Source organism: Mauremys reevesii, linkage group 6 (genome assembly GCF_016161935.1).
Source record: "Mauremys reevesii isolate NIE-2019 linkage group 6, ASM1616193v1, whole genome shotgun sequence".
Lineage (NCBI taxonomy): Eukaryota > Metazoa > Chordata > Testudines > Geoemydidae > Mauremys > Mauremys reevesii.
The window spans coordinates 21,642,968-21,931,325 of NC_052628.1; the positions used below are offsets into that span (position 1 = coordinate 21,642,968).

Below are 288,358 nucleotides of genomic sequence, written 5' to 3' on the forward strand. Positions count from 1 at the left end.
CCTGTAAGGATCTAGGATGTGTATATGTGTATGAAGAGAGTATTCCATGGAACTTAAAGAGATGACTTATGGCTTATGCACCAGAAATAGTGCAGATGACTATTCAAAGAATGCATTAAAACAGATTAACAGAAGCACAGTAGCTTCTGGTGATTAAGAAAGTACTTCATGGAGGCAGTACTCTAAGAATAAGAAATATGAATAAGAAAAATGCATACATTAAAGCATGTATTACATAGCAAAACAAGATTATTGATAGGTGTGTGAGTTTGGGGGAGATTCCTTCACAGCAGCAAAAGGAATATTCAAACAGAATAAGCTACTGGTGTGTTTTAATTTTATTAAGAAGTAATGAAGCTACTCTCAAAACAAATAGAAAGTTAAAGTAAAATGGAATCAGTGGTTTTCTGGAGAAAAAACATGAATTATTTTTCAAAGACAGTAACTGCTTAGATTAAGAGATATGTCAGTAAAACTGGATGTTACAATTGTTACAGGAAAGTAATGTATTGCTTCTAAATGAAAGCTGAGCTGTTGACTGGAAATAAAGGATAAGAAAAGAAAACAGCTTTTCTTTGGTGTCAACCTCTTTTTTGTTTGTAATGATGAAGATGCAGTTATTTTGTCTAATGGATGTAATATGATAGTGAGATGCTTGTCTTGTTCTTACTGAAAAGCTACATTGGGCCTGGCTTGGAGGAGAGACTTTTTCTGCACTTCAGCCCATTAGAAAGCAACTTTTCTGTTTGTATATTATAAAAGCCCCTTGAATCAAACACAAGAGACAGTGCAACTACCATGTCTAAGCCAAATTAATCAGTGTCTTAAAATGGGCTAAATTATACAATGGGATGTCAACTAGTAGGAAAATAGATGTAAGTGACAAAATAATGTAACTTGCCTGGGTTTGGTATTCAGAGGGTGTGCAAAGTAAGTGTCAGTTTCAGGCTGAAGGAAGATGTAGCAAGAAAAGTAACTTGAATTCACACTCTCTTGCTTCTACTACACTTTCCTCTTGCATGTAAATTACATCTGTCTTACATACGGTACCTTCTGAATGCCAAATCAGTGCAAATTATACCATTTCACTGCTTGCATCCATTTTGGGCTCCCTTGCCCTTCGTGTACAATTAATTCCACACTAAGTCAACAATGACTTTGAGCCAGGGGTTCCCAAACTTCATTCGCGTCTTGTTCAGTGTAAGCCCCTTGTGGGCCGTGAGACACGTTATTTACCTGAGCGTCTGCAGGTACGGCTGCTCGCAGCTCCCAATGGCCACGGTTCGCTGTTCCCGGCCAATGGGAGCCGCGGGCCACCGCTTACCCTGAACAAGCCGCAAACGAAGTTTGGGAACCCCTGATCTGAGCCTATGATCTTGTACAAATCTGATTTCTTTCATGAGGTTTTATTGTAAAGCTCTTTTCAGTACCTCAGGACCAAGTATCCAGTTATCTGATTTGCTGACACTGATTTCATTTGGTATAGTCTCAGATGCTGTTGGTTTTTGTTTGTTTGTTTTTTAATGTATAAAGGGCCCAGTCCAGGTCCCAGCAAAGGAACTTTTGCATTGGCTTGAATGAGAGCAGGAGAAGGCCCAACCATAGCAAGGTTTCCTCTTCCTGTGACCTATCCGATATTGTGTTCTCAGTGAGAACGTAGCATTTCAGGATGGTGTTGTTTTATCCACAGTGCCACAAGTGAATGTAATAAACGTGAACTTGTTCCCCTAAGGATCATGTCTCATTCAGAAGCACCTTTTCAGGTATTAAAGGGTGACTGTCGTTTTCATTTCTGTTATGTCAAATTTTAGCTTCCTGAATAACTCCATGAGACTAAGCAAAGTTTGATCTAACAGCCACTGTATTCAATAGAAAGACTCCCAGTGGTTTCCATGGAGTTCGATCACAGTCTTAGGTGAAACTCCAGAGAGATCAATAATAGTTATGTCAGACTAAGAATCTCAAGAAAATTTAGTATTAAGGAACTGTTTTGTTGCTAAAATACACCCAAATTAAGGTGTTCAGCTCAATGCATGCAGCCTACAGTTAATTAGGATGCTAGCCAGGGTTTCAACTGGCCGGTCAGTAATTCCAGGCTGTAAGCAGCAAAAATAATAGCATAAAGCTGTGGGAATGAACTATGTAAACGTCAGAGGGACATTTCAGCTAGGAAGTGCAGCACTTTATTGTATAGATTTCTAAGGGCAATGTTTATTTTTCATGGAATGTTTTTATGTTGCTAAATTCCATAGTGTGTTTATTTGGTGATTGTTTAATGTTACGTCAATCGAACTGTTTACAGTGAATTCAAAAGAAGAATTAGTTCAAAGTGACTAATATCTGTATCAGTTTGATTATGTGTTCTGTGGGTACAGATTCCTTGCATTACTTTTCAAAATGATGTGCCAGATGACTGTATCAACATGAGATTGTTTTTCTCAAGGCATTTTTTTGGGTTAGGGACAGATGTTTTGTTATATGTCCCAATAAAGTGTGTCTGTTGTTATTTCATTAAGATAATAAACATAATGTGTTTGCAAGCAAATTATTCTTTGTTGTAAAATCTGTTTTCTGAGGATTCTGAATGAAAGGTCATATGCCAATTCCTTCTGAATTATTAGGAGTTTAAGGTCACACACTCAGTCATTAGATACTTACCAGGAGACTTGCAGTGATATAGTGGATTTTATTTATGATCCCTTTGATATGAGTTATAACTATGGTCACCAGAATTCAAAATGAGAAAGCAGGACACCTATTTTCATATTGGTTAGTGAATATTTGCACTACTACCCTTTGCTGGGTGGAAGCAGAATTGCTCAGCTGTGTGTCAGAAGCCCTATACTTAGCTTCTCCTTCAGCTTAAGCGAGAGGGGTTTGTTCATTATGAGCAAGAGGCTCTATTTATCTAGCATCTAGTAATCTGCGTATCAAAGTACTAGTGAATGATACAAAGCATAATCATCCCACAAATAACCCCATGAAGTTCCTGGAGGTCATGACAGGCAACCTTGTGACAACAGTGAAGTCTAAGAAGGACATAGTTCTGTCATCATGTGTCTTGGGTGCATAGGGAATGAACATGGGAGGGGTTTGACAAGTGGGAAGAGGTTCAGGTTTGGGCTTTTCCACAAGTCATGAAAGGGTTTAGATGCTGAGTAAGGATGTCAGATTAATGGTTCTTGTCATGGGGGGGAGGGGTGGTGCAGCTATAGCCTAGCAAAAGGATACTACAAAGCTACTCCCGCTATTCTCCCATATAGGGTGACCAGAGACCAAGTGTGAAAAATCAGGACAGAGGGTGCGGGGTAATAGGAGCCAATATAAGTAAAGTCCCAAATATCAGGACTGTCCCTACAAAATCGGGACATCTGGTCACCCTACTCCCATAAGCCCTGAATCCAGGAGTGTCTCTCTACGGGGGTCGGGGTGGGGGTGGGGGTTGGGTAATCAGTTTATTCTTTATTTAAATGTAAAGGCTTCTCATTGCCAAGGCCTTGGCAAACTCCTTCGCTCCAGGTTTGGAAGCTGCTGTGGCAATTGGACCATTGTGCGCACACGGGCATGTGTTCAATGCAAGGCAGGACTAAAAGAGATTCCCCCCCCTCCAACTGCTGCCAGTTTTGGGAGGCTGGAGTCTTGAGGTGGGAGTGGGTCACCATCCCACCCCAATGAGAAACCACCCGGGGCTTTGGTTAACTCAGCCTGAGAAAGCAGCAACGTGCCCATTCAGGAGAGGGAGGTAGGATGCTCCCTAACTCCAGCCTAGCCCCAAGAGCTAGGGTCAGGTAGCACTGTGACTATTTACACATTCTTACAGGAGGCAATTTACAATACTAGGCCAAATCCCCTCTTTTGAGGTCATCCACAGAACACCCACACACACGGCTGCCCAGAGGATTCAAGGGGCCTGGGGCAAAGCAATTTCGAGGGCCCCTTCCATAAAAAAAAGTTGCAATACTATAGAATACTATATTCTCATGGGGGTCCCTGCAAGGCCCAGGGCAAATTGTCCCACTTGCCTCCCTCCCTCCCCTGGGCTGCCCTGGGAAAAATAAACATTTAAAAACCTTCCGCATCTTGGCACAAACCCAGTTTTGAGAAAACTTCTTTTCAAGTCACCTTTACAAGGTATCACTGGTTCTCATTATCAGCTAGTGCTAAAAACACTAAAGCTCATTAAAAGGGTTGGACAAATATTTTCCGTCAAAACTTTTTTTGGATTGAAAACTAGGGGTTTTTAAAAAGCAGAAAAAAAATCACAGTGTCTGCTTTCCTTCAAAATTCGTTGTGTTTTTTTTCATTGAGAAGCTGAAATTAGTCTGCCAAAACCTGAACATGATTTGGGGTTTCAGAAGTGTGTGGCCAAATATTTGCTGCTTGCTGTGTTTGTTTAAAGAAACAATAACAAAATTCTGCGTAAAAAAATCCAAAACTTTTGAACCACGTCAGGGCCCTGAGCCCATCCAGTCAGAGATTTTTCCAGGTTTCTGATACTCCGCTGGCTTCCTTGACTCATATCTGTCTCCATAACTTTGGGTTGATTTAGGTTAGAACATAAGAATGGCCATACTGGGTCAGATCAAAGGTCCATCCAGCTCAGTATCCTGTCTACTGACAATGGCCAATGCCAAGTGCCCCAGAGGGAGTGAACATAACAGGTAATGACCAAGTGGTCTCTCTCCTGCCATCCATCTCCACCCTCTGACAAACAGAGGCTAGGGGCACCATTCCTTACCCATCCTAGCTAATAGCCATTAATGGACTTAACCTCCATGAATTTATGTTTCCTAGAGACGGGCTCCATAGGGTCCCTCACAAACTGGAGATGGTTACTGTGGGTTTGTCTTTAGTATAACATATACATTCTCCACGAACTGAGGATTTGAGCTTGTTCCAGAATTTGGGATGAGTCTCTGTTGTGAAAACTGAAATGCTCAAAATAGCACATGCATGTGAATGGACACAGGGTGCTAAAATTAAATTAACCCAGGGGTTCTCAAACTGGGGGCCGGGACCCCTCATAGGGTCACAAGGTTATTACTGGGGGTTGTGAGATGTCAGCCTCCACCTCAAACCCTGCTTTGCCTCCAGCATTTATAATAGTGTTAAATATATTTTTTAAAGTGTTTTTAATTTATAAGTGTGGGGGGGTCACACTCAGATGTTTGCTATGTGAAACGGGTCACCAGTACAAAAGTTTGAGAACCACTGAACTAACCCCTCTGGAGCCTCGGGGAATGCAGGGGAGGGGGTCTCCCTTGGTAGGGTTGGGAAGGAGGTAGGTGGTGTAGGATATTGCGTTTCTCATGTGATCCCTCCCCCATGGCTCTCTTGGTTCTATCACTGTTAATCTAAAGTGGCTAATTTTAATGAAGCTACCTTCCCCTGACATGAATCTCCCTATGGCACTGAAATTAAATGTAGACTATAATTTGGCATTTGAGAAGTGAAAGGGGATGGTAGCCCTAAGGGAAAAGATAACAGCTTGGCTCTTTGTGTTAAATAGCTGTCTGCAAGCCTCAAACTGCTGAATGAGCTTTAGGGTAGGGAAGGCTGTGCCTCCCCAAACAGCCTGGGCCCTGCCCCCTATCTGACCCCCACCCACTTCCTGCCCGCTGACTGCCACCCTCAGAATCCCCGACCCATCCTGCTCCTTGTCCCCTCACCACCACCCCCGAGACACCCCCCAACCACCACCCCAGGACCCCAACCCCCACCAACCTCCCTGCTCCCTGACTGCCCTGACCCCTATCTACTCCCTGTCCCCAGGACTCCCTGCCCCTTATCCAACCCCCCCGGTCCCAGCCCTGGCCCCCTTACCATGACGCTTACCCCCTGTCCCGGAGCCTCAACACGCCATGTCCAGGAGTGGCCCTAGACAGCACTGCAGTGGCGTGGCTCCAGCAGGTCCTGAGCTCCCGCCGCAGCTCTCAGCCCTGTCCTCTTACCACGTGGCTCCGAGCAGGAGGAGCTCAGGCCCTGCAGGAGCCACGCTGCTTTAGTTCTGTCAAGGGCCGCTCCTGGATGCAGTGCGCTGAGGCGCCAGGGGATGGAGGAAGGTGGGGGCGGGGGCATGCCTCAGACATTCTCGTGGGGGCCTCTGTGGGGCCTGAGGCAAATTGTCCCACTTGCCCCCCACACACACACACACGACCTAGTACAGTTCTGTTCTGACTATTAGAAGAGGGGCAACTAATTTTTGCCAGTGCCTTAAGTATCTTGAGTAATACAATCAGAGTTTTATAGCAGCATGTCAAGGCAGGGCCGCCCAGAGGGGGGGGCAAGAGGGGCAATTTGCCCCAGGCCCCGAGCCCCACAGGGGCCCCCACGAGAGTTTTTCGGGGGCCCTGGAGCGGGGTCCCTCACTCGCTCCGGGGGGGCCGGAAAACTCTTGCGGGGCCGGGCACAGGAGCTTCTTTGCTCCCGGTCTTCGCCGGCGGGGGGGTCCTTCCGCTCCAGGGGGAAGGACCCCCCGCTGGCGAATTACCGCCGAAGACGGAGCGGGACCCGCCGCCGAAGTTCAGCTCGGTCTTCGGCGGTAATTTGGCAGCGGGGGGCCCTTCCGTTCCGGGACCCGCCGCCGAAGTGCCCCGAAGACCCACGGCGGGGGCCCCCTGCCGCCGAATTACCGCCGAAGACCAGGCTGCACTTCGGCGGCGGGTCCCGCTTCAGCGGTAATTCGGAGGCGGGGGAGGGCCCCCGCCGCGGGTCTTCGGGGCACTTCGGCGGCGGGTCCCAGAATGGAAGGGCCCCCAGCCACCAAAGACCCCAGGCCCCCGGAATCCTCTGGGCGGCCCTGTGTCAAGGGTTATACAACAGTCACCAATTCCCGCCTCTAAGGGATAGAAAAACCTCACCACATACTACAGATATTTGCATCAAAGGAGCACGGGACTCTGACTCATCCACAACAATCTAACCTGAAAAGGTGAAACACACACAAACAGAGACAAACACGAGCAGCACTACCTGCACAGCCCCAGGTCTCTTTTAATTAGACACAGAACAATAGACAGCTGCCAGACCAACATGTGCAGGGCTTTCACATTCAACTTTAGGCTGCTCACGTGAAAACCAGACTGGCCTGCTCCGGCACCTGGAGTCACATGTACTATCTCCTAAATGCTCTGCTAGACACCAGCTCTCCAAATGATTTTAACCAACTGGAAAGACCCGTCTCATGTTGTGGTAACTATTCTTAGTATGTGTTAATTTACGGTAATCCTTTGCCTCTCATTAGCACCATGAGTCCTGGAAGTGTGGCAAGAGCAAGGAGGAGAAGATAGTGGTAGAAGCAGGGCCGGCGCTTGCATTAGGCGATCCTAGGCGGTCGCCTAGGGCGCCAGGATTCGGGGGGCGGCATTTTGTGCACTCCCCACGGGGCACACGGGAGCTTCCGGTTCCGCTCCCGTCGTGCCACCGAAGAAGGACCTTCTGCCGACGTGCCGCGGAAAACAGCGGCAGGCAATTGAGCAGCTCAGTGACTACCGCTGTCGCCTGCGGCATTTCTGCGGCGGGTCCTTCTTCGGCGGTGCGATGGGAGTGGAACCGGAAGCTCCCGTGCACCCCATGGGGAGCGCACAAAATGCCACCCCCCGAATGCTGCCTGGGGTGCCAGAAACCCTGGCGCCGCTCCTGGGTACAAGCAACGTGAAGCAGGACTGGCTGGCGCACATGGTGAGGTATATTATCATGTGCAATGTTGTTTGTAAATGGGATGTGCTATTCAATGGTCTGACTATTTTTTCATGGGTGATTGGGATAAGCTTAGAGCCTTAAACCACTGTCAGAAACAAGGAAGTGTCTTTGTTCTAAAACAGTGGTTTTCAACCTGTGGTCTGCAGACCTGGGGGCCCGCAGACCAGGACCGTCTCTAGCGTTTTGCCGCCCCAAGCACAACAACAACAAAAAGCAGCGATCGTGACCGGCGGCAGGTCCTTCGCTCTGAGAAGGAGTGACGGCCCCGCCGCCAAATTGCCACCGAACGGCCGGATATGCTGCCCCCTTCTTCATCAGCCACCCCAGGCACCTGCTTGCTACTCTGGTGCCTGGAGCCAGCCCTGTCGAAGACTATGTCTAAGGTGTGGTCACTCTAAGGCCTTTTTGCAGTAAGGAGCAGCAGTGGCGGCCATTAGCTAAAAGTGGGGAGTCACGTCCCATCAAAACTGTACAAAACAACAGAATATCTGGTTGTTAAGAAAGCACCCACAGTGACCAGATCAACACACAGACCTTAAGATGTTTAAATAAAAACTTTGCAAGAAAACACTCTGTCTGGCAGAACCACTTATCAGCAGTTTCAGCTGGGAAATCTATACTTCCCTTTTGTTTTACCTTCAGCTGTTTCAGTCTGGTCTTTAACTGTTTCTGTCTGTTGGGTAACTGGTTTACCAACATTTGAATTGACTCCTGTATGTGTAATGTGGTAGGATTGGTTAAAATATTGTTTTGTAATACTTGGTAAAAATGATTGGTTAAGGTACAGATAACCAGGACCTAACTTGAACTATAAAACCGGGGTCCAAACGGAAGTTCTTTGGAACCTAACTCTGGGACACAAGATTAAAGCCGCCAGAACTCAATGACTTCCACGACCATACCACGCAGAAGCCAGAGCCCTGGATGATCCAATCCTGACTGGCCATCAGGAGAAGCTCGCCTGCCTTATTGGGAGTTGTGAGCATTGTATGCTTAGTGAGCGTATTCTGTTGATTAATTGTTAATAAATATAAGTTAAGGATATTACTGTGTAAAGGCTTTTCACTGGGACAAGCACCCACCAACCCGCAAAGGAACACTGAACCCTGGGTACAGGGAGGGTAGGGGGTGGAGCCCTAAATTGTGCAGGTAACAAAAGGGTTTTGTTACCTGGGGATCTGCAGACTAAGATTTCCAAAAGGGTCTGCATCTCCATTCAACATTTTTAAGGGTCCACAAACGAGAAAAGGTTGAAAACCACTGTTCTAAAATATACTGTTATGCCCCTTGGATGATACAACAGGAAGCCAGCTCTAAGAAGAAGAGAGTAGAGGTCAATTCTGCCACCTTCTCCTGTTCTCACAATGTATCAGTCTGAAAATAGTTCATCTGCCAGCCAATTAGAAATAGAGCCATGAACTCTTTCAAGAGGTTATGCAAAAACCTTACTAACTCCATGAACCCAGCAGTAGAAGTTGTACTAGAAAACAAGTTGCGTTTGCAATAACCTTTTTGCCATATTTATGCCTCATGAAATTATTGCAACATTATTATTAGTTATATTACCATAGTGCCTAAGAACCCCGCTCACAGACCGGGACCCCACGGTGCTAGGTGCTGTACAAACACAGACCAGACAGACAGCCTTGCCCAAAGGACTTGAACAATCTAAGCATAATACAACAGGCAACAGAGGGATACAGACGGATTGATAGGGAAAAACAAAAAGAATGAGAAAATATTGGTTATCTTGATCAGCAATGGTCTCACCACACCAGCAGCCGAGGCATTGTCACGTTTTTTGTAGGCATAATGGCAAAGGAGAGTTTTGAGGGGGCTTTGAAGGTGGGTCATGAGGTAGCTCTGTGGATGTTTATGGGGCACTCCTCTCAAGTGTGAGGGGCAGCATGGAAGAAAGCACAAAGGTGCTTATTGGAACATGTAACAATTGGGTGGCTGGGGCTGGCATCATGGGCTGATCAGAAGTGAGCATCACCAGCTCACTAGCAAAAGAAAGATGATAGGTAGGATGAGGATTGACAGTGCATGGCCCTTAAAGTGAAGACAAGCAGCTTACATTTGATGTAATAGGGAAGGCAGAGCCAGCGTAAGGATGCTAAGAGGGGGTGAAGAACAGACCTGGAAAATGCTTTTTGCAGTAGCATTCTGGAGGGCTATGAGCAGGGCAATGGTGCATTTGGCAAGGCCAGAGAGATGCATGTTACAGTAATCAAGATGACTAGAGCCTGGATGAGAGTTTTGGCTGTTTAGATGGATGGAAAAGTTGGCAAGAAAGAATTGGCAAGATTTAGACATAGCCTAGATGAGACAACTTAGAGGCAGGTCCAAGTCAAAGATGCTACTCAAGTTGTAGGCCTGGTGACGAGCAAGGTGGTGGGGGGGAGTGTCCATAATGATTGAGAAAGAAGGTTGTGGAAGACCTTGTGATGAGAGGGGAGGGTTAGGAACAGAAGAACAGCTCTACTAGGTCACACCAAAGGTCCATCTAGTCCAGTATCCTGTCTTCTGACAGTGGCCAATGCCAGGTGCCCCAGAGGGAATGAACAGAACAGGTAATCTTCAAGTGATTCATCCCCAATCGCCCATTCCCAGCTTCTGGCAAACAGAGGCTAGGGACACCATCCCTGTCCATCCTGGCTAATAGCCATTGATGGACCCTATCCTCCATGAATTTATCTAATTCCTTTTTTACCTTGTTTTAGTCTTGGCCTTCACAAAGAGATCCATTTTGGTCATGTTTCACTTCAGCTTAAAGCTAGACATCCACGAGGCAAAGTCAAAGAGACAGGCAGTTATAATGATATAGTGATCAGCTGCCTTCAGTGACTCCTAACTCAAGTGCTCATGCCTCAGGTGGGCAAGCATGGAATCGAATGGCCATTGATGTGTCCATTCAATATAGACTGCATGCAGGAATTAGCCCTTTTACAACATAAGACACCAAAATGCTAACACAAGTACTCTTGGAATCACTGTCCCCCCATTCCTTTTCATTATCTCTGATTCCTGATGCGTTTCCAGTTTCGTTGCATTCTTAAATAGTCATATACCTACTGTATTGTTTAAGACTATATCCACAGTCAATCTGCCATACCAGTTCCTTGATAAATGTACATGAGAGAGATGTAACATTTAGCAGAGCTGCTTTGGCCTTTGTAACTTAGCCTGTTGTACAGTATTAGTCCTCAGTGAAAACAGTGCAGCTTACACCAGTGTGACTGGGGCAATCTGTAGCATTTAAAAATAAGTTTATTAATATAGTGCCACTTGTATGCGTGGTGATTGGCAGAGAAATAAAAGTGCCTGAACCTTTCCCTGTTAACTTCCTGTCATGGGCGCTGATGTACCAAAGAATTTAAGCACGTGCCTAATGCCATTGGACTCAAAGGGCCTACACATAAGCGTGCATTAACTTTCAGCCCAAGTGCTTTGGTGGATTAGAACCTAAAGGTCTGTGGTGTAGTTCTGAATGTCATAGCCCAGTGCCAGGGAACGCCTGGAGGCTTCCAGCAGCCTGAACACTCCCAAGAGCTCTGAGAGAATGTGTGTCAAAACATCCTTCGTCAGGATTCAGTCTCCCTGCTTTCGCTCTGGACTAGAAGTCAGTGCACAAGAATCTAGCCAAGAAATTTATATGGCCCGTCACCATAGAATCTGAGCACTCACAATCCTTCAGTGTATCTGCACAGCTCTCCTGCGTGGCAGGGCAATGCTATTATCCCCCTCTTACAGATGGGGAATTGAGGCAGAGAGAGATTAAGTGACTTGCCCAAGGTCACCCAGGAAGTCTGTGGTGGAGCTAGGGCATGAACCTGGGTCTCCTACATCCCACTTTGTACCATAGCCATTGGATCTGCCTTCCTCTCCATTGTCATTGTCACACATGCCACCTACTTTGGGGAGTTTAGTGACACTGACATTCCCCCCCCACCACCCCTTTTGTCCTGCATGTCTCTGAGTTTGTAGCTGGCTTTTGCTCTGGTGTGTAAGAGAAGGCAAGGGGAGGAAGGGCTTCTGTCCCTTTCACACTGACACAAGACCTCCCATCCAGGCTAACACTTAAAAGTATATGGAGATATACCTATCTCATAGAACTGGAAGGGACCCTGAAAGGTCATTGAGTCCAGCCCCCTGCCTTCACTAGGCAGGACCAAATACTGATTTTACCCCAGATCCCTAAGTGACCCCCTCAAGGACTGAACTCACAACCCTGGGTTTAGCAGGCCCATGCTCAAACCACTAAGCTATCCCTCCCCACCTCTGCCTTCAGTGACACCAGTGTGAAGCCAGAGTAACCCCATGCCCCTCTAGCCCTAAATGGGATCTATTCTCTTAAGAGACAGAGAAACTCCTCAGTAACAACTCTATGAGCAAAACTCAGAGGTCTGAATCAGAGTCCTCCCCTCCCCACACCCATATCAGCAACTAAGGAAAACAGCATTTCACTAAATAATTATGTTTTCCCTTGATCAGCTGCTTAGACAGTGAATCAAGATGTTGTCACTTGCCACCAGATGGAAAATACCCTGAGGGAACAATGGTTTCAGATACCTTTGTACCGAGCAAACCTAATGTCAGAATGATTCACCCTCACACTTCAGGGTAAGTCCAGGCCACGCAGAGGAAAACAGTAAACAGGGAAGTGTAAGGGTTTTGCTTTTATTATTACGCCACTTACGAAATACTCAGAGAAGCATCCATCTGTTAGAGCGTTAGCTAGCACAGGGATGAGTGATTAGATAAATAGATAGATATGCAGTGTAGTTGTAGCCATGTCAGTCTCAGAATATTAAAGAGACCAGGTGGGTGAGAAGCTCTTTTATTGTCCGTTGGTGAGAGACACAAGTTTCTGAGCCACAGAAGAAAAGCTCTGTGCCACTTGAAACTGGTCTCTCTCATTATCAGAAGTTAGTCCAATAAAAGATATGACCTCACCCGCCTCATCTCCCAGATAGATGGCTAGACAGACAGACAGACAGACAGCTTTATTTCAGAATGGAACATGTAGTTGAACTGAAGAGCTCTTTTTTAACATCGAAGAAAAGAGCCATTTTATGAACGTTTTTTAAAATCCCTTAAAATAATTGTAGTAACCATTTAGGAACTTATTTGACCAGTGTAAGTGTTTGGAGAAGCACAAGGCTAACGAGAGGCTACCAAGCTTCTTGCCTGGCTTGCTCAGGCTTGGGAGGTTAAACACTAAGGGTAGTTTGAGAAGTTGGCCGAAATGGGTTCCTCAGTAATGTCACAGCTATTCCATGCTTTGGCTTGCCTGGTAGACATCCCTCCCCAGAAGAGGTATCGACAGTCTCAGTAAATAGGGATCTCAGAGGACCACGACTTTCCCCACACAGGAATGGCAGGGTCTGGGAGTCCCAGACAGCGACAGGAATTGCGAGCAGTAGTTCTAGGACTATCCATTATATGAATGAGTCAGACTCAGGGAGAGCATGGTGGTGTTGGGCTTGTGTTTTGCAGATGGCTTTTGGCAGCAGCTGGTAGGAGCCACCTTTGGGTGGATGAGAAGAAAAGGCACCAATCTTGTGGGCCAGGGATTTCAAGGTGCAGGGAGAAGTTATTGTTCTTCTGGGCTGGGACTTTTTAAAGGGCAACGAAGTGCCACTAGTGGCTGTTGGTTCCAGGCAGCCTGGTTTCCTGTGTGTCATGCACCCTTTGAGCCAGAGCTCACCAGCAGAGCTCACTTTCCAATTTACATTCCATATTGACATTCTTTCGTCACTGGAATACACCAGGCGCGGCAGAGAACCTGCTCTCTCTCACATCTCTTTCCCCTCATACCTCTTCCCCTTTTCCCTTTCTTCCTTCTCAGACACTCAGGTGTCTAGGCCAAAGGTTGGGCTAGAGGGTCCTGCACTTGGAGGAGGGCGGGTCTCCCTGCGGAGAGAGGTAGGAGAAGAAATAAGAGGAGAAAAGGAGGGTGAGGTCATCTCACCCCAATGTCTCGCTAATACCCCGGGATCAACACAACTACCCTAACACTGCGAACAAACTGTGAGAAGACAGGTTGATGGATGAACATATGGGGCGAAGTCATGGGAGAGAACGGAAGGGCTCAGGGGTCTGGGTGGGCGTGTACTCGGCAGCCAGCTCACGCTACCGCTGCCTGTGCTACCACGGCAACACGACTCCTTTTAGCACACTCGTTCATTGAGAGCTAGCACAAGTACACCTACAAGAGCGGGGACTCACCGTGCAGCGCCAAGTGAGCAGATAAAGCCTTAGTAGCCAGAAAGTGGCTCTTCCTTCCTTCCAAACCAAGGGTGTGGGAGGTAAAGTTCATGGCAGTTGCTGGCAATGGCAGGGGAGATTCAGAGGCCAAAGCGGGAGGAGAGTGTGGTGCTGAGTAGGAGAGAAGACCATGACATGAGGCTCCTCACTCCTCTCTTCCCCAGGAGGAGGGAAGGGTGATGGGAGTGCTGGAGAACAGGGAACCACAGAATGACTGTAGCCCTCACAATGGCCCTTGTGTCTTGTGATCTGGCTCTGAACTGCAGAAGGATTCAGCAAAACGATAGGGACTTTCCTGCTCACTGCTCACGTGCTGTTTGGGAACTAGCAACCAGCTGAAATGCAATGGCTGTTGCTGTACCGTCACTTCCTCATACACGTGCCGCAGCCTGCCACCGTTTCACTCTTTTACACAGAGCAAAATCGGGTGTGGTCTGCAGATTTACAAAGAAAAACAAATCTCAGGCCAAAACATCATCTTCCAGCGGAGCCCTCTCCAGACAGGGCGGGAGATTCACAGTCTGAAAAGGACTGGCTTGTCTTTGCTCACAATCTTTGCTGCTTCTCATTCCTTGTATGGTTCCTGCTGCTTCCTCTTTCACAACTTTGTGAGTGTTGGCAAAGGGAATAGTAGTCAGAATAGATTTGCTTCCACCATGTAAGGAAATAGTCCAACTGTCTGCAAATTAGGATAAGTGGCAGCTGACTCCTAGAACAGTTGCCCCTTCCTTTTCAGCTGACAGGACTTGCATGTCTCTATTGATAATAGAATGGCATCACTTCTTAATGCCTGCAAAATATTAATATTAAAAATAGGAACCGAGATAAGAGAGGGGAGGAAATCGATCGATGTGTTGCTTCAGAATCAGCCTTCTCCTCCTACCCCTCACAGTCATAGCTCACAAGATCTCTCTCAGATCTGACTCGAAATGGCACGTTCTGCATGTACCACCTGGACTGCAGTTTCTTCCCTTCATGAAATTTTAAAATGTGGACCTATGGGAATTTTGAGCCTATGCAGTAAATTGGGGACAGAACTTTTAATAATCACTGCTAAGCTGCAGGAAGCAATGAGCCCTGATGCAATGCTGAAGCAATGTCACTATCCTACAACATGCCAAGCACTGAGGTACAACCGCATCTGCTCTAACCCCGCAGACAGAGACCAACACCTACAAAATCTCCACCAAGCATTCTCAAAACTACAGTACCCGCACGAGGAAATAAGGAAACAGATCAACAGAGCCAGACATGTACCCAGAAGCCTCCTACTGCAAGACAAACCCAAGAAAGAAACCAACAGGACTCCACTGGCCATCACATACAGTCCCCAGCTCAAACCCCTCCAACGCATCATCAGGGATCTACAACCCATCCTGGACAATGATCCCACACTTTCACAGGCCTTGGGTGGCAGGCCAGTCCTCGCCCACAGACAACCTGCCAACCTGAAGCATATTCTCACCAGTAACTGCACACCGCACCATAGTAACTCTAGCTCAGGAACCAATCCATGCAACAAACCTCGATGCCAACTCTGCCCACATATCTACACCAGCGACACCATCACAGGACCTAACCAGATCAGCCACACCATCACCGGTTCATTCACCTGCACGTCCACCAATGTAATATATGCCATCATATGCCAGCAATGCCCCTCTGCTGTGTACATCGGCCAAACTGGACAGTCTCTACGGAAAAGGATAAATGGACACAAATCAGATATTAGGAATGGCAATATACAAAAACCTGTAGGAGAACACTTCAGCCTCCCTGGCCACACAATAGTAGATCTTAAGGTGGCCATCCTGCAGCAAAAAAACTTTAGAACCAGACTTCAAAGAGAAACTGCTGAGCTCCAGTTCATCTGCAAATTTGACACCATCAGCTCAGGATTAAACAAAGACTGTGAATGGCTTGCCAACTACAGAACCAGTTTCTCCTCCCTTGGTTTTCACACCTCTTCTGCTAGAACAGGGCCTCATCCTCCCTGATTGAACTAACCTCCTTATCTCTAGCTTGCTTCTTGCTTGCATATATATATCTGCCCCTGGAAATTTCCACTACTTGCATCCGACAAAGTGGGTATTCACCCACGAAAGCTCATGCTCCAAAACATCTGTTAGTCTATAAGGTGCCACAGGATTCTTTGCTGCTTTTATCCTACAACAGAGTTTTTTAAAAAAAACCAACAAAACAAACAAAAAAAAAACGTAAATTCGCTTTAGGGAAAAAAAAAACCCAAACCCAAACCAACTGCCCCCATGTACTCTGTAAAGATGAGTCCTCTGCCCTCACCTGCCAAAAGCCTGGCTCATCCCACTGAGTGGCACTCGTAACGAGCTCCCCAGGTTCCATGGCCCCACACAATACCCTGGCATAACTGGTCTGAGTTCAGTGCCCACTCCAGGTGAGCAACTACTGAGAGTTGCAGAAGGTGTGGGGCAGAGATGGGGCCATGGCTCCTCTCTCTGACACCTCTGCCCATGGAGCTGGCCAGGTAACCAGGCACACCCTTGACCAATTAGGCCTTCTTGGGAAGGGGAGAGGAAGAAACAGAATGAATATATGTAATGACTCTAATAATCATCCAACCCCAATGGATTAGCTCATTACCTCTACCTGTTGACCCTGCACTTTTATTTTCTTTCTCCTCCCCGTTAGTATCTGGGGAGACTTCTCCATCCTCCCTTTCTCTCTGGCTTGTAATCTCGTGTCTAGTTTTCTCCAGCTCCTCTCTGCTTATTTCCTCCTCATCTTGTCCTGCAGGTTCTTTCCACCCAACAGTCCATCCATTTGCTTCCTTAATGGGAAGGACTCTCAATCTGTACAAGGGGGTGGAGCAATCCATCCGGCAACCCTACATCTTTCCACCTATGCTTCCTTTTGCTCCCAGGGGCACCTCTACCACAGGGCAGAATTTCTCATCCCCACATCAACATTCTGTTTTGACCCTAGCTCTGAGTAGTATCCGGAGGGGTTTTGGTAACTCCCACCTGATTTATGAACAGGCTGAAGCCATGTGCACAAGAAGCCTCTGGTACCTCTTCCCTACCATTACCCAGACTGTCGGAGCTTCCTCTTTTTTTGGCCTGGAAGTCCCGTCCCAGAAAAATTCTGCAAAGCAACATTCCATGTGTAGGAAGAAGTCTCTTTTTGTGTGCTCTTCACATCCACGCTGGAAACACACTATGGTCCAAGCCTCTGATGGAGTTCCTCAGGCTCCTCCCTCTTCCCTTCAGTGCCCTTCCCCACCTCTTTTCCAGGTGTAGCCCCTTAAGCCAGTGACCCTTTCTGGGAATGTCTACCTCAGCAAGCTCCTCAGTCAGTTTAACTGTGGCCTCCGGCTGATGTCTGTAGGAATTTTACGCTTCCTAAGCACTATGGGGGTAGGAAAACCGCCCCCTATCATAAAGCGGCTGAAGTGGTTCCCCCCCCCCCCCATCCGGTCAGGAGACACACTGATTAAGCGCCGACCAGGTGTTTACCACTGGAACACGCTGTGCATAAACCACCAATCAGGAGAAGGGGCGAGAAGTTGGACTGAGTTAGTACATGCGCATGATAGGATGATTTATGTAACCAATTATAATAAAAGGACGTGGAAAACCCCCGTGCGGGCGCTCCACTGGAACAGATTGACTGACTTGGCTTCGTTATTTGCAACAATGTCACCTGAGCCATAGTCAGGGAGACTCTGTAGAAGCTGTTCCAGAATCACAGGCTCCATAATCTCTCCCCCAGTTTCTGTACCTGGCTGTAACCAACGCATAGCCCAGTTTGTTAATTTCTGGGCAAATGCAGGAAGCCATAATCCCCGCAGTCAACCTTGTGGCACTAAATTTCTGGCAGTACTTTTCCATGGACTGGCCCACCTGGTCCAGGATGGCTGCCTGAACTGTGTCAGAGTGTCTCACCTGCTCATCACCGAGAGCCAAATATGCCGCAAGTGCTTCCCTGGTAAAACAGGGCGCCAGCTGAAGTGCCCTCATGGGTCTGTTTCAACTGGCTCCTGCTGCCACGCTCTCAAAGGTGACCAGAAATGCATCAGGGTTATATGCAGATCCCGGTTTCTGTCTCTTGCCACGGGACTCACCAAACTTTGCAGGAGTTGCACTGAACCTGGGCTTGCTCTCTTCTAAATTCCTGCGGGATCTTTGGCTGCTCGGCCTGCCAGGCAAACGCAAGGACTGTTCCTCTGCATGGGGGGGACTGTTGGAAAGTCTGCAAAGTCTTCTGCATCTGTCCTTGCTGCTCCCTCAGCAATTGCTATATTTCCTCCATCGCCCAGACTGCCAAACCACTACACAGGCTCCTCCCTCAGATTCTCCTCACGCTGGGAGACAGGCATGATCCCAGACAAGCCCATTCATATGACAGGGTGGGACTGCAGTACCTCTGTCTCTTCCACAAACACAGACTACTTGGAGAGCCTCTCACATAATAGACAACAGTGCTTTATTTACAGTGTCTCAATCCCGCTACAGATACATATCAATGCATCCTCACCTTTCCACTGTTATCCCACTTTCTAGCCCTCTCTCGCAAGGGAAGGTGAGGTGGGGAAACTGACGTGGCTCTGTTTGGAGAACTCCCCTTGTAGTCACCCCAGAGCAATTAGTCCTGGGAGAAAGGGGGAGAATGGAGGGGCCTAATTAGTGTTAATCATGGCTCAGGGTCTCTCTCTCTCAGAACGCTGCCACAATTCCCAACTATAACTATATTAAAATGGAGTTAAGGTTGAGAGTACAGTACGTACCAGTAAAACTCCTTCCAATGCAGCAAGTGCAGCAGCGCGTGTTGACTGTGAGGGAAGTCTAAAAGAGGCGGTATTGTGAAGACTGTTATTCCTTTAAGATCATTCAGGACAAACAACAAAAACCAAAACCATGGTCTGACACAGGGTGTGAAATTTCTCAAAGGAACCATTCTTAAATGAATTTTGACCCCCTAAACTCATTAAAGTAGGAGTGTCATTTGCTATGGAGCAGCAGGGGCAGTCGCCTACTCTCCCCCTCAACCATGGTTTGCCTCCTTCTCCAGACTTTTCATAGCTCCTGCCAGTTGTTGCTGTGGGTGTCCCCCAGTCCTTCAGGGGCTGCTGGGGGGCAGACCAGGCCAGGCCTCCTAATTGCTGCATTGTCAGCACTGCCCTTCTCTCTCTACCTGCTGGACAGGGAGCAGCAGCGCCTTGATCCCCACCCCAGGCCAGCCAACGGTGAGATATGCCTTTCTTCTGCCCCTGCTCCCCAGGGTAGGACCAGCATGCCACCTCTTTGCCCCTCTCTGGGATGGGTCTGGCTGCTACTGCTGTGAGTCTGCTCCCGGGAACATCATCTCATATGTCTCCATCTCACTGACTCACCTGTTACCAAATCTGGTCAGAGGGAGGGATAGCTCAGCGGTTTGAGCATTGGCCTGCTAAACCCAGGGTTGTGAGTTTCCTCCTTGAGGGGGCCATTTAGGGATTAGTCCTGCTTTGAGCAGGGGGTTGGACTAGATGACCTCCTGAGGTCCCTTCCAACCCTGAGATTCTATGCTGCTTCCCCCCCACCTCCCAGAAGCAGGGATGCTGACACACTTTGCCTCCTCCAGAATTTTTCTGCAATGACATCCCTCATCATTAACTGATTTACTTGCAAGTTCTCAGAAAAGTCATCCTGTGCCCCACAAAGAAGTGCTGTAATTTGGGGGGAGGAGAAGCAGCACATCACCTTTAACAAAGAGGCAGAATCCCTGTTTTCAGTGAAAAACCTCAACGCAGCCTTGCCTAGTTACTGAACGGAAAGCAGCACTGGTCCAGGGAGCAGTGCTGCAAAGACAACGATCGATCGTGTGGCATATGCATAAAAGCAGCCAGTCACGAGGCCAAAAAGAGAAAGAGAACTGAATAAGCATGGCTGAGGGACAATCACATGTTTCAAGAGATTTACTAACAGGTGAGTCAGTGACGTATGAGATGATGTTCCCAGGAGCAGGCTGTCACAGCAGTAGCAGCCAGACCATCTCAAAGGAAAGAGAAAAGACAAGGACAGATGAGCCAAGTTTTGTATCATTAAAATATAAATATTAGAGCTTGTCATAAGTTCTGATCTCAAGTGTATTGAAGTCAATGGAAAGACTCCTATTGACTTCAGTTCACCGATGTGGAACAAGCCTTTTTATTTGTGGAATGATCTGTAACATGGCATTGTAACTGATTATTTTAAAGTTTTTCTGCATAGGAAGTACGGTGCATTATACATACCATCCACCATGGAGTCCACTGATTCTATTTTTTTAAAGTAGGAATTGTGGATGGGAAATGTGTTTATTGTTTAATGTTTTATTGGTGTTAGACTACAGAGACCTCAGTTATTCCTAGAAAAATGTGGGTTTCACCTATTTGAATCTTCCCTGTAAACATGCCTCAAAAAATGCTGTTTCTATTCCTGATCAAGTCTACAGAATGCAACATTTAAACAGCAGCTAAAGCCAATCCAATTCCCACTGAATGACAGTGCCAAGGATTTTTTTTAGCTCAATCAGATGCATAGTTTAATATTTCTTAGGCCTCAGAATGTATGGCTGTGCCATCCAGAAGAATATTACCTCTATGAATGGCAGGTCAGAGGTTCAAATAGTGAACTGAAAAGACCACTAACTCACTTATTTTGCTGTGGAAATGAATAGCTAGCAAAGTACTAAGCGTAATATTTATTTTTCAAAATCACTAAAAAAACCCATATTTATGGTGATGCAGATTTACATAACGGAGAAAGCAACTTTTGAAAATGTACAGTCTATTTCATATTATTGCACTCACTTTTTTATAATATACAAGGCATTTTAAAGGGGTTTCAATAAAACAAGTAATATTTATATAAATAAAAGTGTCAATATACAATATCATACAAGAAGTGTATCATCTTAACAGAACACACAAAACCTAACTAGATTGGAATTCCAATGTCTCACGTGACCTACTCTAATCCTCATCAATATTTTCATGTATACAGTTACATACCCTAAATGCACAAGCAGCTAACATTCCAACACCTGGCTGTGGATGATTGATCCAGCTTTTGGGGGGGAAAAATTGTAGAATGTTATTAGGACTAATTCTGAATGAGGGCTGATTGGAAATGTCAGTCACACAAAAATTCTTAATACTTTATTACCCTCAAAAGGGTTTTATTAGGATTGGGATGAAAGTAACCAGCCAAAATGCCTCCTCCCAACTTTAGGCTTAATCCTTTAGTCCTTAACACAGATACAATTCCCAGAGAAGCCAATGAGAGGTTTTCATGCATAAGGACTGCAAGATATTGTATGCCCAGTATCATACTAGAGCCCAATCCCCCCAGTATCCAGTGTGCACATACTTCTGAGCTGCTCCAGCCCTGGAAGACAGTGAATGCTAGATCTGTGACAGGCCAGCTTATCCAGAAGGAAGTCTGCCCTGCTCTGAAAGCCATTCCCTCCACTCCAGGTCCATGGTGAAGAACTGCAGACCTGTCTGGGGCCAGGGACAAATTAAATGTCCATATATGTCCTGACTGGTAACATACTTATCTTTCTACCTGCAACTGTGTGGCCCTAAAGAGATAAAATAGCCCTGGAATGCTTAGGGAACTGAGTGATGATCCCCAATATGAAAAAGGACCATCTTGGGCACTGGCCTCCAATCAGTGAAGCTAATAATGAAAACCAAAAGTTATCTGCTGGGGTCTGGGGAACTTTCTGCATAATTCCTCACAAATCAGTGGTCAGCTGAAAGATGCTGAGTTGGTTCCTTGATCATTGTTCAGGACAGAAAAGGATTATATCTCTGAGTCCTATGACCCCATTCTTTTATCTTACAGTTAAAGAGAGAAAGAGACTCGTCACAACTGATTGTATAAAACTCTTGACTTACAACAAATTACTCTGAATTAACACTGGTAGAAGTGAGACCAGAATCTATCATAGAAAATGTAAGGTTGTTGGCACCTTAAGAGTCTTTCCTAGCTCACTGATGTATAGGATAGGAAGGAGGCTTTGTGGCTGTGCTAGCTAAGGTGCTCAAGGAACCTCCATGCCTCATTTTGGCTTTTTCAGGACCCTATAAAAGTAATAGTTTACAGTGTAATAAAGAATCATTCCTAGTAAATTTCAAAAGAGTACTGTAGAGTCATCTGTTCCTAGAGAACAGTAATAGGTACATGTTGTAAGATCTGCTTAGCCTGATCTATTAGATAGATTTCTTTTCATACCTACTAATTTCACATTTCCAATCCATATACTCTCACTCTACATTAAGTGCATAGCAGGATTTCATTTGCACCATGTATTGTACAACTCTTACTTTACCTCTACAAGGTGAAGATTGAATACAAATGACCATATTCTCCACTCTTTCCTTTTCGAAAGCAGATTCCTAGAACATGGACTTTTATATTGATGAGTATTGTTACCTCAACACAATTGCTGAAAAATTCTATTGTAATAATTTGAACCCTAGCAGAATCAATACAGATCTTCTGTTTCCTATCACAAAACATAGCTTTGGCAAGAAGAATGATCACATGGCTTAATATGTCAGGGTTAAAAAGTAATTATACATCAAACATAAAAATATCATTAGTAGAACTGTATCATAATATTCAGAACATGTTAATAAATCATACCACTTAAATGTTAAATCCATCATTCCTTTAAATTACATTTCATATTTTATCACACACAAAAACCCACCTAGTTTTCATGTTGACATTTGCCCAACATATATTTCCAAGTATGTGTAAAATAAAAGAGAGTATTTGATAATGGAAAAATGAAAGCTTTATAAATCACTCTCAGACAGTGAATAGTACCTGCAAATAAGTGTCTGAAAATTATATTATTCACTATATATCATTTTCAAGACATCCCTCAAATTCAGTAAGCTTAATGTACAAGACGAAAATCTTCTTCTTTGAGTTCACACTTAAATAAGGGATCTGTATGCTTCTTGGTTCAGAATTTAGTAAAGTTCTAATGCTGCACTGGAAAAAATGTCATTTTTCAAAACACAATTGTGGTTTACCATTTTAAAATAGCAAAGTGTCAATCCTGTACTGTGTATGTGTGTATATATATATATGTGTGTGTGTGTGTATTCACTATACTGCATTAAACTCTACATGCATATTTATGTATCTAGTATACGTACTGTTTGTCTAACTTTTTCAGATTTTGATCATTCCTGAAAAAGGCATCACAGTTTGTCATATTTTCTCCCTGTTTTCAGCATAAATTTAAGCTAAGCTTTTCCTCTCAACATGGGGCCTGATACCACAGTGAGGTCCATGTGGCTGGAATCTTGCATCCACATTAAGCCTCATTAAAGCTAACAAAGTTGCATTCAAAGCTCATTGTAGGATCAGTGACAAAGCTAATCCAATTCTGCAGCCACTCCATATCCAGAACTTCCACTAACTTCATTGGAAATTCTGTGGGTGGAGCACCTGAAGGCTGCAGCCCCGCATTCATCTTTTCAGTACCCAAATGTTGTTGGCATCTCTCCCTAGATAGACACTCTAATGTTCATGTAACTTGAAAAAAAAAACCCATATATATATTTTTATATCTAGACAGAAGTTGTGCAACTTTTCTGTACACCTGATCTCTGGATGCCACAAGGAACTCTATGCATTTCCACACATCACAAGTTGTATTCTAGCCGGAAACACAACCAAAAGAAAAATGTTTCATTCAGTAAAGACTATTGACTATAAAAATAATATGAATAAATACATCTGAATATGGTATAAACTAGAGATTGGTTCCAGCTACAACATTTGCGTCCCATCCAGACCTTTTCAACACCACATAACCAGCGTACGCTCGTTATAAATATTGGGGCTATTTGCAGGCTGCTGAGCTGGCTCCAGGTTTGGATTTGGAATGCCTCTATTGGTCAGGGCTGTTTCTATGGTTTTGGGCCCATGACAATTTGAGGACACTGGACCAAACAATTTGTTCTCACTGTTAGGGATGATGGTTTCTTTTTGCTTTGTCACTTGTGTGTTATTCAGTCATCTCAAACTTAAGCAAATAAATTGTTCTAACCTCTCATACCATATTCTTTCTTCCCCTCAAACAGTGTACGATAAATAATACACAGGAAAACAACTGTTATAGATACATGCTTTGAATATTGGTGAAAAATCCAGGATAAGTACAGGTGACATTCAATTGTTTCTACAATATGGTTTTTCAGCTAATGAGTTATGATCTATGCAGATAAAGCCAATTCCATAATTCAAAATCCTCAACCAGTCCATTACTCACTCAATCCAAGACATATTTACAATACGCACGCTGCCTGTGAAAATAAATATTTGAGAAGAAAAGTAACAAGTGTGGCCAGTTCAAATTTAACTGGGCAAAATCTAGATATTTGGACCCAAATTGTCAAACTTGAGTTTTTAAACTTAGGCAACCGTAATCCTCTTTTAGGCACCCAAATGAAAGTGGGTGGATTTTCAGAGGTGCCGTGCCCCCACTGAAGATAATGGGAACTGTGAGTGCTCAGCATCTTTGAAAGTCAGCCCACTTTTATTCAAGTGTCTAACTTTAGGAACCCAAGTTTGAAAGTTCAGACTGCAATTTTTACACTCCAGTCTTAATTATACCCATAAATTATACCAAAACTGCTACCGTCCTTCCAATCCTCTGCAGATAGTCATCCAACATTTGCGACAGATTTTCTTTTCCTAAACGAAGGTCTGCACACAGATTTCTAATGTATGAATATGGTGTGATATTCAGATTTAATGATATGTCACTGAGAGCTGATTTAACAGTGTTGTGTGTTCAGTTCATAGGTTTCTAGATGATTCTGAGCTTCATGATAAAATGTTCGTGGTTTAGATTTACAAAGCTGTGCAAAATTATACTTCTTTTTGTCATGCCTCTTTAGCAAAACGGCGCTTAGAAGAATAAAGTGAGATTGTTCCAGACATTCTCCTTTTATAACAAATACAGACTGGACCCCAAGTCAGTGTGTTGAAGTCAAGTTATAGCTAAGTAATACAGTCAAAACACCCATCCTCATTAACAGGATAGCAACGAACGAGTTATGCTCCCCATTTCCAAACACTAAACCTATTGGGAACAGGCAAAACATTTCAAACAGAATCTGCTAAAAGGTTTTGAAGTTCCATTAAAATACCACCTGACACAAAAGTCCTCTTACTGTTTGGCTTCTCACATCCTGGGAAAGTAAAGTGTATAAAAACACTGCATGAAACAAATGTGTTCCTTGTTTGCATATCCCAGTGCTCCTCTGATGCTTTTAGCAAGCCGCTAGAGAGCATTAAGTCACTTCTACACAGCTTCAAAAATGTAAGGACAGCTGGTAGTCTGTTTTGAAAGGACTACTTCTAAGGAACATGTTGCCTTAAACAAGTGTAGCTAGAAATAGTGCTTCTGTCATACTGAAGTTCTAGGCTTTCTGATCAGCAACTGAACTGGTCCCTCTGGGACAGATTTAATGATGTTCCAGGCATCGTAGTGCATGAGACCAATCAATGATTTTCCACTAATGGCAACAATTTCATCTCCAGCTTCTATTTTTCCAGCTTGCTCTGCAGCGCCACCTATGAGCAAATAAGTTACAGTCAATATAAAAACAAAGGGATCGCTTTCCACTGTGGCAAATGGGAAATAAATGATTCTTCAAACTATGCCAATTGTATTATTAATCCCCGAGATTTAGCACTAACAGTTTATTCCAGCATAGTGCACACAGTAACAGTAAAGTGTTAACGTAGCTGAGAGAACGTTAAATTCTGGGTGTTTGAGATGCCGTGTAAAACAAAGCTTCTGCTGAGATTAACTAAGCAATACGGGGCCATGAAAACTGCTGTATATTGGCGCTAATATTTTGTAAGAAAACCTGTTGAATTAAATAAATGTGCATGTTCACATGGACAAAAATAGTTATTTCCACAGAAAATGTAACAGGCCATTTTTTGCCCAGTATGAACCTCAATGGAATTTTAGCATTTTATTCTCCAGAGGATAAAACAACAGACTCTAAAATCGTTAGTGACAGTGACGGGGCAAACCAAGGACAAGCTTTAGGGTATAGACAGAGGCAAACTTCCTGTCCAGTTAGAAATCATATGTTAGTGATCAAAGTGTGTTTTCGCTATGATGATAACGTAGCTGTATCATTATGTCAGGGCCGCCCAGAGTGGGGGGCAAGTGGGGAAATTTGCCCCAGGCCCTGCAGGGGCCCCCATGAGAATATACTATTCTATAGTATTACAACTTTTTTTGATGGAAGGGGCCCCCAAAATTGCTTTGCCCCAGGCCCCCTGAATCCTCTGGGCAGCCCTGCATCATGTATCAAGAAACACCAGTAGGAGTTGTAATTAATGACATAAATAGGAATGTTCCAAATAATGGCATCATACAAAATGAAAAAAGTGACCCTCCCCCACAAAATAAATGTTTAAATATTAAATATTAAAAAGCGAAACTGATTTGTGGCTAGGCCATATAGATTTCATTTTGACTCTTTCCCTTATAAGAGAATAGGAACATGGGGTCTGATCCTGCAAGATGCTGAGCACCCTTGGATCCCACTAAGTCAATGGGAGCTAAAGAGGCTTAGGTCCTTGCAGGAGGCACTCGGCTTTTCACATGATCATATCCATAAGAGCCAGGACTAAACTATATGAAAAGTACAGGGAAGTACTGGGCATTGGTTTCTATTCTGCATGCAACACATGTAAGTTTAACCATCTGGCTGGCAGACAGAGCATCCAAGAATGGCAGTTTTCCAATGCACATGCATTGTGTATTGTACTCTTGGGAGAAGGCTGATCACTGTGCTAAGAGCACTTGAAGCAGAAAATTAACACCATATTGTAGATAAAGAACTTCAGAGGAAAGCTCAACAAAAACAAAAAAAGAGAAAGAGGTAAAAAGTCAGAGCAGGTGAAGTAGTATTTGGGAAGAACATAGAACCAGGTTTTCTGCCACCCCAAGCGGCAAAAAAAAAAAAAAAAAAAAAAAAAAAAAAGCCGCGGCAGCGCAATTGTGTCGCTCCACTCTTCAGCGGCAATTCAGCGGTGGGTCCTTCGCTCCGAGAGGGACTGAGGAACCCGCTGCCAAATTGCTACCAAAGACCCGGACGTGCTGCCCCTATAGCGGCCAGACTGCCGCCCCTTGGTATTGGCCACCCCAAGCACCTGCTTCTTTAGCTGGTGCCTGGAGTTGGTCCTGCATAGAACCATGGTTTCATTGCGCTGTCCTTCACCGTAGGTGTCAGCTTTGCTTTCCACGGGAATGGGAGACAACAGATGAAATGCTAGCTTTTTATAGAATACTGCTGTAATACTAGATGAACTGCTATTGCTGGCTGCAGTTCAATATTTACAGTAACGGGTAAGCCTAGCACATAATCACAGCACACTTACACAGCACACTTGTCACATTAATCCTACAAACACTTGTTAGCAGGTGTGGTACTTACTACCATGATCCGTGTTTTTAAGATTAGGCCTTTAGTTATTAAGAGGTATAGAATGCATTAGAAAATAACCCAGCTCCATAATTATCCAATTCAACCAAGTCGGAACAATGTATAGTAGAAGAAAATGGGATTACAGCCATGTAAATATATTTTCCAAATACCTTTAAATATTCTTTTTACAAGCAAAGGTCTGTCTCCAGAAACTGAAGCTTTTCCACCATCAAGGCTGAACCCTAAGCCAGCAGAGGTTTTCCATAGTTCAACAGAAATGACATCACTCATATCCACTTTTGGACCTGCAACAGAACACACGCAACATTTTGTTATTGACCTACAATTCTCACTTCTTTGCTGTGGTGAGAAAATGATCCACAATTTAATTTCTACTAAAACTGCTACATGTTTTCAGTCAGTTTTTTTTAAGGGCACATGCATATTACGCCGTTGCACAACCCACAGTGGCCTGTGCAGGTCAGTTTTTGCAATATGCAATTACCCATTAGCGGTGGAGTCATTCAGATTTCTCATGTTCAACAAGGATGTGCCTAGACATTTTTGTGGGTGACATTAAGGAGGCCTGATGAACATTTGCCCAACGGGATTTAGTAAAAATTAATTTAAAAAAATTGAAGTGTTTAAAAAGAAATCACAAGAACAATGAGCTGCAAAACTTTATAGTCTTCAATTTGATACTACTTATTTAGATCTTGGATGATGGGTTTCTAAAGAGCAAGTCTGCCCAAACATTAATTTGATCAAAACCCATTCACTTTCTTTCTTTCTTTTTTTAAGGGAGGGTTTTTTAATATACTGACTTGTGTGAATTTATGCTCCTGCTCTCTAATCAATGGATATACCTAATAGAAATTATGCCATAGCCCATGTAGAAATGCCCCCATGAATTTGGAACAAAGGAGTAGATGTGATGTATCTTGATTTTAGTAAGGCTTCTGTCATAGTCACACATGACATTCTCAAAAGCAAACTAGGGAAGTGTGTTCATTCTAGATGAAATTACTATAAGATGGGTGCATAACTGGTCAAAAAGCCATACTCAAATAGTAGTTATCAGTGGTCCAGTGTCAAACTGGTAGGGTGTATCTAGTGGGGACCCACCATATTTTCATTAATAACTTAGATAATAGAATGAAGAGCGTGCTTTTAAAATTTGCAGATGACAGCAAACTGGGAGGGGTTGCTAGCACTTTAGAGGACAGGATTTAGAACTCAAAATGACCTTGACAAATTGGAGAATTGGTCTGATTTCAACAAGATGAAATTCAATAAAGACAAGTGCAAAGTACTACACTTAGAAAGCTAAAAATCAATGTACAACTACAAAATGGGGGAACAACAGGCGAGGCAGTGGTACTGCTGAAAAGGATCAGGGGTTTATAGCAGATCACAAACTAAATACAGATAAAAAATGTGATGTAGTTATGAAAAAGGCTAATATTGTTCTGGGGAATATTAACACAGGAGTCTCGTATGTGATACACTGGAGGTAATTGTCCTGCTCTGCGTGGCACTGGGAGGCCTCAGCTGGAGTATTCTGTCCAATTCTGGGTACCACACTTTAGGTAAGATGTGATTACAATGGCAAGAGTTCAGAGAGCAACAAAAATAATAAAAGGTTTAGAAAATCTGACCTATGAGGAAATGTTAAAAAACCGGTCATGTTTAGTCTTGAGAAAAGAGTAATGGACTTAATCTGCAGGAATGGAGATTTAGGTCAGATATTGGGAAACACCTTTGAACTACAAGGTTAGTTCATCTCCGGAATATGCTTCCAAGGGTGGTTGTGGAATCGCCATCACTGGAGGTTTTTAAGAACAGGTTGCACAAACACCTGTCGGGGTGGTCTGGGTTTACTTGGTCTTGCTTCAGCTCAGGGGGCTGGACTTGATGATTTCTCAAGCACACCCTTCCAGCCCTACAGTTCTATGATTTATGTTCTATTCCCTGCCCCAGTGACTGTCAAATTTATACAGCCGTGGAATTATCATAATTTAGTGCAAACTGTTGAATTTCAAAACTGTACCTTAGGCATCTGAAACTGAGCTCTGCCTAATGAGAAGGTGCTGATGTAAATGTATGGGCTAGCGTGTGTTTGTCCTGGGGGAATTCTGCACTACTGTGCAATGCAGAACTTGTGCAGAATTTTGGATTTCCCCCACAGAATTGGGGCTGCAGAGTTGCTGGCCACCAGTAGGGGCCATTGGACTCTGCAGAGCCCAGCTCGCAGTATTTAAGGGCCCAGCCCAGTAGGGACAGAGGCTGCACAGTCTGGCTGCCAGCCTGATCCTCGTCCTCCCAGGGACAGGAGAGGGCCTGGGAGAATTTTTTCTGTGCGCAGAATTTTTTGGCACAGAATTCTCCCAGGAGTAACAGCTGCACTCTACAGGATGGACAATAAGTGAGATCATGTTGCTCTCTAGTAGCTGCAGCCCACAGAGGCTACGCACCCTTCAGCTCAAGTGGCAGGAACGTTTTTGGAGCAGAAAGTCAGGGGGGTCCATCTACAATGATGTCCATTAAGTCTACGTGGCCATTAAATAGTTACAGAAAGGCCATTCTAATCAAGATGACATACTGCATCCTGATATATGTGGTCTCCAGAGACACCTCTGCATCAAAATGAAGATACCAATAGGCTGCATATTAAAATTTCATGGGCTGCATTTAATCTGCAACATACACTTTGACCACCCCAATTTGGTAATAAATATTTTGGTAATAAATTATATCTGGTGTAAATCTGCACGGTTCCATTGAAAACAATGGAGTTACACCAATTCACAGAACGGAGGATCATATCCATTTATTTATAAAGTGATTCCTCTCTCTTTTACAGCTATTTGGATGCTCTACTGTGATTCAGGATTAAAACACGAGAAAGGCAAGAAAAATACCAATATGGAAAAACACAGCCTCAGCTAAAGCCTAGTGCTGACAATTTCAAAAGTGAGTCACTAACTTTTCTATGCCTCCATTTCTTTGTGCCCAGCTTGAACTGAGCACCTGGAGCACTAGTGGCAGATCACTCTGCAGGGATGCTGCATTATCAGATCTCTTGGTGATGACAGTTATTCATCATCACTGATTGATTCCTCTTCTCCAGGCTGGGTATCAATGGAATCACTGAAGTGCAGCCCCAGAAACATTCCTGAAGCCACAGAACATGGTCAGAAAATATTAGCTGACCAGAATGGTAAAGTGTCCTAGTTCTAAAACCAGGAGACCCATTCAGAACATCTCAAGATAATCTCAGCTCCAAAGCAAGGTCCAGTGGTCATTCGGAACCTATTCATGAGGCCACTGATATCCACTGGGACTAGAAGCTGTTAAACTGTCACTTTTCCCCAGTCTCATCTTTGGAATGGATTGGGATTTGGTTAGATCTCTCTATTTTCTGTAATATCAAAATACCTTTCTTGTATATTTTCATAAAACATCATAAAAATTAAATTCTGCCATTTTATAGATCAGTTCCACTCCCTGTGACTAATAAACTGTAGTTCTAGGTTGAGTTTCTTTGTTTTTGCACTCGCTATTGTTATTTTAAACGCCTTCAAACACACAATTCCCAACTTCATCCTGGATTGGACGAGTATGTGTAAATCAAGAATAGTTTGTCTTTTGCCAGAAGGTTATGAAATAATCATTTTAATTATAAACAGGAGTCCTGTTAAACCTGATGCAAGCCATACTGAAATCAATGGAAAAACGGTGATAAACATCAACGGGAGTTGAATCAGGCCCTAAATGTTCATCTAAGTGTCTACCTATTTATGATGGCTTCTAAAAATTGCATTTGGGTTCCAAAGAGTACAAATAAAACTTAAAATTAATTTCGTTTGCTTTCTCTGATCACATAAGAAATGGACACTTATAATCTGAAGCATATGGACATTTTCCCCTTGGTCTGCTCTGCAGTGACTCCCTTCCAACTATTCTTGGACTAAGATCATACCTGTTCCTATTTCCATGGTAACATCCTTTCCAGGCACAAAGTGTTTTCTGCCAGTAGCTGATATTTCAAGTCTGGATGAAATCTTTTCTCTGTCTTTCTTTTTCTCGATGACAATGACTGCATATTTGTGCAGTCTTGCCTGATGCAGAGCATTCAGAACGTCTCCATGGACAGAACCCGCCAGAGACATGCCATTAATTGACAGAATGAGATCTCCACAATGGATAGTCCCTTCTTGAGATGCCACACCCTTTGAAAACACCCTGTGGACCTAAAAGAAAGATTATTACTTAATACTCTGATAGTATCATGAATATGCATAGTGCAGTACAACTCAGACACAAGTGAAGGCTCTGCCCCCAAAAAGCTTACAATCTAAGGGTTTGATATTCTAAACACCGTTAGGCATAATGTTTACTCTTAGGTCTTGTCTTCACTGTGGGATAAATTGGTGCTCCTGCAATCAATTCAGTGGTGTCAATTTAGTGGGTCTGGTGAAGACATGATAAGTTGATGGGAGAACACTCTCCCATCAACTTCAGTACTCCACCTAAATGAGAGGCTGAAGCTAAGTCAACAGGAAAGCGTCTCCTGATGACATAGTGTGGTGTAGGCACTGTGGTAAGTTGATGTAGACTACGCTGATGTAAGTTACATTACTTGAGTTGTGTAACTTACATCTACTTACCCTGCAGTGTAGGCAAGGCCTCAGTCAAGATATATCAGTAAAGATAGAGAAATATTAATGCCATTGTTAAAGGGACTGGTGAGACCTCATCTGGAATACTATGTACAATTCTGGCCACCCATGTTTAGGGTCCTACCAAACTCATGATCCATTTTGGTCAGTTTCACAGTCATGGGAGTTTAAAAAATAGTAAATTTCAGTTGTGGGATGGTCACAAGATTATTGTGGGGGGTGGGGTTGGGGTATTGCTACCCTTACGCAGCAACACACTTCAGAGCTGGGCATCTGGAGAGCGGTGGCTGCTGGCTGGGAGCCCAGCTCTGAAGGCAGAGCTGCCAGCAGCAGCGCAGAAGTAAGGATGGCATAGTATGGTATATTGCCACCCTTACTTCTGTGCTGCTGCCTGCAGAGCTGGGCCCTCAGTCAGCAGCCGCCACTCTCTGGCCACCCAGCTCTGAAGGCAGCAGTGCAGAAGAAAAGCTGGCATGGTATGGTATTGCCACCCTTACTTCTGTGCTGGCGGGATGCTGCCTTCAGTGCTGGGTGCCAGCCAACAGCTGCAGCTGCCCAGTTCTTAAGGCAGTGCAGAAGTAAGGGTGGCAATACGGTGAGCCCCCTAAAATAACCTTGTGACCCCCTGAAACTCCCTTTTGGGTCAGGACCCCCAATTTGAGAAATGCTGGTCTCCCCCGTGAAATCTGTTTGGTATAGGGTAAAAGCACACAAAAGACCCGATTTCACAGAAGGAGACCAGATTTCACAGTCTGTGATGCATTTTTTCATGGCCGTGAATTTGGTAGGGCCCTACCCATGTTCAAGAAAGAGGAATTGAAACTGGAATAGGTTCAGAGCAGAGCTACTAGGATGATTTAGGGAACAGTAGGCCTATTTTATAAGAGGATACTAGCAAAACGAAGGCTGACAGAGAATCTGACTACTCTCTCTAAGTACATCAGGGGATAAACGCTGAGATGAAAAGAGCTATTAAAGCTCAAGGACAATGATGGTACAAGAATAAATGGATATAAACTGGCCATGAATAAATTTAGGCTGGAAACTAGGAGAAGGTTTCTAACCATCAAAGGAGCCTTCCAATCGGAGTGGTGGGGCCAAGTAACCCAACTAATTTTAAGATAGAGTTTGATAAATTTATGAGTGGGACTGTAAGACAGGGCTCCTTGCTATAGGAGAGGACTGAACTCGATGACCCAGGAAGTCTCGTTCAGTCCTATGAGGTGTCCCACCCACTATGCCAGGTTAAAGTGTCTGCAGGACTGGGCACAAAGAACTAGTTAAGCACTTAGTCGATGGGCACTAAGAAGTAGCCGTAACTGTGTATTTGACATTGGCTGTTACATGGTCACCCGCGCAGCTTCAAGTGCCTATTTTTGATGATTTGGCTGTTCCAATTATGTATTCACCATCACCGATGTAACAGTCTTTTTGGTTGTGTAAACTATTTTTTTCTTGCAAATACAGAAAATTCTAGAGGGCAGTTAAAGTGGGGAAAATCCGGAGTAACTCCTTGGGCTCCAGTAGACTGGCTCAGGATTTGTGCCGGTGTAACTGATAGAAGAAAATGGCCCGAAAGTAGCAACTCTGGATTTTTAAAGACTTGTTTACAAGATACTGTGCCGCTGTTAGAGCACTGTTATATGCTTCCTTTCACAAAGGTTCATGCTGTGAATTTGTGAGTACAATTCTATATGCTTATCTCAAGGTACTTTGCAGACTCTCTGGCACTTACTGGGGGAGTGCAAGTCTTCTGGGCACCCCCCAGAGAGGAACCAATGCCCTGCTGCACCTCACCCCAACACAGTCCCCCATGGGGAAGCCTTGCTAAAGAGCCCTAGGTTTCAGGGGCTAACATTTCCAGGCAGGTTTCAGAGGCAGTGTAAGGAGGCACTCCCAGTGAGGCGCTAACTAATTGCAGCTCAGTGTAGGCTCAATATCTTGAAAGAAGGGTGTAACTCTCCGAGGGGAGAGACATAAGGCGGCACTGCTGACCAGAAGCCAAGGCAGGAAGCTCTGGGAAAATGCCGGAGCTACCTTGCATATGTAAGGCTGTAAGGCAAGGGTGGAGCTGGAGACATTGCTGTATTAGTGTCAATTTGGATTAAAACTGACCCCCCTAATAATGCCCTACCTGGCAGAGGTGTTTGTGTGCTTAAAAGTGGATTCTTGGGTGAATTTTTCTCTTGTTATTTCCCCCCTGATCCTAATATGTGCCCCCCAAACAGTCTCATCACCCTGGCAGAGCCTACCCCTGCTCCCACTCAAATCACTGGGAGTTTTACTACTGACTTCAATAAGAATGGAACAGGCCTCAAAAGAAGTACCATTCCAGTGGGTGTCACTGTGGTCCAAAGATTGAGGCATGCCCTCCTCCTCCTCTCAGCATCTAACAGGTTCATCCTCATAAGTGTGGAATCTAAAACTTTCCCACGTCAAAGGGCTTGCTGCACGGCATATGGGTTCTCCTGTTTTTCTCCATATTACTGGTTCTACTTTTTGATAGTGTTTCAGTTGTTTGGTATCACTTTTTTATTCCTTGGTTTCACTTAATGGCACTTACAATGTCCTGGGTTTAAAAGTATTTTATAAATAATCATTATAATTAGTGTTCACTTGTTACCAAAAGAACTTTGTGAAGCGAAATCCAGAATGTTTGCCTCAGTCTGAAATAGCTGTCCTTAGGTTTACAAAAACATTCCATAACTGGACATTTTATGACAAAAGTTCAAAGGCTGGAAATTGAAATCTCCTTACAAAAGGTTACATTTACCTTGAGTATGTGAGATTTTTATTTATATCCCTTGGGACTTTGATTCAGTTGATCCCACAGATTAATAATCCAGTTACATATTAATCTAAGAAGCACTTTTAAATCTAATTTGAAAATGTAATCGTCATCCATCTTCAGTAATAAAAATATTGCATCAACTTATTTTTCACCCAGGCACTTCCCTCTCTGATTTCATGATAGCATGCAGCAGCCTCTCTAAGTCCCTGATCTATGACTCAAGACTGCCTTGCAGTGACACTTGCTAGATGAACACTTGATCTAATTTCAAGCTTGCTTTGCAGTCAACTTTGCTGAAAAAGACTTGCAGTCATCACTTACTATGATAGATTTCTGCTCCAGATCTATCCCTCCAGCGACACTAAATCCCAGGCCAGCACCTTCTTCTTTATTCAAGACCACAAAGTAAGCATCTTCTTTGCTCTAACAATAGAACAGAAGGGGAACCAAAGATCAAGACAAGACACCCACAACAAGGTAAAGAGTCCCAGCATGCTGACACTACTGCAACTTGAGTTTACAGTTTTAAAAAGCTAATGTCATTCTTGTGAAAGGAGTCCGATTGAAGTCCTGTGTTTATTCACACAGCGGGTACTGCATGAGCAGCAGTGCAGGCTCTCTCTCAGTAACGGGGGCTCTTCCATCAACCAGACAAAGAGCTGATCGCTCGAAGTTGAAGCCAGATACATTCAGACTAGAAATAAGGCACACATCTTTAACAGTAAGGGCAATTAACCACCGGAACAACTTAAGCAGGGTTGTGGTGGGTTGTTCATCACTGGGAATGTTTAAATCAAGATTGGATGTTTTTCTAAAAGACATACTCTAGTTCAAACAGGAATTAAATCAGGGAAGTTCTGTGATTTGTGTTACATGGGGAGTCACAGTCATAGAGTTTAAGGCCCAAGGGGACCACCGGGTCATTCAGTCTGACCCCTTGTATAGCCCAGGCCACCAACACCACCCCACACCCACACACTAAACCCAACAACCAAAATTAGACCAGAGTTTTACAGCCCATAGGAGACTAGACTGTTTTATATCACAGGCAAAGAATAGAAGGGGCTATAGTATGCCAGTGCCCAAGGCCCACGCAATGGCACGGAATGATTAAGCAGCCTTGTTGCCGCCTCAGAGCCTTGACCCATCCCTTCCAATGTCCCCTTGCCAGCTGTGGCCATCCCTTCAAAGGAAGCAGACTTGAAAGCCCCCCAGAAAACATGGGGCGATGGGATCCCTTCCTGACCCCTGCAGCTGGCTGACTGAAATCCTGAAGGTCAGACTAGATGATCACAGGGGGCCCCTTCTGGCCTTATAATCTAAGACAACACCATGGCTCCCTAGTTCTACCCTGAATGGCTCCTCTATAGCAACAGTTCAGTTTCTGTACCTGTTCATCTCTTGGACTTCTACCGAAGGGTCTGTCTACACTGTAACTCCTGGGTGTGACTGCAGCTCGAGCCAGGGCTGCCCAAAGAGGGGGGGCAAGTGGGGCAATTTGCCCTAGGCCCCGCAGCGGTCCCCACGAGAATATAGTGTTCTATAGAATTGCAATTTTTTTTATGGAAGGGCCCCCCGAAATTGCTTTGCCCCAGGCCCCCTGAATCCTCTGGGCAGCCCTGGCTTGAGCTGACATACCTGAGCTAGCTTTAATCTTGCTAGCTCAGGTCCTGGAATAGCGAAGCCACGGCAGCATGAGTTTAAGCCTAGCTTATCCCCAGGAGTCATTACCCAGGGTGCTAAGCGGGTTTGTCCAGCCCACACTGACGTTCACACTGCTGTGTCTTCACTGCTCTGGGATCCAGGTAAGCTAGATTAAAGCTAGCTCAGGTATGTTGCCTTGACATGCAATCATATCCTGTGATTAAAGTCTAGGCATACACTAGCACTGCCAACAGGAATTGTTCATGAGACCAACTGGTTTCACATAAAGCTAGTCACCAGTCATCAGCAGGTGACAACTGTCAGCCATTCCTGACCAGGGCTGAATTCAAGCCAGTGACCAATAGATAAAAGGTATCCTATTGCCAAACTCATGAGCGGTCCAGTCTATCACAGAGTCATGCAATATGCTAAGGAGGACTACGATGTACTATATTTACCTTTCAGTACCAACCACCAAGGGAGCTAGTGAACAGGGGAGCTTGAGAGGGAGATCTCCTTGCTGAACAAGGTGTGAATGAGCTTGCTTGGCTTTTTGGCTGTTTGTTTTTCTCTTTCAGGTTACTGAAAGTTGAAGTGTCAATTGGGATTGTGTGTTTAGGGACTGTTTGAGCCTTTGTTCCCTTGATCAGATTCAATCAGCCCTTGATCATCTTTGATCACACTTGCAAGTGAAACATTCTATTTTCTACATTATGACATGGGATGTGCAAAAGCAAGACTGGAATTCCACCTACCACAAGGACCATTCCGCTACACATGCCAGCGAAGAGAACTCTTCAGCGAGCTGAACACTTTGGGCTAAATTCAGCCTCACTATAAACAAGCAGATCTCCAGTGAAGACCATGGAGTGGCACCTGCTTACATCAGGGCTCAACGCGGCTTGTAAAACTGATTGATATGAAACGGTGGGCCATTGCCAGAGCACAGAGTTTGCTACGCTGGATGAGACCATTTGTCTATCAAGTTGGGTGTCTTGCATTCATCAGTTATTAGGGTGAACGGAACACGGTTATGAACAGTCTGTTTAGACATTTTCCAGTATAAATAAGACAATAAACAATTGTCTGGTGGCAGTAACAAGATATTAACTGGGCCTGCTGCTGATCATAAGGCGCTGACTCTGTAAAGCAGCCTCTGGCCTTGGATCGCTTCCAGCTCTTAGCATTTCCAGGAACTGCCAATGCTTCAATTAACGGCATCTCATTAGAATCGAGGCCCTGACACAGTTTAATCTATTTACCATTGAATGACATATTTAGTTCACTGGACTGGAAACGTGTTTAACTCAGAGGGTTGTCTCTTAAATTAAAGCCCCAATCTTAAAGGCACAGGGGAAGCAAACACTATTAAGGGTTGCACTGTAAATATAATGGGCCTGATTCTTGGCCACGCTATGGGTGTTCTGTGGCAATTCAGTGGGATTTGGAGGATTACCCTTGTGTGAAGGGCATCCCTGCGGAGTGCTGGGCCAGTCTGAGAGCTGGCCAAGGTGGGCTGTGGGGGAGCCGAGGTAGATTGCTACGGTGTTGCAGGGCTGGGGAAGGGGAAGCAGCGAATTCCTGGGGGAGGCAGGGTTGCAACAAGTTAGAGATTGCATCTGCAGTGATGCATCAGGTCATTGAGGGAGGAATTTGCTGAGGGTGAGAGAGGAAGGAAAACATCTCCTGTGATGGTCTAGATCAGGGGTCCCCAACGCGGTGCCCCCCCGCGGGTGCCGCGTCCTGGCGGCATTTTGGCGGTGATGCCTCTCGACGCAAGCGGCGTCATCGAGAGGCATCACCTCTGAAATTCGGCGGCATTTCGGCGGATGCTCAACCGCCGCCAAGGTCCTTCGTCTGGCACCTGCCAGACGAAAAGGTTGGGGACCACTGGTCTAGATAATACTTAGTCCTGCCTTGAGTGCAGGGGACTGGACTCGATGACCTCTCAAGGTTCCTTCCAGTTCTATGATGCATTGGAGCTGGAAAGATCCATGCACAAAGCTGTTATCCCCACCCCTCACTGACCACCCAGTGTAGGGGTGTTCCCCAGAAGAAAATGGATGTGACCAAACATCCCACGGCCCGGTAACCCCTGGCTGCCAGAAAAGCCCTATGGGGCTGTGACCAGCTGGTTTAAGTCAGAGCAGCCTTCTGTTACACTGGATGAGAAAACAGAAAACTACAAAAATTATAAATGAGTTCAACACTAAAATCCGGGAGGGCCCTCAGCACAGTGTGCTAAATGGAGGGGACTGCACGGTAATATCCAGCTATCCTGTGTGCACAGTAAGTACGTGGCTGCATGTTAACCCCTACTTCTACTTCATATTCTGTCGCGCAGCCCCGCCTGGAATGCACCTACCGTTTCCCCCACCTGCTATTCTGATGTCACCTGCACACTCAAATCTCAGCTCTTCCTGGTTTCCTAGGACTAAACATCCCAGTCCAGGCACATACACAATCTGAACATTATCTCATGTTCTAAATGACAGACATTTTCTTTCTACCCATCTGCCAGACTCTCCCCTCACCAAAAGCATGCTCTGTGGTGGGGGGGGAGACTTTTTGGGTCGAGGGCCACATCTGGGTGGGGAAATTGTATGCAGGGCCGGGGCAGGGGTGCGGAGGGAGTGTGGGTTGTGGGAGGGGATGTGGTGTGCAGGAAGGGGCTCAGGGCAAGGGATTAGGGCAGATGAGGGGTGCAGAGTGCAGGAGGGGGCTCAGGGCAGGGGTGCAGGAGGGGTGCGGGATGTACGAGGTGGCTCAGGGGAGGGAGTTGGAGTGCAGGCTGGGTGCGGGGTGCAGCAGAGGGCTCAAGGCAGGGGGGTGGGGTGCACAGGGGTTCAGGATGCAGCAGGGGGCTCAGGGCAGGGAGTTGGGGTACACAGGAGGGGTGCGAGGTGCAGGCAGGGGGCTCAGGGCAGGGAGTTGGGGTGCAGGAGGGGTGTGGGGTATATGAGGGGGCTCAGGGCAGGGAGTTGGGGTGCAGGAGGGGTGTGAGGTACAGGCAGGGAGTTGGGGGCGGGGTGCAGGAGGGGTTTGGGCTCCAGGGTGGCAGCAGAGCGCACTGGGGCCAGGGCAGGCTCCCTGCCTGCCTGCCCTGTCCCCGGCCCCGCGCCGCTTCAGGAAGCGCTGCAGCCCTTGGGGTAGGGGGGCGGGGTGGAGAGCTCCACGTGCGCTGCCCTTGCCACACCTCCAGGTACCTCCCCCAAGGCTCCCATTGGCTGCGGTTCCCTGTTCCCAGCCAATGGGAGCTGCGGAGGGCGGTGCCTGGAGGCAAGGGCAACGCATGGAGCCCTCTGCTCCCCCCGCCCGGGGACCGCAGGGATGTGGTGCTGGCTGCTTCTGAGAGCGGCCTGGGGCCCATGGCGCCACAGGGGGCAATCCCGCAGGCCAGATCAAAGCACTGATGGGCCAGATCCAGCCCGTGGGCCGTAGTTTGCCCACCCCTGCTATGGGGTGGGCTATGGGAGGCTGCCTGCTGACATCCTTGCTTTGCACAGCTACCCCCCATAGGGACATGGCATACTGTAATACCTTCCCTCTGATCATCCAATTGTGCTTTACAGGCATCCATTAATCTAAGCTCACCACCTCCCAATGGGGCCAGTAACCATTACTAGCCCTATATTACAAATGAGGAAACTGAGGCACAAAGTGTGCAGATTCCTGATCCTGTGAGGTGCTGCACATCCTCATCTTCCCAAAGTCTCTATCTCAACAGACTGGGCACTAATTGACTTGCCCAAAGTCACAGAGGAAATCAGTGGCACGGCAGGAAGGAGCTCAGGCCTCTGATCTCAGTTCGATCCCTTAACCACAAAGCTATCCTTTTAAAACCTAGCACTGGTTTAATAAATACTAATAATAAACCCAGACCTGCACAACAATAATGTTTCAATGTTTCCTTTTTTCTTGATTTTCCTAATATTTGTTCAAAGATTCAAAGCCCCCAAGGGAGCCCTGTGATCATTCAAGTCTGATCTCCTGCATACCACGGGCCAGTGAACTTCCCTGCAATAATTCCTTTTGAACTACAGTATTTCTCTTTAAAAAAAATCCAAACTTAATTTCAAAATTGCCAGTGATGGAGAATCCACCATAACTCTTGGTAAATTGTTTGAATAGTTAATTGCCCTCATTGTTTTTGAACGCTAACAGAAAATTCAGCACTGCACAGACATAAAGGACGAGACAATCTCTGCCCAGAGGAGCTTACAGTCTGAATCAGACAAAGACACCCACATCATATTTCAGCGCTTGTATAATTCTGAAGAACTACCCCATTGTAGACTTCAATCCAGTATGTGACTAGAGTAAAGTTTTCCAGCCTACGTGCCATAGTGGCTTTAAGTGCGGCTATGAGAAACTATGCAGACATCGAGTGCCTTCCAAAAAGCATTCAGTTTTATAAATATTTGAGTTCTCTGATTTTAAAAACTGGCATGAATAAATAATCTCTCTAAGATTCCATGTAAAATACTTGAAAGTGCATTTAAATTATTTTTGGCCACGAATAAAATCCAGTTCTAGTATTTCTGGAAAAGCTGCCAAACCCACCTGGGCTCACACAGCTTTGGGGTCTCACAAGTTTTAACTAGGCTGCCCTGGGAAAGAGATAAAATCAAGTCACTCTGGGAGGTCCTGGTCCTCCCCATCCCATCTAATATTTGAAACTGTGACCTTCGCAAATAAAATTCAGAAACTTTCCAAATTTACCTCACCAGCCAGTGATATGCCCCAGATGTCACTTATGCTCACAGTTCCTCCAGTAAAAACAACAAGGAGTCCTTGTGGCACCTTAGAGACTAACAAGTTTATCGGGGCATAAGCTTTTGCAGGCTAAAACCCACTTCATCAGATGCATGGAATGGAAAATACAGAGACAGGTATAAATACACAGCATATGAAAAGATGAGAGTTGCCTTACCAAGTGGGAGGGAGGGTCAGTGCTAACGAGCCAATTCAAGTAAAGTGGAAGTGGCCTATTTTCAACAGTTGACAAGAAGGGGTGAATACCAAGGGAGGAAAAATCACTCTTGTAGTGCTAATGAGGACAATGTAATCAAGGTGTCCCATTTCAAACAGTTGGTGAAAACACACACACACACACACACACACAGAGGCTAAATTGGCAACAATTTCACTTGGGAGGCCTTTTGGTACCTGGCCACAGAAGGTTGCCTTAGTACAGTGCCTGGCCTCCGTGGACCAGAGGGGTAAGAGAGAGGAGCCAGGAGCCACTTGCAATATTGGGTGTCCCAAGCAGCCATGCTTCATGTTGCTGCCAAGCTGCCAGTGCACATTTAAACCAAGATTATTCTGCTTTCATTGCCTTTAACAGTAATAATAAATTGGAAGCTTATAGGAACAGTGAGGATTGGCATTTCATATTTGGCTGAGAACTTGGTTTGAGCCAGACGGTTGGTTAACGGTGTTAAAGTTGGCCTGCAGCTACTTGTTAGCTCAAAGACTTTCTAAGCTCTGGTAGTGCCTGACATGGAGACATGCTCCACCAACAGATTTGCAGAATAGACCATTTCACTGTGGATCACAATTGCTTTCACATTAGAGGAGTATGCCAGTAATACCCTTCATCAAAATAACTTTTTAAAAGCCCTTCAAATCAACCACATGAGTTTATGGCAGACATTATAAACTACAAAATTAGGGGCAAGCAGTGGTGCCATCAATGGTGATAGGTTACCATAGAAAATGAGGCTACTGGATGTATTCTAAAACTGTCTGGAATGGATCTTAACCTGTATTAAAAAAGAACTTACTTACATAGATAACTAAAATGTGGCTAGTGACTTTAAGTTTTGATCTTCCATTTCTTACCTCTGCTTGTTCTTTGACTTCTTGGAGCACAGTGATGATCTCACATTTTGCCTTTACTGATGATAAAAGAGATTGCAATTTCTGCTGGTCCAGGGTTGAGACTAATAGCTGAGCCAAGCTAGAAATAAGATACACATAAATGTAAAACGCAGCATTGTATTTCTGTCAGAATGAAGGGATATGTTTCAATACTAAGTATAGTACATTTCACATTAGCATCAATTACCCAGGCTTTATTTCACCACTTTTGTTACTTTTATTTCTTTAAATGGTGAAAAAGAAATTTTCAGATGTGCCTTCCATTACAGCATCTTCACTTTAGGCAATTTACACATCTGACTGCACACACGAATCAAGCGGTTAACTGTCGAAATGCTGTATACTGCGAGTGCAAAAAGGGAGGCCAATTTTAAATGGGCCTGGAAATCAAGCCCTATATCTTTCTTTAAAGATTTTAACCACCAACAGGATAAAACAAAGGGAAATTATTTAAAAAACTATTGCTATTAGAGCAGGGGTCAGCAACCTTTCAGAAGTGGTGTGCTGAATCTTCATTTATTCACTCTAATTTAAGGTTTCGCGTACCAGTAGTACATTTTAACGTTTTTAGACGGTCTCTTTCTATAAGTCTATAACAGGGGTAGGCAACCTATGGCACGTGTGCCGAAGGCGGCACGCGAGCTGATTTTCAGTGGCACTCAGGTCCGGGGGCCTCTGCATTTTAATTTAATTTTCAATGAAGCTTCTTAAACATTTTAAAAACCTTATTTACTTTACATACAACAATAGTTTAGTTATATATTATAGACATAGAGACCTTCTAAAAATGTTAAAATGTATTACTGGCACGCGAAACCTTAAATCAGAGTGAATAAATGAAGACTCGGCACAGCACTTCTGAAAGGTTGTCGACCCCTGGTCTATAATATATAACTAAACTATTGTTGTATGTAAAGTAAATAAGGTTTTTAAAATGTTTAAGAAGCTTCATTTAAAATTAAATTAAAATGCAGAGCCCCCCGGACTGGTGGCCAGGACCTGGGCAGTGTGAGTGCCACTGAAAATCAGCTTGCGTGCTGCCTTCGGCATGCGTGCCATAGGTTGCCTACCCCTGTATTAGAGTGTCGGTGAGCTCAGTAATTGCCATATTAGGAAAAGTGAACTACGGTGACAGGCTCCCATCTCAGGTGGGCAAGGAACCACAGTTATCTCATTTTAGATTACCAAAAAAAAAAAAGGAAAAAAAGAGAGAGTTAAAGGAAAGAAAGTGAAGGAGGGCTAGAGAGAAGGGAAATGTGGAATCTCTTCTAACTTGCTCAACACCCTAAAATTCCAATGGCTTCATTTCAGTGCCTTGACCTAAGCAAATGTTGGGGGTACTCAGGAATTTTCAAAAGGCGCTCAGCACCTCATGGGATCCAGCCCGTTTTATACAGGGCATTTCAGACACTACTGAAATGCAGCCACCTCTGCAGTGTTCCTCATCAAACGGCCATAATATACAATACTTCTCAAAAATAAGGCTTGAGAAACACTATGTCCAACTGATAGCAGAGTGAGGACTTGATCTAAAGCCATTCCATTGAAATATAATTAACTTCAATGGGCTTGCGATTAGGCCCTACATAACTGGAAGTTTTGCCTGAGAAAAGACTGCAGGAATGACGAGAACAATATTTCAGGAAATGCTTTTTCAATCAATAACCACACAACATTAAACTAACCTGATTGACCAGCTTTTTTCTGATGGCTTCCTATCTGGGGAGCTGTCATGTGGTACATCATCATCAGATGCTGACCCAGGAGTCCCTGAGCCACTATTCCAAGGACTACTCCCTTTAGAACACAGCCGGTTCATTTTTGCAAGGTTGGAGAGGGCAGAAGATGCATTCAGATTTGAAACGCTTTCAACAGGCAGGCCAAGTGATTTCCTGGGTGTAATTTCCAGTTCTGTTTTGAAATGGGTGGCCTCGGGTTCCACTGAGAAGTCCTCATTGCACAGCTTGTCAAGATCTGGCATGCTCAATGCTCTGAGCTCTCGGAGCTTCATGCGGGACAGTGACTGCCTGCCATAACCCCTGCTTCTTCGGATGTGGGATGTGTTGGGTGATGAGACATGCAGAGCTCCTGAAGTGTCTTCTCCCTTGCTCTTCTTTAAATGAGTGTCATCTTTGCTGCTGTCTGATGAATTCTGCTGTACATGTGTTAAGATTACATTTGTTTGTGATTTCTGAGGATATGTTGGACTTTGACTGTCGCTGCATGAACTCAAACTTCGCCTCAATGTCTGCATTGCATCGTTTGTGCTGGTACTGCTTATGGAGGATATCCCACTAGATGCTCGTCTACCAACATGTGGTTTAGAACTCATGGAGGTTGAATGTATGTCTATAGCTTTAACAATTGGTCTATCAAAATTTGCCAGATTCTCAAAAGATTTAATCCTCTGTTTAACAGAGAAAGATGAGGTAGATTCTTGTGGCCAGTTCAGTTCATAATAATAATAATTTCTCTTGAAAGTTTTTAGTTTATCTGTGGCAAGGCAGGTATTTTCATTAGCTAAAGAGAGCTGCTCCAGGCTTGGTTTCTGGACACTTTGGGGAGTGTGCATTTGCTCTTTTCCATCCCGGGTGCCCTGGCCATTCAGCACCCTGAGATGGACAATTTTTAGCATCCCTGAAACATTGCTCTGAACACCTTGCACGGGGTGTGCTGAAACATCTATAACATTACTGTCCTCTCTCAAACGACTTGACAACTGGGCTGGCATTGAGTAAGTCCTCGTCACAGTTTTGGATGCACTGTGTCGATTTTCATCCCCAGCGGTGTCTACTTGAGTGAAATACTGGCCATCCCCTGTCTCCTCAGTTAACTGGCTGATCTTTGTATTGGTAGCGTCTGCCTTTTCCAACAACAGCCGCTCTGATGATGGTGCTAGGGAGGAACAAGAGGAGGATAACCTCACCTCAATGAATGTGCGTTGGATTTCCTGGCCTTCTGGCTGCTCTTGCTGAATTGGGGGAGAACTCAACGAGGAGGAGTCATTGTTACAGACTCCTAGGTTTTGAGGACCTACTTGCTGAATATCACCTTCATGGTGACTGCTGTTTATCAGGTTTATGCCTGTGCCATGGTCTTCAGCTCTCTCTTTCACATACTCACCTTTCAGCATCTGCTTAGGAGGGGTAGTTACTTTGGGCAGATCTTCCCTAGCTTTGAAATCACCAACATCAATCTTAGCTCCCTTCTTATTACACACACCCTGCTGCACTGAAGCCTGCCTTTCTTTTTGTTTTTCACCGCCTCTCTGATGCTCCGTCTCCGCAGCAACGCTTAGCTCACCATTGCCCCTGGATTGCTTTTCATTGTTTTCCACTGGGCTGCAGCTGCTGCCATTCAACACAGGTAGTGATGTTTCTTCAGGCACAGCTAGAGATGGTTTATTTTCTTGCTCGGATTTAAGAGTCTTTGAGACTGGTGGGGTGCTCTTGCCAGGTTCCACGTTTGTAGGTAGGTTACGGGACCCGGAGACTTTCTTTCCTAGAAGCTTGGGTGATAACTGTGGAGAAACGGAAGTTCTTCTCTGATCCGTCCCACTAGCTTTTGCAGGATTAAAGCTCGGCGCTTCTGAATTTGCCTTTGTTTTACTTTTGATAGTGAGGCCTTTTAGCTTTGGTCCTGTTTTGGCTCTCTGACTATTTAAAAGGGTTTCCACAATAGTCCTTTGGGCCATTGCCTTAATTTCTTGATGAGATTTTTTCTGTGAGGTCGGGCTGTGCAGTACTGTAACTCCTTTGCTGGAGCTTGTGCCGGTGCTTTGGATTTTTGCATGAGAACTTCTTCCCAATGGCACACCATTAACTTTTTCATTTTTCCCTGACAAGTCCTGGGTCGTACCAGCCTTACTTAGATCTTTTGATTTAGGAGGAGTGGGTGACCTGGACGTGAGTGTTGAGCTTTGTGATAAAGAATCTATCCGATTACTATCTGTTTTATTCAAATTAGCCAAACTGTTTGTTTCCTTCTTTGTCAAAGCAGAGTGATAACTAACCTTGTGATTGCACTCATTAGTCACTAGTTCACTTTCAAATTTGGATCCTTGTTCTTTATCATGATGTTCTTTGTCCAGCAAATTGCTTTCCAAGCCATTCACCTTCCCAGTAGTGCAGAAACTCATATTTTTGCTTTGCAAAGCCATATCTTTGAAAGACTCACACAGTTTCACAGATTTTTCATTGTTCTCCAAGCCCATTCTGTCTTCTGTACTTAAGGCACTGTTGTTATGGAAGGAGCAAACTGGATGAACACCCAATGGAGGTTTGAGGGTATCTTTATCTGGTAGAGAAACTGAGGGAAAAGAATGTAAGGGAGTAGCCGGAACAATATTTAAAAGCTGTGGGGTGTGTAGAATTGAATTACATTGATCTTCTAGTATAAATGGAGCTTTGTCATTGTTTGTATCCAGTGAACTATATACCGCACAGCTCTCTGTTTGTAAAGCTTTTGCCGTGTGAGGGGATGGTGGGGAATGATGAAATACGCTTCTAGCAGACGTGAGCTGCTGATGCTCCTCAACGGGCCGTTGTGGCTCATTATTCATGCAGCAAATTTCAATTTGCTCCTCATCTGACTCTGTAACATTGCAGGTTTCAGAGGATTTACCATTAGCAGATGGCAAGAGCAAACCGTCACCAGTAGAATCTGGGGCTTCGGTGAGAGATTCCGTGTCTGAATGGGAATCCTCTGCAGCACCATACATTGATTTTGGAAACGATTCATTTCTTGTATGTTCCACAGAGTCTGCTGCAGGCAAATCATCTACGCTTAAACTGCTAAAATTCCTAGAATAGTTATTTAAGCAGCTTTTATTCACAGTAAAAAGCTTGCTTGTATTAATGGAATCCAGTACTGATAACCCCCAAATCCCCTGGGCATTAGCTGCATAATTCACATTTTTTTCAGATAGCTCCTTCTTTGCTATATCTGGCTCAGAATTAGTAAAACAACCTTCCTCTGTCTCACAACTGCACTTGGCAGTGTACTCATCTCTGGGGCTTGCTACTGTCAGTAGAGACTGAGAAGTTCTAGCCTCTGAAGAATTCAGTTTGCTGATGAAGTCATCAATATCAGTGACTGGGCTCACAGCACAGTCTTTGACACAGCTGACCTCTGAGGCACCTGCTTGCACCTCTTCAGTCTTGGCATCAGGTGGCAGCATTGTTCTCTTTGTGATACTGTCTGGATTTTCGTTTTGCAAAGTCTTTTCTTCACATTTCCCAGAACTGGTTTCTTCTTCAGCTACAAGGATGCTGCAGGGGTCAGCCTGATCTGAACCATCAGTCCCTGAAGACATGAGGAGGTTTGTAAGTCTGTCCACAGCTGTATCAAGATAAAAGGGGGTGGGGGGAGGCAAAAAAAACACTTAACTCTGATTAGTTACATTAATGGAATGTTACACACAAAGTATCATGTTCTTACTGCAAAAATAGATACACATATATACCAGCTAAATGTTTCCCTATAGCTCTGCCCTTCTTTTCTTCTGTAACGACTCTTAAATTTCCAGAAATAATCATATTCCAGCTGGATCAGAATAATATATGTGGAGGAGGGAAGACTTATTTTTAGTGAGTAATTATGATTTGTTTCATTCTTAACTTTGATGGTTAGTATCCTGTTTAAATTTCCAAGTGTAAGTACATAGCCAGTTGGGCCTGGCTGCGTTCATTCCCATTAACCCTAGAACAAAGAGGAGGAATACACAGTACCAGGCTGAAATAAATTGCACTGAATACCTGAAGACTAGTGTACTAGTCAGAGGTGCTTCAGTACTGCACTGAGGAGAAACTGTAGAAATGCTTTGGCTTTGGTCCTGCAAGCACTCGTGCATATGCTTAATTTTACACATGTGAGTAAGGTTATGGGGGCATAAGTGTTTACGGGATTGTGGTCTTAGATCTTCTCTTTCATCTCATGAACATTCAGCCCACTCGCAGGCAATTTATTGACTGCCCACAACTCCTTCCACCGATCCATCCACACATTCCAACTCACCCACTTTTCCCAGTTTGCTCAGTTACATCACAGACGACAGCAAGGAGGTAGGTTGTGTAAGGAGTAAGTATACTGGGATTGGGAAGAGTTTCTGGCAAAATGGAGGAAATACCAGAGGAAGGAGGCAGGGGAGAAAGGGACGTATGCTCTTGGGAAAAGCACCAACCTACTCATATCCCTGCTGCCACAAGCCTCCACAATGGTTCTAGCCTAGGGATTTAGGAATGGGACTTCCTGGCCTGCCAGAAAACCCTTAAAAACTGCTGGTATCTAAGCATCACTCATTTGGAAGCTAGTTAGACGTCTAAGTATTAACAGTTGAACAAATAAGAGTGTATTTTAGCAAAGATAAAACAAAATGTAGTGCTGCTATGTGCAACATGTACTGTTCTTTTCAAACACTGTTTGCCACACTGCATAAGTCATTTAAATTGTAGATACAAGCATACTGCAGGATAAGCATAAATCTTCTTAGTGGGTAGAACTAGGTTTCAACATTTCCACCTAAACTAGAAACAACTCTTTACAACAAAAATGCAAGTAGCCATTTCAACAAGACTCAAGCACTACACTTCTGCTTTTACACTTTCTTTCGGAGCAGCAGAACTTTCTGATTTACCAAGAAAGAGCCTGGATTTCATTATTTTACTATCTGATCACAAAATACAACTTAAACTTCACATTTTAAGAGACAGATTTGACTAAAAGGATCAGAGTATTTAAAAGCTTTAGACTCTCTTATGCATTGTCAAATTAACTTGTCATTTATCAACAAGACATTGACTGCAAATGTGATTGTCATGCTTGACCCTAATACTTCCATAATTAAATTCCCTGATGGGTTAACTTGACTCCGCATTAGATGGTTAAAAGCTCTAAATACTCTGATACTTTCCGTCAAATATTCTGGAGCTATTATTTTAAATGTGAGCTTTAAACCTTCAGGTCAGGATGATGAAACAGCACTTCATGATGACATGTTATAAATGACTGAAAATCTGGCTCCGTAATGAAATGCTTTATCATCAACATCAATACCTACACACACACACACACACTTTTTCTGAATTATCTTAGATGTCAGGTCAACAAAACACCTGATCAAGCTTTTCCTACTCACGTATTCAAAACCAACAGTATAAGAGTGAAAAAATGCTCTCACCTGATACTGCCTTTTGCACCTCTAGTGTTACAGACATGGGGAGATTCTGTATGAACAGACAGATTTCCTGGGATGTCATTCCACTTATTGGGGTACTGTTGATGGATAAAATCTCATCTCCTACTGTCAGCTTTCCCATAGATCCCTAATATGGTTACAGAGATAAATGAATGTAAATACCTGAGAGTATCACAGAAGCAGAGGGCAGAGCTTGCAGTACAAGCATAAATGTTTTACACACAATGCTCCCAGTTTCCAGTGGTTACAGAAGGCAGAACACTGGCATTAATATACTCAGTTTACAGACAAGTAATGTGAGGAACAGAATGTCGCTCACGCTTTGTGGTTAGCAAGTGGGAGATCTGATGACAGAAGGAACCTCCCAGTCTCTGTGACTCTGCACAGAGACCAGGTACCTCTCAGTGAAGATGTTGGAGGTGTTGCTTGGCTCCCAAAGAGGGTGGTATGAGGAAGAGGTCATGGTATTCTGGCTGAATGAACCATAGTTTCTTTAGGATCTCCCAAAGCAGTGCTGCCTCCTAGTTATCACCTCCCCGCCTCCTAGTTATCACCTCCCCGCATTTGACCAGGAACTTGGGACCCTACTCAACTCCCATTAAATCAATTTGAATCTTTTAATTGCCTTAAAAAGGAGCCGGTATCAGGCCTTTAAGGCATAGGCTAAATATACTTCCCAAGGTTACACAATGAATCAGTGGTTAAGATAGGAATAGGGATCCAGGAATCATGACTCTCAGACCCCTGTTCAAACCACTATTCCATACCCCCTCACAACAGTAAAGAGTCTCTCAATCAGCGAAGAACATTATGTCACACATTGTTCACACAAAAATTCTCCATACAATTGAATAAGGTCAGCATTCTGTACACATGTCAGGCAATTATCTCCACTGTAACAAGCACAGATAAAGTGCAGAGTGGATAAATAAATAATAAATAAATAATAATAGAAGAGAATGGTTACATCCTAAATTGCAATATAATTCTTGCCTATTAATAAGCAATGTACATTTTATCATTAATACTTAATGTTTCTAAATCACTTCTCTTCCTTACATAAAGCTTCTTTTGTTTCTGGCAAAGTAGAAAAATCGTAGTGAACCCTGAAACAATAATGACTAATATGGATTATTTCATTTTGGTATATTTTTGCCTGTTGACTTTTTCACGCTTAAATCAGATGGGGCATGACTGTGTCTCTAAAACATGTAGTTTAATGGCATATTAAAAAGATAAGGAATGAGACTTTTTTTTCCAGTGGAGGTAAATCTCTCGTTTGCATGCATGTGTAAAATCTCACTTATCAAATATTAATCTCCACAAAGAGAAACCCAAGAGTAAACATCCACAAAGTGACTCATATTTTTAAAATGTTACCCTTTCAGCTGCTCCGCCTGATCGTAAACCTGTTATCACAACTCTTATGGGAGTGGCCTGGATCTCCAAATCCAGGCCAAATGATTCATCTTCATTCCGCAGCAGATTAACTGTTTCAGCATTGCTCTGCCTGGGGATCTCGGGGGCTTCAGTCCTTTTGCTGTGTGGAAGCGTCCTGGCAATGGGCTTATGACAGGAACCGTGCTCCTCCATCTTCTGCCTTGGGAGATTGCGGCACTCCGTGCTCATCATGCTTTTTACTCTTGTGACTGCTTTGTGCTCCAGTTTAGGGGATCTCATAGAGTCAAGCTGTGCCTCTCGGAGCTCCTTCACTCCCAGATTAGTAGGATGACTCTCAGGCATACCTGAGCAATCAAGTGCTTTGATCTGAAAGCAGGACAAGTCCTCCGTTTGCTTTAGGGCACTCTCCTCAGACACCAAGGAATTGCTGAACACAGGGGTAGCTGCCTTACTGCCAGGGCGTCGAGACAATTCACCATCCTGGCCTTCATCATCAACTTCAGCGGAAGAGGTTGTGATGACAACGCCAGATTCTTCCTTGGCATTTTTCTGGTTCTTGTCCCACTGCCTCCTTTGGAAGTGGACCTCTTCTTGCTTGACAAAATCATCCTCGTCGCTAACATCGCCATCATAGAAAACAACTCTTCTCTGCCTCAGCAGTGGGCTGCGGACAGACTTGGGACTACCATCAAGGCTCTCCTGTCGGGCAAATTCCACGTGCTTGTTGAAAAGACCAGGTGACTTCCCACTGGTTGATGAAGCAAGACTGTCCGCTTTGGTTGTTCCTGCTTCTTTAGCAGCTAGAAAAGAATTGATTACATTTTTAATTGCGCTTATTGGACTAGTTTTATACTGAGCATTCTACTGCAGCCACTTTAAAAGAGACACGCTTGTTAGCAACAGAGGATTTTCGCTGTGTCTGTGTAGAAAGGCTGAGCTGTTTTTCCATGTCCTCCACTCTATACCTACCGTAAAAAAGCACCAGAAATGAAAGATGGTCTTGTGATTTATGGATGCTTCCTATTCATTACACATCTGGTTTTATTCTCAGCCTGCTTCTGAACCAGGACTGTGCCCACAAGAAGAGAAAGGAGCGCACACACATTTATTTTTTAAATTCAAATAGTGGAAAATCCTTGTAATTCTGCTTCAATCTATGCAAAGAACTGACCTAATCGATTCACAGTGAGAGAGAGAAAGACACTCAGCCAAAACACAAGCACACAATCTGTTTCATTCTAAAAGCTGGGTGAGCTAAGACTTCCTAGTCATACCCTTCTTATTAAAAAAACTATATATATATATATATATATATATATATATTCATATGGACAGAATATAATACAAGCTTATTTTGTGTAGTGTCTTTCACACAAACCATATCCAACATTGATTTGTTGAGTTAAATAATGAAATTTCAGAGACAAATACTGACAAGGGCAGAGACTATCTGAGAAGCATAGAAATATATCTGCTCTCCCATGCCTATGCGATTCTTGAATTGAGATGGAGACTCAGTATGGAAGAGAAACACGAGTGTTCCAGGTAGACCAGAGAGAGGAGAAAGATCTCACAAACGTGCAAAATATTTTATGGCAGCACCATATATTCTGGTGTAAAGACAAAGTTTCATGTCTCTGGGATATTTAAGACTGGTCTGATTTAAACGTAATCAATCAGAGAATCACTAGCGGTTTGATTAACTTGCAATGATAACTTAGATTTGGTCAGCCAAACCAATAATATAAATTCATTCTCTAGTCAACTAGTCAAAGTTGCAATACAGTCACACACTGTCCACATTGTATTTAGACTCCTCCTTTCATTTTCTGAAGTATCACATTACAAGCTGTTGGCTAGCACGGTACTAGCTGGCATTCCTACCCAAAACATGGCATTCCTGACACAACGCATGCAATGACCACCCCACATATATCTTGCCATTTCTTTCAATTTCCGTGGCTTACTTAGATTGCTGGGAGGAAGGGAGCTGTCATCCAAAGAGCTGCTTCCACTTTTCTGACGGAGCTGCTCTTCCTCACTGGAGCCCGTTACGTGTGTGTCAGAAAACGACCCCTGACTTGGCCCATCTTGTGAGAAGAACTGGGAAAGCTCCGTTTCAGAACTGACAGATCCCTGCTGAAAGGAAAATAAGTAAATAAAACTGGTGATAGGTGGTCAGTTATGTTAATAGCATCCTGTGTGGGTACTATCTAAACATCACTAACTTCAGCCTCATAACGCATTGGTAACTACAGTAAATCTTAATATCCCAGTTCTACAAACAGGGGCACTGAGCCACAGTGAGCTTAAGGCCAACATTTTCAAACGTACATGGCTGACGTTAGGCACCTGAAAGCATATTTCAGCACCAACAGGGACATGATTTTCAGACACCCTCGGTTTGTAGAGGGGGTATACAGCACAACAATCAGGGGTTAAACCATTTACCTTTACAATTCCCTTTAAGTTCCTCCCTTATTGAGAGACTACAGATACTTGTACTCCCTCCCTGGGACTGACTGCATTTCCTACTTGGCCTTTCCAGAAAAAAAAAAATTCCACCACTATTACAACATACAGAAGCCAATTACTCGATTATGTATGAGCAGATTCCATGTTCCAAGGACCACACCCTACTCACCATCTCGGTGCCCATATGAATACACCATTGAGCAGAGCTCACTTTTTACAAGACTGAAATTAAACCACAAGTGGGGTTCTGATAAGTGATTGTGGTCCTATTCGGGGGACAGCCTTCCAGGCCAGCCCCACTACAGGTCGCTTCTAGAAGCTGCCTGCAGAGCAGACCTAAAGGAGGGTTTTCTATTGCTGACAGTCCCTGTGTCCCAGCAATATAGCTTAACTAATGGAACCCCTTAGTATGACACGGGTGTGACATGGAAGAAGCATAGATCTTTTGTTCTGAGCAATCCGATTCATTAGTAAAAGCTTATCCTAAAAAGTCATCTCTTTGTGTTGTATTTTAGTTTGTTTACCCGACTTGCTGGCTCCAGGAATCGTTTCATTGTCCAGCTCAGGGGTGATGAGGCCTCTCCTTGTTTGGCCTTCACACTAGGGGATGGACTTTTTTGCAGAATCCCTGTTAAACATGATTCAATTAGAGACCAAAAATTAAAGCTATAGACTATGTACACAAGCAAGCAGAGCATTGGTCTGTCTTGTTATTTATACAGTGCTCATCACCATATTCTCTGAGTCCCTTTAAAAACAAGTTTTATTTTATTTAACAAGTCTCTAATGTATCTCTCCATCCCCCAGATAAGCTGCTACTTAGTTACTTAGCTTACAAAAGTTAGGAACGTGAATCTAAATTTATCACAAAAGATAGCATCCCTCCTGCTTCCAGCCATACACTAGGAAAGGGATGGTGGAGGTCACTGGAAAAGGTCTGCTCTAAAATGGCTGCATCTCTGTTCACAGAAAACCATTTTGGTGTAAATAAGCTTGATTTAAAAAACAAACAAACCACTAACATTTTTGTCTGAAAACCAGGTAGTTGGTCATTCCTCTAATTTGAAGCAAAAAGGGGAATATTCTCTTTGTCTCCTATTAAGGAATAATGTGATTAGAGTTCATACGTTTTCCTACAGGTTCACTTTCATCTGTAGGATTTTAGAAATGGCTAATGTCATGTTCAAACACAGATGGGACATCCCAACTGAGAAGCCACATTGAAAATTTGCCAGCAGCCTAATGGCCATATCTAATTTGTTAAAAATGAACTAGACTGTAGCTACTCTTTTCTTGAACAGGGAGGTGTGTCCTGTGCAGCCTCCCAGTCCCAGAATGCAATGCTCTGTCCTGATCATTAGATCAGGATGGAGTAGTAACCTCCTCACACTCTGACGTTATGGTGATTGGTGCCTCAGAGATATTTAAAACCAACATACGGCTAAGGATGTGAGCTACGTAGCAGCTATGACTGAAATACATAACATTTTTTAATTAACATAGTACTGTGGAAAGAGTGGAACATTTCTCAATAGGAGTTTCAAATATTTATGATTGCAAAGATCCCAAAAGCACCCCAGTAAATGTTGCCATGTATGAAAAATAATGGACAGATCTGACACGACATAGAAAAAAAATGTGTTGCTACCTATGACATGAGGGGAATAGGCATCGTTGCTCTCTCGATGAGTGGTGCATGCTATTGCTTCATCCATCTCCTGTTCAGAAACCTAATTTTAGTAGAAAAGAGATGATGTGAGTTTGCTGTAGAACATAAGAAGCTAAGATAAGTCTGAGCACTGATCATCACAAATATTCAGTCAAGATTTACTGTTGTTTTAGAGGTCTGAGCAAAGGAATGTGAACCAAGAGCTCCCAAGTTCTGGTCCTAGCTCTGAATCAGACTTCCTCTGAGCCCCTGAGCTGGTCTCTTTAGAAGGGGTACGCGGAAAACATGGCCAGCCTATTACAAAGTGAAAGATGTCAAAGTGTCACATTAAATGCACAAATGTTAAATATAAAAGTTGCATCAGGCTTGCATAAATAAAGCAAACGCATTATCGTGCCATGCATTTAATCTAAGTAGGTCACTACCTTGATGTTCTAGAGAAATGTGTATGAAAATATATTTTCAGCCATTTGTCTAAAATATTCCATCAGTAAAAGACATGTTAAATTAAAAAATACAAAAAAGCCAGACTTTCTGAAATACTAGCTGACTTTAGTTTTAATTCCCCCCTTTACCAAGTAAATAAATAAATAAAATCGGTAATTGGTAACTGTAATACTTTCCACACATAAAAATACATTGCAGTGACATGTTGCATTTGAAATATCTGGATTATTCTAACACACCCACCCTCAGAAATTTCTAGAAAACATTATATATAGTGTTAGAACTGGAGCTGCTGGGGAGCAGGAATACATAACATCCCAGGTTTCTGTTTTCAGATATGCCCAATGTGATTTCAATTCACTCAACTTTACATGAATTATAACTCGGCACAAAGACAGGTCAGAAAGCTGAACCTCTTTGAACTAAGAGGATCTGAATTATCCCTAAGCAAACTCAGCAGTTTAAACATCCACTAAGAATAACAGAAGAAAGAAAACCTTTGTGGTATTTCTCTTGGAAATACATAAAAATACTGAAGCTTGTATATTCAGTAACAAAACTTTCTGCAGCGCTTTTGTGTGATGAAGTGGGGGATTAAATATAAAGATGTATGAAACATGAACCTTAACAAAAATATATTTGTTTTCAGACCGTGGGATGGCATTGCAGCTGAGGAATATTAACCAAAAGCCTCACCCACATTCCTGCCATTTTCTGTAAAAGGTCTCAAGTGGTATAAAGAGGCCTTAAAAGCCCCGGATCCACCAGGGGAGGATTTCATGGGGTGGGAGCTGAGGAAGACATCCAAAGGCAAGCCCAGCATGAGGCGTGTGAGGGGGACTAGGTGAGGCCGCAGGATTGGGGAGATTCTGGGCAGCGCTGTGCCCATAGGCAGCCAGGGACAGGATGCTGTAACTTAAATAGTGGTCTAAATTATACTGCAGATCGTGGAACAACCAGGATTTAGAGGGTACAAAGGTGGTGTGAAGATGCCATAACCCCGCCCCGCACCAAGCTGAGAGTTCTGTGCTACTGTCTCATCATAGTGTTTATGGTATATATAAGGTCCAGGAAGGTCCAATATTTTGCCAGAAGCTGGGAATGGACAATGAGATGGATCACTCAATTATTGATTGTTCTGTTCATTCCCTCTGAAGCACCTGGCATTGCCCACTGTCGGAAGATAGGACACTGGGCTGGATGGATGGACCATTGGTCTGACCCCAGTATGGCCTTCCTTATATTATGTAGGATGCCTTTTTTGTGCAACGAGAAGAAAAAACAAAATACCAACTCCAGCAAGATCTCTTTTTTCAGCTCTGTCTATATCAGGAGTGTCAAACTTATTCTGTGAAGAGGGACAAATGCAATTATTAATTAGCATTTGTGGTCTGGGGAATAAATTCACGGCTACATATATGCCCTCTTCGCACTGTATTTCCAAATCCCCACCACCATGTAGGAATCATTCCAACCCCAGTTTCTGAAGTGATCAGCAACCAATGAACAGTTGAAGGGCGAGCATTATGCTCTTGAGTCAACACTCAATTGAGATGAATGAGGATATGGCAGGGAGGAGATTTGCACTCCTGGATAATTGTTTCACGGTGCCCACAGTCTCATGGTTACAATGTGCCTTATGACACTGCAATCAATGAACTACAACACTGTCCAACACAATACATAGATTTGTTCTGAAGTTCTGCTGGTATTAGATTTTGGCCCAATTCTGGCTCCCTGTCCCTTGCTCTACCCCAGAGGTTCTCAAATATTTTTTTGTCAGCGGACCCCTTTTCAAATGCAGTGTTAATCACGGACCCCCAGCTGAAAAACTGATGGACAAAGGTATATATGTGTACTTCACATAAACATCTACTGTTAGTAATGCTTTAAGGAAAAGAGCTTCTGAGTACTTACAGATTCAGTGAGACGGATGTGCCTGCTTCTTACTGCAAAGTCTATCTATCATTGGTGTGATTGTTGGCATTTTGAGAACCCCCCATGCAATCTCTAAGGGCCCCCTGGAGTCTCAAGACCTCAATTTGAGAACTGCTGCTCTACCCGATAGATGAACTGCCTCTCCTTCAGTTATCAGAAGCCCTGGCAGTGATCACTCAATAGCCTTGTATGGAGGCCCACTAGAGCCTATCATCTGTACATCTGAATTGCCAGAAAATAAATCCCACCCGTGGAACCTACATTACAAGTTTTTCTCAAGCTACATATTGTTACCTCCAGGACAGGAATGCCAAATCATTCTGGTCAATAGGGGAAATTAGAATTCAGAGCACTTGTGCCTTATAAACAGGTTTCCATTTGTATTTAGGAATTCAAAAGTCAAAGCTTTTCTGATCTCCCTAAAACAAATATTTTCCCAACTACATTCCTGTACAGCCTACAAGGTTTTATATGCCCATGAAATTCTTTGGATGGTAAAATGAAACAAGTTATTATTCCACACTGCTTGGATGAAGGAGTCTCTTATCTTTCATCACCGATAAAAGAAGTAAATTTGCTTGAAAATAATTATAGACTTTATAAATGCAGACATTTTAAAATTCCCCTGGCATAGATTCTGCAGAAGCAAGACATCACAGATTAATTTTTTCTACAGGAAAACTTCGATGTTTGGACAGGTTAACATTTCAAAAAGATGCCGTATCCATTATTTTATTATAGTTTATTGACTCAATCTGCTAATATTTATCCCTGGCAGCTACTGTTCAAATTCAATTCCACCCAAAGCGACTGTAACAATGAAGGTGATATGTACAGTATTTATTTTGTCAGCTTCAAATTCATAGGTTTGTCACTTAGTCCAACTGCAAACAAATCAGCAAGGATGACAACTGAAATATCTCACAGAAAAATAAGTCTTCCCAGTTAAAGCTACAACTGGTGGGTAGTGCCAATGCAACAAGAAAGGTCCAACATAACTATGCATTCATAGATAAGAAGGGACCATCATAATCATCTGGACTGACCTCCTGTGTAACACAGTCCATGAAATTACCTGGAGAGAAAATACAAGTGTTCTCCATTCACCACATCTCAAACATTCAGACCCAGATTGCAAGAACAAAGGAAAGCAACGTGCAGCTATATGAAGCTGTCTTCTCCTCACCTTGGGGTTGGGATGACGACTAATGATAAGGCTGACTGGACCCGGACCACACTCACTCAGAATGGCATAAGCTTCGCTTAGTGCTGCATGGCGCAGACTCACTGAATCTGCCTCCAGAATCTGGTCACCCCGGCTAGAAAGACAAATACAGCCAGTTAGCACATCTGTCTCATATAAAACATTTGGGCTGTTGACTAGTGGCCAAACTTTTCAAAGACACATATCTGGAAGCGATTTGATTTGCAAAAGACAGTCCAGCTCTTGCTCCCATTGATGTGCATGATGATACCACTTTGACTTCACTGCAACCACCAGCAGGATCCAATGCTCCTTTCTGCACTTACTGTCAGTGCAACACAGTGTATTTCATCAGTGTATAAAATTGACTGCACCAGACAAGAGTGAAAGTGAATGTTTGGCTTCAGTTGTAGGTATCGTTTTCTGAGCACAGAAGCCAAACGTTCTATGCAGACAGGTTATTCTTTACCACCATCCGGAATTACTTAAACACACAGCATCTTTTTAACAGGGTTTGTTTGGCGCTCATGACGTACTATGAGTTTATGAAACTGTTTCAGATTTGAACTAAAGAGAAATGGGGTGAGAGGCACCTCATTTTCACTTGAAATTGGGGTAACAGAACCCAGTTTGATCAAACACCTCTTCTGTGACAAGACTGTAAATTGTTCATTTCAGTTCCTTCACTGTTGACAGCTCTTGCAGTATCGACATCTGGAACCATTCAAAGCAAGGAGAATCATCTAGAGATATTACCACTGCATTTTCCATGATTAAAAACATCATCTTTAACAGGGATTTTCATACAATCTACTGACTTTAATTAACTTCCCTTTTAATTTGAATCAATTGTGATGATTAACTGAAATGTAGTTTTCACCAAAAGTCTAACTGCCAGAAGCAAATTCAAATGGCAGTTGATGTCCCGTAGTAGTATTTCAATAGTCCACACCCTTTTTTAGGTTAAAAAAGTGAAAGGTGTGTGCGTTGTGCAATTTTATCACTGCTTTGACAGTTTGTATGTTTAGAGAGACATAACTAGGTTTGGTTTACCTAGTAACCCGAAGACATAAGTCTTTATTTACAAAGAGGCAACCATATAACAATTAGAAATGGGCTAAATCTGGAACCATTTATACACACAGACGTACAGATAAGTAGGATCTGAATCCAAACCCTCTCTTGTTTTGCAAAGCCAGAATCTGACTAATGAGGTTTTGTGAAACCAAAATCAAAACCACCTTCACAGCTTTACCATATGGAATCAAAAACTGCTGATGAGACAAGATGTCTCACAAAGAAACATATCAAAGAGTGAACTAGAAAACTGGGAAGCGTGAACGGATATAGTCAACCGCTTACCCTAATAAATGATGCAGCTGTTATACACAGACACAGCTAAGACTGGAGAAATTTTCAAAATGGGTTTAAAGGTAAGCAAGCGAATATTAAAAATATTGTCTCCTGGAAAAAATTCATTACTTTTCTGGTAATAATTTGAGCATTTTTGGCAGGGTTACAACCAATACATTAATTTTCCCTCTTATCCCAGAATCAAGTTGCTAGTTCCAGGTCCTCATAATAGGTGAAATCCACTACACCCACATAAAAAGAGTATTTAGGTTCTATGCAAATAGAGTGCAGAGAGACTGAGGTGGTGAAATTTCCCTCCTCTCCCTGACCTGGGGGGCTGAGCAGGACTGCTGCACACCTCTATATTGGGCCGCACAATTAATGTCACTGAGAGTCTTGTGGCCTCAGCCTTGGCCCATCTCCATTGTAGCCTTCTGCATTGACCTACATGGGGCTGGCACAGAGCCAGTCTTCACAGCATACAAGTGCGCATAGGTACCCATGCATGGGCACTCCACCCAAGCTGAATCAGCTAGGCAGGAACATAGCAGCTGGAAGGACCTTGCTGTAGTTTCACTCACCAGCTCTTAAACCAAATAAGAAAACCTGGAGTGGAATATAAAATAATTTCCGGTCACTTAATCCGGTGCTGCAACCAGAGACGCAATCTGCTGCAGAAAATTCCCACAGCTCTTTTCAAGAAAGTTTCAGGCGACTAAACTCTAACAGAGCTGCGGAAATCTCCTGCTGATTCATTTTGGCTCTGACACTTGACATTAAGTTTCATTTCCTGTTGGTTCCAGGCTGGACATATATCATTAGGTTGCGTTGCCTCTTGGAATCTCTAAAACAGCCGTCCTCAGGACTATGCAACTGTCCATATCATATCAATGAAGGCTTTGAAATGTTTTCAGGTATTTTTAAATACCCCTTTGTAATTTTTTAACTTACATATTCTTATTAATTTTGCTGCGATCATCTAAGTCACTCATCAAAAAACCCCAGCTGCAATGGATTTTTTTAAAGTACTGGCCTCATTGCTGAAAATGAGTCTTCAGGCAGATTTCAACATTATGCTGTAAAAGTGCACCAGCATTTTTTTGCTTTCAGTTCATAACTCACCTTAATCTACCATCCATTTTAGCCACCGATCCTGGAGCCAAGCTGTGAATGTATATCCCTGGAGAGCTATTTTCCAGCGTGAGACAACAGGCACCAATGCCTAACCCAACCCCTGGCTCTGCAAAAAACAAACAAAGAAAGAGGAAAAACTGTTTAGTCCCTTTTGATTGTAATCACACAGGACACAGGAATGTTTATGTTCCAATCACACTGATAACCAGGAATAGTGCATTGTTTCAGAGCTGGTCTTTGGGGTGTGCCAAAACCACACTGCAATTAGAAGTGAAAATATTTATCTTTAACCTCTTTTAGGAGGTCCACGAGTGAGAGGACCAACTTCAACCTCACCCACGACCAATCCTACTCACCTCCATAACCACATTTCAGCCACACATTGCTTTACAGTATCTCTCTGTAAAATACCTCTAGCATCAGGAACATAATGCGGCATCTGCTCTGTCTACAGATGTAACACCGTAGTGTGCATAATAAAATATAATCGGTGTGTCTAGAGGAACTTTAGGAAATTTAAGCAAGAAAGTTACTTAAACCATGTTTCTCACTTCCATTACCATTTGGTTAAATTCTGCTATTTGATTTAAGTACCTGCCACCAAGGTCTGGCACAGGAAGGGCCTGAAGAAAATCAGTCGAGGAAGGAGAATGTTTTCTGGAGTTCAGTTAATTGACAATTCTGAGTGTGCTGCACGGCTTAAGTGATAGCTTTGTGGAGGTTTATGAGAAGAACATGAACATTTAGAGTCTATGGGAACAGTAACTACAGAGAAACCTCCGACAGACAGATTAGCCCCCCACCCCAGCAGCACCTGACCCATCCCACAACCTTCCTACCCCAGTAGCACAAGGACCTCCTCCTCGTAAGACCCTCAACCTTATTTTGTTGGTTGCAGATCAAAAAGGTGGAAACTTTTCAAAAAACTCTTGGATATGATGGGTCACAGGATGATTTTTCAGTCATTTTGCAGTTTGCAGACTGAACAAGATGAGAGCCTCTGGATGAGATTAGTGTGGGAACATGTATTAGGATAAGAGTATTAGCCTGTGTGTTGGGAATTCACTGGAAAACACATTCAGATGGATAACACCCGTTTTCCAAGTTAGTTTAACCAGCTGAGCTGTAATAAACTTTCTTTAACCTTTGTTGAGCGTCACGTCCATGATGATCCTGTCCTTTGGTCCTGGGCCTTTGCGACACGAGGAGGAAGTGTCTCCATCTTCAGAGCCAGGTGCAGGGGTTCCTCCACTTGCACTGGAGCTTGGGGAGCTTGATCTACTCATTAAAATGGGAGTTGGACATGGGGTGAGGCTCGGGCTGCGCAGTCTCGTGCGCACTGTGAGGGTCACTACACCTTTCTTGAGTTGCTAAAAAAGGAAGAGAACTTATTAGACTATATAGTCACCTGACGCACAATAATGCATCATCCAGTGAATCATGTGTACAATCAATTGTGGGAGCGGAAGATAAAACCATGGCGTTAAACTGTACTAAGCAATGAGAAATACAGTCTCTCTCTCTCTCTTACTGTGTCTATAATTCTGTTACCTTAAACGTCTGAATGGCCTCCTGATGGGTCAGCCCTTGTAAAGATTCTCCATTAACTTCTAGAATTTCATCCCCTGGCAATCAGATGCAAAAATCAAGTCAGCATTTACACTGGATAGAGTATAGTATACAGATACAGGACTGCTCCTTGACATTAGCAAAGCAATGGGCTACCACACAGTTCCTGATTTATTACGCTACAAAAAGCTTTTAATTGTTTTCTATTTATTTCCATTTGCTGTAATGCCTTTGTAGTTAATATAGTGTTGAAGTAGTGGAGCACAGAATATTCTTTGACTGTGATTCTTCACCTTCAATTTTTATTATAACAGACCAATTGAAAACATTCTGGATTTTAACCGGAGTCAGAATGTTTGGAGTGGAAGCTCCCGCTGTGGAGTCTAACTGGGGCCCACATTGTTCTTCACATTGTTCCCATACTAGGACATCCCAGGAGTTTGGAAATCAGAGTGGAGCATAATGTTATGGTACCCACATGGCCATACAGAGAAAGCTGGCCTTAGGGCCCACACACAGAACACGAACGGCATTCTATTTAATACACAGAGTATTCAGAGAGAAAAGCGAGCTGAACACAAAGAGGTGGCTGAGAGTCAGGGTACGTCTACACTACGGGACTATTCCGAATTTGCATAAACCGCTTTTGTAAAACAGATTTTATAAAATGGAGTGTGCGTGGCCACACTAAACACATTAAATCAGTGGTGTCGTCCGGTCCGACGAGGCTAGCGTGATTTCTGACAGAGCATTGCACTGTGGTCGTAGTTATCCCCCTATCCCATAGTCCCTCCCCCTCCCCTCCTCCCCCGCCCCTTTTTTTTTCTTGAGAAAATTCATTGTTCGCGTTGGTGGTTCTGTGTAAAAATCAGTCACCTCTCCCTTCCGCTGAAAGCACACGCAAGCATTTCATCATTTTTTTTTTCTGGATTGCTGCCCTGGCAGATGCATGCATGGGGCAATCATGGCCAGCCTGTTGTGCCTTGTGACTGTCGTGTAGGTCACTAGATGGACAGCAGAGCGAGCCAGCCAGCAGCAGCAGCATTTTTTTTTTTGCATTTTGCAGATGAGCAGGATGGTTATCATATACCATACCATATACCATATACATAAAATAATAATAAGATAATTGTGGTACCACTTGCTGTTGCTGTGGTTGCTTTGCTGCTGTTAAAGTGGCTGCTGGCTGCTAAAGCTAATAAAAATAAATTGGGAATGACTCCTGAGTTCCCTCCCCTCCTTATCTATCTAAAAAATAGAATCTGTCTGCCATATAGAATATGGTAGAGTCCTAGAATAGTCAGTCCTCCTCCTCTAGTCCTAGGGCAAGTGTACTAGACTGAGAGAGACTGAGAGAGAGAGAGAGAGAGCACAGCTGCTCTGAGTTGTGAATTGCATTAATGATATTGCTCATGCTATTTCTTCCTGGGTGCTCCTCACCTGTCCCCCCCTGTTCCTCCTCCCCTTCTTCCTACTTCCTTCCCCTGTACCCATTGTGTGCCCCCATGAAAGAATAGAAGAATATAAAGAATATAGGAATAAGGAGATGAGATTATAGTGGCCTCCAGCCTGACATGACAGCCAGAGAGGCAGGACAGGAGAGTGGAGACAGTAAGAGAGTGTGGAGAGAGGAGGAGAGGGGGCACTTTGCTGCTTCTTGGCACTTTCTTTTTCTTTTCACTACAGGGGCTGATGATGATCAGCTCAGCTGATTTTCCCATATATGAAATCATCTACCATAAGCCATATTGCACCATCACTACCATGAAAACACCCTTGATCCACCCTCATTTTGCACAGATCATGGTGTCATCCTTGTTTTTTGCCCTTGCACTTTGCTGGAGGATGATACCAGATGAGATGAGCACCATTAGCACCCCATGGCACACCCAGCCAAGCGCGGTGGGCAGGAGGGCTGCAGCATCGTTGATCTGCAGCATCAAAGTGGTCTATCAAATTCAGTCAAAGATAGAAGAGTTTGTTAAAACTTCTGGGTGTTTGGTGGGTTTTTTCCGGTGGTGGGTAGGGGGTAAGGGTGCTTTGTTTGCCCCTGAATGCCATGGGTTTGACAGCTAGAAGTGTTTGAGTTCGGAGAAGACTGCAGGACTGTGGAGAGCTTGAGTCCTCTGAAGGAGAGTGGGATTCCTCCAGTCTCTCCATCCACATGCATGAGATTCTTGGGCTCATGAGCGCTGAGTTTGCGCGTCAGGCTGAGCTTTTTTTTGAAAATCTGTTTTGAATTTTTGTTTTTTTTTTTTGAGAATTTCTTTTGCTACGCCTGCTGATACTGCGAACACATTTGCCTGCATGCGGCATGATCCGCATTATTTTTTTTTTCTTTGCTTTTTTTTTAACTTTTTTTTTAACTGCGCTGCCACCACCTGATCGGAGCTCCACGCTGGGCAAACAAGAAATATTCAAAAGTCCTGTTTCCTTCCTGTCTAGGCAGTTGTCAGCAGCCAGTCTCAGATTGCAGTCCAGATTGGATGGAGGCCAATAGATAGCCCCCATAGCACGCACACCATCGTCGATCAGCATAATCGATGCTAGCATTACTCCTCCGATGCTAGCATTACTCCTCTCGTAAGTTAAGAAGCAGTTAAAATCGATATATGGTGCCTCCTAGTGTGGATGGTGTTGTGTAGTGGCGGTTTTTACGCCGTTTTAATTTTTTTTCGTTTTAGGTTTTAAACGCTCAATGACACCTTCACCCCAAACAAGTCCCAGAGCTATGTCTGCTTGCTCAGTACTACAAGGCTTTGGGTCACAATACTTACAACCAGCTGTGTTGAGCTGCTTCTTTCTAGGGAGGAAGAGAGAGCAGGATCCAGATCTCTCTTCTCCAGTCTTACACACACCTACATCTGTGCACAATTAGACAGTGCCCTATCATCTGCCGAGTCTTCCCTCCACCTTTCCCTAATCCAATGCAGAACTGAATAACCAAGCTCTGACCAGCCTGTGATTGACGAGTGGAGGACTGTTAGATTTATGGGCTAACTGGTAACTATTGGCTTCTCAGGGCCAGTGCACAAAGATTACATAGGAGTGCCTTCCTGCAGAAGAGACGGCACTTGCAGTGCTATGTAAACTGACATTCTATACACACGGTCATTTGGTACCTTTACCAATCAGTCTAGTATGTGAGCACACACAATGCCATGGCTAATCGACGTGAATCTATACAGCCAACCTGAAAGGCAGGAAAGGCGGTAATAAATCAGGCCAAGTCCATGCTTTACTAACTAGTGGCATGATCCTATTGTCTTTCTTGTCCTTCCTCTCCTCCTTCCAACCCTGTGACCATTCTCATCATGTCATGTGAACTCTACACAGTAAGCTCAGCAGGGCAGGGACTGCGTTCTCAGATGTTGTATGAAGGTGTCCTGTACACGGTGGGTGCTCAAAAATACTAAACAACAACAAGATCCCAAAATAGACCCTCTGAAGTACATTTCTCTGTACCCTACCTTTCTGATACACCCCATATGGACACCCCTTTGCAATACACTTCCCCAGCTAAGCAAGCAGAGCTTCTGGCCTCTGTTGAACAGGGTTCACAGAGAAGAAAAGAAATCAGGCATGGAAAGTCTTCCTGGTGTATTAGTCCTTCTGTTATTTTGTTCTCTTAAAGCACAGCAAAAACCCAAATAGGCTGAGTGGTCTGACCAACTTTCTGTTGAACAGATTGATAAGATGAATTCACATTCTGATACCCTTCCATTGGTTTCCAGACGCACAAGTAAGGCGAGCAGCTATAGTTTTTCAGCTGTGTTGAACTAATTTGTCTCTGTGGCCTTTTACATAGAATTGGATTCTCCCCACTATCTATATAATAAGATTCCAGGAATGTGACTCTGTGTGTCATTCTGAGGCCTAAACTGTCTGTTGAGTCAGTGTGAAGCAGTGGAAGGAGCTACAAGCATGGCTGAGAGCTACTTTTGTTAGAATATCACCAAGCTGAGTCATCACTGGGTTTTGCTGCATGTTATTGTCCAATTTTCAAGTTCTCAGACATTTTGGTTTTACAAATTACACCATGAGGTGTACAGCTACAGTAAGGCATGTCTCTATGCCATGCCAAGAGTCCTAGACCACTGTGATATCAGAGATAATTCAATCAATCAATCATCCTTACTCTACAGCTAATTTTCATGCAATAATTTAGTTGGCTGCCTGAGGGAGATTTCGCAGATGATGGATTAAATCTAATTGGCCAACTGCAACACCCAAGCACCCAACTGCCACCCAGACAAATTCACAGAATTCTTCCAGCACAACCACTCACACAACAGCATAACGAGCATACTCACTAATCCCCAAAATACATAGCCTTTTACCGCTGCACACCCCCTTCGTTCACCACCTGCGCAAATCCACACAAAACCCCCTGGACATAAAATCAACACAACCACAGAAGACCACAAACAGATTTACAGTCTGCTTCTTTCTAATTTTTACATTCTCAGCAATTTAAGGCTTTTTAAATATTTTTTTTAAAAAACACACAAGTTTATGAATCACCCCTGTGCAACAGCACTGGATTTTAGCTTCTAGTACCTTCTTTAAGTCTTCCATCAGCAGCAGCTGCTCCATTTGGGAATATAGTCTTCACAAAAATCCCCATGCGTCCCCGAGCAGAATCCTGGCCTCCCACAATGCTGAATCCAAGACCCTACAGAGACAGAAAGAAGTGATATATTGATGGCACCTAACTGTGTTATCACTTATCTCAAAAAGGCTGTTTGATAGTCCAAGAGGAAAGAAACATAAAAATCTAATTAGCTGATGGTGAATTATGCTGTGATTTTATTCTCTGCTCTCCTCTCCTGATCTACTCTCACTCCAACAGTATCACTCAGCCTGAAAGTAGTCATAGTCATCCTAAAATACAGAAAAAGTTTATTTTATGTTATCATGGTTCTGTGGTTTTATGTTATTCATTTCTACTTCTCCAACTATAACAGCAGCCTCTTAAATTGATGGATCGTGGAATTCCCACCCAAGAGACCCATATCCAGGATTAACGGCAATTTATTCTGCTATCGCAGATATTGCATTTCCTCAGGAAAGAGAGAAATGTAAAAAGATGACATAAGGTCAGTGCTGTAATGTTAGCAGAACGTGAGTGTGTGTGAACTTTTGTTTACTTAAGTAAATGAAGAATTCCATATTTAAAGACATGTACATAAACATTCCCCCAGAGTCTATTCCTCTCTCTGTAAATGCACGTAACTCCTATTACTTTGTTGGCATCCTTTCATCTACGAGAGACAGTGGGAATTGCATCCTATGATGTAGATGGTTTGATCCTATTACTATCAATGGGAATTACAGCCACTGAGAGAAACAAACCCCTTCAGAATTATTACTTCATGAAAAATATGGCCATGAAAAATACTACTCTGGTTGTTACACTAGTATCATAAATATGAGAAGAAGTTATTTTAGAGTTATAGCATGTTGGGCATCCCTGTAAAATATATTAGCACCTAGTGTACACGCAAACATGATATTGCACACAGAGATCATGGGAGGCATTGTGGCCTAGTGAAATGCCTGGAGAAATAATCAACCTGGATTCTAGTCTTGGTTCTGACTCTTAACTTTCTATAATTTTTAGGCATTCAGAGTAAGGGTGGTGATTGGCTAACTTACCTCTGCTATCACAATGGTCTAGGGAGATACAGTATAAACACAGACAGATTTTCTTGTGCAAAGTGGGCTATTGTGAATGCAAACAGGTACTTAGCTGAATGAATACCTGTTTTGCATACTCGCATGCATATCTGTAACTATACACTCATTCTTATTTAATATTTATGTTTCAGTAGTGACCAGAGATCTCAATCAGGATTTGGGCCACAACACGATAGATACTGCACACAGACATAGGAAGATATAGTTTCTGCCTCATTCAGACATTCGGGTTTGAAAATTTGGCTCTTAAGTGTTTATTATTATTATTGATCATCATGTACAATGAAATAAGCACATGACAGATTTACTTTAACAAACATTCAGAGCTTGATTTTCACAGGCGCTGAGGGTCAGTGGGAGTTGGGAGTGCTTAGCATCCCAGAAGATCAGGCCTTTGTGATGCTGTGTGAAAATCCTCACCTTGCCTTGTCCTTTCATCAGGACAATGTTGGAAATAATGGATGGCTGGGCCAGTCTCCATGGAGATTCCACCTGAGCTGCACTCAGTGAGCGGGTAGATTTCTTCACAATATGGTATTCCTAACGAACATCAGAAATTAAATTTAATTCATTCTGAGTGATTGACACAGGCACCAATGTGCTTCATGGGAAAAGTTCTGACATAGTCATGGACTAAACAAAAATTAAAATGGCTATTGTATACTAAAATATACACCTGGTGATGAAATCCTGGTCTTAATGCCATCGACTTCACTATGGCCAGAATTTCATGTTATATCTATTTAACAGCTTTTATACTGTAACAGTTAAAATATTTTTTTTGGTAAACTGAGATACTGTGTAGATTCATGATCTACAGAAGTCGTGATCTTCTGAAGTAACAACTATACCATCATCAACTGAAACAAAGAAACACACTGTTTGTTTAAATAGTTATACCTCTTTAACTACAGCATATTAATGCATTACACTGGCATAGTACTTATCTCTCCCTCAGCAACTGTAACAGCCTTCTACTTCCTCACAGCTAAAGGACTCCTCCTTTAGCTCAAGTGGTAGGTGCTGACGCCTGAGGTAAATTCCCCATGATGCACCTGTGCAGCCCCAGTTTTTTATAATCATTTCTAGCAGCTTGAGGAAAAACCTTAGACTGAGTAAGGACCTGGGAATTTGGCTGTAAATCATTATTAGGCAGAGTAAATAGTATAGCCACTCACCTGCCTAGTTCCTGAGGATTCAAGCTGCTGGGGAAGAGAATGTTTTCTCCCTCCCCGGGAATATTTCACTGCTATTTCGTAATTTGATTCACCATTCTCCACGGTCAGTTCATCATTTTCTCCCACCGATTCTAAACGGGATCCAGCCCCTGAGGGACAACCCAGGAATGCCATTTATTAGCCAAACAGCAGCACCTTTCAATTCTGACAAGTCATGTGATGGTTGACTTATGCAAATCATAAATCAAACAATACTACAGCGCAGCATCCAGTTGGATAGCGCAATAATTTCCCATGGAAGAGTTAATTTTGATTGTTATCTATTAGTGAAGTGCATTGCATACAATTCAAAAGATGCAGGAGCATTCCCATCTCAATCTCATGCTGACAAAAATTTCTTTGAAAATCTATGGTCAATGCAAAAAAATCTTAGATTCTGCGATTAGCGATAGTAAACACAGAGAGTGAGCCAGAATTCTGCTGATGGCACTCATTGGTGTGCAGCGCTCACAAGCTTTCTTTACAGCTTACAGAGCTGACACTGTAGCTGCATTCGTGTCTGGAAATGTCTCATCATCCTGAAAGTAATTTTTCAGGAATGGAAGAAGGAACATGGTGCCAAAAAACATGATTTGCCTTCCCTTCTGGCAACAGTCCCAGTTGTCTTAAAAAAAAAAAAAAAAAAAAAAAGAGAGAAGTAAAAGTGAATGTAGAGTTAGTAGAATGTAGAGTGTAAGGTATTGAATCATTTGCCTTGAAGGACATCCTGTAATTAGCCAAAGGGTATCCCAGTTTTTCCACACTCATCATCAATGTGCCTCCATCACCACCTGAAGAAACCATTCATTCGATCCACCTAAGGCCTTGTCCACACTTACGGCAGTGTGTAGGGTATGTGTAGCTACATTCCACAGTGAAAGGCAGGTTGCATCCACACTTGTTATTACAGCATATAGCTACACATAGCAGTGGACAGCTCCAGCAGGGACAGCAGGACTCTACACTGCTAACAACAACAGTGTGAACGCAGGAGACATTACTTGCAAGTGTAGACAGCTGTGCAGGGTATAACACCTACACGGCTGTCTACACTTGCAAGTAATGTCTCCCGTGTTCACACTGTTGTTATATAACCCTAGAGTTCAGGCATGAGGGGCACCCTGCTCTACTCTACCTGCCTGAGCCATGCGTCACCGTCTACTCTGCTAGCTGGGCGTGCAGCCTCTGTACCCTGTATGCTGCCCTAAGTGTAGACATAGGTTTAGAACCTCTGGCCTAAAGGTTTTTCTTTTTGAGCCCCTCTCTCCCTGCAACATGCTATAGAAATTCCATGACCCACCTGTGCCAATACAACTGTTTTTCTGTATATAAAAGCTGGGGCCAGCGCTAGGGGGTATCAAGCAGGGCAACTGCCCGTGGCCTCACGCCACAGGGGGTCCTGCGAAGCTAAGTTGCTTGGGCGTGGGCTTCAGCCCCACTGTGGTGGGACTCTGGCTTTGGCTTTCTGCCCTAGGCCCCAGTGAGTCTAATGCAGGCCCTGCTTGGCGGACCCCCTGAAACCTGCTCGTGCCTCCCCAGGGCGCCCCGGACCCCAAGTTGAGAACGGACGCTTTAGGCAATATCTGCACTCCCCTAGAGTTTGGGCTATGGGGATCCAAATAACAATGCTCACCAACGTGCTGTGCTGTAACTCGCGGTGTGGAGTCTGCAGGCGTGAACACATTAACATCGTCCTCTCCAAACAGGAATACATTAACAAGCCCTCAGGTACTCATGTGACCCCATTACCAGTAGTATCCGTGCACCTCAATCTTTTATCCTTATAACACCCCTCTGAGATAAAGCAGTGCTGTTATACCTACTTTACGGATGGGAAACCAAGGCACAGAGACTGACTTTCCCAGAAGTCTGTGGCAGAGCAGGGAATTGAAGCTAGGTCTCCAGAGTCCCGGGCTACAGCACCAACTACTGAACCTTGCTTCCTCTCCTGCCGACTCCACCCCATGCCACTCCCAAACAGGGTGCCGGGGCAAACTGCCACCCTACTGAGCTTGAGTAGTATCTTATGCTACCACCCTACCAATTTCAATGAGCTAATTCACAGGGTAAAGGGCTCAACCTGAGTGATGGTGGCAGGATCTGGTTGTACACACACACTGTTTTAAATACAAATAAGTATTCATTTCGATTGACACGATCATGGATTGTCTAAACTCTTGGGGGGACATGCAAGCCCTTTGGATAAATGGAGAGCCTGTTCACCAGAGGAGTGAGTGATCCCAAACAGCCGTGGTGATGAGGACGTGTCACTACTGTGAGTCAAGTACTTGGCGTTCATGTAAAAGGGAGTTGTACTATTTTCATACTATTTATTGTCAGTCTGCTGGAAGGCATGACCTTTTTTATTTGAGATTTAGGTAACAATAAACAAGCCCTAATGAATTTTTGCCCTAATGAATGGGATAAAGTGATGGTGTTTTGAAAAGGCCCCCACCTAAGTCTAATGAAATAAATCAAACCAAATACACAGGAAATTTAAATTTAAGGAATGGTAAATAAAGTTCAGTAATGCAGAATTTTGCTTCATTATTCTGCCAACAACAAGGTTCAACTCAGCAAGCTCTGCTGAATGCGAACATTGTGCAGTTTAAATTCCCCATCCAAACCAAACTATTCTGAGGTTCAATGGAAATAAAACCTAGATCTGCTTAATTAGGTTTCACACCTAGCCCACTCTGTGTGATATACAAGAATTCTGCAGAGGCATAAGCTCTTTTATTCATGTCTTTTACCAAGCCTGCTTTACCTTGGGATCGACTTCTATATTTCAATATGCCACCTCCCAGCGTCGGACTTTGGCAGTTCCCTTTCGCCACTTCCACATTAGCAGGATCTGGAGATTTATCTGTTTCTGTCATCTGAAAAATAAGAAAATGGAATATATTGAAGAAACTAACCAAGGTGATGGAACTGCTCCCACTAGAAATGAGTAGAAAATTCCACTGTACATGTTCCACTTATAACTTCTCTTTTTCCCTGAAAGCTTGGAATTCTATGAAACTAGTTTTATGTGAGCCAGGAAACTCAGCAGCGTCTATACAGACATTTCAATGGATCCCTTTTGATATGCCTGGATAAATTCATCCATTCGTCTATATATATTTTAAGAGCACCATCCCGCAGTCTTTACTCATGCAAAATTCTCAGAGAGAAGGAAGTTTAGTCAGGAATACAGGATTTGGCCCTGATCATTTTATCACCCTCAGTAAAGCTGTAGGGCAGATCTCCACTGCTTATTCTCCATTTAGTCAGATCGCCAAACTTCCACTGATTGTCAATGACAGCTTTGTAGGGGAAACCACATAGAAACCATGTTATTTTATTAATATCAATATAATGAATATTGATGAGTGTGCCATACAAAAAGCTAGGTTAATAGACTGTTAAGATTACACAGCTAAGTACTCAAAAGTCTGGCAAGGTTATATGCACAATCTTAACTCTGATGCCTTGTGCAGATGCATTAGGATGCAGAGGGTTTGATTATTCACTGCCTAACATCTTGTGATGTCATCTACACATGTGCACAGTGGGTGAAAAAGATCACGCAGTTGGCATCTGCATAGGTATAGGTGGCAATACAAGGTGCAATCAAGCTTATAGTCTTCAATAGCATGATCAGATGTATCATATTATTTGAGAGCCCCTCTCCTGCACATGCTGAGAGGTGCACAGCAAATTTGGTACACTCCTTACAAAATGTACAGTTAGCCCTACAGGATCCACCGCAATGCTTCCCCCCACCCCACAAGTTGTTACACAGGTGCACTAGTAATATATTTTCCTAGGTATGTCACTTCACAATTATCTTTGAAGTGTTCACATGCATAGGTGAATCCTCTCTTAGTTGTACACTTTATAAACATTGGTGAAGTAGCTAAAATGCAGGCTCAGTACAGTTTTGGAAGGCTTCTGATATGGGGAAAAAATAAAAACCCAAATTTCCACTAGAAAAACAAAGGAACTTTTCCTCAGTATAGGCTATTTCCTGGACAAATTTCACCTCTCAACACTCAGACAATTTCATACTCAAAAATAGCTGAACTGCTTCTGCTGAAAATTTCCCCCAAAGACTTCACCATTTATGCAGGGTCAAAGCCTGTAAAAATTCTGCTCAACAGTTGAAAGTTTCAGAAAATAGTAATTGATTAATAACAGGCTTGAAACGGAAAACTGTTACGCAACCTTAAGTCTACCGGTCATAGCTCCTACCACTATAATGCTATACATAATTTTTACACTTATTTAACACTTACATTCCAGCTATTTCTTAGTGATATTGCAAGGTACCATAGCAGCAATCTCGGGGCTCTATTCTAATGCTAAATGATTTGTAACTCACACTTCTGTATAATCTAAATGACTCATCTAAAGAGCAAGAGAACTCCATTCTCCTAACAAAATTACTGCATCCAATTTAGGTTGGCTTATATACCCAAGAGGGGATAACTCATTCCAGAAGAGATGCAAGGATCAAGCCAAAAAAAGTCACTGGGACAGGGCCAAAATATCACTTCAGCTCTTCCTGAAAGCTCTCTGCTCTCAGAACATATGCCTAAAAATACAGCAGTGCTAGTTAGAACTGAACCAGGACGGCTATAATTCACACCATTCTAATTTATAGGCAATATTTCCTCGCCTGCTCATATATAGTAAACAATCTTGACTCTCATGACAAAAGGCACTTACACTGACATACAGAGTCATAGATCTCATTATTTTAAAGCCCTAAAGAACAACACAGGGACGCCTGGATGCCGCTCGCTCTTTCAGGGATGACAGGGCTGTTCCTGATTTGTAGCTCAGGGAGCCAGGGAACACAGGACCAGGGACACTTGAACGCAGGCAGCTGTGTTTCCTCTCTGCTCGGCATCTATATTGCTGTCGTTCAGTCACCATGATGTGATGAGCTGTCATGTTAATTTAGCATGCCTGCTGCCTCTGCAGCTTCCGAAAGCTGGAAAGAGTACACAAATGAGGCTATGCCATTATTTACATATTCATTTACTGTGCATTCTCATTTGCATAAACACCCTACTTTCTATTCTATCCACCCCTGTAAAGACTATCATCTGCCCTCTTGAGTTTCCTTCTAACCTGCTGGCCTGGCTCCCCTACCTCTTCCTCTACTTCCTCGTGTCCCTCCCCCTACAAATTTCTTCTCTGGCTTTCTCTGCCACTGAGCTTCCATCACACCTACAGCCTGGTCCCCTACTGCCCACAGCTGTCGGGATAAATGAGAACAATGCTCTACATCACGCTGCCCAGCTATGCTCTAGCCATCTGTCAGTCTCCGGGCAGGTTGAAGGCTAATTTCTAGGCATGGTCTTTATAGTTAGAGTCCTCCCATGGTGAGATTTCTATGACTAATGAGACCCTGCCTACAGGAGAATGTGGCCATGGAGATACAGGCTAGAACAACTCCCCTATAACACCATAGCTAAGCAGGAGATTGAAACTACTGGTCTGGAGCAGCCAACACAAGAGACTTAAACATCCTGGATGTTGGCAATGTAGGTTTCAGGCTACACACAATTTGCAGTTTGAGCAAAGGCTCAGGACAAAACAAATGGTGCAGAATAAGGTAAGGCACATTCGGCAATTACGTTAAGCTTGGAGCTGGGGGTGAGAGGGAAGAAGGAAGAATCCCCACCTCTGTCACTGAAATCAACCCCAGTATTTTGCAAAATCACCTGAATCTCTCCACTGCACCTGTCACCATACACTCACATGCAATAATAATCAAGCAATCACTTTGCAAACACCTGAAGATAACAGAACCATAAAATCGTACATCTAGTTCAGTCCCCTGCAGTCATGGCAGGACTAAGTATTATCTAGACCGGGGTGGGCAAACTTTTTGGCCCGAGGGCCACATCGGCGTTGTGAAACTGTATGGAGGGTCGGGTAAGGAAAGCTGTGCCTCCCCAAACAGCCTTGCCCCTGCCCCCATCCTCCCCCTCCCACTTCCTGCCCCCAGACTGCCCCCCTCAGATCTCCCGCCCCATCCAACCCCACCTGCTCCTTGACCCCTGACCAGTCCCTCCTGGGACCCCCACTCCAACCGTCCCCCAGAACCCCACCCCTATTCAACCCCCCTGTCCTGACTGCCCCCTCCCAGAACCTCCACCCCATCCAACCGCCCCCTGCTCCCTGTCCCCTGACTGCCCCTGGGGACTCCCTTCCCCTTATCCAATACCCCACCCCCTTACCATGCTGCTCAGAGCAGCAGAAGCTTGCAGCCCCGCCGCAGCCAGCCATGCCGCCCGCGCTGCCTAGAAGGAGCAGCGGGCCAGAGCACGGGCGGCGCGGCGAGGTGAGGCTGCGGGGAAGGCGGGACAGCGGAGAAGGAGCCAGGGACTAGCTTCCCTGGCCAGGAGCTCAGGGGCAGGGGAGGACAGTCCCGCGGGCCAGATGTGGCCCGTAGGCCATTGTTTGACCACCTCTGATCTACACTATCCCTTGCTATGTGGGATATCTTGGCTTTAGAAAAGCTTTTGATACTGTCTCACATGATCATCTCACAAACTAACGAGGCAAATACAGCCTAGATGGATCCACTACAACTGATTGGAAAACCGCTCCCAGGGAGGAGTTATCAGGGGTCACAGTCAAACTGGAAGGGCATATCGAGTGGAGTCCCGCAGATACCTCTGAAGATAGTACAAGAAGCAGTGGGCTTTAATTGCAGCAAGGGAGATTTAGGTTGTACATTAAGAAAAACTTCCTGTCAGGGCAGTTAAGCACTTGAACAAACTGCTTAGGGAGATTGTGGAATCTCCATCCTTGGAGGTTTTCAAGAACAGGCTAGACAAACACGTGTCAGGAATGGTCTAGTTATTATGTAGTCGTGACTTGAGTGCAGGGGACTGGACTAGACCAATGGTTCTCAACCTTTCCAGACTATTATACCTCTTTCAGGAGTCTGAATGGTCTTGCATACCCCACGTTTCGCCTCACTTAAAAACTACTTGCTTACAAAATCAGACAGAAAAATACAAAAGTGTCACAGCACACTATTACTGAAAAATTGATTATTTTCTCATTTTTACCATATAATTATAAAATAAATAAATTGGAATATAAATATTGTACTTACATTTCAGTGTATACTATATAGAGCAGTATAAACAAGTCATTGTCTGTATGAAATTTTAGTTTGTACTGACTTTGCTAGTGCTTTTTATGTAGCATGTTGTAAAACTAAGCAAATAGTTAGATGAGCTGATGTATCTCCTGAAAGACCTCTGTGTACCCTCAGGGGCATGCATACCCCTCTTTGAGAACCACTGAACTAGACCTCTTGAGGTCCCTTCCAGTCCTACACTCAGGGGTGAAAGTAACTTACAGGATTTACCGGTACTGCCGGAGTCCTAAGGGGTGTGTGGCCTCATCCGGAAAAGGCGTGGCCTCAACTGGAAGAGGCGGAGCCTCTCAAGATTTAAAGGCCCTGGGACACCGGCTGTGGCTGGGAGCCCCAGGGCCTTTAAATCAACCCAGGGCTCCCAGCTGCAGAGGTGGCTTGGAGCCCCCTGGGGCTCACGGGCAGATTAAAGCTGCGGGCAAATTAAAGCTGCAGGCGGGATTTAAAGGGCTCGGGGCTCTCCGCAGTGGCGGGGAGCTCCAAGACCTTTAAATCCTGGCCCCCACCCGGCCACCAAAGCTGCGGGTGGGATTTAAAGGGCTCTGGGCTCTCCGCAGTGGCGGGGAGCTCCAAGACCTTTAAATCCCAGCCCCAGCCCTGCCGCTGGAGCTGCGTGCTAGATTTAAAGGGCTCAGAGCTCCCCGCCACTGCGGGGAGCCCAGAGCCCTTTTAATCTTGGCTGTGGAAGCTGGTGCAGTCCAACACGGTGTACTGGCTCTTGCCGGTATGCTGGACCGGACTGTACCAGCTTACTTTCACCTCTGCCTACACTTCCACGGTTCCATATAAGCCATGGTCCTATGAAGAGGAAACACCCAAACTGTGTGTGTGATGTCCAGAAGGTCAATTGCAAATACATCAAAATAAAGCCCCAAGATATTCTCACTGGCTTCCTGGATGATAATATATCCAACTTGGTTTCTGACTACTATAAAAAGTAACAAATAAGGTAATTTAGATATTCTTTCTTCTTGTAACAAAACAAACGTTGATCTGACACAGGCTTAGGGAAGGCATTCTAGAATTTGCAATATACGCCCACGATAGAGACATTATTATTTAAATTGATGCTGTTGTATAATAAACTACCTGGGGTTTTATTATGCTGTGAAAACAATTAGAAACCCAAACCATGGTGCTTCTAAGAACAGTCCTTTGTCTGTAATCTTTGGCTCTAAAAGTGGTTGTTTTGTCATAACTCAAAAGAAAAATGTGACTCTGCCCTATTCTTCTGGCCACATGGGAATGCATCTTTTGAACGTTTAAAATCAGTAGCCCTGCCATCTTTTTTCCTGGCTTTCCAGGAAGTGAGGAGATTATTTCAGTTCTGTATGCATTTCATTAAACGAACCCAGGAAATCCTGTTCAAGGCTGTTTCATTGTTAGGACAGCAGGAGCTGTAACACAAGCTGTAGTTTGAAGAGTTTCGAGGGAGGTCTGAAACTAGAAAATTCTGCCCCATTCATCTAGTAACTTCACAATTCAGTGATTGTGACATCTTGCTTCCAATGGGAAACTGCTATCATGAACACAGAGCTCTGGCACTAATACAGCATGAGGGGCTACTCCAGAGTCCTTTCTCAGGCAAAACCCCAGCTGGACCAGGTCCTTAATTAGGCAAGATGAAGAATAGCATTACAAAAGAGAATGCCAAGATGTTTGTGGTTCAGTAGAATGCAATCATCACAGATTGACAAAGCAAAGCAGCACACTAGGGAGTATACAATAGAATAAGCAAACTACTTTACTACTGCTGTTGAGATGATAAGCTGTTGTCTTTCCCATCACTGAATATATTTAACACCTCATGCAAGATCCCACTGTGTTTCTTCATTGAGGAGAGTGAACAGAAGATAGACATAGTTTGTTTCCTAAATGTGAAGTGAACTGATATACAGATAGCACAAAAAAATTGGAAAGGTCTCTCTCTCTCTAGCCTGCAGAACCAGCTCCCAGCCTATCACCACAGGGGCAGCTGCAGCAGGGCACATCAATTGGACACACTAAATTTTTTTAAAAGACCATCTAAGCCCCTATACACAACAAAATTTCATATGCTTTTTAGAATGGCTTTTGCTCTTTTTCTGTCCTGGTAAATAACCGATGAAAGGAAACAACATTTTCTTACTAAACATGATGTTAAACAACATCAACTTCCAGTCCTATGATGGCCTTTATATATATTTATCATAAAATAACGTTCCTATACATATAGGGCATGATTCATAGGAACACAGGAATTGCCACACTGGATCAAGCCTGTGGTTCATCTAGCCTAGTATCTTGTCTCCAACAGCAGTCAGTGCCTGTTGCTTCAGAGAAAGATGCAAAAAAAAAAAAAAAAAAAACCCAACAACCCAGAGTAGAAAATATGGGATAACCTGACCTGAAGGGAAGTTTCTTCCCAACCCCTACAGGTTGTTTTATGCCCTAAAGCTTAAGAGTTTTATTCTTTCCAAAATTTATTTTCTTTTAGATTGATAACTTTGTATTTTTTTTGTTATCTGTATAGTCTTTTCTGGAATCCTGCTAAGCATTTGGTCTCAAATACATCTTGAGGCAACGAGTTCTAAAGGCTAATTGTACATTATGTGGAAAACATTCCTTTTTTCAGTCTTAAATTTGCTCCCTTTCAGTTTACAAACATAGGACATAGGACTGAAAGGGACACCCTAGGTCGAGTCCAGTCCCCTGCTATCATAGGCAACCCCATCAAATAATCCCATTGATAAATGTATGAAGCTCCATCTTAAAACTAGTTAGGATGCTTTTCCACACTATTCCCACTGGGAGGCTATTCCAGAACCTCACTCTTCTGCTGGTTAGAAACCTCCTAACTTCCGGGGCGGCAGGTTTGTATAATTTTTGGTGGTGCCCAGAACGGGTCCAAGTCCCGCCCCCACACCTGCCTAAGGCTCTGCGAGGGAGTTTGGGTGCGGGAGGGATGCAGGCTCTGGGAGGATGTTTGGGTGCAGGCTCTGGGCTGGGGCAGGGGTGCAGGCTCTGGTAGGGAGTTTGGGTGCAGGAGGGGTGCGGGCTCTGGGCTGAGGTGGGGGTTGGGGTGCAGGGAGGGGCAGGCTCTGGGAGGGAGTTTGGGTGTGGGCTCTGGGCTGAGGTGGGGGTTAGGGTGCAGGAGGGGCGGCAGGGGGTGGGCTCTGGGAGGGAGTTTGGGTGTGGGCTCTGGGCTGAGGCAGGGCTTGAGGTGCAGGAGGGAGTGCAGGCTCTGGGCTGAGGCGTGGGTTGGGGTGCGGGAGAGGGTGAGGGGTGCGGCACTTACCTCGTACAGCTCCCAAAAGCAACCCACACACTTCTCTTGCAGCGGCTCCTAGGTGGGGGGCCTCCACGTGCCGCTGCCCACAGGCAACGCCTCAGCAGCTCCCATTGGCCATAGTTCCCGGCCAATGGGATCTGCAGAGTCAGTGGTCGGTGCGGGGACAGCACACGGAGACACTTCCTCCCCTGCCCCCCCGGGGCCATAGGGCCATTCCAGCTGCTTCTGGGAGTGGAGCGGAGCAAGGCCAGGCAGGAAGCCACCTTAGCCCCGCTGTGCTGGTGGTGGTGGCAGTGGCAGCCACAGGCCCCCGGGCCTTTTTAAATTACCCAGGGGCGGCAGGCGGGGCTGGGGGAGAGACCCCACCCTGACCATTGGCGGAGCTGGACCCCTGGGCCCTGAATATTCCTGGAACACTGGCACCACAGGCCCATATAACTCGCTGTCCCTGCCTAACTTTATTTAAAAAGGCTCCAGAGGTGATCCTGGCAATTACAGGCCAGTAAGCCTGACTTCAGTTCCAGGCAAATTGGTTGAAACTGTAGTAAAGAACAGAATTATCAGACACATAGATGAATTTGGTTTGTTGGGGAACAGTCAACACGGCTTTAGTAAAGGGAAATCGTGCCTCAGTAATCTATTAGGATTCTCTGAGGGGGTCAACAAACATGTGGACAGGAGTGATCCAGTGGATATAGCGTACTTGGACTTGCAGAGAGCCTTTGACATGGTCCCTCATCAAAGCCTCTTGAGCAAAGTAAGTGGTCACGGAATAAGAGGAAAGGTCCTCTCATGGGTTAGTAACCGGTTAAAAGACAGGAAACAAAGAGTAGGAATAAATGGCCAGTTTTCAGAATGGAGAGCGGTAAATAGTGGTGTCCCCCAGGGATCTATACTGGCACCAGTGCTGTTCAATGTATTCATAAATGATCTGGAAAAACAGGTAAACAGTGAGGTGGCAAAATTTACAGACGATACAAAATTACTCAAGATGGTTAAGTCCAAAGCAGACTGTGAAGAGTTGCCCAGTCACCCAGTTTTGTGAGATCCCTTTGTAACAAAACGCCAAATGAAATTCAATGTTGATAAATACAGAGTAATGCATAATGGAAACCATAATCCCAACTATACAGCTAAAATGATGGGGTCTAAATTAGCTGTTACCACTCAAGAAAGAGATTGTGGAGTCACTGTGGATAGTTTTCTGAAAACATCCACTCAATGTGCGGCAGCAGTCAAAAAAGCTAACAAAATGTTAGGAAAGGGATAGATAATAACACAGTAAATATCATAATAGCACTACATAAATCCATGGTACGCCCATATCTTGAATACTGCATGCAGATCTGGTTGCCCCCATCCCCGAAGAGATATATTGGAATTGGAAAAAGTACAGAGAAGGGCAACAAAAGTGATGAAGGATATGAAACAGCTTCCCCATGAGGAGCAATTATAAAGACTGGGACTTTTCATCTTGGAAAAGAGATGACTTAGGGGAATGTGATAGAGGTCTATAAAATCATGACTGGGGTGCAGAAAGTGCATAAGGAAGTGTTATTTACTCCTTCTTGAACTGGGGTCACCCAATGAAATTAATAGGCAGCAGGTTAAAACAAACAAAAGGACGTACTTCTTCACACAACACACAATCAACCTGTGGAACAGCCAAGGGATGTTGTGAAAGCCAAAACTGTATCTGGGTTCAAAAAAGAATTAGGTAAGTTCATGGAGGATAGGTCCATCCATGGTTAGTAGCCAAGATGGCCAGGGATGCAACCCCATGCTCTGGGTGTCCCTAGCTTCTGACTGCCAGAAGCTGGGACAGGACAACAGAGGATGGATCACTCGATAATTGCCCTGTTCTGGTCATTCCCTCTGATGCACTTAGCGTTGGCTACTGTCTGGGTTAGAAGATAAGAACAGCCATATGGTCCATCTAACTTCCTGTCTAAATTTATTCAGGGCCAGTTTATACCTCTTTCATTGAATGTCCCTAAATTATGAGCTGCAGACTGGACCGCTACAACTTTCTGCAAATGCGACTGACATTGAAAGCAATGCAGAGGCTACACATCGTACAAAACGTGGCTGCCAGACTCATCAGTTGGACAGGCCACCAAGAACTCCACTACCAACTGGTCAGCTTCCACTGCAGTTCACGGTCTCAGTCCATATTTCCAAAGCCGTTAACAAGTCAGAACTCAGCTCTATCAGCAGCTGCCTCTATGGCCCAGCAAAACAGCTGCTCCCTGCTCTTGGATAATGCAGCTTACAAAGCTCAGGTTGATATGCCTGGGAACTACAGATAAAGCATCCTTGGCTGGGGGACTCTGACTGTGGAAGAAGCTCACAGAACGGTTTAGGCTGATCCAGAGTTAATCAGCTTTAGGGCATGCTACAAGACCCTCCTTTTTGACAAAGCATTCCCTCCATGATCTGAATGACAGAAACATTTCCAGTAAATAGGAATCCAAGCAGAACCAGGGCCAGGAGCTGAGCAGGAAACACCATGAAGTCTACTAGGGGCCTCACTCTGGAGATCTAATTAACCAGGTAAGTGTTTAGATAGTACGACAACTGGCACCATGGAAAACCCAGAGAAGTTGCTCCCTCCCCAACAAGTAAGGAATGAGTTGGGGTCTTACTGTTATAACTCAGTTGTTCTCAAACTTCTGTACTGGTGACCCCTTTCACATAGCAAGCCTCTGAGTGCGACCCCCTCTTATAAATTAAAAACACTTCTTTATATGTTTAACACCATTATAAATGCTGGCGGCAAAGCAAGTTTTGGGGGTGAAGGTTGACAGCTCACGACCTCCCAGGTAATATCCTTATGACCCCTTGAGGGGTCCTGACCCCCAATTTGAGAACCCCTGTTATAACCCAAAGTAGAGAGGGGATGAAGGTGCCTGGCATCACCCAGACATCCAGGGGATCCTTTGATTCAGCACATTTACCAAGGCAGTCTCGACCTATGGGGTTTCCAGAGGAGATAAGCTGCATGTTCAGGTTTGCTTCCTTTGATGAAGCAAACACTGGCAGGCTTTCCTGAGGGGAGGCTCTGGAAATCACACTTGCTGGTCCCACAGTGTGCAACTTGTACCTCCTTTGAACCCACCATTCACTAAATGAACATGCTAGAAACCTCTGCTTTCATGCCTGGGAAGGAAATCAGGAAGCAAGATAAATGTTCAACAGCTGGAACCACCCTGTAGTTTTCTGAAGAGATGGAAATGCTACATAAACAACTCAAAGTGGTCTCCTTAAGAGTGCTTGGTCTATCACTCTGCCGGATGTCTGAATTCCACAGCATGCCTATACAAAGTAATACAACAGAGTTGTGGTGCTTTACTTTTTAAAAGGGATACTGCTGCCCAATGTGACAGGTGCAAACTCTGATCAATCTTGATGTTTATGTCAGTTTACTAAATCCCTGTATTTCTTTGGTGGAAAAATGTTCAGGTTGTACTAGCTAGGTATGTGCAAACCCGGCATTTGAAATGTACCCCAGCATTCATGAGCACAAGATCAGTTACTGCATATCTAGATACCTGTGGGTGACTGCACAGCACACCAGGTGAAGAGGATTTGGGGTGTAGTTTGGTTACCCACATAGTATAATGAGGGCCAAATTTTCCTTTTCCCCCTAACAAATGCTTTCATAATTTCTTTAGAAATCAGTGTCAGCACCCTAGCACTCTCATTCAACCCTACAACAACAATTTGCCGGCTCCATGGGACAGAAAGGAAAGAACATAAGCCCAGATCCTACACGTTATTCAGTGCAGGTGGACCTCTGAAACCAATGTCACTCTGTGCTGAACCACAGACCCACTCATGGGTGGTAGCTTAGCTTGCAGGGTTAGGTAAAGGGTTCATTTCCATACTTCCAACTAGCTATTAAAAGTTAAAATGAATAAAAGTGATTTTTAAAATTAAGAACAATGTCCTATTAAATAGAAAGAAACACTGGAAATTGCTTGTGCCATTAGTCTTTGCTGTGGCAGAGATCTTCAAGGGGAGGCAGCCACTGACAGGTTCCCTCTTGGCCCTAGAGATAATGAGATCCATCCAGCTAAACCAACCTCTCATCACTCTTTAGATTAGCTTTGCTTTTATCTGCTATATAACATGCTTTTTCACCTTAAACAGCTTTTGGACTGAATTAAATTAAATTCATTATAAACATTTCTGAGAAATCCGCAACACTCTTATTCTATTTTTGTATCAATATTCAGGATTTGAAGACAATGTTAGAAAGGGTAATGATACGTTTATTTGCAGTATGTTATTTAGACATAGATGTCTCTGTGGAAGAAGCTCTTGGAAGGTAAACAAAGGAGACAAACTAGGAACTCAAGCTGTGTGGAACCCTGTTTATTTGTGTCTGTAGTTTGTAATTGTTTTCTCTAATAATTGTCCCCTGTTTAAGATAGATTGTGATTCCATATATGACAACAGAGAATATAGCTGCTTTATTTTATTTTCAGGGGGACTTTTTGTTCACATACTGAGGGTGGAAGACCACAGGAAGCAGTCTTCATGCCTAGTCACAATGTAAAAATAGCTCTGCTGAGAACATCAGATCTCGCTTACACTATCAAAGCTAACAATTGGAGGGTACATTTCCATGATATTTTTGGTATAGCACTTTGAAATTAGTTTTAAAAACACTGTTTGTGTCATGCTGAGTACATAGCACGATATGCAATACTTGGGTATCTAGTGTCTTTCATACCTTACGTATGTATTATGTGGATTGTATTTTTTCAAGCACAGCATGTCTAAAATATAATTTAACTGATCCCAGCTAGGGTTGGATTGTATACAGTTACAAGAATTTGGGGATAAACAATCTGCAGATGTGATAAAACAACATTTATGACAACTCTCAAAGTCCTGGTGCCTTTATTATCTTTATGTTAACGTCCGCTAGACTGCAGGGCCATGATAGTATCCGTTTCATTCTAATGTCACGGGGAGGTTATTTTTAGGCTGCTAAAGGCAGTTCATTTCCACCAAATCTGGGCAGCTATCCAAGTGGCCAAGAGAGAAATAGCTGGCTACTATATCTGCTGCTTTGCGGAAAGAAATCTCATTCACAAAAGAAAAGGGGCCTGGAGACCCTGCATTGCAGATAAAGTATGTTTCCATTACCGTGCTGACTTTCAAACATTTTACATGGAAGAATAAGAATTATAAACCTGCCAAGCATGAAGGGCACCTTAATGTCTTCCAGGGGTTTCTCAAACTCATCCATAGTGTGGACCATATCTTATCAGACAACCTGTCACCTAACCACCACCTGCTTCCATTCATGATGGCAGATGCCACCTCCTCTTTGTGATTATACAACATCTCTGTGGCAACTGAAGTAATTGCTTACGTGGAAGAGTCATAGCAGGAAAGAGTCCTTTTAGCTTCTTGTAATGTGATACAGCAGTTGGGATTACTGGGATGCACCAGGAATACTCAAATGAACAAGGCAAACTGGATTTCGCCCTTAGACTTTTTTGCAGCCATCTCTTATCCAGACTTTTCACTATCTTTATCCTAAAAACGTACATTTTCCCACTTTGCTATATTCACTATGAGATCTATTGTTAGTCACAGCCCTAGGTAAGCAGGACTTGGGGGTTGATCTGGCACATTAGGAGGTACTGCACCTCAGGAAAGCACATTGCCTCCAGGAGTAACTTGGCACACAGCGTCGGAGAGCTTCAAAAGGAGTGTAGCATTCACAGCTGGCAACTCTCAAGGTGATGCTAAGAAGGGGCAGGGCCAGGGTTCTCTGGGGTGCCTGGTGCCTGAGGAGGCACTATCAGGGAGAAGCCCCTATACCAGAAGAGTGCAGGAGTTGCAGCTGTGTCTGGCACAGGGCTGCAGCGAGGGAAGGCTCCTTGTACCCCTTCCCCAGTACACCTCTGCAGGGGCTCCCCATAATCTGACCCCCAAATCTCTCTCTTCTCTATTTCTCCTGACAAAATCCCTTTCAGCTTAAAGCATATTATTTACAAAAAGGGGTTTTGGACATAGCAATTCCATTTACAGTTGTATTTCAGAGCTGATTTCTGGAATTGCAATGCCCTAGTGGGACTCAACACTGGAGTCCTCTGAGTAATTAAGGTCCTTCTCCCCCACACAATTAATTGTTGAGTTATGCTTCCTGTTTCCTTGCAGTGCTAATGCTTTCTCTGAAATATCTGTTTCAGTGTTTCCAAGAGAACTTTTGACCCCAGTGTTTTTTTTTAAACTTATGGCATTGTTATCTTCTTCCTTACTGCACTTGCACGGCTAGAGGTAATTACATACGGATTCTCCAGTAAGACACAGAGACTTACAATGGGAAATAACTGAACATTCCTAAGGCTCAAATAAAGAACTGGGATGAACTCATCTCTGCACATTTACAAAACAGGTTGATTTATTCTCTTTCGGACGCATACCTTGCCAAAAACATAAGGTGGGTTTTGGCATGAAGAAAGAAACACAATTCACACATCAGAGGTATTTAACCTTTAACCGATGACATCCTGTTTCTGTTACAGCAGGATTGCTGCGACCCCCCGAGATTGAACAATCTCTGTATCCAGTACGTTAGCAACCTTGAGTCATGGCAAGCATTTAAGGCCAAAGCAAACCTTACCAAAACTCCTGCAACAAGAATCGAACAGTCACACAGCTGGGAGCATTTCCCTGGTCCAGTAATGAGGCTGCATCCTGGGCAGTTGTACAGCCAGGAGACTTTGGTAGGAAACCTCCTGCACTGCCATAGATGTTGAGTCAAGCAGCAGAGGTTCACACAACCAGAATGACTGAAGTGATCTTTGTAGGCCTTTACGTGAATCCCCCACAACCATCTTCTGGCCTGGCCTAGCTCCCAGATGGAATCCTGTTGCCCACAGATTCCCCTGACAATGGAGACTGCAGCGCCGGAGGCCTGGATTTAGCCCCCCATGTGCCTGCACAAGTGAACACTATCTTCCCAGGGCTCTGCCACTGGCCTGTTCTGTGACCTCGGTCAAGTCACTTCCCTGAGCCGTGCCTCCGATTCCCCATCTGTAAAATGGGGATGGCTTTGAGATCTACTGATGAAAAGTACTATATAAGATTAGGTAACAATAACAAACAATTATTATTAATAATAATAATCTGATTGGCTTTATCATTTTGTATTTAACAAGATAACAGCACCAGACATAAAAACAAAGGCCAAGAATTTCAACAGTGACTGTTCAGCAGTGTGGGTGCTCAGATGCCTTAAGGGGCCAGATTTTCAGAAAATTCTAAGCAACCACCTTCTGAAAAAAATCAAGCCCTGTTAAGGAGTCCCAAGTTGGGCACCTAAACACTGAGGGAGCCAAAATCTTCACCAAAATCTGAAACTCTTGCCAAAGTTATTTTCCTCTTAGTGCTATTTCATGTGTCTGTTTTGTTTCCACCAATACAGTGACCCAGCAGAAGGTTAAAGTTCAAGGAATATGGTAGACTTTCCAGAACAAAAATGAACACACACACACCCAAACGGAAATAATATTTTACCTGCCCCTCCCTGCTTACACACATACAAATAGGTAAAATTAACATAAACAGCACCATAAGCACCAGACTCTCACCTTTTTAATATTAAAATCCCAAGAGTGATTTGAGACAATTTAACACAACAACATGGTCTCACCTGAGAACTCCATGTGTGAAGTTAAGGAACGTTTTGGCTAGACCATCACGGAAACAAATGCACTCTCAGGATTTTAATATAATCCCTTTTCTGCCTGGTGGCACAAGTTTTATTAATGTTAGAACTTGAAGGGATGTTTCATGTTTCAGGGCCTTTGCACAGCCAGACTGGGTACAAAAGAGTTCCTATTAAACTGTATTTATAAAAGTTTTGCTTTAGTGTAATATAATGCTTGGATTTTAAATAAGCCACAAGGGTGATATTTTTAAACTGCAGCCTCCAAGTGCTACTGAGCTCTTCATTTCTGTGCTACAGAGCTCCTCTCAGACTGACTACTGCTTGGCCGAAAAGATTTTAGTAGCAAAGCTAAGAGAGCAAGTTCCTTCAAATCTTAGGGGAAATCCTGACAATCCAGCACCTGAAGAGAGCTGAATTAAAAAAAGAAACGTGTGGCAACCATAGTCAGCTGAATTCCAATAGCTACGTTTTGACACTTGGCAATGCCCGTTTGAATTCAAACATATCTTCATCATAAACCTCATTGTGCACAGGCAAGCTGCATCAGGTTTTTCAATTCTCAAAAATGTCCTATAAAACTGCAATACTTGCCCTGAAAGAGATATATCCAGATCTGTCCTTTACTATGTCTCGTTCAGTGTATCTGCACCTCGCCTGCTACGCACTGATAGTTATACATCAGGGTTATAATTAAGGGTGTGATTTTCAGAAGTGGTCAGTGCTGAACTAACTTCTCTCATTGAAGTCAATGGGAGCAGAGACAGACAATGCTGAGTGCTTACAAAAAATCTTGTCCCATAATTTTGTAGGATCTTTCAAATCTAAACTCAAAACTTGTTAACTTAAAATCATGTTGATCTGAACAGTTAGTACCCATGTTTGTTACAATAACTCCTAAGGTAACTAGAGCTGAAAGAGACTAGAGGAAACAGTTTATTAGTTACTATGTGCTTTAGGCATGGTTAGTGTTCATGGTCAGTTTCCCCTTTTCCTGTGTAGGATTTTCACATATAGCAACAAGGGAGAGCAAAATATTTTTAATATAGGAATCTGTAGTTGTAAAGCTACAAAAAATTGGCAGGGAGACCTCAGGGCAGGTGTTACCCCTAAAAATGCTTCTTAGTCAATTTAAAAAAAAAAAAGATAATGTCACATTGGTAGTATCCCACCTCAAGTCCCCGCAAGTAGGCAAGTGTTATCATCCCTTTTTTACAGGTGGGGAAACTCAGAGAGATGAGATTTGACTCAAGTCAGTGACAGAATTGGGATTCAAACCCAGGAATCAGGTCACGATTTTATGATCTCCAAATCTGGAGTAGCATCCCCCCACAGAAGTCAAAGGAGTCACACTGATTTTACCTTGGTTTGACACAAGAGGACCTAGTTTCTGTCGTAATTATTAGGCCAACCCTCCTCCCTTATATGCAAATAATGCTCACTATGTTTGTTTCTGAGAAATACCAGACAAAAGAAGCAACAAACTATTAAAAAGTGAAGAACACAAGAATTATCAAGTCCTTGCACAAGGTAAACCAAAAAGAGCCACTGTCATGCCGATGAGGAGAGCTGCGCTTTAGACTCCTTTTAATCCTTCTTGATGAGTGCACCCCTCTGGGGCAGGTTTTGCCATCTTCACCCTCCTCTGAATGGAACCACACAGTCCAATCTCTCTTTGAATGGGTCTCTGGGCAGCAGCGCCTCTGTTTACCAACCCAGTTAACCCAACAGACCCAACTCTGTTTGACACCCGTAAGTCCTTTTCCTTATCTAAACCGTACTCTTTCCTTGCAAGCTTAAGTGAGTTCCATTCGGCCCAGTTACCTCCATCTCTGGGCTGGCAGAAACAGACTGTGCTGCTGCATTCCTTCTCTCCTTCCTTCCATGTGTCTCCCCCAGGCAGCTGCTGACAACCCATTCAACCCCCCATTCTTCCCAAGGGCACAAGTATCTTGAAAGTTTTAATATCCCCTGTGATCCAAGGCTCAGGCCTGAGAATAGTAAACCTTGCCAGCCTGGCTGGAACTAGGCAGAGGCATTCTCCAGTTACTGTTTCCACAAGGACTCTTGATATTCTCTGGATTGTCCCTTATTTTTGCCATTGTTTTATTTCCTGTTTGTTTCCCTCCAACAGTCTCCTTTGATTTAACTCCAAACAGGTTAATTGAGGTCCATCTGAGATTCATAAAAATAATGCCCATAACTCCCTCATTCTCCACAACCACGGTCATTCTACTTCCAACCCTGAACATTTGAAGAAACTTTTTTATTTCACAAAAGATGGCTATTATTAAACAGGTTATGAGATTCCATTCACATATTTTTTATTTTAGCATCTGTAAATCATGGCTCTTTTACAGCACGTAAGTACAGAAAAATATACCTAAAACCCTGAGCCAAGGAGGTGTACGCTTGCTACATGTTTTTCATAGGTTTCTGATATCAGACTACTTTTATTGGGCCTATACATACCACAGCAGGGACCAAATCACACGGTTATTACCAAACGTGGAAAAAAATCATTGCTGTATCTGTAGAAATTCTACAACAAGGTATATAGTTATACTATGCCACATGCTTGGGAATCAAATTATACTGCCATCCTGATTGGACTCCGTGCCTTGTAAATTAAAAAAGCAAACCCTTGAAAGGATATGGGAGGCCCTGCACGCTGTAGAACAAGTGTGGTTTTACTGTGCAGAGAGAGGCCGAGCAGAGCAAGGCTACAGCTAGAGTTTGCGCAGCACTGCTTGGTAGGCTGCAGAAAACCCACCGAGGAGGGAGTGCAGGCCCTGGATGCAATTTGTGGGTCTCCGACTACACTGTCCATACACAGGGGCCAGCTGCTGCAATCCTGCAGCTGGAGTAGCAGTCACAGATTAGGTGCAAAAATATTCGGCACCCTTTCCCGGATAAGAGGAGGGAGGATTCTTCTTACTTGGCCTAAGGAATGTAACAGGATTTGACCAACTTAACAATCATACCTCCCTTGGACCAGTTTTACACATACGGCTACTAGACCTGAAGAAGATTAGAGGGAAAAAAATGTATTTATTTATTTCACTACTTTCCCCATTTGCAAGATCTTTATGTATCACTGTTCCCCTACAGCTCGTTTCCGCTAGTATTTTTGTGAATCTCTAACACTAACAGTGGAAGGGGAACGGAAGTTTCAACAGCACTGAAAAATGTAACTGCAAAATACAAACCTCTGCACCGGGGACTCAGAAGCAGGTGAAGTGACTGAAATTACTTTTAACTCATGTTTGGAAATTGACTAGAATTCTAGGAGACTGTGTCCCTTAACCCACACATAATAAAGATTTGCAACAATTAATTTTAATGGTCAGTGCTTTACTGAACCACAACTTTATAAGCCATTATTGTAGTTTGAATGTGTAATATCTTGTAAGAATTGCAAAATGAATTTTTAATCATTCTTTTGTCCGAGACGCCCACTCAAATTAGCACACAAGCCCTACAAAGTCCTGGGCGAAAAAATGGTGGGTGCTGAGCATCCACCCCATCAGCTCCCCATCACCCCTCCCAGCACCTCCCACCTGCCAGGGCCCTGCGGATGAGCGCCTCCCCCCTTTCTCCCCACACCTCCTGTGCCGCGAACAGTTGTTTCATGGTGTTCAGGGAGGCTGGGAGGGATGGGGGAGGAGTGGGGACATGGTATGCTTGGGGGAGGGGCAGAACTGGGGTGGGGCCATAGGGGAAGGGGTGGAGTGGGGACAGGGCCTGGGGCAGAGCTGGAGGTCAAGCACCCCTGGCAGTTTGAAAAGTTGGTACCTGTGCTTGAACCCGTGGTCTCTCACATGCTGGGTGAGTACCCTAACTAGTAGGCTAAAGGTTAATGAGGAAGGTCCTCCCCCTGGCGGTTTTGAGGTGTTAGGTGGCCTCTGAGCATGGATCAGGCCCCATACGTGAGTTAGGCAGAGGAGTGCCTATCCTTCCCCCCATTTGTGCATCAGTAGCTGAGACAGGCACCTCCGAGCAGCTTGGATTTAGGCACCTATCTCTGAAAGAGGGGCAGGGCTTAGGACACATCCCTGTCTAGTCAGTATATCCCACTGACTAACTTAGGTAGCTCCCTGCCTAGCGTGCTGGCTGTTTAGGCTCACATTCTAAGGTGCCTCTCTCTCCTCATCCTTTGTATAAGGAGCCTAGGCATGCCTAACTCAGGCTTCGTGGATCAGTGTTGTTCCTGTGATTTTCTAGGCACCGAAAAGTTAGTGACACTCAGTGTCACAATGCCTGAGGCCCCTTTGTGGATCAAGATCTTCAAGAGTTTGATTACACAAAGAGAGGAAACAAAAGATGGCTATTATTAAACAGGTTATTAGATTCCATTCACATATTTTTTTATTTTAGCATCTGTAAATCATGGCTCTTTTACAACACTTAAGTACAGAAAAATATACCTAAAACCCTGAGCCAAGGAGGTGTACGCTTGCTACATGTTTTTCATAGGTTTCTGATATCAGACTACTTTTATTGGGCCTATACATACCACAGCAGGGACCAAATCACACGGTTATTACCAAACGTGGAAAAAAATCATTGCTGTATCTGTAGAAATTCTACAACAAGGTATATAGTTATACTATGCCACATGCTTGGGAATCAAATTATACTGCCATCCTGATTGGACTCCGTGCCTTGTAAATTAAAAAAGCAAACCCTTGAAAGGATATGGGAGGCCCTGCACGCTGTAGAACAAGTGTGGTTTTACTGTGCAGAGAGAGGCCGAGCAGAGCAAGGCTACAGCTAGAGTTTGCGCAGCACTGCTTGGTAGGCTGCAGAAAACCCACCGAGGAGGGAGTGCAGGCCCTGGATGCAATTTGTGGGTCTCCGACTACACTGTCCATACACAGGGGCCAGCTGCTGCAATCCTGCAGCTGGAGTAGCAGTCACAGATTAGGTGCAAAAATATTCGGCACCCTTTCCCGGATAAGAGGAGGGAGGATTCTTCTTACTTGGCCTAAGGAATGTAACAGGATTTGACCAACTTAACAATCATACCTCCCTTGGACCAGTTTTACACATACGGCTACTAGACCTGAAGAAGATTAGAGGGAAAAAAATGTATTTATTTATTTCACTACTTTCCCCATTTGCAAGATCTTTATGTATCACTGTTCCCCTACAGCTCGTTTCCGCTAGTATTTTTGTGAATCTCTAACACTAACTGTGGAAGGGGAACGGACGTTTCAACAGCACTGAAAAATGTAACTGCAAAATACAAACCTCGGCACCGGGGACTCAGAAGCAGGTGAAGTGACTGAAATTACTTTTAACTCATGTTTGGAAATTGACTAGAATTCTAGGAGACTGTGTCCCTTAACCCACACATAATAAAGATTTGCAACAATTAATTTTAATGGTCAGTGCTTTACTGAACCACAACTTTATAAGCCATTACTGTAGTTTGAATGTGTAATATCTTGTAAGAATTGCAAAATGAATTTTTAATAATTCTTTTGTCCGAGACGCCCACCCAAATTAGCACACAAGCCCTACAAAGTCCTGGGCGAAAAAATGGTGGGTGCTGAGCATCCACCCCATCAGCTCCCCATCACCCCTCCCAGCACCTCCCACCTGCCAGGGCCCCGCGGATGAGCGCCTCCCCCCTTTCTCCCCACACCTCCTGTGCCGCGAACAGTTGTTTCATGGTGTTCAGGGAGGCTGGGAGGGATGGGGGAGGAGTGGGGACATGGTATGCTTGGGGGAGGGGCAGAACTGGGGTGGGGCCATAGGGGAAGGGGTGGAGTGGGGACAGGGCCTGGGGCAGAGCTGGAGGTCAAGCACCCCTGGCAGTTTGAAAAGTTGGTACCTGTGCTTGAACCCGTGGTCTCTCACATGCTGGGTGAGTACCCTAACTAGTAGGCTAAAGGTTAATGAGGAAGGTCCTCCCCCTGGCAGTTTTGAGGTGTTAGGTGGCCTCTGAGCATGGATCAGGCCCCATACGTGAGTTAGGCAGAGGAGTGCCTATCCTTCCCCCCATTTGTGCATCAGTAGCTGAGACAGGCACCTCCGAGCAGCTTGGATTTAGGCACCTATCTCTGAAAGAGGGGCAGGGCTTAGGACACATCCCTGTCTAGTCAGTATATCCCACTGACTAACTTAGGTAGCTCCCTGCCTAGCGTGCTGGCTTTTTAGGCTCACATTCTAAGGTGCCTCTCTCTCCTCATCCTTTGTATAAGGAGCCTAGGCATGCCTAACTCAGGCTTTGTGGACCAGTATTGTTCCTGTGATTTTCTAGGCACCTAAAAGTTAGTGACACTCAGTGTCACAATGCCTGAGGCCCCTTTGTGGATCAAGATCTTCAAGAGTTTGATTACACAAAGAGAGGAAACAAACATACCACAGCCACGGCACTTCAGTTGACCTCTCTTAGCTTCCATTTAAAAGTGAATGGAATGTAATTTAACTAGAGAAAAAACACATTCGGGCTCGTGTGTAACTAACAGACATAAAAGTTTGCAGTGCTACTTCACACACTCCTGCAAGACGGTAATACAAAGATATCATGATCTCAAGTTGAGCACACTGTTTAGTTTTCTGTAGACCATCTTTAACATAAAGGAAGCGCTAGTTTAATTAAGATTTTTTTACACAGATGAATGGTTACATTTTAGGCTGTAGGAGCACATGGCATGACTACAGATCGAAATCAAGTAACAATGTTAAAAGATTACCAAAGCCACACTTACAGCAACCTGTGCTTCAGGAGACGCGCTCACTCCTTTGGCATCTTCGTCCTCTGGCTCTTCATTCTCTTTATTATCAGTGCAAGAGGTGGTATCTTGGACTGAACAGGTACTAAGTAAGTCAGGCAAACTTGTAGAGGGATACTTGAGAGACTCCTCTTCAGTCCCTTCCTACCAGGAACACAAAAAAATACACATTATGTCTCTCACAATGTACCATTCAAATGCATAATGAAGCTTTGCTATTTGATAGGAGGCATTTGCTCTCCAGATTAAAACCCAAGCAAATTACTCATTTTTTCAAATTTAATCCAATTATATATTTCAATGTGCTAAAACTTCAAGTTTCAATTAAAAGTTCCCTGTTCCTGCCCAGATTCATTCAGAAAGTTCATGAAGATCAGTGAACCTTCCAGTGAACAAGGAGGGAGTTTGTATGAAACAAAAAGCCAGAAGAGTTCCACATAATTTTCAGTTTACATAGACCTAGTCATTACACAATGGACTAGTCCATTTCATTCAACAAATGTGTAACAAAGACCAGGGAGTATTCTAGGAAAATAGGCATGACATACTCTATACATGACCTCATCTATACACAATTTCTGTGCCCATGTAACTGCTTTGCATAACGGTATTTTGGGCTGTTTGGTTTTTTTTAACCAGATAGTTATATTGCTACACCTCTGATGTAAACACAGTTATACCAGTACAAACGTGCCTTATACCAGTCTAATTCATTCTCCTTCCCATAGAGGAATAAGCTCTGCTGGTATCAATGCAGCCACACTGGGGAAAACTAGGCGGGAGGTGAGGCGTGGGGGTTGTACCATTTTAATTATATTGGTATTGTTAAAATGAAATAACTTTTGCACGTAGACAAACTCCATGCATTTTGTAGAATTCAGAGACATCAGGAGGCAGATTATAACATGTTCACAGGAAAAAATATACATATATACACTTCACACACTTACAACACACACATATAGGGGTGATATGAAAATTCCCTTCACAACGCTGTCAGTTCAACTCAGTCCAGAATCTAGAACATTCAGGCCCTGATTCTCCATGATCTTGCTTACTTTCCAGTGTAAATAACAACACAAAGTACAGGGCAAGAGCGTTCTATCTCTGTCAAGACAAATCCAGGGCTTACGTGGCAGTTTCCTCATACAAACTATCGTCCAAGGGGATCTCACGGAACTCACTACACCTATTTTATTTCTTATCTTGAGCTGATTGGAATCTGATCCTCAAATATGAATGACTACTATATTCATATTTTATATATATATATATATATATGAATAAAGCAAAGATTGATATACTTCATTTGTCAGGCTAGCAAATACTCTTCCCAGGAATGTGAAAACTGAATCTATAGAGATTGTGCTGACACAAAGTCTGGTCAGAACCCGAAGAGCTTTTTGTTGCAAACATTCTTGTAGATTGTATAGCTGTAATTGCAGCACAATTGGAGAAGGAATTTGAAGAAGGAATTCATGTAGGCTGATATGCCCCCTTTGGAAGATAGCCCAAATGTCTAACTGTTTGCATCTATTCAAAGTACGTTGTCGTCAAGGTGAAAACTGGCGGAGTTAATACTACACTGTAATCCCGACAAAGAACTTTGATGCACTTCGGTGGCTAATTAAAATACTATATAAATTTTAAGTTCATGCATCTTGGTTTTTGTCCTTGAACACCCTGGGACATTTTCTCTTTTTGATAAATGTGAACACTGGGCACTGGAAGGAGTTATCAAAGAACATCCAGAAAAGATTAAGCCTCTCTATTGTATGTACAACTAAAATCTATATCCCACCAAATTAAAGGACCAGCTAGGCTAGACGAACAGTGACAACGGCATTTTTGGCACGTATTTAATGCTCAGCCTACATGATGATCCACATCTCTAATCATTCCTATGATGAAGAAAGACTAAGCCCTGTTAATAAATTGGTTTCATCTTATTTGCATGAAACATCACATCACTTTAACTGCAAAAAAATTACTTCAAGTTACTAACATAAAAAAATAAAGACTGCAAATACACAGAACAACATCTAGAGACGTCAGGCACTCAGGTATTACAGAAAAGAGTGAGATGTAAAGTTACCTACCCTGCTAGCTACCACCAGCTCCACTAGACCTGTAGCAGATCGCAGAATAGCCACAGCTTCCTGATGGGAGAGTCCAACCAAAGACTGACTGTTGATCATTAGGAGCTCGTCACCAGCTGTCAATCTACCATCCCTATAGAAGAAAAGGGGGGAAGCATTCTGAGCCTAAGTAAAGGTTCTTACAGCCAAACTGTGCAGAAAAATGATATTTAAATGCAAGCATGCAGAAAAAATGAATAAAGCACAACTAAGTTGGGTCCTAAATACTTTTTAATATTTGTCATTTTATTAGCCCACTCTCTGTCCCAATGTAAATAAATGTTTTTACGGACATGTGAGCAAACTTCCATTATCCCTTTTTTGAGTTCTGCTGAAAGTCGCATAAACAGATCAATCAAACCTACGTAGCCTTGCGAAGGAACAAACATTACATTACCTGTGAGCAGAGCCTCCTTCCTCAACATGCGCAACAATGATGCCATGAGGGGATCGCTTTGATCCTCTTCCTCCTGTAATCTGGATCCCCAGCCCGTCTGTCCCCTTCACCATGTGCATCTTCCAGATGTGGCATCCTTCTTGCTGAGAGAAAAGGTTTAAAGAGTCCTTGAATTTTGTATTTAGATAATAAAATAGTGTCCTGAAAATACCTAGATAACCAGGATTCAGTTAATCAGGGTGGGGAGAAAGCGATGAACACAGGTAGGGCTATCTATGGGCCTGATTGAAAGCCCATTGCAAGCAATGAAAAGACTCCCACTGACTTCAGTCTGGAATCAGTCCCCAAGTCTCCTGTCTGTTTATGGTGCATGAGTATCTAGAGCTGCTGAGCGTAGTCCTTTGTTATCTACTATCCAAGGGTGAAGGAAGCTGAGAGGGGAGCAGGTACCACAGACCAGAGGTTCGGCGCAGAAGTCTGTTCTCATTGGTGATCACTGAGTTTATTTCTCTGCACGGTACTGAAGTGTTTCTGCCCAGGCAAAGGGCTGATGCCAGGTGCTAGCACTTTACCGCTGCACTGTTTTCCATTCAGCAATACTCAGCAGCCTGCAGGGCCGAGGCCCTAGTCCAAAACCATTTTAATTGAAAGTCAGAAACATTTGCAATAACTGAATAGAACAGTGAGATGTTATTCCAGGGCTGTGAGGTATCTTATATTTGGAAGGGTACAAGGATAGCATGGATGTCATTACAGCATGGATGTCCTCCGTACTGCTGTATTTACCCTTCTAGAGGCACTTGCAGTATTCCCTATACTTAGAAATATCACCTTCAGTTTAACAACTGCAGTTCGTAAGTGCCCATGATTAGTGCTGACAATGGTATGTACATTCTTGATCGTAAATAACAACTGACAGTGAAACATACATTTATTTTTGTTTCTTTCAATTGATAACAAACAGACACTTATCCAAATGGCTTAACATGCTCAGAGCGAAACAGAACACAAATGAATGACCTGGCCCTGAGGAGTCACGATGTCCATTGAACTGACTGGGATAGCTCTCAGGCTCTACCAAGCCCAAAGGAAAAAAATTGAGATTACTACTAAGTCAAATGAGAAAAAAAAATGTATAAAAAACAACCTGAAATCTCTTACACAGGAGTTGATTATGATCGAATCTGTGAGTTTTACAAACTTGGGAGCTATGCAGAAACCCATATAACTGTGAGACAACTTTTCTCAGCTTGTTGAAGTCACTCAGCTTTGGTTTATTTCTTAAATGTCATCTCTCTCTCTCTCTCTCTCTTATCTATTTCTGACTTACCCTACTCTATACACAACCAATGTTTTTACAGTACACAAAAGTGCAGTACCGAAAAAAGGTCCATGATCGAATTGCCATTTCACGCTGGATAAAGTTAAACACTGTGGGGAGCATTTAAAAATTGCTACTTGTTTCTGAGACGCAGCATTGTCAAGTGCCCTGGTGAACCTAAAATTCTTGGCAGCAGCACGCATGTTATTAGGAAGCAGTGTATATCGGAGTCCTTGTTCAGGGTGGGAAAGTTTTACAGTGAAGCTTTGTAGCATAAGTATTTTGGGCCCAATTTTTCTGAAGCTCTTAAGCGCAATGTAACCCCAACAGGAGTTTTACATAAACAGCAAGGTCAGACCCAGTATGTGTGTAAATGGCTGGGAACAAAAAGGAAAATGATAGCTAAATGGTATAGAATCTGTAGAATATAGCCATCAGTGGTAAGGAAACTGGGTCTGGAGAGTTAAAAACGGTGCTTAAAATACAATTTAAGAGCTTGACCCTGAAAACATTTGAGTCTGTGAAACTTCACTTCAAGGAGATTGCTCACCTGAGTAAAGTTATATATATGTGCTTAAGTGTTTTTAGATAGGATCAAAATCATCAACAAAGCATGATCTCCTAATTTAATAATGGGCCATGACAGAATGAGGAATACTTTGAAGAAAATTAGAGTGAAGTATGGAATAACTTGTTAAAAGGCAAGAACTAATGTCAAGTATATTTATCTACCCTAAAAGTGGAGCTATACAGTTCCAGCACACTCTGGAGAATTGTTATTGCTATAATAAATTGGTTTCTCTCATAATAAAAATAGTTTAGCAGAGAAACATAAATTCTCCCCTCAACCAAGATTAAGCTACAGAGATGGCAATTATCTTCAACACAGGCTGCACGTTTGAGTGACCAATCATGGAATTACATTTTAGAATCGAGGGCCTGTCTATACAGCAACACTCAGGAAAATTAAATCCAAATTAACTCGGTGAATTAAAAATGGATTAGCTAAACTGCATTAAATCCCCATGTGGGTAGTTAATTAAGATAAACTTAATTGAGGTCACTTTAATTCTGAATGAGAGTGTCCACACAGGGTTTAATGCAGTTTAACTAAGACTATGTCTCCACTAGAGACCTAACAGCAGCACAGCTGTCCCACTGCAGCTGCGCCTCTGTAAAGTCTCCCGGGTAGCTGCTCTATGCTGGCGGGGGACACCTCTTCTGTCCGCATAATTAAACCACCTCCAACGAGCGGCAGTAGCTATGTGAGCGGGAGAGATGTTGACCTAAGATATGCAACTTCAGCTATGCAAATAGCGAAGCTGAAATCGGCGTATCTTAGGTTGACATAGCTACCTGGCCTTGAGGACAGTGGCGAGTCGACTGCTGCCACTCCCCCGTCGACTCCGTGGTGGAGTTCCAAATCTATACTAGACACAATAAACCGATCCCCTATAGATCGATCACTACCCGCCATAGACGTACCCTAAGAGGCTACTCAGCCTGAGAAAGGGTGGCCAAATCTGACCCCCGCTAAAACAACAAAACAGACTGAAGTGTGCAAAAACTATTTCATTTTTTTAAAAACAGTTTAAAATGTGTTAACTTTCAATTCTATTGACTGTCCCCTCTGGTCTCGTATTATGACATGATCTTGTACTGGTCTTTTCTAAACTAAATGTTCTCAAGCCAACACTTTCAAAAATGGCTGAAGTTAGGCAACTTATTCTCCAGTTTTTAAAAACCAAAATTTGTGTGTGTCATCTGGAAATCTGGCCACTTCATTAATAAATATATTAACCACCACCAATCATAGTTAAAACATTTCCCACACATACACCCCTTGGGGCAACTTGCTGTTACATTTTTGCATGCTGAACATTAAACATCTGCTCCTACCCTTTGGTAACTGTGTTTCGGGGCTTGTCTTCACTAGCTGTTTACCTGGAGCTAATGGGCTGTCAATGAACCTGATGCAGCGAACATCTTTGTAAAAGATGTCTGGGGAATGTCCACACTATATGTTTACTGTAACTACTCCCTTTTTTGTGTAGGGGTGGGTACCTATACCTTCTGTGACTCCATAAAGACAAACTGAAGTACCTCCATACTGCCTATAAGTATGTCCCTCGGCCCGCGCCACTTCCAGCAGCTCCCATTGGCCCGGAGCAGCAATCCGTGGCCAGTGGGAATCGCGATCGGCCAGACCTGTGGAAGGGGCAGGTAAACAAACCATCCCGGCCCGCCAGGGGCTTTCCCTACACAAGCGGCAACCCCAGTTTGAGAAACCCTGGTATAATCCCTGCCCCAGACGATGCTGAATTTAATCATAGCAGTCATTATTACTTAATGGTTCAACTACATTTACTTCTTGATGCTGGTCAGTTTAATGTTTTCATCGAAATTTCTAGTCACTTTCTCCATCAAATTCAGAGTAGTTAGTTGTCATCACATTTGTAAAGGAAAGAAATTCCCGCAACAGCTCCCCACCCAACCAAAATGCTAATGGAGCCAAAGCATTTCAAGTGCATCAAAGAGCCAAGCTAGAAAAACAAGTTTATCCAGCCCGATCCTATGAGGTGAAGTCTAGTCACTGACATTGGGGGTTTCAGTATTTCACAGATTCACTGAGTTTAAGGTGAGAAGGGACCAGTTGCCCTTGTGCTGAGACCAGGAACTTGGATGTTGGCTAAAGTACAGCTTCTAGAAAGGTTTCAGAGTGATAGCCGTGTTAGTCTGTATCAGCAAAAAGAACGAGGAGTACTTGTGGCACGCATTTGATGAAGTGGGTTTGAGCTTATGCTCAAATAAATTTGTTAGTCTCTAAGGTGCCACAAGTACTCCTCCAGCTTCTAGAAAGTGATCCAATCTGATTTTCTGCATCAAGAGATGGAAAAATCCAACATTTCCCTTGGTAATTGGTTTCAATGGTTAATCCCCAGGATGCACTCTGTATTTTGCTCACCTCCTTCAGTTCAGACTTCGTGTGAGTGTGCTAATATATTCTAGGAAAAATGGAAAGTAGCCCAAGTTACTTCCTGACCATTTAAATGGCTAATACTTTTCTGTGGCTGTTTTTATAGCTGTGTCATTCTTATGCGGCTGTACTGTTTTTCTAACTTGGCTCTTCTCAACATGCAAAGTGTTTTTGGATCAGATTTTCACTCACAGATCATAAACTTCAAAGTGCATACTTTAAAATAATCAAATTATTTTAAAACAGTATTAATATTCTACAATTAATTACGAATGAAATGGGTCATCTTATGTAACAGAACACAAGAGAGAATAGAGTTTGCTAGTTTCAATGCAGTCTCTGGAGGCCATTTTTCTATATCACAAAACCACTGCACATTGGGCAGTCTTTATTCAGAACAAGTCTTCATCTGGAATTGTTAGTGTGTTATAGATCAGGAAGGAAGTGCATCGCCAGCACTATCTGTGGAAGCTTGCATTATGCCTGCTCCGAGCACATGACATCAAACATTTGATTTCATAAGTGCTGGATTCCATCATTAATAAAACAAAAGGGAACATTTTCCTCCAACTAAAATAAATAAAATATGATAGACCCTTTTCCACATTGCAGCTAATTGTAAGAGTTTAAAAAGGCTTGATTGAATTTGAGTATGTGGTATTCAAGAAGCTACAAATCTATACACAAAGAAACCCTGCTTTGAAATCTTTGAAAGAAAAATTTGGCAGTCGAAAGGTGTAAATAAATGGAAACAGAAATGCAATATGTAGTCCAAAAGCCAGACAGCAAAATGGAAAATATAAAGGAAAGAAGTCTAAAAACAGCAGCTCAGGCCATAGTAACTGTTTCAGCAGACCCTTTCATAAATAAGCAGAAAACTTTAAATAAAAACGGAGAAGTTTATGAAAGTTGCAGTAATCACATATCTTAAATTATATTGGCTTTTCAAGATTTACAGTACTGATGGGTGCTAAAGAATCTCACAGTTGACGCACGATGCAAAAAAATAGGAAACAAAAGTGCTCTCTCCTCTGCCACAAAGCTGCGTTTTGAAGCCACAGTTTTTCTTAAATAACAAGGCAGCATTTGCAGTGGACCTCAAAGGACTTACACAGGAACATAAGAATGGCGATGCTGGGTCAGACCAATGGTCCATCTAACCCCGTATCCTGTCTCCTGAAAATGGCCAATGCCAAGTGCTTCAGAGGGAATGAGGAATCACTTCAGAGGCAATCATCGAGTGATCCACCCCCTGTAGCCCACTCCCAGCTTCTAGTAATCAGAAGCTAGGGACACTCAGCGCATGATGTTTCATCCCTGATCATCTTGGCTAATAGCCATCAATGGACTTATCCATGAATTGATCTAGTTCTCTTTTGAATCCTGTTGTAGTTTTGGCTTCACAACATCCCGTCAATGAGTTCCACAGGTTGACTGCACGTTGTGTGAAGAAATACTTCCTTATGTTTGTTTGGAACCTGCTGCCTATTAATTTCATTGGGTGACCCTTGGTTCTTGTGTTATGTGAAGGAGTAAATAACACCGCCTTATTCACTTTCTCCACACCAGTCACAATTTTATAGACCTCTATCATATCCCCTCTTAGTCATCTCTTTTCCAAGCTGGAATGTCCCAGTCTTTTTAATCTCTCTTCATATAGAAGCTGTTCCATACACTTAATCATTTTTGTTGTCTATCTGTATCTTTTCCAATTCTAATATATCTTTTTGGGATGGCCAGAACAGTATGGAATATTCAAGGTGTGGGTGTACCATGGATTTATATAGTGGCATTAGGATATTTACTGTCTTATTATCAATCCCTTCCTAACAGTTCCTAACATTGTTAGGTTTGTTTGGGTTATTTTGTTTTTGGTTTTTTTATTGCTGCTGCACACTGAGTGGACATTTTCAGAAAATAATGACTCTAAAATCTCTTTCTTGAGTGAAAACAGATAATGTAGACCCCCTCATTTTGTATGTTTGGTTGGGATTATGTTTTCCAATGTGCATTACTTCGTATTTATCAACACTGAATTTCATCTGCCATTTTGCTTGCTTTTGAAGCCACAGAGACTTTCTTAAATACTAAAGCAGCATTTGCAGTGGACCTCAAAGGATTTACATAAGATCATCATACTGGGTCAAACCAATGGTCCATCTAGCCCAGTGTCCAGTCTTCCAACAGTTGCCAATGCCACGTGATTGAGAGGAAATGAACAGAACAGGTAATCAGGCAATCATCAAGTGATCCATCCCCTGTCTCACAACATCGACTTGGTTATCACACTGTCAGCTTTTCACTCAGGGCAGAAGAACCACAAGACAATCAATCCTGTACTGGGCAAAACAGAATGGGGACCAGATTCAACCCAAGATGTAATCCCTGGCATAAGGCTTTCAAGGCAGAAGGTCGATCATTGTTGATGGTACAATGCAGTCACAGCCCCTTACACTGGAGGGCCAATAAAGCCCCCAAACGAGGCAGGAGGCATTCCCCACAGCATCCTCCACCAGTGGGGCATTTGGGAGAAATTACAGTAGCTTCCCACAACAGCACTGAGGGAAAGCAAAGATACCACTGCTTGCCCTCTCTTGGGTTGAATCCCACCTTCGGGTGCATGAAACAAGGCAGTAGCTGGTAGATTAATTTACTCCTCCATGAACTAGGTTTAGTGAATCCAGCCAAGTGTGTTGACATGAAGAATTAGTGAATAGCCATCATTCTATACATCCTAAATATTATCATTATTGAATCATGCTTTCAGCAATGGAAACTTGATATGATTTTTTTCAGGTTTTTAATGCAGCAATTATTTCAATAATGTATAGCAGGTAGATTTCATTCTCTGATTTTCTTTGGAATACTTTAAAGAATGGACTGTTTAGAAGGGACTCTGCCTTGTTCCTTTATTTCATATTTTTAGAGGCAGGTGTGTATACACGGGACCTTGCTTTTATTACTAGTGAAGCAAGCTAAATGATTTTGAATAATGGACAAATTCATTTTTTAAAAAGTCTGTTTGTAGACAATCTGCAAGCAGGCTAAATTAATTAATAACTTGCTCAATGTGAATAGTCTGCCCATCTCTAATGCCTAGTAAGTTCCCCAAGTCCAACTGCTTCTGAAATTGATCTACTACCACCCACCTCTTTGCTTCAGCACTGGAAGTTGAAGACCTTTTTAAGAATACAAGATGGAAAGCACCAATACAATCTTCCCAACTACCAAACAGAGGCTAGATGCGAGCTAATGGCCTACCTGTGAACCATTCTCTAGCCCATCTTCAATCTCATGAACCATCATCCACACCCACGGCTCTTATCTAACACAAGACCTCTTGCCTCTGGTCTCTCTGGAGCCATTTTGAAGATCCAGCCATTAATGTCAACTACGCAGGTTTGACAATATGAACTTTCAGTGTCTCAGGAATATGTAGTAACCAACAGCACATCCCCAACTGTGATTCAAGCCAATGGTTTACTCTACTGTTCTACACTGATGTTGGTTTAAGAGAATTTATCTGTATAATTTAAAGAGCTGAGTTGTTAAAATGGCTGCCTTGATGCTTAATATCTCAGCAAGTTTGGTTCATTAGGGGGAAGGATAGCTCAGTGATTTGAGCATTGGTCTGCTAAACCCAGGGTTGTGAGTTCAGTCCTTGAGGGGGCCATTTAGGGAACTGGGGTAAAAATCTGTCTGGAGATTGGTCCTGCTTTGAGCAGGGGGTTGGACTAGATGACCTCCTGAGGTCCCTTCCAAGCCTGAGATTCTATGATCACTCACTTGGACAGGCCCAAGCTTTTTACTGAAGGATGTATTTGCTTTCCATCCAAAGCAGCAAGAGAAGGATCCTGAGACACAAGGCTTGGGGAATATTTACAATAAATAATTTGGAACATGGATCCACAAAATAGGTATTGCAGATGACAGGATGAAAACTCTGATACTCAAAGCAGAATGACCTCCAGGGAATCATCTCTATTGGCAGACTGGGTGCTGACATCATTTTCTTGGCTGGGGCTTCAAACATTTTATTGGCCATTGCAAGCACCTGACTACATAATCATCCTTTAAAAAAATCTGTTGGAGTCATTTGCTGTCTTGAACTGTCACCACATGGCCTGCGCCTCTTAAAGCTATTCCCCTTTTTTCATTTTCCTTTTGCCCTCTACTGAAATTTTATTCCAAGAGAGGCAAATGGAATTCTCAGCTCTCACTGATCAGATGGTTTTATGCAATGGTATTCTCTGAAAAAAGTGAGACATTTAAAGATTAGGATTCGTTTGTGTTTTCACAAATATTTGCATGTGCTCATTATGTTGCTAGGTTGACATGACCAACTGGCTCTTTTAAAACTTCTTGAAGAAAAATATCACTTATCACAGTGGGCTAAATTAAATATGGGTGCAACTGCACTGAAGTAAATTCTGATACTTATCACAGATATTTGGACTCATTTTGCATCTATTCATATTAGAATTCTGAAAGGATCTTTTCGCTTTATGTAATAATTTCAGTACTGTATCAGAGCAAACATACATAGCTTTATAATAGTGATTTACAACTATAGTATTATAGCACTAAACAACATATTGTGCAATATCAATAAAGTCAGCTTAGTTTCAAATATTTTCACAGAATCATTCATGCATAAAACCATAGGAACATACGTTCAGCTAAAGTTATGTCTTCCATTCTGGAAAACAGTAGTTATGGATGTTTATCCATATTTACCACCAACACTCACGTAAGGGCAGAAATCTCTCGCTTTAGATTGTATACATTTTGGGACCAGGACTGTCTCTTACTAGGTCTTTGTACAGGATATACCATAATGGGGCATCAGTCTCAGTTGGGACCCCTAGGCACTACAGTAATACAAATAATAAGATGCATGCAAACCATACCCACTCCTGTACCACCTATCTAGTTACTCCATTTCTAATGACATGAGCCATGGGTCAAGAAAAAGCATTAACACTTTCTTGTCAATAATTGCTACCAGATTACATCTGATTCCTCCCAAAAGGGCTTTGGTGCACGCTAAGTCTAGAACAAAAGGCATTTATCATTTAGATTAACGTGTGATGGATCTGCAAAGCAGGGGACTACACCTCTCGCCAGCCCCCTCCTTGCTGTACATCTCCTACTCCCTGACTAAGCTGGGACTATGCTTTCCATCAGCACCCTGCCCACTGCACTCTCCTTCTCCTGGTCTAGTAAGTAGAAAGGTCCTGAACAATGACGTGGCTGCACTCTGCTTGGGAGTGAGAGCCACAAGGCATCAGGGAGCAGAAAGAAGCCCCAGGAACTGTGGGCTGAGCTGCATGTGGGACAGGCTCTGATTGCCGGATGTCACAGCTGGGTACAGGTCTGTGAGGGACTTATGGGAGAGCAGCAATGGCTGGGAAAGGGACCCTAATGAGAGACACTACCTGAGCCTGGCCTGGAAACTCACAAATGCTTATTTGTTTGAATGGAGACTGGACTGGAGAGGCTTCTCCAGGCACTAGGCCTGAAATGCTCTAACTCTCGACCTGGCTGCCCCAGGGACCCAAACAAGAACTGATAGTGCTCACTTTGAACTGTAACTGTTTAAGTCTCTATACCTGGGGTATCTGCAACCTTTCCCTTCCCTGAGAGCCCTATTAAAATACCCTTTCCCTTAGTCATGTGTCTGAGCGGTTATTGGGACCCACCCAGAACCAGTGCCTGCAAAGCCTAACTACTGAAGCACCTACAGTACTTGCCTTGAAGTGAGAGTACACTTGGCATGCTACTGGCACCCTAGGTATTTGGGGCATAGAGTAACCTCAATAACTGCAATTCTTTAAAATGCAAAACTGCAGTTACCAAAGCTATAGCTTTTACCTAAATCTATGCAAAGAATGGAAAAGTTTGGAATAGATTAATAGAAATTTAGTAGCAAGGGAGACTTCTCCAGTAAATCTGTAATTACTATTGTTTTAAGGGAAGATGGAAACTGACTGGCTACAAATGAATCATTTGCTGTATCAGGAGTAGTATTACAAAAGTGCCTAGGGGTCCCATCCAAGATCAAGAGCCCATTGTGCTAGGTGCTGTACAGGCACACTGTAAAAGACAGCCCCTGCCGTGAAGAGCTTGCAGTCTAGACAGACAAAGGAAGGACATTTTCATCATAGTCCAAGTTAAAGCTTCGAGACATCACAACAGCAGCTAAAGAAGCCCGAAGATTCACACTGAAGACAGCTGGAAGCTAATGCAAAATAAATCACATTACGATAAAAAGAATAAAAGGCCCCCGAACAGAAACAGCCTGAGAGGAGATCTTTAAACAGCTAAAGATGTCTATGATGAAAAACTAAAAGCCAAGTTACTTATGCCTAAAATATGCATCGTATAAATACATAATAATCTTGATGAAATAATAATCTCCAATTAGGTTGCCAAAAAGCTATTGTAAATCAACTTAGCTCCATCTGCTTCAATAGATCTATGCAGGTTCATACTAGCTAAGGATCTGGCACAGAGTAGTTTTTCAGTTCAGTAAAATAGGTTGATTAGAAATTCTTCTTTTTTATTATTATTATTAATTATTATTATTCTTCTTCATCACTTCATGCCTCTCTTTCTTGCTGCTAGACTGTATGTTTAGCCTACTCTTGTGTTTGGCCAAGTGACGATGCCTTTCCATTACCCAAAATGTGCAAGGCAAACTGCAGTACTGTATTTACAGATGCTAAATGACAGAAAGCATCACAGCAGCTGTCAAACTACAAAGTGAGGCATAATTCAAAGTCCTTCAGCTTTTACTGAGACAAATAATTTAAACAAGGAAGCAAATAATATCACAGAATGTAGCAAACAGTTTGTCATAAAATGAGCCAACTAAGCTATAGGTACCATGATAAAAATTGAAGATGTATTTCAACCAGTCTGATTTACTCATGCATATTAAGACAATAACTTTCCACAGCTAAAATATGATCATGTAGTCTCTACTTCATCAAAATCTGGTGAATCAGCTGCTCATGTAACTACTGCTCACTATATAATACTTTGCATTGTCAATACATAGCACCTTCTGTCCAAGGATAGGGTTGCCAGGTGTCTGGTTTTCGACGAGAACACTTGGTCGAAAAGCGACCCTGGTGGCTCCAGTCAGCACCACTGACCAGGTCGTTAAAAGTCCAGTTGGCACTAGGCTGGCAAGCTCCCCACCCAGCTTCGTGCGGCTCCCGGAAGCAGCCAGCATGTCTCTCCAGCTTCGAGGCATAGGGATGGCCACGGGGGCTCTATGTGCTGCCTTCACCCTGAGCACCGGCTCCGCAGCTCCCATTGGCCATTGCTTCCTGGGAGCCATCTGAGGTAAGTGCCACCCAGAGCCTGCACCCCTCATCCCCTCCCATACTCCAACCCCTGCCCCAGCTCTGAGCCCCTTCCTGCACTCTGAATCCCTCATCCCTGGCCCCAGCCTGGAGCTTCCTCCTGCACCCCAAACATCTCATCCCCGACCCCACCCCATAGCCCATACCCCCAGCCTGAGTCCTCACCCCCCCGGCACCCTAACCCCCTGCCCAAGTCCAGAGCCCCCTCCTGCACCCCAAACCCCTCATCCCGTCTCACCCCTCCCACACCCCAACCTCCTGCCCCAGCCTGGATCCCCCTCTCACACACAGAACCCCTCATTTCTGGACCCACCCCGGAGCCCGCACCTGCTCCCACACTCCAACCCCTGCCTGAGTGAAAATGAGCGAGTGAGTGAGAGAGAGTGAGTAAGAGCGGGCGACAGAGGAAGGGGGGGATGGAGTGAGCGGGGGCGGGGCCTTGAGAAAGTGGCAGGGCAGAGGTGTCTGGTTTTCTGCAATTAGAAAGTTGGCAACCCAATCCAAGGATCACAAAGCATATTACAAATATTTATGAATTAAGCTTTTCCAAACCTCTGGGAGATAGGAAAGCATTACTGTCCCCTTTTTACCATCTGGTAAACTGACTTGCAGACAGGTTAAGTCACTTTGATACCTGAGCCCTGAATAGAATCCAGGTTCCCTGGGTCCCAGTCCTGTTCTTTAATCACCTTCCTCTTAGTAGAGCACCTAATCAAGCACATCTTTTTTATATCCTCCAACTATAAACACTAGTTGTGCGTGAAGATTTCAATCTCACCTTAACCCACAATACAGAATAGGGACATTTCAGTATTTTTAAAAGCAATGAAGAATTTTTTAAAAAATTTGAATTTTCAAAAGGACTTTAATCTCTTAAATGCCTTGAGAGAATGTAACCAAGGAGTTAGTTATTGCCCATTCTATTCTTCAGTACACTTCATAGTCAGTCCGATTTCTTTATGGTCTCTAAAGGCCTGATCCAGCTCCCACTGAAGTTCTTCCATGAACTTCAGTGAGAACTGGACTGGATCTGAAGTCACCTTCACTAAATATACTCAAGATGCAGAGTCAGAATTCTGATCTCCCTCTCTTGCACCATTTATATTTACTAGTGTCCCCATGTTTTTCAGGCACTAGAAGGCTAAAGATTAGTGTAGTTCTTCTTAAAACACTGCATTAAAGAAGTCAAGTGACAAATTGATGAGTACTACCTGTCCTAAATACGGCTACAGTGCTACCAAGTAGCCAAAACACAACCAGTCACCCTGGCCTTTATTTGACCTAGGAAGCACTTTTTCAACTTATCCCACCAGACCTTTTCTGCATTTATCTTACCTCCTTGCCTTTTGATTACTAACCCCCAAAAACCAATCTTCCTAAAGTAATCCCTAGAAGATGTAGGCTCAGAAATGTCAATATTTAACTTCAAAATTTTCACAGGATGTGACAGATTGTTACTTGGGCTCATATATTGATTATTCTTAATCAATACACACAACTCCTATTGAAATCAAATTGAGTCCTTTCATGGATCAAGGGCCTTCCAGGGGGCCTGAAGGTGCTAAAAAGCTCCTGCCAGATAGATTTAGTGTATTTGTTTTTAATTTAAATTTTAGAAATATTCTTAGAAATTATAATTGTTATATAAGGGAAAGCAAGGGGATATTTACGAATAACGTTAAAATACAGCACAATTTACTAGCTTATTAAATATAAATAAATTAACTACTGATTCAGTGGTACAGTATTTCTTTAGTTCTGCCTTATAATTAGATTGCTTAAGAGACTAGTATGTTTATCTAGAGAAGATGCTACATGTAAGAGCTGTACCCATACATCTAAATCCATCAAACTCTAAATGTGAGACCAGTAGCTAAAATGAAGGACGCACAAACATAAGAACACAAGAACATAAGAATGGCCATACTGGGTCAGACCAAAGGTCCATCGAGCCCAGTATCCTGTCTACCGACAGTGGCCAATGTCAGGTGCCCCAGAGGGAGTGAACCTAACAGGTAATGATCAAGTGATCTCTCTCCTGCCATCCATCTCCACCCTCTGGCAAATGGATGCTAGGGACACCATTCCTTACCCATTGTGGCTAATAGCCATTAATGGACTTTAGTTCGCTTTTAAACCCTATTATAGTCCTAGCCTTCACAACCTCCTCAGGTAAGGAGTTCCACAGGTTGACTGTGCACTGTGTGAAGAAGAACTTCCTTTTATTTGTTTTAAACCTGATGACCATTAATTTCATTTGATGGCCCCTAGTTCTTATATTATGGAAACAAGTAAATAACTTTTCCTTATTCACTTTCTCCACACCACTCATGATTTTATATACCTCTATCATATCCCCCCTTAGTCTCCTCTTTTCCAAGCTGAAAAGTCCTAGCCTCTTTAATCTCTCCTCAAGAGGCACCCATTCCAAACCCCTAATCATTTTAGTTGCCCTTTTCTGAACTTTTTCTAATGCCAGTGTATCTTTTTTTAAATGAAGAGACCACAACTGTGTGCAGTATTCAAGATGTGGGCATACCATCGATTTATATAAGGGCAATAAGATATTCTCTGTCTTATTCTCTATCCCTTTTTGAATGATTCCTAACATCCTGTTTGCTTTTTGACTGCCGCTGCCCACTGTGTGGACGTCTTCAGAGAACTATCCACGATGACTCCAAGATCTCTTTTCTGATTAGTAGCTAAATTAGTCCCCATCATATTGTATGTATAGTCGGGGTTATTTTTTCCAACGTGCGTTACTTTACATTTATCCACATTAAATTTCATTTGCCATTTTGTTGCCCAACCACTTAGTTTTGTGAGATCTTTTTGAAGTTCTTCCTGGTCTGCTTTGGTCTTAACTATCTTGAGCAGTTTAGTATCATCTGCAAACTTTGCCACCTCACTTTTTACCCCTTTCTCCAGATCAGTTATGAATAAGTTGAATAGGATTGGTCCTAGGACTGACCCTTGGGGAACACCACTAGTTACTGCTCTCCATTCTGAGAATTTACTATTAATTCCTACCCTTTGTTCCCTGTCTTTTAACCAGTTCTCAATCCATGAAAGGATCTTCCCTCTTATCTCATGACAACTTAATTTATGTGAGAGACTTTGGTGAGGGACCTTGTCAAAGCCTTTCTGGAAATCTAAGTACACTATGTCCACTGGATCCCCCTTGTCCACATGTTTGTTGACCCCTTCAAAGAACTCTAATAGATTAGTAAGACATGATTTCCCTTTACAGAAACCACATTGACTTTTGCCTAACAAGTTATGTTCTTCTATGTGTCTAACAATTTTATTCTTTACTAAAAATAAGTATACAGCAATCTTGTGCTAGATAGTTTTGACAAACATAATTTTCTTCAGCTTCTGTTCACGACTCAGCATTCCTGATATGTGAATATGCTAGACTTATACAAGAGGCATTTGAATATGTGTGTTTTGCATTAAATATTCAGTTATTTCTCATATTCTATATCTGTTCTGAACTTCAAAAAATTACTTTTTCAGACCAAGATGTCTCAAAACTTCAAAATAAGTTAGAATTAATAAGTGGCTCAAGACCACCAGTCTTATTTGTAATGTAGTGGCTTCCCACCTCTCTGAGCTAATCTCTAACACTCTTTATTACTCAGAAATTCAGACACAAACCATATTCATTTAGAAGGCATTTTTAAATTAGCCATATTAAAAATCATGCTTAAATTATGTTCTAAATTGACAGGGAGCCATAAAACTGTGCAGGTCTGGATCTTTCTGATCCATATCTTTTCCTTTTAAAAAGAACAAACAAAATTATACAGAGTTTAAAATTATGAGGTTTTTCAAACTTTGCAGATAACATTTTCCTCGTTAAACCATAGTGAATTTAATGTATAGAATCATAGACATGTAGGAAAGGGTTGGAAGGGACTTCAAGAGGTCATCTAGTCCAGCCCTTGCACTGAGACAGGATCATTTGATTAGTTGACAGGACGAGAGGATATTCTGACTTAGTTGGCTTTAGGAATATTATTATTCTTTTATTGGATTCAGCTTTCCTGGTGGTTTCACGTTTGAACCAAGAGCCCCCTAGTAAATATGTAATATCAGCAATCATTAGTTTGAGCAGCATGTTTGTGCCACACTTCCCTTCACTGGAATTTAGCAATATGAAATATGACTGCATTAATATATTACCAGCTTTGAACTCTTTAAACAAAAACAGCTGCCACAATAAGTCCCAGCCTTAGCGCAGTAGTATTCACATGTTTAGTCTATCAGTTTCTTTAGGAAGACTGCCAAAGACTCAGAGCCTTGCAGTGACATCTCTTCTGGTGAAAGCTGTATGTGAAATCTGATCAAGACTTGAGTGATTTTTCTGGGTCCAGAAACGCTAAACCTCTAAGGTGTCTCTCATGTTTTGTTGCCATATACTTCTACTCAAAATCACAGGAGGAGCAGTAAGAAGTCCCTTACCTTAGTCTGATAAAACACCACAGAGCATCCATCTCCTAAGCATAGTGCAAAATATACAATAAAACTTTCCCACAGCCACTGATCAATGTCTAAACGATTTTTAAACACAAACTAATACATGGGCTCTCTTTAAATGTTCACTCATTCAGCATGACGATGAATGAAGATCTTTAGTTCTAATTTAACCATTAAAACTAGTCTCTCCTACAGTTTGGCTACTGCCACAGCAGCCTCAGAGGCTCATCACAAGGTTGAAATGCTCATGTGCTGTTTATTACTTGTGCCGCACTGTCATGGGGGCATCGCAAGCACAAACTGCTTCCTGCTGAATAAGAGCTCTGGGGTGATAATAACTTGATCCGCCCTGTTGAATCAAGGGGTCGTCCCCTTTCCCACAGCCCTGTTTGGGACTATCTGAGGAAACCTTTATTCACTCTCCTCCCCCAACTCAGGTCACAAATATAAGCAGCAGTTCTGAACACAATACTTAAACCTCTGCTCCCTGCCCTGAAGGATGAAATCCTACCAGTTAGTTCGGAGCAAGAATCTGAGGTTGTGAAAAGAAGGTTGCACAGTGACTCTTGAGATGTGCGGCCATTTTATTGAAACTAATATGTGTATTGGAACCTTCAATTTGCTCGAACAGTCCCTGCCTCTTTCTTTAAAAAACCCAAACCAAAACACTTACCTGTGTAGGCAGGTCACTTGGGTTAAGGTCTGGCACCTCACCATCTGAACGGCGAGACCTGTACCGTCCCTCAGGGTCTGCATTTCGAAACCGATCCTCTCTACTGCTTGCCGCTTCAGATGCCTCTGGGTGTGAGCCATCAACCTCCATAGGCGTGTGGTGTCCATTCTCCTGCTCTGAATTCTGGCTGTCTTTGCTTTCCTTGCTGTCCTTACTAGCTGGAGTTCTGGTAATGACCCCAAACTTTCTAGTTCTTTTCCCATTTTGAGCGGCTCTGTCACTTCGCTCCGAGGTAGGCTTTGCTTTGGGTTCACAGCTGTTGCTGTTGTTGCCATTTGATGGAGGAAGAGGGGCTTTGCGCTTAATGCGACGGAACATGATCAGGTAGACAAAGCCGCAATTCCAGCACTGATCAGCCAGGTAGCTGCGAGCAAGAGAAAAGTTTGGATTATAAACAGATTGTCCTATAAAGTTGATATTGCAAATACAGTCAACACAGGTATATATTTCGCTAGGTATTGATGCACTTTCTAACATGATTCTTTGCCTAGCTAAATTGTTACCAAATGCAATGATACAGTAAAACACTTAGAAGCATCAGCAAATGATCTCTGCAGTTGATATTAGAAATTGAGAGATGTTCAGACTCACAAGGGAGTTCTGTGCTCTTGCTTCAAATAAGGCTATTTTGCAAACAGTCCTAAAAGGTATGCCATGCTCATGGAGAAAATATTCCTCATCACCAAAATGCTTCTTGCATATGAATTAGAGAAGGTGCATTTGAAAGAGGGAGTATAAAAAAAAAAGAAAAGCCTGGAAACAGGCTAATCACATTTTGGTATTCATGACAACTGGCAAAAACCACTCAGCTGGTCATCTTCCACAATTCAAACTCTCAATGCGAGACAGGTGTTTAGGCAGCACAATGGGATGACAGAGCATAGCAAAAAACAAAGAAAACATTTTTCTTTCTCCAACGGAAACAAAAAATACCATCCAGGCTTCACTTGTGCAGCAGCCCACACAGTGTTTGCATCTGAAACGCAGCCTTTTCCCTGAGATACATATTCACTTTTGGCTTGGGTACATGTGCCCTACCTTGGGGCAAATCCACTGTTTCTGTAAGTAGGCTCCAATTGCCCCGGAACAGCAAAACATTACACTATAAACTACGATGTACCTACTGGGTCCAATAACAGGACAAGGAAATAAGGTGGGTTTCCGTTTATGATGTCTATTCTGGTGGCGAGCTAGGTGATCTGAGCTGTGGAAGTAGCAGCCATAAGTAGCAACACACACATTTACAAACTCTCACTCTCACTATCTGAGTGACGCTTGACATCACTGTATTTCTACTTCAGGTGAAAAACAATCACCTCTATGGAGCTGCACCCATTTATTCCAAGGGTGAATTCGGGCTCTTGTACATTTAGGGACAACATATACCTCAACCTAAATTCTTTAAATATTTGGCTTTCAATCCAAGAATGTAACCAACTGAGAATACAAATAAGCTTGAATTTGTACTTGACATGGTTGTATGAATCCCTTCTGGTAGGTCCTATACTAACTTAGGTTACGTTGCCTACTTTGCTGGTGAAAGCAGAAAATGTTTTCAAGAATATCAAACAAACCATTCGCCAATAGCAATGAACATTCACTAATGTGGAGCTGTTGGTAAACGTACAGTAACATCACCTTCTAGAGAGGTGAAAGTAGATGCCAGTAAAAGGAACTACGCTGTAAGGATCTTTAGATGAAATAATATGGCATTTGCAGATGTGAGTAGTAGTAGTAGTCAGGGACTGACCATCAGAGTCACAGAGTCAAAGAGATTAAGGCCAGAAGGGACTCCAAGATCAACCAGTTTGATCTCCTATATGGCACAGGCCACCAACACCACCCAGCACCTGCACACTAAACTGAACAACCACAATTAGACTAAAGTATTACAGCCCATAGGAAACTACCATGTGCCACAGGCAGAAAGTGGGGGGGACCAAAGTGCACCGATGCTTGAGGCTCCTGCATTGGGAATTAAGTGAGAGATACCCAGACAATTCTGACATGTGGCCTGCACTCCAGAGGAAGGTGGAAAAACTCAAGGGTCCTGCCAAACTGTCGTGGGGAAAATTCCTTCCAAACCCACATATGGAAATCAGTTAGATCCTGAGCATGTGAACAGCCAGCCAGCCAAGCACATGAGAGAATGATTTCCCACCCCAACAGACTTGCACAATACATCTGTACTGTTAATGCTGACCAGCTGTGCTGCCCCCCTCCACCGCCATCCCAGCTGCCATCCAGCTGAGCTGGGCTCGTTGCACTGCCAGGGACACTCAGAGGGAGCATGCAGGGGAGGAACATGGGAAGCCTAAAGCCAGTTTATGAGTGAGGAGGGGTTTTTTTGAGTGGCAAGGGTGAGTGATCGAGCGAGTGGCAAACTTTGGTGGTTGGTTCTTTGGTATTTCTCAATGAATGAAAGAAGGGACTGGGCATTGCTGGGTAAGCGGAGGAGGCACGTTGAGATGGAAGATGCAACGGAAGCTGGAGACGGCACAGGTTAGTTGGTAGTTTCTGTCCAGTTCTTCCTTATGGTGAGGTCAGAAAATCCCACCTTCACTACTGGCCCTCGTTAGTAAGGCTCTAAAGGTAATAATAATAAAGGTAATAATTGGAGATATACCAATCCCCTAGAACTGGAAGGGACCTGGAAAGGTCATTGAGTCCAGCCCTTTGCCTTCACTAGCAGGACCAATTTTTGCCCCAGATCCCTAAGTGGCCCCCTCAAGGATTGAACTCACAACCCTGGGTTTAGCAGGCCAATGCTCAAACCACTGAGCTATCCCTCCCCCACAAATACCTCTGATTTTTAAAGGTATTTAGACATTGCTCCACTCAGCACTGCAAGGCCTACATGACTTAGGAGCCTAACTCTCAGTTTCAAAAGTGACTCGGGCATTTACCCATTAAAAGGTCATGGGACTTAGGAGCCCAAATTGTTGAAAATGAGACTAATTAGGCCCCTAAGGCACTTAGGGCCTGCAATGCTGAACGAAACAATGCTCAAATACTTTAAAAAATTTGTGCCTTTATTTCATCAGGGAGACCAATGATTGAAGGAACATGGTAACCACAGGCCCCATCTCCTCAGAGATGGCCCCTGCAGAACAAGATTGAAGAACAATGAGTAAGTGGGGCAGGAAAGTCTGTACTGATAATGGCAATGCCGTATCTTCTCAGTGAACATGCAGAGGACTTCAGTCACCACGATTATAAATACAGCACCTTTCACAAGCACTGTAGTCATTTTTAAAAATAAAAATTAAAAACCATCTTTCTTTCTCAATCGGCTGGAAGTAGGCAACACCGTACAAGAGCCTATAGTAGTGTGGAAAATCTTGGGAGGGTTGGGTCACTAATGCATCCAGAGGAGACTGGACCCAAAGGGTTATATTATAACATACCAGAAATAAAGATATTTTGACGATCAAGTTAAGACTTTTTCCTCCCCCCTCAAATCCAGGGAAGAGGGGCAGTTTTGTTCCAGAGAGTATGGGCTGTCTGGTTTTCACATTTATCTTTCAAGCTCAAATTTCAAGGCAGCCAGCAACGTTGATTAAAATTCATGACTTTTGCTTGCAGCAATACCATTGCCCTCTGATCCATCACATATAAACTTGATAGCACTGCTTTTCCTGAAGGAGAGAAACAGAAGAGTGTCTCCTGCTCTAAGCAGCCTATGGTCTGTTTTTGGCTGCCATGTCATTCACATACCTACATTTCTCTGCATTAATAACTGCATGCTTTTTTAAGCACTGGTAATACAATACTTCCATCAGACAAATATAAATTCATCAACAAGATGAAATGACAGAGAATACAGCAGACAAATACCTGTTAAGTCCAGAAAAAATGTTATAAAATGTATTGCAAATGAAGCAATTTTATAAAGCAAAACAAAATATGATCTCTCTACCATTTTATATTCTTTTGTGACATGTTAGTTTTATTCATAATGTGTAAGATAAACGCTTTGGGGAAAGGATATAATATTCTAAAGGCTCATTTTATAAATATTCAATCCACTGTTGGTTCAAGGATATGCTTAGAGATACAGGGCCAGATTCTCAGCTGGTGTAAATGGATGTAGTTCCCTTGACTTCCATGAAACTACAGTGCTTTACTTTATGAAGATCTGGCCCACATACTCCAGTCATGCAACCTGTAGTAACTCATGTTTCTATGCTCCCTTGATTGCTACAGGGCAGTTCCATGCACGCACTATATTTCTATGAAAGATGAAAACAAGTTGACACAGACGAACAAATGAGTCTCTCTGAAGAGCAATAACCGGGTCAGCAGCCGTATCACGTCAGGAGATGATCTTGTCAGATCTTCCAGGCTTAGGGAAAACTATGTGCTGGAAAAACAGGTGTCGATGATTCAGTAGATGGCACTGTTCATTCTGAGTCACTGTTGAATCAATGCCCAATCAGACCTGTATTGGAAGAACTATGCTGATGGTGCAACACTCACTATCTTTTTGTGGAGATAGACAACCAAGGTCCAGATCACTTGTGGCCATTTAATATAGAGTGACTTTGTTGTTTGTTTGTTTGTTTTGTTTTAAAAACAAGGATAAGATTGTTAATCAAACTCCTAAGCCAAATTTCAATTTAGCTAACTACATTCTGCCTACTTAGCTGGCTTCTTTTTCCTTTCCAGTTTCTTTTCCTGCTTTTGTATCTTTAAGTCTGAGGAAGGCGGAAAATCCCTAAAATTGATCTTAAAGTTGATCTGCTTCAATGCAAGGCAGGAATCAAGGAAGCCTGCCTGCAGAGCTCAGAATGGGCAAAGCAGTAAGTACACTTCCCTATGTCCTGATTGGTATAGATTTGATGATGTCCAATGACAATCATGCTACAGGAAAAACTATCTGACATGTTTTTGGGGGGAGAAATAGGAAAGTTTTTTTTTATTTTTAAAGTATTTTGTGTAACTTAAGACTAATTACATTAACATTAAGATATAATAAGCCAGAAAAGATAACAGTAGACTAACAAAAACATGGAAAAGAAATTAACCTGATCCTACCAAAATGTAATGATTGGTGAGGATCCACAGTGTTTTTTAATTTGTCTCTCTATGAACCTAAGAGCATCCTACGCCAGAAGACAAATAAGGGCTGGATTCAGTAAAGTACCTGTTCAGCTTCTGCACTGCAGAAGCCTCTGCAAAAGTGATGCTGGATCCAAAATTCCACTTGTCAGGGTTTCTAAAGAGCAGAAACCAGACAAACTTTTACTTAATCTGGCACCAGCAGAGTATTAACTGGGTTTTTAAAAATTCAAATACCAGATGGATTTCAGAAAGTCCAAGGTCAGAGTTGCAACGTTATGTGGGGGAGAGGGGTGCGCCTCTTATCACAGATTTGGAAGTACTAGCCTCGACAACATACCACAAGGTCTTCATATTACTGATCTTGAAGAATGCAAGACGTTTTATTAGCGCATAACACAGCGCTGTTAATATGTTACAGAAATAGAATGCTTTACTAGAGCCATATCTGCCCAATTTTCTTTCGCAATGCTGATAATCACCAAATCATTTCAGGATGCGTCTGGCGGGCACGTGGGGCATCTAAATGTATATAGGACAAAATTAGAAAAGCCAACGCACAAAACGAGATTAAACTAGCTAGAGACATCATAAGAAAACATGGCGCCCGCGGGCACCGCGTTGGGGACTCCTGTCCTAAATGAAGCTACCAGTGCTGCAGTGCCACTGCACTGTAGATTTCCAGTCTTCTGCACTGCAGCAAGTGTGGTACAGCAACATATTTTAAAACTGCCTACATGTCGGTTAGTACGGCTTTATTTTGTTCTTTTTAAACAGATGAGTAAACTGAGGCAGAGAGGTTAAGTCCAAATTATCATAGGATAGCTGCACAAAAATCAGGAAGAGAACCCAGCACTGAGACACTCTGGTGATGAACACTACAGAAAACCCTAATAGGAATTAACTACACAGAATAAATGAACCCAGGTATCCTTGCTCCCAATTCAAGAGCTAGGACATTCTCTGAGACATCTACTTTGAAACATCCTTGTCTTCATGCTTTGAATTAATGACCATCTGAACTGTTTTCTGACTTGATCTCACTCTCCTAATTCATATTAGCTAGGGTACAATATCAGCATAATAGTCATGAGTAGTAGGGGCTGATATGTTCCTTTCTTTGGGAGAGAAATCATCTATCTGTCAAACTACAGAACCAAAAAACTACAAATGATTAAAACTAAAAGTTAAAAAAAAAGAAAGAAAAAGGTAAAACCAATCACTGCTGATGCACTTTGTGTCTAAGGCAAAGTACAGAGCAGCTGTGTGCAGTTACCTTCCTCGCCGCATGCCTGCCTGTAAGGAGCTGTGGCACTGGTTACTACTACTAATAGGTGTGTAATAATACTCTCTTTCCTTCAGAATTATGAAGGGAACTTCACATCCATTACCTTCTATGACTAATGTGTTTCAAACTCCTAACTCTCAATTCTCCCTTACACCACTGAGTTGATTATTGATATTATATAAACCAAAACAAGCCGGGTTTATTCCAGGTTCAATGGCATACGTGTGAAGTGTTTGACTCGGAAAGGATATTTTAGGATAAGTAAACAGAAAGCATTCCCAGACTCGACAAGCACATGGTGCAATGAACTCTCTGTCTCATCACATTTGTTAAAGCTGTGCAATGACACTTTCATAAACATCAACGGTCACACTGAGCCATAGGAGAACCAAAGCAGACTCAGCAGCCATCAGAAAACATCTGGGTTTCTTTTACAAACAAAATATTTAAAAGTATGTTTATTGTCTAATAATAGTGCTCTTTTACATTTATACAGGGCCTTTCAGCCTGATTGGATGCCAAAATGCTTTACAAACAACGCTTTACAAACTGTATACACACTGATATCTAGCCAGCTGGCACAGAGTATGTTTCACAAGAGTGAGCAAGGAGGGGACATTTTGGCCAAGGAGACTGGATTTCAAACCTTTACGCAACGTGCCATGGGACCTATAATGTCCAGTGCAGCACAGACAGGGCACTGGTTTTTGTTCTCTCCTAAAAGGCTGCCACACGGTAAACTGCTTGAAACTCAGTGTTCTCTACCTTGGAAGGATAAAGGGCTGAGTAGATCCTGACAAGATTCAAAGTTGTGGTTTGAGGGGTATTTGAAGCTGTGTCTGAGATCAACAGATCCAAAGGGCAAATTATCTAAATTGTCTATCACATAGGAGTAGGGGAATGACTGATGATAGTAAAATATTGCCTGATCTAGCTGTGAGCATCTAACACAGAAGACAAGAAGCCATGGAAATATACAGCTGCTTACGACAAAGTCTTTGCATCTCAGGGCAGTGATTCATGTCATCATTAAGGTATGTTACAACATGAAACAGCCAGTCCAGAATAGCCCTGAGCTCCAAGAGCCTGGCTGGAAGAACAGATTGAAGTTGTGATTTTAGCTCGACAGGAATCAGTACTTCCCTGGCTGATTGGGTCACGCCCCCTCGTAGGCCTGTATCACGACCTTTACACACACCCCAGTTGTCACCTTTCATCTTTGCAACTTCCCGTGGGCAGAATTTCTGTCTTGCAGCTTCCTCCATGATTTATATGGATAGAAACCAATGTAAGATCCTTGCGTGAATCTGGCCCCTGAATTAACTTAATAAGATGACCAACAGGCTAGTACATAACAATAACAAACGAGGCAAGCAGTTTCAACTCATTGTCACACTCAACAAGCCCTTTCCTGTCTTAGATGCTGTGTGTGTGTGCTGACATATGGAAAAAGAGATGTCATATTTTCTACCTGCATTAATAAGATGATTAAAAAAATGTAGAAATAACATGAGAGGGTCAATCAACAAGCTGAGCTGTTCTAAAAATATCGATCAAGTTAATTCAAATGGCCGGGGGCAGGTAACAGGCTCCCACTTCCTTTTGATAAGCAATTTTGAGACGACGACGACTTGTTGCCAAGAATAAGCAACATTTCCCACAGTCTCACATCAGCGGTGGCTCTCTAAACAACATTGGTTTTCTGAAAAGCCGAGGCTTGTGCACCGCGGAGAACAAAAACAACTTGAATTCACAGTTTTATAAGTCTTTATGGCAAATTATTCAACAACAGCTTTACAAAAAGGGAATCAGTGAGTAATCAGAATAAAGCTACTGAATTTTAAGAAAATACTTGTAACTTAACTTTCAGAGGGGCAGTGTTGTCCAGTAGTGAACTGACATGCCCTGAATCCCTGGGCAATGACTTAGCCTCTTTCTGGCTCAGTTTCCCCATCAATAAAATGAGAATGATAATAAGATAATAATGCAATAATAATGTCCCGGAGCTGAAACCTGTAGGAGCCAGGTTTTTCCTCTCTGTGTGGACCAGCTGTGGAATTAAATTCCCACCAGAAATACATCATGGCCACTTCTGGAATGAGACACCACACACATCTGTTTGCACAGGTATAATGAACTGAGAAAATGTCTTTACAATTTATGAGACTAGGATTCCCCCTCACAGCAGACCAGGAAAGGGAGCTCACTAGGATCTGTGACAAAAGGTTCACCATTGAAGGTCAAATACCAAGGAGTTGGCTACTTGGCTACATTCTGTGGGCTGCAGAAGAGAGCATGTTATACCTGCTCCTTTTACTGGGAAATCAACTTTAAGCCTTGCAAAATGTGACTAGATAGCTTACATAGTGCTTCACATAATTGGGTAAGTAAGGTGGTTTCTGGGTCACCTCCCCAGGGGCTGCATCATCTGCCACCAAGCACATCCACAGGTTGCGGATAGCAGAACATCTGAAACAGCAAATGTCCCTCACTTTCTAGCTCAAGTAGTAAGTCTGGGTCACATCGGGTGGGTGTAGCAGTGAATGCCTGCCCTGCTCCTGCTCCAGTGTGTGCATACTGCAGAGTGAGTGTGCCAAGGCGTTGCAGCGGTTCTCACTCCACACTGCACCAGGGAGCAGTGGATGGCAGGAGCAGGGCATGCAGCGGCTGGCACATGCAGCTGCTGCCATGCCAGCACCATGGGCAGAAGGAAAGCCAACCACAGGGGCAAAAGGTGGCAGCAGGAGCGATGAGGACTTAGTTCAGGGAGAAGGAACAGGGTTGGGTCAAAAACCTTCTAAGGCTTGGTTTGCATGGGCTTGGGTCCAGGTTGGGCCTATAAATTAGGCCCGGGCAGACCTCTAGGATGGATGGTCTGGGTGCTAGCCTGTACCTTAGGAGAGCTAGGTTGAAGTCCCTGACCTGCCACTGGTCTCTTGTCTGACTTTGGCAAGTCCAACAAGAGACAATAGTTCCCCATCTTGCAGGGGTGTTGTGCAGATAAAAATGGTGAGGTGCTCACATACTAGGTTACCAGGGGCCATTTCAAGGCCTTAGATAGAAGTACTGTTTAAGCCAAAATTAAACTGAAAATTGAAAATTTAATGGACATTCTCCCAAAGGTGATGGCCGATGGCTAAATCATGTATAGATCGCAAGTATGAGGAGAACATGGACTGGAATAGTTAATATTAGGAAAACACAATGAGAACATATAGGTCCTTTCTTTCCCATCCACATTGTAAAAACGTTATTTTAGAAGTGTTCTTAGTGCTCATGAAATGTGCCAAGATAAATTCTGGAGCCCTCTGCTTAGCCACTTAACATAATGCATGGGCAGAAGCAACACAAGCCTCTTCCACACTGCCACACAAGTGTGATGGCCAAGAAGTCCAGGGAGTGCCTCCCGGAATAAGATGTGGGAATCTCTGCTTGAAGGTGCCAATCGTGATGGTAACAGATTATGTCATGTGGACACAGAGCCCATAGGAACTGCACTATGATCACCAACTCATTTAATCCATGTAACCAATGTAATCATTATTTTACGCACAGATAGGGGAGTGATTTGCTAAACAAGTCTCAATATTTATTTTGCTGAGATTTTGGGCTTTAATATTGACAAAGGGCTTGAACCTAAAAAAAACAAAACCCCAGCACCCATAAAGGCAATGGGATATGTGGGCCTTCAGTACTTCTTGGGATCAGGCCCCAAAGGAAGATCCCAACAGACAGAAGAATGAATATTCAAAAGGCAAATTATGTTAAATACTTGGTAGGAGGCAAATAGCAGTGTGTGAAAAGCAGGGAACTAACTCAATCAGGCCATCACAGGACTGCATGATCTGGATTGATAATACTGCTTACATTTCAGCAGTGAACATGTAACTGATGGCACACTCGTCCGCAGATATTTTCAGTTATCAGAAAAACAAGCTAATTTTAAAATGACTAATTGCTGATTTAATACAATATGTGCTACTTTTCCACCTTTGCTGCAACAGACTGAAATAGGATCAAATCGAATTACAATAAAGTACAATCACCTATAATTAGTTTGCAATATATGGTTTGTGGCTGTTTTAATTCACTCCTTTCACACTGGTTTCCCACCATTCAGAGAATAACCCAAACTCAGCTACTCTTCACCTGTAATTGAGGCTGTGTAAAGGACTTTGGTTTGGCAAACCCCAGACAGTCTCTCTGCATTTCTGCCCCTCCTTTTTCCACAATGCTTTTAAATGCCAAAGCATCTGAGTGCTATTTTCCCCCCTTGCTTTCATTTCTCTCTATCAGAGAAGTGCAGCCAAACCTTCCAGTATCTGTTGCAAAGAAATACCTGTGGTTATCACCACCTTTGTTTTTTTGCCAACACTCAATCCAAAGAGTTGCGGGCAAGTGCTGGAGGAAAAAAAGAGTGGACATGTTGCCTCATGTTATATTAAGAACTGTGGAATGGAACTTGACGTCCTGTATGACTGAAACGCCTCAGATTTAAACAAATTTTAAGAAGCTCTGTGACAAAGCAAAATATTCTCCTGACTCCATGATCTGACTTACTAAATGTGCTTGTCAAATGTCTCTGGTTTGGCTCTTTCAGTTGTGGTAACTCCAGGGCTCTGATTTGGTGCAGGGGCAGTCTAGGTGGATATTCCACAATCTCACCAATCCAAAGTGAATAAAGGACGAATGTTGGGAAGGCAAAAAATGTTCAGAAAAAGTTGGAATGTACCATATTTAAGGGTGCCTGCTATCAAATTTCCTTCCCCCTCTCTCCCCCCCCCCTCGCGAATGGTGATGGTCATCCATTTTAGTTCTACATCCATAACTCCTATGAGGACTCATGGCAATTTCTAAATCTGAGCTGGGAGATGTTTACCAGGAGGGCATTCAGGCAGTTAATCACACTCGTGATTTCTGTTTCACAAAAATCAAAAGAAGTCAACCAGCAGGCAACACTTGTTTTTGCAAAGTATATACACAGGCATTGAAAGACAAATAAGTACATATTTACTCACAGTAATAATTGCAGGTAATGAATGAATCCCATTACAGAGCAGCACTCAGATTGCTTTTGCTGCTTAGCCAGAGACAACATTTCATAATCTAATTCAGGATTATTAAAAGGGTTTCAAATCTACATTTATCAAATGCAGCCTGTATCTGGACATTTCATCTTAAGTGAAATGAGACAGTTCAAGTAATTATTTTAGCTTTTTGTAGATTGTCACACAAACAACACTCAATTAAAACAAAGTCTTGTATCATACAGCGCATTATAGTTTATTTTCGAACTCCCTTCCTATTGTTGTGTGTGAGAACCTGTTCACACGTGCATAACCAAACGCACCTGCTCTAAGGCTAACTGGTAAAATATTTATGGTTTCAACACACAATGAGAAGATGAAATACATACACGCTCCATGTAAAGGAATGAACATGCTCCCATTGTCACTGCATTTCTAGGGCTCATGAAATTTTGGTCAAACTTTTTTAGAATTGTACCAACACTAAAAAAACCTCTCCCCCTTTCCAGAGCTTCGTGGGTCATGCAAATCGCATCTTGTCCCACGCTCTCCTCTTTAGTTTCTTCTCATATTCCATCTCCGGACTCTGACTGGACCGTCAGTGCAGCAGCAACAAAAGATGAGTAGATAGTGAATATTCAATATGGAATGAGGATTTAGGCTTTGAGCCACATTCCTCATTACAACCAGAACACTTGCAGCACTAATACATCACACAAGGGATGGATTTTGGCCCTAAGTGGTCAGCAGTGAATTCTCCTGGCAGAAGGAAACTCTTCGCTTGTGTAAAGCTTCTGCAGAAGTTGCCTGCCCTTCCACCTGTAACCAGTTACTTGATAACCCTTCTCCCACATGTTTTTGCACTGAATGAAGCTTAGATGCAGGGAGAAAATCCTTTATCTACATCTAAGTCAGGGGTGGGCAAACTTTTTGGCCCGAGGGCCACATCGGGGTTGCGAAACTATATGGAGGGCTGGGTAGGGAAGGCTGTGCCTCCCCAAACAGCTTGGCCCTCACCCCATCCATGCCCTCCCATTTCCTGCCCCCTGACTGCCCCTCTTCAGAATCCCCAACACATCCAACCCCCCCTGTTCCTTGACCCCTGACTGCCCCTTCCCGGGACACTCACCCCAACCGCCCGTGGGATCCCACCCCCTATCCAGCCCCTCTTGCTCCCTGTCCCCTATCCACACCCCCACCTCCTGACAGGCCCCCCAGGATTCCATCGCCTATCCAACCCCCACCCCCGTTCCCTGTCCCCTGACCCTCCGCTAGAACTTCTGCCCCATCCAACCTCCCCCCTGCTCCCTGTCCTGACTGCCCGGTCCCTTAACCACACCCCCGCCCCTAACTGCCCCCCGGGACCCCAACCCCTATCCAACCGCTCCCTGTCCCCTGACTGCCCCCTCACCCCCGGGGACCCCCTGCCACTTATCCAACACTCCCCCCCCCACCCTGACTCCCTTACCATGCGGCTCAGAGCAGAAGCTCGCAGCCCAGCTAGAGCCAGCCACACTGCTCACTGGCGGCGCAGCACACTGAGGCTGCAGGGGAGGGGCCAGGGGCTAGCCGGGAGCTCAGGGGCTGGGCAGGACAGTACTTTTCCCACCTCTGAGATCTAACTCCTCACTTACTTCCTCATGTCCACGCTGAAGCCCGGAGCCCCATCAGGCGCCTCCCGCAGGTCTGAAGGCCCGAGCCCCAGCAGGTGTGTCCCAGCTCTCAAACTTCTGAAGATTGTCGTATGCGGCTTGGAGGGTCAGTAAGTTTGGCCACCCCCGAAGAATATGGTAAATCCAGGGAACAAACTGTTTTTATTTCTATTAATTTGTTGAACTGTGCTTCTTTTACACGTTGTGACAAGCTCTCTCCACTACAATCCAATATGCAACACAATCACTCTTGCTCAACAGTTTCTGTCAACGACTCCAAACCCTTCCCCTCCTGCTTCCTAAAACAGATCTTAGATAGTCCTTAAATTTGGCAAGAATAAGACTTACTCTCCCTAAAACTATTACATAGAAACTGTACTTCTGTGTAGTCATCTCTAAACTATCCCTACAGATGCTCCCATATGCACAAACACTTCACATTTGAGTATTGTGTATTAGAGATGCAATGGTTTTATTTAGTTATTTATTGACTGCAGGCAGGTTTATCATCCTATCAGTGTCAGTTAAACAGCACCAGTGAGAGTTAATACAGCAGTTCTCAGTCTTCTCGGGCAAACCGAGCCAATTTACCTAAGGCAGTTCTCAGCTGTAACAGCCAGCAACTGTCTGCCATTGAGTTGCATGTGGCTGGCATGCTCTGGGGCTCAGTACAGCAGCTCATTGTAAAGGGCTTGTTCAAGAAGTCCCACAGACTTCCAAAGCACAACTTGTGTGAATACATGCTACTCAGAGTAAGAGTGACACAATTAGGCCATATATGAGAGGATAGGGGCTGAGAGTCCCAATCCCAACCCTGAAATACAAATACTGTTATACACCTTATAAAAGGATACTTCTGTGTTGATGATTTAAGGCTGCTGGCTGGTTAATTTATTTGTATATTAGTATTTATGCCGCTGGGTAGTTGTTATTGTAAAATCTAATTATTGTTGGAGCTCAATACTTTAGTACAAGCACAATGTTTTAAAAATGATAAATCTAAATAAATATTATAAGATGGACTATTATTGTAGAATTGTTTGTGTGTATCTATGTAAATATAGATTTAGAGAGAGAGCTGATAGCGACTGCTAAATTTAGGCTGCCTAATTCTTCCCATTACGAAAGATTCTTGCAAACTTTTTTTTGAGAAACTCTCACACCTCGACGGTTTGCAGCAGGCCTTTGAAATTCAGCAGGGGCAATGCCCTTGGGCTAGAAACATGCCTTTTCTTTGCCCTGGGAAATTCCATTCAGGGTGAGCTGAGGAATAAACTATTAAAAATTGCCATTTCCACAACGTGGCCTGCAAGCCTCAGGAAGATTCTGGCAGCCTGCCAAAACAACAATTGACCACAAATATTCTAAAGAGCTGGGTTCATGATATCACTAAAGCAACAACAGCACTTACCACTGCCACCACCATCTCCACTGCACTGGAAACACCTGGGTACAATCATGGGTGGGGGAGGAGAGGAGAGAACCAAGGACAAGTCAAGCCAGGTCAGGCTCCCTCCCAGCACATGGCCCCAATGTCCCATCCTACCGACCCTAGCCCCCTGGCGCCACATGGGAGCAGGAACTTCAACACCTGGATGGTGGGAGAAATTGAGAAAGGCTGGCCTGTCCCTCCCTATAAAACTTCTGGAGCTGCACATGGCCCCAGCAGCCTGCCCCCCTCCTCTGGAGGCACCATGTGGGACAGAAGTCAAACCTTCCAGGGCAGGGAGAAGAGAAAGAGCCAGTTCAGACCAAACCCCTTTGAGATAATAGCCTTCTACCGCTGCCAACTAATGCTGTTAAATCCTCTATCTAAAGTGGTAGCCATCTGATCTGCAGTGCTGAAGGTTCCATATGATGGATAGGTTCTTACAGTTGCACATAACAGAATTTGTTTTTACTTTTGTCTGTCTATTTAAAAATAAAATCTAGGAAATCATGTGCAAAAGTTTGTGTCAAAAGAAAGTTATTTAGGTTGCAAAGTCCAGCACTCGAATGTTAGGAAATGCCAGATTTATGGTTGCCTATTCAACATTAATTCAGTGCACTGTGCATATGCCTTATGATACAGCTTCCCAGCCTCATTCAGTGCACAGGAGGAAGACTCAATGGGGCATAATTAAGACAGCACGAACAAATGTACATCTAGTATTTCCTACCCTTCCTCTGCTTGACTTTGCAACCTAAAACCACTTTCTTCTGACGCAGTTTTTGGGAGGGGAGGGGTTGTTACACAAATCTTCAAAAGGTTAGTGTGGTAGTATTTTGAAACTATTCCATGCAACCTGCAAAACTAAATGTTTTTCATGCAGTGCTGGTTTCTGCACTTGGACTGATACACTTCATAATCTGCTGCAACAATTCCATTAGTTACAGGACACAGGTGTTCTAAATAATGACAACAACTGACAAACACAGTAAGAGAGTACATTATTTTGTGAGCACAAGAGATGACAAGACTTTGGGCTGTCACACCTATTCATGTCATGGGCTTGTCCCAGTAACAACAAGCCTGTTTCCCAAGCTGCTACTGTAGACTGCTAGTGTTCATAATGGTTTATTCTCATCATCATCTGATTCCGCTGCCCCAAGTGGCCACATATTGAATACCACCTCAAAGGCCAATAGAGGGGAGAAGCACTATGAAGCATGCTGTTCTGAAGTTTAAACTTTATCATTTTGATGTACTAGTTTACCCCCAACTACAACCTGGCATTCAAGATCTCAGTACAGAAACAACTTAAAAAATTTAAATTAAAAACGTAGGTTGTAGGAATACAAAAGCCTCAGCCTAGAATTGCCAACTGTCTAATCACACAAACCCAAACACCCTTGCCCCGCCCCTTCTCCAAGACCCCGCCCTGCTCACTCCATCCCCCCTCCCTCCCTCACTCACTCTCCCCCACTCTCACCGGGCTTGGGTAGGGGTATGGGCATTGGGCTGGGGCCGAGGGGTTCGGAGTGTGGGAGGGGGCTCTGGGCTGAGCCTGTGGCAGAGGTGCAAGAGGGGGTGCGAGTGCTGGAAGGGAGTTTGGGTGCAGAAGGGGGCTTTGGGATGGGGTAGGGGTGCAGGAGGGAGTGCAAGCTCTCGGAGGGAGTCTAGGTGCAGAAGGTGGCTCAGGGCTGGGGCAGGGGGTTGTGGTGTGGGAGGAGGTGAGGGGTGCAGGCTCTGAAAGGTCGTTTGGGTGCAGGAGGGGACTCCGGGCTGCGGCAGGGATGCGGGGTGCAGGCTCCGGCCAGGCGGCGCTTACCTCAGGCAGCTCCCAATCAGCAGCGCAACAGGACTAATGCAGGCTCCCTGCCTGCACTGGCCCTGCACTGATCCCAGAAGTGGCCAGCACCACATCCCTGTGGCCCCCGTGGGGAGGGGACGGAAAGCTCCGCATGCACTGCCTGCGCCTGCAGCTCCCACTGGCCACAGTTCCCAGCCAATGGGAGCAGCAGAGTTGGCGCTGGGGCACCCTGTCTCCACCCCCTCCCCCCGGGTCCGCAGAAACATGCCAGCCTCTTCCGGGAGCTGCACGGAGCCAGGGCAGGCAGGAAGCCTGCCTTAGCCCTGCTGTGCTGCTGGGTTTTCAGTACCTAAAATCTCCCAGTTTGGCTTCAGTAGCCTCCGGAAGATAGGGCCTGATTCCGGGAGACTCCCAGTGAAACCAGGAGGGCTGGCAACCCTACTCACCTCCTCTGCCTACCCAGCTCCTCCCTCATTCTAAGAGACTTCATGTCACAGCCATCCTGCCAATAGTCTCCTGCTGAGACACAACACTGCTCTTCATTATTGGCCTTATCCTTCTCTTTATTACTATGGCCCTAATCCTGCCACTGAAGGGAATGCAAAACTCCCACTGATTTAAGTGGAACAGGATCATGCATTATGTGACATCTTCGACAGGTCAACCACACATTTACAATATGTCACTATGACAAAATCTCAGGAACCTCACCAGAGCACCAATCCTCAGGGCTGATCCTCGGGGTGGGCAAGCTGGGCAGTCTCCCTGGGCACTAATTTCTAGGGGGAATCGTCTCACTGTGCTTTTTTTCCTTTTATCGGCTAGCCAGTTTTGCTCTACTCTGATTGGCCGGCGCATGTGTGGTTTCCCCCCGCCCCCTCAGCTGCTAAAAATGGGCCCTGTAAACATTTTCTGCCCTGGACGGCAAAGTGGCTAGGGCCACCCCTGCCAATCCTAGCACAGAGCATTAGAGCAGAGACTGATCGCACAATCAGGCTTCATGTTGGCTTCCAGTCAACCAAAGGGGATTTACAGCAGTTGCACAACTACCCACTTTTGCTGAAAATAAACAGCACCTTTAATTGCTCTGAAAAATGAAGAGCTTACTGTGGCACAATTCATATATCAGCTTCTCCGGAGAATCTGCAAACTCATTTAATATTAACTTATCTGGGGTAAATACTAACCTAGACGCAGTAGCACTGATTATAATTAAAGCTGCGTTTTGGGACTGAATAGCATTAGAACAACTATTCTTGAAACACATTTTTTCCTATAGGCACCAAACACCAAGACAATTATATTTCAAGCTGAATATTTTCCCCTTCCTACCCAGCACGCAGGAATTCATTTTACTTCATTTATAAGTTCAAAGAAATAATAAATTTCCAACCTGTTAATATATCTAGAATTGGAACATTCAACTCAAAATGGTATTAGGTTTCACATGCCACTGTGGAGAGATTTGGGGGGAGGGGAGCAGAGAGAGACATAAATATGAATGGACAGAGTGAAAAACAAATACAAAGAAATTATGAATAAAGGAGTAGTCAAGAGGTTAAAAAAATATAATGAATACAGTAGAGATAGCACATAGCAGGCCAAACACCTGTCCCAGCCTAACTTTTGGAGGAGTGGGGGGTTGTCTGTGCTTAATGCACAGGACACATTTCCCCTTTATGTTTAAGGCACATTTTCCATTATCTAGAAACATTTTCGGTATATGCATAGATAGGAGACTCACCGGCAAAACACATTTTGCAAACTCATACAAGGTCTGTCAAACCCAAAGAAATAGTTTGCAAGGTTCCCAAAACTCAGACTCCATGAGGTTTGCCCATCCCTGCTTCTTACCTGCCGAACAGACCAACCCCACGACTCTCCTCTGCCTTAGATCAGAAGCGGCAGGCGTCACAGTGAAAGCAACATTTCTTTTCCTCCTGTGCTCTCATTAATCTTTCAGCTATTGCAACTGCCATTTTACAAATTTACTTCTTTTAAAAAAAACCAAAACAAAGCAGTTAAAACATACCAGTGTCCCGCTCCGTACTTCCCGTTGGTGATCCATGTGTCTAGCACAAAACTGAATTCTCCTCCTCCTCCTGCCCTTTCGGCTGCCTCGCCACCTACCACACTAGTGCACTCCGCCCACTCTATGCTGAACATTTTTCATTTAAGAAGAATGCTGTCCGCTCAGCTGTGCTCATAAGAGAATTATCATCCATTGCTCCAACTGGCTGCAAGTCATTCCTTTAATTTCAAAACAGGATTAAACAGCAATTGCTGTGCTCCAATACACACATGCCCTGGCAGAAGGGTAAAATGCCAATTCTAAGAGAGAAATCACAGCTATTGAATTATTAGCTTACGCATGTCATATAACTAATCCACTTGTTATTTCGGGGGGGTTGTAATGGTACTGAATGTATTAATTGGACTTGTCACAGTGTTTTGCATAAATACATTCATGAAATGAAAATGCAACCAAAAAGATACCAAAATGAATGCTTCAGTTCAAAAAGAACAAACAGCTTGTAAGTGTGTATCCTGTTAATTTAGAAATAAAGATGCTTCATTTTATTCTTTGTACCTGTTGCTTGCAAAGGAAATGGCATCAGCAGACCCTAACCAACAGCTGTTTACAGGTATACAGGACAAAAGAACTGTGCAGTAACAGCAAAATCTTATTTCACACAATAAATCAAAGTCTAACCTCAATTGCATCAGTATAAAACCAAAGTGACACCATTAAATCAGTGCCGTGACTGGATTTACAGTACTGTCAATGAGATTAGAATCCAGCCCCATACATTTCGTAAGGAAGCTTTTTGTGCAGTTCCAGGAATTTCTTGTTGGACTAACTGAGGGTCTGATTCACATGTCAACTGCATCCTATTAATGCCATGCTAGCACTGCAGAGGGGCATTAGACTGGAGGTATCGGTGTCAGAGAAACTTCTGGTGTAATGGGCTCCCCAGGCAACACAGAGCCAGTGTATCAACTCTTTGACACAGCCCATAGAGCCGGGATGTGTCAAAGGTGTGGCTGGGGGAAGGGAAGACGGCTAAAGCACCACTGTTCTCCAGCTATTTTCATCTGCTTAAAGGGACCACTGCAACAGAATAGGGGTTAGGGTAGCCCAGAGTCTGTTCTAACCTAACCCGAAGATGAATTCCTGACCCCACTGAAGTCAATGGGAATTTTGCCACTGACTACAACAAGGCCAGGATTGCACTCAGGAGTAAAAAGATGGCTCAAAGTCACGTTTGCCACTTCCCAAACTAAGTGCTGTGTCAAGCAGAGCTCAAGTGCACCCATAAATAGGGCCCTATCCGTCCGCTCTATATTTTCCTTTGTTTCAGACACCTCACAGGATAGGCAGCATTAACTAACCGCTATCAAACATATTGGTTGTGAGGCTTTGAACATAAGTTGCATAGGGAACCCCTTACTTACTCCCTGTTAGAAGGATGGTGAACGTTCTCCAGCATCCCCAAAAGGAGGCTTTGTTTTTAAATACATATTTTATAAAAGTAGTAAAACATGTTTTAGTTGAAAATATTAAACTCTATCTACAGAACTTTATGTTAAGCCTAAAGCCAAGTTTGCGTCTTGCTTTCATTGGCATTCAGTCTGCTTCTGAAAATAAAAAATTGTCTCCCTTTGCTCTGATAATGAAAGTTGCACATGCAGCAGCTAATTTGAACACATTGTCACCAAGCACAACATTAACAACCACTTTAGCAACCACACACCTGTCAGGAAACAAAGGACACACATTCATCTTCATCCTCAATCAGATCCTGTTCCCACAATGACCATGAGAGGCATTATGCATTAGGGCTGAATTTTTAACCACTGTTGATCCTGTCTCATTTATTTGGTGTTATTTTGGTGCTAAAGAGCTGCTAACAGCCTCTGTATATGCAAATCTTTAACACTAGACCTCCTTTCTCCACAGTATTTGCCCTGAAATATGGTACCACTTATTTTCCCATGGGCAATTTTTTGCAGGATTTTTACTCTCACGTGGAACAAATATATACACACACAAACTTTACATGTGAATGCCATACAAGTACCAAATGTTTTACACATTAGATTAAGATGAGATCATGAATACAGCTAGTTCAGGTAATACAGCCCCCACACATATGTAATTTAGAATAATCAATATATTCTATTAAATGGGCCACTTCTAGCAAGTGTTGAATGAATACTTTCAATTACCGTCAACTCCCACTGAGTTTCAGGAGCCCAGCAACCTTAAGGATCAGACCCAACTCTTACGGAATGGACCTACAGAATTTTGTGAGAATGAAATCAAATGGGGCTAAAGAAATATAATAGATAACAATTGTTCTAAAATCCTATAGCATTTAATAGTGGCAATAACATTTTGAACTATTTTATAGATATTAATAGCAAAGTTTATAGGATGGTTAAAAAAATCCAACAGAATTTTTATCACTCTATTAAATATTATAGGTTTTTAAAGCAATTGCTGTAGACATCAGTAAGTTTCAAAGAATAGTTAACATTTTTATTACCTTCTATAGGACTTTCCCAAAAAGATGTACTTGAAATACAAAGGTCTTATGCACACTGACAGTATTGAATCAATAACTGATATTACTTTGTAAGTATTGCTAGTGTCACATTTTATTTAAATGATTAGAATCCCCATCATGAAAGCAACAATTGTGCCTTTTCCATAAGACAGTTTTACATTCTTAAAAATGTAGTTGACAAAGTGCATTCATTACCATAGGGCAACAGGGGATATCTACGCAGAGCTGAGGGCAGCAAGCTGCACAAGAAAAAAGCAGAAGATCGCTGAGAATCCATGTGAGCACTGCTTGTGATAACGCCTCCTAATAACTCTTGGGCAGCTGTAAAGTCCCCTGCAGAGTGCTGTGGGGAAGCTGCTGGCCAGGACCCAATGGAGATGTGCTGGCGCAGAGAGAGGGAGATCTGGTTAGCTGTGTGAATGTTCCTGCCCTCTGTGAATCTTGAAATATCTGCACGTTTAGGAGGTTAAAACCCACCAAGGTCCATTGATGGTGAGGGGACAAACTCTCCCACTCACTGCATCGGTGTGGGGTTGTTGTGTGGGGACTAGAAACCAAGTCTGTGGGTTGTAGGGTGGCAGACCCCTCCATATCACTACCTGGCAGCCATGATAAGGCTGTATGTGTGTTATCACATAGACCCTGTGGAGAGAAATACCATAGGAAGTACCGCCTAGGAAGAAACACTGACAGATTCCTTTGTGACTCCTGATTGGTCCAGATGTCCAGGAGTTCCAAGAAACGTCCATTCAACGAGGTTGACTCCCCTGCCAGCTGTAGCGACAGATCTGCTTCTTGGCTTGCTCTCACACTCCCAACCCTGGCTTGGACCCTCTGCCTCTACCCTTGAACTTTGACTACAACCCCAAAACCTGGCTTAAGTGACTATGGCTTAACCTGACTACGACTCTGGCTCTGCCCCATTCAGTGCTTGGTTCCTGACCTTGACTCTGACTCCAGCTCTGATCCTGGCCTCTCACTGCCGCTTGCTCCAACCACCAGACCTGACTTCCCCTGCTCTAAGCACCGGACCTGACCGGCCAAGCCCTGGTCATGACAATCTGGAGAAGTTTCACAGTGTTTCTTCCCCCTATGTAGGGAAGCACGTGGCTGAGAGAACTTTTTAATTGAGTGCCATTTCTCTGAAATACATAAGCAGCCATAAGGAAGAGAGGAGGCCTCTGCTCAAATGTCGGGCGTACGAAAAGGCAAATGAACAACCAACAGGAACAAACGGTCTGAGGCCCAGAGTTAACCCTTTAGAAGATGTGACACAAGCAAAACAAGAATTCACTATTTTGAGAAATAAAAGTGATATAAACCCATTCCTGGGGATGTTTAGTGCAGGAGACAGCCCTCGCTTCAGTGGAACAGGGAGTGTTTGTTATGACGTGGATGTGGCCATCAGGTAAATCAGCGAGGTAGCTACAAGTACAACCTTTGTTTTTGCCGTTTTGTTCCATGATGCTGTTTTAGTAGCTACTGACTTTTCAAATAAACTACCTCTATATCAAACACAGGCACTGACTTTTCAAAAGTGCCGGGGGGTGCTCGGCCCCCACTCCACCCCTTCCCCAAAAGGCCCCGCCCCACCTCCTCCCTCTCCACCACCGCTCCACTCCACCCCTGCTCCACCCCGCCCAGTCCCGCTCCCCCTCTCAAGCATGCTGCATCATTGCTCCTCCCCGCTCCCTCCCAGCCTCCTGCATGCTGCAAAATAGCTGTTCATGGTGAGCAGGAGTCACAGGGAGGGAGAGGCATTGAGTCGCAGGGTTCACCGGCGGGTGGGAGGCGCTGGGAGAGGTGCTGATAGGTGGGTTGCCAGTGGGTGCTAAGCACCCACCATTTTTTCCCCTATGGGTGCTCCAGCATCAAGCACCCACAGCACCTACGATATCAAATAATCAGCCCTTGCAGGGAGAAAAGGGGTGTCACACCACATTTCCTATTATCCCTCAGCATTAACCTCACACCACCATGGTAACCCTACTGTGACATTCCCCAGTCTACAATTTGGACTGATGGACATAGTTTTGTAAAAGCGATGAACATAATGGAACAGTCTATCACACCTGCCTAAACAGCTTCACGTTTTTTTAGAGAGTAAGATACAGAGAGAACATTCTCTTTGCTGCACACAAAAGTCTGCTGCCCCAGTTATGATCTTACAAGTTTCATTTTTAATAGTAAGCCTTTTTAATAGGTTATATGAAGCAAGTAGTAGTTAACGTAACATACCAGTATCTCACTGAGGGCTACAAATTTTTAATTCTATTTTCCCCAATCAATGTATATGTGTACATCTCTTTTAATATTAGATCTGGTCCAGATGCAAAATGCCAGAATACCACGCTTCAGACTATAGAAAAGTTTGGATACATAACCAAGCTTGGCAGTTCAGGCCCATCTATAATTTTCACCAGTGGCAGTGATTACTCAGACATGGAAGAATAGACCCCAATTCAAACCAAATAGATTTTCTAACCAAGGTTAGAAAAGGACTGACTATAATTCATTGCTTTATGTGCATCATATTTTACATCTATGATATTAATAATACCTGGCACTTATGTAGTGTGTTATAGATTAAATCACTTTGAACATAAACTAAATTATGATATAGTTTCATAGAGAAGAACTATTTTACAAAGGGGAGAATTAAAACAAAAAGAATAACCCCAACATTTTCAAATTTGGCTGCTGATTTTGGGCATCCTTGTTGTTGGATGTCCAACTTCGGACATCTTGGGCCTGATTTTCTGAGGTGCTGAGTACTCAAAGCTCTCCACTGACATCACTTGGGGTTGGAGAGTGCTCAACATCTCTGAAAAATCAGGTCCCAAATGTCTTAGATTGGTCACCCGATGACTCAGGTACCCAAATTCAGTGCCACTTTTGAAAATTTTGGCCTAAGAGACTTGAAACGGTCGTACAGCGAGTGGTACAGCCAGGACCAGTAGCCAGGTCTCTTGATTCCCAATGCTGTCGCTCAAACCACTAAATCAATTCCCCTCACATTTAAAAGATAGACAATAAATAACTGAACTGTACTTGAAACTCAGTAAAGAAAGACATAGATTCTGTTAGAGCCACTACAGACGTGGAAAAAGGAGTAAAAATGAGCATCTTATATCCACAACTATGCACAAATGTTACTTTTAATACTTCCTTGTAATCCTGTTCAAACTTATAGTTTCTAACACCACACTACAAAAGGAACTCAGCAACAATTGCTTCTCCAGGGACCCAGACTGAAAGTTCTTCTGCTGACCTGATTGTGGCCAGACCTGTGTTCCCAAAAAAAACTGATCTTTCACCTTGTCGGAGAGCAACTCCCTTGCCTCACGTTCAGGAGCGGAACTATCATAATATGTGCAGAAGCAAGCAATAGATATAACCCTGTTCCCATGTGTTCTGTGAAATGTTATTGGAAATTATTGTATAGCCATTTTGCTCAGATGACTTCTTCCCGCTTATCTCATCAAGTGAGGTTGGATCATTGTGCAAGCATCCGCCATCTTTGTCTTTTCGAGGAGGCACCAAAGTCCACATGCTTATCTTTGTTACAATCCATCCATCGCTTCCTAGGCTTTTTTCAGTGCCTCTTCCTTACCTTCTCCTGCCACGCTATCTTCACCAGGTCATCCTCCACATGTGTCCAAAACAGCTAAGTTGCACTTCCAGGATTTTTGTCAGCCACATAACAGATTTTGACTTTCATCTGAATATTTTCATTTTGAAATCTGTCTCTTTGTATAGCTATTCTTATGGCACAAAGACATCTCCTCTCAAACACCTGTAGGCGTTGATCCTGCTGCCTCTATCACCCATGCTTCTGCACCACTGAGCACAGATGGGCGCACCACTGCTCTATACAGCTGGGCTTTTATTCTATGTGGCTTGTCTTATACAACCCCCGAGATGTTATTTCACACTCTTCCAGCTCTACACAATTTGGACTAACTAACATTCAAGCTCGCCATCTTCCGTGACCCAACTGCCAAGGTACACAAACTAGTCAGTCTGGTTTACTCTCTCACCATTAATCTCCATGTTCAATTTCCCTGTGTCAACTCTCCTGACCCACATCACCTCAGTCATGCTCATTTTCATCCCAGGCCATCTCAGCTGGTCATTTCCTCTAGGTTTTCTTTTGAGGACTCCCTTCTTGCTATGTTGCCAGTATACAGTAGCTTCTCGCCTTCTCCCATTGGGACATTCCTGCTGACATAGTCTGCTGCTATCATATTGATGGACTAAGAGCCAACCCCTAATGCAGTCCAACTTTTACTTCAAAGGGATTTGTCATTCCAAAACATATTCAGATCACTGTTTTCGGGAATCTATACAGAACATTCACCATAGTTATTAAATCCTCAGACACTGAAAATTTCCTCAGCGCTGCTGTGAGGATCCTTCTGTCCACTTTACTGTATGCTTGTTCTAGGACAATAAAAGCCCAGAAGCTCTCTTATTTGTCAAATTACAAACAAACAATCTAGATGGAGCTACTATAAGGTGGGTGCCTAACTGGTTGGAAAACTGTTCCCAGAGAGTAGTTATCAGAGATTCACAGACAAGCTGGAAGGGCATATCAAGTGGGGTCCCTCAGGGATCAGTTCTGGGTCCGGTTCTGTTCAATATCTTCAGCAATGATTTCATTAATGGCACAGAGAGTACACTTTAACGTTTGTGGATGATACCAAGATGGGAGGGGCTGCAAGCACTTTGGAGGATAGAATTAAAATTCAAAATGATCTGGACAAACTGGAGAAATGGTCTGAAGTAAAAAGGGTGAAATTCAAAAAGGACAAATCCAAAGTACTCCACTTAGGAAAGAACAATCAGTTGCACACATACAAAATGGGAAATGACTGCCTAGAAAGGAGCACTGCAGAAAGGGATCTGGGGGTCACAGTGGATGACAAGCTAAATATGAATGAACAATGTAACCCACTTGCAAAAAAAGCAAACATCATGCTGGGCTGTATTAGCAGGAATGTTGTAAGCAAGACATGAGAAGTAATTCTTCCACTCTACTCTGCACTGATTAGGCCGCAGTTGAAGTACTGTGTCCAATTCTGGGTACCACATTTCAGGAAAGATGTGGAAAAATTGGAGAAAGTGCAGAGAAGAGCAACAAAAATAATTAAAGGTCTAGAAAACATGACCTATGAGGAAAGATTGAAAAAAATGGGTTTGTTTAGTCTGGAAAAGAGAAGACTGAGAGGGGACATAAAAGGTTGTTACAAGGAGGAGGGAAGTAAATTGTCCTCATTAATCTCTGAGGATAGGACAAGAAGCAATGGGCTTAAATTGCAGCAAGGGCAATTTACATTGGACATTAGGAAAAACTTCCTCACTGTCAGGGTAGGTAAGAACTGGAATAAATTGCCTCATGAGAGTGTGGAATCTCCATCATTGTAGATTTTTAAGAGCAAGTTAGACAAACACCTGTCAGGGATGGTCTACTCTAGATAATACTTAGTCCTGCCTTGAGTGCAGGAGACTGGACTAAATGACCTCTCAAAGTCCTTTCCAGTCCTATGATTCTATTACAACAATACAAAAGATATAACTGGGTTTTGTTTGTTTGTTTTTTGTTTTTTATGTAATGGGAAACGTTTTGGGAATTTTTGTTTCCTCTGATGATGTTTAGAAAAAATCCTAAATCTTCCTGTCTCAACTGGAGATAAAAGTTCTCTTCATATCTTATTTTCATCTATACATGACATATGTCACCATCTTTTACTACATGGTAAGGTCATATAAATGTCCCCCCCTCCCAAGGGAAAAAAGAAAAAACTGCCTGGCTGCCAATGAATTTATTAAATGATTAATAATTAATAAAGAGAGAAAAATGGACTTTATAGAATCATAGGACTGGAAGGGACCTCAAGAGGTCCTTTATAGCATAGGACCAGAGAACAGAAAAGATAAGCATTTTTTTAAATGCAATTAACAAATAAGAATGGCCTTTTCAACTATAAAAGAAGCATTGCTTTAACCATCAGCTTGACTGGAAGTTACAAAGAAGAAATCTAAAAAATCTAAATACTAAATTAGCTGTGACATGTCAAAAGGCCATCACAGGTCAACTCAATCCAGTTCCAAATTTTGCTGCCAGTTTCCATTCATGGAAGCTGCTTACATTACAAAAACAAAATGCATTGTCCCAACATTTACACTGACAGACAGACAATAACAGTTGTCTAAAACTCATGTAAAGCTTTGCCACTGTATAAGGTTTCTCTTTTGAGGCCTAATCACTATGTCGGCTATATAACTACTCATTCACTTCAACAAGAGTTACACAGCTGAAATGCTATACAACCTTTTCAATATAAACCCTTCATAGAACACGTGTTTGCATACCTATTGCACTCCAGTGTATCAGCAGAAAAATAAAATCCTCTGTGCAAGTGCCAAAACAGCCCACCATCCAGCAATATGGGGCCAGAACCTCAGCTGGTGTAAACTAACATAACTACACTGGAGTCAATGAAGTTTAACCAAACTACATCAGCTGAAGATTTGATCCATTTTATGAGTCTCTTTTTACTTGGGCTCTTCACAGTACACCAATATCATTAGTGTCCAAAAAAGTTGTCTGATCGTAGCAGCTGGCTTGTACGATTCAACTCTCATGAATGGTTTTTTAAACTCCCTTGCATCTGTGCATGTAGAGTTTTGGCTGCTAAACTAAAGCATTTTGAGTAAGCACTTTCAGTTGGGGGGGAAAAACAGCTCCTCTTGCTAAGACTGGCCTTTTTGAATTCTCAGCATCCCATGCAAAAGAGAGAAAATCAGAACTCTCCCCAAAAGCTATTCTGAAAATTGGTATAAATTTCCTCCTGCTTCTCACATTCCCCTGCACCCTGCTCATTGTCTCTTACTCACCCACATTCTGACTTCTCAGTTTCTGACCCCATTCCCTAGCACATTTCCCCTTCCTTATTTCTCCCACAATCTCATCCTGAAAACCTCCACATTCTGTTCACTGCCCGACCCTCACGTGGTTACTAAGGGGCCACCAACTTCTATAAGAGCAGCCTGACTTTGGCCCCTTTGGAAACAATGGGTGAGTGTGGCCAGCTTTGCGCAGGTCACCCTCAATTTCCCCTGCAAAGGTCAAATGGACATGGCAGAGATCTTGCTGAGGCTTGCCTGTGGCTTCACTCCCACTGATAGTAAAGGGAGATAATGGCTATCTTAAGAATGAAGGCTGAAATCAGAAATTCGTGTGAACCCTTCACAACCACCAAATACCACGAGCGTCACAATAAAAATCATGAGAGCTGAAAACACTGTGGTTACCAAACCAACCAATCATAGACAGGTTTTTAAAGAATAGCCTGGAAACCAGATGATTTCTCTGAATGGAACTTGGGCATTTTTGAAAATGTTACTTATGACCATACAGGTGCAGTAACCATACAGAGTCACCACAATTTTAGAATTCCATACACCACAATATGTATAGTACCTGCACACTTTAAAGGGACTGGCAGAGTTCTAGTTAGGGCAAGAAAATAAAACACCGACAGCTGAGTCAAAGGAAAAACAGACCATCCCAACTTGTCATTCTTCTCAGGAAAAACCTTGGAAGGAAGTTCAGTGCTGATGCAGCCAACGTGTTTTTTTACTGGGTAAAAGCCAAATAAAATGAACATCTGGTTTAAAAAAAAACAGAACCAGATAAATTGTTTATGCCCTTTCCAAAGTCCAAGCCAAGCCAATTCCCCTTCTTCAAAAGTTGGGCAAATTAAAGGGCATGGCTTTAGTTCAGCCCATCACAGAAATATGGAACAGCTGCAAAGTTCAGCTCAGGATCCTGCCTGACCTGAAGCCCAGGTTCAGGAGGCTTGGTTCAAGGCCCATCTCTTTCTCTTGCAGCAAATGAAAAAGTTAACTTCTGTGCAGATTTATTTTTTCTCCCCACAGTTCAGTATAGTTCCCAAGTGCTGGGTTTGCATCACACAATTTCTTTTATAACCTGAATAATTTCATTTGTTCAGTTTCAATTCCAACAGCCATCTGTTACAATGAAACTGTGTGACTTCCATATCAAGCCCTGCTTTCACAGCCTCTTGAGGATACTGACCTCACAGTGACCTCAGAGACAAATGGGTCTGTTTACCAAACAGAAATCAAATTCCTAAAGCAAAAGGCAGGATTTAGGGTTACATTGTGGCACAGAGCCACACACCCACAACAGTGTAGCATGCACCACCTTAGCAGAAACTATGGGAAACAACACAGCTCCATACAAGCCTCCTGGAGGTCCTGCTGCGTTTTAGCTTCTGCAGCAGCTGTACAAAGACCACACTGGGTGTGCTCCCTTCCTTAGCCAGTTGAGCTCCCTCTGCCAAGGACTCCTAAGTGACGCATCTAGGTAGCCACCCCTTGTGCCCTCTCTCTTCTCCCCTTGCATACACATACACAGAGGCCAGATGTTATTTGGTCCTTGATATCAGAGACAGTGATATCTCTAGAACTTCCCCAGATTTGCAAAATGGAGCAGACCCTGACATCACAGCAGGTGGAAGGTAATACATGCCCTTTAAACCTTATCTCCATGTCACTTCTGTTCATTATCGCATAAAATGATACCATTTTGAGTTGCTATTTAATCTGTTTTTCTTCAACACAGTTATAAAAAGAGAGGGGGGAAATAAAATAAGAAACAAGAACCTTGATGTAGGGTTGTGAGTTCAGTCCTTGAGGGGGCCATTTAGGGAACTGGGATAAAAATCTGTCTGGGGATTTGTCCTGCTTTGAGCAGGGGGTTGGACTAGATGACCTCCTGAGGTCCCTTCCAATCCTAATATTCTATGATTCTATGTACCAATAGATTTTGAAATAATATTGTACAGCCCAGTGGGTCTCAAACCCCGACATGCAGAGTTGTCAGACATTGAACACCTCCACACTGTCACCCAGCAGCAGCTGTAACCAGCTCACACTCCCTTACTCATGACCCACTGCAGGCCCAGACCACAGGAGGTCCCATTTCCAGGAGTTCAACAAACAGCAGCCTTATAGCGCCCGAGTGGCTCCCCACCCTATATAAACCCAAGGAGTGTTCGAGAAAGTGTCCAGGTAACAATGCAGCTAGCTGCCACAACCACCCTGAATTCTCTCTTCCTGAACTCCTGGTATTGGCATCGACTCTGACTTGGACCCTGACTCCTGCTCAAACCCCAGACAACCCACACAGACCCCGATACCCAGTATTGATCCTTCACATGATCCCCAACCTGTCTCTGGCTCTGCCCTTTGGCCTAATCTTTGGCTTGACCCTCAACCTAATGACCCTGATACTGACTCTAAACCTCAGCGGTTGTTCCTGTCTATCAAGCTACTGCCACTAGTCCCACCTACCTTCACCCAGGATCCTGACACAACATAATCTCTAGTATGTACAATCCAACGGGGCCAACAAGTTGCTTTAACTTCACTGTCCATCTCAGAACAACAAAATCCTGGTCTACTGAAACTGAAGATTGCCACGTCTATTTTTAAACAAGCTGTTCATATTTCAAGCTTTTTATTCTGCCTCATTTTTTACTTTCTTAGAAAATAAGTGGCCAGCCTTGCTCCATGTCACGCTTGGAAGGCATTCCCTACCCTCCATCAACTGTACTGGTTGTATACGTATGGTGATTATTATTCAGATTGTCTACAACACCTCAACATTCTTTCACATGTTGAGTCTTTAAATTGCACATATTGACAGCACCACTATCATCCTCTACAGACATTTCATTTGGTAGCATTGTACGTCCATTATGAAGTCAGAATATTAACTAACACACCAACAGACCAACCCCATCGACCAAACGTACTTTCTGTTAAACAGTACATTTTCATATCACAAAGACTGTCCTGCCAGGGTCTGATCCAGCACCCTGTAAACTCAATGGAAAGTCTCCAAATGACAAATGGGAGTTGGAAAGGCTACAATGCACAGATTATGTCTACCCAAGTGTTTTTGCAATGGGAGCCTGATTCTCACTGGGGACTCTGGGTGCTATGTTAAGGCAAAATGAATACAGAAATGTAAATGTACAGAAGTCAGAAAAGAAAGTATAACCATTCATAGCAATATGTTCACTTAGTAATATTAATTCTCATGTGAACCCATATACAGTATGTGCAAAATTCTACAGTTCTGACTCAAGCCAATTTGTCCTGGTGGGAGGCTCGTGAGAGTAAAGATTAAAGGATTTGACTCAGCAGTTATACATACATTGTACAGTTTCAGGTAGCAATCAAAATGTTATGTGCGCAATTGTTTCCATCAATATCATTTTTTGCATGTAACTCTCAGAACCCTCTCTCATTTATTATAACATGGCTACATCGGCTGAAAGTTAAACAAGTACAGAAGCTATTTAAACTTGGTTAAATAGTATGTTACAGATTGACATGTTATAGATATGGAGATGGCAAAGACTTCCAAACCATTTCTATTTTCCATTCCTACTGAAAAAAACAACAAAGCTTACATTCAAATGAGAAAAGAGAACTAGAATACCTTTTCTGTAGAAAATAAGAATGACTTGTAGCACCTTTAGATGTTCTCCATAGAGCTGTTGTATCAAATTCATTAAGCATCAACACTTGGAAAAGTTTCTAAAGGTGTTAGTCTCTGCTTGGCAGTTCATACACTGCATCTGCAGTCAAAGTGCTGCAAAAATGCCATCAATAAAAGAGCAAGAGAAGCATTCAAACCAGCCAATGATCAAACAATGGATGCAAAATAAAAACAGAAAAGATAAATAACAGAAGTTAATATTACTGTGGGGATCTTGCTGTTTTACTTGTGATAACTTCACTGTTTTGTTATCAAATTATGCTATGCGGTTTCAGTCCTAGCATGCTTTATGCTTGTCTACTACACTACAAATGCATTTGCTAAATCCAACATTATTTAGTTAGAAGTAAAAGGATTTTTTTTTAAAGTATAATTGCAATGCATCTGGCATTTAAATCAAGTAACTATTAGCATAGGAAATGACCAGCATGAAGGTACTACACTCCAGGAAAGACAGATGAATACAGGGAGTCAGCATGGGACTGGATTTAATGCCCTGTTTACTAGGGATCTGCAGTGCTGAAAAATGCAAAGAACTTCCTGTAGCAGACTGAGCTCAGTTGCAAAGGTTAAAAATGCAGGCTATGATAAAAAGGGAGATTTAATTAACTAGTTTAATTGGACAAGGAGGAAAAGCAGCTCCAGTATACCTTGTATACTTCAAAAAGAAAGCAGACCACTTTAGCATAAACCAGGACACCTGCAGAGCTTAAAGAGCCATTTGTCTTTCATATAATCCATTAAAAAGTTCAGAGATCTACTTATGAAATAAACAAAAGGAAATGGACATTGAAATTTAAACAGAAGAAACTAATTATATCAAATCAACTGGACTAAATTGTATCATTTTTTAGAATAGCATGAACTAGTCTCTACCACCAGCAGCTATTCTTACTTTTCCAACACATGAGCAAAACTTCAGGTCATATTTACAAATATTTAAATGAATCACTGTAGATTTTCAACACTTACTACCTCACACGTGACCTAAACACACAAACGTAGAAACAGTCATTCAAAGGATACCGATTCTCTACCAGGGAAGGCAGTGTGCGATAGTGTATAGGGTAGTCATGTACCAGAATCTGGAAACTTGGGTATTAGTCCTCATTCTACCACTGACTCATGGAATTTCCTACAGCAAGTCACTTAATCTCTCTGTGCCTCAGTAAATAAAGATGATACTTTCACACCCGTGTACTAATTGCACTTTAAGGTCTATGGATGAGAAACATCCATACGTGTTACGATTAGATTTATTAACAACGTGCTAAATCCAAGCTGCCCACCATCTGTCAGCCATTAAGAGCAGAATTAAAGGTAAGTTTTAACAACGGGTATTTCTACATTTTCAATACAAATGTTTTCAAAATAACCACAATTGTTCTCTCCCCGCCATTTGCTATTAAATCTCTCCAAAAATGGTATGTCATTAGAACAGACACACGCTTATTATTTTTCTCAGGACTTTGCAAATGCTCACCTGCTCTTCAAGGCTGCCTTGGGTTGTGCTTATCCCTTCACAGGGGAAGGGTGTGGTTGTCGATTACATACATGGAGGAAAGCAGGGATAGTCTAGGAGCCGTGGCGAGGTGATAAACAACAAATCATTCTCAGCCGATCTGGGTTTAGCACGAATGATTACAAATAATTCCATTTAGCATGCCAGTATCACTTTTCCAGCCTCAAAGCTCTGTATAACCCTTACTTACTTAAACTTCACAACATCCCGGTGAGGTAGGTAGGTCAACAGTATTATCCCAGTTCTGCAGATGAGGAAACTGAAACAGGATTAAGTGATTTGCCCAAGGCCACCCCGTGAAAGAATAGCAGAGCTGGGAGTAGAACTCACGACTCCACAGTTCCCAGTCTCATGTTCTTTCAACTAGGCTTCTCAAATGTCTCACTGGCTTCTCAAAGTCAGGCTAGAATTAACTAAAAGCAGATTTTATAGGGACTGGCTGAGGAGAGAATCCCTCCAGTGGGTATAATTCAGCTCTTAGCCATGAGGATCCCTCCTCTTCCCCACACTCTTTATCCACAAATGACACACACACACACACACGACCTTTTGAGATGCAAACAGACTGCGGATCTCTTCCAACATATTTCTGAGTTACATAAGAACATAAGAACATAAGAAAGGCCGTACCGGGTCAGACCAAAGGTCCATCTAGCCCAGTATCTGTCTACCGACAGTGGCCAATGCCAGGTGCCCCAGAGGGAGTGAACCTAACAGGCAATGATCAAGTGATCTCTCTCCTGCCATCCATCTCCATCCTCTGACGAACAGAGGCTAGGGACACCATTCTTACCCATCCTGGCTAATAGCCATTTATGGACTTAGCCACCATGAATTTATCCAGTCCTCTTTTAAACATTGTTATAGTCCTAGCCTTCACAACCTCCTCAGGTAAGGAGTTCCACAAGTTGACTGTGCGCTGCGTGAAGAAGAACTTCCTTTTATTTGTTTTAAACCTGCTGCCTATTAATTTCATTTGGTGACCCCTAGTTCTTGTATTATGGGAATAAGTAAATAACTTTTCCTTATCCACTTTCTCAACATCACTCATGATTTTATATACCTCTATCATGTCCCCCCTTAGTCTCCTCTTTTCCAAACTGAAGAGTCCTAGCCTCTTTAATCTTTCCTCATATGGGACCCTCTCTAAACCCCTAATCATTTTAGTTGCTCTTTTCTGAACCTTTTCTAGTGCTAGAATATCTTTTTTGAGGTGAGGAGACCACATCTGTACACAGTATTCGAGATGTGGGCGTACCATGGATTTATATAAGGGCAATAATATATTCTCAGTCTTATTCTCTATCTACAATAGGAAAAGAATAGCCTTTGGCAGTGAGCAAGCTGAACAGCACGTGACTTTAAACGGACAAACAACCTAACTTGTTGTGCGAAGAAAGTCGAGTCACCACCTCCTGCAAACTATAATTAACTGGGAGGACCCCAGCTTGTTCCCTGTGCCAACCAGATGAAACCAATGCCTCCCTTCTAATTGCCTGTTTTTCCTGAAACTACAACCCAGCCTACCAGATGGAGCCCTAACAAACCTAAGCTACAACTCCACGAAGTAGGAACAAATATGATCCAAATATTTGATAACTAAGGCCGTCCCAAGAGATTTCCCCTGGGTCTCTGTGGGACTCTCCTTATACATTGCATAGTGAGCGATTACTTTCTTTATGTTACCTGTCTAAATTAGAAGATCAGCGGCTCCTCAGGACAGAGATCCTATTATTATTAATTATTATCATTATTTACACAGAACTACATAGACCTGAAAAGTACCAATTGTGCTACAGAAAAAATAGCACCAATAATATACATTAGTGCATATAGCATTACCTTGGGGTATTTCTGGAGAGCCACCCACTTACTCTTCAACCTACAACTTTTCTGTAGGGGATGGAAAGGTAAAAACAAGAGCACAGACCAGGGCTGGCCTGCAGTTTCATGGGGCCCTGTGTGAAGTATACATGCAAGATTCCATCCAGATTCTTCCCCACCTTTTATTGTGTGCCTCCTGCTCCATATACTATACTCAACTATATCCCTCAAGACCACCTGGTTTTTGACTCCCCCTGCTCCAAGTATCATCTGTTTATAAGGTTCCATGGCTTCTTGGGTCCTCTCACTCACCCACATTAACTAGAAAAGTGGAGATGAAGTACAAGTGTCACTATAGGGAGCACTTAGACAATAAACCCTTCAGGCCAAGGACACTCTCTCCCCTTATATATGTATAGTACCCAGCACAATGGGGCCCCAATGCCGAAAGGGGTCTAAATCACGATTGGCTGTTTCTCTAAAAGCTATGCTCTAGAACAGTGGTTCTCAACCAAAGGTTTGAGGTCCCCTGGGGGCTGCAAGCAGGTTTCAGGGGGTCCAAAATAAACCAGAGAGCAGGGCTAGTGTTACACTTGCAAGGGCCCCTGGCAGAAAGCCAAAGCCTGAGCCCTGCTGCCCAAGGCTGAAGCTTGAGCAATTTAGCGTCGTGGGGCCGCCTGTGACGTCAGGCCCCGAGCCATTGCCCTACTTGCTACCCCCTAATGCCAGCCCTAGCTTTTAGTCTACTGGATAGAGAGAAAAACAGTTGTTGTGGCACAGGTGGGCCAGGCAATTTTTATAGCATGTTGTGCTACTCCCTCTGAGCTGATCCACAGATATCAAAGGGCTGGTCAAAAAATAAGTAATCTGTTGCTCATCAAGGTGTTTTCCAGGCTACCAAGCTATCCACTCCTTTTGCATATGTATGCAATATTTAATTTAATTACATGTAATGGCTCTATCAAATAATTTCATTGCCTACCAGGGAAAAATTTGAGAGGGGAAGAGAGTCACAGAAACAGCATGCTACCCAGACAGTAAGAAACACTGAAAATACTGTCTCATGTATTTGGAAAAAATCCTTCCTGAATATATTTAGGAATTTAGCCAATTAGGACACATGGAAGCAAACTTTATAAAGTGCCAAAAACGACTTGTCTGCAAAAAATTCAGTAAATAGATTCCATGTCTGACATGTGTGAGGTACGTTGAATATTTTCAGACACTGATGTCTCCTGATCAGGTGGACTGCATTTATAAATGGTAGCTCCTAATAATTAAACCGTGACTTGACAAAACTTGCTGTAGCATGTTTATTTTCTTCTGTTTCCACAAAGACAACAGGATCGGCACAGGCCAGACCTTTATGCACAGGTGCCATAAGCAAAGAATCTTTTGGCTCCCCCAAAGCAAGGCAGAGATAGTTACATCCCCTTCCATCCCAGTTCCTTGGCTAACCCAAATCTTTCCTTTCTCTGGATCACCTCCCATTTCACTCCCCAAGCCTGGCCTATTTGCCTGTCTTCTCTTCTCCCACTGATTTCACAGATGGGGCCCTCAAGTATAGAAAGTCTTCTCTTCCCATGGCTTCTTCTGGCACTGGAGATTCTACTAGAGTCCAGCAGCTCCTGATATATGGTACTGTTATGTGGCCACCTCTATAGCTTATGCCTAAATCAGTCCCTAGATGAGCAAATAAATTACTCACCTTGACCATCAAACCAAACCTCTTTTTAATCTTAGAATCAAAGAAATGAAAGGCTGGAAGTGACCTCGACAGATCATCTAGTCCAGCCTCCTGCTCTGAGGCAAGACCAACTATAGCTAGACTTAATGCTTTAAGGCCAGTTTAGTGTAGGACAATTCATCCCATCTCTCTCCTCAACTTTTGCAGGCAGGATCTCTGCCCACTCTTGTTTCTTTTTGCAGCTTCAAGATGGACAGCAGAAGGGCTACAATTGCTCCCTTGCCAATGGTAGAAGTTTGCCCCTGGTGGCTGGCTGAGGTGAAGCGAAGAGCATGGAACCTCATTCAAAGATTCTCGTGATAAGGGAATGAGAAAAGAAACCTCCTCTAGCTCTAAGACTCTTGCTAGCAGTGTTGAAGTACCTACTCAGACTCCTTCTGGGATGGGAGAAAAAAAACTCCCACATACAAGGCAGAGAGAGAAAGACAGGGAGGTAGGGACTAACTGAAAAGTTTCAGATCAAGTTCAAGTGAACTTCTTAAATTGCAGGACCTCCTCTGAACCACCAGCCTTTCTGAAGAGCAGTAGATACCAGATAATCATATTTCAGTGAGAAACATGACTATATAAATGGGACATTTCGCTCCTTCCAGCAAGAAAAAAAACCAAGGCAGGAAAGAACGTATTATCTGCTATCACAAATGGGTTTAATTTAATAGCTTTGCAATAGGGCAGAGGACTGAAAAGCACATTGTCAATACTAGAAAAGGATCTCTCTATCATGGCATCAACTGGCTGCAGAAAAAAGGCTGCCAGATAAAGAGTGGGAGAATACAACATCAAAGAAGACTTAAGACCTCCTGAAATAATGATTTAATGGGAAACACCACTGGGAATTCTTGCTGAGACACAGGGCAGTCCTGCCATGAGGTTCTCTAGGCAGACCACATGGCTCTCCCTTCAATTATGAAATGTCTTAGTTTCTATCTCCCCCCAGAACACCCCAAAAAAAACATTGACCATTTGGGATCTATTTCTCACAAACAGCTCCCATATGGCCAAAGCACACCACAGAACTTATCGAAACACAGGTTAGTCACACCACAGTTTTACTGCCAATAGGTTTCCTATCCAGCTTTCCAGGAACTATCATTACGAACCAAACCCAAAACTCTTATGACATGTTCAGGAAAATACCCACTCTGTGCTGCGTGCATCACATATACTCAAGGAGAACAGTCCCTGCTCCAAGAATCTCATAATCTAAGGACAGACAGACAGACAAAGGTTAGGGGAAGGGAAACAATAACAGACATTTTACACAGAAGCCAAATCAACTCACTGTGAGCAATACAGCAGAAATGGGTCTTTAAAAAAGGATTGAAATGTGGATAAGGTCTTGGTGATGAGCTAGGGAGCCATAACAGGTTAGAAACATGAAGAAATCTGAAGCATGAGCTCAGCACAGAGCTTGTGCCATATTTTGTTTGTGTCTGAACCTTAGCATTATTGTAACATTTCTTGGCACACTGAGCATTGTCAACATCCGGAGGCTGTTACCAAAGTTCTAGTCACCAGCTGGAGAACTCAAATCTGTCCTTTCACACTCTTGGTAAATTCTGCAATGTCTTTTGCTTGTCTCAGCAAGTCATCTACTGTACATAGGTTGAGGGGATACAGGGGGACAGGAAGGAAGCAGGGTTGTGTTGTTGTACATCTCTGAGTTCAGATGTTAAAGTCCCTTTAAAAATTCAAGTGATTTGCAGCACCATGAGAAATTTCACATAGTGCACTGTAGGAACAAACCACTGAGCATTGAGAAGAAAGAGTCCAGGAGCCACAGTGTGTATCAAACAGACCGTTCCCAAAATTCACCTCTCGTCCCAATGTCTTTATGCTTATCCATACATTTTAGGATTATTCATAAATCATTTGGATTAATTTTTGAAGCTTTCTGAAAAACAAAAACAAAAACAAAAAATATTTTCCTCACAGGGTATAGAAAATTGAAAAACACACTTCAGAATCCTCCTGGAGCTTGAAAGATATTCTAAAGAAAACAACATATTACAGACTTTGTTATTTACATTATTTGCATTGCTGTCATCCCAGCATATCATGCCTCAGTCAGGATCAGCGCCCCAAGGTGCTAAACATTGTGCATAGACAAACCTGCAGGAAGACACAGAATCATAGGCGTGGAAGGAACCTTGAGAGGTCTTTTAGTCCAGTCCCTTGCACTTAAGGCAGGATTAAGTATTATCTCCCATTATCCTGGAAGGCTTTATCATCTAAAATAAGCACTGTTGCACCATTGCTTGTGTCTGATCTGCACATACAAATTCCACAAGTGCATTCACAAAGCAGAGCATACATTTCACCATTACAGGCACTGTTTACCTGTAGAGCCTATCATAAATGTAGTGACTGAAGAATTAATTCTACTGCCAAGGGCCATCTGCTCCTCCATGAATGCCAGGTCATCATAATGATATCAAAGGGGATCTAGGCCTAAATTTTCCAAACATGGGTACTTAAAATTAGACACCTATGCCTAAATTTCAAAAGTGACCTGTGATTTTCGGGCCTCAGCTCTTGATTTCTGAAAATCAGGCCTAACTGGACACCCAAGAACCAAGGCACTAAAGAAATACTAACAAAAGTCGCTTTTGAAAATTCAGGCTCTAAATCCGTATTTAGGCACCTAAGCAGTGCTTAATTTGTGCCCAGGCGTGCCACGGCTGAGCCCCAACACTTAGAGTTGCCAACTGTCTAATGACACAAACGCAAACACCCTTGCCCCACCCACTTCCCCAAAGCCCCGCCCCTTCCCACTTCGGGCCCCCCCGCTCTATCGCTGGCTCTCCTCCACCCTCACTCACTTTCACTGGGCTGGGGCAGGAGGTTGAGGTGCAGGAGAGGGTGCAGGCTGGGGGTACAGCTAAAAGGTTCATAGTGCAGGAAGTGGCTCTGGGAAGACCCTGGGGAAGGGGGTTGGGGTGGAGGAGGGGGGGTGCAGGAGGCGGTGCAGGCTCTGGGAGGTCGTTTGGGTGCAGGAGGGGGCTCTGGGCTGAGCCTGGAGCAGGGAGTTGGGGTGTTGGAGGGGGTGTGGGCTCTGGGGGGGAGTTTGGTGGTGGGGTGCAGGCTCTGGGCTGGCAGGGCAGGGGTTCGGGGTGCAGGAGGGGGTGAGACAGGCAGTGCTTATTTTGGGAGGCTCCCGAAAGTGACCGGCACATGCCTCTGGCAGCAGCTCTTGGGTAGGGGGCAGAGAGCTCCATGCACTGCCCCTGCCTGCAGGCACCACCCCCGCAGCTGCCATTGGCCACAGTTCCCGGCCAATGGGAACTGCAGAGTTGGCGCTCCGGGGAGGCATGTGGATGCCCTCTCCGGCCAGGGGCTGTGCCGGCTGCTTCTGGGAGCATCTCGAGGGCAGGCAGGGACCCCCTGCTGCGCTGCAGGACTGTTAGTGCTGAATATCTCCCGGTTTAGCTGCAGTAGCCTCCAGGAGATAGGGCCTGATTCTAGGAGACTCCTAGCGAAACCGGAAGGGTTGGCAACCCTACCAGCACCTGTAGGGTTGGCCGTTCATAGCCCAGGCACCTGTGGGCTTGCTGCATCAGTTATGAGTGCACAAAAAATGGCTTGAGTTCTAGCACCTCTTTCATTATAAATTAAGCACTGCACCAAAGTAAAAGTGGCCTGATTTCTGAGGTCAGGGAAACAGGGAGGAGTGAAGAAAGGAAAGTTAAGAAGCAGCTCATTAATTAATGACCACAAAAGTCCCAGTGAAGATCAGGATACAAGGGGTACTTTTAGAATTAGCAAAAACACAAAAACAACACTATCTCAGAGCTGCAGTGCTGTGGCCTGGGATATATAACTCCCATTTGCATCCTTGCCTTTAAAGCCCCAAATGACTCTGGGCTCTCTCTCAGACCTAGTCTCCTACACATCACTCCCTACTCCACCAGTGATGTGAGTCTTAAAGGTTATGTGTACACAGCATTCTGGAGCTGGCCTCTCAGCCCAGGTCGACAGATTCACGCTAGCCCTCTAAAAATAGCCATAGACAGTGCTTTGAGATTGTGGCTCAGGCTCTGAAGCCTAGGGAGCGGCTGGGGTACGGAGTCTGCTGATAGTAGCAGTTTACATCTACTCTGCTCTGCAGTTTTTCCCCCAAACTTAGCTGCATATTTAAAAGAGATTCCCTTCTCTGAATATAAATCCTCCCAGGATTTTAGCCTATTTGCATATGATTGAATTTTATGATGCATGTATAGTTTAGAATGTATTTTACTTCTGACTCTATACTTGTATTCTATTTAAATTATAATCTGTTTTGTACTTGCTTAATTTACACTAGGTTTCCAATATTAGTGACTTAGTGTTTTAATTCCTTTCAAGGTAACACTCATTTCAAAACCACAAAAGTATACATAGAAACCAGAGGTTGAAAAGCGTGCATTTTAGAAAGAACGTCTATACAGTAGCAATGCATAATACTATCCAATTCCGTGATTAAATAAATTATAAGATTAAGAACACAGAGTGTAAGCACATTGTGTTTCTCAGTATACAAACTGTATGTATAAAAATGGCATATATTGAACTTTTCAGACATTTTAACTTTGTATTAACATAAAAATGAGATATAAAATGATCTTCTGAAGAGAAAAGAGAAAAAAATAAATTATTCTCAAGCCAAGTATTAAAAGCATTCCTTAAGCAGACACAAAAAGAATTTTTCACAAAAAGAATCTGTTTCTCATCGGTCTAAAAATGTATTGGCTGTAACTATAAGTCAATCAATCAGTAGCCAAAAAGAGAGGACAAAATGAACTACAGTATATCCCAGATTTTAATATTTGTATTACAGTCCTTTGGCAGTGGCACAGTACTTACTTAATGTCATTAATAATATATTTGTCACAAAAATCACAGAAATGTACAGCTGGAAGGGCTTTGAGAGGCCATGTACTCCAGACCTCTGTGCTGAGGCACGAGCAAGTATATCTAGACCATCCCTAACAGGTGTTTGTCTAACCTGTTAACAATAGGGGATTCCACAACCTCCGTTGGAAGCCTATTCCAGAAGCTAGCTAACTTTATAGTTAGAAAGTTTTTCCTAATATCTAACCTAAATCTCCCTTGCCGCAGATTAAGAACTCCTCATGAAGCCATACTGGTCTCCTACGTTCCCTCACATTGGGATTCCTGAGCTCCTTTTTCCCTTAGATTTTCTTCCTATGAGAGCAGATCAAAGAGAGCATTTATTCTTTCTATTTTACATATTGGGAAACTGAGGCACAGAGAAGCTAAGTTATTTGCCCAAGATCACACAATCAGTGCAAAACCAAGCAAAGAACTTGACCCACAAAGCACTGGATCACACTCTCTTGCATAGTACTTGCTAATAATTATGTTTTTAGACAACAGAGCTCAAGTGTGTCATGGAGAAAGTGGCAAGGTCATTCATAAAACTTACAAGATTACTTATTATAAAAGGAATAACCGTCAGGTCCACTGAAATGAAAACATGACAAAAACAAGACTTCACATAGTTTAAGATCAATAAAATGCTTCCATGATTTCTTGTTAAATTGTTCTGACAAGAGTTCTCATTTGGATTTAAAAATTTATCTGGAAGTATCTGCAACCCAAACAATGCATCATCAAGTGTGGTGTTCAGTGATCAGTCCATGCTTAAGGCACTGCAAGAGATTTGCTTTATTCTGAATACAGTTCCAACTGATTGTGAATAGCAAGTGCTTCCAAGCACACCATCCAAACTTTCTGTCCGGGAAGCTCATCCCTTACAGGCCCAGTCCCTAAGTACCACATCATACAAGTGCATCAGAACTAGAAAGGGAAAACTCCAAGATACTCAGTCTATTTTCTTTGTTGAAGAAGGGTGTGATGCAAGAAGTAATTTGAATCAACAGTGAAAAGTACATATGATTTTTTAAAAATATTTCTTGCAGTTTTAATGCTCTAAGGCAGTTGGTAATCAATTAAAATTCACAATGGCGCAAACTCAGAGGATCAAATATTCAAGAGGTCTCCATAAATGCACCTGCAGTACTTGTGCATTCCCATTTCACTGCACAATCCTCATATTTGTACCTGCAAGCAGGACTTTATTTGTGCAATTACGTGTTTTACACATACATTTTCAAAGGCCTTTAGAAAATCTGTTCCTGTTAAATCTTCACGGGAATTAAGGTAACAATTTGATTCCAACTTTCCTTACAACCACAAGATCAGTTATTAAGCTTTTATTTTCAGGCTTCATAGAATACCTGCTATACATTCAATCATAGCTAAGTGTTCATACTGCACCTCGCATTGTGATGTTAAAAAGAATTATGTAAGCAAAATTCAGTCAGAGGTGAAAATTTTCTGACACTATAAAATTTCCTAGTAAATCAACTAGTTGGCGCCCAGGACACAATATTCATTGGATAGGCTATTCGAGGAGAAGTTTTAACTAGATGCACATATACAAAACATCAGTGGCGACCTCTAATTTAATTCTAACGGCCAAATCCTAGATCCAATGAAGTCAAGAGCAAAGCTCCTATTGAATGCCACTGGATTAGAATTTGGCCCTATCTGAGAAAAGTAATAACCTCATTTACAGGCATGCCAAGATTCACTTGAAGAACTATAGGATTCTTTTTAAGGAACAATAGCCAATTGTATAAGAAAACCACCAAATCAAGGAGATCTCAGAAGCTACCCAGCAGCCTGGAAACTGACTCATAACTTCACCAGTCAGGAATGTCCATATCACAACTGGCAATAATTAGACTCATGGCTGGCTATGAATGGGCACAGAAACTGGGAACTGCATTCTCGGTCTTGTTCATTTGCTCATTGAGTCAACTCTGTGCTATGCTAAGGCTAAACTGTTCTCTCATTTCTATGGGTGCAGCTCCCATTGACTTGAATCGCACCTGTATCGATGAGAGCAGACTTTGGACCTGAGCCTCCAGCCTGTCCTCAGTACACAGCTTTTCCCGAGAATTGAATTCACTAGCATCGCCTGCAACTTCTTGTGTACTGCTTCTCATCAAATAAAGACGGGTTTTAAAAAGTGAAGCACAGCTTTATTTTTGCAGCCCGCATACTTTATTGAAATAAAATGGTCTCCTGTAAAAACTTGACATTTGCCTTAAAACTTTCCAGAATAATTGCTAAGGAGGACCACTGCCTGGATAAAAGGGAGTATGTTAGAAATACCATCATTATTAGACATGACCCCACATATGCAAAAGCAGATGGGTTTCCTGGGCGGGGGAGGAGGGTGTGTGTGTGTGTGAACTGGCACAACATAGGTCAGCACAGAGATTTAAGGTCCCACTTCACTGTGTTTCTTACTATGTTGGGAGATGTATTTACAACACAATAGTCAGCCAATACAAGTAATGTACATTTTGATCTAGATGGGCCACACTATGTTTTAACTGTATTCCTGATTTGTGCCAGTTTTTGTGCTAGGCTTTTGCAATGCCATACAACAGGTTGGGAACATGAGATTAGCGCTTCTAAAAGTGTGTTACAAGTGTGTTACAAACACAGGAAGAAATTCATGCTAGCGTGGAAGGGGCGTGCAAAGCTCTCTGCATTACTTAAACCACCTGGGCATAGCCAGAGCATCCAGGCATGGGTTCCAGCACACCCTATATGCATCAGAATAGACTCTGGACCTTCTCTGAATAGGCTAGCATAGATAGGGACCATCGAATCCACAATTACTCAACTGCAGTGGCCTAAAGTCCATTAGGAGAGGCTGTGGCCAGTATTCCATGCTTTCTTTTACAGCCAATTGGCTGGAAGAGCTACCTGGCAGCTTCACAGCCTAGCTACGAATCACAAGGATGGAGTCCAGCCCTTCAATTCTTACTTGGTTAGCTCCCCGCACAAAACCAGTTTACTAGGGCTTTGTGCAGAGAGGAGGGATACAAACAACAGCGCAAGTCTAAAACAGCAGCAGCCTTTTTAATTATGAAAAATAACTTTCTGAATATGTAATTTTCTGAAGGAAGTTGGAAGAATGTTTGCTGAACTAGCAAAAAAAGTTAATTCATAAAATGAATTAGACTATTATAGGATGTGCTATATGCTAGTATGCCCTATCATACAGAACTCTACAACCATAGGATCTCACAAGTATGAGTTTTTAAATAAGTGATTTTGCAGGATCCATCAAGTCTGATCCCACTAATAAGTCAAAGCAGTTTAAAAAACAAAAACAAAAAAAAACAATCCAACGATCACCTACGGCTGTGAAACAAACTTGGGGAGAATCATAGCTGCATGTTAAATTGCTTCCCAAAAATGAATTGTACCAAAAAGTATCAATGTAATTCATCTGAACACCAGAATAATCCACCCGAGAGCCTTAGTACCATGTCTCTAGCCCCAGTCCATTTAACTCTCCCTGACAGCCGGCATTTGTATAGCTTCCATTTGCTGCACCTGAATCTCCAAAGAATGTGATTTGGCTTGGTACTGCTACTCCAGGAATCAATTACCATTTTATACATCAGTATTTAGTTACGGGGCTGCAAATGTCCTCTAGCCAATCATAATTCAGGTTCTAAACAGCAGAGGTTAAATCTCTAAACACTTGGAATTTGGCAAAAGTTATTAAAACGAAAGGAAAGTTCCCTGCTCGTATTGTTTTGACTATATTAAGCTTCCATTCACAAATACTGTCATTACAGCAATGATTAATCTCAGCACTTAGGCTATTTAAAAAGCCATCATAGCAATTATTTGTGCAGTGGAAATATGTTATCTGCCACTTTTCTTTCAAAATGACTTACAACCCATGGGCAAAAATCTTGCTGGAATGTAACTGAACAGAAATCTGTATTCACCTGTGACAACCCTGTGGAAAAGCCTCAGAGTTTAATTCTATTGGCTAGATCTTCAGATGCTGTAAATTGGCTTATGTCTATTTACTCCAGCTAAGGATCTGGCCCTATAGGTTTGTTTAGCAATTGTCCTGCGCTTTCTGAAAAAATTGCATCTGCACCCATGCAATAATCAATGGACAATGAAATTTGTTGCTTTTCAGTTTTTCTCAGAGTAAGTTATCATGATTTAATTCAATTCTGAGATTGTGATATGCGTACAATAAAGTGACGGTACATAAACCAGACCATCTGATACATGGTTCGTTTTGAAATATTGTTTCAGATTAAGAATCCATTATACCCACACTGATTAAAACTACCAAGGTGGTATGCCAAGCATTTTGAAGCTACTGTGGTATATTAAGCCTTAAAGTCTGAAAGCCACTGATCTAACCTATATGAGAGAATATACCACTTAAAAAAATCAAAGACACAATCATATAGTCTTTACTCAGGTATAGCTATTCCTGAAGTGTACAAGACTGGGCTCCATAAATGAATTAAGCACAGCTTATGGTTTGGGTTACTAGAATGAAATTCACAGCTCTCTGCACAAGAGTGGATTTCCAGGACACCGGAAAAAAAATCCGGCCCAATGTGTCTCAAGTTGGCCGTCCAATACAGAAACAACTCAAATTAACTGAAAGTTTAGGCTTCCATAGAACAACACAAGAGCATGGCCACTAGAAGTTTTGTTGTTGATTTTTTGCTACCGATACTGACTTTTCTTTACACACACACACACCCTTCCCCCCCACCCACCCCCCCAAAAAACCTAAGGAATTTTTGTAGTTTGTCTAGCCAAGTACACTATATGCTGTATTAAAATTATACACGTCCAGTGCTCTGAAAGCCATTAAAACACTAAAAGATAGACACACAAATGGTTAAAAGTGTTGTTCTTCCATCTATGACGTGAACCTCCACTGACTTCAATGGAGATTCTGTGCATGGAATGATTCCATAATAAGCAATCAAGACCTCATATCAATTGTGGGAGTAGTTCTAGATATGAGAAAGGGTTTGATTTTCAAAAGCACCTGAGTGACTTAGGAGCCTAAGTTATTTTTAATAGAAAAAAAATCTTTAAAACTGTTCTTTCCCTCTAATGGTAACAGTGGAATAATCTTCTGTTTCCTTAAGTGTACAAGAAAAAGAGCAAAATCTCATACTCAAAATTAATATTGGTAGTTTTCAAACTGGCGCAATAATGTCCCTCATTAACTGAGTGAGTAAAAGACCCAAGTGAGCCTCAGATCTGGGTTTCTCAGAATGGCCTTGGAATGACTCAACTATTAATTAAATTCTGTGAAACAGCATAACAACGATACTCTGAACGCCATGCTTACATAAGTTTGCATGTGCTGGTCCTACCGCAGTGTGTACTGAAAGTCAATGATGAACTTAGAAAGCAAGCAACATACACTTTGGAAACTTACAAAGTAAATGCCCCTAAAAGTGCCAAGATGCCTTTTAATAACTTTAGGGGAAGAAGAGCTCTGTGGAGCTTGGAAGCTTCTCTCTTTCACCAGCAGAAGTTGGTCCAATAAAAGATATGACCTCACCCCACCTTATGCCTCTGTTAATTATTTAGGTTAATAGCTAGCCTTGGTATTCACAATATACCCTTATAAAATTAGTTTCATTTTACGGCCTCGTTGGTATATTATTATCGATACAGAGGCTGTATCTTATTAAGCTGCATTATGAGCTTAGGTAGTGCCAAATCCAACTCACATTGGGTAGTCTCTCCTCCATTTCAATGGGAATGGGATGAGGCCTATAGAAAATCTCTCTTCAGTACTTTTGGCACTGGGGGGGGAAAAGCTTTTAAAAAGTTATTTCCGCTGGAGGATACACTCTGGTAAGAGACTACAGGCAATAACAATGCTATTTCTGTAATGCCTGCAATGCTTAGAAGTGACTAGCTTGACATTTTTCAGCTCTATAGTTATTTTTACAGCTGATAAGGGTATAAATGAAAAATGCCAACCCCAATTTTCTTCAGAGGTTGCGGCTTTTGGTTTATAAGGTAGAAATCATAAAAAGTTACTATGTAAATCCACCCAAAGTTTGTAGAACGAAGAGCTCCTTCAGAAATTTTAAAATGATGACGCTAACAAAGTCATAATTTGAAGCCATCCTTCACCTGTTAAGAGCCACAATTTCGTACCACTGTACTAAAAGAAGAGGGTGCACAGCCCTGCTCATACCGGCCTTTCTTGCATGAAGTGCAGCGGTCCAGCAGTAATTCTGATACCGCACCATCTTGTTATGTACAGCTTGATAACAATGTTGGCTCAGGTACACCATATAGGGTCTTTCCTATAACCTTTTCACAGAACTATTATAAATACAACAACCAATTACGGAGTTGACAACAAGACACAGGTGGACATTAAGAAGTGTAGGGCAAGGGGAAAAGGAGATGTTTACAGGTGTGATTTGATAAGAGAGCTACATGGGAGGTTTTTTCAGACAATAGATGCTGCAGAGAAGACTCTTGCACCAATGGAAGTGAGGCTGTACTGTGGGAAAGGGTGAGATGAGATGAGGGTGTGGTGAATGTACTGAAGGGAGGGTGGTGTCTCAGTGAGATATGGGCAATTTTGAACTGGCTTTTGTAGTGAATGGGGAACCAGAGATATTGAGAACTGGGGGTGGTGTGGCCATTTCTGAAGGACTCAAGAATGGATCAATGATATCAGAAGGCAGTTCATTACCATGGTTTATGCTTATTTCTCAAGTATATAATTCATTAAAATAAATGGTACGGACAGGTTTGAAAGGGGTGATTTTTAATCTCAGTATTTCAAAATTTCTATTTTATAACCAGTTTCACATTAAAAACTCCAAGTTAAGCAAAAGCTCATGCAGGCCAATTCAGCGTTAGGAACTACAAAACTAGTAATTGATACTTTTCGCAAGACACTTGAGATACTACTTTGGTGGATAGTGAAGTAAGTGTGAATAGAAGGAAGAGTAAAAGAAAACATTGTAACAAAAAAGCAGGCTTGGTTAGAAACCACCAGGAACTTTGCATTATGTAAGCACACCACTGATATTTATATTACAAGTACCAACCAGATGTAATGGGGACCCACAGATGTTTATCCCTCCAATATGGCCAATACAGCGAATGCTCAAAATACTAGTGTTGGCAGCCAAATAGGAAATATGCTTTAAATGATGCATAGGTATAATTCCAATTAACGATATATGGGTATGTTGAAAGAAGACTATATCCCCAGAGCGTATTTCATTCACAAACACCGCAGCTTAATTGCTAACCTTGCCATTTAATTTAGTGCACATAAAAGTAACGAGCTTTGGGTTCCGGGCCATCTCTTACAAAGATTTTCACCACTGAACACCTCACACAGGGACTTCACATCCACAACAGCTAAACTCATACCCTCCAATACTGAAAACAGTAAAAGTCTAAGTAAACATAGGAGCTAATCTCCATGTCATTATAATGGGTTTGAAAAATTTAAGAGGGCTGCTAGCAAAAGGATTAAACCTATTAGCCAAAAGCTATAGAAAAGATGAGCAGAGATCTGATTCTCATCAGTTTCATGGCTGCTCATTGACCAGAGTCTGATCATCACTCTGAGGCTGCTCTGAGAACCTTATGACTAGGAGGAGAGGGAAATGGAGCAGACTCAAGAATACACCGCTTCATTGGTTAACATTTGGGAGGTTTTCTTAAATTAAAACGCTTCAATTCTGCAGAAATTAATGGCCTAGGATCCTAACACTTTTCCTGGGGAAGTTTTTTTTTGAACTAGACACTGACAAATGGATTTTTTTCAAGCACTGGCCTCACATAATTGAAATTATTCATATGTTGTGGCTTTTAAAAATCCATTTAATTTATATTAAAAATAGTTCCACCAATTGTTTTTAAGTCTTTCGGCATATGGCCCTGTTTTCTCAGGGGGCTGTCTCAGAGTTCGTGCAGAATGCAAGCAGCCATCTTCAGCTCACTTTAGATTTCTTTTTAAAGGACAATTAGGCTCACTTTAGCCCCTGTAAAACTGTTACTACTTTGCCACATGAGCACCCTCCCTGCTCAGCCAGCTGTCACCCTTTGTAGGCAGCTGGGCTCCTTTGCACTTTTAATCTTACCGGAGAGAAACTGAATTTCCAGCTGTGAAATGGATCCCAGTTCAGCTTTTTGAGTCTCTAACAACTGTTTCCGGAAAGCTGGTCGAGCACCATGGCTAAGAGGCGGCTTCTTTAGAAGTTCTTCTTCCCCTTGAGGATAACCTCAGAAATGCCTGGACTGCTTGAAACTTTTGCTTTAAAAGCTGGATTGGAAGATGGACCATGGCCTTTAAGTAACAGTAACAGTTACAGGTTAGAAGGACAGCAACAGCGGACTTAAGGAGATATTAGAGGCTTTGTCTGCCTTTGTACCTAAATTATAAAATTAAAAACAGAGGTGGGAACATTTTACTATCATTTTGCCATTCACCCCTATTCCCTTTTGCTAATCTCTTTCATTGCATAGATTTTTGGTGTGCTTTGAGCTCCCCACTGGGAGCTGGTTCAGAAGTGTGGCAGGTCCAAAATATATGCATGTAGCAAAGCACAAAACAGCTTTAGATCAACAGCAGCCAAGGCTATAGAAATCAGATTTTTACTCTTTTACAACATGCAGTGTTCAAGTTCCTCTCCAACGAGCACATCCACAGCCAGACATGAGGATGATACTAAACAAATACATCCACAATCCATGTGGAAGATTTAAAGCAAATCCAGGGACATGTTTGTTTGTATGTAAAATTGTGGGGGTAAAAGATCAGACTCGGAATCCAGGTGGAAGGGGTAAAACAAGAGCCTTGTTGACTGAAGAGAAGTGTCCTTTACCAATAAAACAGTAGGTAAGAGCAGTGTCAAATTTGTTGGTTTTGCTTTGCCCTTTTTTTAAAAAAATGGTGGAAAAGCATGGATTTAAAAGAACCCTCAATCTGAAATTCCACTGCCATTTCCAAGGACAAAACATCTGTTGCCTGGGGGGACAAAAGGAATATGAAGGCCTGAGCTAGAAGAAAACAGTCACAGCCGGATGTTGCTCTCCCTTTCACCAGTGTAAATCGGAAATAAATTCACTGACGTTAAGCTGGTGAGAGAGGCGTGTCAAGCCAGGCAGGAGGGAGGTTTTTCCTTCAAAACCCAAGAGTACTTGGTGGGCCATTGCAGATACCGAACGACATCCTGAGCAGCCTATTTCCTCTATACACTTTTCTTACAAGTGTTCAGCTGCGAACTATGGTGTTTTACTTCTGCCAGAGCTTCAATACTGTCCTCTAAATTTCCTGCCTGCCCCGTATTATGCAGCCATTTCCACACTTCTGAACGCTGGAATGCAAAAGCAGGTCTCCCCAACCCCAGTCACAGGGCTAGTTGTATCACTCACGACCCTCATGAGTATCCAGCTTTGTGCCTTTACCTCTCCTGGGTGGATTCTCCCACTCTTAGACTGGATCCTGGGCTACAGAATCCAGTGCATCAACCATGCTTATGCCAGCAGGTCCAACTGGATTCGGCACCAGCTGTTCTCCCTTCTGGAAGCTTGTGACTGGCAGTGCAAAGAGTGACCAGATAGCATTCTGAAACCCTGGTATTCTTTAATCTTAACAGGTTTCAGAGTAGCAGCCGTGTTAGTCTGTATCCGCAACAAAACTCAGGAGCAAAGCATAACGTAAGAGAAAAAGGTTGTTAAACCAGCCATCAGTCTCTACACAAATGTGTCTTACCTAGAGGCTTGCCTTCCTGGGCGGTAGGGTGACCAGATGTCCCAATTTTATAGGGACAGTCCCGATATTTGGGGCTTTTTGTTATATAGGTTCCTATTACCCGCCACCCTCTGTCCTGATTTTTCACACTTGCTATCTGGTCATCCTACTGGGCAGAGACCTCACTTTACTGTCTCCCCCAAACAAATGCTCCCTCCCTAGAAAGGGTCACTTTTGTCCAGCCAGAAGCCCTGTGTCTCCATTTCCCAGCCTTTTGCTTCTACTGCCCCAAGCCAGTCTGGTGAGCTCAGCAGGGTATCAGAACTTCAAAGCCAATGGCTCTTGCATTGTTCCTTAAGTGTTGGTTGGTGGGTGGCTATCTGAAGCCATGGTGCCCTTTCCTAGCTATATGCAATCAGCCTCATCTTGAATTAACCCCATGTATCCATACATAAAACCAATTACAAACATGTAGAACATACTGTATCCATAAATTACAGAACAGCCCCACTTTCTTCACATTCCCCTCCACCAAAAAAGCTGACCACAGTTATTTCATCTGTAGATGTTTCCCAGTTTCCCATCAGTTGAGCATATCAGGAAAGGACTGGAAGTAATTTATATTAAAGTTGTCACTTAAAGAACAAACAAACCATGACCCTAGATTGATGACTTCAGTAGATCAACTCAGCTAATCCCACTTATCTTTAGGTCGCTGGTCAGTGCTGATGAAACCAGGAAGTCACAACTTTTTCAACAAATATTTGTACTTTAAGGAGATGAAAAAAGTCTGGGAAAGAATCAGTAACTTCACCCTCTCAGATATGTGTCACTATAAACTAATCAGCCCCCCACTGTTATCCCCTAGACTGGGAGTCAGCCTGTGAGTGAGTCATTAATAGCTCAGGTTCATTTATTTTTTTAAAGCTATGCAACCTCCATACTGTGTACTCAATAGTACTTACAGCCTGGTGTTCTTCTTGCCCTTTAATAGTCCCCCATTTTATCCTTACACCCCACTGTTGTCGCATCTCATCCTTATTCAGACTGGGAGATCCCTTGGGACAAAGACAGTCTTATTTTATGTTTGCACAGTAGCCACCACACAGGCCTTGATTCCAATTGGGGTCTCTGGACACTATTATATTACAAATAATATCAGCTTGAAAGGTTTTCTTTCTGTTTTATTGGGGTGGGGTTCCTGCATGTCAATACATCTCCAGTGTCAGTCATGCCAATTCAATCCAACTCAGCTCCTTTCCAGACCATCCACCTACAATGGTTTGGGGATAAGTTCTAGTTCTGTAGTAGCACCCAGAAATAACTCCACAGCATTTTTTAGAAAGAAGCAATGAGCCTGCTCCTGCCAGTTACCGAACAACCTCCGATCCCATTAACTTCAGTAGGAGTTGAGGCCAAACCAGAAGAATCAAATGGACACAAATCAGATGTCAAGAATTAGAACATTAAAAAACCAGTGGGAGAACACTTCAACCTCTCTGGACACTCAATAACAGACCTAAAAGTGGCAATTCTTCAATTAAAAAAAATGTCAAAAACAGTCTCCAAAAGAAACTGCAGAACTGGAATTAATCTGCACACTGGATACCATCAAATTAGGCCTAAAGGTAAAAAAGGTAATAATTGGAGATATACCAATCTCCTAGAACTGGAAGGGACCTTGAAAGGTCATCGAGTCCAGCCCCCTGCCTTCACTAGCAGGACCAATTTTTGCCCCAGATCCCTAAGTGGTCTTCTTAAGGATTGAACTCACAACCCTGGGTTTAGCAGGCCAATGCTCAAACCACTGAGCTATCCCTCCCCCTTAAACAAAGAGTGGGAGAGGGTGGGTCATTACAAGAACTAAAAACTAATTTCCCCATGCTAATTTTCCCCTACTGTTACTCACACCTTCTTGTCAGCTGTTTGAAATGGATGACCCTGATTACCCATACAAAAGTGACTCTTCCTCCTGTTGATAATAGCCCACTTTAATTGAATTGTCTCGTTAGAATAGGTAAGGCAACCCCCATCTTTTCATGTACTATGTGTATATATCTTCCTACTGTATTTTCCACTCCATGCATCTGATGAAGTGGGTTCTAGCCCATGAAAGCTTATGACCAAATAAATTTGTTAGTCTCTAAGGTGACACAAGTACTCCTCATTCTTCAAACACCTTAAAAGGTCAATCTGAGTCAAGCAGTTGAGACCAAAATGCTGACCTACCTTAAAAAGATCATCTACCAAAGTACCCTGTGGAGTTCAAATCTTCCATCCAGTCAAAATCCAAACACTCCATCAGCAAGAATTGAAATACCAACACTGACAACTTTCATGTTTAATCTCCTTGTGCTGGCTCTGCAGTTGCATCACAATGGACTATGGCCCTATGGGATCTAACAATTAAATAGAGATAGGCCTTCTCCAAACTGGGATAGAACTCCAGTGTAAACCCAAATTCTTAAAGTGATATTTGCAAGTCAGGTGATGGTACTCAACCAATATCCCAGCATGCTGCTGTTAGAAATTACATTGCTTGGTCCAAATGTAAAAGGAAGAGCAAATTATGAAGGAAATAATTAAATGCATAGAGGTAAATGTAATACAACATGGGATTACCACAGGTAGATGGTGCCAGACTAACTTGATTTCCTTCTTTGAGAAAATAACAATTTTTAAATAATGGAGGTGCAGTAGATCTAATACATCTGGACTTCAGTAAAGCATTTGACATGGTACCACCTGGGAAATAATTAGGTAAGATGGGGATCTGCACAAGCATTGTAAGGTGGATAAAGAACTGGCCAAAGGAGAGAAGGCAATGGGTTGTGATGAAAGGTGAATTCGGACTGGACAGAGGTTACTAGGGGAGTATTCAATATGTTTATTAATGACCTTGGCACAAAAAGTAGGAGTGTGCTAATGAAATTTTCTGATAAGAAGTTGGGGTGCAAAACAGGAGGAATCATGGGAAGATTTAAAACAACAATTGATACAAGAACCAGTGTTGAAATTCTATGTATCAGGAAAGCCTATTAAAATTTCAGCAGATGCGTAACAGTCTGGGTTAGGTGCAGTGATTTTACAGAAGAATGAGGATTGTTGGCAACCAGTGGCATATGCATCCAAATCACTGACTGAGGCAGAAACCAGATATGCAGAGATCAAAAAGGAGCTTTTAGGAATACTGTTTGCCAGTGAGAGATTCAATCAGTATATTTATGGACAGACAGTGGAAGTTGAAATGGACCACAAGCCCCTGATAGTGTTATTTAGCAAACTGCTACATGACTGCACCTTAAGATTCAAAGAATGATGATAAAGCTGCAAAGTGATTTGGTTGCGATCTACACGTCCAGTAAATCATGTTCATGGCAGATGCACTTTTCAGAGCAGTGGCTCCCATGAAACCAGAGAAAACTTTAGAGACAGAGACGCAAGTCTCTGTAGATCCAATTGTAAAGTCAACTCCCATAGCTAACAGGAAACTGCAACACAAGAGAGGAAACAGAGAAACATGAATCATTGGGAATCCTTAAAGAAGTGATAATAAAAGGTGGCCTGAAGAAATAAACAGTTGCTGTGCAAGTATAAGAGACTATCAGAACTGCAGACATGAACTTAGGGTGATTTTCAAGGGCAGTATGGTTGTAATTCCAATGAACCTTGGAAAAGAAATGCTATGGAAGATCCATGAGGGTCATTTAGGAATTGAGACGTGCAAACAACGAGCACAAGGAGATGTTGTATTGGCCATGGACCAATCACTACATTACTAACGTGGCAGGAAACTCCTTTTCCTGTTTGAAATATAAGCCATGACAACAGGCAGAGCCATTGAGATCTCATCCAGTTCCACAAACAGCTTATAAGAAAGTAGACCAGGGCCAGCTTTAGGGCAATTCTATTGATTCCCGGGAATCAGGCCCCACGCCTAAGAGGGCCCTGCAGCCAGGGGCGGCTCTAGACACCAGCGCGCCAAGCAGGCGCGTGGGGCGGCCCTTTCCCGGGGGGGCGGCATTTGGCTCCGGTGGACCTGCCGCAGGCATGACTGCGGCAGGTCCACCGGAGCCCGGGACGAGCGGACCTGCCGCAGGCATGACTGCGGCGGGTCCCGTCTTCCCGCGGCTCCGGTTGAGCTCCCGCTCATCCCGGGCTCCGGTGGACCTGCCGCAGGCATACCGGCGGGAGCTCAACCGGAGCCGCGGGAAGAGGGGACCCGCCGCGGGACCGGGGAAGGGCGGCGCAGCGCACCGCGCTGCTTGGGGCAGCCTACTTTCTAGAGCCGCCCCTGCCTGCAGCGTCCGGTAGAAGGGCCCCACACCCTCCACCGAAGTGCCGCTGGAAACAGTGGCAACCAATTGAGCTGCCGCCAAATTGCCGCCACTATCTTTGGCGGCAGCTCAATCGCTGCCACTGTCTTCGGCGGCAGCTCTTTCTAATCAGGCCCCGCACGTCCTAAAGCCGGCCCTGAAGTAGGCATTGACTTATTCACCTGGCAAAGGGTTATTTTAATAATCACAGATTATTATTCTCTGTATCCGGAAATTTGCACACTTCACAGTACTAATAGTAAGTCTGTAATAGCCGACATGAAGGGAATCTTCTCCAGAGACGGAATTCCTGATGAAGTCTTTAGCGATAATAGGCTGCAATTTTCCAGTGCAAATTTTAGGCAATTTGCCATAGATTGCAATTTTCATCATAAAACATCATCTGAACTACCCCCAATCAAATAGACTTGTGGAAAGATCTATACTGACAATAAAGAACCTTATGAAAAAGACTTTTGACAGTGGGGGTGATATGTATAAAGCATTACTGGTTTACCGAAGTACACCCCTGGAGAATGGCTTTTCTGCACAACTCAGCTGGTAATGGGAAGAAGGATCAGATTTAATTTACCAATTACTGATAGCTTGCTGAAATTTCGTAACAATAAAACCATATGGAAGATGAAAGAAAATCAGAAATGGAAGCAGAAATATTATTTTGACAAAAGGGACTGTGATCTCCCATCTCTTAACCGAGGTGGACAGAGTGTGCCAGAGGAATCACACCTCCAATACTTGGGGACAAAGGGGTACCGTTGAAGAACAGCTGCATCTAAGGTCTTATGTAGTAAAGACTGACTAGGAAGACACCTTTTGACGTAATCGAAGGGACTTATGACTAATCTCAGAATGTTCCAACACATTGACAGTAGATGTGGACTCTGGCATTTCCCATCTGACTGATCCTTTATCAACGTACAAAGGAGAAACCGTCAAGGAACAAGAGAACAATTCAGACTCTAACCAAAAGGTTGATACTGAGATGATCAGAGTGGGAGATTAAATGTCCTGAAAGACTTCATAACCTTCCTGAAATACCCCTTTTCCAGGCAAGTGAAACATTGGGCTTATGGAAATTACATGAGTTAAGAATTTAATGCATGTGTCATTAGATTGTTGTTAGCTATTTTATATGAAAGTTAATTTGTTTTTCTTTAAGAGGGAAGTCGTAGAGATATGTTTGTAGAAGATTATTATTTAGAGATGCTCCCTCTTAAGGGACAGTATTATGAACATAGGAATTTGGAGATGTGCTCTGGAGGCAGAGGTTGGGAACACAGCATGGCTACGTACAGCCCCTCACAGCAGAAGCTCTCCAGTTTATTTTATTAAAAGTTTTATTCCTTTCTCATTCATTTGGTTTGTTATTTAATGAACCCCAAGATCACTACAGAAGCCATTCCATATCCATGATCACCCTTGTTGCCTTTCTCGCACCTTTTCCAGTTTCATTAGATCTTTTTCAGATGGGGCAACCAGAACCGGACACAATATTCAAGGTGTAGGTGCACCATGGATTTATATACACAGCTTGGCTTTCATATCCCAGCTGAAGTACTAGCAGTTAGAAAACACTCTTTACTTGCCAGCTGAACAATTTTAATATGGAAATCATTCAGGGGGACAGCATGCTGCATGTAGAGGTTCCATAACTGGGATTTATTGCAGATAATGTTTCTCTTGATGGTGCACGGGCCAAGGAAGAATTCAGCTGAGTCTTCCAGGGCTGTAATTGGTTTTGTGGTGAAAATGTAGTAAAAACAATGAAATAAGAGATATGACTTAGAACACACATAAAGCAGATCTGTGGAAAAGAAAACTCACTTTTACATAGTTGCTTTATTGCAATAAACATATTTTAAGAGACTAACCTAAGGTCAAACAGTAAGTCAGTGGCAGAGTGAGGATTATTACAAAGGAGTTCTTGGCTCAATTCACTAGACCATGCTGCCTCTATTAGTACTTATTCAAAGCCAATGTCTTTTGTTAATAGTAGTAGTTGGTAATGGGATAAAGTGTTAAATGGCTTCTACAGAAGCATGTCTGTGAGGACATTAGAACATAGTACAAGCACCCACAGAGTGTGCACTGGTACATACAGCAAAACGATCAGATCCTCTGCTATTTCACATACCATATGGAGTTTTTATTTTCCCCATACAGGGCTGGCCCAGGGTCATATAGGCCCCTGGCAAATATCAGAACAAATTTCTTCACACCTGGTAGGAGATCATAAACAACAACATATGCACATCCAAACCTGCTTCACTTGGGGTGTTTTGGGGACTTGGTGGATGGGGAGAGAAATATCTGTCATCCTAGGGTTCCCTGATAATCCAATTCCACAAAATGGTTAAAAAAAGAACGGTTCTATTCTTACCACATTGAGAAGATGTTCCTTTGTCAAGGAATAAGGTATACATTTGAAGTTCACACTATAATGATCACGTAGCTACCCTACACTGTCAAAAGAATGAGATTCTCTCTGCTCATATTCAAAGTCCATGCATGGGTATGCAGTCTGCTAAAACACAGCAAGATCCTGGTACACTGCCACATTTCTATCGGATTAATAATCTGCAGGCAACACGCTTGTCTGACTGCAGAGAAATCACTAAATAAAAGAAATATAATTAACACATTATATGAATGAATAAAGCACTGAGACAGATTGGAAGACTAACCATTCTGACAGATCCATGTAAAGAATGAAACACTAACTCATGATTCTCAACACCATAGTATAATGTATCCTCTACTTTAAGAGTCTTTCTTTGGCATAAGGAGTAGAACAAGTGACTCATGCTCTGATCCTGAAGGTGCGGAGTGCCTCTCGCCATGTAAAACTGATTTGAAGGCACCTTGAAGGTCTAGTGAATTGAGCCAAGAACAACTTTGTAATAATCCTCACTCTGCCACTGACTTACTGTTTGACCTTAGGTTAGTCTCTTAAAATATGGGATAGGGATGCAAGCTAAGCTTTGCCACTTATCACAACAGATGTGCTTAGGCTAATCAAAAGGGCTCCTTTGTGTGTTCCACGGGTGAAAGAATAGACAGGCGAATTCTCCTCTCTTCCTAAAGGCTATTCAATATTCGAATGGAGGCACAGCTCCCATGAAATAGCCAACAGGAGCTACATGCACTTCCAATAGCAGAATTTGCTATAAAGACAAGATTGTCAAGAGATGTTGCTATGCGCAGGACTGCTCCTGTCTTTGCAAAGCTCTGTGAGGGAACGTGTTCGGGGTTCTATCTACCTCCTTCCTCACCTGCACTTGACCAATGCCACCCAGCTGTCTCCTGTCTATCTACAGCCACTTCTTAAAGGCAGAGGCAACTCCCTTTTAAGCCAGATAGTGGAGCCAAAGAGAAACTTCCCACCATGGAAAAAAAGGGAGGGTAGTTACGAGGTTCAGTCTCTGTTGTGATGATCTGTTAGCACCAGTCAGATGGAAATGCAAACTGGGAATTGAGGACAGTGATGTGGGATGCAAGAGGCATGTGTTTGATGGGAGACTGTTCTGGAAGAGTGGGACACAGCCTAGCTGCACAGCTCTAAGGCCATTCTTATATAACAATTTATATTTTCTAAAGAAATCTTGTTGTAAAAAGGGAAACACACTTTTCATAAGTGTTTTAGGATGAGAGGCACCATTAGCCAGAACTATACCAGCGTAGATGCTAGCTAGCCTGTTTCATCAGTGCTATGTATATTAATAGTTTGTACACTACGGGACTTTTCCAGAACAGTTCAAAATACAACTCGAGATTGCAGACACATTCACAAAGCCTGGAGTTATATGAGATGAATGGCACACACACAGAGTACGCTGTTGTGCAATACAACACTTAGAAGCTCCTCATCTGTATTTTATTTCTAAAACATATTTTACTTATTAGTTTCACTTATAACGTCCCTGCAGTTCCACTGCAAAAGAGGATCCTGCCAAAATATAGGGCTGAGCAGATGCCTTGAATCTGTATGAATATATAATAAATCTTAATAAATAAAAATTAACTATGCCTGTCCATTGCATATACAAAATCCACAAATACAAACAGGCATTTTAGTTACCAAAAAAGCCACCATGTTTTGGGTACTGAAACTTGCAGATGATTATATGCTTTTGGAAATAATAATAAATCAGTATTTTTGCACAAATTGAAATGCAGGAGGAAATTATTTCTTTATTAGAAACTTTTGCCGTGAAACTTCATTTGGGAGACTCTTCTATACTAATCTTTAAGAATGCTTTCATTTTAAAATCTGGTCTCTGTGTGTCCAACAGGAAACATTTTGTGTCTTTAGTTGTAAAGGTTTTCTCCAAAGGAACTGTTTAGTGGTTTGGGGCAGAGTTCTGTCCCCACAGGAAATCATAACCTCATGTGAGATCATAAACAAAATTTTTGCCCAACCTCTAATCCAGCTCCACCCTAATCTCCAAAAACATAGCCTAGATGAAAGGAAAACACCGATATGAAGGTGTCAGCTCCCAGATGTCATGGCATTACAACTGCTCTGGTCACTACTGATTTTTCAGCTTTGCACTGGACTTTTTGAGTTTAAATGTAGCTTCAGCCAGAGCCGATTCAAGGCAGCGGAGGAATTAAGATTGACTCCTCAACTGCAGATGAACTGCCTACCGTACCACAACGCAGGTTACCCTAATTCCTCACAAGTAGTTCCTCAATTGGGCAAAGGTGCAGTGTACAAAGCCAATACCAACCCAACGCGACTAGTCTGTACCGCCAGCAGCGGAGAGGACTCTAGCCCTGCAGGCGGACACCAAACAAACATTCATCGGCGGGGGGCTCTTTTGCTTTTAAAACTGCTTCGGCGCCGGGGTTGTAACCGGGATCTTAATTCAGCCTCCAGTGCCATTCAGCCCAGCCCTCGTGGAGACCCCCTCTGCCACTGCTCGCAGCCCCCGGACATTCACACCAGGGCTCCTACCTCTTGGCTTTTAATTCACCTTCATGGTTTCCCTTTTCTCCGCCGCTTCCTTGAAATCGCTCCGCGGAGCAGCTGGCGTCTGCGGGTTAATCCCCGCCGGGCTGGGTCCGCGATCCCCTGAGGCCGCTCATTAGTGTAATCACCTGCTGGCGGCCAAGCCGAGCCGAGCCGCCCCGCTCAGACGGGCTCGTTCCCCCTCCCGCCCGGTTCCCGGAGCGGCTGGACGCGTTTCCAGAGCGCTGACCCACATGCCGGGGCGAGGAGCCGCTGCAAAGCCCGGAGCGCTCTGCCCCTGCACCGCGCCGCGGCCGGCAGCGCGCTCAGCGGGGCCGGGGGTCGGGCTTGCGGGGGCGGGTCCTTGGCAGCTGCGGGGGAGCCAGGGGGGAGCCGTTTGCAGAGCGCCGGTGGCTACTTCAGAGCCGCGCTTCCTGCTGCGGCTCTGCTGGGCGGGCACATCCCAGACCCGCTGGGGGCACAGGGCAAGACCGCCGGGGGTTTCCCATCCCAGCGCTAAGTGCGAGCCGATTGCACCACCGGAGCTAGCAGCCCGACGCTGCTCGGTGACAGGCTGCTCCGCCGGCCCAGCCTAAGCATTTCCTTTCTACCTTCCCGTGCCATACTCTCCTCCCCTGCCCCAGCTCTTCCCCAGGCAGCACAGCGGGCTTCTCCCCACGCGGCCAGCTGCACAGGCATAAGGAAGCACGACCCAGGCTGCTAAACTGTGTCTATCCCATCCAGAGAGTGCGTCCTGCCTGCAGTGAACCCCTACAGCCACAGAGGCCGTGTGCGGGGCAGGGTGGTCGCACGCTCTGCTTTTTTCTGTTAGACCTGTAAGCAGGCAATTCGTGCCCGTCAGACCAACGCGATGCCTCCCGTCAGACCCTTGCTGAAAGCAAAGAGCGCTCCCTCCAGACCACAGTTATTTAAAGAGATCTGCATGCAAATCCTATCTTCCCTGTTTCAATTTAATCCCCCCCCCGCTGAGGTTGCAAAGAAGCTACAGTTTGTGACACTCTTGTCGTGACACATGGTGTTTGCTGCTGGAAGCAAGGTCTGTCTGATGAGACACAAAACCGAACACCGTATCACTTGTGATCATTTAAGATCGCGTTGCAATTTTTCACAAGAGTTATGGCCAGTTTCCAACTTGGACAATTGCATTCCGGCTTCTTATATTACCTTTCGGCTTCAGTTGGATATTGTATTTTTCACTTCTGTTTGGACACTGTTTTGATTACACTCCTGTACCAGTTACGGCTGTGTATTGTTCTGATTGTACTGCATGTGAGAACCTTCAATCCTAGCTTACAAAATATATATACAGCTGAATTAGCAGGCCACGTTGAAGCTCAGCAGTGGAAGGGTAACATCTTTTCCCCACTATTATCCTGCACTGAAAACTTGCAAATATTTTACTTAACTTGATCAAGATGCCTGCGAGCTAAAACTTAAAATGCAGTTCTATTTCAAAATGTGACTAGATAAAACTGATCCTATTGACAGAGAGCAGATATACTATTTAAAACATCACAGCTTATTTGTAGTAGCTAAAAAACTGTATTACTTTTTACTTCCAGTAGCCCTGCAGAGCCAATGGAGCTCAAATATGACAGAGTTGGATACTGTTCTGCTTCCTGCGTCAACTAGAAAATTGTTAAAGAAACGCTGACTGTAGAATCTTTGTTGTTGGCAATTCCTGAGCCAGAAAGATCTCAGCCTGACTTTCAGATTGAGCGCGGAGGGCAGGCTTTTAAAAAGTCTTCTTTTAAATGGAATACATTTTCTCTGAAAATCACCAAGAAGCAATACATACAGAACCATTCCATATGACTTTTACAGTCATTTTTCAGAGCAGGACTTCACCTTTTCTATTATGAACACAATAGTGATGGAGTAGCCAGTATTACAGCGTGAATTTCTGAGGCGAGACATGCTTTGATGGACATGATCTATAAATGTATCAGTTTGCTAAGCTAGTAATGCACTCTGAATTCCTTCATTTACTTCAAACACAATGCTGCCTTTATGTAAAATTATATGCAACAAAAAATTACATTTACAGAACATTAAGCTTGCAGACTCAAGCACTCAGAAGGTAGGAAATGCCAGAATCAAGACTGCCTGTGCAATCTTAATTCAGCCACCTAATGCATATGCATTATGATGTGATCATGTAATCAGAGTCTATTTTTTTCCACAGGACAACCTTAATTCTGGCATTATACTCACATGCCCACCATGCCTTGCTGTGGGCTATGTCTCTCTGAGTGGGTACTTTTTCTTTATGGCCAGGAGAGCCAGGTAATACTAGGGTGACTTCCACCTTGCCACGTGCATAGTTAAAGATAATGGATAATACAGAGAAATCAGTTACCTTTATGATTCAGAATTACATTATATTTCTCTAAAATGCATTTCTCTAGAGTGCATTAATTCAGGACATACTGGTATCACTATCAACAGGACCAGGGCCACACGTGGCGCACAGGCAGTGTGGTGTTCTACAGGTGGAAGGAGAAAAACTAATCCCCTTATTTTAATATTTCTATGAGAGACATAAGGCTGCTTGTAGTAATACCAGTGAGTATTAATGTAACAAGTTACACAACAGAATTGCAGCAAGAAACATACATGCAGGAGCTATAGTGAAATTAAACATGCTTTGAATCCATTTCTCTAAATGCTTGCAGTTCTCATTTCATAGAAAACTGGATGATCTATAAAAAACAGGTTGAGCAGCTGGTATGCATTTCAAAGTCAGCTATTGTTATGTAAGTCAAAACAATATTTTAGTCATATGTTTTACTACAAGTAGAAGGATTAATGTATCAACACATACATCAAGTTTTTAGAAAGAAAAAATGGCTGTATACACGTAGCGGTAGCCAGCAGGACTACTCAGAATAACAGATCCACTCCCACTGCAGTACTTTACCTACGGCATATGAAATGGGTGTCAAACTCATTCTGTAGTGACATTTATCATTTCAGACCACATACCAGTGCTACAAAATTAAGGCTATATAATTACCTCCCTCCACTTACTGTCTCCCACTGCAGTTCACAGACGTTTGGCACAAAGATCAACAGCAGAATATGGCCTTTGTGTAGTCACTAATCTTTTAGGTTGCAGTCCTTCAATGAGTACTGCCGAGGCAAGGAAAATTTCAGGAATACGACCTCAGATAGTGACATTATCATTGCATTGATCATCACTTAATGGGGAAAAATGGTGTGAGGAATTTTTAGGGCCAGTGCTTTTTCTTTTGCTTCTTACTTATCTGTTTCCATATGCAGTTAGCATTTTGGATGCAAATCAGGTCTCAGGTAACTTGTGACGCAGTTACAACTACACACCTAAATGATACAGAAATCTGACCCATAACATGCAATTATCAGGATTAAGAATTAACAGTTCATTGAGATACATAGGGTACGTCTACACTACCCGCCGGATCGGCGGGTAGCGATCGATCTATCAGGGATCGATTTATCGTGGGTAGTATAGATGCGATAAATCGATCCCCGATCGCTCTCCCATTGACTGCTGAACTCCAGCAGTGTGAGAGGCAGAAGCAAAGTCAGGAGCCGCGGCCGTCAATCCAGCGCCGCGAGGACACGAAGTAATTTTAATTCGATCTAAGATGTGTCGACTTCAGCGACGCTATTCTCGTAGCTGAAGTTGCGTATCTTAGGGCTGGTCCACACTAAGAAGCGGGGTCGAACTAGGGTACGCAAATTCAGCTACGTGAATAGCGTAGCTGAATTCGAAGTACCCTAGTTCGAACTACTCACCAGTCCAGACGCCGCGGAATCGAAGTCCGCGGCTCCAAGGTCGACTCCGCCACCGCCGTTTGCAGTGGTGGAGTACCGGAGTCGACCGTGGCGCTTCCGGAGTTCGAACTATCGCGTCCACATTAGACGCGATAGTTCGAACTCCGAGAAGTCGAACTCACCGCGTCAACCCGGCTGGTAAGTGTAGACTAGCCCTTAGATCGAGTCCCCCTCCCCCCCCCCCGCCCGTGTAGACCAGGCCATAAGGACAGTTCACAGCTCTCAGCTATGTCTACACAGCACACCTTACAATGGTGCGGCTGTGCCGCTGCAGCCGTGCCATTGTAAGGTGCACTGTGTGGCCGCTCTTTATTGCCAGGAGAGCTCTTTCAGCAACAAAATAAAACCATCTCCGACAAAGGGCAGTAGCTTCATCGACAGGAGCACAGCTCCCACCGACAAACTGCTGTCCATGCCGGCACCTTTCGTCGCTGCCCGGGCTCCCTTCTGCCCGGGCTCCCGTCGATGAAGCGCCATCCACGCCGGCGCCTTTCGTCGCTGCCCGTGCCCCCATCAACGAAGCGCTGTCCACACTGGCACTTTTCGTTGCAAAAACTTTTGTTTTTTCATACCCCTGAACAACAAAAGTTTTAGCGACGAAAGTGCCAGTGTAGACATATGTTGTCTAAAATGGCACTACATTCCTTTCACACTTAAAAGGATACTGGATACCTTACCAGCTATAAGTGTAGAAACCCTTCATTCTTTTAAAAAAGATGGTAAAAATAATCTCAGATGCTTCTGAAACTGGATGTGTCATTGACAATGGATGTTTGACAGCGCTGACATATTGCATATTACATAATACACACTTTCTAAAGGCTCCAGACTCTCATAGATCTGATGTGGAGCAAAATTAATTAATTAAATTCCTATGATAACGCAATAAGTATCTATATCCAGGAGAACATCATGATGTTCCATTTTTCCATGGAGGGGAACAACAAACCTCAGAATTCAGCCAGAAACCACACAGATGACTCAAAGGAAGCTTAAAATTAACCAACAAAAATTCAACCCATCAGAGCAGAGCCAAGACTGTAAAGGCCACATTCTGCCACCAGTGTGAATCTGGAGTCACTCTGCTGACATCCATGTGTTCTCTGGACTGGAGTATACTCAGCCTCTTTCAGTTCCCTAACTCTCCATGCAGTCTGCCATCAGAAAGCCATAAACAGGCTTCCACCAGTACCAGACCAGATACTATCACATTATGTGCCTGAAAACACGGCAGAGAACATCTTCCCCTTGCAAATAATTAACCCATTCTTGACCACACACGTTAACAAAAAGAGCCAATAAACGCCAGCTGTAAACGGCCCTGAAGAGCCAGAGATGAAGCCCAGGATCGGTGTTTCATAGAGCCATCCAGGCCATGCATAGGTAGGGCTCCATCTGTGTCTGTCATGGAGGCTGCAGAAGTCATGGATTCTGTGACTTTCCAAGACCACCGTGACTTCTACAGCGGCCAGTGTGGCTGACCCCAGGGCCACCCAAGCGGCTGACTCCTGGGCTGCTGCTCAGGTGGCCCCAGGGACAGCCGTACCTGCTGCTGCTGGACCAGTTCTGCAGCCAGGCAGCCTCACAGCCAACCATTCTGGCCTCTGCTTGGGCGGCCCCTGGCAGCTGGCCCCAGGATGGCCAGAGCAGCCACTGCTGACTGTCCCCGGGCAGCCGGAGCAGCCGCTGCTGGCAGTCCCCGGGTGACCTTCCATATCCTCCCCCTGCAGCGGACCCCCAGGGTGCACCCCCCAGCAGTGCCCTCCAGAGGCCCCCCACCCCAATATTTAGTAAGGAGTATTTATAGTATAAGTCATGGACAGGTCACAGGCCATGAATTTTTGTTTATTGACCAATCCCTGTCCATGACTTTTACTAAAAATACCCATGACTAAATTGTAGCCTTATGCATAGGTGCTGGAACTAAGGGTGCAGGGGATGCTGCTGGCTTGAAGTGGTTTCCATCATATACAGGGTTTACAATTTGGTTCAATGGCTCTCGGCACCCCCACTATACAAATTGTTCCAGCACGCCTGAGGCCATGCCCCTTTTGTTCCATACACATCTCCTTGGAAGTAGCCAATAAAACAGTACTAAATTTAACCCTTTTTTGGGGGGGGGACCAGGGGCAAGTTACTTTTTTGTTGAAAGCTTTTGATTATCAACAAACTCCAACCAGCTTTAGAACTGGTTGGAGGGAAAAAAAGTTTTTGAAAAGAAAAAAATTGTGGTTTTTTGGGTTGAAAATGGATTTTTCAAAGGGAACAGGCAGCCAGCCACTGCAAGGGCTAAACTACTATTATTATAAACTCTCACTCATTTCCCTTCCTTCTGCCATACAAAGAGGAAGACTTTTTTTTTTAATCCTGTAACCTCATTCTAGTAATACATTCTCACAGCAAACTGTAGTTTTGTGTGCAACAAACAGAGGTAGTCTCTGTTGTCATTACTGGAGGAAATGCCCGACATAGGTGAATTTCAATACCCATTAGCAGTACTGCTAATTACACTTTGTTTTTCTGGGAGTGTTTTACCTATCATTTTGTTGTTAATATTTGTTATTTTACAGCTGCCAACAGCAAGCTAGGTAATTTGCAAAGCAAACAGGAATAAGGCCCTAGCCCCAAAGAGTTTAAATTCCACTCTGACAAACAGTCTGGGAGCATAATGTAGTCAACTCTCATTCTGTGGGCAAGTTAGTGACAGAAAGGTAAGGCAGGTGTCATTTGATTTGTCAAAATCTACAGAATCATAATTTCAATGGTGTCACCCTCTGTAGCATGGCGGGGGGGACGACTTGCTGTCCCCCCAATTCCAGGTCCTCCAGTTGGTGGAAATGTTGATAATACAGTGTCATCCAAAATGGGTCAAGTTGTGTATTATTCAAAAGCCCTTTCTCCCACAAACGCAATGGTACCAAACACGACAAACTTAGAATAATTATGTACATACATGAGAAATTTTAAAAATTAACTTTTAAAATTATACTTTCACACAGGGATGCATGGCTTACATAAAAAAGACATTGATCTTTGGTAATACTAGGGAAGTTAGTCTTGACATGTAAGAATGAAAGTCCTCATCAAAGTCATCATTAGCGTCATCTCTGTCTAGAGCACCACTGCTAGACATGTCATCAAACTGATCCTCATCTGCACCACACTTGCACATCTCTGTACCAGGCAGGCTGCTGGCCAAACATCTGTAGGGTGGTGAGCATCTGGTCTTTGTACATGAGCATTTAATTAGCTGACAGATTGATTCAGGAGCACATGGTATTTCACATATAACTGGTGTGATCAGTCCATCCTCCAAAAGACCCATCCATGCCTGAATAGGATGTGCTTGATCATCCTGGAGCCATTCCATTGCTTGATAATTTGCCTTCCAGATAGCACGCATAAATGCATCCCTTGTCAGTGTCAATTTTTCTCCGTTTGTCTGCTTCTTGGAAAACATCCACCAGCATAGCTCTACAAGTGTTGTAACGTTGGTCTTCAAATGGTAAACTTGGCATATGAACACTTCCAGTGCATTTAGGATGTCATCAGTGACTGTCCCTGCCATTCCGAGTACCCTCAGAGCAAGGAGAGAGTCATTGGAGGCTGAATCAAATGCCTTCTAGTAAGATCATTTGGTCTTTCCAGCCAACCTTCCAGTAGTGTCGCATCCTGAAAAGGCATGGAAACCTGGCTATGCAGCAACTTTATTGGGCCACATGATAGGAACACCTCTCTGAGAGATATACAGCAATTCTGTTCCCCAGCAGTAGGCACAAAAACAGAATCTTGTGGAAATCTTTAATAGTGTCCCATAGAGAGCACTGGAACATCTGTCTTGTGCAAAAATCTGGAGTTTAATAGCACCTTTCTCTGTGGCATTGAGGGCATGCACGATAATTTGAGTATCAACCTCCTCCTGGGAATAACAAAAAATCTCCACTGAACAGTGCGAGGCAGCAGCTTCATTGTGCTATGCAATGATGATATTCTTTGAGCAATTCTTTGCATGCTGGAGCATTTTTCCTGTAAGGTTTGCAGTTAACATCTTTCTGCCCCATACTCGCATGTAGCTTCTTCAGACATTTGGAGATGTTCATGAAGTCAATGATTTTGTACTGGACAGCTGTAATACCATGGAGTCTCTTCTTTCTGATAATATTTTAATTGATCCCGCTGCATATGTGTAAAACAAGAGGTGGACTTTGACATAGGTCCAGTATTTTCTCTGTAGCCTCATAATGAAGTGTTCAACCAAATCTCAGCAGCTGTTAACAGTTTCTGGTTTGTCGAGAGCTAGTACCTCAGCCTACCATCTATGATTGCTACAATGAAAGGCCTCTGCTGGTATATGGTACAGGTCACGTTGTCAATAGGTGCTGGTTTAGGAAGACCATGCAAGATGTGCATTAGTTGTCTTTTCACCTGGCACGTAATGCATGATTCCATCACATTCAAACATCAATCATGGTCCGACTGTAATGGGGTCTACAAACCCCATACTGGGCCTAGACAGATGGGGGAGGAGAACCTCTCCTGTTCACAAGCAAGCAGCTTGATCACACCCCCACACACCTGCCAGAGCTGCCAATCACGGAGACAGGCACCCAGACCTGCAACCAATAGAGGGGAAAAGCCCTGCTATAAAGGAGAGGGTACAGAGAAGGAAGGGGAGGCAGAAAGGCCTGGGACAGCAAAGGAGAGAGAGCTCTGCACCAGCCTTCCTCAAAAAAAGTAACCAAGAGACTGAAGCAGACTGAGAACCCTAACATTGAAGGGCTGCTTGTCTTTTAGAGGTGACGGTCCAGGTATTGACCTGGTTGAAGACAAGATAAGGAGGCTCAGCCAGAAGAAACTGAGGTGCCTTGAAAAACTACACCAAGATACCACAGAGAACTCATACAGTACTTTCCCCAAAGTCTCATGTAGATCAACATCACTCTGAGACACAGACACGACCAAGAGACAAGCAAACGGTGACCTGTCCGCAGTTAGCTCTATAATGTTCCCTGCTACCTTTACTCCACTTTCTTCTTTACATTCAAGCACAGCTTTAGTCTGTTCTTCTTGATTAGGAGCCCACAGATTGATGAAGCCTTGGACAATTCTTTGGGTTTTGAAGGCTTCATGCAAGTCATGACCCAAAGTATTGATCCAATTAACATCTTTAGCTATCTCCTGAAGGCTGCTTTCATAATGATATTAATGAGCTCTGGTCTGTCATATATGAATGGGTTGCCAATGTGAGGAAGCTCATCCTGTAAATTTAAAATTGCCCCTTTTTTCGCATTTACCAGCACCTAATGAGTCTAGGTGGTGCTGGGTTACTTCTGGGGATGTCATCCCAGCCATGCTTAATGTTTTATTTGAAAATTGATGGAGTTTTGAAGTTGTCTGGAAAAACCAAGAAAGAGCATTTCGAGGCTGTGTTATGCCCACTAACCCCACAACAACTTTCACTGCTCTGTTTCGTGTTGTAGAGCTTCATCTGAACCAAGTGCACAGAAGGGAACTGGCAACCTTTTAACAACCCAACTTTCTTTTCAAAATTCCTCCTGTATGTCAGGGTCAGACTTTTCTACACTTTTTATTTCAGCGAGGTACCAGCCAATCATTGCAGAATAGCTGGCTAAACCGAAAGCAGAAAAGTATTTCAAAAAGTCTTCCAGTGCGGCAAGATGCAAATTTCAAATAGCAGTCGTAACAGATCAAATAAAGGGTAGCAAAAACTCAACCATCTTCATGAATTGCTGCACCATCCCCAAAATTGGCTTCATCGCTGATTCAATCTTACCAAATTACTTGATCCATTCAGCTCTCCATCATGTGCAATAGGTCATTGAGAGCTGAATGTACACTGGATGTGTGGCCCTGGGAAATGACTTCAAACACATCAGTGTGCTTTTCTAACAAGACATCTAGGTAGCATTTTTGAAGGGCAACAAGTGTTTGTGTGTGTGCTTCCTCACTAGAATTTGGTTCACAATATTGTGTCACTGTACAAAATCCCCCAGATCCACATCCCATTTGCAGATGAATTTGAGTAATTTCTGGCTGTATGCTGACATCTTAACCAGTGCCTCTTTACAGCTCCTTTGGCATAATAAACAAAACTGATAGTCAGTACCACTGAACTGCTTCTTTTTTGCCAATGATGGCAAATCAACCCGAGGCTCTCCCTCCACTTGCAGTAATCTGTAACCTTGACAAAAAAATCAATCAAGTATGTTCTCAGCATTAACATGCAACATGTTACCATCATTCGAGGGCCACAATTTAACTTTGTGAGGGCTGCATGTTCAACATATCTTTGTAAAAGGATCATTTTTAAAAGTTGATTTTTAAACGTTTTCTCACATTTCTAGGTACATCATTATTCCAGGTGTGTCGTATTTGGTACCATTGTGTTTGTGGGAGAAGTGCATCAGTCAAAAGTCCTAACTCGACCCATTTCCGACGACACTGTATTATCAAAATTTCCACCAACCAGAGAACCTGGAGCTGGGAGCCATGGGGGCAGCAAGTCCCCCCTGCCATGCTACAGAGGGTGACACCCTTGAATTATAGTTCTGTAGTTTAAACTAACATAAGGAAATATTTCTTCACACAGCATGCAGTCAACCTGCGGATGCTGTGAAGGCCAAAAGTATAACTGGTTTCAGAATTAGATAAATTCATGTAGGATATGTCCATCAATGGGTATTAGCCAAGATGGTCAGGGATGCAATCCCATGCTTCTGACTGCCAGAAACTGGAAGTGAATGACGAGGTGGATCACTCAATAATTGCCCTGTTCTGTTCATTCCCTATGAAGCATCTGGAACTGGCCACTGTTGGAAGACAGGATATTGGGATAAATGGACCATTGGTCTGACCCAATATGGCCATTCTTATGTTCTTATATAGATTCTTTTATGAATCAAATGACACCCCTCCTTGCCTTTCTATAATTAACTTGCCCATGGAATTACACATTCTCCCAGACTATTAAACAGGAGCTGATATTCAAAACACGAGAGCTGTCATTCTTTCAAAGTGGAATTTTCAGGAACTCTTATCTCTGCACTGTGTCTATTTTAAGGGTGACACTATTCTTAGCCCTCCCCATCTCCTTTGCACAAGTGCCTTTCTGGAATACTGGTTCCAAATTTATTACAGAAACCTGGCCCTTCAAGAATGGAGTTGTTTATGCAAGTTTATAGGGAAGCATTTGTTCAGTTAGCAAACAACCATGTTATAGCTGAGGTTTTGTTGTTGTTTTTTTCATTCAAGCTTTATTTATAGACTGATCATTTTAAAAATAATTGTCATATAAAAAATATTCCTACTGTAAGAGAACATTCTGCCAACCACTCTTTACATAACTACAGCAGTAAAATAAAAATGTGTATGTGTTGCAGCTAAGTATCAGATGGGTAGTCGTGTTAGTCTGGATCTGTAAAAGCAGCAGAGAGTCCTGTGGCACCTTATAGACTAACAGATGTATATATATATATATACACACACATACATATACATATATACACATACATATACATACACATACCTGCCCCTGGAAATTTCCACTACATGCATCCGACAACGAAAGCTCATGCTCCAATACGTTTGTTAGTCTATAAGGTGCCACAGGACTCTTTGCTGCTGTTGCAGCTAAGTTATTTTGCTTTACTGAGCCTTTCTTTGTAAATCATAGAATCACAGGACTGGATGGGACCTCAAGAGGTCATCTGGTCCAGTCCCCTGCACTCAAGGCAGGACTAAGTATTAGCTAGATCAGTGGGAGCAGCAAACCGAGGCCACTGGGAGCCACGATCGGCCGAACCTGTAGATGCGGCAGGTACACAAACCGGCCCGGCCCGCCAGGGGCTTTCCCTGCACAAGTGGCAGAACAAGTTTGGGAACTACTGAGCTAGACCATCCCTGACAGGTGTTTGTCTAACCAGCTCTTAAAAATCTCCAATGATGGAGAGATTTCACAACCTCCCTAGGCAATTTATTCCAGTGTTTAACCATCCGACAGGAAGTTTTTCCCAATATCCAATCTAAACCTCCCTTGCTGCAGTTTAAGCCCATTGCTTCTTGTCCTATCCTCAGAGGTTAAGAAGAACAATTTTTCTCCCTTCTCCTTATAACAACCTTTTATTTACTTGAAAACTGTTATGTCCCTCTCAGTCTTCTCTTTTCCAAACTAAACAAACCCAATTTTTTCCATCTTCCCTCGTAGGTCTTGTTTTCTAGACCTGTAATCATATTTGTTGCTCTTCTCTGGACTTTCTCCAATTTGTCCACATCTTTCCTGAAATGTTGTGCCCGGAACTGGACATAATACTCCAGCTGAAGCTTAATCAGCACGGAGTAGAGCAGAAGAATTATTTCTTGTATCAAGCTTACAACATTCCTCCTTATTCATCCCAAGATGATGAGATGTTTGCTTCTTCTTTATTTTTATTTATTTATTTTTGCAACAGTGTTGCACTGGGGACTCCTATTTAGCTTGTGATCCACTATAACCCCCAGATCTTTTTCCGCAGTACTCCTTCTTAGGCAGTCATTTCCCATTTTGTATGTGTGCAACTGATTGTTCCTTCTTAAATGGAGTACACTTTGCATTTGTCCTTAGTGAATTTCATCCTATTTACTTCAGACCATTTTTCCAGTTTGTCCAGATCATTTTGAATTTTAATCCTATCCTCCAAAGAATTTGCAACTCCTTCCAGCTTGGTATTGTATACAAACGTTATAAGTGTACTCTCTATGTCATTATCTAAATCAGGGGTAGGCAACCTATGGCACGGGTGCTGAAGGCGGCACACAAGTTGATTTTCAGCGGCACTCACACTGCCCAGGTCCTGGCCACCTGTCCAGGGGCACTGCATTTTAATTTAATTTTAAATAAAGCTTCTTAAACATTTTAAAAACCTTATTTACTTTACATACAACAATAGTTTAGTTATATATTATAGACTTATAGAAAGAGACCTTCTAAAAATGTTAAAATTATTACTGGCACGCGAAACCTTAAATCAGAGTGAATAAATGAAGACTCGGCACACCACTTCTGAAAGGTTGCCGACCCCTGATCTAAATCACCGATGAAGATATTGAACAGAACTGGCCCCAGAACTGATCCCTGCAAGACTCCACTCATTATGCCCTTCCAGCATAAATAATAATCTATGGGATTATTATTAACGGTAATTCCAGATTTATGGGTGATATAACCATCTTACTTTGCACTAAAATAATATGTTTACCTCTTACACTAACACTGTAGATTATTAAAAGTGAAAGAATTTTAAAGTTTACCTCGCACTGTTTGTTTACTATTTCCATTTCTATGAACAATTAAGTCAGTTTCACTTTTATTTATAGTCACTTTCACTTCTGAGTTTCACACACTGCAGGGGAATGTTTATTTGTTTTAAAGTAATCTGTTTTCATTGGAATCTTTTAAACACTGTTGGGAATATTTCTACTACTCTTAGGTTTTATCTAAGTTTGTTTTAGGAAAAATTCATTTGGGATCCAAATTTAGAGTTGACAGTATCCTTTAAAAACAAAAGAGTGAAGGGCCAGATTCTAACTTCACATGAACTTTCGGCCCAATCCTGCATCACTGGTGTGAGTGGAAGGGTTCCCATCAGCTTCCATGGGAACATGATTGTGTCCATTATGCAGATCTGCACATTTCATCTCAGATAATCCTCTTTTGTGTATTGAGATGAGAATATTTCCATCAATATTTCTTAAAATATATGATTATTTGTAGATCTATATTTAAATTAGTATCTTTTTCCCCTCAGGGTTAAACCACAGCTTTATCACTCTTTAACCTCTTCCCAAAGACATGAACATTTTGTTTTTTTTAATTTTTCTTTTCTCGTCTGTACAAAGGTTAGCATTTCAGAACATAACCTAAGGACACTTTTACTCCAGAGAGATAATTCAGAAAGAAAACTATTTTAATTCCAGTTCTGTTGAGTGTAAAAAGTTACACAAAAAGTAGGAGCAACCATGGTGGGGAAGGGGAATCATAGTTATCAAATGGATTTTGCAAGAGCAGCAATCTGCATCTTCCAAGAAAACATCCTGAGACCACACACAGCACACAATGTGCCAGACATTTCATTAACCAGTAAGGGCTCAGGTTTATATTTGGAAACAGTATTTAAAAACACCAAATAACTAACTGGAGCCAGCTTCATGCTGCTTCTGCAGCACTGATGGGTTTTGCAGAGAGCCTCTATCCTCTTTATAGAAATCCTTTAGCTCTGTATACAAAAGTTCTTCTACTATTAGTTGTCAGAAAAGAAACCTACCAAACAAGTGCAGCAGACTGATGGGAAGATCCAGCAGAGAACTAGCAAATTACCAGGACTTCATTCTCAGAGCCATCACTGAGCATTGTGAGTGACAGTGAAAGATATATAGTGACTTACTCCAGGAAAAGGATCCATTGCTGATACCCAGTCCTCACCCCACCCCCTTTGGTGCTGAAAGTAATGTAACAGACAATGGAGACGGGACTAAGCCACTTTCAAAGCATGATCAAGACCTGGTGAGACCTGTGAGAGACAGAAGGAGCATGGGAAACAGAGTCTCAATCCCCTTTTCAGTCTCCAGTCATGGGCACTTAACAGCTAAACTGTTTGAACAGAAGTTGATAGGGGACCAAGGACAAACTTTTTGTCAGCAATCAGTCCTTTAACCAGTATAGAGAGCACACAGACAAACTCAAGAAGAGCTCATTCAAGTAAGGGAAGCACTGGCCTGCCACTTTTTCAGAGTTACCATAGGAACAGTTGAGTGCTAGGGATGAAATTCAACCCTGTGCCGAGAGCCAGCACAAGGCCTATCTAGCACTTTTGCCCTCAGCATAGTACTTGTGTGGGATTCAAGTGGCAAATGGGGCTTCTGCTGGCCCTCTCTACACGGTGAACTTCACCCGGGGAAACATATATTCCATGAGTGCTGCTCCCTAGGAAAGGACCAACTAACACTTTCCATCCTCTTAAACACACAAAATAACCCAGGTTACAGCAGTGGCTGCCCCCTCCAGCATCTCTAGCTCCATCCTGAAGTCATTTATATTAGTCTCACCAATGCCCTGACTCTAGTATATTAACCAGAGCTGCAGAGATTGTTCCAAATGTGCTTTTATTTCAGGCTACAATAGCTTCCATCAGTGCAATATATTGTGCTTTATACCATATTATAGGCACCCAAGATCTCGTTTGCTTTTTAAACACTGCCAAGCATCCTGCATTTTATCTCTGTGTTCTACCCAGTGCATGCTGAAATGTGCCATACGCCCGTCACTTATTAATGCTTCAAGAATCTTCCTGAAAACATACCCGAGGCTTATAGAGGATTTTGTCTCTCTTGATCGCTCTCATCAGACTCTGGATTGATATGCAGGAACATACTGTTGCTGTTTTTACATATTTCATTTTTAAACCATTTTAAGAATATTGCCAGAATTTGTCCTTTTTCCCCTTAAATATGAGATCTAAATTGGATTCCTTGATTCAGGCCCCTCTAATGCCCAAGTTCAATTATTCCTGCTAAATTAATCTGCAGGCTTCATTTCATACAAATTTAATCTGCTAGGCTTCCGTCTTGGGTTGGATGGGTGCAGCATGCCTTCATTATAGTCTCCACATCATCCCTCAGCAGCATCTGGTACCGTCAAAAAGATCTTGCGTATGATGTTTAAGGCACTTCACGGGCAGGGTACTTCTGATATGTTAATTAAATTTACCTCACTTCATCCCTAAGTCTCTTTGGATCAGAGGTTTCTGACTGGTCCCTTGCTTCACCTGAACTCCCTGGGGCTGGTGTATTTTCTTATATGCCCAGTTTGTGAAATTTACTGTCTGATGACAGATACTGTAGGCCTCATTCTTCTGCTCTACACCAGCTTAAATCAAGGGTAACTCTTAAGAACAGTGGCTTATGACTGATATAAGTGAAATCAGAAACAGATCCTCCAAATCTATGTTGCCTTTATCTGATATTTGAGATCCCTCCCTGCTCCAATAAAACACCTATGTTTAAACAACTACATTGAAAGATAGGAACATTATTTTTTCCAGAGGTATTAAGAATACTTCTTGTCTGACCGTACTATCCCTTCTACTATTATACTACTTATGAATAGCGGTTTAGATTAATCCAAAGGAATTTCATATTCTTCTTCAATTTTTAACATTGGGGTTGACTTCATTTTGCTAATTAGAGACCTGATCCTTCCTTCCTTGAAATCAAGAGCAGGCTTTGCTATTGAGTTCAGTGAAAGGACGATTGGTTCTCAATGACTATACAAGAGTGTCTACAGCATCCACCACAATCTAAAGGTTAAAACTTCTAATCAACAACTACTCTAGCAAAAATGAAAGTCACAAAACCTTTTAACATTTCACGTTCCCCGAGGCACATGCTTCTATTCTCCAGGATGTAACCTTCAGTTTCTCAGGTGGATGCTGAAGAAAAGCACATGATGAGGATTTCAGTGATCTCAACAACATCTATCATTCACTTTTTTTCACATAGTTGTGTGTGAATTTAGTACTTACGAAAGTGTTGGATTGACAAACCCTAGAGATTGCTGTCCTCTCTTCCCAGAACAAAAACATTGTGAGTAACAGCAGTGCAGATTTCTCCACACTCTACAGCAATGTGCTTCAACTCTGACCTCTGAGAAAGGACCAGTCTCATTGCCTTGGTTGAGACTGCCTGCCAGCATGCCCTCTGGTGCCGGTTGGGATGTGGACACTTATCCTTCATGATTAGATGAGGACATCAAGATCTCCAGAGACAGCAATGGGCCATACTGGTGTAATTGAAGACGACTAAGCATGACATGCATGAAGACGACTAAGCATGACATGAAGTATGCATGTGAGAGAGGATATATGAGGGGGAAAACTTTAAAACTTACCTGTCCTTACCAAACTATTCCTACTATGAAAACACACCAGTCATGGGAATAATTATATGGTTCTATTTAATCCTTTAAGAAAATATTGCATGCTTATCTTGATTCAATTGCTTTCCAAGGAGCCTGTTACAACTTGCACAGGACTACTCACAAAAAGGGATTTTAATTGAACAGGATACAATTTCATCTCTATGAATAAATTTCCCAGAGTCTTGGTGAATTTTTTCCCAGGTAAACAAACTTCTGCTATGCAGAGCTATGTACTAGACTTTTGAACAGCTTCAGCTCTCTAGGATAAACAGGTGAGTGTATAATATGCAAAGTTTTGTAAAAAAAACTATCAATGTCTTTTGTTAGAGAGTGTTTGCTCAAAATAAAATTGGCAGCTCCAGCATGGTTGGCTTTGAACCTCCTTATTTACAGAAAACCTAAAATAGTGTATCTGGAAACCAAATTTCAGCTGCATGTTGGCTGGAATAACACCACACAACAAGGTGTTCTTTTTAAAGTCTGCACCAGGAGCATAAAGAGACAGAGTTCCAGCAAGGAGGAAAAATTTAGAAAAATACAGTTCAGTTTTTCCACTCTAACTAATGTAACAAACCCTACAGGTAAATACGTCTTCTCATTCTCCTACATTTCTGCCTCATAGATGTACCAGTCAGTACTGGACAGTAATTGTTAAATGTCATAATTATCAGTACATCTCTCATAAGTTTACCCACATAGCTCAAATGTCTGTCTGGAGCAAGAGATGTTTAAAAAGATATCCTGTTATTACCCTTTATGAAAGCAATCCTGTGTTGGAGTACCTCCAGTACAGACAGGTAGTCAGCAGTTCCATAAGCTAAGGAAAATTTCCAACATGACAGAAAAAGTGTATGTTGTGTGTGGGGTGGAGTGCGTATTATACAGGGAAGCTCCCACTAACTGATGACTGATTTAAGATACAAGTGTATCAATAAGAAAAGTTATTCACTTATATCATTACCATGTTCACCAGTGCAAATGGTAATTTAGGGAGGTGGCAATCGGTGTATAATTACCAAAAAAAAGATGAAAAATTCACAAACAACAAACAAGAAACCACGAGGCACAAGGTAGAGTTTTAGAGGAATTTACCTCAATTACATGCCTGTTTCTGATCTTAGTTACACAGGCATAGGTGAGAAGATAATTAGGACCACAGCATGCATTTTGGTAGTCTAGGTATGTAATCTTTTGTCAGGGAGCTCTTGCAGTGGTTTCAGTAGGATCCATGATTGTCCAAAGCAATATAAATATGAGCGGCTTCGAATATTCCAGTATATGTTGAGAATTTTAAAGGAATCTTGTCCAAATAAGGAAAAATGCAACTTCCAATATTCTTCAATCTTGCTACCGATATAATCATTAGATTATATCTATCTCCTTTATCTTATATCTAATGATTATATCTATCTCCTTTATCTTGGCTGTCACCAAGATAAAGGAGACTGTGCTACGAGACCTCCTTTTTGCTGACAATTGTGCCCTGAATGCTGGATCAGAGCAGGAAATGCAAGCCAGCATGGACAAATTCGCAGCAGCATGCGATAACTTCGGCCTTCTTATCAACATAAAGAAAACCGAAGTGATGCACCAGCCAGCTCCGAAAGCCCAACACCAAGAGCCCACCATCACAGTGAAGGGGCAGAAGCTGCAAGCAGTGGACCAATTTACATACCTTGGCAGCACCCTCTCCCGCGCAGTGACAATTGACATCGAGGTCAACTGCAGAATCGCCAAGGCAAGCTCTGCATTTGGCGGACTGCTGACCAACATTTGGGACCGCCGTGGAATAAGCCTTGCTATAAAGCTTAAAGTCTACCAAGCAGTAGTGCTAACTACCTTGATGTATGCCAGTGAGACCTGGACTGTATACAGGAGGCACGCTAGGCAATTGAACCACTTCCACACGACTTGCCTCCGCAGACTTCTGAGGATTCGGTGGCAGGATAAGGTGCCTGACACAGAAGTCCTTTCCAGAGCAGGCCTGCCGTCAGTTTACACTCTGCTTATGAAAGCCCAGACACGCTGGGCAGGCCATGTTGCAAGGATGCCAGACCACCGCATCCCCAAACAGCTCTTCTATGGTGAGCTGTCTCAAGGAAAGCGATCGTGCGGGGGACAAAAGAAGCGATACAAAGATACGCTGAAAGCCTCTCTTAAGTCCCTGGATATCGACATCACCTCCTGGGAAACCCTGGCACAAGACCGATCGACATGGCGTATGCTGATCCATCAAGGCTGCCAGACATCTGAAGCCAGAAGGATAACCCTAGCACAAGAGAAGCGAGCACTCCATAAAGCCAGAGCTTCAAATGTTGTAACAGTGGTGCCCACACATGTCTGCCCGACATGTGGCAGAACATTCCGTGCCCGTATTGGCCTTACCAGCCATTTGCGGACGCACCGTGGACAGCTCACAACCTGATAGATGTTAAGGTCTTCTTCGAAAACGATGGACGAACATCAGATTATAGGTTAGAGAAATCAGTAGGACATGGGAGATGAGGGATGATGTTTGCACACAAGTACATCATCAACATATGATGATTATCTTTGATTATTAGGGTTGGCTGATCCATATTCTGCAAATACCATATTCAACCAATAAATAAAATATATTAAACACATACTTTGGTCTCTTATTCACCCAGCTGTAATAAGGCTTAATGATTTCGTCCCACTCAAAGCTCCTCCAGGGTCTGACGTCAATTATTTCCCCATCTTTCTTCAGACATAAAGCTATTTCTACCTCTTTGCTTCTTTTATTTCTTTCCAATATCTTCTGAAGATAGACAGATGTTTATTTCTGCACCAAGTTGCCTGAGATTTCTTTTGTTGTATAATAACCCTCAAAGATGTTTTCCAGGGTCTCGCATATGAACCTTAGGTGCTATCTTTAATCACCCACGCCATAAAATAATCTTTATAAGCATCAAGACTCTAGCTTTTACATATATTATTTAAAACCCAAGCCACATACACAGAGCTCTGTGGTAAACTGTTGTTGACTTTGACTATCGAGCTCCAGCCATTAAGTTCTGGTGCATTCCACATCAATATACATCAGCTTTATTATTTCTCTCCATGCAGCATCGCTGGTGAATTATTGAAATCAGTTTTCTTTTAACCACATTGCTCATTCAAATGAAATTGGATAATTTATGAAACACGGTTTTCTGTCCTACTGTGCTCACTACTTGTTTTCTGAATGCAGGTAATGAACTAAAACAAATCAACTCGGAAACAATACTGCTTATAGTTTGGTCAGGTTTACTTACACCAAAGTAAACCAAAAGTAACTCCACCAAAGACCATGGAGTTATCCTAGTGGGAGTGATACCAGAGTCAAGGCTACTAGGCCTCATTCTTCTATGCAATAAAACTGTTCTCCAAAGCCCTCCATGACAAGAGAGCAGAAGGCAGAAGCAATGACCTTTAGCCCTTTATTTGGTAACCTGCAGCTCTCTATGTGTAATATATCTATGGAGGCATACCTACAGACAGCACAGGTCATCAGAGGGGATTGAACCCCCAAAACACAGGCCCTTATAACTGAAGGTAAAGAATAATTCCCTCATGGTGATTAAGCACTAGTCTGTCATACTTCCCAGGACCAGCCACTAAGGGGAGACACGACCACATGCACTAAATCAGTGTGAGGTACATACATACAGGGCTGAGGTCATCTATCAGATGAGTCACCCACATGTGGCTCAGGAAATGGAACTCAGGACACTTATTTTTCTACAAGCAATCTAAAATTGGGCTGATGTCTTTTTTTCCAGAGACTATACATTGTAAAAACCTTTATTTTTACGAATCCAATGTCTAAATCTACCAAAACAGAACAGGGAATGGTCTGGCCAGCAGCTGAAATTAAAAAGAAGCTTCCACCTGTTTAAACTGTAGGAGTTATGGGGTGGGCCGGAGGAGGAGTGGGGGAAGTTCTGCATTCAGATTTATTAGTCTTCCTGTTACTCAAAGCAAAGAGGGCTAGTCCTGTTTGCTTTACTCAGATGGCTAGTTCCACTGACATTAATGGGACTACTGCTCACTTGACTCATGGCCCATTGTTTTCAACTAGAACATTTCTGGGAATAAATATTTTTCTTGAATTAGTTGCTTTTCCTGGGGGGGAGGGGAAGGGGCGGGAACACACAGTTTATTAATTTAGAAGACTTGGCAACTATAGTTCCCTAGTTACTTTGTTGGAGTGAACATTCCATAAGGAATTTTAACACAAGAACTATGTGCAGGTTAATCTAATAGGCCATTACAGTGAAATTCCAGAGACCCAGATACCACTGAGTGGGGGGAAAGAATCTGAATGTTATTGGTCCCCTTAAATCTAATTTCACAGAGGAAAGTCAATAGTTACTATCATAAAAAGGGAAATTAAACTGCAAAAAGAAAGTTAAAATAATAATAAATCTACAATACCACAGCAACTGAGAGTTGGACACTCGCTCCGATGCAGCAACACTTTAGTGCTTGCATGAATAGGGATGGACTTAAGCACATGTGCCAGTGCTTAGATGAAACAGAGCCTCCCCTTATTGTATTGCAAAGATCTTCCAACATAGAGTGATCTTTAACACCTATGCTCTGCTAATGTACATCAACTCCTAGAGCCAATCCAGCATCCATTGATTCCCGTTAACTCCCATGAGAGTTTGAGAGCACAACGACGAATTCAGACTCGGACCCTACACATCTATCAAGCAAGTTAGAGAAACAGTTGAATTTCAGGCTCAACTTTCAGTTACTAGTAGGGTGATGAGCAATTAAAGAAAGCCCTTTAGATTTCCTGGGTTTCACAATTTACATTGGACCAGTCAAGTTACTTTCAACATGACTTCTGTACTGCATTACTAAAGTGAACTACATGGTAACGGCTTAGCATTTGATACTATTCTCTTACACCCGTTTAAATAAGAAGTAACCATGTTAAAGTCAGTGAACTTACAACAGCATAAAAGGACACTCAAGCCCTTATGAAATAGTACGGCTCTCAAGTTTTGTTGATTAACATGCCTTCTTCTGCACTATAGTCTTCCCAAAGCTTAGACATGCTGTAGTCCCTGAACAGAGCCACAATTGTATTTGGTAAGTAAAAACTCCCACACAGACATATATATTAATCATGTATACAAAAAGGTATGCACAGAAGCGTTTCTCTTTGATGCCGCATGAGATCTAAAATACGTTAAGCTAGACTTCACAGTGCTACAAAACAAAAATCACACAACCCTGTTGCTCAAAATATTTATAAGACATTGCCCCCTGGAGGAAACAGAAAAATCTATGTGGTGTCTGAATTTTTGTTAAGGGTTTTGTTAAGGTACAAACCAGGAAATCTTGTGGATTAAAACAAAACTCTACATCTTAAAACCATTTTAACAAGAACTTCATGTCCAAAACTAATGTCATTGCACTGCAACTAATTTTCCAGCAGAGAACTTCACAGCTTCATGATAGAGCACTTTACTGCAGCTCCTTTAATTAACTGGTGATTAGCTTGGCTAGTCATTCAGAAGGTATTCCAGAGCCTACTGATTACAATGAGGTTCAGTTCTTGATTGGCCTTTAGGCACCATGCAATAAAAATAATGATATTGTCCATGCAGAACTTGTGGGCTTTCCATAGACAAATGGGCCCTAGCATAACATAAGGATGGGCAATATATCTATTTTTATTTCAACATGAGGTAATTTAGAAGGGCATCAGTAAACCCTTTCTTCCTACTAGTTAGCTAATCGGGACTTGTTTGTCTCAGGGACAAGGTTTCTTTAGTAACTGACCAGGAAAAACCAGTCACAGAAATAATTTTTCCTTCTAATCACCAATTAGCTCTCATTTTTTCCAGGAGAATTACAGCCATCCCTAATTTCCTCATATGGGACTTACAGGAAACCTAAGGGCTGTCATGGCCCTGTAATATTTAAGTGCATGTGTAACGCGGACAGACCCCAGGATCAAACCGGGGACCTCTGGAGCTTAGTACATGAGCCTCAACCACATGAGCTAAAAGCCAAGCAGATACTAGGTAAGGCTATAGAGCAAACTCATTTTCTCTCTCTCTCAGTGGTCTTGGTGTCACTACATGGGACAGAACATCATACCCAGGAGGTGTGGGGGTTACACAAGTACATGGTTCATACAGGCAAAAACCAATTAATTAATTATAAAATCGAAGGAGCAGAGACATGCATACTAATGCATGAATCTTTTCTAAAATGTGCCAGTAGGTCTTAGTCATCCGCAGGAAAAATAACTCCTTTAGTTCAACTTTTCAAAAATTCTCCCATTTAATTTTGCTCTTCTGTTTTACCGTAGCCTGAATACGTTTTCCTCCTACTTATGTCCGTTTCTTATGGAAGAAGCTGTAACAAAGCATATCTTTGGCAGGGCTTCTGGCCACAGAGCACTGGGTGGTATAGAATAGGATTTGCTGCTGTTTTTACTGGCTGCAAGTTAATTATGTTACCCCTGTAATGACAGGGTAAGAATGTGTCAAACTACATCTTCCTGAGCTGCCGCACCCTGCGCATCATATCCAGATAGCTCCATTTGTTCTTGCTCATGTTATCTTTTGGCTGATTACAGGCGTATAATGAGCTCTGTCTGAAGGCACAGTCTCTGTTATGGTGAGTGTGCCGCCTTTCACTCAAAAAGTCAGCAATGGAAATGGAGAGAGCTATTAAAGGCTGGCCTGTGTCTGGTACATAAGCCCGTCAAACCATATCCTGCACCTGGTTCAAAGAGGGGGAAATGAGCATCCAGGAGTGCATGGCAACACTCTTCGCCTGGAGGGAAGTGTCGTGCCAGATAAGCAGAGTGTAAAGCTCTTCAACAGAATGAAAGAGACATTGCCCCAAAATCGTTCACCAAACAAGCTGTTTCTTTTCTTTTTAAAAAAAAGTCATCTGCATTCTCTGCTGAGCAGACTTCCACTTTCCATCTGTATCCTTCTCACTTCTATTCCTAAACTTCATGCTGATACTCGGTGCCTCCTTTCTCGGCCTGAAACTGAGCACGACCTTTGCATGAGTAACCCACTAGTCAGTGTGTCGTGAGTCCCCCTTTATGGCTGCTCCACATAGGATGAGAGTCTTACAGCCCCATCGAGAGAATCTGGACTCTCTAGCTCAAGCCGTGGCAGCTCATGCTTTTACCTGCGTGTCGCTCAAGATGGGAGCTGTCATGCATGGATACACAAGGTGGGTGGGAAGCTGCAGTAGCCTTCCTCCGCTCCTCTTGAGCCCCTCTCCCCTAGGCAAGAGCACTGAATCTTGGAGTTCTTCTAAGTGCAGGGACTTCTCCCTGGGACAACTGCTCAAATAGGCTAGAGGGGAAGCGTGGCCAAGCTTTTTCCTATATTCCCACCACACCAGCCAACACAGCTGAAAAGGGAGATCATGCTGCATATTCGTAATGAGTGTGGCAGCTTGCTCATCCCCCTGTGTTTGGGTCAGCCCTCCCACCCCCTCAGCTAGGGCAGCTCTAGTCTACACCAGCTCTATGCAGGGCTCATGCCTCAACCATACAACCTGGCCCTATGCAAACTTCCTTTGACTTCCAGCATATTAAATGTAGTTGCTTAATGTTAACAGACTAGAAATACCATGGAGAATGACCGAAGATCGTGAGTCAGTGAGTGAGCACACAAGCATTATAGAAAGAGTGAGGAGAATGGGCACAAAATGTTCTCTGTGCGTTGATTTGAACAATTACACCTTTAATTATGCATGGCTAAAGCACTCTGTGCTGTGCTAGCAAATGCACCATCAGCAAGTGTATGAAAACAGCAATTCCCTCCTGATAGGAAACCTCACCTGCTCTTTGATGAGGGGCAGAGACAAGTTGCCATATTTTGTGCAATTTGCAGATTAATGAGATTCACGCGGAATTCTGCATGGATCGTCAGAGACTGCCTTGTAGCTTGGGAAGCAGAGGTACCCGCTGCAGGACTGGAACTCCCAGTGAAAATGGCAACTTGCTCACTAGATTTTGTAGTGCAAGCACTTTTCAGAGGTAGTAGGTGATCAGACCATATCCTGAAATGGAGATATGTACCATGCATTCGGCACTGACGTGCCTCTGTTTTAATAAAGGGCTTTTTAGCACTCTGGTGCTAATGAACTTATCAGATTTATTATTTACCTCAAAGCCTTTTACACACTCAGGGGCAGCATCACCAGCCTCCTCCCAAGCCTTTTGGTGACCTACTCCAGCCTGCCTGGAGAGTTCCATCTGCCCACTGGATGCCCAGGGGGAAGAGAACTACAGCAACTAGGCAACTACCAGAGCTGACTCGGCACACAGCTCAAAATAAACACATCCCCCAGAAAGTGAAGACGGGCGTTGCAGGAGGCCAAAGGAAAGTTTGTTTCCCTCCTGCAGTCCTGGCTGAAGGAAGACTTATAGGTCTCACCAGGTAGAGACCACTCATATATATTTTGTCACAGGGTCTTGGAAGGGAATAGGAAGTAGAGCGACTAGGGTGCAAAAGACAATCACAGGTGACTCTTATCTGTAGCCAAAATATTTTTTGGGGGGGCGGAGGGGTGAGGTCGGTATTTGTTTGGAACACACGTAGGCATGATCCAGCACCCTTCAAAATCAGCGGAATCTGCCCATTGCCTTCAATAGTCACTAGATCAGAGCCAGAATCTCTGAACTGCCTTAGTTTTAAAGGTCCCTCTCCCAACCCCCATTTTTTCATTCTAGCCTCCCTTCCAGTGAGCTTCTCCTCCGCCTTTTGATGGCTCCAGGCTTCCCATCCCCCCTTGTCCCTGGAGAGGGAAGGCAATCATTGTAGCCACTGTCCCATGGCACTTTACAGAACAGACATGAGACAGAAGACTGGACTCCATGTTGTTCAGTCAGAAAGCTAACAACCAAGAAGGGAAATAAGAGGCCGGGGAAGTAGAGATTTAGAAAGTGATGTTGTGTTGATGAGCCAGGGATAGACAGTATGTTCCAGCAACAGGGGAGAAGGCTCTCGTCTCAAGAGTAGAGCGACCATGCAAGGAGAGGAGGGAGAGGGAAGCCAGACGTTATGTGACCAGAGAGAATGGAGAGGGAGAGCACAGCAAACCCAGGCTCCCCTTCACAAAGCAAAGAAGGCAAACAAGCTCTATGATCTCTGCCAGCTCTGGGGATTAGCGACCTTCCGCGTAAGTCCTTTATTCTTGAAGGAGGATTTTGGAGAAAGCTCATTTCTTCCTGCAAATTATTTCTCAACATGTTTAGCTAGTCTGCCTCTATCTTTCCTGGAAACTTAAAGAGAGACTTGAACAGCGCACAAATACGTTCTAGTCCTACTAGCTTCTGAAAGGGCTTAACATCCATCAGCACAGTGCTTTGGGGAAGTCCCACAGTGTACCTGGGGCTCTGTGCACCAACGTTTGGAGTTTAAATCCTCTCGGGGGGATGATCTACTGTGTCTGAGGAGTAGTAGCACCACGTCGTGCAGATTATTTCTCATTTTGCACAGATCCATCGCACACTGAGCGGCTCTAGCAATACAAATTCAATTTGAAAAGAATAGCACAAGCCAAGGTTTTCTTGGGCAGTTGATTCATTATCTTCAGAGCACAACTGCTGGGGGCTACCAAAGCATTTCGAGCTGCTAAGCAGGCCCAGGTCCCATAACTGGAGTCCACAGTGGTTTGATAATCATAAGTAAAATGAAGACAAAAACAATAATCTACAGCAGCTTGGGTTTTTAGGTTAGTCGAGTGAAATTTAATCCCCTCAATGCTATGAGGAGAAGCCACTGTTTTAGGTTTTGGAGAAAACAATGTTCTGAACTCAGTGATGTGCTGTTAAAATATTAACAGGAAGTTCCCATAAGAATTTTGCCCGTTGTCCTGAGACGAGAGGTTAGGAAACATTCGTTTGTTTTCACATTAAAACAAAAATATTTTCTCATACACATAAGCAAGGAAAGAACACTGGGCAAACAAACTTCTCTTAAACTGCACTTTGTTGAAAGTGTTTATACTTTGTTCCTGAAAAAAAAACAACCCTGAATCCATTTACAGTAAAGCATAGTGATCCGTTTGTCAAATTTAAAGTGTTTGGTGGCATCTGGGGTACTTTTCTCTGGAACATTTTTTTTTAAATTGGCAGTGGGTACAATCTAATTTATTCCACAAGGCAAAAAGGGGAATGACAACAGCTATCAGACAGGATGATCCTGTCAGGCAGGGAAAACATCCCAACTTTCCCTAAATTTTTTCACTGTATAAATTGTGTGTATGCATCTATGTGTAGTAGACTATATAAGGAAATTCTAATGACTGAGCCTACTAATGAACATCTGGGCCAAGAAATTTATTTCTGTGATTTCTGAAAACAGAAGTATTTCAACCACTGCCCCAAATGAATCATCATTTTAAACTCTTGTGGCTGCTCCAAAGACTGTTTTCCCCATTGGTGGCTGTGGCAGACAGTGATTATGGCAAAACACTTATTGCACTGCCAGCGTCTCACCACAGCGTGGCAGAAAGCCGTGCCTTTGTGATAAAATGCAGAATAATCAGAGCACTTCCCTCTGAAATAAGATAGGTCACATTTTTGTAATGAAGTTCCCCCCACCCACACTGAAAAATAGGCTGCTCTTGAAATCTAGAACTTTCAAAAAATGTTTTTTCAAAATGTTTCGGGGTGGGGGGATTTCACTTGTCTTTCCTCCCTCTTCCTTCCCCCCGCTTTTTTAGTGGCAAGGGGGAAGAAGGAAGGGAAAGGAGAAAAAGGAGAAGTAGAAGAGAAGGGGGAGACAAAAACAAAGATCTTTAATAAAAATGTTCATGAAAAATTACAAATTCACAAAAAAAAATTCATTTTGAAACATGCAGAGCAAAAATGACCAAAATTTTCAAAGTATTTTGCAAATTTTCCTCCTGATTTTTTGACCAATTCTACTCAGAAAGGTTTTGGATCTACCTTCTCCATTCCAATCCATGCAGCAGATGTACTGGCATCTATTTTGCACTCTCTCTGTGTACAGAGCTCCAGAAGAGATATATGCTCCTGCACTCCATGGGGTAGTGGTCTTCCGAAGAGAATTTAGCTCTTGGATATAACGCATACAATACCAGAAGCAACTGCAAGAAGACAGAACCTCACTAACTCACACTAAAGACTGAGAAGCCCATTGCAACTCAACAGTTGTGACAAGTTAGCAAACAAAATCTACCTATTACTCCTGAAGGAATTCTGCACCAAAAATTAAAAATTCTGTGTACAATTTTAAAATTCTGCATATTTTATTTATCAAAATAACAATATAATCATGCCAGTTTCAATTATTTTGGTAATTTATTTCAAAATACCTGTCAGCAAGTATGTCTGTAACAATACAGACAACAACAAAAAGAGATTCAGGAAATGTTTTTTGACAAATAGATTCCTTTCTAAGCAGATTAACACAGAACGTGATGCATCTTTGTTGACAGTTATCTTCTGTTTCAGTGACATTAAATATTTAATTTAAACAAAATCATTATACAAAAATGTGTTATACAAAAGTACTGTAACAACCCAGCCTAAGAGAGCACTAGCATCCTTAAAGACTGTTTTGCGTGTCTGTCAGTCATGGCTTGTCCAAGTTCAAGCTTCTATGTGTATTGTAAGGTTTTTGGGTCACGCCACTGTAGCAGGAGGGCGGGTTGGTGAATTAGCAGTAGTTTAGCTGTAGAGTAGCAGGTGGTTAGCATGGGGAACAGAGACACAGGATAGAGTATGCGTGTCGGTGAGAGTGTCTGTGTAGGATTGGGTTGGATACATGGTTCTCCAGCCAACACCCCTTTGTCTCTGGAGGTGGTATGTAAACCCCATGCCAGGTGCAGGCAGGAGTGCTGGGGAGGGGTGCAGTCCTAGGTGGGAGAGGAGGGGGTGAGTTTAGGCTCATATACGCGCAAAGACATTACATGTATACGAAACTAATACACCTGAAATACAAAAAAGTCGGGGAAAAAAGCATTTTCATGGAAATCACAAATTCTGCATGAAAAAATAAAATACTGCCGGGAACATTAATTCTGTGCAAATTCTACACTGCACAGTGGTGCAGAATTCCAGCAGGAGTAATAATGTATTTTGTTCATTTCGACAGGGGTCATTTGGCTCTAATTCTAAGTCTCTAGAAGTTCAACACCACATTATCACACTACTGAGAAGTGGGGAGAGAAAGCCTGGATTGAGTTTTATCAAGTTTGCATATTTAACATGTGCAAGATTCTACTCAAAATAATACTGATCAGTTTAATTAGAAAAGCTCCACAACCCATCACAGCTAAAAACACCATTGAATATAAAATACAGTAGCAGTATGGGTAAGATCCTGGCCCTACTAAAGTCAGTGGGGGGGTTGCCATTGTCTTCAATGGGGCCAGTACTTTACCCTAGATAGTTAGGCTTGAAGCTATTTGCCCATTACAAGTCTGACTTGTAATCATCGGGGACCCAACTTCTTTGAAAATAAACCAATTCCCCTGCAATTTCATATGCCACGTCTCATCCCATGGTAAAATTCTTTGGGGAAATTCGAGGGATGAGGGATGTGAAGAACAGAAAAATATTTTTCCAAGTCATGGTTGTTAAAATTATCCTGGGTTTGTGGGTGATAGAAAACTGACTGGATCCCTTAACTGTACATTTCCAGGCATTGTAACATTTTGATGTTTTAGGAGGTGTAGAATTTTTATAAAGCAATGTAACGTCATTTTGGGGTGGTGGGTGGACTCCTTTGAAATACAGTTTTAACTGTAACTTACTTGTTTTCTCCTTTCCTTTCCCTCTTTTAGTTGAGGGAAGCTTTTCAGCTTTGATATTAAAACTAAAAAGATGACAAGTCTAGTCATTCAAAAGTATTGGTGGTGTGATTTGCAATTAAATATATCAAATTGGTGGGTGTTCATTACCAAATATTTCTTTGGTAATCCTCCTGGGGCTTCCTAACTGACATGATCACACACAGAGAAATGAAGATTTAATCTCTCATTTGCTAGAGTATTTATGGCCTCTTACTGGGAAAAAATAGCCCAAAATTGGAGGAATGGTTCAAAAAAATGAGGGCGTTTTTGTTATGGAAGAATACATCAAGCACATAGCTTGCAAAACAGAGGACAAATAGCTACTTAAAAGTTTTGGTTACCATTTATTCATTGCTCAAAGTGCATTTGTCTGCAATAAACATCTCACCTCTCCAATTATATTTTTAAATATTAATGTTTGACAGACACACTGGTTTAATAAAACAGGACCCGAGTTAGTATTTTCACTGAGTTAAATAAGATCTTGAGAAACAACACACAGTAGGCGATGTAAAGACGTTCACTCTGTAATATGGTGGCATTCTGACAATTAGAGAGATTTGATGATACTGCACAATATTTCTCTAAACAGAAAGATACGCTCAGCAAAAAAAAAAAGAAAAAAAAAGAAAAAAAGCTCAGAGATGTTTAACATTTTATTTCTGTTGTTTCCATGACAATGATTTGTAAACTTGTTAAAACTTCCCAAATAAATAATTACTATAAAAACAAAACTAAAGCCAGACTTAGCATTCTGAAAGCAAAATGGCAAAAGTAGTTACACAAGCACTAAGGGCCTGATCCTTGGAGATGATGCATGCTTCCCCTCAAGATGCTGACTGACTTCAACTCCCATTGACTCCACTAGGAGCTCAGGGTGTTCAGGGCCTTGCAGGAGATGCTCAGCCCTCACAGATTCAGGCCCTAAAGAAGCACAGTCCACAGACGTGATTATGCCAACACTGGGTGAATGAGGCAGAAGTAATAGGCTGCTATTTAAAAGGGCAGACACGATCATTGATGGGAAAGGAAATGCAGAAAGAGTACATGGATGGTTTGATAACCACTTTACAAGCAGATAAGTCTGCTTGAGTAGGAAAAAGGGCCCTCTAACTTCTGTAGATTGTCAATTGTCTTCTGTGACACATTTTGTAAATGGCGTGGAACAAAATTATCTAAAGAGTGACTACGTCCCTTCCCTACCCCCTGCCCCATGTCCCCGCCTTCCCTTTTTTGCCTATTTGTGTGTGTCTTTTTAAAAAAACAAAACAAAAACGATTGTTACCCCCACCCTAACATGTTATGTCTGTATATTGTCTGGTCTTGCAGCTTCAACAAGTTGTGAAGTTGCATAATTGTGTAATTTTATTGGCTATCTGGTGAAATGTATGGTATTTGGTAATCTATACAAGCTGTCAGTCTTTTTTGTATTTTTATCGTTTGTTTCTTTATGAAAAATTATTTAAAAAAAGAAAGAAAAGAAATACAGTGACTATATACACCGAAGAGTGCCTTATGTAGACTGCAACGTGATCATTCCCTGTATAGGCAACAAGGGTGCATTTCTGGTACACATGTTCCAGAGCAATAACTGCAAACTAAAATTAAACCCAATTCTCACTCACTCAAGCCCAGGCTAACCTTGGCATGAGCCACAAACAGAATTTTAACTCTATGAATCATGCATGTACTATGCAAACTGAGTCACGCATCAAAGCACAGAATTAATGCCCCTTCACATCAAACAAGGATGTTGCCCTTAATAAGCAAGAGAATTCCAACACAGTGGCTAGCACTGAGAAGCACAGAGGCAGCCCTGCCTATCCCTGCTGAGAATCTCCATTACTACAGGCCCCTACAGATTCAGTGAAACCTGAAGAACCAGCAGGAACAGGCTCTGCTACTATAGCAGTAACATAGAAACACTGAGTGGTACAATTTTGAAATAAACCTAATTAGTCTGCAAAGAGTCCACAAGTTGACTCCCTCTTTCACTCCACAATATTTATTAACTGCATCTTACAATGGTGGGCAGCAGTCATCACTGTTTTGAGATCCCTGAGAAACCTCCAGCTTTTAAAGGGTGCTGAACATGATTTACAAGGTGGTACCTACAAAGTCCTGCTTTAGGAGTGCCATTTGCTACTCAGGGCTTGTCTACACTTACCGGGGGATTGACAAGCAGCAATCGATGCATTGGCGGTCAATTTAGCGCTCTCCCGTCGACTCCTGTACATCACCGGATCAAGAAGAGTAGGGGGAGTCAACCGACATTGCGTGGTGTGGACCCCCACAGTAAGTAGATCTAAGCTAGGTCGATTTGAGTTACGCTATTCACGTAACTCAAATTGACGTAGCTTTGATTGAATTTCGCCTGTAGTGTAGATAAGGCATCAGAGGATGAATCCAAGCATTCACAACAGCATCAGAAGTGAAAAAGTCCCATAAGGCCCTGAAAGTTTGTTCCATTTGTATCACATTCATCAAACAATGGCAATGATTCAGGGGCAGATCAGACCAGGGTGATGAAAATGTCCAGGTCTGTCTGCTAAATGGCCTATATTTTTCCCTGGTCCAAGAGATCATAGATCATTTTAGGGTAGGATCTCATGAACTAGCAAGAATCAAAACTGCCACACGCAAAGAAAATCTAGGAATTTCAGCTTCCCAGTGAGGTTTTGCAGGGCTTTTCTATCTCTGGGAGCTAACAGAACATCTGAGCTGGAAAATTAAAAAAAGGACAGGATTCTAATTATCGGTAGTCTCCATAGCTTACTGATTTTGCTACAGAGCCTTTAAAAACAGCACAACTGGAGAATCTCAGGGGTGGAAAAATAAAAACTGACACCTGAAAGTCTCAGACTCCACAAAGCATTACCTTCCTTAGCATGAAAAATAATGTGACGTTATCCCTGACCTCTAACAACAGTTCACCTTTGATTTAAAGAACAGGTCATTCTGTCTGAGGGGCAATAACACATCATGGTTCCTCATCCATAGCCTTCGGACTGCTCTTAAGAAATGGCCTATTTTGCAGGCACAGTAAGGTGATTAGACAGCGTAATACTACCGCTTGTGCACACAAATAATTGCAGAGGCATTTTATTGCAGAGGCTGGGTTCAGGCACCTTTGAAAATCAGATCTGATCCTTTGCGAGACACAGCTCCATCTTTCTCACCACCTTATCGCATGCTCTCAATTTGTTTAGCAGATGAGAAGCCTCTTGCTCACAGCAGAATTAGATGACACGGTGGAAAATCACCTCCCACTTTTACGAATACCAGTGGAGCTCAATAGGCGCTGTTACTACTATTGATTGTTTGTATTATGGCAACACCTAGTGGCTACAACTGAAATCAGGGCCCCATTGAGCTAGGTGCTGCCCAAAACACAAAGTAAGAGAGAGCTCCTACTCTGAAGGGTTTACAATCATAATAGACAAGACAGACAAAGGGTGGGGGGGAAAGGACCACTCTTCTAGATGAGAAAGTGAGTCAGAGGGTTTGTCTACACCGGGGGGCAATTCAGCCTAGGGGGTTGTGATTTCTAAAGTGCATTATCATGCTGCCCATTAACTGGTGTAGACCGTGCTGGTGTGCACTAAAGATTCCCTAGTGCGCTTTAAGGTAGCGCTTTACCCCAACCTGTAGAAGAGCCCAGAGAGATTAAATGACCTGTGAGGAATGTGGAAATATTTGTAATATGTTTACAAACTATCTGTATGACTCTGTACTTGTCCACCTGGCATCATAGATGACTAAGGAGGAGTATAAAAATATTGCTTAAGCATGCAGGGATCTAATCAGGAAGGCCAAAGCACAACTGGAGTTGCTAGCAAGGGATGTGAAGGGAAACCACAAGCGTTTCTACAGGTATGTTAGCAACAAAAAGGTGGTCAGGGAACGTATGGGACCCTTCCTGAATGGGGGATGCAACCTATTGACAGATGATATGGAAAAAGCTGAAGCACTCCATGCTTTTTTTGCCTCGGTCTTCACAGACAAGGTCAGCTCCCAGACTGCTGCACTGGGCAGCACAGTAAAAGGAGGAGGTGAGCAGCCCTCAGTGGTGAAAGAACAGGTTAAGAACTATTTAGAAAAGCTGGACATGCACAAGTCCATGGGGCCGGATGCAACGCATGCGAGGGTGCTGAGGGAGTTGGCTGATGTGATTGCAGAGCCATTGGCCATTATCTTTGAAAACTCATGGTGATCAGGGGAGGTCCCAGATGACTGGAGAAAGGCAAATATAGTGCCTATCTTGAAAAAGGAGAATCCGAGGAACTACAGACCAGTCAGTCTCACCTCTGTCCCCAGAAAAATCATGGAGCAGGTCCTCAAGGAATCCATTTTGAAGCACGAGGAGAGGAAGGTGATCAGGAACAGTCAGCATGGATTCATCAAGGGCAAGTCATGCATGACCAACCTGATTGCCTTCTGTTATGAAATAACTGGCTCTATGGATATGAGGAAAGCAGTGGATGTGATATATCTTGTCGTTAGCACAGCATTTGCTAGTATTCTTGACAGCAAGTTAAAAAAGTATGGATTGGATGAATGGACTATAAGGTGGATAGAAAGCTGGCTAGATTGTTGGGCTCAACGGATAGTGATCAATGGCGCAATGTCTAGTTGGCAGCCAGTATCAAGCGGAATGCCCCAGGGGTCAGTCCTGGGTCTGGTTTTGTTCAACATCTTCATTAATGATCTAGATGATGGGATAGATTGCACCCTCAGCAAGTTCACAGATGACACTAAGCTGGGGGGAGAGGTAGATATGATGGAGGGTAGGGATACGATCCAGAGTGACCTAGACAAATCATTGGGTCAAAAGAAATTTGATGAAGTTCAACAAAGACAAGTGCAGAGTCCTACACTTAGGATGGAAGAATCCCAGGCACTGCTACAGGCTGGGGACCGATGGGCTATGTGGCAGTTCTGTGGAAAAGGACCTGGGGATTACAGTGGATGAGAAGCTGGATAGGAGTCAGCCTTCTTGGCAACAGGGGCACACTGTTAACGGCATATTGGGCTGCATTAGTAGGAGCATTGCCAGCAGATTTATTATTCCCCCTAATCAGCACTGGTGAGGTCACATCTGGAGTACTGCGTCCAGTTTTGGGCCCACCAATACAGAAAGGATGTGGACAAACTGGAGACAGTCCAGCAACAGAAATGATGAGGGGGCTGAGGCACATGATTTATGAGGAGAGGCTGAGGGAAATGGGCTTAGTCAGTCTGCAGAAGGGAGGAGTGAGGTGGGATTCGATAGCAGCCTTCAGTTACCTGAAGAGAGGTTCCAAAGAGGATGGAGCTCAGCTGTTCTCAGTGGTGGCAGGTGGAGCAATGGTCTCAAGTTGCAGTGGGGGAGGTCTAGGTTGGATATTAGGAAACAATATTTCACTAGGAAGGTGGTGAAGCACTGGAATGGGTTACCCAGGGAGGTGGTGGAATCCCCATCCTTAGAGGTTTTTAAGGCCTGTCTTGACAAAGCCCTGGCTGGGATGATTTAGTTGGGGTTGGTCCTGCTTTGAGCAGGGGGTTGGACTAGAGACCCCTGAGGTCTCTTCCAACCCTAATCTTCTATGATCACTACCCCTGGGGGGAAGAATTAATTATCTCCCTGGGACATGGGAGATTAAGGCTAGGTGTTTGAGACACCTAGTCATAGGCACCAACTCCATGGGTGCTCCAGGGCTGGAGCACCCATGGAAAAACATTAGTGGGTGCTTAGCCCCCTCCAGCAGCCAGCTCCCCACTCCCCCATCAGTGCCTCCCATCCACCAGTGGCCCCACCAATCAGCTCCTCCCACTCCTTCCCAACTTCTCCCACCCGCTGTGATCAGCTGTTCTGAGGCATGCAGGAGGCGCTGGGAGAGAGGAGGAAGCGTAAGGATGAGGCATGCTGAGGGGACGGGATGGGGGGGAGGGCTTGGGAGAAGGGGTCAGGTGGGAGTGGGACCTGGGGTGGAGCAGGGGGTTGAGCACCCTGGGGCCCGGAGGAAGCCGGTGCCTGTGCATCTATTCAGTAGGACTGTCAGGGCTGGGATCACCACATTTGAATGGAAAACCCTACTTAGACAATGGATGCCTCAAAGACCAAACATCAAACCCTACAGCAAGTTACTTCTCCCAACCACTCCACAGGGAAGCAGAGCAAAAAGACTCTGCCTGGATAACAAAGGCAAGAGGTGTCAAGTGATTGCATCTTACGGTTACTGCTGCCAACCGAGCAGGGACAGCAGGACAAAGAGAGAGAACTGGGATTTGAGGAGAGCATGGATCACGGGCCAGACCTCCCACTAATATGGACTTTGTCTTCAGTTTGTCTTTTCCATGCTATGGACTCTCCAATGCTGTAACCCAGGTGACTGGTAAAAGCTAGCTTGTTTTGAAAAGACTGCCTTGCATTACTCCAGATACTCACCGTCTTCTCCTAACAAGGAAAAGCCTCTGGCTAGAGTCTGATCTGGGTTACGCTTGCTGTTGAGAGCCATGGGCCTGGTCTACACTGGGCGGGGGGTGGGGGTGTCATCGATCTAAGTTACGCAACTTCAGCTACATGAATAACGTGTCTTCACCGCGGTGAGTCGACTGCTGCCGCTCCCCCCTCAACTCCATCTGCGCCTCTCACGGTGGTGGAGCACAGGAGTCAACGGGAAAACGCTCGGGGGGTCGATTTATCGCGTCTAGACTAGACGCGATAAATCGACCCCTGCTGGATCGATTTGCTGCCCGCTGATCCAGCAGGTAGTGTAGACATACCCATGGTGAAAAACAGGTCATTGCTGGAAACCAAAGGTCCTGTCCAGAAGTCACAGAAGCAGTGTGGTATGTTTTTGTGGAAGCGTGTGCTCTCTTGGGGGCTCTGGCACACCCAAGGGAAATTCCCAGGGACTGTTTAAAGGCTGGGGCATAACCCAGGCTCTGTAAATCCACTCATTTGCTCAAGCTTAGAAGTTTGCAGCAGAGACAGGAATTACAATGGTGGGGAACTTTCCCAAAACTGTAGACAAGGCCAGGAGGAAGTGAGGACTTTTATCACCAAGTGGTAGCAGGAGATGCTCAACACTTTGCAGGATCACATCCTTAGAGTGTTACCTCCCTGAGGCTGGAACCTTGTCTTTTAGCTTGTTTGCAAAAAAATACTTTTGATAGCATGTGGTAAACAATGCATTTTCCAACCAGTGCTAACTGATATATTCCTCCCCAATGGAGTATGGGAAAATTTCTGTGAAAGTTTTTACTCTCGCCAAGCAGCTCCAGCGACATTACGAATAACAATCCTATTCATTCTCCCCCCATTTGGGATTTTACTTACTAGACCAGATCCTCTGCTGGTATAAATTGGCATATCTTCCCTGAACTAAATGAAGCTATGCTGGTGCACACAAGCTGAGGATCTGGCCATTTTAGTTTTACAGGTGACTGGTTTGACACTGTGCATCACATTCTAAACCATCCATTGCTGGAGGTAAGCCCTTTTCCTAGAGGGAAGAGATTTTGTGCCCTCTAAAACAAAAATGAGTTTAGCACCACTGCACTTGTACTTCCCCGTCTTAAACCAGTGAATGAACCTCACCCCTCACCCCTACCACAAGAAACAGGAAGCACCAGCTATTCTGCTACCTTGTGAAGACCTTCTACAGCCTCTAGCATAGAGGTCCCCAAACTGTGGGGCACACCCCCTAGGGAGGCAAAGAGGAATGTTGGGATGGGGCTGGGCCAGCCCCTATGTGGGTTGGGGAGGGAGAGACACCCAGCTCCGCCCCCAGCTCTGCTCTGGCTCCCATTCCCAGCCTCTGTGCATCCCTGCACCAGGCCGCGGGTCCAACTGCTGGGCCCCACCATGGCGTGGCTGCGGCTCCGCCTCCAGCCTCAGCTCTTGGCCACAGCTCTGTTTCCAGGTGAGGGTGGGGGCGGGAATGTATCTGTACCCAGCCACTGGCTACCAGCCCCCGCTGCAGCCTGGCTGTGGCTCTGCTCCTGCTCCCATTCCAGGTCCAAGACCCACCCCCCGCTGTGGCCCCAGTCTCAATCCCTTTATCCTTGTCTGCCTCCCTACTCTCCCCCCCAAGCCATGGCCCTGCTCCCAGCCCCAGCTTGGGGGGGGGGCATGGACAGAGATAAGGGGGGACATGACCCTGAAAAGTTTGGGGACCACAGCTCTAGCAGATCAGTATTAAAGACAACCCATTGTGTTATGCAGCAACCCCAATGCACTGCAGATCTGCAGTAACTGCTTTGCCCCTTACCTGGCCCCACTGACATCCACGCCGACCATTAATTGTCCATTCAGGGAAAGAATCTCATCTCTCAGTCGCACTTTCCCACATTTCCCTGCCGGGCTATTTTTCTTTAAGTCCGTTACCCAGATACAGCCAACATCAAGCACTGGGCCTTTGTGCCCTTTCCTCTTTTTCCCTCCTCTCCGTTTCTCTCCATAGTCTCCAAAAGCAGGGATGTTCCCAAAGCTTAAGCCAAGAGCCTCATTTTTGCCCATCTCCTTGGTAAGGTAGAGCGTGCAGATTTCCATGTCTAAAGTGCTGGGACCACTAGGCTGCAATTTGCTGTCATCCACGGAAAAATTTAGCTGTATGTACTCTCTCAGCTTCTGAATGGCAGATTGACACAGCCTCTGCTCTGGCCCTTCCACTTCCTCCCTCTGGCTGTTTTGCAGCCACTGATACAGGAGGGGGAGGAAGAGCATAGCGTTCTCTTGCGTGATGGGCATTATGGGCACCCAAGGATCCCATCATGTGAAGGATGCCTTTCTGGGTTCACTATGCGGGGCTTCGCTGATCTTCCTTTCAGAATCACAGCATCCGTCAGCGTCACCCCCAGCCATGTTCAGAGAGAGAGCCCACATGGGGAGCCACCACTCAGGTCCAGCTCTGTTGAACTGTTCAGTTTGGCAAAGGATAACAGGACGCTTTTATGAAAACACTGAAACAATTGCTGGGGCCGGCTCAGCAAGAGGAGGAAGGAAGTGTCAGTGAATTCTTGTTGGGCTACTCTTACAGCTGGCCAGCTACAAATTACACTGGAATCCAATGAGAATTCATTCCACAAGGAATGTTGTCAGTTCATCACCACAGCCACTCAACACCTGCTTGGCCTGCAAGATAAAAAAAGAAGCATTACGATCCTGGTCATCGTTCCAGCCAAAATGCTGCTCAGCTGCTATGCTCATTAGACACAAAAGAAAATTTCCTAATGTGTGTGTGTTTCATAGTCTATTTTGTTCTCCCTTTAATTTCTTAGTTACCAGCTTATGACATTCTGCTGGCTAAGAGTGCATGGTGTACAGTTCTCTCCACAATCACCATTTTTATTATTCTCTTGTCTACCACTTGGGGGCACCACCTCTCCTTCTCAGGAAGAGAATAAAAGGTCATTCTTACAACCTGACCTGCCAATGGAGATCCAGGCCCTATAAACAACATCATACTCCCTGTCAGAACAAAAGACTAATGCAGCCGCTCAGAGGCAGTGGTAAATGCAGAGGACTCCTGGAGAATGGTTCAGAGCCACTGCAAACAAACAGCTTCCATAAATTTCAACAGGAGCTGTTCAGAGTCAGGGCTGGAGAACCAGACCCTTAGATTCTATCCCTGATTCAACCTGAGATGGCGAGTAATGTTAGGGATGTCACTTATGAACCTCTTTGTGCCTCAGTTTATCTGTCTATAAAATAGGTACAAGGTAATACTTATTTACCCCCTACCCAGGGCTATTGTAAGACAATAAATGGGCACAAATGATGCCTATAATCCTGTGGATCCCCAAATTATAGATGCAAAACACTGTAATCATATACAACTTCCTCCACCAAGCTTTTCAAGTAGTGTTCAATGCCTCTCAGAGGCCAATGTAAAGTGAGTGATTATAGTGACTGCCACACATAAAGCTGACATACAATGGTGTGACAGCATGGCCTGCCCTTATAAGCAGTAGTGCCTAGTGGTCAGCCCATCACCCGGCATGGCCCTTTAAGGATTTTCAAAGACGCAATAAACAAGAACCTAAAGAAGGATAGGGATAGAGAGATAAGATGTGGCTGGGAGAAAGGCCCTGTTTCTTTAAAGGCCTGGCACCCGAAACCTGGCAGAGTGAATGGAGCCAGACTCCCTTTTCCCCCAGTCAGGGGATACACTGGGAGGAAGAGGCCAGCATAAAGGCTTCCTTCTCCCTCCCAGGGAGGGCAGACACTGAGAGAAGGCTGGCCTGCTGGACCTCCCAGTTTGGTGAGGGTGTTCAGCTGAAGGGAACTGGCAAAAGCTTTGCAGCTGACAAGAGGCCTGAGACACAAACTCAGCCCAGAGAGAGGGCTGAAAGGGGGGACTCCTGCTTGAAGGAGACACTTATCGACTGCTCTAAAGGTAAGAGACAGAGTGCTGCTTGTAGTATAGCCCAGCTGCTGCAGAGGAGGGCAGGGAGTGGTCTTTGAGAAAGCACCTTCACAGCTGGCTAAGGAGACACGGTGAGGAACCATAGATCCAGGCAGGACTGGCAGAGTCCAGAGACCTGATGAAGATGTTGACAAGTGGGATGAAGTCAGAAGCAACTCAGGAATGTGGCGGAGGGATCAAAGAAACATGCCTTATCCACCCAAAACTGGGTCCCTGGGCTAGAACCTGGAGGAGAGTGTGAGCCTGCGTTCCCCAACCTAGTTCTCCGCCAGAACAAGAGGGGGTGCACAGGCATTAAAAGAATAAAAAAGGCCACAAACTAAAAGTTACAGATAAACATTGGGAGACGGGCTCAAAGGCCATTAGATTTTGAGTTTACTATTTTGAGACTTTTCTGTATACTCTGGAAGGGGAATGGACTGAATAGCGACCTGGCTGGAGAACTAGACCACAGGAAACAACAGATCCCTGTGCACCAGAACGGCTAAAGGGGGCACTACACTGAAAAGCCCCCTGCATCATCACACCTGAACATGTGGCGGTGCCTTGGAGCTGAGTTTTCAGGACTAATTGATCATACGACTTTCAATAACGATAGACAAGGTTCAGATTAATTTTAGGTTCTACAGAAGGTTAGACTCATGGTTCCTCTGGCCTGAATCTATGAATTTCTAACGTTTGTTCTCATTTGGTTAGAGCTGACAGTGTTCTCAGGGGAGTGGGCACCAGATGTTAATTTGGGCCACCGTCCTGCAAATAGCTCAGCAGAATGGGGAAGCTATGAGGGTCTGCACAAGAATAGGAGTCCACCCACATGGAGCTTATTGTAGGTTTGGGGCTGTGGATGGAACCAAGCAAATCAAATGAGGGTACTGTATAATTAGCTATGTGATTAAAACAAAACAAACACACACACACACACACACACACACACACACCCCTCTATACCCAACAAAGACAGTGTCTGATGTATCAATTGAACACACCCAGCCTGGTGAGAACAGCAGTTACAATCAGCCCAATCTACACACTAGCAAAAATAGAAAGGTGACCAACTGGGTGACAGATTTCTCTTTGGAAAAAGAAAGACCTCATCGAGAAAAATGGGAAACTGAGCTTTGAGCCAAAATGGAGTTTTACCCTGGATTTTGGGACCTCTTTGGGAGAACTTTTTTTTCCATCATCACTCTATGTTTGCTTTTGTATGCAATGCATTCCCCAAACAGCTGTTTTTACTCTCTCATGTACACGACTTGTGCACAAAATGTTGTGGCTTATTTTTTTCTCCTAGCCCTGGCACGGCTGGGAAACGGGGAGCGCATACTGCACCCTGTAACAGGATGACAGCGCTCCCCCGCCACTGTGCATCATTAACCCCTAAGATTCTGGTTGAGTCTCTGAGAATGCTTCTGGGGGCATTTGCTGCATGCCCACTTGTTCTGGCCTGTGGTTTAAACCCACGACCTGGCTCTAACTAACCATATGCGGTTTGATAGGGATTTTTGTTGCATTTTTTAAAAAAGCACAAAGTGAATTAGTTAAACTTCACAAGTTGGACTATCAGTGTCCCCCTGCCCCCCATGCATAGGCACTGGGAGAAAGCCACCAAACTTCATACACTGTACACAGCATGGTATAAATTAGTCTCATTTTAACAGACGGGTTAAATGGTGCTGCTACCTGGATTAGAAGGCTGCATATTATTCTAGCATACAGCCCCAAACACCCTCCCTGAAGGAGCCCTAAAGCTGTACATCCAGCAAACCCACACAGATTAGTAATGGACAGAGCCTCTTCCTTTTCTCCAAAAATGAAGTTAATGAGTCAGATGCTCTGAGGTTTGGCTGGAAGCATTTCCATCACCACCATCCCTGGTGGTTCTATGTGCGGATTTAATCCTAATTGGTTCCACAGATGGAGGCTGTTGTAAGAGAGACACAAATATCACTGCGTTTGCAGGTAAGGTCACGTCCCCTTCTCAGCCTGCACTGCTCACAATTTGTATACTCTGTTCCTCCAAGAACCTCCTCTCTCCACGCAACAGAGGCTGTGGGCCCTTTGTGCTGCTACCACTTCCACTCCCTGGAGATTTTTATGATGAGGTCTACTGCAAAAGCCGAGATCTAAGAGTGAATCTAGCCCACAGGTCCTGCAGCCACTGAGAGCCTGGTCTCCGCCATGTTCCACCTACAACTCTCACATTCAATTTTCCCTCCAAGACTGAGTTGACAGTGACACCCTTAGTAAGAACTCCCCATTGTGTGTGGGTATGTCTACACTTGGAGCTGGGGGTGTGATTCCCAGCTTGCGTAGAGCAGCATGCTAAAAATAGCAGAGCCACAGTAGCATGGGCAGCAACACGTGGCAGCACAGGCTCAGGGGTTGAGTACAAACCCGCCTGGATTCAGTGCTACTAGCCTGTGCTGCCTCTCACCTCTGCCCATGCTACATGACGATTTATAGTGCCCTAGCTCTGGGTGAGTATGTCTAGGGGATGTGGGGATCACACCCCTAGTACCAAGTATAGACACACCCTAAGTTGAAGATGTTTTTCCCTTTGGCTAAAAGCTTCAGTTAAGGAGGCATTTAACTCAGTAGAGCTAACACACTTGTTTCTGTGGGTCTCCAGTCTTGTTTGCTCCAGAGGCTAATATGAGTTAATGGCACATGTGGTGATGACTAGTTTTTTAGTTGGATCTCTCAGACTAGCTGAGTGGTGGGAAGAATGGGCCCCAGAAGTGGGCGTATATGAGAGGAGAATAATACAACAATATTTCTTTAGATGCCCTGCGGCTTAGACTTTATCACAAGAGCCCCATTGCATATTTGGATATCCTGATTCCATACAGACTTCTGTTTCTTTTTCTGACAAATAGAGTTTTTCCTTCCGTGGGTGCCCTTTTCAAAAAGAACTACGTAAGGAGCACTCGAACCCCACTTCCTTGTGTGCAGAAAGAGAAATAATAAAGGTCATAAAAATGTCCCACTACTGGTTTTTAAAAGTTGATTTATGCGCATAACTCCAGCAGATACAATGTTTAGGGTTAGTATTCCTGCCACAACAAAGCCCAAACACCGGAAAAATGTACATACGGTTATTCCTTTTCACTCCTCCAGTGGTATCAGATTAGAATTGTTTTAGGTTATATCTTTTCAGCTATTTGTGATTTCTCCTGAAAATGAAAATAAAAAGAAATGTCTTTCCGCTCTTCAGCCTTTGGGAGGGTGAGTGAATGCTGGTGAAACAAACCCATTACCAGTCAGACCTTCATTTATCCATTTTTTTTTCCCATTCAAATTGAGTTTTCATTCCTTCTTTTAATTCCTGGTAGCATCTAACAGCAACCACATGACAATGAGAACAAAATAAATCTTAATCTCAAAAATAGAGTCTAGCTATCAGAATTTTCGCTAAGGGACATATTACTCCTGCAGGAATTCAGCATAGGAGAAATTCATAGGAGGGGGTGCCACCACAGGAAAGGTCCTATTGAAGTCATCAGCGAATCTCAGGTTAGGTCTCAGCATGAGTAATAAATTTGGACTAGGGAGGAAATGCATTGACACTAAAAGCTTCTGATTAACGACAAAAATTAGAGATAGAAGAGATCAATTAAGTCATCTAGGTCCCAATTCAATGAAACTGATGTGAGACTTTCCACTGACACTGGATCAAACTCCTAATCCAGCCCAATGGAGACACGTTCCCTACAATGCACTCTCCAGTGCTTATACCTGCCATACTTTACTTATGTTGACTAAGAATCAAAAGAAGTCAGATGTGTTCAAGCATCCAAACTTCCTTAATCAGCTACAATAATTGACAGGATTCTATAACATCTGCTTAAGCAGGCTTGGAGGACCCAAAATTGTAACAGTTCAAACAGAGGTGCATAGAACTAGGCAGGCAGGTTAGAAAAATGCCCAATTGTGCAAGAACATTTGTACTTGAGAATTGGTCAAATGTCCTTTTGGAGTTTTCATGGAAAATACACCAGGCCAAGCACAAAGCGGCACCTGCATTTTGGTCTCTCTTAGATACTTATGTATCTATCCTCAACACCCCTGCAAGGTAGGAACATGCTATTACCCCCATTTTACAGTTCGGGAATTGAATCCATGTATTGTAAATTCCAGCCTAGCACCCTCAACACTAGATTATCCTTCTTCTTACACATATCACCAAGGCTTTGTCAACACTAGGATTTCAGCTGTCCCAGTGGTATAGACACAGTTAACTCTGAACCAGGGTAATTTCAAAACTGGGGAAAGCTGCATCAATTCCAATTAATAATAGAGCCGTCACATTTTCCAAAAACCCTAATAGCACCTTTTTCTAATCACTTAATTTTGTAACAGAAGAACCTGCTCAGAAATCCTGGCCATTATGATCTTTCTGCAGGATGGAAGAGCTGTATTGATAGAAACTGACCTTTTCTCCCCATATGGAGCATGGTATCTGCAATTCTAAACTTGTTCAAAGGGCTATATGTCTATTACCTCTCTGTGCCTAGTAACCGTTTTTTCTTTTTTAAATGCACTGCATGTAATGGATAATGGAGTGCTGGGGTTTGAGACAGCAACACTATGAACTTTAAAGATTTAGCACTCAGAAGAAGATTCTGACATCTCTTACGCTGGCGTACATCTGGAGTAACATGACTTCACTTCATTGACTTAACCTACAGTTATTGTACATAGGTATAACCATGATTAGAATCTGGTGCTAGGTGTGCAGATTCCTAGAGACCTTCCCCCATGCAAAGTTTTAAAATATCATTGCTTCACTATATGGGTAACAGCCAGCGTCTGTGCGCATGTAATATTTTACATATAGTGCCAAGCTTTTATTTTTAAGGGAAACTAAAGTTAGAATCTTGTCTATATTTAGACACAAATAAATGACCTCATTTTCAAGAGTGCTGAGCACCAACAGCTCTCGCTGGTCAACTAGCTACCTATAAAAAATGTAATAAAGAGCTATCTAGAGCTCCTCAATATCTGCAATGCTGTATTTCACATTTTAAAGCCATTACCAAAGTATTTCTGAAGCAAGAGTGCTATGTTGCTTTGGGTATGTCTACACTCCAGCTGGCAACATGCTTTCCACAGCAGGTAGACATACAGGCACTAGCTCTGCTCAAGCTAGCGTGCTAAAAATAGCCACGTAGCCGAAGGTAGCATAGGCAACAGTTCAAACTGGCTGCCCAAGTATGTCTCCAGGGGATCCAGGCAGGTTTGTATTCAAGCAGCTAGCCTATGCTGCTGCCCCCACTACACTGCTATTTCTAGTGCACTAGCTCAAGCAGAGCTAGCACGTCTCTTTGCCTGCATTGGGAAGCACACAGCCAGCTGCAATGTAGACATGCCCTAATCCTGTATAGGAATTTGCTGTTTACAGTAGTTCTTCCACAAAGGGACATTTAAAAATATATATAAATACTATAAAGCACATCTGCAAGTGCTTTTAAATGCTTCCACTTTTCATAAAACCTTCCTGTGGGAAAGACCTCAGACAATAGTTATTCATAAAATAAGAAAAGTCAATGAATGCAACATGTGAAATTGGGTCCATATTGATTCAGAAGGTAAGAAAACCAGAATTACAGACTAAAGCATATGAAGTTGTAACGCTTACATTCTAAGCTTAAAGGAGCAAATGCACTTACATTTGTAAAATGCATTTATGAGACATACCAAGAAAAGGAAAACTTGCAGATTCAGCACTGCAAATTGAATACACTTGGAAGCCTGATGTAATTTTATAGTGTTATAGGAAGGATCACAAAGAAAAACAAGCTGCATTCTATAATCACTAACCTCTGGAATCATTAAGCCTAAGAAAATTATTGCCAGATGTAACAAGATGGACTTCCACATAAATATTTCCAAAATCTATTAAACTAATCACCTCCAATCTCATCTGATCATCACATAGCTAAAAGTAATTTATTAGCAATCTACTGCAAGTGTTCAAATGCAACTGTACCAAGCAGGAATTCTGAAAGACAATATTGTGAAGTAGATTTTACCTTAGTTTATAATCTCATCTCTATCAAATCTTACTTATTAGTCAGTTTATCTTTAAATTCAAGTTGCATTTCCCTCTTAATTTGAGGATTTTCATGCTTTAAATTATATCTTTAGTTTCTTAAGAACAAGCCCTCGTTATGGCTATATGCAAATTTTATGCCACCCAGTAGGACCTCACTCATTCTTACTGATGTCTGGGGAAGGTGTTGGAGATGACTCAGCTATGTGAAACAGGGCCTGATGCCACAAGGGCCCCACACAGCTAGCTCCCCCGTGCGGCCTGGTTGACTGCAACAGGAGTCTACGTGGGTACAAACATCCACTAGTTTTGAGCCAGGTGCACAATTGGGACCTTAGTAAGTATGTGAATAAAGACAATATATGAGATCCTCAGCTGGTGTAAAGCATTATAGTTACATTGAAGTCAATGGAGCTATGATGATTTACAGCAGCTGAGGATCACTGCCTCATAAAAATGTATTTTGCTATTTAGTTCTAGTCATATCCTACTTTACATTGTAGCAGTAAACTCAGAATGTATCTAGTCTGATCTCTTGGGTAACATTGCCCATAGAACCTCATCCGTAATGCCTGCATCAAGCCCTGTAGCTCATGGTTGAACTAGACAGAGTACCTCACTTAAAAATAAACGTGCTGCAGTAAATTTTATAAACATAATGAGAGGCTTAGCAATACACAGCTTCACTACACTTATGCGCTATTGAACCTTGGAAGGGCAGCACGGAAAAAACATCTTTTTGAGGCAGCAGTTTATAAAGGGTGCAGTTTCTGCTTGTTACAGTGGCCTGAACAAGACCTTTACCTCCTTTCCTTCCCATTTAGAGGTGTATATTTCAGTAGGGTGGGAGTTAACACAATTAATGTAAGGGTCTGAATACGGGATGTTGACAGTTCACAGCACAATGATAAAAAGACTCAAGAAACAGAGAAGGTTTTACTTCTGTATTTGCTTGCAGCTAAATAAAACAAACCCCATTACGAGCATGCTGTGGAAATGCACAACACCTCTTGGAAACAAAATACCAATTGTCCTGTACTGTACTGCAGAACTGTCTTCAAGTGTCTCAAATTTAAAAAACACGCCCCCTCCCTTTTCTGTTTGTTATGACTAAATTAATTTTTGTTGTTGTTCAAACATCTGTACAACCTAAAGCTCATCAGGAAAGCATATGTGATAGCAGAACATTCCTTGCCTGACCCTTCTGGCAAATCCAGGGCAACGTACACTCCTAGTTCCTGCTTTCTGAGGTTGGGAAACCTTTATGGTTTCTTCTGGAGTTTGAAAAAATAAAGGATGGTTCTCACATTCCAGCAATAGCTGGGTGGGGTATAATGTCATGGCCTTCGGGTCCAATGCCTCTACAAAGCTTTTTTTGGCTGGTGCAACATCTGTACGTGGCTTTAATAAAATAGGAGTGTAGAAGCTGAGTTTAGCTTATTGGAGTGTTAGCTTACACTTCTTTCTAGCAACATTTAATACTTTATTCCAGAATTGGAGGGATCCACCAGTGACAACTACAAAACCTGGTATTACTGCAGCTTTGGGATTCTTACCTATTGGACGTTTGCTTGTGAGAGTGAAGACTTTATAAACACAGTGCCCCCTAGAACTTGCCCAAAACTTTTGGCAAAATCTCCTGTCCTTCAGGAACTCCTCTTACCAACAGTCATGTTCGTCAGCTACATGTTATTTCACTGACAACCTTTTTATAGTCTGAGTTTCTACTCAGTTTCTACTACAGATTGCCAGTCAACCCTTCTACTGTTGTAGTAGTTTCTAGAATTCCTTTAAAATGTGTGTGAATTAAACCCAAAATCTTTGAAAGAGGGGTTGTTGCTTTTTTTAAAAGGTCTATTAATCCTGACTCAGTACTCCTGCCATTCATGCTGCACACACAAAGGAGGGAATCCCATCTTCCTCAGCAGCCCTCAGCCAAGGCCAAAGGAAGAGTCTTGAAAGTAAAGTCTGGCCTTTGGGTATTTTAAATATTCAGGATCCTGATTTGTGGTCTTATTGGAATGCATATGCATATAACTCTGTTCCTGGTATTGGACTTACAAGCATGCTGTGTGAACTTCCCCATTTTAGAATCTATATATGTGTATAGAATAGTATATGATATTTCAAATGTGTAATGTAGGTCCTGTCTATGGGACACTGGAAAAGAAAATATGAAAGAGGCAGCAAGTTTCGTTCCCTCTCTGAGCTTTTCACAAGAGTTTTAAAAGAACTGGCTGGGGAGCTCACTGGACAATTAATGTTGATTTTCAGTAAGTCTTGGAGCACTGGGGAAGTTCCAGAAGATTGAAAGGAAGCCAATGCTGTGCCAATTTTTTAATATAGTAAACAACATGACCTGGTTAATTATAGGTCTGTAAGCCTGACATCGGTCCCAGGCAAGATAATGGAGTGACTGTTATGGAACTCGATTAATAAAGAATGAAAGGAAGTTAATGTAATTAATGCAAATCAACATGGATTTATGGAAAATAGATCTGTCAAACTAACGATGTTTTTTTTGGATAAGATTACAAGTTTGGTTGATAAGGTAATAGTGTTGACATAATAGATTTCTGTAAAGTGTATGACTTGGTATCACAAGATATTTTGATTAAAAAAAACTAGAACAGTATAAAATTAACATGGCACACATCAAATGCATTAAAAACTGGCTAATAGTTAGGTCTCAAAATGTAACTGTAAATGGGGAATTGTTGAGTGGGTATGTTTCCAGGTGGGTCCCACAGGAATCAGTTCTAAGCCCTATATTAATTTAGCATTTTTATCAGTGACCTGGAAGAAAACATAAAATCATCAATGATAAAGTTTACAGACGACACAAAAATTGGGAGAGTGGTAAATAATGACAAACAATGTAAGTTTTAATACAGCTAAATGTAAATGTATACATCTGGGAACAAAGACTGTAGGTCATACATACAGGATGGGGGACTCTACCCTGGGAAGTAGTGACTCTGAAAAAGTTTTGGGGGTTGCGGTGGATAATCAGCTCAACATGACCTCCCTGGGGGGGTTCCTGTGGCCAAAAGGGCTAATGCGATCCTTGGATGTGTAAAAAGGAATCTCAAGTAGAAGTAGAGAAGTTATTTTACCTCTTTATTTGGCACCGGTACAACTGGTGCTGGAATAGTGTCCCCCGTTCTGGTGCCCACAATTAAAAAAGGATGTTGATAAACTAGAGAGGGTCCAGAGAAGAGCCAGGGAAATGATTAAAGAATTAGAAAACATGCCCTATAGTAATAAGCTAAATACATTGAGCTCCTTGAGCTGAACTATGAGAGGATTTAGGGCTGACTTGCTTACAGTGGATACGTATCTACATGGCAAACAAATATTTATTAAGGGGCTCTTCAATCTAGCAGAGAAAGGTATAACACGATCCAATAGCTGGAAAATGAGGCTAGACAAATTCAGACTCAAAATAAGATGCAAATTTTTAATGGTGTGAGTAATTAACCATTTGAACAATTTGGAAAGGGTCCTGGTAGATTCTCCATCGCCAACAATTTTAAAATCAAAATTGGATGTTTTTCTAAAAGCTATGCACTAGGAATTATTTGGGGGAAGTTTTATGGCCTAGCACAGGAGGTCAGACTTGGAATCTATGAATTCCCTGTAACAGGGTGAAATTAAACCAAGGGGATTTAAATCATTTGATTTTTAATATATTGCTTTAAAAATTTGTATTACTGAAAGATTAAAATTTATCACAACTACATTACAACTGCTTTTTAAAAAACAAAAATCAAACCCTGCTATAGGCAAACAACAAAATATTGAAATTAAAGCCTTGATCTTGTAGACAAGGCAGGTACATACTTTTACTTACACAAATAGCTCCACTGAAGTCAATAGACTGCTCATGTGCACCTTAAAGCTAAGCATGTGCATAAGGGTTTGTAGGATCAAAGAACAAAATTATTTTATCCAAAACTTTTCTCTTAGATATTTGGTTACCATTTATTCAATACTCAGACAAAGTACTTTCACGTGCAGAAAAGCCAGCCTACCCGTACAATTTTTTTGAATAAAGTTTGATCAAACCAGACATGTTTATCAATAAGAGTACTCAGCAGTTTCAGTCAATCTAATAAAATCCCCTGAAACAACTTGGCATGAGTGGTGTAAAGTGGCTGTCACTGCAGTAGGTAATACTCTTCTCAATAGAGAGATTTAATAATAACATTACTCCATCACGGTTCTCTAAACAAGAGAAGAACTTCAGAGTTGTAATGATTAACATTTTATTTCTGATGTTTACATGGCAGTGATTTATAAACCTGTTAAAATTTCCTAAATAAGTATTGATTTAAAAAACAAAACAAAACAAACAAAGAAAAACCACCTTTCTCCTCTTAGTGGCATAAATGTTTGTCACTTCCAAAAATTGCTTCAGTGTTAACAATGAAAAGTTACCTGGACTTTCAATACATTATCAAAGTTTCTGTTATATACTCTGGCCAAAAACACAAGCCAAAGTTAGGCTCCTAATTTCTATTCAGGCTTGTGAGAGAGGAATTTTCAAAACTCTTAGGGAGCACAAGTCCTTCTGACTTCAAACTGCAGACTCTGTTGAGGAGGTATAGCCTGCTCAAAGGATTTCAGCTTTCTTGACTTGTGGAAGTTCAATACCTCAGAAAGTGGTGTTGGTTGCTAACATAGCGTGGGTTATTTACTTACCACTTTTATGTTTGAATGTATTTTGTTTTCGCAATAAGGATGTTAATGAGGCCTTAGATTTGTCTTATTCAGCAGAGACGAGCATTTTAAGTGTGAAAGGTCTTAGTAAAAAAAACCAAAAAACTATGTAAAACTCTGAAATTCTATTAACAATTATGAAGTTAGAGACAAGTCTAAAACACCCACTTTAGCCGTTTAAAGCTTAAAAAAGGAAGAAAGTGAAGAATCATAGAATCATAGAACTAGCAACATATAAATATAAAACACTTATCATAATTTTTTTAATCCAACCTACCGTGTAGAGAGCCTTTCTACAGCAGATTTCTTCACTTCTTTTAGACCGCCTTAAATGTCAAGGCAATCCCAATCTGACCTACAGTTGCACTGTATCAATTTGCTATGTGTTTTTCTCTCAGTCAAATACTACAATAAACTTCTGAATGCCAACAGCCCTGCTTTCATTAGCAGTCCTACAATAATCAGTGGACAGCTCTGAATAATGAATCGGAAGCCGTGGACCTAAGATTGTGCATGGGGCTAGTAACCTCATCACATAAAACAAATTACTACAGAAACGAACACCAGGACTCATATCGGCATGTAGCAGGCTCGAATAAGCAATCATCTTCATGTGAAGAATATGACAGGAGTTGGTCAAACCTGTAAGGATGTCCATGTCTTGAGAAGTCCCTTGTTCAATGCCAGATCAGTGATCAAAATCATGTTTTGGAAATATGAGAAAAATGTATGAAACTATTAAAACTTTAAATAATTGAAGAAATGGATAGATACCATCTTGTGATGTCCTTGGAATCAGTGAGTGCAAGAGGAATAGGTTTGAACAAACTACAATTTTTGAGAAACAAATAAGATGATCATTACTCCGGGAATCTGGATGACAGACAAAGCTGGCATAGCAATATTAATGTCAAATGACGCAGAATAGGCATTGACTGAATGGAAATCAGTCAGTGAAAGAATTACTAGAGCTCACTTTCAGACCAGATTTTTTAAACTAAGTCATACAATGCTACGCACCAACCAACAAAAAGCCAGATGAGGATAAAGATGCTTTTTATGATTTGTTACAGGATGTGCTCACACTAACCAAGGTTCCAAAACATGACACTGTAGCAACTACGAGTGATTTGAACATAAAGGTTTGAAATAAAATGACGTGTTGGATAAAGTCATGGGTAGGCGCAGCAGCGGTTTGGACATAAATCAGAATGGTGACTCATTAGTAGACATTTGCAGTGTGAACAACGTAATGATAGGTGGAACAATATTCCCTCAAAGAAATCCATAACGCAACATGGAACTCCTCACTTGGTACTACAAAGAATCAGATAGATCACTTCTTCATTTAGAGAATTTCATAGCTCATTGGCAGACATATGTGTGGAGAGAGGAGCAGATGTGGGCAGGGACCATAATCTTTTTGTCATTAAATTGGAGATCATGTTAAAAAGAATGAAGAAGGGCAAAGAAAGACCGTACATCAATAGCTCACAATTAAAAACCCAAATGCAAGAAGTACTTTTCAGTTTGAACGGAAGAACAAGTTCAGTGTTCTAATGGAGTTAACTGAAGAAAATCAAATCAATACTCTGTGGGGAAAAAAAATCACTGAGAGTGCTATTTAGAAGTGCCAAGGCAGTCCTAATAACTAAATCAAAAAGGTAAGAATGGATTAGTGATGCTACCTGGGCAGCAGTGGAAAAGAGAAGTGTAAAGCAAAAAACTCATTAATGCTAAACAAGGTGAAAAGATAAGCAAGTGGCAAGAAGAACACAGACTCAAGACAGAGAGGTAAAAAGGAGTGCTAGAAAAGATCTATATTGACAGAAAGTCAGGAGCTGAGGATGCTAGCTACAGAGGTGATTTTTACAACTTTGTATAAGACAAACAAACAGCTAACAGGAAACTAACAGTACTGGAGGCCCTACCAAAGATGTAAATGGAAAGATTCTTAGCACAGAAAAACAACAAAGGAAAAGATGGGATGAACACTGTCAGGCTGTTTTAAATAGATGAAACCCAAGCAAATTACTAGAAATATGTGATGACCTACCAGCACAGCCTGATATTGTTTTAGGGCAACTAGAATGGAAAAAGTTAGAAAAGCCATCAGTAAACTCAAAATCAGAAAGCAGCTGGAGAAGATATTACTGGGGAGATAACTTAAAGCAAGTGACAAACCAGCTTTCCAGACTTTCCTTGTGATTTTGATTAGACTATGGAAAGAGGCAAAGAACCCAGCCCAGTGGAAGAGAGGCCTTATAGCAATATTGCAAAAGAAGTGTGATGTTAGCAACTGCAATAACTGGAGAAGAATCACAATATTCTCAGTCCCTAGGAAAATCATAGCCAACATCACCCAGGAACATATAAAAAGATAAATAGATTTCCAGCTTAGAGAGGAGCAAGCAGGTTTTATACGACTGAGATCATGTGTAGACCATACTGTTGTTGTCAGACATATCATAGAACAAAGTGCCGAGTAGAAACATCTCTTCCGATAACTTTTATAGATTTCCTGAGGACTTTTGACAGTGGATACAGAGACTGTCTCCAGAAATTTATGGCATATTCTGGAATACCAGCAAGAGTAATTAAAATAATCAAAGAGCTATATGATAATGCTGACTATGCAGTCAGAGATTATGTAACATCAGCCAATGGTTTGCGGAGACAACTGAAGTAAGGCAAAGGAATATTACGTCCCCACTACTGTTTGCACTAATCATTGACTGTATCACAAGGAAAGTAACAGCAGAAGGCAACCAAGGAATTTTATGGACAAATGATAAAATACAATTTTTGCTAATGACATTGTCCTGCTCAGTCCAGCACATAGCTTTAATGGAAGAAAAGACCCAGCTTTTGGCAGACCCAGCAAAACAAGTTGTTTGTTCATCCGCAAAGGGAATACAAACTATATGGCTATCAATGTTCCAAAAGCAGCCATCACAGTAGATGGACAAACACTAGAAGAAGTAAGCCATTTTACTTATCTGGGGAGTGAGATGTGCAGTGATGGTGACACCACATTAGATGTCAAGCAACGAATATCAAAAGCAGCAAACAATTTTCACAAAGTTGAAAGTTTTGGGAAAGTATCAAGATCGGCAGTGATACAAAAATATGTTTTTAACACCAGCATCATGTCTGTCCTCCTCCGTGAAGCAAAGTCATAGAAATCCATAAGAGCAATTTATAAGAAGTTCAACTCATTCCAAAGTAAATGCCTGCAGAAGATTTTCAGAGTTCACTAGAAAGAGTTTATTACAACATCAGAAATTCTAAGTAGAGCAAACCAATAAAAAGCACGACATATGGCAAGATGACGACTATGGACACATTTAGGACATGCTTTAAGGATGCCACCAACACAACATCCACATCAAGAGATTACATCGATACCATCTGGAAGGAGAAAAAGAGGACAACATAGAGAAATATTACACAGAATAGAGAAAGAACCTGAATTCATCAACGTGACACTTGAAAGCCTGAACAGACCAGCACAAGACCAAAACAAATGGCAGGAACTGGTGGATGTTCTATGCACCTGGATGTGGGAGGATAAAGAAAGAAGAATAAACAGTGCATTAAAGAATAAGGAGTGGTTAGGTTATGGAATGTGCCTTCAAGGAAATATTCTACCCCTTACAGTAACTGGAGGCCAAATCCATTCCGCTGCATCAGGGCAGCTTGAGTTGATTATTCCTAAAACACTTCTAATAGATAGGTGTCTAGACTAGGCTTGAACATCCAGTCCTGGCACTTCCACAGCCTTCTCTGACAGATTCTTCTTCTAACTGTTCTTAGAGTTAACATTCTTCCTAATACGTAGCCTAAATATTCCCTAGTGCAGCTCTAGTCTCATTATTTTTGACGAATCAGAATAGCTGATCCCTGTTCTCTTTATAATATTCCTTGTGTGTTCTCTACACGCCCTCTCAGGCTCGTTTTCTCTAGAATGAGCATACCCAGCTCCCTTAACCTTTTCTCGGGTGTCTTGTTTTCCAAACCTTTTCATCAGAATGGCTGTTCTTCACTGAACTCTCCCAAACCTGTCTACAGCTTTTCTGGAGGTGAAATGTCCATCACTGAACACAGGACCCGAACACAGGCTAATTCTGTCCATCATTTTGGTGGGGGGGGGCGCGCGCCTCGGGGGGAGACACACACACACACACACTCCTATCCCCAATATATCTAGGTACTGGCATGAAAAGTCTAACCTGTGCCAGATGGCTCAGAATAAATAACCCACTTGTTTTGGCTGGAATGATGAACACACACCAAATGATCAATATTGCAATTCATAAGTAAGCAAGTCATCTAGGGCTGGATGGCTGAGAGGTAGATGAAAGGCTATTATTACACAATAACTCCCCGGAGGTGAACAGTGACACAGCACTTGGCAGGGCCAGGTTTTTCAGAGATTTTTTCAGGTAACTGCATTTTCAGTTCCACTGCAGTGGTTTGTACAAATCTCTTTCCCAGTCAGCTTTACAAACTACTTACAACTGTTACTGGATCAGCCGTTGTAACACAAAATATTATCAAATTTATACACAGGCTTCTTAAAATTTAAAAAACTGTTCTGTATGGTAGAAGGCAGCTCACACCTAACTAAACTGTTCGGCACTGAAATCAAATGAGAGTCCTATTGGCTCTGGAATAGGCTTTGAGAATCCCTCACACACACCCATCTCTGATTCAGCATACCCTCCTCTCACTCCCTAATTAGCCCCACATCACCACCACGATCCTTGTTTATTGTTAGGATTTCTTATTACTAAGGCCCTATGTAAATCAATATTTCACAAAGGGTACAAAACAGTGAAATTCATTCCATCCTTCAAATTGACTAATTCTTCCTGTGCATACTCTGTGAAATTCAATACTTCCTCATTTATGCTGTTGTGAATTTTCTTTAAAAAAAAATCTGATTTGCACAGGAACCTATTTATAGGACACCTTCACCATTGCTTGTCAAGTCAGCATGTGGGACCCTTAGGATTTTTTTTTCCTTAGGCCAGATCTACACTAGCAACTTACGTTGGTATAAGTATGTCACACCGTTATACTGACCTAACCCTTGGAGTAGACAGCTCTATGTCAATGGGTTTCTCCCATCAACATAGCTACTGCCTCTCGAGGAGGTGGAGTACCTACACAGATGGAAGCAGCTCTCCCGTCAGCATCGGTAGTATCTTCACTAAGCAAAACAGCGCTGTAAGTGTAGACAAAGCCCTAAGCCACAAGGATGGTAGTCTACATATAACATATAGCAAAGCTATTGGTGAGCAGGAGGAGCTGAAAAAGGCTTGGAAGCCAGGTCCTGCCATATGGAAGGCCATGGATTCATGGGGTTCCCTGGTAGCATCTTGGGCTGGCCACTCCTCCTCCTAGATATGGTGTGCCACCTGCCCTGCATCCAAAAGGGGAGAACACAGTGAAATATCAGCCACTCAGGAACCACAGATCTGTCCTCCCTTTCTGTCCTTTGCGGCCTCAGGGGGAGAATCTGGCCCCCTGGGGAACAGCCCAAGGGTTTTAGCCTGGTCTTCTGTATGGCAGGGCAGACAATACCAGTGAGGCCGCCCACAGAAGAGTAGTTACTTACTGTAACTGGAGGTTCTTCAAGATGTGTGTAGTCCCTATTTGGGGAGAAGCCAGGTCAACGTGCGACTTCTCACCTGGCCCAACTCAGGGAGGCAACGCTGCATTTAGGAGCAGTCCCTGTCAGAGAGCCATCCTTTAGCCTATGTCTATGCTTCTTATGCCCCTGGTGACGCTTTGGCAGCTGCAGCAGTACCGAGAGTTCCGGTACTCAGGAGGAAGATGGAAGGGCGTTCACTGGTGGTGATAGGCAGAATTGCCAGTACCAGATCTCACTGTGCACATGGGTGCATAGCCTCCTCCATCAGAAACTTGTGGAGATGAAATTCTCTAGCTTCCCTAGTCCGAGGCGGGAACAAGCGGCAGATGGAACAGCGGGTGACAACATGGGCTTCGCTAAGGCAGTCGAGACACTGCTGGTGCTCACTGCTCACAGAAAAGGAGCACAGGTATAAAGCATGGTTTTTGAAGAGGGCTTGCTCAGGGCATAATTCCCAGAAGGGAGTGTGTGTCTGCACTGGGGGAAGAAGTCCAGCAGGGGAGGCTAATGAACTAAGAACTTTACAAAGACGACTATATACAACTCTGGCCAAGCAGCATCAACCTGCACGACCTCTTGTAGCCTTGGACGCAGACATGCGGACAACGCACATGTGGGTTAACAGACACTACTACAAAACAGTTCCAGCTCCGGCGCCTGGTGCAATCATGCACACCCACATCTGGAATCCATATAGAGGCCATCACTCAAAGAAGAATGCTAGGTTATCTACCACCTTCAAGGGTCCAGATCACTCCCTGCCCCACAGGGATCCGAGTAATCCTTAAGCAGAGAATGGACCCCTGGAGTTCACAGTGATACTATCAAAAAAGCAGATGTCAGTTATGTTACTTAAGACTCACAGAGGGCTTGTCTACACTGGCATTTCACAGCGCTGCAACTGTCTCGCTCAGGGGTGTGAAAAAACACTGCAATACAATACTGTGTTAAATGTAAACTACTAAAAAAATGAAGGGAAAGTAAAAAAAAAATTGACAAGGTAAGGAAACTGTTTTTGTGCTTGTTTCATTTAAATTAAGATGGTTAAAAGCAGCATTTTGCTTCTGCATAGTAAAGTTTCAAAGCTGTATGAAGTCAATATTCAGTTGTAAACTTTTGAAAGATCAGCCATAGCATTTTGTTCAGAGTTACAAACAACCTCCATTTCTGGGGTGTCAGTAACTCTGAGATTCTACTCTGATTGGCTCCCGACCAGAGGGGTTGGAGCTAATCCATAACAATTAGACTGAAGAAGCTCAGTTGAGTGGGGAGATGACAGAGGAGACAGGTGTCTCTGGCTGAGAGAAGCCCAGGGTTAGGGCACACAGAGACAACAGGAGCCGCACACTAGACAGACAGCATATGCTCTTGCAAGGGAAGTCCTAAGAAACAGTTTGTAAATAAAGAGGGAAAGACTTCAATAGCTCAAGAGAGTAAGAGAATTATTCAGTTTCGTTTTGACTTGTTTGCAATACCCCAGAAGGGGCCTGAAATTAGATGACTTGGCTGGAGGGTGAGCCACAGAAGATTTGGGCCATAGCAGGTGGCCAGCAGGCGGTGCTGAAGCTGAAGATAGCAGCAACATCCCACACTAACACCAGGGGGTGCCCTGAGAGACTGCACTACATCTTAAATGATGCACTGTGCTTCTGTGACTCCCACGATGCACTAGGTCAGTTCAACCGGATGAGAGAGCATGATACATCACAGGAGATGCAGTCTACACAAGAAGTTTTGCCCATAGTGGATGACAGGGGCATGAGGCATCCAAACTATAATTCCTATGAGGCACCATGCAACTCAGATGGCCATAGTCTGATATCAAACTGACCCAAAATAAAATATTTTACTTGAATTTTTTTGCAGAATAAAGATAAAAAATTCAGCAAAATCAAAAACTTTCTATGGAAAAAAAAACCCAGACGGTTTACAATTATAACCTGGGGAGAACTATTTGACCATTCTTTAAAAAATGTTTAATATCCCAGTTAATTTAAAAAACAAAATAAAAAACAAAACAAAACCTTCTGGGTTACGTCTGCACTAACTCTCCTTCTGGCTTCTAACACTCTCGCAGACTACTCCAGCACTGGAGAGTCTTCTGAGGACCCAGATATTGCTCAAGGCCATATCCACAGTTCCTGCTGCACTGTGAAAATCTATTTGTCCATTTACATTTCAAAACTGTTCATTTTACATTAAATATTAATTTTACTTCTCTAGACCTCACAAAAAATTAGGACACAAGCAAGGTTTTTAAAGCATCGAGAGAAAGATAAAAATAAAGCCGAGCATGCTTCCGAAGTATAAATGCAACATTAAGAGACAAGGAAAATCAGATACTTGCTGGGTTTGGGGGGATTTTTTTGGCTATTTTCCTGCAATCATCATTGCATTCCCTGATTTTCCCTGCAATTATGAATGCTTTCTTTTCCAGCTAGTCAAAAAAATTACTAAAATGCTCTATTTTAAGAATGTGTCCTAATTTTGAAGTGGCACATTTTTCTAGAATATTAGCATCAAGATCAACATCTGCATGTTCCCTCAGGTCTCCCAGAGGTGAAAAAATTATCTGTTAAATGTTTTAAAATATGTTGTTTTATGCATCTTTCCAGAAAACTTCGGTTCAATATGACATTTAGCATGTGCGCGCACATGCACACATAATATAGATGTGTGTGCATGCTCATATATATTGTAGGTGTGTAAATTAGCACGTGTGTGAAATCTAAGCACTTGTGTGTGTGACATACACAAAAAAACTATGTTAACATTATTTAGGTTGCAAAGTCAAACACTCAAAAGTTAAGAAATGCCAGAATTAACATTGCCGGTGCAATCTTAATTCAGCCGCCTTGTAAATAATGCATTATGATACAGTCTTTAATTATATGATCATAGACTATTTTTTCCACAGAACGTTGCCCTATGCAGCGTACAGCATGGACAGTGCTCACTTAATAAGAAACAACTTGATATTTTGTTCTATCCTCATTGTTCAATCTGGGACTCCAGGCATTATTTCCTGCACAATAGTCAAACTCTGCTCTGAAGACAGAATTGTTCGTTTCCTTGGCACTAAGAACTATCATCCTTAGTATCTGAGTACTTCACAAACATGAGTGAATGTATTTTCACAACACCCTTGTGAGATGAGGAAGTGGTATTATCCCTCTTGTACAGATGGGAACTGAGGCACAGAGAAATTACGTTCAGAAGTTTCCACTAATGTAAGGGGGTGGAATTTGAGACACCTAGGACCTGATTTGGTGAAGGCCTCACATTTGTGCGTCACACACACACACACACACACAATGCACTGACAGCCTTAATTCTGGCATTTTCCCAACTTCTGAGTGCTTGACTTTGAAATGTTCATGTTCTTTTAACATGAACATGGCAGGGGATATAGGAGAGAGATGCTATGTGTGGATGAATTTGGGCCTTTTGAAAGAGAAAATATAATAGGATCGACTAGTCTCTGCTGCCACAGTATGAGCAGGCACTATATCGACCTGCTTCACACAGCCCAACCAAGTAAACCCAATCCTGACAGGCAGCCACCCTTATTAATTCATTCCACGTGCAGATTACCAGCCACGTGGAACTATGGTGGTTTTTCATGTGGATAAGTGTCTAGTAGGGATTAGGATGAGACAAAAAAATCCATTTTCATTGGCGAGCCAGACACTCAGCTAGGCTAGCTATGAAGAAAAGCTAGTTCAATAACCTAAGGCACTGTGGGTGCCAGGGCCAGCTTTAGGGCGATTCCTGGGAATCAGGCCCTGTGCCTAAGAGGGCCCTGCAGCGTCCGGAAGAGGGGCCCCGCACCCTCCGAAGTGCCACCAGAAACAGTGGCAACCGATTGAGCTGACGCCGGATTGCCGCCGTCTTCGGCGGCATTTTGGCGGCAGCTCTTTCGAATCGGACCCCGCATGTCCTAAAGCCGGCCCTGGTGGGTGCAACCACGCATTAGACAAGATGGCGCAATGAACCCCTTCTGGGGACTGGTGAAACACTTTCACAAAAACCCTTACTATGCCACACACATCAGCACCTGCATCACATGATTCCACAGAGGTGCACAGAGAACATCCTTGAGGGTTCTGCCTCAATAGTTCTAGGCTGGGGAGAAGCAAAAGTGTGGAAACTGAGACCTTCAATGCTGAAAACACTTGGTACTGTGCCCGATAACTCAAAACTTTACATTGAAAGCATTGAAGCTCAGCTCTCTAATTCTGCAGTTTAAAAGAGCAGGCAGAACTCCCGAGAAGCAGCCCTTTTCAACAGCAAGCTACAAGCCAAGAACTGGAAACATGCCTTCAAAGTAATACCCAGGGTGGAATTCTCTTTTATCTGGTGGACAATTCCTAACTTCCCACCCACCCATGTCACTAGATCCCCAGACCTCAGCCCACCACCACCATTTTTGGATGTTGTGGTCAAGTTCGCTAGGCAGGAATCAAAACTTACCCTGTTCCAAAGTCTGGAATTTGTTGTATTAAGTCCTGGAGCAGTGCCCAAAGAGTACTACAAGTCTGAGCAGCAGCAGCAGCTTTAAAGCCAATGAGGGGATTTGGATGCTAAATCCCTATTAATGTTAATAAGATGTGGGTGTCTAAAACCCTTAGGCAGTTTTACATATTGCACATGCACGCCTACAAAATGAGGAGAGGTGATTTCTCAGTTAATTAGAGAAAATACCAAAATCAAATACATCCTCCACTTCACTTCAGTGGGCAGTAGTAGCTCCTCCTGAACATGAAAGTGGCAATTATTTTAATGTCAACAGAAGTGTGATACCGAAATGGCCTCTTCGACATCAAGGAGATTCGAAACCACATTGAAGGTACAAATATTAATCTTTCTTTAGGTTTTGTGCAACTATTAACTTTTTAATTTAGTAAAACTTTATCATGAAAACATTTTAATAAGTTAGGGACTCAGCTTTTGATCTGCCTGATGGGCCAATATAATGACTAGTGCTCTTTTTCCAAGCAATTTTTTTGGACTTATGTTCAGGAGGAAAATAAAAATTGGGTCCCTATAACTGGACCTGCTGGCTTTAGCTTTAGCATCCTCCCAAGAAGCCCTTAGGCAAGATACTCACTGTTAAGAAACCCAAAGATCTGGAAAAAAATCAAAGTGACTTCTTCCAGCCTTGGGGATCTGAATCTTATTCTGAGACAGCTGACCTCATTTCTGCTCATACGCACATAACTTTTTAATGTCAACTCTTCTTTGCGTTAACATGTTTTTCAGTCTTGGGTGAAGAAGTGGAAATTAGCTCTTCTGTTTTCCCCATTTTAAACTACGACAGTTGCCTTCAAACTAGGGCTGGCTTCCCAGTTAGGTCAGAGTAAAATGCAATCTTCTCCCAATTTAAGCCTCTTTCTCAATCAACTCCAGGATTCTTATAAGATCACAGAAGTGGAACAATCCTGAGCCAGGAACAAGAGATACAGAGCTCAGGAAACATTTGCTAACTCCTAGAAAGGACAGTTTTACTCTCAAATACAAAAGCTGCTGCTGCTTTTTTTTTTTTTCCAATGCTAACATTTGGCAACACCTGGATTATCAGTTTTATTGGGTCATAAACCAGTATGCTGAGATTTGTGTTATTTAAATGTTCATCCACATCATAATTCTTCTCATAGACCCACAGATGCTTCAAACAAACAAAAAAAAAACCCCAAAAAACAAACAACCCCCTCCCCCGCACATATTCACTTTGGGACCCTTGAAAAACACATGCATGATGAATGACGCTACCTCAAATCACAATCCTACAAACCCCAAACCTTTTTGTCTAATGAAAACTGTTATTGCTCTTTAATAAGTTCTTCAGCGTTTAAAAATAGCATTCCTCATTTCCTGCTCCATTGAACACCACCTTGACTTCAAGTCAAATTATTCACAACTTTTTCTACTCCAGCCCTGGGGGACAGAACTCTGGTGTTTGGGGCTAAGTACTTCTCTGAACAGCTGTGAGGAGTGTTCTGAAGTGGGACAGAGCAACGAGTTCTTGACAGTAACAGACGTCAAAGTTAATCCGCCATTTAAATTTTTTCTACCATTTAACACAAATTGTTCTAGGATAACAACGAGCAAGGCAAAAAGCCAGATTTGTTCTCAGAAACGTTTCTCTGAAGTAGCTTATAGCCACAGGGCTAACTTGTGCTGGGAGTAATAGTCTAACCAGAGTCCACTGAAAAAGATTCATTTTACTACACAAGCAAGATGGGAGTACAGAAGTTCTGACTTATTCCAAAACGCTACCCTGATGCAAGATACTGAGGGGCAACATGCTCACCAATGAAACAAAAGACAGAAGTGCCACCTCATCAGAACAAACTCACAATGGCTGATCACAAACCTTATCTAGCTTCTGGTTTTAAACACTGATGTTTTCATGGCTGTTATATGCACTAGACCAGAAATTCCCAACCAAGGAGCACATCCGACTTTCTGGGGGAGCGAAATGAGCCTTCTCATTCACTCATGGAGTCAACACACGTGTGTGTGTGGGGTGGGGGGATGATTCAAAAAAGGTAGAGAACCCCTGCACCAGACTAATGCTCTGATCCTGCAGTGAACTCCACAAGGGCACAATGGTCTGCCTGCACGGAGTTCACTGCAGGATCAGGGCCCAAAACTGCTCCTATTATTAAATTAATCTACTATCAGAAATAAGCTGGAGTCACAACGTTCACTCCTGTGTAGAGGACCAGAACAAGGCCTATGCACCATTTAAGTTCCATGTGACCTTAATGTGAGGATTTAGTATTATGTAGGCCCTGTGTTGTCCCACTCTGCACATGTGAATTTCAACCCATGGAGAATTAGCTCCGATCTGAACTTCTCAAAAGTCTGGTTGGGGGAGAGGATGTCAGATCTGGTGTTTCCTACAAGGTCCCATTTCTTATTTACATTTAACAAGGAGTACTGCTCTGAAAAGATTTTCTATTCCTTTCTCTATTCACACAGAAATCCTTTTAAGATTTTCTTTTCATTCAGAGATGTAGCTAGTACAAAAAGAGTTGTACTTACTCATGTATAAAAAGAGTAATTAAATTGCATGCCTTCTTTCTATAAAACTGAAAGTCGTTTTAACAAAGTATTAAAGAGAAATTGAAAGTTTGTACAATATTTTCTCCTCACAAGTTTTCTGGCAGCCCTCCTGCCCCGAAATAACCTGGCAGAGTTGGGCAACATCACTCATTGGAACTCATTCTTTGAAATGCTTTACCCTTGCATTGTATCCCATCATACAGCTGATACACAGCAGGTGACACTCCTGATCCAGGGGGCCAGACCTGGCCCCACTGAAGACAATGGGAGTTTTGCCATTGTCTTCTAAAGGAGTCAGGATTTCATCCCTAGTGTTTGGGCTGGGACTGGAGGTTAGCTAGGCAGTTGAAAATTATGGAGTGGCCATTATCTCCTCTATTGTAAGGGGCACAACTATCCTATTGGGGCGGGGGACCTGTTTTGATGGTCCATCCTTGAGAGTTGATGAGACCAAAATTCTTCTAAAAGGCCTTGAGGGAAGACAGAATGGCCTATCTGAACAGCACGAACAAGGATTTGGTAGGATGTTATAATAAACTTCCACCACCCACAGAGTATCCCTACACACCATCTTCTCTGTTTTTGTCCTCACAGGTCACCTTACTTTACAGATGACTTACGACATATGCAACAGGAGGGGAAATAGCTACAGAACTAATTATGGAAGTCTTGGGCTGCAGTTGAATGCATGTCCTAGAGACTTTTTTGGATTGTAATAATGTGAATGTGCAGAAGATGGAAGTTCTTTGCCGCCAGCATCACACCTGTAAATCTCAATCAGCAGATTCGTTTGCAATAATGATCAGTTTGGTTAACCCAAGCTGCTCTCACTGGGTATCTAAGGTGAAGAAAGTTTGAGTTACTTTGCAGATAAAAATTCAGCAGTTTCAGGGTGAGCTGTCTGCTTCCACAGATGCAGAGTAGTATCTGGAAGGGACTACAAACAGAGGCGAGCTGAACAGAGGCACAACAGGGAGATACACATTTGTGGAATTTAGAAACAGGAAAGCTCCCCTTGCAGGATTTTTACTTCAGTTTGCCCCAAAAGACAGTGAAATACCCCCAGAAATAGTTCTTAAAACTTGTCAGAGGTGTTGAGCCCAAAAGTCACTTTAAACATTACAAAACCAAATAAAGAGATTACTTGCCCAAAATATCCAGGAGAGACCATGAGCAGATCCTGCTTCTCCTAGGTCTCTCCTATCTGTGGAAAAGGTTAAGAATATAGACTTCCCTTATTTCCCAGCACACCTCACCCACACTAGGGCTACCACTGATCCAGACAGGAAACCTCTGTGGAATAAATGGGAGTTTCGCATAAAAATCCAAGGCAGGACTTGGCTTGATTTTTAGACTTTTTACATCTCATGTTTTAGGGCTGATGTTTTACTGGGGTTATATCTTTAATCTGTGATGGGCACTTGCTTTGGAAGACGTTGGAATGGGGTATTTGACATTTTCGCTTTAGCTTTAGATTTGTGTGTCTTTTGATAGTTTGATCTATTGTGAGGATAGGGGAAATTTCTGTCTATGTTGTAAAAGCAATCAGAAGTGACAGTCTCAGGCACTTCGTTATAAAACTGACCTTTTACAGTGTCTGGATGTGTATATTTTTTATATATAAAAATATATATAAATAAATAAAAGAGAAAGAGCAGGAATGAACAATCTAAGGGGAAAAAACTGCCTAAAGTCCAAAAGAAAAGCAGTTTTAAAATGTGGATGCAATAAGGCTACAAAGATTTTACTTTAATAGAGGCTATTTCCTAAGCACGGTTATTTTAATTACTACAAGCATGTTAAAATCCTTAAGAAAACAACATGCAGCCTAACCTCCTACACCACCATTGACTTGATCTTATTATGTATTCTACACAAGTTGGATTACAGCCACAAAGTGTTTTTGCACTGCCTTTAGGAAAGCTTTCCAAAATCACCATAATCCATAAACATCAACAATATATGTGTGTGTCTTGTGCCAAGGAACAGACCTGATTTAATAGACGCCTAATTCAGTTAATAAAGAGTTGGATGGCAACATTCACCCGTAAATTTTAACCCTTCCACCATATATCATGTTATTCCCCTCTCCCTCCCATTAACTACACATATAGTTATTCAATTACCGTGTGTTTATAATTACTGTGTTTTGCATGAATGAACAAATACTATTTATCAGATGTTCTAATAAACAGTGCTCATTCTTCATGGAATGGGATTACATAGTATGTATGGAGGCCAGCTACATCTTCATAGCATAACAGCAGTCAATGGAAGCAGTAGACACATGTCCTGCCCAGCAGATAATACAGGATCGGAACATACAGAGTTCCTGCTTTGAGCATTCAAGGCTGAAAGATACCCCACTGACTGACTACACATCAGAGCCAATGGAGGACACCCTCCATATTAAGACAGACTCGTAGGTAAAAGTGTCTATAGGTCTGATAGATAACAATGTACATTTTTGCTACAACTTTGAAAGTCAGATCAAAGTGCCATTAAATGCCAGTGACCGGAAGAAGATCTCTGTATAAGCTCGAAAACTCATCTCCGTCACCAGCAGAAGATATTACTGTGACGGGTTCCCCCCAGGGTGCCACCTGGAACTGGGGTACCCTGAGCCCGCCTGACCCACAGCTTAGACTCCCTTTACATTATACTGCTCTGACAGGCCCTCAAGCCTCCTCCAGCACACATACAGGTAGGGACAGACCCAGCCGCAGCTTCACAAACAGATGCTGAGATCAGCTCTTCGTGGGAAGGCTCGGCTAAGGCATGCAACCCTCTCTGGAGTGTAAACCCAAAATGATACTGTCTTGTGCTGCACAGGGAACTGTACAGAGTAAGCTCATAAAATTCACCCCCTCCCTCACTGGGGAGAGAGATATGCAATAGCTTTCTGCCCCAGGTTATAATTTCCACACACTGGCTGTAGACAAACAAAAACAAATTTATTAACTACAAAAGATAGATTTTAAAGTGATTATAAGTAAGGTTGTGAATCATTCACGGAGGTCACGGCTTCCATGACTTTCCGTGACCTCCGTCAATTTTGCAGTGCTGGTGCAGCTGACCACAGGACCACCTCAGCAGCTGGGGAAGCCCAGGGGCCAGCTGTACTGGCTACTGCTCTGGCAGCCCCAGGCAGCTGGTCCCTGGCACTGCCCTGAAGCAACAGTCCAGGACCAGCGGCACTGGTGGTGTCACCCTGGGCCGCCCCCTGCCTGGACCAGCAGTGGTGGCAGCAGCAGGAGCATCAGCAGGGCTACAGGCCACCCCCCACCCAGACCAGCGGTGGCAGTGGGAGCGCCTGAGCTGCTCCCCCCCAGCAGAAGCGTCACCCCATGCTGGATTCTCCCCTGCCCCACTCCAGCAGCAGTCTATCAAAGCAAATTACTTTGGTGAATAAACAAAACCGCAAACTGAACTTAACACAATAGATAGGTAGGATATGAATGAGCAAATTCTCATCCTGAGTGATAAACAGGCAGGCAAATTCTTAAGGCACAAGTTGCCTTGGCTTTCCCAGGTTTTCATACACAGGCTGAAAATCCCTCTAACCTGGGTCCATCACTTCCCACAGTTCAGTCCTTGCCCCTCAGGTGTTTCCAGGTATGTTGTTGTAGGGAGAGTGAGGCACCATCATGATGTCATTGTCCCCTTTTTGTATCTTCTTCCCACATCCTGGAAAGCTCTTTTGTTGTGACCCAGGCCCAACAGTTCCCATTGCGTAGTGCTATCACTGAGCAGTTTCTATTATACACAGTTCCTGGGATAATCCTGGCACTTGTGTGCATTTCCTCAATAAGTCATTAACACTGTTTGGCTTTTTTACTGTTGTACCTGAAAGGCTGCCTGTGAGTGTTTTCAACCTCACAACATGTTTCAGCAACACATACATAGCCAAACTTCATAACTTCACATAAGATGGTAGCACACACAATCCAACGAGATATACTTTGTAGAAAACATATGCTAATTACATGACAGTGGTGAATATTGATATGCTAGGATGTCACAATTACCTCACCCACCTGGTCTCTCTACTGTCCTGGGACCGACACAGCTACAACAACACTTCATAGTGCCTCTTTCTGTCAGTTAAGTGTTTGGAAACAGTCTACCTAGGTGCGAGGGTAGATGGTGAAAGGAAGAGGCCAAGAGAGGGGTTCTTCTACAGAACCAATTCAACAGTTCCATGAGCACCAACACCTTATAGTCAGAAGTGGAGACAAAAGTCAGACTCCTCTGCCTCCAGGCCTCTATAACTTGAGCTGAAAGCGTTAGAAGCTTCTTTAGCTGTAGCAGCATTAGGGCTCAATACACACAGGTAGGTTTGACATTCTATTCATTAGCTGACAGTGATGACACACACACCTTATCCAGAATGTTACCATAGCGCATTATAAGTTTTAAGCAAAGGATTATTTCTCAAGAGCAGGGCTAGTGTGTATGACATGATGCCCCCAATGGACTAGCCAAGGGTTACCACATCACACACTGGCCCAACACCTGATGCTAATCAGGGCTATATATTTCTGCTGCTTACTGGGGGGGAGTTGTGTCTTTTATTGCTCCAGTTCTATATCTGACAACCTGTAGGTGGATTGCTGCACTCATGGTGAGCCCTGTATGAAGCTCAGCAGTTCACCTGTGCATTGTCAATTGCAGGATCTGAGCCTAAGACTGTAGATGCTCATTCATGTAGCAATTTCCGAAAACCAAGAAGAGAGGAGGAAATGTCAAATATATTTAAAGGGCACTAGTGCACCTGTTCCTTTTAGAATAAATTTTGGTCACAGAAAGGTCATCATGCCCATCAATTACATTTTTGCCCGCTTAATGCATTGCAAAGTACCCCTGAGGCTCAGTGAAAATGCAGGATGCTACTGTGTGAGATATTCCATACAGGTACAGAATGATCCTTGTATCTTTTGCTACTGCATGAAAATAGTTTCTTCTTAGAATATCATTTTAGAATCATCTTTAAATTCTAATTTGAATTCCCCTCATGGCTAGACAGAAGCACCACTCTCTCTCGCAAAATGTGTTAAGACGTTTTCATCTAAAATCTTTAACAGCAGTTTAAAATCAGCATTTCACCGTGATGCTCACTGAACACACCTGCAACTTAAGAGCAATGACCCAAATAACTTCTTATTTTATGGCTTCTTAGTTTGTCTCTTCGCTATCATTCTGCATTTCCATTATGGTCCTCCACATTCCCATCTCCTCCATTTGTAATGCCAGCTTTAACATCTGGGAATATTTTGTCCTCCAGTTATAGGAGTCTTTTGAACATTTCCCCTGCTATGTATTAAATGGAGCAGAAGTCAATATGGTTACCTTTAATTTATGGCTCTTCTTCGTGAATGAGCTCCACCATCAACAACCTCAGCAGGAATATGTAAAGTTTTGTTTTCTGGTTGTTTACCTGCACAGCCAGGGGACTGAGGGGAAGAGAGGGAAATCAGACCTGCTTTATTGTTTTTTTTAAATCCCAAAAAAGAAACACGGAATACAAATATTAGAGATTGGTCTGAGTCACAAAATTTGGACTCAGATATCAAAATCTTTTTGGATTGGGGCATCTAGTTAGAGCCTGTTAAATGCTTCTAAGATTACACTGGAGGAGATGACAAGACTGTAGCATATATAATTTTAAGGAATACAGATAAGGTTAAAGCCACATGACATGGCAAAAGACTCAAAATGAAGGGACGCAATAATACTTTATTTCAGCTGGTAACTGGCACCATCCACTATATTTAAGGTTGCAAATCGATTTTGCATTGTAATCCTCTGGTTTTGTTTGCTTATCACTTTTCATATTTGGTCTCTGTGGATTTTTCTTTGGTGAGGAAGAGGAGTTTGAACAACATCCTTTCAACTATTGTTGCATTGTGGTGAAGGTGAGTTGGGGGGAGAAATGGCATTTTCTAGTTGTGGAGGAAAAAAATATAATCATTCATTTGAACAGGACTACAGCAAAAACTGCTGGAATTTTAAATTCGGCACAATATAGGCCTCACTGAGGACCAGTGCCATTGCATGTTGGAGCGGTGAGGGAAGAAAAGAATAGAGAAAATTGAGATTTTAGCAGATCCTAATGAAGTCCCGCCCTTTTGTGACATCACTGGCCTCACCATCTGTTTGGTCAGAGGCAAGGCTACAGTCTCTGCTCTCAAGCTGCTACTAGAACAAATGTGCATAACGATGATTAAGTGTTCCACTGAAATACATAGTAAAACCTTCCAAAACACAAACAAAATGAAAAACAATTCTGAGCACCAAGAATAGGAGAAAAATCACAAGCATGAAAAAGTTGTTGATTACTTAATTTTAAGAGATCGCTGCCATACAAACTCAAAGTATTCATTTAAAAAAAATTCCTTTGTAAAGATGGAACTCCCACAGTGTAAACAGGTGCACGGTTATCTCAGCCTTGCACAAACCAAACCTTGTCAAACGAAACCATAATAGCAGCATAGATGGAAACTCACTCCTTCCCCATCCGAGGGCTCCTCGATGGTGGGAAATTCAAACCCCAGTGCCGATCACTTAGATGCCAACATTATTAAACAATTATTTTTCCTTTCTCTAACTAAAAATTAAGAAAAAAGCCAATGAAAGGAGAAATCAGGAAATGCAAAAGTTAAGGGTATGGCAGCAAAATTAGCTGGGCCATATTGCACATATGCTGTTTTTTTCTGTTCCTTGTTATTTTGGTAATATGTTAAATGTGTATATGCCAGAAAACATACACTGAAATATATAGGTTGTGGAATGCAGCCAAGTTAGTGTTGCTTTTGGAACCTTATCAGGCTGACAGTTCCTTTCTTTACATTTAGTAATGCACAATAGTGCTTCTCTTTTTAGAATCTCAAAGGAGTTTTATAAAATAGTAGTCAAATCTCCACAACCATCACGAAATACATATTGTGCTGGACGCTGGGGTAAACGGAGGTCCAAAGCGATTCAGTGACTTCTCCATGGTTAATAAATCAGTTACAGAGTCAGGAATGGGTCCCAGGAGTTTCTGATTGCTAATGACCTGCTTTGAATCACACAAATGGAAGCTAGAACAACACTGGAAGTTCAAGACCAATTGTTTTTTGCACAGACTAATTATCTGTAGGAGGAGATTACCAAAGGCAGCACCAGAAGATGCAGCTGCAAACACATTTTATTTTTAATAATAAAGTGAGAGTTAGAAAGATGCTTAGTGGAAGAGAAAGCATGACAGGGCACACCTGCTAGACAGATGTGCTCTAAGTTCTCCCTTCCTGTTAGAAGGAGTGACGCTCTGCTGTATGAGGGATGTCAGTTTAGTTCAACTTCTGTTGGCTAAGCAAACTTTGAGTGTATTTTTGGTCTCCTCTCTGTTATGTAACTGCTCTCCTCGATATATACTCAAGGGTCAGTGTGAGGTTAGATTGCATCTTTCTGGAAAAGTGATGTGAACAAGGCTGATTGAAATATTGCTCTGTTCAGATGTTTATTATTTATTTATTTCTGCGCTTGCTCTCTTGGAGTTCTGAGAGTCCAAATGGGGCAAAACCCCACAACGCAGATAGCTCAGCTCAGACTCTCATCAGATAGGTCGGCAGTCTATTCAAATGCCTTGCTGACAAGCCCACATTTACAAAAGGCGACTCAGAGTTCCAAAGTCGTCTATACCATTGGGATGTCTACATGCCATTAATTTGAATAGGGTTTGGATATCCTAATTCTTTAGCTTTGAACAAAATCACAACCTTAGCATATTTTTGTGGTGTGTATTAGAGAGGAAGGATAGCCCAGTGAACTAGCCTAAGACTGCATGAGTTCAATTCCCTGCTCCACTTTAGGCAAGTCACTTAGCCTCTCGGTGCCTCCGTTCCCCATCTTTAAAATAGGGATACCATTTCCTGACCTCACAATAGAGTTACAAGGATATACATTAAAGACCGTGAGATGTTCAGCTATGCAGGGGAAGCCATATAAGTACCCTTAGGGTATGTCTACACAGACAGACATATAAGTACCCTAGGGTATGCCTGCTTAAGGGGAGAAACACATGGCAGCTCTGCTTGAGTGAGTGTGCTTTAAAAATAGCAGTCTGGACATGGCACCTCAGCCAAACTGCCTGAATACAAGCCCACCCCATCCCCTTACATACCCGTTCAGGCAGTTAGCCCGTACTGCGACAGCCATGCTACTTTTAACCCACTAGCTCAAGCAGATCTAACCCATGTCTGTCTACTTCCCTGTGCTGGGAATCACACTGACAGCTGCTGTACACGGTGCTGTACAGACAGCGGTAGAAGCAGTTCTTGCCCCAGAGAGTTTGCAGTTACAGAAGTATACAAGCACACTTCAGATCTAGCAGGAGTCCATGTGATGAAGCCTATACAGAAGCGAGAATCAGATTTGGGAAGGTAAGTGATGCCTCGTAATTGTTCTGCAGTAGCTATAGCACCTAAGTCAGCAGACAGTAATTGTTTTTTGATGCCAGGGTTGTTTTTGATGCCCTCTCACTTTCCAAGCGTAAAGGCTGTGAGCAAAGTTAATTAGCTAATTCTCTTCACATCAGAGCGTTAACCGGATTTGTACGGGTAACTGCCTGGACACTGAAGGAAAATATACCCCCGAGTTAGGAAACTCGTTCTTCAAAGATTATTGGACTGAACCCACAGATGGGCTGGAACTCTATGCTCTTGGGGGCAGGGAGAGCAGATGCTTTCCACCATATTTCTGAGCCCTTCAGTTTGGGGAATGGGATTTGGACCTGGCATAGCTTAGAGTAGCCTCAGTGCTGCTTTAAATGGCAGCAGCATTCACCAGCCCCCTAATGTCCACCCCACGCCCCACCTGCATCATGCCTCTATGGCGGGGGATCAGCAAGGATGACAGAGAACAGGCTAGGCTGGCTCAACACCAACTGAGGAGTGCCGAACAAAAGGGAACCTGAGCAGCCCATTTGGGGCAGCCTTAAGTATATTTTGTGCTACCAGAATACAAAGGTGACTTGGTGTGAGCCCGAATCTGGACTGTTATCTATACTTACACAATGCTCTGTTAGTGAGCCCTGGCGCCTCCCTTCCCTCAGAAACCTGCTTCTATCAAGAAAGGACCAGACCGCAGCATCTATACTGGACATGGAAACTGAGGGAGTGGATGTGAGGGTGGCCAGGGGGAACTGGCCAGGGCCTGGAAAGGAGGCAGTAGGTGAGGGGTCTCAATGACATGCAGAAGTTACCAGTCAGGACCAATAGGGGAAAGGGGAGAAGGCTGTTTGGAATGGGGTTACAAGGGTTACTGTTTGAGGAGAACAAAGCTAGACCGAGTCCTGGCGTTTGGGTGGGGAAATAGGAAACCTCCATTGCTGGCGAGGGGAAAGGGAGTAGGAAGTGCAGCCTGGGTGTAAATTTAAGCATGAAGTCAAGAGGAAACAGGAAGAATTAATTAGGAGTGACATAATTCATTTAGTCTCTTCACATCTCTGAATACACAGCAGCTGTTCCACTCTATCAGCCACTCCTCCTTTGGGGGGGAGGGAGGCAGGGGGAGCTTCCAGAGCTGAATTTGAGCTGGTTCACACAGAAACTGGCAAATACCAAGCAACAAAAAAGCCAAAGCTCTCGAGGAAGGGGAAAGATTTTCAGAGGCACAGGGGCAATTGGGATTTCCTTATGCACCTTTGGAAATATCCCGAGGTCTTCAAACTCCTCGCCTCCACATACACATGCGGTGTTTAGGCACCTCACGTCCTGTGCACATAAGGAAAGGCAGGATTTTGCACAAGCAGGCAGGAGTGTGAGGAAATTTCACATTGGTGAGAGCCCACTGATAATCTGAGCCAAATTCCCGCTTCACAAACATTACTGATATAAGCCACTGAAGAAAACAACTGATTTGAAGTGAGATTTCAGTCTGACATTTCTAAAGGGGCGTGAGTAGACCAGCTACGTAAATGATCTTTGGGATGACAGTGTCCCTTTTATTAGTGCTCTGGATGTGTTGTTAGGTTTAACCTCAGAGCCGACGGGAAAGGAATGCTCATACAAAAGCTCTGAGCGCCCTGACAATAGTTACACTTACAGCAGCCAGGAGCAGCAAGCCATGGGGGGGGCGCTCTGCTGGTCGCCGCGAGGGCGGCAGACAGGTTGCCTTCGGCGGCATGCCTGCGGAGGGTCCACTGGTCCCGCGGCTTCGGCGGACCTCTCGCAGGCATGCTGCCAAATCCGCGGGACCGGGGACCTCCCGCAGGCATGCCGCCAAATCCGTGGGACCGGGGACCTCCCGCAGGCGTATCGCTGAAGGCAGCATGCCTGCCGTGCTTGGGGCAGCAAAATACCTAGAGCCGACCCTGCCAGCAGCACTCTCTTAGCAGCCTATATATTGACATTTGTAGTTAGTCTGAAATCATCAAAGGGAAATATCACCGTTACAAGTCTAGCTACACCTCTGCCTGCTTTCCAGTCTCTCTAAGCGCCCCCACCCGAGTTCTAGACCAAGACCCAGACACACTATCCTGTGTGTATCAATTGCCGATCACCCTGCAGGTCCAACAGGATTACAGGCACCTGTGACCCAGGATACAGTCACTATCACAGGGGGCCCCTCCCCAGATCACACTCCCTTGTGGCACAGCGTGGTTTCGCAAGCATCCCACCCTCAGCTCCTTCAGGCTTCTTGCAATAGCTTGCTCACATGCCAGAAGAGATTTTATTCATTAAATCTTTTCAGAACACAGACCCTTTGGCCCCTCAGTCCAAAACCCTTCCTCCTCTTGGTTTAGGAGTCCCCCAGCCATCCCTTCTGGGCCTGAGTGCTACTTCAGATTGGTTCCCCACAGCCCTCCTTCTGGGGCCTGAGTCAGTAACTCAGGCCAGCTGCAGGCCTCAATCAGCTTTTCGCAGCTGGCTCCTTTAATCCTGTCCTTTCCCCTTGGGCAGGCAGGCTAGAGGTATATTGGGCCTAATTTTTAGGTCCAACCCAGACCTGAACCAGACCCAAGCTCACCTGACCTGAGCTGAGACGGCAGAATCATTTTCAAGCCCAACTCGGTCCATCCCTACCCGGGAACCAGAGTTAGTGATGCTGCTGCCTCCTGCCCATGGGTTCAGCTCTCCTCCCTCCTGATCCTGTCAGATCGACCCACCAGCAGCTGCCCCTCTTGTGCCAGCCACCGCCTCCTGTGGCACTGTGTGCGCACTGCAGAGTGAGAGGCACTGGGACCTCGGCAGCACACAAACAGTGGTGTGAGGTGGCAGCTGCTGGCAGGAGAGGGGCACACGGCCCCTGCACTGACCCCACGTCATGGAGCCAACCTGAACCCAGGAGGGTCCGGTTGCTTTCCTGCAGCATGCACAGGACAGTGAGGTGGTAGCAGCAGGCAGGAGCGGGGCGCACAGACGATGATGCAGGGGGGAGAGCAGCAGACCCAACCTGAGCGGGTCTAGCTGGTTTCCCACCTAATCTGGACCCAACACTTGTAGTTGGGTCCCATCAGGTTCCAGCCAAGTTGTGGGGCTCTAAGGCCGGCCAGATTCTTTCAAGCTGGCTGCTCACTCTCTCCCCTTTTGGCTCTCTGGAGTCTTCTCTTTTATCCCTAGGTCTGGGATTAACGTAACCACATGACCTTGCTGTCATGTGACCGCAGTACCCTTCCCCACCTGGGGAGGAGAGCTGAGTGAGGCACAGGTGGGCTGGACCCATTACATCTCAAAAGGATCAGTCACCCTGTGACAGTCACTAACAGCTTTCTTAAAACAAGGACTTATGTAACAGTTGGAACGAAACAGAAAAAAATGGATTTTAAAACAACAAGCAGCCTGCCTGTGTATATTTAGGCTCATCTAATCTTATGCTCTGCCACAAGTCAGATAGGCTTTCCTCTTCAGTTACAGGAAGAGAACAGAACCATGCATTCTTCTAGCCAAACCCAAATCCTCCTCTGTCTCTCTCTCTCTCAATCTGAGCCTATCCTGTTCAAACCGCCTCCTTCCAGTCCGCAGGAGAATCCAACAGGCCTTCTCCAGGAGAATACCCCAGTGACGGCTACTCTAATGCTTGGGTAGTTAGTCCCAGTCAGTCAGTCTCAATGGGTTGTATTCACCAGCCTGATGGCTGTCTCCCACTGTGGGTGAAGGTGCTGAAGCTGTCTGATCCCCTTTGTTAGTCTAACACACCAACTTAGAAGTCAAGCACATAAATCACCATTTGAGATATAAATTGAAATACATAATTGATACAGACATGTATGGTCAGATTTCATCCCAGGAGACAAGTGATTATCCCAGCCAGCTAACAACAAAAATGTAAAAACTCCAGAAAAGGCTCTTGACCCCAAGTCACACCCAAGAACACATCCACATCCTGACCCCAAACACCTTATCAAACAAAGAGCTTTTGCAGCATGACCAGAATGGGGGGAAGTCATCGCCAGACACCCACAGCCAGGACCAAAAATGCCCCATCCCCTTTTTATGATGAGAGGATCTGCTGACTGCAGCTATGGCAATATGTCAGGTAGGCACTTCCAAGACCAATTAGGGCTTTAGAGGTCATCAGTAGAGCTGGGCAAAATTTTTCAGTTGAATAATACATTTGTCAAAAAATTTAGTTTTGAAGGTGACCAAAACTGTCTGTAAATTCAGGTTGAATTTGGCAAATAGTTTCAGCCAAATGCAATTTTTTTGGACATTTTCAAGACAGTTCCATTCTCAAGTGACATTTTCATTTAAAAAAATGTAGGTAGATTTATTTTTAAAAATGTTTAAAGGGTTAAAAACACCCAAAAACTGAACTAAAATGAAAAACTGAAAAAAAAAAAGTTTTGGGTGAAAAAATATTTTGGCAGGAAACTTTTTTTTAAAAATTCAGTTTTGGTTTAAAATTAACTGATTTTTTTTTGTTTGAGCGCTGATTTAAAAAAATCATTTATTTACTCAGCTCTAGTCATAGCCATCACTTTAAACTCACCCAGAAGACCAGTAGGTAGCCACTGCAGACTTCAGAACACTGGTGCCAGGTTCTCCCAGAAACATGAACTGCTCCATAGTTATCTGCTACTTTCTGTCTCAACTTCAGTCTCCAAAGGATTTTAAGGTGTAGCCCCATGGAGAGCGCACTGCAATAGTCTAACCCAGAGGTGATGGAGACATGGACAACACTGACAAAATCCACTGTAGTGCAAGGCGATATTAACTGACCACACCACCACCTTCTATGAAGGCAGAGAAAGATCTGAGGGAAAACAATCCAGACCAGAGTAGTGGATCTTGGGATTTGTCCTTCCAAGAATGGTGATCAGTCACAGGCAGCTGGGAAAAATATAGCATCAATGAGCAGCTGCCTACTATAGACTTTGCACCGCTACATACCAGCAAGCCAACATTTCTTATGTTTGTTCAGAGGGTGTAGCCTGGGAAACCAGAAAAAGAAGACTTGAGGCAGCAATCAATCTGGTTGTAGCCCTGTATTAAACTTGTAATTAACTACAGCCGTGTATAACTTAAAGACAGGATACCCCACACCACATCATACAGCGCAAACAGCCTTCCATGTGGTTCAGATTGAGCTTTTTATATACCAAATAAGCAACAGTTTCTGTTGAATAGGATGACTCGAGCAACTACAATGTTAAATGTAGTGCATAATAATGTTTGGGAAAATGTTACCATTTGCTTTTGCACGCTCACACACACACACAAAGCATGCTCACACACACACACACACACACAAAGCACCAAGATGCATGGTTAAATTACATCAAAATATTTTGCCTGAAACATATTGAAACCTATGATTCTGTACACTGAGTCCAAAATTCTCCTCTCTTCCCTTGTGACTGGTATCAGTGGGATGGGATGTGCCCATAGGGAGAACAGAATGTGGGACCTGAGACCTGCTGCAGGAGTCCAGGAGCAGAATTTTATCCTAAAGCTGGTGAGTTTTGCATCTTTTCATAACATATTGGAAAGAAAAAGAACAGCCTCAGCTAGTGTAAAACAGCATAGCTTCATTGAAGTCAATGGAGCCAAAACAGAGTCAGGAGCACTTTATTTCAACAGCTGTTGAATACAAATGCCCCTGTTTGCACAAGTGGGACAGTCATTTTCAACCCCTGCTGCATGAAAGGAGGTTTGAGAGCGAGGGAGGGCCGATGTGCTTCACCATCAAATATGCCAACTTTCAGTACAGATCCGGCCAACAGATATAACTGGCTGAAAGGAGCCTAAGGGGAAAAAATGGGCGGCCAGCCTGTTACACAGGAGGCAGAGGCATGATGCTGCCATATGTCTTCTGCACGCACTGAAGACTGAACTATTGCGCATGCTGTTAGTACTGATGATGTATTGTTGAAAATTCTTCCACCAAATCAAAAGCGTAGGGTTGGCGTGATTTCCTGGTCTCCAGCAGAGTTTTCCCACTCTCTGGATACTGCTGTGGAGGACTGTGTTGGAATTGCAAGCTATCGCTTTAAGAGTAAGAGTGAAGAGCGGTGGGGTGTGGGGAGGTATGTTATCCTGGTCCAGCTTGCAGGCTTAGGGTCTCTATACAAAGCGTGCGATGCCAAGTCAGTCTGAAAAGAGACAGCTTAAAGCAAGATGGGGCGTGTTGTGGTTTGCTGCCTTAGGAAGCAGCCTGTTTGCCTCTGTCTTTGAGTTTGGGTTCGTGTGTGTTATCACTGTGACTTCTAAGAGTTAAAAAGTAGTGCACCATTGCAACCTTCCAGCCAGAGGCCACCCAACACACCCTAGGCAACTCTTCAGTATGTCACCCCCCCCCACCCCCCATGCCACTCAAATTTGGCCCAGCTACCCCGCTGTCATCATGGAGAGGTGTTTGGGCCAAATTTGAACGAGTGAAATTGTGCCATGGCACATAGGGGTCACAGTGCCACTCAAGTTTGGCCAAGCCACCTCCCCCCATGACGGACAGGTGGTCAGGCCAAATCTGCCAACCTCAGCAGTTGCCCAGCTCGCCTATGGCTAGAGTGGCCTCTGCTTCCAGCAAGGTTATTCAGGGGAATGCTGTGAGACAAAACACCTGCCAGTTTATCCCTGCTAGGATTGGCTTATGCCTGGGGCTCACAGAAGTTGCTGAAGCTTGGCAAGGAAGGACCAGACTGCACCAAATGGCACATATTTTCAGCAACATTTCCCAGACAAGCAGAATCCATCTAGCACCGCCCCCAAAGTCTTCACCACCCACACTTCCAATTAAATTCACTGAACACCGTGCTTTACTGTTAATAGACTCAATGTTTTTCAGGATCTACGGGAAAAACATTTTCGGCAAAGTGCAGCTTTCTATACATGTGATTTTGCCAAGCAGAGCTGCCTCCCCACTGGTTGTGGGTATGGGAAAACATTTTTTTCATTTAACTAGGAAAACAAATAACTAGAACACCACTCACTCAGTCCTCAGCTCAGCCAGCACATGCACACCCCAGGACACAGGGCTGCCACGTGCTAAAGGGGATGCATTTTGTGGGGCCCTTTTCTTAAATATTGGTAGGGCACCACTGTTAAAGCCCTCAAATGATTTAGAATTCGAGCATGTCTACACTACAAACCTAAGTCAACATATGTTAGCAATTTATATCCACCGAAGGAATTACTGCAGTGGCTGATGTCCACACTACCGCCTTCTAACGGTGGTGTGCGTCTTCACAAGGAGCGCCTCCACTGACCAAAGGTGGGCAGTGTGGGGGGCTGAAAGTCAGGGCTCTAAGCTCCCCACCGGGACCCCAGACTCACCTCCCTGCTCCCAGCCAGGAGCGGAGCCACCCAGGGCTTCGACACCCTGAGCACGGAGCCTTTGGACAGGAGCCTGGCAGGTGCAGCCCAGCTTAGAGCAGGAAGCCTGTGGGGTACAGACAGGCTCTAGCTGCCTGGCTTTCTTGTCAATTTCACTTCTCCATTGATAAGACAGCCAACAGCCGATGTAAGTAATGCAGTGTCTATGGAGACACTGTATCACCCTAACTACACTGACATAAGCCCTACGCCTCTCGTGGAGGTGCAGTTATTGTGTCAGGGTCGTATGGCACTTACAGAGATAGGACAAGGCGGTAGTGTGTACACTGACATAATTAGGTTGACATAAACCACCTTACATCAACCTAACTGTGTAGTTTTGATGCATGGGCAGAAAGGGTTAAACATCCTGCAAAATAAATAACCCTCAAAAGACATGTGGGAAGATAATGATTGTGTTTTTGTGTACTTACTATATATATGAGTAGGGTCAACAAGGTAATCAACAGTCCTTGTCTATGCTGTATTCTGTTAATTCAGAGATAAAAAAAAACATCCTGGCATTTAAATGAATTGTAAAGACTGGACATCTCTGTATTCATCTCTCTTTGAAATGTATAGCAAGTCATCTGTGAATAGTGGAGGAACAAGCAAATTGCCTTATGTTAATTCATATAGCTAAGTACTGATGATGGACCTCCTTCAAAGTTATCCTTATTACCTTTTGTTCCCTGAGAAACTGCCAACTTGTCAAAGACGACATGAAATTGTATAAAAGATCCTTGGGTCCTGATTCTGTCATCTCAGATCTGCTTAAGTTTTACCAGGGGAAGTTTGAATTACAAGACTGAGGTCCCAGCTATGTTGGTACTCCCTGAATATGATATTTGGACATTGGATAACAAAGCAACTACAAAGCTCACCATCTCTGCTATGAATCTGAACCTCAATGGATTGAACTCATATCTGTATGTATATTGATCTTTTAACCATACTCTCTCTCTCTCTCTTTTGCTTTTTAATAAATTTTAGTTTAGTTAATAAGAATTGGCTGTAGCGTGTATATGGGCAAGATTTGGAATATTCAGTAACCTGAGAGGTAATGTGTGCGATCCTTTGGGATTGGTAGAACCTTTTCTTTTATATGATGAAATAAGATTTTCAGAAGTCATCATATTTGACTTGGGTACCTGGATGGAGGCCAGAGGCCAGGTTGCTTTAAAGGAACTGAATAACCAGTAAGGTAATAAAAAAGCTGTTTTATGCTGGCTTGGTAAATCTAAGTATTGAACTATCCACCAGCTTTTTGGGGTTTGTCTGCCCCATTCTTTGCAGTTCACCTTAACTGAGTGACCACAGCTGGCCTACACTAGGACCATAGTCAAAGTGGGTTTTATCCCACAAAAGCTTATGCCCAAATAAATTTGTTAGTCTCTAAAGTGCCACAAGTACTCCTCGTTCTTTTTGCTGATACAGACTAACACGGCTACCACTCTGAAACATTAACACAGGTTAACTGGGTTTTTGGATCAGAACCACGTTTATCAAAAAATTAATTTTGATATTGGAGGGTTTAAGGGTGAAAAATCAGTTACAATGAGTGAGCCAGGATCATATGAAGATCTTGACAGAAGAACCTTTGAAGAATTGTGCTCACAGGGGGGGTTGTCTTTTAAGAAAAAGGCCCCAGAGCAGGAACTTAAAAATCTGTTAATTGCCAATGATAAGGAAGCAGATGCAGCAAAAATGCTTGCAGTGAGGAACCAGCAACAACTGGAACATGAACAGAAGCTAATAGATCTTTGATTGCAGGAAAAATAAAAAATAGCTGATATGGAAAAAGAAGCCCATTTAAGGGTTATGCAACGGCTGGCCGCTGAGGAAAAACTCACCAAATGCAGCAGGAATTAGCTAGATTTCAGCTTCAAGTCTCGGAAGAACAGAAAAAGCTGCCACAGCCTGGAGATCCATCCCCTCATGACAACAGAAACTGGGAAAGGATTTGTCCCATTTACAAAGATACTGAGGACATAGAGGAATTCCTATCTACCTTTCAGCATGTGTGTGAAATTCACCATATTTCAGAGTAGCAGTGTATGCCTGTCCTGCTAACCAGATTGACCGGGAAAGCCAGAGAAGTGTTCCATGGAATGAATATGGATTAACTTTGAATTATGTTACATATAAAGATACTGTGTTAAAACATTTTAAGCTTCTGAAACTTACAGGTTGAAATTAGAAATTTTAAAATGTCTAATGGTATTTCTTATGTAGAATGTGCTCATAAACTGTTAAATTTGGTCAGAAAGTGGATTACTGGTGAGAAAGCTTGGGGCAATTTTGAACAGTTAATTCAATTAATTACACTTGAATGAATGTTAAATTTGGTGCCAGATGAGGTCCGGGCTGCTATATGCGATGGAAAGTCCAATTCTGTTTTGCATGCTGCTGAAATTGCAGATGAATTTATGCAGAATCGAAGTTATGAAAGAAATAAGCCCCTGGGAAAGAATAATCACTATTCACCCCAGTTTAAAAGAAAGGAAGGGTTTAGGAGTAAACCTAACCCTAACATGGATAAAAAAAAAAAAGCTCATGGGAGCCCAGAGTTCAAAACCTCTTACCCTAAAGGGAAGGAAGTTACCTGTCATCAATGTGTAATGCCTGGGCACATAAAGCCAAATTGTTCAAAATTCCAAACCACCCCACGACCTGATACCCCCATGAGTGTCAATGCCATAACAGTGAGTGCAGACACACAGGTGAACCAAATTGAGCCCAGTGCCATCTTGTGTGCAAAGGCTGTTACTGTTGTCTCTGAAGGCCTTGACCTTAAAACTCATATTAAGGCTAAATATGGGAATAATAATACAGAGTTTATTAGAAGTGCAGAAGTTAATGGAGTAAGGTGTATGGCATGGAGAGATACCGCAGCAGATATTACTTTGGTTAAAGCAAGTCTTGTCAGGGAGGAAGATTATTTACCAGGTAAAAGTGTAACAGTTGTAGCCTTATCCGAATATTTTATAAGAATGCCATTGGCTAAAATCCACCTGAAATGCAAGGGCTTTGATGGCCCTATGATTGTGGGAGCAAAGAATACAATTCCTTCAGATATTTTAATAGGGAAGATATTAAAGCTCTGTGCAGTCAGGTTGACGTAAATCAGTCACAGGGAAGAAATAATCTTGAACCTGTATCTATTAGGGGCAAGGACTTGCCTATGAAGGGTTTCTCCAAAAGTTTGTCTGAGAAAGATAGCAGTTTATCTGTGCAAAGAAGCAGTGCATATGTGGAAGAAATTTCTGAGTGTCTGGTATCTCAGAAGTGAATCTGGCATTAGATAAGGCTCAGGAAAATGTTTCTCTAGAGCAAGTTAAAGTTGATGATCAGGTTAAAGCCCTGAGGAAAAAAAGGGTAGATTTTTTTTGTGGGTGATGAATTGTTGGCAAGTAAAGTTTGTGAAAGTAAGCCTGAAAAAGGTAAATGATCTGTTTAAAGCAGCTCAGTGTAATGAGACTACTCTGTGGAGAATAGCAGTGTGTCTGTTGGAAGTGGCAACTTGCCTGTTAAGGAAGCTGTCTCACTGTCCAGGTATGTGTCTGAAATCAGCCGTGGGTGCTGGGACAAAGGAAAGGATATCTCCCATTGGTTTGTCTGTTTTGAATAGCAGCATGCCTGCTGAGGAAAAGTTTGTCCCTAGTTCTCTATCTGTAAAGCTGACAGAAGAAGCCTGCCAACCTATGATGGTTAAAAATGTATCAGTTGTTCTGGATACAACTAAAGCCCATGAAGGAAGTGTGTCTCTAAATGTGTGTCTGCTAGGGGTAATGACATTATAACCAGGTTGCATCCAGTTAATGTCATAAATAACTCCCAGAGACCCAGCGATTCTGATGCTTTTATTTTGCCTGTTGCTAGTGTGTTACAAGTAAGGATGTGACAATCTTGTCTGATCAGGGTGGTCAGAGCCAGGGCACAAGGAAAGCATGAAGGCGATTTGACAGTTACAAGTTTCCAGACTGTCCGTGAGTAACAAGGTAAAGAATGCTTCTAATCTTTTGACTATGAAGTCTAGCAGGTTACCTGAAAACGGGCTGTGTAAAAATCCTCCTAATTGGCCAAAAGTGATTCTGGATGTAAAGGAAACTCAGAGGGAGTTTGGTGATTTGTCTGTTGTGCCAAAGTCAGTTCTGGTCATAAATAAAGCTCAGAAATAATTTGTTGCAGTGCATGATATTGCAGAAGGAAAGGAATTTCTTGAAGTCTTTGAAGTCTGTGAAAAAGGAATTGTTTCCAGTGACTCTTAATGGGCCATTGTTGATAGTAAACAGTCTCTATTCTGAGAGAAGTGTGTTATGTATAACAAGTCATCTGTGAATGGTGGAGGAACAAGCAAATTGCCTTTGTGACGTTGCACTCTATATGATTTTATGAAAATATGCTAATACATGAGAGTATAATGTAACTCAAATATGCTTCATGCAAAAGGTCTCTTGTAAGGTGTCATTACAAAGCTTATAATCTACTGAGTGTGGTCATCCTATTTGTATAAATGTATCAGTCTTGTATCTGAAACTAGAAATATGAAATATAACTGAGGGCCTATTGTAGTTATGCAAAGTGTGGGCCATTAATGGTGGTTTGGAATCTCGATGGCTCCCATTAACCAGGACAATTGACTGTGGGTGGCCTTCCTGTGAGTCAGGCTGGGAGGAATGAGGGCTTGAAGTCTTGCAGTGACATATAATCATGTCACCTGAACTGGAATCCATCTTTAACCTGGTGCTTTTCCATTTAGAAGGAGGGGTGGGAACCCAGAGAGGGACAAAGGATTCCTACCTCATGCAAACGATATATAAGGGGGTGGAACAGAACAAAGGTGGCTGCAATCATGAGAAATCCCCTAGCTACCACCTGAGCTGAAACAAGGGCTGTATCAGGGGAAAGGATTGTGCCCAGACTAGGAAGGCATCTAGTCTGTGATAGAAGCTTATTGAAACATCTGAGGGTGAGATTTTATCTGTAATCAGTTTTCTTACTGTACTAGATTTAGACTTGCATGTTTTATTTTATTTTGCTTAGTAATTCACTTCATTCTGTCTGTTATTACTTGGAACCACTTAAATCCTCTTTGTATTTAATAAAATCACTTTTTACTTATTAATTAACCCAGCGTATGTACTAATACCAGGGCGGGGGGGGGAGTGAAAAACAGCTGTGCATCTCTCTCTATCAGTGTTATAGAGGGTGAACAATGTATGAGTTTACCCTGCATAAGTTTTATACAGGGTAAAATTGATTTATTTGGGGTTTGGACCCCATTGGGAACTGTGTACCTGAGTGCTGGAGACAGGAGCATTTCTTAAGCTGTTTTCAGTTAAGCCTGCAGCTTTTGGAGGACATTGTTCAGACCTGGGTCTGGGTTTGTTGCAGGCTAGCGTGTCTGGCTCCCAAGCTGGCAGAGAAAACAGATTAGAAGTAGTCTAAGCACATCAGTTGGCAGTTCCCCGGGGGGGAAAGGGGGGTTCTGTGATCTAACCCGTCACAGCCTTGTGTTAATTTGTATAGCTAAGTACAGGTGATGGACCTCCTTCAGAGTCATCCTAATTACCTTTTGTTCCCTGAGGAACTGCCAACTTGTCAAAGACGACATGAAATTATATAAAAGATCCTTAGGTCCTGATTCTGTCATCTCAGATCTGCTTAAGCTTCATCAGGGGAAGTTTGAGTCGCAAGACTGAGGTCCCAGCTATGCTGATTCACCCTGAATATGATATTTGGATATTGGACTATAACCTATGAACTGAATTCTAAAGGAACTCTTTGCATCTACAAAGAATCTCTGCTATGAATCTGAACCTCAATGGATTGAACTCATGTCTGTATGTACATTGATCTTTTAACCATACTCTCACTCTCTTTTGTTTGTTAATAAATTTTAGTTTAGTTAATAAGAATTGGCTGTAACGTGTATTTGGGCAAGATCTGGAATATTCAGTAACCTGGGAGGTAATGTGTGCGATCCTTTGGGATTGGTAGAACCTTTTATTTTATATGATGAAATAGGATTTTCAGATATCAACATATTTGACTTGGGTACCTGGATAGAGGCCAGAGGCTGGGTTGCTTTAAAGGAACTGAATAACCAGTAAGATACTAAAGAAGCTGTTTTATGCTGGCTTGGTAAATCTAAGTATTTGATTATCCACCAGCTTTTTGGGGTTTGTATGACCCATTCTTTGCAGTTCACCCTAATTGAGTGACCACAGCTGGCCCCCACTGGGACCCGAGTTACAGTAGTATAGACCAGGCCTTCGAAATTTGAGGTCAGCTTAAAAAAAAAAAACACAAGAAAGGAGAGAACCTTGAGACCCAAGAAAATTGCTTTGCTCAGCGGATTGTGGACTGGATCTCAATTGTCGGAAGGATGCCTAGCACACACCGGGGCACTGTAGAAGTTATGGGGGTTAGGGAAGGGCATCAAAGCCACTAAGCTTGGTATCTACTATAGGAGGAGCTCCAGGCAAGCTGTGTTGCTGTCATCACTTACATCACCACAAACCAGTTAGAGAGACATTATGTGTTCAGCACCTAAGAAATCCTTGTTGCTGAAGGAGGTGAGGAATTGCCATTTGCTCTGCTCTAATGAAGAGAAGGAATAATTTTAGCGTGCAAGCCAGTAGCATGATGTGAGGCTGTAGTTCAGAGCTCTAAGCTCCGTGAAAGGTGCAGCTAGCGTTTGAAAGCAAAGAGTTATTATTCTGGCTGCTGTGGGAAGTCAGTAGGGTGACTAGACGTCCCGATTTTTACTTGTTTGTCCCGCGTCCCGAACAATGTTCAGTTGGGACACGAATTGTCCCGATATTTTGCCCTCCGGCGCACAGGTGGAGGGGGGTTGCACTCCCGAACCCAACTCCATCCCGGCCCGCCCAACTCTGCCCCTCTCTCCCCCATTGGATCCCTCCCCAAATCCCCGCCCTGGTCCCACCGCCAGCCCTGCCCCCTCACTGCCCTATTGGATCCCTCTCCAAATCCCCGCCCTGGCCCCGCCTCTTCCCCAAGCACGCTGCATTCCTCCTCCTCACCCCTCCCTCCCAGGCTTGTGCTAATCAGCTGTATGGCGGCACAAGCGCTGGAGGCAGAGGGGAGAAGCAGGACACGGCAGCCTGCTCAGGGGAGGTGGAGGCAGAGGGAAGGCGAGCTGGTGCCGGGGGGGCGAGGCTTGGAGCTGCTGGTGGGGGCTCAGCCCCCACCACTTTTTCCTATGCTCTGGCAGCTCTTGGGGGTTTTTTGCTTTTGTTTTTTCCTCCGCCGCTGGCTCTCGGGTTTGTTTGTTTGGTTTTTTTGTTGCTCCACCAGCAAACACACACACACACGCATCCCAATATTTCACATCTTTCATGTCGTCACCATAGAAGTCAGTCAATTTACAGAAAGTTAAAAGACACAAGTTTACAGTGCCTCTGAGTACCCTATGGCTCTGAGGTGCAGGCTGGATTCTCTTGCTTGATTTACACTCAGAGTTTGTTATGATGGAATATTTATTTCTCTGTTTTGATTTTCAGCCTTTTAGATTTTCTTCCCATTAAGTAATACTTCAGTGCATGGATGCTGTGCCTAATGTGGTTTCCAGATGGGAATGTGTCACATGTATTCCTGAAATGGGTGAGCCAGATGGGTTTATGTTTCATTTATGGGAACTTTTCAATTATTGTTTTATTCTTATACCGACAACATACTCTCCTCTGTTTACATGTGCCTGGAGTTCAAGGATATCAGGCCCGATCCTACTGTCCTTAGCTGCATTCCAATCCTTGCTTTGACACCAACACCTTTTCTGGCCTTGATCCATTTTGCCTCAGTTTCTCTATCTTCACAATGGAGTTAACACCTACCTCCCAGCAGCATCGTGAAGATTAGTTACTTCCGGTTTTTCCCTTGCAGATGAAAAGCACTGTAAACTCCTAAGGACTTCATATGGCTCTGATCCTGCAGTGAACTCCATGCTGAAGCAAGGATGCAGGATCATGGCCTATTATCCTCACAATAATACATATGTCTTAATCCTGGTTCAGCACTTCCCAATATACATCTGAATGTACTAGCTGTGAAACATCAGACTGTGGTGGAATATAACTTACTAAATTCCCTTTCCTTTCATCCATTGATTTGAAATCTGTTTAACAACGTCAACCAGGAGGACAATAACTTGCGCTTGGTGAAGCATATATTTTCAATTGCCAAACTATAGCTCACAAAGGAATTTTAAATTGTCCCCATTCCCTGTAATGTTACCCCTTAGGTGATGGCTGCAGACAGGACAAACAAAAAAGGCACTTCCAGCCTGCTGCCTATACATAGATACTAGAGCCAAGTCCCAGTTGCTGACAAAAACCTACTGAATGTTAACCCCTTAATCAACAAACGGCTTGAAATAAATAAAGGATCTTCACAGAGGTAATCAAATATTTGTGCTCAACACAGAGTTAGGTGAACAATCTTTAAACCCACTATTCTGATGAAACTGCCATGAGATCTTAGATGTTTGCGGGGACCAGACAGAACCTTGGTTTTTAAGATTTTATCTGCTTGGAACTTGGTTTTATTTACCTAGGAAGGATGAGCTGACGCTGGTGGGATCTAATTGTGTGGTTGCAGGGAGTCTTTTCAGCCCTGAGACGAAGACACTAATCCATCCCATCACGTGAGAAACCTTGAAAGTGACTGAAGCTACTTTTATAAGCACTAAATTGAGCTATAAATGTTGAACGGAAATAAAGACAGACATTATTATCCTTTTTGTTGATCCAATATTCTGCTTAAAAAGTTGCACTCCACTCAGTCTAGCAGCCTTTTGCTGGATCAATACTTTGAAACAAAATACAAATTACAGACCTCCCTGTTGAATCACTTCGGTGGTCATGTTTCTTCCAAAAATTCAAAGCAACGAAAGGAATAGAAGAAAGGTACACATTAATTAATAAACTACACCTTCAGCGATCAAACCCTAAACCTCTAATGATACCTTGTCTACAATTTCTCCAATATCCAGAAGTTTTTGATGAAAGCTGCATAAAGTCAGCCTGCAAATCAATTCCAGCTTTCTCTGATGTAACTCAACACACACTGTGGTACTCGAGAAGAATTTATAGCCTAAGAGTAGGGGATGGGGAGAATGAAGCCTTCAAGATGAATTTCAGCTATATATGAATATCTATCACTAGCTACAAGGCTAGAGAATTATATAGGCCAAATCAGCAATAATCAACATCACATTTCCAAGAAAACAGGTCACCAAAGCAATGGGCAAGGGAAAAGGGACACTAATTTGCCCGTAGCCATTTTTCAATCCCAAAATCTTTTGTCTGCACCTCTTGTAAAAGGCTATACTTTTCCTGACTGGTTCTCAATTTGATATGATCAATTGAAAGGATTTATCAAGTGTCATCTAATGATCCACCCACTTGCAGGTCTGTATAATTTTTAAGATAAATTTAGGATGAGCTTGCCACTTCAGGCCACATCGTTTTATAGATTTCATTAACTTGAAAGTCTAGAGCCAGGCAGATTGGAGGGGTGGGGGCGGAAATCTCAACTCTGACTAAAAGAGTTAGTTCTCCAGAGTAATGCTCTCTCTCCCACTCCACCCCCCCCCCCCCCCAAACTTTTGGACACTTGCATCAAGCAGAGGCCAGAAGGAAGGTTAAGAACTTCTCCCAATTCAAACCCTGTTAAAAATAAGACAGACAAGTTTTCTAACAACTACTCAGACTCTATAATCTTTGTTCTTTACGATTGATTAGTTCCACTTTACTCTCCAATTGAAAGCATCATATACAATAAAAATTTAAATGCCTGTTGGATCCTCAGCTTTTAAAACATCCATATGCTGTGTATAAAGTCACATAATGTAGCACTAGGTCACATGCACTCCATAGCATGCACAGGCCGAGCTCATTGCATACTCCAGGGGCTCCTGTATCCCTCCAGTCTCCCCACCAGCTCCCTGTGTGCCACCCTCCCTGCAACTCCCCTAGTCTCCTCCCCAGCAGGGGTTCTGTTTGCCCTATGGTCCCTCCTCCTCCCATGCTAGGGTCTCCCATTCTCCCCCCATTCCAATAGCTCCGGGTGCGACCCAATTCGCACTTCCCCTCATGCTCTCTATTCCTCCTTCCTAACCCCAAGGCAGGGGCTCTGTGTTCCCCCTATTCTCTCTTTCCCCAATCTACCCCCAACCAGGGGTTCTGTCCCCTCAACACCCTCTCCCCCCATTCCAGGGTCTTGCATTCTCTCTCTTACACACACACACACACACACACACACACCCTGAAGGTGCTCCGTGTGTACCACCATTCCTGTTTCCCCTCATGCCCCTCCATTCTCCCATCCCCCCCTTACCAGGGTCCTCCACTCTCCCCCAGTCAAACACAGAAATGCCATCAGGTTGAGTGTAAGGCCTTCACAAACTTGGCCAATTACTTAAGAAGTCATCCAGCCAAAACAGGCCTTCTGCAAAGTAGCAAAAATTACAAGTTGATTTCTTGAAGGAGTGCAGGAGTCGAAGATACGTTCTCATTTCTTCTCTTCCAAACTTGGAACATTGCTGCCTCTCCACCTACATATATTGGACAGAATATTATTTATACTACCACAGCGCAAAGGAGCCCCAGTCATGCCTCAAGACCCTGTTGCGCTAAGCGCTGTACAAACACAAAACAAAAAGATGGCCCCTGCCTCAGAGAGCTTACAATCTAAGCATAAGACAATAGACAACAGCTTGAGACAAACAGAGTGAGGGGGGACAACAAGTGAACAGGGAGACAATATCAGTCAGCATAGTCTGCAGTGGTATCAATTTACCAGCAGCAACCTATGTACTGAAATTATATATGGCATTCCATTTATCAATTAAATTTGCCTCCTCTGTCATTATGGAACCTTACCTCCACCATTAGGTGACATGGCATAAATAATTATGCTTCTGCATATGGAAGCAAGCAATACAATACCTTCTTCTCTTTACTGAAAACTCAGGCCAGATCTACACTTAAAAATTAGGTCAACATAGTTACATCGGTACGAACACTCCGGACTGACATAGCTGACCTAACCCCCAGTACAGCTGCAACGTCAACAGAAGGCGCTCTCTATTGACATAGCTACAGTCTCTTGGAGAGGTGGTGTTCCTACTGGGACAGAAAAAATGCTTTCATTGGTGTAGGTTGCAATGTTGCTTTGCCACTGTAATCTTCATAGCGTACATGTCCTCTCAAGTAACTGAGCACCTACATGCACAGAACTTTTAATAAGTACGTTGTAAGTTTAATTAGCACTCTTCATGAAGAAAATAGTTCAGACTATTGCATTAGTCTATATCCAAAATTCTATATTTAAACTCTGGAATAGACATATGGAGAACATCTCCTTTCAACAGAAAGCTGGTTTGTCAGGCTTAATTTAATTTTATCTGCTTGCAGAAGCTGTCCTCGGGTCCTAAAAAGTCAGACACATCTAGTGCAAGCTGTCAGTTACCGCCTTCAGATGCAAGGCAGCAGACAGTTGATCAGCTCTGCTCTTATCAGCAGAAGTCACAAAAATTGATTATCCCCAGTTAATCCTTTTACACTGGTGAATATCGAAATGCTTTTACAGTGGAAATTGATGTGATGAAAACTTGTCTAAACAGGTTTGCCTCAAGATGTCCTTGCAAAAGAAAAATGGTGAGCTGCCATTTTGTATGGCTTACCGTGCACAGGAGCAATAGTCTACATGCTTTGGTGAGCGTACACTGGCACCCTAACTGGATCATCTCCACATTTGTGGTTTTGTACTTGTATGTTCCAACATGGTGCTTTTTGCAAAGCCCTTTATGCAGATAAATGATTAAGCCTTTTGGTTTTTTTTTTTTAAATTACTTCAAGAATAATTTACACTATGCAGCACTTAATCAACTAGTTCACTCATTAATCACAATTTTCGTAGAATCCAAGCATTAGAGGGCACAATTCTAATGAGATTAATGAGAGCCAATGGGTGCTAAGCACCTCTGGATCAAACTAACAAGAATGTGATGCTCTGCTATAATGGAATGGTTCTCAGAGAATTATATTTTAGTCTTAAAGTCTTTAGATTTTTTCAGTTACCCACTCCAAACAAAAATCCAAACAATTGCATGAAAACTCATCTCTGGAAACTAACGTGGGTTCCCTTTAAGACTAAAATATGCGACTAGTAATAGAATCAGCTTAATAAACATTTCAAATTTACGGAATATGGACCCTAGCCAATTAGAGAGGGTGTTTTTCACTAATGTCACGTCAAGCAGCGAGCAGACACACAGAATTAAACCAGGAGTTCATCTTAATGGTTATTTCCTTGTTTATCAGATTTGCTTTTTCACTCTGCTGTGGAAAGCTGCCATGTTGCATTTAGTACACCGTAGTTGATAGTTCCTTTGATAGCTCTAGCAGAACACAGTTGTCAGACTGGAGGGACCCAGTAATTACACCATTGTAGTGGGGAAGGGGAAAAACCATCTAATTCTATTACCTCTGTGTTCTTGTTATTTCACTTTCCAGTTCAAAACATTTGTTCTACATAGCTGCAATGAGCCATTATGCATAAATATCGTTGTGTAATCCAGGGAAACATTTCATTAATTACTCCATAAGGCAAGGTAGGTACGTTGTAGATACAATGCAAGTACACTCTTACCTCTAGAGCAGACGGCTGTGTGTGGACGTTCCATACCACAACTTGCACTCTCTGCTGACACTGCAAAGCGACACTACCAGTGTGGTTGCTGTACTAATATAGGTCCGAAGTGTTGGCTGTGTATCCAGGATAGAATGTGTGACACTTCTAAAAAGAGCAGGAAAATAACCCCAAAGTTCTGACTAATATTCCTTTCATCGGTGAAGGAGATTCTACTGTCCAAGGCTGTGTACAATCTGTTATATCAAGATGGCTGCAGTACATTAGTTCCCAGTGCGGTCACTGTATGAGTGGTACCTAATTTGCTAGTTACTTTGTAAATGGTTTGGGGCCAAATTCTTCCCATAAATTATTCCATCGACTGCATAACTTTGCCTTAATGGAATTATACTAATGATCAATTTGGCTCTTTGAGTGTATGAAATGTAAAATTTGATTTTACCTCATTCCATTAAAGAACATCTAGGAACATCTAGGAAAAAAAAAGTTACTTACCTTATAATAACTGGAAGTTCTTCAAGATGTGAGATTCTTATCTATAGTCTACTGCGGGGGAGAAGGGTCAGTGCTCTATGAACCTGTGTTGGAGAATTCTTGCAAACAGTGTCCGTTTGGCCCACTCATGCGCCCTTGCCCAACTCATGTTTCCAACCAAAAGCATGAGGGCAGAGCAGACCAACCTCTTCTCCACTTCCTTCTCGACCATGAATCCAATTATGACCTGAAACAGAGGCGAAGGAGGGCAGGTAGTGGAATATAGATAGGGATCACACATCTCAGAGTCTCCGGTTACCATGAGATAAGTAACTTTCTGTTCTTCTTCGAGTGCTGGTCCCTATGTGTATTCCATTGTGGATGACTGACAGGCAGGACTCAAGTAGGAGGAAAGTGCAAGGATACAGATGACAGAGCCTCTTGGAGAACCGCTGTCCCAAAGGATGCAACAGTGGAGAAGTCCTGTACAAGAGCATAGTGTCTTGTGAACATGTGGCTGGAACTCCACAGAACTGCCCTGAAAATATCATGTAGAAGTATTTCCTGAAACAATGTCACCTGAAGCCAATAATTCTAGACATTTAGACTTGTAAGGAGGAGTGAATTTTGGACGTTGTCATCTAGATCTCTCCCTGGCAGCCTGTACGATTGGAGAGTTTGGTGCAGGGTGAGTAAAGAGAAATTCTGTTTTTTTGGCTGGAATGAAACAGCTTTTCTCTGCCCTCTTGCGGAGAGAGGCGCACATGGCTGGTGTATGCCAGACTGCAGGCTCCAGAATACAGGGAAGTCGCATCTTATGCGGGGGTTAGGTTCTGAAGTCAGAGCGTAAGGCAAAAATCGCATATAGTCAAACGCTCATTGAGTGGAATGGCAGGCAAAATCACCTGCACTACAGGTACAGTATTTAAATTGTTATTTTTCTTTTTTTTGTTTTTTGTTTTGCCGAGCGCGTATAGTTAAAATCGCGCAAGTTAAATGTGCCTATGATGCGACTCCACTGTAGCTTCATTAACTGGAAGTGCTATTCGACTGGATCTGGTGGTTTTTAGGCTATCCAAGAGTTTGCGCTGAGTGTCCTGGACCTCTTCCAGGAAGATCTGGAGTTCCTCTGCCATCCTGCACAATAATTCTTGGAACTGTCTACGGTCATCTGAAGGGAATAGAAGGTCCCTCACCAAAGGCTCTTAAGCAAAGTAAGCAATCATAGGATAAGAAGGAAGGTCCTCTAATGGATCAGTAACTGGTTAAAAAGACTGGAAACAAAGGGCAGGAGTAAATGGTCAGGTTTTAGAATGGACAGGATAAATAACGGGGTTCCACAAGGATCTGTACTGGGACCGGCGCTGTTCAACATATTCATAAATGACCTGGAAAAAGGGTTAAAACAGTGAGATGGCAAAGGTTGCAGAGGATACAAAATTACTCAAGATAGTTAAGTCCAAGGCAGACTGTGAAGCGTTACAAAGGGATCTCACAAAACTGGGTGACAGAGCAATAAAATGGTAGATGAAATTCAGTGTTGACAAATGCTAAGCAATGCACATTGGAAAACATTATCAAACTATACATACAAAATGATGGGGTCTAAATTAGCTGTTACCACTCAAGAAAGAGAAATTGGAGTCATTGTGGATAGTTCTTTGAAAACATCCACTCAATGTACAGCTGCAGTCAAACAAAATGTTTGGAACCATTAGGAAAGGGATAGATAAAAAGAAAGACAGTAAATATCATAATGCCACTATATAAATCCATGGTGCACCCATGCCCTGAATACCGCATGCAGTCCTTGTCACCCCATCTCAAAAAAAAAAGTTATATTTAGAAGTAGAAAAGGTACAGAGAAGGGCAATAAAAATTATTAAGGGCATGGAAGACCTTCCACATGAGGCAAGATCAAAAAGGCTGGCAGTTCAATTTGGAGAAGAGACGATTGAGGGGACATATGACAGAGGCCTATAAAGTCATGAATGGTCTGGAGAAAGTGAATAATGAACTGTTATTTACCCCTTCACATAACAGGGACCAGGAGTCACCCAATGAAATTAACAGGCAGCAGGTTTAAAACAAACAAAAGGAAGTGCTTCTTCAGACAGCGTACAGTTAACTTGTGAAACTCATTACCAGGGGAAGTTGTGAAGGCCAGAACTATAACCAGGTTCAGAAAGCACGGCTCCAGTGTCTCTCACCACACCCCAGCTGCTAGGGATGGCTCTGGCATCTCTCTACATACCTCACTTCAGCCCCTCAAGATGGGTAATTCTCTGCCCTGACTCCTTCCCCTGTATGATTAGAGTTCTTGCCTGGAGACGTTGGCAGTCTCAACCCTCCATCATTCCTCAGCTTTCTCTGGCCTTCCTGTTTCAGCTCTCCAGCTCAGAGCCAACCGGCATCTCCCTCTACTGCTCTCAGTCTTCAGCCTCTGTGGCCTGGGGAAGTTTGTGGGTGACCCTGACTGACTTCAGCACTGCTCCGGCTGCTCATTAAGGAACTCCCGCTGCTTCCTCCTTCAGGGGCATCCCCTCCCTGAAGCACTTATCCCTGCTCTGCACTCATTTCGAGCTCCCACTCTGGATGCTGGGTTCTGGACTCCTCCCTCTCAGGATTCTGAACTCTCATTTGTACTCCCAGGGGAGCTCCACCCTCCTCCTTACAGCACACTAGGGTGCTCCTGGACTGGAAGAAGAATACCCTTTGTATTGGAGAATTTCCAAGAAGTAGCCACAATGTGAAGTTAAGGCACCATTTTTGTCCTTATCGTGCTCTTTTCTGTGTATTTAATATTTTTCACGTAAATACCTGAGTGTCAGCCTTTAAAACTCTTTATAAAACTTTAAAATAATTCCCTATAAATCTTAACCAAGATCAGCTTTCTCAACAAGAACATTCTGCCCTAGAGATGCCCAGTTTTGTTACTGTGGGGGCTAGTGTAGGGATGACAGCATTTTGTTGCTTAAAGTTTGGGGGGGGGAATAAAAAGAAAGCATTTGTTCTGAAAAAATAAGATCAGGGAACAACAGTAGGATGGACTTTATCAATAGATTACAAGAAGTGGGAAAGGATAGCGGTACGGTAGGTCAAATTTTGGGCCTCAACCATTCATTTCCTTTCAGCTTTGAACTTCCTGGCTTTGTCTATCTAATCTGTTCTATCTAGGTTCTTATACTGCCCTCATCACTGGCGTGTTTAAGCTTCTTCCAGTAGCGCAGTAAGTGGCATAAGTAACATCTGTCTCCTTTGGTTCATTCTCTCTTATCCTCTATCTAGGGGAAGAATTGTGCGCGCAATGCAGTGTTTTTAGTTAGTAGGGGGAGTTTGGTTTTTTAAAATGTACACACTGCTCTGTGTTTATATTACAGAAGGCAGATCAAAGATATGCAGCTTGCATATCTACTGTAGTTCCCTGGTCTTATTTTTTCCAGAACAAATGCTTTCTTTTGTGGTGGTCCTTAATATGGACTGTTACGCCCTTCATGTTCTGTAAATATAGTTTAGGGTATATACAATAAAATATTGTTTGAACTTGTTTAATCGGCTATTAAATTGTCTTTGGGAGTCTACTGCAGTAAGTAGGTACAAATACAAAAGTTAACACACACAAACGTACAAAATCTATTCCCAGCCTCCAACAAAACAGCTACTGCCAGCGAAGTAAAAATCCAGAGACAAACCAACAGATTGTTAGTCAGAACAGTAAGAAAGATGATTATAATATACTCCATGTCTAGAAGGCAATTATAACCCTCTGTTCACATGAATGTGCTCTGCTGGAGTTATTCAAGCACCAAGTTCTAAATGAAGTAGCACTTTACCTCTGCTGGAATAATTATCTTTTTGAACAAACACACTACCCCGGCCCAACAATTTTACAATCTGAGACCCCAATCCTGCAAATACTTATTTCTGTGCAAAACGTTATGTACGTGTTTCTAGGATCAATGCCTAAATCAGATGAAATACAAAAGAGCTCAGATGCAAATGACAGCTCCATCTGTGCTGGGCAGAGTTGCTTGAAAACAGAAGAAGAAGGACACCTACTCAGAGTGTGGGGAGAAGAGAACATTAGTTATCTTCCACAGCCTTTTATTTATCTCTCTGTCCTCCTTCCAAAATCTTAAATGATGTCAGCAGGAAAGGCTCAGCTTTTCTATAAATACATGTAAAGGATGAATACCATGTGTGTTGGGAAGGGTTACTGCACTTGCCTTCATCACTGGGCTTAAATCCTGGAGAGATCTCAAGAAAAAATGAGGTTGGTGGTCTACTGCAGTTCCTGACCATACACATCACAAAACCACCAGACATTCTGGCACAGCTCAACCCCCATTAGCAAGCTCTGTGCTAGAGAGCCAAGACAAAAATACTCAGGGTGGGAAAACTTGCACAGTGCTTACCCACACAATTTCTATCTCAACCAGTGCTACTGGTACCCATTTTCATGAGTGCTCTGCTTTCTTCAGGAAATATGGAAACTAGATAAGGGCCCGGAGAGCAGGGAAAAGCCTTTGCTGCTAAGTGCAGCCCTGCTGAATTTTTTCAGAAGATAAGTGAGAAGCGAGAGGATGGATGGACAGTGTTATTGGCTAAAAAACGAATTGACCTTCACAAGCGGCCTTGAAGCATCCATCACTTTCCATGTGGCTGTGCTTTGGACGTTTACGGTGACGTTTATGCACCCCTCTCTGTGCCAAGCCTGGGAAGTACAGCTTTGTATAGGAACCTCCACCAGGGCTAAGCAAGCTAAAATTCACAAGCCTCCTCCTGCACCACATCCTCTCCTCTGACCCACCCTCGCAAAACCCTCTGCACCAGTTTCAGGACCAACTGAGTCCCTCTATTCACAGCCAGCAGGGGTCAAGGCAGTCCCTCTGCGGATTTCCTCTGGCAACACAGAGCAGCAATGCCGGGTTTAGCAGGAAAGGAGGAGAGTCCACACCTGGGTGACTCGCCCACAGGGAGAACTGCAGCTTAGATTTACTGACTCTCCAAAGAAAACACAAGCATGGGATCCCATGTCATGGAACACAAGTTACTTCCTCCTGTGCTGAGGAAACAGTAGCCCTAGCTCAGTGACAGGCTCACTCTCAGGAGCCCTCTGAGAAACCGAATCACGGACACCACCTTTGGAAACTTAATTTTCAGGATTTTAACCTGACCAGATTATTGGAATCAGATTATCAAAAACAAGAAAAGCAAACTCTCTCGCTCTCCTGGACCTGGGACAAATTCCCTCTCCCCACACAGATACCCAAAGGAGAGGGGTGGAGTGGGGAACGGCTTGAAAACCTTCAGTGAGGCAAATCACCCAGATAACTAGACAGCCTTCTCACAGAGGGGGGCTTTGCAACTTCACAGCCTGCACAAATCCGCCAAGTCCCAAACCTTGAGGCCTCCACACTGCTCTATATTCACGACCCTCACGGCAGTGCAGCTCACCTTATCACTACTCTGCAGTAGAGGCAGCCACTCCACAGTTAAGTCACACAGGAGTTTGTTATGAGCCCTACTTTGTGGCCGCACAAGAGTAAAACCAGCTGGAAAGCGGGCAGATTAAGTCCGAGGACAAAACAGTGTTTTTCTACAAAATTTGAAGAGAATCAGACAACGGACTCCTAATTAGGATACTCTAAAAATATAAAGAAGGGGCAGAGGAATCAGTAATCAAAGAGTCTTTTGCCACTTGGTAGTAAGTATGAGGAAAGCAGAAGAGAAACGACACGCCATTCACAAGGTGCTGCTCGAGTGCCCACGACCAAGTTCTAACTGGTTGCTATCAAGACTTGAGCCATTCATATGTATTGATTAGTAACACCGTGAGGGATAATTTGCTCCAACAAGCTGTAAAAAAGATCTAAGCATTTCAAAAGAAAAGGAGAGAGAAGAGAAAGGAAAGAAAAAGAAAAATTTAGTCTGTAGTAAAAAAGGGCGAAAAAGGGCAGCTGAGTGAGAGAGAGCAGAACAGGTGCATTCAACCCCTCCTGCATACTTCAGAGAGTCAACATACCCCACAAATCTTAAGAGTCTTCTGGGCTCCTCTAATCCCAGCACCCTACCACAATCCCTACAAGGCTCTCCACAAGCTTTGATAGACTAGACAGGTCCCTCACAATCACCCGTACCCAGTAGGAGCCCTATGACACACAGCAGGTCCCAATGAGCCTAAACAGGATCATCCATCCCCCCAAGAATCTCTAAGTTGTGAGGTGTAGGTGGTCTCCCCTCACAAGTCTCATAAGTGGTTGGCAACAGGAAGCCGATTTTCAGGAGTCCCACCATAGGTTCGTAAGAGTCTCTTAAGACTGATTTGAAGGTAGAGAGACACAAATTGTTTTGGTTTATAGGGAAGCCGTGAACCTCTGAAGTCTATAGATGGGTGGGGCCAGGCTGATGAGCTTCACCAGGGGGAGTTGGTGCCTTTAACTGAAGAAGAGGTGTGCTACAACTCCGAGGAATGGTGGGAGGTGTACATTAGGTTCCCTTCCTGAAGACTTCCTGAACTCAGAAGGAAGGGGTGTGGAGAGAGAATGCAACCTCCATACCATTCAGGCCCCAACCGGGATTATTTTTAAAACTAAGGAAATTCCACCTGAAAAACATTCATGGGAGGCTAAGACTTGTGTACAGCAGGATGGAGTGTAAAAGGTCTTCTGGTTTGGGCTTTTTAATTCATGAACTTCTTCACTGATTCATTCCTTGTAGGGATTAATCTGGCCGTGCTACCCACTGACTCTCCAATTGCAGCTGTCCAGGGCCCTCTTCCCCTCTGATAGCCATTTCTGTGGGCAAGTGGTTGCTCCTCGCAGCATTATTAACTTCCATGCAGATATTTTCCAGTTGATTGTTGAAACTGGAGACTAGAAGGGCCGCTCCCTCTTTCCATATCCCAGAAAAATAAACCAAAGATGCCTGTCATGTTTATACAGAAGGGCTTCCACTCATGGGAAAAGTGTACCCCCTGCAGCTGTACGCTGCCCCTTCTGGGGACCTTGCTGCTGTTCAGTAGTGTACTCTTTTCCTCCAGCATGGTAAGATGGAGGGGGGAAAAGATTTTTGCCCTTTAATTATTGCAATTTAGGGTGGATGGAAAAGAATTTAGATGCCACCACCTGCCATTCAGCAACATCTCTTCCACTAGCCCCTTGCAGTTCCTTCCTGTGTTTTGTAAATTTGTTTTCAGCAATCAAAAATAAATAAATAAAATCACCTTTATAAACAAAAGTAGTTCAGTGAGCACAGAACTGCACCTGCATCTGAACATTTACATCCCGAACTGAACACATGTGCTCACTGTACAGTTCTCAGACACTCTCAGTATAGCAAATCTCTCTCTCAAGGGTACTAAAGCTACATGACAGACTTCCGCTGGATAACAAGAGTTTGCCAGCAATCATATTGTTCTGTTTAACACTAATCAGTACAACAGCCCCACGCTTACAAAGCAGTAAAGTGGAAAGAGGTTTTTGTTGTTTTTTTTTTTTAAGTGAGGACTGATTTACTAAGGATTTTTTGGTTACAACAAACAATGGTTTAAGTTTGTTTTGCCTTTTAAAAACAATATTTGATGTGTTAATATTAGTGCATGTAAAAGCACAGAGCTGCATACACTCCAGCGCTATGTATTTTATGTAACTGCTTCTCTCCACTGCTAAACCTCAATATGCTCAGCACTGTGTAGAAGACAAAAATTAAAGGGAGTCCTGGATCCAATTTAAGGAGGGGGATTTTCAGAACAGCCTAAGTGAGTTAGGAGCTCAAGTCTCACTGAAAGTCAATGGGACTTGTCCACTTAACTCATTTAGGTTGTTTCGAAAAAAATCTCACATGGCCCAAAGGAGAAAGCTATAATTCCTCTCTCTCTCGGATTGTTATTTTGATTTAAAATACACGACCTTTAAATCTAGCAGTGAGGCGTAGATGCTGTTTGACACAGGTTCGTGTTAGTAGGTTATGCAGATGAAGAGTTTCTTTTGGAAACATTGTTATGCCAATAACGTATTTTAAGGTTTATATTGGGAAAGTCAAGATGTTTCAGAAGCCGTGAAGCCTCCTGACAACAGCCAAAGGACTCCCCTCCCACCCCCACCCCGGATATTTCCAACAGGTACCATGTAACCCAGTGCAGTCAACATGGAGGAACTCTTGGGGGACTAAAATTTTACTGGCACTTGAACAGGTGAATGCAATCAGCTGGGGGAAACCACTATCAGACGGCACGTTGTAATAGAAAGTTGTCCCTGTAAAATAATCCCTGTCCCTCAATTATATTTTATGCATTTGACCCTGGGATCCCTGCTCAGGCAAAATTACCTAATGAAGTCAAGTCACTGGAAATGGAGGGAATTCCTCAGAAATCATCAGGGACACACCTTAGACCAACTTGTCAGGCATGGGATTCTACCAGGTGGTCTGTGGGGCCACCCATTAAGCAAGTCACACACACCCTGGTCCTGATTTCTGGCCTCATTGCCCTTCTCAAAGACAAGCATCCAAAGAAAATATCCACTTCAGGAAACAGTGGAACAAGGGTTGGGTGGAGAGAATACTCCTTACAGAAAGAAACTGAGCATAGTAATTATGTGTACAACATCTAAATTCTGCTGTAATGGGCAATGGAGACAGTTATACCCACATAAGAAATAGGAGATTGTTTATCCGAACAAAAATTTTGAATCTCTTGCTGGACATGGAAAAAAACCCATCAATCATTCATTTTAACAAAATACTTCTTTGGTTCTTAGTTTGATAGTGAGCTATTTTATTAGGGTGTTTTTAACATAATATGTAACATTTTATACACCCAGACACACACATATTTATAGATGAACTCCATATATTATATCAATTGCACTTGCACATTTATATGAGAGTTGAGCAAATATATTAAAGAGTTTTTATTAATATTCACTCAGATTTTAAAATGAATTTATTGACTGAGTTTACACTCTTTCTGGGTTGACTTTATCCAAATAGTCTAGCAAGAGCATTTAATGGTACTCACACAAACAGCAAATTTCCAAAAAGCAAATTTCAGATTTGTAACTGGGAGTATTCCCACCTGATTCCCAGTGTTTTGTTCATCCAGTCAGGGATCAGAAACATGCCATGTGACCTAGTGCTCAGCCAAATCAGTGCGAGTATCAGAGATTTGTAATGAACTGCTCATGAACAATTTATAGGTCAAGAATTATTCACAGAAATTTAAAGAATAAAAAAATACATTTGAGAAAGTTTTGATATGTTCAGACCATTTTTCACCAAAAAGAGGCAAAATTCAAATAAATTGTTACAAGTCATTTCCTCGGTCTAGTTTTTACGGTTTTATTGATTGACGTGCTTTGGCAACTTAGCTTGTGGTATAAAAAGGAATTCTCTTGTTTATTCTTCGCCATGCTGTAGTTTCACCAGAGTTAGCCATCCTTCTTCTCTTCTAGTGAAGGCAGGAAACTGACAATAAGAGAGAAGCCTTTTGGTACTCCTTGGATCCTGGAATTCCCATCTCAAGACACACATGTCTTGTCTACACTCCCCTGCCCTGCAGTTCAGACTATGGGGGTGTGAACAGCAGTGTGTACCAAAGTGCTGTGCTGTAACTCCTCTGTGTGGACACTGCAGACACGAACTAAAAGGTTCCTACTTTGCATTAATATAGTGCCCTTCAAAGAGGATATTATTAATGTGAAATAGGAAGCTTTTAGTTTGCACTCAGTGTCCACTCAGGGGAGTTGGTGCGCATTGCTATTCACACTCTCGTAGTCTGAACTGTGAGACAGTGTAGGAAAGCTGTGAGCATATCTACACTGAGAGCTTCTGAAAGCTGAGCTTCATACTGGAGAAACTGTCCCAAAGGAGTTTCAGTGCAGTCAAAGATAGAGTGGGTAAAACATTCAAGAGTGAGTCCTTTAGGAGTGTAAGTCAATAGGACAATTGAAAGTTAACAGGACTTAGGCCTGGTGTACACCTAAAACTTAAAATTGGCCTAGCTACATCGCTTAGGGGCGTGAAAAATTCATACCCCTGAGAGATGTAATTAAGCCAAACTAAGTCCTGGTATAGATCCAGTAGGTCAATGGAAGAATTCTTCCATTCACCTAGCTACCGCCTTTCAAAAGGTGCATTTACTACCGCAATGGAAACCCCCTTCCACCACTGCAGCAAGTGTCTGCACTACAGTGGTATAGGGCAGATGTAGCCTTAGGTGCTTTTGAAAATCGGAAATGGGCTCCTAAGCCACTTGAGTGCTTTTGCAAGTGTTACCCAGCATCCAAACTGCCAATAAAGCCGCTGCCACTCACTTGCTGGCATGGTACTTTGTGAACTGTGGAACTAGGAGACGCGCTTAGGAGAAGTGTTCCGGGGCACAACGTGCTAAAAATGCTACAACTGGCTGACATATGCTTGACTGACATGGAGAAGAGTTCCAGCTCACAGTAGTAATAGCCCAGAGAAGTTTTTCTTTTCAGTGCTAATACACATCTCCTGTTAGATCACGGGCTCTCATCTTGCAGATCATGATCCCTAGGGTGGGACTGCAAACAGCCATCTGGGGGGTCATGACCACCCTGCCCTTTCCATGTTGCTCAGGCAGATGGGAGAGAAGTCCCAGCACAGAACAGGTTGACACCCACTGCACTAGACTATTATGGTTTTAGATTCACCGGCTTCATTTTACATGAGGGAATCAGCCTACTAGATCTTATTTATGTAACGAATTCAGAAATTCTTGTTTGTTTCCTAATGCATAAAACACACACAAAGCCATTATTTGAGAGAGTGTACAAAGGTTAAACCTTTAATCCTTTTAATCCAGACCACAAAAATGCATAATAGTGCTTGATCTACAGCAGAGCATAGGTAACTTGTGACCACAGCAGTTTGTTCAGAAATTTGATCCTATATTTCTTTTGTAACTTTAGACGTGCTTGTGTTTTTATTTGCAGCTCTTTAAAGTGGATTACTGGCAATTCAGTAGTCTGAAGTATGCAACATGTTAGAGCTGATGAAGTGAGTTTAAATTTTGAGGATTTGCTTTGTTGTTGTGGCTTTTTTTTACTAATAGATTACTAAATTTCCAGATCTTCCCTGCAAAACAGGATTGCCCACCTACTGATTCAAAGGTCACTTTCTCTTGAGGAGCAATGGCTCTGCATAGCTGTCACCGGGTATGTATAACTGACGCACAAACTATTGTCTCGAGTAAATTGTTGGCAGTGAGAGAACTGCAGGTCTGAAACTAATTAATTCTGCACTCACCAACACGTTTCCTTATGCTAACTGGAAATTGCAGTCAGCTCCAGAAGGCACTCTTGACATGCAGAGAGGAAAACACAGATTTTTCTTAACAAAACCAAGAAGTGTTTAATGCAGATGAGTGATCTAATAGTGACACAAAGAAGCAGAAGACAAATTGTGGGGCATTATATTAGGGACCTAGGAGAGCTGCTACATTGATTACATAATATAGGAAGTATTTATTGTGATTTTAACCTTATTGTGACAAGTTCCAATACTTTTTCTATTCCTAGAACGCAATATTGTGATAAGCTGATATCAATACAGCTTATCACAACTCTAAGGGTTAAACACAGCTGTTCAACTCTAAGGGTTAAACAGATTTAGGGCCTGATCCAAGTCTACTGGAGTAATGCAAGTTCTTCCACTGATTTCTAGGCCCTAGCTCAGCTAGCTATTTGAGCACATGCCTAACTTTAAGTTCATGAGTAATTTCATTGACTTCTGTGACACTATTCATATGGTTCAAGTTAAGCACACGTTTAAGTATCTCGCTGAATCAGGATCATAATGAGTTGCCTTTGCCATTTGTACAGGCAGCACAGCCAAAATACTCCTTATTCTCTACAATACACATCCCCTTAGGATTTAAACTACCACCTTCTTTACTTTCAAGTCCCTCATAAAGATGTAGTTCTACGATCCTCATGAGAAACAAGCCAACAACAATTAAATCCTAATCCAAGTTGTTCCCCATTCTGGCTCTCTGATGCATTCTTATCTATTCTGTGTCTATCTTTTCTGCTGTAACTCACTCAATATAAGGGACTATCTCCATTTTTTTATATAGTGTAATAGCAGCCAGTACATTGTCAGCCCTTAGCATCTTATTTCTCTTGGCACCCAGGCTCAGATGCACTTTTAGAACACTGCAGCAGTTCCTACTCCCTTAGCCAGTTCTGGTGTAAAACAGCTTGGATCTAATCTTTCACTTGGACCCAGGTCTGGTTTGAGTCACACTGACAGAGCCATCCAGCGCTGGAAGCTTGCAGTGCTGTACACGTTCTATGGGAATATAGGGAAGTTGAGTCTCCAGAACTGTCACTCTGGTATATTTCACAAACGCTAGATTCACATAAATAATTCTCACAGTGATACTGAGCACCAGAGTCCCCACAACAGAGCTGTTCATTCTGTCTGCCAGAGGAAAGGTCTCCAGGGCATCCAGAAGAGTGGGTCACACAGAGAGGATTCAAGGGAAGCAAAAAGACACTGGTTAGACACAAATTAATGAGACAGGAAGCTACTGCCCCATATATCGGTGCACTGGGGTGGAGGAGGAGGAATGAGCGCAAGCAGCCTTACCCAGCGCCCTGCCAATAGGGATGCTCACAATTTCAGTCCCTACATGAAGGGCTCAATCTAACCGAATGTAATGGGATATAAATTGGCACAAATTAGACATCATGACTGACTGCGGCCCAGCCTGTCTTTGGTGACAACAAACTGTTAGAGCCTATCAGTTTGCAGTGAACAACTAAGGGAAAATGGGAAAGAGACCAAACTCACATTCAACTTTAAGAATGAAGCTTTCCCCAGGAAATCTGCCTAAATGAATTAACTGATTAAAGAGAAGAAGGTTGAGAGTTTTAGGATCGCCAGTGACTCTGAGCTCATTTTTATAGAACAGTGACGGTTATGGCCTGTCATAGACCAGCTTTGGTCTCTTTGGGTATGTCTATCCTACCCGCTCGGCGGGCAGCGATCGATCCAGTGGGGGTCAATTTATCGCGTCTAGACTAGACGCGATAAATCAACTCCCGAGCACTCTCCCGTCGACTCCTGTACTCCACCGGCATGAGAGGTGCAGACAGAGTCGACGGAGGAGTGTCAGCAGTCGACTCACTGCAGTGAAGACACCACGGTGAGTAGATCTAAGTCAGTCAACTTCAGTTACATTATTCATGTAGCTGCAGTTGGGTAACTGAGATCAATCCTCCCCGCCAGTGTAGACCAGGCCTTTGAAAAAAGATATTCTATTGTCAGTTTAATGAATTTGGGGCCCAATCTAATTTTCTTCGTGGTTCTACACAGAAATTCTACCCTGCCTTTGCTCAGCTTGCTTTTTATAGGCCCAGCCTTGCTTCCCCAGAAGACAACAGGAGTGTTGTGTTAATCACCCTGGGAGTAAACTTTGACCTTTTGTCATCAGAAGGAAGCAGCACTTGCTTCTGCAGAAAGAAAAAAGGCTGCAATTTCAGACGGCAGCATGTTGGAGAGGGGAGGGGAGCAATGTACTTGGAGACCAGTGAGAGTTCAAGGACAGGTAACTTGCAAACACCAAGGCTAGAGCTGAATGCTATGCTCCATGGGCCAGCCAGGCTCCCCACCTGTCAGAGTTCAGACAGCATTCTTAGCCCTGGCAGCTCAGATGATATCTGTCTATACAGCCGCATCATTCCAATTACCAGTTTGCTTTCCCCAGACTCCATAAGCTTCAATTCCATTTTAGCAGCCAGGATCTCATGAATATTGCAATTAAAGATTAATGCTTTAAACATTCTGAAAGCTGGAAATCCTGGTTTTTGAATGGCATGCAAGACACCATTCATTTTTAACCTGCCCTAGTGGTTTGAGATACCAAAAATTTAAAAGTGTCACTCATCCCCCACAGACTAGAACTGTCTTCTTCCCTTAGGCTGTTAGCTAGGTTTGCTGGGGGAGGGGCTTCTTCCCCACCCCTTTATTAAAAATTATTCACTATAATACATGAAACATGAAGCAGTGGCTTCTCCCTCCCTGTAATAATGAGTGCTACCTGCTGATGACAACATAATAAGCTACCTCAACAGGAGATATGGAGGACATCTTCATAAAGTAAAAGAGAGAAAGAAGGAAAGACAAAGACAGAGGGAGTTTGGGTGCAGGACGGGTGCGGGGTTCAGGCTCTGGGCTAGGGCAGCGGGTTGGGATGAGGGCTCCAGCCTGGCGGCGCTTACCTCGGGCAGCTCCCGAAAGCGACCAGCACATCCCTCTGGCAGCAACTCCTAGGTGGGGGAGGGGGCCAAGGAGGTCTCCGTGCGCTGCCCTTGCCCTCAGGCATTGCCCCCACAGCTCCCATTGGCTGCAGTTCCCAGCCAATAGGAGCTGCGGAGTCAGCACTGGGGACAGGGGCAGCACGTGGAGACCCCCTTCCCCACCCTGGGCCTCTGGGACATGCTGGCCGCTTCCAAGCAGTGTGGAGCCGGGGCAGGTAGGAAGCCTGCCTTCACTCCACCTGACTTTTGGTGTGCAGGAGGCACTGGGAGGAAGGGGGAGGAGTTGAGGGAGGGGGAGGAGTTGATCAGCGGGACCTGCAGACCCCCTGGGGTACCCTTGGAGGCCCCAGTTTGAGAAACGCTGCTCTAGACTATAGGAACACACAATAAGAAAAACTTTTTAGCTATGCTAATTAGCAGGTTGGGAGCTTGAGTATCTGAAAGTGTCCTCCCATTAGTTTCTGCACATTGTACTCTTAGTATTTAGTAGAAGAAAAAAAAACACAAAACAAATGTTTCTGGGGTTTTTTTTGTTTTTCTACCTGCAGTTACTAAACCTGAGTCAGAATGTTAAGCATTCTAATCCTGGGAAAGGAAGATAAAAAAAGGAACAGTCAGTGTGACACTGTACAGATTCTAGACTTTAAGGTTTCTAAAGAACAGACATCAGCACCAAAGAGAAACGCTGATATACAGCAGTAAGAAATACCAAAAACCATGAAAATACAAGTGACAAGAAGCAGAGGTTCATACCTTTGAGGGAAGCAAAATGCTTCCTTACTAAAAACCTACATCTGACAGCAAGAGGGAACATTTTAAGACATAAGAGGCCTGCACATGGCTAACCTTTCCTTGTTATTCTCGGTAAGTTGGCAAAGTTATGTAAATACAATATTAAAATAATGCTACAACTGGGTATGCCATATCGGCACTTAAATGCAAGCTTATGTATGCTAACAACTGTGTGCACAATCCTGGCCACTGTGCAAACAAACTTTTTCATGCAGAATTATTAAAATCTGGGACACAAATGTCAGAAAATTTGAAAATGATGGTTCCCACAGCAGCTGGTAGTCACTTTACCTGCACAGTCTTCTGTTGATTTAGAGGTACTTCAGCAATAGCCAAGGCAGTGTTTAGTTTTAAACAAGACTTGCAATCAAATCACAAGCAGCAGCAACACTTGCAATCTCAAATGTCACACTCCTAAAATTTCACAACGGGCATCTTACTACAGAAGAGCCCCCCCCCCCCCGTACTTTTTTAGAAGAACAGTTATTTGGTTTCTTCACCATGAATTGATTTATCTTGCATCATGAAGGTCTATGCAGCGTGGCATCTTGGTGAAAAATGCCTCCGGCTCCCCAGTGAGGCCTTCCTGGCTCCCTATCCCTCCTGTGTTCCCACGCTACAGAACTTAACAGCCTCTCATCCTAGCTGCCTCTCTGTCCCCCCCACCTCCATCCATATCATCACATTAAGTGGCCTGCTGGCAGCATTCCTTTATATGTACTTATTAATGTGCTCATTCACATAATAAAATATACAGAGAAACATTCACTTAAGACCTGCTCCCATAAGCAAGTCACTGTCTGAAGAACCATTAAAACATTCCCAATGTTTCCAGTTATAATTTTGTCCAGCTGCTTAAAAACCATGTACTCAGTTTTTGCCCATCATTTATGACAGCTTTCACTTTTCACTACATAAAAAGTTAACTTACAATGTGTATATAGAGAGATAATGAAAAAGAAAGATAAGGCAAAATGTTGGATTTATTCTCTTTAGTTGGGGGCAATGGGAGGTTTATAAATCCTTAATTTCTATTTGTCTCGTTATTTAAAAAAAAATCACAACTAGTCCTTAAAATAAATGTACTACTACCACCAACATTGCTCAATATTCCCCCAACCCTGCACACATTCATTTTAAGTCTGATTTGTTGTTTAGGGGCTTTGTGAAATGGACACGTTACATTAAAATTAGCATTTTCTATGTAACAACATTTTTTGCCCTGGAATAAAAAAAAATGAGTCAAACATTTTGCCTTCAGTGAAACTACTCTATGCCAAGACTTAAAAGTTTGGAGGATCAAGGCCTTAAATGATTTACCTACCAAAATTGTAGTGCTGAAGACTTCCCTATGTACTTGTTCGACAGACTTTCTCCTCTGCCTGTTAAGTTAAAAACAGATCCCAACCACAAAACGTAAGCAAAAATTTAAAGACTGGCTTTAGCATTCATCTGGGACAACAGTGAAGAAAACAAACACAGAAATTAGGCTCCTCATTGATGAAGAGCAGACACTGTACATATGAAGGGGGACATGAGCAGATTTTTAAAATTGCACATTCAACACTATTACATTTGCATCATAAATCAAGATAGGATGTAAGAACAGAGTAATTAATGCTCAGCAAATCAGATAAAATTTTCTTTAAATTATAACTGGCGTTAAATAATCCAAATCAAGGGTTTAGGCTTCCTCTGGGGAATACTTCTGGCAAATGAGGATGGCTACCAATTTCTTTACCTTCATGTCGGCAGACAACACAAATAGAAGAGCTGCTCAAATCACATCCAGGCTCCTGAGAGGTTCAGGGATATAATTTCATTGGAGGTTCCGTTCACAGCACAAACCACATAAGCAAACTCAAGTATTTTGCTGTCACCAGGCCCCCAAAATGCAGTCACTGACATCTACTCAAACCTTGGCCACAGATTCCATTTTTAGTATCATCTCTGTAAACAAGCATCCCGACATTGTCTCTAAACCAGCATTTCTCAGATGTGGCCACCGTGGGCTTTTCTTGGGGCCACAGCCTCCTGGGCAGTGACCAGGGAAGGGGGTTGGGTCCTGTCGCCCTCTGGAGACACAAATGCCAGAGCAGACAGCCGATGTGAGTTTCTCACCTTCCAGGGGCAGTGGGGCTCAGGCTTCAGCGCTGGGGTGGCAGGTGGCAGGCTCCAGCCACATGATAACAGGCTGTAGCCACGGGCTCTGACGGTGGGGCTCCGGGCTTTGGCTGCACAGCAGTGGGCTCCATTCACTGGCCACAGGGCTCCAGGATCACCACTCCCCTCTTTGCCCTGGTCCCTACTGTTTCTGACGGCTCCTCTCCCATCCACCCCATCACTCCCAGCCCACACTGTGTCCCAACTCACCTTCACATCCAAGGCTTAATTTGTCCCCCTGCTTGTCAGGGCTGAGTAAGTCTGCTGTGAAAAGCGATATTTGTATGTTTATTAATACCACTTTTCACTGCCTCCCAACAAGCTAACAAGTCTGCTGCTGTGACAAGTGGTATTAAACATACGAATATCACTTTTCACAGAAGCAGACTTACTCTCTAGAAAGTCTAAACAACTAAAAAAGCAAAAAACAACAAAAGACAAGAACATGCAAAGCACCTTATTTGTGCTTCCATTCTGTTTAGTGCAGTAAAGAACAGAGACAACTGTACATTATTTTTGAGGCTGCAAAAAACAAACAAACAAAAAACACACCCTACATAAATAAATTACAATGATTTGGACATGTATATGTGCATATTTATTTGTTTTTCCTAAAATCAGTTTTTTAGGAAAAGTTTTCATAGTGGCCACCAGCAAGAGTTGGTGGCTGCACTCTGAGACCACCAAAAAATGTGTTGTGAGAACCCCTGCGCTAATCCATGCTGCTTCTCCCTTGCAGAAGATCACTCAACTTTTACTCTCAATCCACACAGCTAAAACTCTCTCCCAGGGTTGGATCATCTCACGCCTTGACTACCGCACCCTCCTCCTCCTTGCTGGCCTTGACAAATGCCATATTGCCTGACTTACAACTGTTCAAAACGCTGCTGCAAAGATAATTTTGCTGGCTCAAGGATTCGGCCATGTCAATCCCCTCTTTGCTCTCCTTTCTCCACCACATCAAGCACAAACCACTTGTGTTCACCAAGGCCCTTTACCGCCTGACCCTGCTATTGAGTTGTGGACCCCTGCTTCCACTCCATCAGTGACACCAGCTGTAATTGACCATTTTTCAAGTTTTCTAACAAGCACCATTGAACTCTCTTCCATGACACTGTTATGCTTGGGAAGCGCTCCCCATAAACATCTGCAACTCAATATAGTGTCTCCCTTCAAATCCCTCCTTAAACTCTCCTCTGCTGTTATGTCTACAGAAAACTTAACAGGCAGCTTGTATACTGTGACCGCTGCTTATCATGGTGACCAGAGTAGTCTCATTGCTACCATTGGCTCTCCACATCTGTCTGCTGTATACAGCTGTTTTCTCCTGTTTTACACATCGATTATAAGGTCTTCAGGGCAGAAACCATCTCTTTCTTTGTTGCATATGTTTGTGCAATGGGATTTGGTCCCCTAGGTGCTTTCACAATAGAAATAATCTTCCCTTTCTCCTCTTCTGCTCCCTATTCTTTTATCACCATGGCCTTTTCATGCCTCTATCCTGCCAAACCAAACTAGAGTAACTGATCTGTATCTAATGGCAACTTCATTTCAGAGCACCATGAACGTAATGCAGCTTTGCTTTAATAAGCATGCATATGATCTCACCAGTGATAGAATGAAGAGCCTAGTGCTTCTTGCAGGTGTGTCATTATACATGTGCACATAACAGAATCTGATCATTCATTTTAGGACATCATGGCTGTGAATGTTCAGTTTGTATGTGTTGAGGTCTACATTGTGCTGTACTTCTGTCCAATAACATACATACTGTACTCTCAACGGTACAGTGTAGTGCCAAAGAAACGAAGTGAACTTCAAGAACAGAGACAATGAAAGGGAGTAGAGGGGACTAGGAACTGTACCACTTAAAAATTAATACTCCTGTTGAAAACAGAGTATGAATATGCAGTCATTTCTCCTGGCTTCTGGGAGCCTTTGTTATCTTAATAATTCATATTAATCCAAGCTTCTTATAATTTTAAATTACATTAACTTTGTGCCAGATTTTGCCCAGTGTATTCAGTGGAGACACACTAGTCTAACTGTGAGCTGGATTTGGTCAAAACATCTGTGGAAACATTTTTAATGTGTTTGTTTTTCTAAGGGACACCATCCAAAAAAAAATCAATCACACTTCTGTCTCAAAAATTTTACCATCTACTACTGGTACAAACAAGAGGAAAGAGAAACATTTTTTCAGGGTTGCATCTCCCCCTCCCCCTTCTTGTGTTTTTGGCAGCACTTTGGGTACAGTAAGTTTCACTGCACCTTCTATATAGTCAGTTTCCCCTATTTTAATTGATTTTAGGCACAGCAAAAGGAGACCGGAAAAAAGAAAAAATGTGTTTGAGTTTCCCTGGGGTTTTACTTGAAACTGACTTGGGCCCTGCTCCTGCAATTTACCATGTGCTGTTACAGCAGCCTGTCTGCATGTTGTAAATTACAGCATAGGGAGGCCAAATCAATTTTCTTAGGCTCATACCTATTACCAGTGTAATTTACATCTCCCTCAAGAGTGTGTCACAATTTCAGGGGAACTGCTCCTTTAACCTTCCTCCATAGTTTCCTCAAGGAATGCCTTCACCGGTCTCAGGTCTCTGCCATCACCTCTCTCTGGGCAGGAATCCACATCCCACTCGCTCCTGGACCTGGGAGGTTAGGCTGAAGCCCTCTTGCATTTCACGGTGATTATCCCCAAGCGGGTCTAAGTCTTTGCTTTCTCTCCAAGGACAAGGACAGCAATGTATCGCTGACCATACAGCTCTTCCAAAGCACAGTACATTTATTTAAAGACAAAAACATACAGAGAAAACACATAAAATAAAAAACTGGATCTAAACACAGCTTCTCATCAGTCCTATGGAGACCCTGGCAAGTTCCAGTCTTTCCAACCCATCCATAGGGTTGGGTCATTCCTTGTACAAATAGGTCGTGTTTATTTGCTGAATGAAAATGAAAGGACTCGAGTTTATGTAAAAAATTCAGCTTTTATACCCCCAAATTCTTAGTTCCAGGCGGGCTTCCTGAAACAGGCAAAACCAGTCACTGCCCCTCTTTCCCCGAGGCACCACTTCAAAGGCTGGACATCTGCACAACCAGCCTAGAGATTGTGCATTAATTACCCCCAGGGTTTTTAGTTCCTGGAGGAGTCGCAGCAACTATTTCCCAAGATGTAGAATACAGTCCCTACAGCTACTGCACGCATGTCATTGCCACATCGGCCTTATATCTCACACACTCGGGGGCTAGAGGAGAGTTGGGCAGAAAGTAAGAAGAGCAGCTAATATGTGTCCTCGTGGGCCTTCTTCTGGCTCCCAGCACTCCCAGTTAGACTCCCTTACCCATTGTTAAGTGAAAACAAAATAGGTCTAGCAGGATCTTAGCACATTTACATTAATCTAGTTATACCAGTTTACACATCACCTCTGAATTTGGACACCAGACTTAAGGACAAGAGATGAATCCTCTCTCTCGTCCAGCTTTCCACAATACAGGGAGAAAGGAAACCTCAAGAAACAGACAGGGACTCTGTCATGAAAGGTTATCCCCATCAACTTCTTGCGAGTCTTTGTCCAGTCCTTACCTTGAGATGAATAGAGTGGAAACTCTTCATTACATTGTTTTTCTTGCTTTTGTTGCAATTCATTAAGATGAGAGAGACAGAGAGAGGGAAGAAACAATGTTGTTTAATTGAAACTGTAATCTGTGTTTGACTATTTATACTGAGAAGGAATAAATGCCAACCATGTGCCCCAGCAGCTAAGAAAGGTTCCCTTCGTGGTGGAGGAAGAACAAACTGAGCCAATGGCAGCAAAAGGGAGGGACTGCAGCCTTCTCCTAAGAGGCTGTTAGAAGCTCTTTGGAGAAGAGATGGTTTTTTTACTCTCTGCTGTACAGCACCTAACACAGTGAGGTCCTAGTCCATGACTGGAGTTCCTAGGGGCCACTCCCATAATAGCCACTGGGGAGGAGTCCTTACTAACATAATTTTGGAGAGACAATAACTTGATGTTTCAGCAACTTGCCACAGCCTGTGCAGCTGGGAACACCACTGACGATTTGAGGCCCAGTCAGGACCACTCATTTTTAAAGCAAACATCAGAGCGCTCTCACAAGAGCCTGAGGTTTGTAACAAAAATGGCAAT

General features: G+C 43.1%; 2 protein-coding genes across 9 annotated transcripts in view; one reads left to right on the forward strand and one right to left on the reverse strand.

Annotated features, from left to right (window-relative positions):
• PMAIP1 (phorbol-12-myristate-13-acetate-induced protein 1) overlaps positions 1-2,545 on the forward strand; it is a 4,662-nt gene extending 2,117 nt beyond the window's left edge. The window contains exon 2 of the mRNA XM_039545328.1: positions 1-2,545. This exon is cut by the window's left edge and continues 729 nt beyond it. The gene's annotated coding sequence lies outside the window, so the exon portion shown is untranslated.
• Positions 2,546-20,655: 18,110 nt separating this feature from the next.
• PDZD2 (PDZ domain containing 2) lies at positions 20,656-213,223 on the reverse strand. 8 transcript variants are annotated; one of them, XM_039544183.1, is made up of 24 exons: positions 212,361-213,222; positions 113,990-114,413; positions 97,164-97,306; positions 96,728-96,860; positions 94,605-94,772; positions 72,524-72,635; positions 69,718-69,866; positions 68,960-69,079; positions 67,400-67,514; positions 62,822-62,895; positions 62,415-62,640; positions 61,259-61,376; positions 58,766-58,898; positions 55,174-55,255; positions 54,050-54,153; positions 53,018-53,186; positions 51,030-51,850; positions 49,632-49,776; positions 44,140-47,794; positions 42,416-42,533; positions 35,249-35,350; positions 31,437-31,707; positions 27,625-27,759; positions 20,656-25,577 (listed from the first exon to the last, which is right to left on the reverse strand). In XM_039544183.1, the coding sequence occupies exons 1-24, from the start codon at positions 212,837-212,839 to the stop codon at positions 25,411-25,413; spliced, it is 8,163 nt and encodes a 2,720-aa protein (XP_039400117.1). In that variant the 5' UTR covers positions 212,840-213,222; the 3' UTR covers positions 20,656-25,410. The 8 variants fall into 8 exon arrangements, with proteins under 8 accessions (XP_039400117.1, XP_039400115.1, XP_039400122.1 ...); XM_039544181.1 differs by having other exon boundaries at positions 53,018-53,189; positions 212,361-212,839; XM_039544188.1 differs by lacking the exon at positions 212,361-213,222 and adding an exon at positions 175,305-175,351 and having other exon boundaries at positions 53,018-53,189.
• Positions 213,224-288,358: the final 75,135 nt, after the last annotated feature.

Excerpts from the sequence above, each read along its gene's own strand:
- PDZD2 (XM_039544181.1), bottom strand. The coding sequence starts at position 212,839 with ATGCCCATCACGCAAGAGAACGCTATGCTCTTCCTCCCCCTCCTGTAT. Across the intron at positions 53,190-54,049 it reads TCCTGGAGCCAGCAAGTCGG|CAGGGATCTGTCAGTTCTGA; the intron begins GTAAACAAACTA and ends TTTTCCTTTCAG. Across the intron at positions 25,578-27,624 it reads TGTAAAAAGAATATTTAAAG|GTGGCGCTGCAGAGCAAGCT; the intron begins GTATTTGGAAAA and ends ATTTGCTCATAG.